At 45.2% G+C, this 245311-nt stretch overlaps 9 protein-coding genes and 1 long non-coding RNA gene across 17 annotated transcripts; 6 read left to right on the top strand and 4 right to left on the bottom strand.

The window, feature by feature from the left end:
- Positions 1-6825: 6825 nt before the first annotated feature.
- Positions 6826-9439, top strand: tent5aa (terminal nucleotidyltransferase 5Aa). Its single transcript, XM_028980186.1, has 2 exons — positions 6826-7836; positions 8218-9439. Exons 1-2 carry the CDS (start codon positions 7429-7431, stop codon positions 8995-8997), a joined length of 1188 nt encoding a protein of 395 aa, XP_028836019.1. The 5' UTR covers positions 6826-7428; the 3' UTR covers positions 8998-9439.
- Positions 9440-50106: 40667 nt separating this feature from the next.
- Positions 50107-89366, bottom strand: bckdhb (branched chain keto acid dehydrogenase E1 subunit beta). 2 transcript variants are annotated; one of them, XM_028981593.1, is made up of 11 exons: positions 89130-89366; positions 88526-88603; positions 87995-88063; positions 85892-86025; positions 84571-84726; positions 83535-83643; positions 79414-79511; positions 77300-77410; positions 57252-57338; positions 51118-51265; positions 50107-50479 (listed from the first exon to the last, which is right to left on the bottom strand). In XM_028981593.1, exons 1-10 carry the CDS (start codon positions 89326-89328, stop codon positions 51125-51127), a joined length of 1182 nt encoding a protein of 393 aa, XP_028837426.1. In that variant the 5' UTR covers positions 89329-89366; the 3' UTR covers positions 50107-50479; positions 51118-51124. The 2 variants fall into 2 exon arrangements, with proteins under 2 accessions (XP_028837426.1, XP_028837427.1); XM_028981594.1 differs by lacking the exons at positions 50107-50479; positions 51118-51265 and adding an exon at positions 51280-51679.
- LOC114791069 (uncharacterized) lies at positions 51686-54471 on the bottom strand. The gene is made up of 4 exons (XR_003749901.1): positions 54429-54471; positions 54266-54306; positions 53474-53497; positions 51686-53391 (listed from the first exon to the last, which is right to left on the bottom strand). It is a non-coding gene; the product is annotated as an uncharacterized LOC114791069 (long non-coding RNA).
- A 1335-nt stretch (positions 89367-90701) lies between the features above and the next one.
- Positions 90702-98324, top strand: nt5c3a (5'-nucleotidase, cytosolic IIIA). 2 transcript variants are annotated; one of them, XM_028980389.1, is made up of 9 exons: positions 90702-90923; positions 96215-96313; positions 96454-96523; positions 96630-96676; positions 96745-96830; positions 96907-96996; positions 97081-97243; positions 97336-97536; positions 97638-98324. In XM_028980389.1, exons 1-9 carry the CDS (start codon positions 90783-90785, stop codon positions 97737-97739), a joined length of 999 nt encoding a protein of 332 aa, XP_028836222.1. In that variant the 5' UTR covers positions 90702-90782; the 3' UTR covers positions 97740-98324. The 2 variants fall into 2 exon arrangements, with proteins under 2 accessions (XP_028836222.1, XP_028836223.1); XM_028980390.1 differs by lacking the exon at positions 90702-90923 and adding an exon at positions 94989-95036.
- Positions 98325-100544: 2220 nt separating this feature from the next.
- On the top strand, positions 100545-184327 carry bbs9 (Bardet-Biedl syndrome 9). 2 transcript variants are annotated; one of them, XM_028981596.1, is made up of 23 exons: positions 100545-100665; positions 101653-101771; positions 101844-101994; positions 102588-102652; positions 102823-102936; positions 105271-105445; positions 107149-107233; positions 107325-107508; positions 108800-108929; positions 111788-111969; positions 112580-112656; positions 112756-112809; positions 112905-113007; positions 116130-116234; positions 119090-119104; positions 120764-120904; positions 121586-121681; positions 122019-122191; positions 122367-122519; positions 135643-135825; positions 139673-139898; positions 146508-146618; positions 182545-184327. In XM_028981596.1, exons 2-23 carry the CDS (start codon positions 101660-101662, stop codon positions 182817-182819), a joined length of 2910 nt encoding a protein of 969 aa, XP_028837429.1. In that variant the 5' UTR covers positions 100545-100665; positions 101653-101659; the 3' UTR covers positions 182820-184327. The 2 variants fall into 2 exon arrangements, with proteins under 2 accessions (XP_028837429.1, XP_028837430.1); XM_028981597.1 differs by lacking the exon at positions 119090-119104.
- A 2547-nt stretch (positions 184328-186874) lies between these two features.
- On the top strand, positions 186875-201421 carry bmper (BMP binding endothelial regulator). Its single transcript, XM_028982002.1, has 15 exons — positions 186875-187404; positions 188495-188580; positions 191147-191246; positions 192269-192351; positions 193864-193954; positions 194038-194120; positions 195111-195210; positions 195526-195635; positions 195757-195897; positions 196008-196112; positions 196699-196744; positions 196834-197160; positions 198035-198371; positions 199128-199258; positions 199421-201421. The coding sequence occupies exons 1-15, from the start codon at positions 187317-187319 to the stop codon at positions 199600-199602; spliced, it is 2010 nt and encodes a 669-aa protein (XP_028837835.1). The 5' UTR covers positions 186875-187316; the 3' UTR covers positions 199603-201421.
- Positions 201422-202100: 679 nt separating this feature from the next.
- On the bottom strand, positions 202101-206228 carry eaf1 (ELL associated factor 1). Its single transcript, XM_028981055.1, has 6 exons — positions 205961-206228; positions 204648-204742; positions 204282-204418; positions 204032-204198; positions 202919-203143; positions 202101-202843 (listed from the first exon to the last, which is right to left on the bottom strand). The coding sequence occupies exons 1-6, from the start codon at positions 206061-206063 to the stop codon at positions 202794-202796; spliced, it is 777 nt and encodes a 258-aa protein (XP_028836888.1). The 5' UTR covers positions 206064-206228; the 3' UTR covers positions 202101-202793.
- Positions 206229-206435: 207 nt separating this feature from the next.
- Positions 206436-209008, top strand: mettl6 (methyltransferase 6, methylcytidine). 4 transcript variants are annotated; one of them, XM_028979995.1, is made up of 5 exons: positions 206436-206940; positions 207602-207736; positions 208151-208321; positions 208517-208658; positions 208731-209008. In XM_028979995.1, exons 1-5 carry the CDS (start codon positions 206707-206709, stop codon positions 208871-208873), a joined length of 825 nt encoding a protein of 274 aa, XP_028835828.1. In that variant the 5' UTR covers positions 206436-206706; the 3' UTR covers positions 208874-209008. The 4 variants fall into 4 exon arrangements, with proteins under 4 accessions (XP_028835828.1, XP_028835826.1, XP_028835827.1 ...); XM_028979993.1 differs by having other exon boundaries at positions 208076-208321; XM_028979994.1 differs by having other exon boundaries at positions 208517-209008.
- A 1150-nt stretch (positions 209009-210158) lies between these two features.
- On the top strand, positions 210159-224640 carry sh3bp5b (SH3-domain binding protein 5b (BTK-associated)). 2 transcript variants are annotated; one of them, XM_028979989.1, is made up of 10 exons: positions 210159-210304; positions 211043-211105; positions 212571-212699; positions 219763-219927; positions 220751-220881; positions 221347-221389; positions 221494-221713; positions 222795-223103; positions 223198-223306; positions 223434-224640. In XM_028979989.1, exons 1-10 carry the CDS (start codon positions 210224-210226, stop codon positions 223573-223575), a joined length of 1392 nt encoding a protein of 463 aa, XP_028835822.1. In that variant the 5' UTR covers positions 210159-210223; the 3' UTR covers positions 223576-224640. The 2 variants fall into 2 exon arrangements, with proteins under 2 accessions (XP_028835822.1, XP_028835823.1); XM_028979990.1 differs by having other exon boundaries at positions 223198-223562.
- A 393-nt stretch (positions 224641-225033) lies between these two features.
- On the bottom strand, positions 225034-234514 carry capn7 (calpain 7). Its single transcript, XM_028979988.1, has 21 exons — positions 234143-234514; positions 233958-234066; positions 233052-233209; positions 232870-232937; positions 232469-232675; positions 232258-232344; positions 231585-231711; positions 231387-231472; positions 230898-230991; positions 230658-230804; positions 230464-230570; positions 230236-230356; positions 229951-230095; positions 229770-229869; positions 229539-229674; positions 229294-229369; positions 228849-228994; positions 228260-228322; positions 228056-228186; positions 226962-227054; positions 225034-226777 (listed from the first exon to the last, which is right to left on the bottom strand). The coding sequence occupies exons 1-21, from the start codon at positions 234242-234244 to the stop codon at positions 226633-226635; spliced, it is 2448 nt and encodes an 815-aa protein (XP_028835821.1). The 5' UTR covers positions 234245-234514; the 3' UTR covers positions 225034-226632.
- Positions 234515-245311: the final 10797 nt, after the last annotated feature.

Genomic DNA, 245311 nt, shown 5'->3' with positions numbered 1-245311 from the left:
TTGAGCGAAACGGAGGTGTGTGTGTGTGTGTGTGTGTGTGTGTGTGTGTGAGGATCCTGCTGAAAAAAATCGAATGAAGGAGCCATTTATCCCGGTCATCACCTCAAACCCGTCCTCTCCTCTGCATGAGTAAGCGTAATTACTCCACTCTGAGTCTCCTCCGAGGTTTCGGCCCGACCGGACGACCCCCGTCATTAGGAAGTAAAAAGCGCATCGTGATCAAGAGCTTTAATTGTCTCTAATTTCCAGATCTGTCCCGTCCGTGTCTCTGAGACAGTCGTGGTGAGGGGAATAGCGATTACCCCATCGACTCGATTAGCTGGCGCAGCGATGCGGCGTCCGTCCGTGAGCAGGCACACTTTGACAGCGGCGGCGTGCCAGATGGGGTCAGGGACGGGTTCCTGGCCGGCCTGCGTGTCTTAATCACACAGTTTGACGACCGTGAAGAATGAGTTGGACTCTCCCCGCGATGGGTGTGTATGCATGAGCTGACGTTTTTGGGGGAATTTGCATAAATAACTGGTGTCGGTGCTGCCATCTTTTCCAGGCCCTGGATCTGTGGATCGAGGGTGGTCTATTAAACGTGGATTTGCGTTTGTCAGCAAGCTTCTCTTGCAGGAAGCCCGGTCCTCCCGCGCCTCCGCCAGCCGAGACGCTCAGACACAGGCGGTAAAGCCATCCGACTCATCCACTGACAGGATAACTCCGGCATTTTTCTTTTTTGGTCAGGTAAATGATGGGTGAAATCCAGTCTGCCCAGAGATATATTCGCTCCACTCCCGTTGCACAGGCTCGCCGAGTTCCCCACAGATGTAATAAAAACAATATCTAGGATTTTTATTAAAATATGATCTCAGATGTATCATTTAACAGCAGCGTGTGATTTTTTGCACTGCGAATGTGAGCCAGTAGCCTGGGCTTTTGTCTTTAATTTGCCTTTCAGATAATAAAACGTATAAACTTATAAGATAATAAAACATACTATAGACACATGAAATCAAGGATTTCATTTTCAGGATCAGAATTATATGCATGTTTTTATATACACACACACACACACACACACACAGGGAGTGCAGAATTATTAGGCAAATGAGTATTTTGTCCACATCATCCTCTTCATGCATGTTGTCTTACTCCAAGCTGTATAGGCTCGAAAGCCTACTACCAATTAAGCATATTAGGTGATGTGCATCTCTGTAATGAGAAGGGGTGTGGTCTAATGACATCAACACCCTATATCAGGTGTGCATAATTATTAGGCAACTTCCTTTCCTTTGGCAAAATGGGTCAAAAGAAGGACTTGAAAGGCTCAGAAAAGTCAAAAATAGTGAGATATCTTGCAGAGGGATGCAGCACTCTTAAAATTGCAAAGCTTCTGAAGCGTGATCATCGAACAATCAAGCGTTTCATTCAAAATGTTGACTAACAGGGTCGCAAGAAGCGTTTGGAAAAACCAAGGCACAAAATAACTGCCCATGAACTGAGAAAAGTCAAGCGTGCAGCTGCCAAGATGCCACTTGCCACCACTTTGGCCATATTTCAGAGCTGCAACATCACTGGAGTGCCCAAAAGCACAAGGTGTGCAATATGGCCAAGGTAAGAAAGGCTGAAAGACGACCAACACTGAACAAGACATCAAGACTGGGCCAAGAAATATCTCAAGACTGATTTTTGTAAGGTTTTATGGACTGATGAAATGAGAGTGAGTCTTGATGGGCCCGTGGCTGGATTGGTAAAGGGCAGAGAGCTCCAGTCCGACTAAGATGCCAGCAAGGTGGAGGTGGAGTACTGGTTTGGGCTGGTATCATCAAAGATGAGCTTGTGGGGCCTTTTCGGGTTGAGGATGGAGTCAAGCTCTTCAAGCAGGTTTACAGGAAGAAGTCTGCATCCTTAAAAAAAAACATGATTTTCATGCAGGACAATGCTCCATCACACGCGTCCAAGTACTCCACAGCGTGGCTGGCAAGAAAGGGTATAAAAGAAGAAAAACTAATGACATGGCCTCCTTGTTCACCTGATCTGAACCCCATTGAGAACCTGTGGTCCATCATCAAATGTGAGATTTACAAGGAGGGAAAACAGTACACCTCTCTGTACAGTGTCTGGGAGGCTGTGGTTGCTGCTGCACGCAATGTTGATGGTGAACAGATCAAAACACTGACAGAATCCATGGATGGCAGGCATTTGAGTGTCCTTGCAAAGAAAGGTGGCTATATTGGTCGCTGATTTGTTTTTGTTTTGTTTTTGAATGTCAGAAATGTATATTTGTGAATGTGGAGATGTTATATTGGTTTCACTGGTAAAAATAAATAATTGAAATGGGTATATATATTTGTTTTTTGTTAAGTTGCCTAATAATTATGCACAGTAATAGTCACCTGCACACACAGATATCCCCCTAAAATAGCTAAAAAATAAACTAAAAACTACTTCCAAAAACATTCAGCTTTGATATAAGTTTTTTTGGGTTCATTGAGAACATGGTTGTTGTTCAATAATAAAATTATTCCTCAAAAATACAACTTGCCTAATAATTCTGCACTCCCTGTATATATATCTACCATTTACGTTGGTAGATTCTCACTGAAGGCATCAAAACTATGAATGAACACATGTGGAGTTATGTACTTAACAAAAAGTGGAGACCTGGCCTCCACAGTCACCGGACCTGAACCCAATCCAGATGGTTTGGGGTGAGCTGGACCCCAACAAGTGCTAAACACCTCTGGGAACTCCTTCAAGACTGTTGGAGAAGCATTTCAGGTGACGACTTCTTGAAGCTCATCGAGAGAATGCCAAGAGTGTGAAAGCAGTAACCAGAGCAAAGAAACTAGAATATAAAACATGTACAGAACTCCATTCATAGTTTTGATGCCTTCAGTGAGAATCTACCAACGTAAATGGTCATGAAAATAAAGAAAACACATTGAATGTGAAGGTGTCCAGACTTTTGGCCTGTATTGTATATGCATAGTGTCTGTGTGTGTGTGTTTATATATATATATTCCAGGCTGCACTGTTCTTCATAATCAGGATGTTCACTAATGAGACATTGTGCCCATTTGTCGCCCTTTGACACTGAATGTAAGGCGTCACTTTTACTTTTCCGGCTGGCAGGCGTGTGACGTAAGGCCCTTCCTCTTAGAGGTGTTATCTGTTCCTTCGTAGCTCGAGGTGCCCTGCGGTGAAAGGTCCTAAGTGACAGATTAGATTCTCACCTCCTCTGCAGCTGGGAGTGGAGACTGGCCCGTCCTCGTCATCGCCTTTAGCTGTCATGGAGCCAATTAACATGGATTACCAGCCTGCTCCTCAGTCGTCACCTGGTTACTTTGAATAATTAAGGGCACGGGAAAGTGTACGTGGCGCGGGCTCCAGGCATGATCACGGGGTTGAGGTCACAGGTTCCGTCTTGCAGCAAAGGGAATAAAGAGGGAATAACGAGTCTCTTCTGCACTTTGCCAGCTACGTTTTCTTACTGTTTTGTACTGGTAGTCATTTCAAAACATATTACAAATGTGATGGTCTGTTTGAAGTCGTAAACGGCGTGGAATGAAGATTAAATATGTGATTAAATCAGGCTGATCTAAAGTGACGTTGTACGGTGAGGGTTAGTTCTGGAGGGCAAGATGTACATCGTGGAATTATTGTTCTTTTCAGAGTGCTGCCTGACCAGGTGGGGCTGGATCTTCAGCCGTTTCTAGGTTGTGGTAGACGATTCTGTTGGACCTACAAGGAGTCCTGTGGCGGTAGGGTCACAGTCAGGTCACTGCATAAATAAATAAAAAAATATATATATATGCTCATAGTGTGCAAAGCAGTAATCAGAGCAAAGGGTGGCTATTTTGAAGAAACTAGAATATAAAACATGTTTGCAGTTATTTCATTCATATATATATGTATATATAAGTTATTTCGTGTGCCTTCAACCTCGTAGTGCTCTTGTGGGTGCTCCAGGGTTCCATTTTCCTGGTGTGTGTTGTCCTCCTGCCTGAAGACTGCTGACATTGGCTCCAACCTCCTCCTGACCCTGACCTGGATAAGCAGGTTTAGAAACTAGATGGACGCTTACACTGTGCTTACAGGGGGTCTTTATATAGTCCTTAAGCGGTTTGCTTCAACTTTTCCAAACTCGGTGTGATGAATGAGCGTCCCGTGGACCGACGTGTAAGGAGTAAAGAATTAAGCTCTAAGTGTCTGCTAGAGACATCGATGCACAAAGCACTTTAGCAGAAGTCCCTCTCCACAGCTTCCATGGAATAGGCGTTTGTCAAAATAGTGAGCTAGCACCCCATAATCATGCACGTCCAGATACCTCTGGCTACCTTCGGAGCAGCTCCGGAGCGCTGGTGGGAGTATCTCTGTTCTGGATCGGCGCTAATTCGCTCCCCTGTGAACTCTGGCTGCAGCTTCTGTGTGTTTTTTCCTTCCTTCCTTCCTTTCTTTCCACCCCTCTGCGTTTGCACACATGACGTTTATTTCAGAGCGCAGCGACGCTCCAGCACTTCGTCACCGAGGCCAGAACAAATGAAGTGACGGGAACAGGCCGGCCATTTAAATGAAGCGGTGCCCTCAGGACTCCACCTGGAATTGCAGTTAGGGACGCGAGCCGAGGAGCGAGGGATGGAGGGATTTTTCCTTTCTGAAATTACCCTGTCAAAAGCAAGGACGGCTGTACGGACTCACCACTCTCAATATGCTTCACTGATAATAATGGAACTTTCTTCATACTTTCCCAACTTTTGGCCTCTCGGTGAATTAATGTTCTAATTAATAAACAATAAACACGTAATATTTTCCTCGGGTTCCTTGGTGGAACATGCTGAACGTGCAGGTCACCTTCGTCGTGAAATTCAAACGAAAAAGTCAACAGGAAATTGTTCAACTCGGCGGTTTGTCCGTTGAACTGTAGTTCCTTCACCCGACTGGCCACGTACAATCTTCAGAGCATCACGACCCACAGTAACGCGGTAAAGTGCGGTACGTTTTTACACCATACACACGTAAAAACCAGCACAGTATATCCGGTCATTTACTCACTTTAGAAAGGCACAGACAAATACCACATTAAACAGTGATTTCGGGAACAGCACTGGTGTGTGGGGACTCTGTTTGCTGTCCCACCTCTTTGCACCTATTAATAACCTCCCATAAGCGAATAATAATCATATTAATAACCTCCCATAAGCGAATATCTGCTGATATTATACAACGAGCTCAGAGAACAGAGCGGCGGAGACACGGACGTCTTTGCATCTTTACATGCGAGTATTGCACAGTCAAGCACAGTTTCCAATCCTGCCTTCAATCTGACTGTAATATATTTAAAATATAAAAATTATTAAAATTGTTCCAAAATGTTCGCTACAATTTGGAACAATTATCCTCAGTAAGCGGTTGTTATTATACAATGTGGGCCATTTATATGGATCCACCTTAATAAAATGGGAATGGTTGGTGATATTAACGTCCTGTTTGTGGCACATTAGTATATGTGAGGGGGCAAACTTTTCAAGATGGGTGGTGACCATAGTGGCTCATCTTGGATCCAACTTTTGTTTTTTCAATAGGAAGAGGGTCATGTGACACATCAAATTTATTTGTAATTTCACAAGAAAAACAACGGTGTGCTTGGTTTTAACATAACTGTATTCTTTCATGAGTTATTTACAAGTTTCTGACCACTTATAAAATGTGTTCAATGTCACCAACCATTCCCATTCTATTAAGGTGTATCCATATAAACTGCCCACCCTGTAAATTTACGATGTTGAGATTGTATAGAGTGGCAGCAGCCTAGTGAGTAGCATGAACCAGAAGACCCAGGTTCAAACCCCACTTACTACCACTGTGTCCCTGAACAAGGCACTTAACCCTGAGTGTCTCCAGGGGGACTGTCCCTGTCGCTCTGGATAAGGGTGTCTGATAAATGCCGTAAATGGAGTATAGTAACGGTGAGGACGGTACATTTGCAACTCATCAGTTCACTGGCGGAGGGTGAACTGGCGGAGCCTCTGTCCTGTGGGTTGTGGGGCCGTGAGGGAGCGCTAGTGTAAATGGGATAATCTGGGTTTACGGGGCTGGGCGGCTGCAGTGACGCAGGGCCTTGAATGATGGATACCCGGTGACAGCCGGTCCACCTTAACCCCTCCCCCCTTCCGCCTGTCCTGGGTTCAATTGAGAGAATCCCTCGTGTAGTAGGCCAGCGGGGCCAGTAGATACCGCCCTCGAACCGGAGCGATTCTGCCTTCTTAAGCACTTTCACCGACTGCTGACCAGAGCGAAGGCAGGTCCTGGAGGAACGTCTACCAAAACGTCGGCACTCCAACCCCGCCTTAATTAGGCCGAGGTGTTTTTTTTTTTTAAATGGCCCAGTAAGGAGTGCGGCATGCGGGTTCGAAGCCCACACTGCCCCTCGGTCGCCTGTCGTGGCTGAGCAGAGGACACGTTTCCTTGTGTCACCGTGTGCTGTGCTGCAGTGTCTCACGATGACAATCACTTCATCGACTGGACTTCTATAAATCCAACGCTTTCTCAGTTTCGTGGATCTGACTGGGTGGGGTGGTAGTGGCCTAGCGGGTAACACACTCGCCTATGAACCAGAAGACCCGGGATCGAACCCCACTTACTACCATCGTGTCTCCAGGGGGGGACTGTCCCTGTAACTACTGGTAAATGTAAACGTGTAGTGCAGGGACTGAAGCCCACGAATCCAAACGAAGGATGAAAGCGCCTCCTTCCCCTAGATGGCGACGTGGAAACGGCGAATGTGCCTTTTACATCCCGCCATGTCGCGTTATACGTCCGGGACCGGGACTTTTCTTTCCTTTTACGCACGACTCTGTACGGTCTGCCACATGACGCGTCACACGGTGACCTCTGGCCCCCGCGTCGCTGCCCGCGTCCAGACGCGGCGCTCGGTGGGCGGAGCCTCCGCTCACGTCGCCCCGCCCCCGCCAGCAGGTAAAGGCGGCGGAGCACCTGGCGCGCACCAAGAGGGGGGATCCGGGACTCCGGGAGGAGAAGGAGAAGAGAGAAGGAGAGAAAGAGAAGGAGAAGAGAGAAGGAGAGAAGGAGAAGCGAGCGGAGCGCTCATGCAAATGCGATAGGCGTCGCCCGCGGGCGATGGGGACGCGGGCGGAACTCGGGGGGACGCCGTATACAAAGGAACCCCACGGCGCGCGCGGCACACGCAGCAGCGTCGCGCTGTAGGGACGGCGACGTCCTCCAGCACCATCACCACCACCACCATCATCATCATCATCATCATCACCACCACCACTCACGAGTGGCGACTTTAGAGACTCTCGGTTCAGAAATGGATCCGCTTCATTCTTTTTTTATTTATTAGAGAAGGAAAAAAAAAAAGTTCTCCTGCTTTTTAAAGGGAAGTTTTTTTTTTTTACGTTTTGGTTTTTACGATCCACCATGGCCGAAGACGACGGCGGCTGCGCCCCGAAAAGCAGCAACCTCAGCGTCCTGAGCTGGGAGCAAGTGCAGCGCCTGGACGGCATCCTCACCGACACCATCCCCATCCACGGCCGCGGGAACTTCCCCACGCTGCAGGTGAAGCCGCGCCAGATCGTCCGGGTGGTGCGCAGCCGCATGGAGGAGAGCCGCGTCCGCGTCCGCGACGTGCGACTCAACGGCTCCGCCGCCAGCCACGTCCTGCACGGCGACAGCGGCCTGGGCTACAAGGACCTGGACCTCATCTTCTGCGCGGAGCTGAAGGGCGAGGCCGAGTTCCAGCTGGTCAAGGACATCGTGCTGGACTGCCTGCTGGACTTCTTACCCGAGGGGGTGAACAAGGAGAAGATCACGCCCCTCACCTTGAAGGTAGCGGCCATTCTTACTCACATCATTATTATCATCATCATCATCATGAAATAATAATGCAGGTCTGAGCACTTTTGATGCTGGTTTTCCGGAGCTAAGAGGATTGGGGTAAACCAATTTAGAGCCGGTTTCAGTGGTCCTTCTGTCATTGAGCACTTTACATCCAGGGCGACTTATCAGTAGTTAGAGGGACAGTCCCCCCCTGGAGACACTCAGGGTTAAGTGTCTTGCTCGGGGACGCGATGGTAGTAAGCGGGGTTTGAACCCGGGTCTTCTGCTTCATAGGCCAGTGTGTTACCCGCCCCGAGCATGGGGCAGATTGGTTCCCATAAAACCCCTTTTCTTTGTGTTGTTTTTGTGCTGTGTGTGTGCGCTGCGCAGGAGGCCTACGTGCAGAAGATGGTGAAGGTCTGCAACGACTCGGACCGCTGGAGCCTCATCTCCCTTTCCAACAACAGGGGCAAGAACGTGGAGCTCAAGTTCGTGGACTCCCTGCGGCGGCAGTTCGAGTTCAGCGTGGACTCCTTTCAGATCAAGCTGGACTCGCTGCTGCTCTTCTACGAGTGCTCGGAGAACCCCATGGCCAAGAGCTTCCACCCCACCATCATCGCCGAGAGCGTGTACGGCGACTTCCCCGCCGCCCTGGACCACCTGCACCACAAGACCATCTGCACGCGGAACCCGGAGGAGATCCGGGGCGGCGGGCTGCTGAAGTACTGCCACCTGCTGGTGCGCGGCTTCCGCGCCGCCTCGGAGACGGAGATGAAGTCCCTGCAGCGCTACATGTGCTCGCGCTTCTTCATCGACTTCTCGGACATAAGCGAGCAGCAGCGCAAGCTGGAGTCCTACCTGCAGAACCACTTCGTGGGCCTGGAGGAGCGCAAGTACGACTACCTGATGACCCTGCACGGCGTGGTCAACGAGAGCACGGTGTGCCTGATGGGCCACGAGCGGCGGCAGACGCTGGGCCTCATCACCATGCTGGCCGTGCGGGTGCTGGCCGAGCAGAACGTCATCCCCAACGTGGCCAACGTCACCTGCTACTACCAGCCGGCCCCCTACGTCGCCGACGGCAACTTCAGCAACTACTACATCGCCCAGGTGCAGCCGGTGTTCGCCTTCCAGCGGCACGCCTACTCCACCTGGCTGCCCTGCAACTGAGGGGGGACGCGGGTCGGGGACATCTGCTCGCTTCTCTGGTCCCGCGGCATCTCCGCGCGGGACGCCCTCTGGGAACTCTGAAGACACTCATGATTAGAAATATGATGCGTGCGTGTATATATCTATATAAATAGAACTATAGCGATAAGACATGCGTGTGTTTACAGAAAAAAAAAAAAACCAAAGAGGGGACACCGAAACATCAGAAATAAATCTCCAGAAATATATCTGCATGTGTGACCACACACGTGCACAAGTGCCTGAAGCCGTGCTGAGTGACATTGGGGTGGTTTTTGTGAATGGAGGTTGGATCGGCGGAACGTGGTCCAGGACAGAGGGGGGACGGGAGGGACCTGCAGGGACCTTTTTGGTTATTTTAAGTTATTTCGTTCCTTTAAAAAAAAAAAAAAAAAAAGGTGTTATATCAAAGACATAAAAAAAAGAAAAATTCCCTCATCGTGTTGAGTGTTGCTGTAGGTTCCGTGTTGCTTGTCGCTTTTGGAGAGGAAATGTCCCCCCGTTGCTATGGGTTCGGGGTGGGTGCCGGGGTTACAGGGAGGGGACGTCTGATGGTGTTTGCTGTAGCGCCCCGGCAGGGAATTCCTCAGCCGCCGACTGGAGGGGGGCTGCGTGGCCGGGCGTCGACCCCGGCGTGGTCCCTGGAAAGGGACGCGCCGGCGAGCGAGAGGGAGAGTGCGGAGTGGAAGTGCAGGGGAGATGGGTGCAGCTGGTGAAGGGGTTCGTCTCGCGGTGGAAGTGGATCTTTAGACCGACTCCGCAGCGACCCTCTGTCCCTCTGGACAGAAGCCACAGGGGACTTTTCATGACTTTTCATGCACTCAGTCAACACCTGTGTGAGCATTAATGGTGCACTCGAGTTGGCCCCCATTTGAAAGGTTATTTTTCTTCCACGCGACGGATGAAAAAAAGCCTATTTTCGCGCTCTAAATGACACGATTGATGATCTGTATATAGGGGGGTTATGGGGGCGCTGCCTTTCAGCGAGACCTATAGCCAGAGTGAAGCACCAGCGCTGCAGGAGCGGGGCCGCGGTTTGTGGGGGTCATCTGTCCATCCCTCGCGCCTGTCTCTCTGCGAGCTGAGGCGGAGCCAAATCATTCCATTTCCACGAACTTCGCTGCTGTAGTTGTGAAATTTGCCGAGATGCCATCGAGAACCCTTATTGGACGGTAGCCTGTAGATTTGTGACGGCAGCGTGTGTGTGTGTGTGTGTGTGTGTGTGTGTGTGTGTGCGTGTCATTTCTACCCTGTGAATATGTACGACCCTTATTCAGCGTTACTCAGCCACACCGGTAGCGAATGCATCCAGTCAGTGGTTATTATGGAGTGTTGCACATAGAAAATTAAGGAAGCTTCTCTTGTCTGTGTTTTTAACGACGATTATTTTTATAAATGCATCTTACGCTCCAGTTGTCATTCTCGTGCTTTAAAATCTGTGACCAGATTGCAGAAGGATGGTTTTTGAACAGCTTTTTTTTTGTTGTTTTTTTTCGTTGCAAATATTGTGATGTGTCCAATGGGTTGATGATGTTCTCATCATTAAAAAAAGGAAAGAAACCTTACAAACATGTCAGTGTATTGTGTGAAATTTCCTGAATAAATGAATAGACGTACACAAAATTAAAATATATTGCTGTGATATGGAAAAAACCAACCAGACAGATAAATCTGCCGTCTTCCGGGGTGGTTTTCCCTCCCATCTGCGTCCAGCATTTGTCCGGCTCGTCAAAGCCTGTGCAGCTTCTTGCCAAAGCTTTCAGCATTCAGCAGCTTTCGGACACGTTCCCGGCTAGGAGAAAAATCCAGGCCCTGCCAGAACTGCCGGTGGGTCCGGCCAGAACCTGCAGGGACCTGGACTGCGGGGCCAAAAACAGCTTCTGTGTGAATGTGAGGACTTTGACGCTGAATATCTCTGCTTGCTCATCGAATTCTCACGCCTAGCGCCCAACCCGGGCCCCCGGCTCGCAGCTTTAACCACTGGGCCACGGCATTTTTTCCAAACTGGGCTCTGTGAACTTCTCAAAAGTGAAGTGATTGTCACGTGTGATACACAGCACAGCACACGGTGCACACAGTAAAATTTGTCCTCTGCATTTAACCCATCACCCTGAGTGAACAGTGGGCAGCCATGACAGGCGCCCGGGGAGCAGTGTGTGGGGACTCAGTGGTACCTTGGCGGATCGAGATTCGAACCGGCAACCTTCTCATTACGGGGCCGCTTCCTTAGCCGCTAGGCCACCGCTGCCCCTTCTGTTGGTGTGTCGGTCTGTCGAGGAGTTTAATGGTAAGCCCCCAGTCTGGGTCACACCCGCCAGGGTGGCCCAGATCCAGCTCGGTTCCACGGGCGATGAACGCTGAGCTCACCGCAAACACACAAATCCATCAGGTGTTTGGAGTGAATGGGTGTCAATCCCAGCAGTGGAAAAGACTTCCTTCTTTATGTAGTTATTTTTTTGAAGAACGCTTGACTGCTACGAAAGAAGATGAATTAATAATAATAATAAACAAACAAACAAACAAACAAACAAACAAATAAAGAGTTGATCTGAATAAGGAAGTGTGCTATATTTAGGTAGCCTGTTAAGGACATTATCTTCTTCTGTGAGGTGTGCTTATAGGCTATTAACCTGAGCGATGAGATGGTGAGTGGCAGGTCAGTTTTGAGGTTGCTAGCCAACGCAAACAAGCTCTTCTTGTCCTCCCGCTCTCAATTTCTTTTTGCTCACTATGAACATTAGAACCGAAACAGAACGATATAAACCTTTGGGTGCACGACCATGTGTCCCCGCATGGTCGAAGAAGGAAAAAACACATGCAGAATGTCTACTTTAAAAACCAAGTCTGAACCAGACAGGCTTCTAATGTAACTGTGACGCATCTGTGCTTTCCCGAGAGGGCGGCCGCTGCTTTTCAGCGCTATATAAGTGTGTGTCTGTGTAATGGCATTTCTATAAAGCCTCGCTCTGTTTCACCAGGATGTGACATTAGTAGTTGTCAAGGCAACCAGACGTTTGGGTTAGACAACCTTCAGAAGAATAAAAAAAGAAAACAGAGCAAGTCAGAGGTACATACTTGTTGCTGAGGGTGCATTCAGATCAGTTTATTTATAGGCTTTTGGAGTTGGGGGTTCAAGTCTAAGAAAAAGGGATAAGTTCACTTTTTGAAAACCATGAAACTGTGTTGCCCCCATGAAGGGGCCTTCAGAGAGTCTTCCAGTTGACAACATTGCACATGCCATGTTTCAGCCAATTGGTGGACGGGTGAGCGAGCGAATATACCCCATTTTAATGGGTTTTCCAAAACCAAGCAGGACTGGAGTACCGCTGGCTTTTTCATGGGATTTCTCCTCTTGGTTTCCGTGAGGTATTTTTTTTATGGAATAGGGGGGACTTGATGCAGCTCCTCATGGCCATTTACACCGGTTTGTAGCAGGGATTCCCTCCAAATTGATGTGCAATGGCCAGCTGGAAGCCACCACTGTGATTTATGGCATGGCCTGGTATCTCAAAAAGCACACTGACTGTGTGTAGCAAATGGGCCTGTAAACAAATTCCAGAGGAATGAGTGTGCAATCGCACACTGAAAGGATTATTCTCTAATGAAACCCATCAGGGGCCCGCAGGAGTCCCCTCAGCACCAGTCCTCATGGACTGTGAAGGCCTTCATGCTCACAGAGACAAGTGTTACAGTCAAATCAATTAAATCCAACTGCCGTTGCAAGTGGGTGTGCAAGAGGCCAAATCAAATTAGGCTAAATCATGTTCCAGTGTTTCCTGGCATGCAGAATGACTGATGTGGATGTAATGTGTGCATGGAGAAAGCTTTCAGTTTTGAACACCACACGATACTAGGCTAAGTAAAAAAAAAAAAATCAGATCATTTCCCTTCTGAGTACCAACTGAGTACCAACTGTGCCAATTATGTCATGACCTCAGGAAACCTATACCCGCTATCTTTGGGTCCAAGACTGGAATGATCCTGAATGTGGGAATGAACTCAGAAATGCACAAATCCTCCAAATCGTGAAGTTAAATTGTGCCAATATGCGTGTGAAATGAATGAAGTGTTACGTGTTTTTTCCTATTCTTTTTTTTATCCTATTGTGTGGGACAAAAAAAATGCCCACGTTTTGTGTTTCGACTGGATCATTTTCAAAAATATGTCCCAGCACCAAACACTGAATGCTGTTTTGACCACTTTCTCGTTTCTGGCCTACCCTGCCTGGGGGGAAGTTGTAACTAATCTCTCTGTAAAATGGGTTTGGTGACTTTCCAGGCCAGAAAGTCTTCCAGGATAAAAAAACAACAACATGTGAATAAAAAAAAAAAACCTTTCAGGGGACATGGGTGGTATGAAGAGGTCTGGAGATTAGTGGAGGCTTTTGTCATGAAAAGTGTATCGATAGTACAGCAAGTGACAAAAGGTAACAAGAAACCGCACGGCTCTAACTGTGTCATACTGTGCCTTCCTGACCTCCACTCTTTCTTTCCCACATCATCTCTCGTTTCACTCCGGCCGGATTAGAGATGGGTGGGTGATTGAGTGAGGCACCCTGGAATCTCCGTGTCTCCCTGGATAGGTTTCAGTGGGCCACGAGGAAGGCGCTGGGGTGAAGGGGCAGTGAGGAGCGAGAGAGGGAGAGTTGGGGGAAGGTGATCCACTTGTCTGGGGGATTAGTCTCATTGGGGTTAGCAGATTTGCCTTAAGTCACTACCTGCAACAGAGATAATCGCCCGTCCTATCTTGGAGGTAAGTGGGGGAGAGCGAGGGAAGCGACGTGAGAAAGTGCAGGACAGTATGGCGGCCATGAGGGTACCAGTGAGAACATGGCAGAAGAAAGACCAGAAAATGCGAGGAGCCGCACATTTACTGGTAAAAAGGTGCAGGATGTCCCTTACACACCTATATCAATTTAAAAGGGCATGTGTATCAGTTGTGCTCACTTGATAAGAACATTCCACTGCTCCCATTTGAGTCACGAAACCAACACTCAGTCACACACTCAATACGCTGACCTAAAAGGGCCACAAAATATGGTCAGAACACTCGTTCTGGTGAACACAGGTCAGTGTGAAAGGCAGTTATGGTGACCTCATATGCATTCACCCAACCTAGGTAATAAAGAGCAGAAGGTCAGAGCAGGCCTGGCCTCCTGACGTGAGCGGTGTTTTTGCAGTGGCTTTAGTAAGGTCGAGGAGAGGCGAGAACTCTCACACCCAGGAAATCTGACCTGAAGGCACCAGAGGACAGAACAACCCCAAACAGAGGAGGGAGAAGTGCAGGAAAACGGTCAGAGGAGCTCAGTCTGTGAAGTCCTGGACTGCAGGGTGTCTCCCAGGATTCCACCTTGTTTACAGTAGGCGTGTGCGATGGCAGCTATTACATCCAACACCTAAGCATGACAACGTCATTAGCACTACTTCAAATGATCGTTTGCGAGATACGGGCGGAGGAGCCGTGTTGACTTGGTTGACTGCTGCAGGCACACACGCCCTGGTCAAGTGAGTCTAAGCGCGGATGGAAAAAAAAACACAACGATTGACATCTGCGTTCAAACCCATGCAGGAGCGCTGTCATGTTCATTCACACACCCTTCTGCAGCTGACATGCTGGGTGGAAACAGGCCTTGAGCTGTGTGTGTGTATAAAGGGGATGGATGAGCACACAGTCTCAAGGCAAGGTACATTTTGAGTAGGTGTATCTAGATTATATGAGCGTGTGTGTGTGTGTGTGTGTGTTGTGTTGTGTGTGTGCATAAAGCTCACATAAGTAATTGGCTCAGGCTCAAAACGGGAAGGCAAACTAATGCGGATTAGGCAGCCGGGTCCGGTGAGTCAAGCCTGCAGGTAGGGCTTTATGAACCTCACCGGAAGATGCCGAACGCCACCTGCAGGGAACTGTGGGAGATGGGGGGTCACTCACCTGGACTAGGAAGCGGGTGAGAGGGGTGGGTCAGGAAGTTTTTGATGGAATCTGGAACTTTTGCATTAGGAATGTCACCAGTGATCAGTGTGAAAGCACAGAAATCAGTATGTCTGCAGTTCAGCTGCTTCACAGTGATTTGAAGCATCCATCGCCAATTAAAATTTCCCACTGCTCACTATGCGGCAAAAGCAGAGGACACATTTCGTTGTGTCACTGTGTGCTGTGCTGCAGTGTTTCACAGTGACAATCCAATTCACTTTCACCTCACTTTCACCTTGGAATATGCTTTACACTTTAAAGTGTATATTAGGTTTGCCCCAGTTGATTTTTTGATGAGTATTTTATAGCATATAATGCTCTTCCTGTGTCCGTGTGGGTTTCCTCGAGTTCTCCGGTTTCCTCCTGCCAAGCAAAATGGTCCACACCAGGTGAATTGGTGACTCTATATTGGCATTGGGTGTGATTGTGTGAGTGAATGGTGTGTGTTGCCCTGGAAGCCACGACCCTCAGCTGGATTAAGCGGGCATGGATATTGAGAGAGAGAGAGAGAGAGTGAGTGAGTGAGCCATTTGCAATTAAAATGTAAGCATATTAGTCAACTGTCATCTTGTCTCGAGTTAAGAGAAGAAATGTACCCTCTTGTGCTTAGCCTGCTTGTCTAAACAGACTCACACCCACCATAAGCCAAGAAAAGCTCCACATAAGCCACGAAAAGCTATAAGGTCAATAAGCATAATCTGGTTCTCTGTGGAAAAATGATGTTGACAGTAAAATATGAAGTTTGGAGCTGATGTGAGCTGGTTCGCTCAGCCGATGTTATGCTTGTTATCAGTGGAAAGAGAAGCTCGACTGTAAAGGACCCTCCGTTCGATTGAATCGGTTTGTGGGTTCACTGGTATTTCGCAGAGCTGACTCAGTAAACACCAAACTTTGTCCAAACACACTTCCCTGCAACAGCATGTGTCGCTGTCAGTTTGCTCGGGCGGGGTAGACGACTTCATCACAATCATGCAGGAGACCAGGATCCCAGAAAATGCGTTTCCACCGCTGGTCCCGTATCGGGTGACGCGTTCTGAGAGACGATATCAGACCTTGCGTTCGCCAATCTTATCTGGGCGCCTGTCCTGTCGCTCTGGAAGGGTCTGTCTGATCGAGCGGAGCAGACATGCCTTTGTGTTCTTTTTTTGTGTGTAATGGAGAAACCGTTGTCTGCCTGGGGAGCACCCTGAAATCTCACCAGGATAGTGCGCGTTGAGGCTCTTCGCTGGTTAAATCTGAGTCGTTCACACAGGACGTCCACACAAAAGGTCTATATGCAAGTGTGTGTGTGTGTGTGTGTGTTTGTGCTTTTAATGTTCTTTATCTCCATCTCATTCCTCCTTTTCTCTGCATGCAAATAGTGCATTTTTTTCTGTAAAACCGAATTGTTGGATCTTGATTATTGCATTATATTCGACTGTAAGAGCTACACTTTTATTGTGGAGTAAACAGTTTAACAAGATACAACACGGTCCAGGCAACAGAAAGCATTTACATAAACAGTCTGAGCCCTTCAGAGTAAACCACAGTACTATTCCGTGGGCCTAAATAAAAAAAAAACTCTAGACTGGCTCATCAGATGCCTGATGGGAAAATTGAGTGCTGAACTAATAAGAGCCAGATGTTCATGGGCAGGTAATTTCAAATGAAACCATAAAATGTCTGCAGATCCTTTTCGTCACTGCGGGCCAAAAAGTAAGCAGCTCCCTCATAAAGAGATCATTTATAAACCAGCCCGTTGTTTTCTTTGGAGCAAAGGGACTCAAACGGCATATGCAGATTCAACTCTTCGAGACAATACTCTGCCTGAAGCCTGATTTATAACCCGCGCACCTAGCATCGAGCATCATTAAAATGCAAATTCAATAATTGTAATGATCCTTAGCAAGTCATTATAGGACATGGCAGCATTGCACAGACCCGTCTACAACAATGATGTGCCTGTCCCTCTCACTGTCCGGTGTAACTGTGCTCTGGGAGGATGAGGAGGGATGGTAGCAGGTAGGTGTGAGATGACCCAGACAGGCTCTCTCTGGACCTTCAGACACTGTGGTGTCCTCCGTTTGCCTCTTTCATGCTCCCTGCCTGTGTATGTCTGTCTGTGTATGCATCTGAATTCATTCATTCGATAATCTGTAGGATTTGCACAAAGCCAAAAAAGCCATTTTCACAAGATGAATTGAAATGAATAATATATCCATAATGATGATGACATCAATATTCAATACAGAAAATGGATATTATGCACACACAAAACATACATTATATATCACATTAATATGTACAGTTGTGGTCATACGCTCATCACGGGCATGAATGTTGTGGTAATCTTGGGTTTTCAACCTGTTGTTGTAATCAATCATGGTTTTGTCTTTGTTAAAATGCATTGTAGAACCATATTAACCTGTTTGCATATTTCTGACCCCGTGTAGATTTTACAAAATGCAAAGTCAGTTCAAAGTTTTCTGCATCAAGTTTTTCAAAATGATTAAAGACTTTTAAACAATAAAAACTAGCGAAATCAAAACCACTCTTTATCTACAAACCACTGATCAGATATCAGATCATTATGGCAGAATTCCCTTGTTTTCACTAGAAAACAACATTACGTTTAGAGGATGAGACTCTATTGATCTATTGTAATCTGAGCAGCAAATACAATATCGCTTTCTGTCTGTAGACTTTTGCCTGAAGAGGATCAACCCCCCCGTACTTCTAGCACAGCTCAACACACTTTCTTTTTCTAATAATTACAATTCGTGTTTTACATGTTCCAGATTGACCCTTTCTGATCACCTTTAGAGTTCCAGATTTTAACAGAGTTGGGAAGATGAAAATCTACAGTATATCTGGCATCTATCGGGAATGTCAGTGTTCAGAATTTTGGCTTCTCACTTCGTTTAGACAAACCAAATATTTGTACATGAAAGTACTTGAGAGATACAGTCCAATATGTACAATTTTAGTTTCTGCATCATATGTGTTTTTGCTCGTGTTTACAGAGGCATGTGTAAACATACGTGTGTGTGTGTGTGTGTGTGTGTGTGTGTTTGTCTGCGGGCGTTCACATGTGCTTAAAGCATGATCTCCCCTTGGTGCTTCCTTCTGCGTCCCCCCGTCCCTGTGCAGTACAGTAATTCACTGTCAGACAGCTGTTTTCTTTTCTCCCCCCACCATTTCAGAGAAGCTGGTGTGTAATTCCTCTCGCTAGAACAGCTGGAGAGCTTTACAAATATTAAAACACACACACACACACACACACACACACACACATCCTCGTTCCGCAACATGAGAGGCACGAGCGCTGACACATCCGGCCTAGCCCACAACCAGCAGACCCCTTCTCCCAACACAGCCCAGTAACAGCCAATAAAAGGCGTTTTTTACGAGGCCGAGGACAGGCAAGGGAGCAGAGGACTTCTTCAAATTACAACCTGTACGGTCCAGGGTCGAGCAGAGAGAAAGCAGGGACATTTCAAGGGACAAAGGAGGAAACCGATTTGTACCCGGACGGCACGTTTCACATTGGCCCTAATGGCAGAAATAGGGCCGAGCCGCTGGGTTAGGCAGAGATTGACAGCGAGCGGGAAGAAACGGCTGTAGTTCATGACAATGTATGTAATTGGCCTGTCGAGCCTGTGACCAGGCCATTAAGGGCTGTTTTTGTTTAAATCCACTTGTTCCAAATTGCCTCACACGTTGTTCTTGCATGATGTCAAGACTCCAAGTTGACTAGTAATTATGGTTAACTGTGTATTTGGGCATGAAAAACTGTGTGCAGCTCCATGCGTCATTTCTGAGACATGATTATAAATCGAGAAGCAGAGATTTATGGCAGAACAATGGGAAGGACATATTGAACATTAAAACCGTGAACAGAGCTGCAACAGAGGGTTGGGATACTTCAGTTTGGCAGGAGCTTAGTTCATCATTGGTATCAGGCTTCCATATTTGACGTACCTCTCTCCCTGGGAGCTGCTTTAAGTTAAAATGGCTTATGAACCTCCCCCCATCCCAACCAGCTTGAGGTGAAAAAAAAAAAACAGTTTTCTGGACCTGAACCAGAACCACATTCACATAGCTATACTTATCACATGAGTGATGACTGTAATTATGGCGTTAAGATCATCATTCGTCTGCAGATGGGATCCCAGGGAGTCACACACCTGTACACCGGTAAGTATAACTGCACTTCGCAGATGCCTTCATAAAAATAACAGGCTCTTGGAAACGACTGGCAAATGAAAAGAAGCAGGCGGGTTGACTCCTTTTTTCCTCGCAGCTCTTTCGTTAATGCGTTTTGAGTAGCTCGGCAGAGCATTTTGTGTTATTTCTTATTACCCAGCCTAATACATTATGAACTAAAAAAAAACAACATTTAACCTCATGGATCAAGTTAAATAAAAAAGTTAGAAGTTAGAATGTGTCACATGTTCCATATCAAGATTCATAAATTTACATTACATTACATTTACAGCATTTATCAGACGCCCTTATCCAGAGCGACTTACAATTAGCAGTTACAGGGACAGTCCTCCCCTGGAGACACTCAGGGTTGAGTGTCCTGCTCAGGGACACAATGGTTGTAAGTGGGATTTGAACCTGGGTCTTCTGGTTTATAGGCGACTGTGTGACCCTCTAGGCCACTACCACCCTAAACTCACTGAAGGTACAGTAATGCAGGATCTGATGTCCCAGTGATGCTAGTTCACAGTACATGGCCCTTTGTGAAGTCGACAACCTGAATCACCAATCTGAGGCAAATCTGCAGTTGACTGGTTGTTGGAAGCTGTGTGTTTAAAGTGTGATCATAATTAAAGACATTTGGCAACACATTTGGGTCACGATTCCCAAAATCATCTTAAGTTCATAAAGTCCCTCTTATAAATCTTCTTAGATTTACGGATTGTTTATATGTACCTTTATAGCTACTTAAAATGTGTGTACATTTACAAGTAGTTGGTGGAGGAACCAAGTGGACATTAAGTCCCATTAAACGTCATGCCTGTTAATAATGTAAATAATGCTGCTGACTTGATTTTTGGGGGTGCAATCACATGAAAAGTGGACTGAGGAAACTACTAGAGGTTGAACAAATTAAGAATAATCTGGAGCTGCAGACAATGAAGTGGTGGCAAAGCAGCAGCAAATAAATATACAAATCACATAAAATACAAATAAGAATAATAACCATACCAAAAGATGATCCCATTTCTGCCAGTGTGATGGAAAAAAATTTTTTTTGTAGATACGTGGTGACATTAACCCATTTTTGACTCAAAATAATGAGAAATGACGACTAAGTGAAAGTGAAATGTGACGACCACAGCACAGCACCCAGTGTACACAGCGAAATGTGTCCTCTGCTTTTAACCATCACCCTCAGCGAGCAGTGGGCCGCCATTAAAGGCGCCTGGGGAGAAGTGTGTGGGGACGTCTCTGTGGCACCTTGGCGGTTCAGGATTCGAACCGGCAACCCACCCGCTAGGCCACCACTGCCCCACAGACAAATTGATCCTGAAGTTGCAAGCTTCTGACTGCCAAAGAAGAGCAAATTCTGCTATGGAATTTGTGCCTTCAATTGGGGCATCCTTTTGCATGTGCTGAGCGTTGTCTCACCGATTTCTGTAGCGTTCTATAGTATTTTTTGGACATAACTATTTCTTGATCCATATTTGTTTCTTTTCACCTCATTTCAGAACAAATTATTGTGTTTTGTTCCTTTCATTCACTGATTCTCATTGTGTGATGAGTGTTGCAGAATTACTCGTGTGACTTCTTATGTCACAAATTTGAGGAAACGATTAAATGACTTTGAGATTAAAGGGCTAAAAAACTGGATATCCCCAGAAACATATAATATATAATGCTGGGCCCCAAATCTGACTTTTACAGCAATCAATATGACCGCAATGATGTGAAAAGCTTGTATTTCCTCTCAAGTGAAATGTAAGCGTCAGCCTCACTCAAGTCAATCTCTACGCCCAAAAAAGGAGAACGAGGCCGACTGATACGGAGGAAAGAGAACGGCTTCAATCCAGCAGATTTTTGAGAAGCATCCAAGGCGCTTAGAGCCCTCTGTCAACTTTTGTGGCTCTTTATGTTTTTTGGGGATATAAATCATCCTGTTGTCAGCAGGAAATCAGTGGAGCAGTTTTGACAACAGCACAAAGTCCAGTCCACACTTCTACCTTAAAAGGACAGAAGAATCACATTAAACTGAAACGGCGGTGTCTGGAGTGCAGTTGTAGCATGTCCCTTCTAGCAGATACAATGGTCCAGATGTCCTGCACTGTACTGATGGAGGCGCTTTCAAAGCTCCTCCTCGGCGGCGATTCCGCAGCTGAAAAAATAAGGAAGTCGATGCTGCCCTGCACCACGCTGATGTTCTGTCCCCGGACTCTTTTCTTTTCTTCTTTAGTGTCTTCTGGTCTGTTTGTGTTTTATGTCATGTGATTGGGCCTGAGTCAAGTTTCTGGTTCTCATTAGACATGGCTAGACTGACCCGTTCCACGTCTCTGCCAACAGAACGAGCCAAAGCAGAGCCATGCCACTCCGGCCTAGCAGCCAATTCACACAAATGTGGGGTGAAGAGGGGTGCATTGTCCAACAAAGCATGGCTAACAATTTGCTTGATTTATCTGCAAATTAATGCTCGATTGAGTGGACTATACAGCAAAAGAGAACAAAGCAGAAAAAACATTTCTGCAGGGTGCTGGAGAAACAATAAACTTATTACTTACAGGGGGAATCAGCTAAAAGAAATAAAAATTAAAAAGAATTTTAAAATTCCGTTCAATTAGAACAGCATCCACATCCAACATCGCATTTCAGTTCAACCCGAACCACAAACACATTACGTGCCACTTTCTTTTCATTGTTAAGTGCTGATGAGTGCCTTTGCACTGACAATCAGATCTCCCAAGAACCCTCAGGGCTAAAAGCAACATGAATTTTGGTCGGAATTAAGAAGCGCCGCCTGTAAGTGAGCTTGCAGTGAACAGCGTCCCAAGAAAAAAAATGCAGCAGATTTGTAAAGACATGCATGAGTGCGGCAGTAAGCCCCTGCGGTGTGTACGAGGTGCGAACTCGCATCAGCCCTCCCCAGGGTAGCCGGTCCCCCCGACACTGCAATTAACCCAGCACCCGATCGCTCAGGAAACAGTCGAGAAGCTCCGTGTGTGTTCCGAGGTCTCAGGATGTCCAGAGGTGGCTGCTGACAAGTCCTCGGGTTTGGGGTGCCACGTGGTATCGCTGTGGATTCCAGCTGCCATCGGACACGTGTTTCCTTACAGGTCAAAACTCTGCCGGCGGATAAACACGATACGGCTGCAGGTGTCCTCACACTGTACCGCAAACCACAGAGAGACCATTCTAGTAACATTTAAAAGCATTAACAACTCCATCAGTGAAGTGAAGTGAAAGTAAAGTGATTGTCATTGTGATACACAGCAGCACAGCACACGGTGCACACAGTGAAATGTGTCCTCTGCATTTAACCCATCACCCTGAGTGAGCAGTGGGCAGCCTTCTGATTACGTGGCCGCTTCCTTAACCGCTAGGCCACCATTGTATTGTATTGATTAAAATACAAAGTAATAATTAAGTAAAGTATTTAAAATGTTTTTATTTTGATTTTAAGATTAACCCAATATATGTTTTTGTGTGTAGAGTGAATGTAATGGTCTCTTTCTTGTATCATTTATTCTGTTTATTACATTAATTCTATAGACTGAGGAAATAAAAAAAATTAAAGAGTGATAAATTAAATGAAATATGTTAAATTAAAATGATCAATTATATGGATTTACAGACACACTCTCCAAGTCTCCAGGATTTGTCATTCTCTTATAGAACAGTTGGGAACTTAAATAACAGTTCCCTGCTTTATAATGAAGCAGAATCTGCATTTACGTTTTCTTTCAGCAGGTACATGTGAAGGTAGGTGGACATTACAGCAGTTGTGAGCAGACGCAAACCACAGAAAAGCGGAAGCAACAGCCTGCCACAAATCCGTGCATGTCCAAAATGGAAGAATAATATCTGCATCACAAACAGCCAATTTTAGGCAAGCACCATTCACTAGTGGAACAGACAATTCTTACAAAGGCCCAGCATGCAACACGGAACAGAAAGAAGTGAAGAATGAGGTCACAGTAAAAACTTGTCCCACACACAGAGCTGTAAATGGATTAAAGTATGCGGCATGTGCAGACAAGGATAAGAGTAAAAGATGAATGACTGGAACACATCAAAGCCCACCGTATCGCTTGCCGTGTACTGCAGCTTCGCTTTCTTCCCGCTTCGGCGGGATCGGTATAAAAGTGACGGGCTGCATGTGAACAGTGGACAGGGGAGGAAAGTTTCAACTGCTGCTAAAGCACTTCACTCTACCCGTGCAGCATAATGGTGACATTTTAATGGACCCCAGTCATCCAACAGCTCACATTGTTCCTCCGTCTTTCCTCGCTGCCAAATCCCAGTGCGGAAGGTTACAGGTTGGTGCTTTAGAACTTTATGAGCAATTATATGCATTTTTGTCGCGTAAAAACTAACGTCACCATAAATGCTAGAATGGCTGTAATGACTCCATCCATCTCCACAACATTAAAAACTTTCACCAAACAATTGCCTCGATCTGGTCACATCTGGTCACAATGGCAGCTATTAAAGGTTGCGAGTGAAGAGTCAGTCAGTTCATGAAATATGGCCATTTTGACATCTCCAAAATTTCCCAGGCAGGAAGCGTCAGTACCAAGGAAGTACAACTGGAGGACCAGTGATGAAGAAGTGGCAACAGTACTGCAACGTGCCTGTTATTGGCCATCAGAGAGGACGTTTTATTCCCGGTATACACTCGAATTTTCAGGACGTACCAGATGAAAGATGACAACATGTGGCCATATTTTCGGCTGAGGCTCTTAAACAGTGGCCCTATGTCATGGCAGTTCTTTTGCCTCGGGTAACTCCTAACTCCTCCTCCTGGGAGTCTGCATTTGCGGGGGGGTTCCTCTGGGTGCTCTGTTTCCTCCAACAGTCTAAAAATATGCAATATTGCAATTCTAAATTAAGAGGATGCCTTAAGATTCAAAGATGCTAGATCAAGAGGCAGAGACCATAGACAACAAAGGTAGACTCCCCATATTTCCTGCATTTACTACAAAACATCAGAAATATGCAAAGAAAGTTATATAACCCAAGGCACAAATGAAAAGTTATAGAAATATGATGCATCTTTTTGCAGCAGTCAATGAAGCACGGAAACTATACGTGATGCATGAAATTATGTATACATTAAATGTCACAGGCAGAAATAACAACACCTACGCGTGCTGCTCATGTTCTTTTCAGATCGAATATGTCCCCTGCCCATTCCACCAAAGGAAACGTGAGCTTTCCCAGGATTCCTCAGGTCCTTCCTGTCTCGGGGCTGCAGCTCGTTCCCTGACTAATCGAGCAACTGACCCGGAGGTCCGCGTCTGGCCAAACTGTTGGTGGGTGAAATGTCTAAGTTTGGAGCTCAGGGGTCAGCTGCTTTAGCGAGGAAAAGTCTGAACTGTGCTGAAGGTCAGCGAGCGTCCACGGCCGCTGTCTCGAGCCCGTTCTGCAGGACTGCGTGAATGACTCAACACAAGACAATGCTGCCCGACAAACAGCGTGTGTGTGTGTGTGTGTGTGTGTGTGTGCGTGTGTGTCTGAGAAACTACGAGGGACGGAGCATTTCATGAGTCAGACTCCAAATTAAAATATGCCGTTTCATGTCAAACATTTACGTAGTCTGGCAGTGTGGATCACAGGCCACGGAGAGGAGGAGCACCTTAAACACCACCGAGAGGAGGGTGGCGGATGTTCTCCACATTTACACTTACATTTACAGCATTTACCAGACGCCCTTATCCAGAGGGACTTACAATCAGTAGTTACAGGGACAGTCCCCCCTGGAGCAATTTAGAGCTAAGTGTCTTGCTCAGGGACACAATGGTAGTAAGTGGGATTTGAACCTGGGTCTTCTGGATCATAGGTGAGTGTGTTACCCCACTAGGCTACTACCACCCTCCACATTACTGCTCCAACTCAGAATCCATGACAGAAAAGTGAAAAAGGAGAATACAAAATGTGGATGTTTTAGAACATTCTTTAACCATTTCAAAGCACATAACGGTGGCATCATAATCCAGTGGAACATGTAGTGCGTTTCATAATGTAGAGTTACATGAAGCACAGCCTGTACCTCAGGAACATATGTGTGAAGATTTTTTATTTTTTTACTACATGGAAATTCTGATAAAGTGAAAAATACTAAACTGCTGAGGACCGTTTTTCCCATCTTCCAAACATGGCTGAACAGATGCTTTGATGGTTTTCGGTCCAATGAAAGCCGTATAAGGAATTTATCCTTTTGAGAAAAATTTGGATTCTGGGTAGTTTGTTCTCATTATGTAAAATGGCCAGTCTGTGGGTGTGTGGACGTGTGTTGGGACAAAACCCCTTCTGACTGGCTCTGTGCTCTTCCTGGCACATGCTCTACACCTCACAGTATCCAGCCACGACACGGTTTCCCACTCTCCCCTTTTCCCCCTGGCTTTTCTGCCACACCTTCATCTCTCACTGCCTTCCTCTCTCCGTTCCTTCACCCTCAGCTGTCAAGCACTTCCCGCTAACACTGCAGGGTTCATGCCTGAATGATAAGCAGTTAATTCTCTGACCTGTGGGTGGCTACAGCGACATGGGGGTCAGCGCCTCATCACCAGGGGTCAACAGATCATTTCCTGTGTCGAGGTGATTTAAAGAGGAGTGAATGCTGCAGAAGATGCATCAAAGGGCGAAGCAAAAAGACATATCACAGCATATAACAGAAACCTATGCATATTGCAAGTTGTTATTTACATTTATTATGCATATTGCAAGTTGTTATTTACATTTACGACATTTATTCAGGGTAAATGTTGCACTGCCCAGACTATGAATACTGTGAGTCTGAATACTCAGTTGGACAGGTCGCTTTTTTTACGTAGGGTAGATGCTGCCAAAATGATTCTGCTAAACTCAGTACTTCTGAAAGAGGTCTACACCCATCTCTCATACTGAGGTGATGTTTACCAGGCCTGTGTGGTCCATCCACCTGGCCCGGCGGGACAACACATGTACAAAATACACAGACACACTCAAACACACAAACGGATTACATATCACAAATGTGTATGAGACATACAGTACAGCTGTAAATGTTTACGATACCTAAACCCAAATTTCTTACGAAATGTAGTGTCTGTTTTGCTAACCACGTGGAGAACAACTGTAGCCGTGAGCAAAATACACGTACAGACAGAACACCGACTCTTCTCAAATCATACACACATTACATCACCGTCACACAGACCATAACAGATCCTCTGTTCAGCCAGCCATGTTAATAGATTGTATGCACATCACACACACACACACACACACACACACACACACAAACACACCTTTTAGACACTCCACAGAGCAATAAACCCCCACCTCCCATCCCACACAGCCCCCACCACCGCCACCACCGACCAACCCCCTCCAAGAGCCAAAGCTTTGACGTCAACAGCCAAGCCAAAGTCATTACATGAACAAGAGCAATGCCAGGTTCTTATCTCTCAGAGCTGGATGTTGTGGTTTCCATAGCGATCAATAGACAATGCCATCGCCGGAGGCTCAGCAGAGAGTAGAATAACACCAATATCGGGTCTCATTCAAATACCTGAAACGTGGCATACTATTGTTGTCACAGCCTTAAGTGCCACAGTGACATTCCAGACACTCTAAGATAAGGAAACATTACACAATCATAGTTTGTATTCTTGCAATGTGGTGTACACTTTCTCATGATTTCTTACACTATATGAGATAAAATGTTGACAGAACCAACCTGACAGGACATACACCATCATCATTACTGATGTAGTAATATACAACTCACAAATGGGTGGCTTGTCCCACTGTCATGTCCCGTCTGCAAATAATGTCCTGTATTACTTCTTACAACATTATCTTTGGCCAAGACTATTTCAGCTACCTGTGCACCCGGGCAGGGTTGACAGAAAACATTCTTCTTCCTCAAACCAGCCTCAAATGCTCCAAGACCACTGGCGAGGCATGTACAACGAGCCACACGGAACCACTGTATCATTCAATCATTCAGTCACTGACCACACTCACTGTCAGCCAGGCCCTGGAGCTCTTTTCTCCACAGCAAGCAAAGCCATAAAGTTCAGCGGATAAATCCGCATTTCAATTCCTCATGGCAGAGAGGTTTTATACTTTTTAAAACGTCTCTCATGTGGTAAAACATGCATTCAGCCAAATTGCTCTAATCAGTTATTACTGATTATTAAATTCAATATGGCACCAGCCTTTGTTGAGTTCAATGCTAAAACAGCCAAAAGAAACAGAAAATTTTAATTTAAAGGCCCTTAGACCATTTGTAGTCTCTGTGTGAGGTTTTCTGTTCATTACTTTATTTGGCTAATACTGTCTGGAACAACTTTCAGAACTTAACTAGGATCTAGTCCTTCCACCGAGAGCCAAGTGAAAGTTCCAGTTCCCGCTGCCAAAATGTCCTCTGCACAGACTGCCAGTGGAAGATGATCTTTTGGAAAAACCAGAACCAGATGAAACACATCTGCATGGTATCAGTGCCCGTTGAATCACCTCTCCCTGCCATCCCGCTTGGCCACATTTCATATAATATTCATCCATTCCCCTAAGAGTGTCTCAGTATTAAGACTGTGCTGCCCACAGCGTGGTCTGTCTGAGCACCACTGCAGCAACTGCACTTGAGTGTATCTCTGAAAAGCAATTCTGGAAACTTTCACCGCAAAGTAAAGTCTCACACATATGAAAAATATCAGCCCGGGCCAGACCAAAGTACACAGTATAAAAATATAATTACACATCAAGGAAAACGAGAAATGAAAAGCCTTAACACGGTATTATCACCTGGACAAGGCCCAGACATCCTAAATACCGCCCCTTGATGGAGGTCCAGCTGAAACAGGATCTATCCCCCACCTTCCGGATCTATGTCCTTTTCAAGACAAAATTTTCTTGAAGACTTAAAGGCCTGGCTCTCTTATCATTTCTTAAAATGTTAGGACAAATAAGATGGAGGTTATGGTCTTTGATAGCTCTGCTGAGATCCCCAGTCTGGAGTTAGGCTTTTTAGCTCAATGTATTAAGCCAACTGTCACTAATATAGGAGTAAAGGTGGATGCTGACCTTAAATTTGAATGCCAATCTTGGGATGTAGTCTAACTTCTTCCAGCTGAGACAACTGGCTAAAATAAAGTAAATTTTGTTCTGAGCAGCACACTGAGACTGTAGTCCATGCTTTCTTTACCACTCGGCTTGGTTACTGCAACACACTTTACATGGATGTTGGTGCATCCTATATTACTCCTATAAGGGTGCAAAATGCTGCTGTGCATCTTTTAACTGGCACACCACAAAAATGACCACATTTTACCAGTTTTACCCATGCATCATTGGTTACTTTTTCACGTTAGGATTCATTTTTTATTTGCTTTTAAGGTTCTAAATGGTCTTGCCTCACACCACCTTTCGGAACTATTACAGCCTTACACACCTTCCCGGTCTCTCAGGTCAACTGGTCAAAAAACTAAACATAAGCATAGAGGGGTCTGATCTTTTACTGTTACAGCTCTCTTTTCTTTGGCTTTTGACTCACTGGTTTTAAATAGATTTTATGTGATTGATTGTATAACATTTTCTTTCGTTCTTTTTACTTTATTGTATGAACTGGTAACATTGTGGTCGAATCAAATCTTCTGTATTCTCTAGTTTAACTTGTGTTTTACTAATTGGTTAATTTAAAGTGGAAATTAAAATTCAGTCAATGTTGCAGGCAAAATCTTGTCAGGTCTCCTTCTGGGTATAAGTCTCCAGGGGCTGTTCTCTAGAACATTTTGCTGCGATGTGTGCTTTTTCCTTTTGTATATGTCTTGATGTTAGTCAGTAGTGGGTCAGGAGAAAGAATGGTGCCTCAGTGCTGGAGTTTTACAGCCGCCGGGGCCTGATGAGGATCGATGAGAAAGTACCTGCCACCTGAGGAACAGATATCAGGCTGGCTGGTATAGTCAGTAATGCGATATGAATAAAAAATGTGTCTGAGATTCATTTTTTTCCCCATATAAGCACAAAAATTCTTCAGGCAGCGCTTTTCAATGCAATAAACCTCAGCAGGAAGTGTTACACAGCAGAGTCTTTCGACTACGTGACTGAGGTGTAGCAGTAATCAGGCATGGGTGTGGCTAGAGATATTGAACTCACGTATAACTGAAGTCTGAAGTCAATTTACTCACACATTTTCATCAGTTAGGATTCAGCCATTATAATGGCAACAGCAGAACGTCCGTGATTCAAAAGAATTACAAAAAGTAGCTTTTACAAATAAATAACACAGAACTACGATGAACAGTTTTAGTTGTGTGAAAAAGGCTTTGCCCCTCTTTAATTTTTTTCCATGTCAGTCACATTTAAATATTTCAGAGCGTCAAACACATTTAAATATTTGTCAAATTAATGAGGAAGGAAAACAATTCCAAACCTACATGGCCCAGTGTGACAAAGTGATTGCCCCCTTAAGCCTAATAAGTGGTTGGGCCAAACTTTCTTAGAAAAACTGCAATCAAGTGTTCGCGATAACTTGCAATGAGTCTTTTACAGCGCTGTGGAGGAATTTTGGCCCACTCATCTTTGCCAATTCAGCAGAATTGAGACCAGCCTTAATGTTCTTTTTGTCATGGTACTCTGTCATGCAGGCCATTTTTGCCCAGTCTCTTTCTTATGGTGTATTCATGCACACTGAACTTAACCGAGGCAAGTGAGGCCTGAGGTTCTCTGGATGTTGTTGTGGGGTCTTTTGTGACCTCTGGGAGTCGTCACTGCGCTCTCGGGGTGAATTAGGTCGGCCGGGCACTCCTTGGAAGGTTCACCACCTTTCCATGTTTATGCCATTTGTGGATAATGGCTCTCACTGTGGATGGTCCCAAAGCTTTAGAAATGGCTTTACATCCTCTTCCAGACCGATCCATCTTAGTTACTGTTTTTCATTTGTTCTTGAATTCCTTTGGATCTCTGCATGATGTCTCGCTTCTGAGGATCTTTTGGTCTACATCACTTTGTCAGGCAGATCTTCTTTAAGTGATTTCTTGATTGAGGTGCAGTAGTACGCAGGCACAAGTGTGGCTATAATGAACAAGGCGGGGCAATCATTTCGTCACGCTGGGCATGTAGATTTGGATTTTCTTTCAGAGAACTCTTTTTCATGCTAACATTAGCGCTGCTGGACTTCTGTGGCTGTGGCTGAAAAAACAACCACTAAATATTAAATGCACAATATTGTCTAACGTCTTACCATTCCATAGTGAGAATAAACCATCTTCTTCCGGTCCAGACAGAAAACATTTACGGCGTTTATCAGAAGCCCTTGTCCAGAGCAACTTTCAATCAGTAGTTTCCTATTATTTCATATGGTTACTTATATATTGCAATAAATCATATTACCATTATTGTGATTTAGAAGAATGTCTATTGGCCAAGTATGTAAACACACGCAAAGAATTTGGCTTTGGCTGCTGGTGTCTCTCAAGCAGCACAATACTACTTAATACTACTACAGTATAAACACACCATAAAAATGTACAGACATACCCTATAATAAAAAAAAAAATACACTACAAAAAAAAAAAAGAAACAACAGTAAGTATTTATGAATAGCAAGTAATAATAATAAAGTGAAGATTGTCATTGTGATATACAGCAGCCGTATGGAATGCTGGACAAGTAACAGAGTGTTGGTCCCTATCAATTCCTACATAATTGCAATTTAAAAAATATCTTTTTTGTTATTACAGCAATTTTAGGTCCGTGATTCTGGTTCTGATTGAATCTCTGTCTTATTTCAGATTAACTGTTAACTGCAGTTTCTTCAAATGGCTGACAGATGCAGCGTTTTTGCTCTCTGAATACAGATAGCACTCTGGATGACCTTAAGACATATCTGCTATCATCACCTTTTATAATCAGGGTTTTTTTTTTTTTTGTAGCTTGTGGACTAAAATGAAACATAAAAAATGTAAGCATGGCTATAAAGATTAATCATGCATGAAATCGATTTCATGGGTTCTTTGTTCCAAAATCGATTGCTCTGATACTGAGCAGTAGCAGTAACTCAATTGCTACCAGACAAAAGGCAGGTTGATGAATTCTGTCTCAAACTGACCTCCACCTGGCCTTAGGGCTCTGCTCTGGTCCACTTCTCTTACGATGAAGGTGCGGGAAGAACGTGTATTTTTTTACACAGCGTTCTGTGCCCATCTATGCCTTTGTTCTGAACATTAGCTGGAGGAAATTACTGGCTGTACCAGGCAGTGTGTCACTTCGTCCTAGCCTTGAACAAACCCTGGCAACAAGCAATGGATGAATAAAAAGTGTAAACAATCTGGCCTGTCAAGATTTCACGGTCACTGTAAGGTGCACAATGTGTCCTTCCCTATCAGTCTTGGCATTTCTAGTATTCTTTTTAGCATTTTCTTACATTGCTAGTCCGCATTTGTGCAAGGTGACATTCTCATTTTACTTGCAAACAATGTGGTAGATGTGGATTTTGGCCAGCTCAGATGACGAAAGACAGAGAAATGGCATCCTAAAGCACTGACATTGGCATTTAATCCCATCTTGCTATTTATCTTTTGATTCAAATGAAATGCAAAACACAATTTTGATTAAGGCATCTTAGGTCATTAACTGAAATGGAATAATCCACTGCATTAAGCAACATTATTCTTAGATTTTAGAAAATACTGAAATACTGAAGTCACATAAAGCTATATGTCATATCGTATCTGTGATACCCAACTGTGTCTTACCGCACTCTGAAACCACATGTCAAGGTCTTACATCCAAGCTACAACAGAGATCAAATACACCCGACACATGAATCAAGCTGAAACTGAGTCTGGACACCCCGTGATTGTGCCTGACCGCAGTGTGATTGTTTTACAGGTGCCACCCGCTCCATCCAAACGCACAGTCTCTGTCCAACATTTTTAACTTGAAGCACATTTATGAACATGAAGTCACAGCCCCAAGATGTGCTGCTGCCTTTGAAGCACAGCTGTCAGCCAGACCATGGCGATCCTAACGATGGTGAGACCACTGAAGTCCAAAAGAGCCAAAAGAGCCTCTCAAAGGGGTAATGATTCTATAGAATAGTTGCTTATGCATTTTGGGCTTAAAGGTAGCGTAATTGTAAAATTACTGAATTATTTTTGTCATTAAAAAGCTCATTTAAAATGTATATTCTTTATGAATGAAAAGCAATGCATCTGAAATCGAATGCACCTGAACCATTGCAGGGACACATATGGAATGGAAGCTAATTCATGCTTGTGGTGGTTGTAAACGGTTTATGGTTTAGTTCTGAAGCGGGTCGAGGGCCATTAAAACGCAATAACACGGACTGTGCTGCGCTGACAGCACCACTCCTCATCGAGAGTAACAGTAAGGTAGAACCGGACTGCAAAAATTTATGGTCTTGCAGCAATCGTGCCCCGTATGTTTGTTGAGGATATTCTGAAATGGGGGGATTTTTCCAGGTTGCGCACTGTCAATCAAATGCAAATTTTCCTTGTTGTTTTATGTGATTTCACTGCACGGAGAGACGGAGGTGAAGTTATCCCTGCTTTCTTTGGAGATCAGACCTGCAGAACAAAGTGAAGGGCGAATAAGCTCACGAAAAAACAGCCCGCTCCGTCATGCCTTGTAATTAAAAACCAAGGCCGTTCCTTTCCATCAGCTGTTTTGAATGAATTACTTTGGGCTCTGCTATTATTTTTCCATTTGCAGATCTCAGACTTTTCTTTTGGATCTAATCTAATGCACACTTTGCAGCTCAATAAAAACTTGTATTTCAAAACTGGAAACTTGGGAGTCCCATGTTTCCAGTTTCAACTGAGTTATACTAGTAAGACACCCCCCCCCCCCCCCCCCCCCCCCCTATTGATTCTTTTTGTATTTAGTTCTATTTTTTATAAAATAATCTTTGTTGACATAAAAACATAAAAAAATTTAAAATACATATCATGATGTCTTGGCAAAGTGCTGCAGATATAAAGAAAATAAATACAGTCTCCTTTTTTTTTTTTTTTTCACTGTTTTTATTATAGAACATTTAATCAGAATTGCTTCTTGGTCTGTGAAAGAAGTCCTCCCTTGACGGCCATGTTCTCAGCAGCCTCATGTCTGGAGGTTCTCCGGGGGCCACGCCATCCATTTCCCCTTCAGCATCTAAACACACATAACAAAATATTTATTTTAATTTGTCGAAGTTTGAACATCGGCACAAATATCTTTCTGCAACACACACTGCAATGTGGCTCTGGTATCCATTTGTCAGATCAGTGGGTACTAGAACTCTCTGTCGATTTCAGTGGGTCCTATCTTGAATGAGAAACCCCTCCTAACTAAATAATGCTGACAGTTTTAATAACAGTCCAACAGCTCACAATGGCGCTTAATATCAATTTGTGTTCGAATAACCACGCTTTTCTGTAGTTTAGTGGAATCATGTGTGGCGTAGACGAATCGCTGCTTGGCAGAGATGGAGCCTGTTACATGCTGCATCAAGAAGGAGGCAAACAAAGATAATCAGGACCATGACCACAACGTCTGGGGGGGTAAAGGACGGTCTATGTCAGACACACAAGGAAATGATACACATAAAGCTCTGGGATCACATCATTTGGAAATGTATAATATATAATAAATACATTTCCAGGTTTTAGGCAATCCTGACTAGACTTGGTAAGAAGTTTAGATTTATGCTTGACGAAGCACTTTGAATTTTGAGAGAAAAGCGCTGTCTCAGTCTTGTCCCTGGAGTGTGGTGGTATCATCATGCTGACTGTGAGAATCTTACTCAGAGGGAGTAATGAAATAATCTGCCTAAACAAATCCTAACTGGAAGGGCCGGAACTTTACAGCTCCAGTTCAGAAAGATTTATGTTATATAATTTTGCCATTGATGTCTGATGTCGTTTTCATATATAGTATATATATATACTCTTCTATATATATATGTTCCAAAATGTTGTTGTGCTGGGTGAGGATTTTACACACTTGCACATTTAGGTTTATGGTACATTTTGAGGCAGATTGTAATTGAGATTGTTCCTCTGTGTGAAAATATCTGAAAGAAATATTCTGACTGCTAATAGGGTCTGATTCTCCCATTTTAATGAAGCATTGGCATGATTGTCTTCTGTATGTGAGTTTGGAATCAAGGTCATGAAATAGGCGAAAAGAACAATGGAAAAGAACAATGGAACAATGGATTCCACCAGTTCTACTTTTACTAGTAATACATAAACAAGGAATATAAATTAAAACATTCACATTATTATACTGCCTCCAAGGTAGAGGTTATTATTATCAGTCAAATTTTCCCAATGTGCTGCATAAATGTGCTCTTATTGTTCAGATCTGTGAAAAAGGGACTGTTCAAAAGTCCCATTTTGACTTCTAATCTGTTCTCTTGACATTGAATTGCTTTGTATTGAAAATTACTTTATGTAAATGATAAATAAATAAATAATAAACTGAAGGACACAGAAGGAATTCTTAAGAGACAACATTTACTACTGTTCTCACATCAGAACACTTATGATTGATCTTACTTCTCACGTAAACCCACAAAATTGATGCTTCTAACTCACGTACCCGATCGCCATCTGCACTTTTTTCACTGCAGAAAGGAAAGAGGAGGATCCTACTGATTAATGTCACATTGAAGAGTTCATTCTTCGCTGCCAAGGTAACAGCTGGGACATAAATAATAGTGATCAGTATCCTTGCTGCAGGAAACTTGTTATTTATGTTTGTCTCCATTCACATTATTCAAACTGTGATAAACCGTGAAGCTGCTTGATGACAACCTCAGTCAAGAACTTCTAAGAACAGGAACCATAAATCGAAAGCTGCTTATGGTTTTATGAGAACTGACAGCTATGCAAAACGAGAGCGCACCAATCGGTGCACTCTTGCCATCACTCTACATTATTATTTATTGCTGTGGCTGAAAATGTGTCAGAATTGCTGGATATGTTGCACGTTTCTCCAGAATATTCTATGACTTCGGGTTTTTTTTTTGTCACTGTCAGTATGACTGACATTGTAAAGGGATGTACTGATAAAGTGACAACTAGTTCCTCAGCATTCAAAAGGTTTCTGAAATTCATTATCACAGTCAAAAATGTCCTGTAACCACAGTGTGGCCCTGCTGTGTCTGGCAATGGCTGCCGGTGACACTAACGTCTGATATCAGCAGGGGCCACACAGAGTTCTCCTCTAACCAAAGCAAGCTGCTCCCCATTTTCCCTTAACAGACAAAAATATTTCCTGCACATCTGTCCTTTTCTCCTCACTGACCTGATTCCTCCGCTCAATTTTGGCCAAGATTGGCCCATCTTTAAAACCTAGGGTCAAACACAGGACTTGTCCGTACAAATATCTGCTGTCACACACTTCTAATTAAACCTGAAGTTTGCATGTCTGAAACAAATTTAAAATCAGTCCATAGAGGATAATACATGAAAGGGAATCATTTCACCTGCATAGGACCTACAGTCACATTTCTATTGTGACTTTGTTGTAGAGCAACATTTATTTGTGCAGTTGGAACGGAATACCATGTTTGCTGTGCGCAGAAATGATGGAACAGACCAGTCGCAACCTCATCACAACAGCAACGTTTCCAGGCAAACGCTCTGTTCATCAGACTGCATATCAGGGGCAGCATTAAACGACCAGATGATGTGGCGGTCTGACATGGTGCTGAAATCGAGCACAGAGATGATGCCGGAAGTGGCGGTCACACCCGTCCGCAGAGGGCTCTGCGGTGAAAGGCTCTTTATTACATGACATGGTTACAGCATGTGACTCGTCCTCCAGCTTCCTAGTGGTGGCTCTGCCAATTGCTGAGGTTAGATTTGAGTGCCAGTGCATATTTACTTGCAGGAATACAGCACGCCGGGGGCACCGTGAGACGCATGTTCTGTCTTCATCACACAAAAAGCCTTTGGGGCAAAACCACACAAAAATGGGAATAAAACTTTCTGTCAGGCACAGATTTATGGGTGCAATATGTGTGTTTATTTCCTGAAGCATGGCCTGTATATTAATGCCACTGTGTACCCCGGGAAGTCCTTGTGAGTTACTTTTGTGATACGTCTGCGCCCATTCTGGCCTGAGAGGACAAAGTAGTGGCTCAATGACATTCGGTGAGCCACCTCCAGGTAGTGAGTAAACAGTAGACTGAATGAAGACTGTCCTTGTAGCTCGTGTGTCTGGGCCATATTTCTTTCCTTACTACATCTTCTCTTTCTTTGACCAGACAGGGTTATATAATCACTTTGTGAGATAGACGAGCATTAAAATTACAGGCACAGACACAGTTAAATTAATAAAGCGCAGACTCAATGTGTGCTCATGGTGCATTTTTATTTTTTAAATGGTTTCAGTAAAAACGATTCTCGATTCTAAAAATTATGGACCAGCCATTTCATGTGTGGATGATAAAGCATAAAGAAAGTGACAGTGAAGTGATGCTCATTGTTAAACACTGCAGCACAGCACACTGTGCACACAGCCAAATGTGTCCTCTGCTTTTAACCATCACCCTGAGTGAGCAGTGGGCAGCCATGACAGGCTGTGTGTGGGGACGGTGCTTTGCTCAGTGTTGGCGGATCGGGATTTGAACCGGCAGCTTACTGATTACGGGGCCGCTTCCTTAACTGCCAGGCCACCACTGCAGGAGCAAAATGAAGAAATGCAGGATCTTTATAGCACATAAAGCTAACAGGCTAACAACAAAGGGTCTATCACACAAAGCAACAAGACACATGAATTAGATCCCCAACGGAGCTCCTTGCAGATCTCCATGGACCCTTGGGACCTCCCAAAAGAGTAAGAACCTAGCAGACCCTGGGGACCTCCAGAACACCATATGAAGTCTCTTTATATAGGCGGTGGTGACCAATAGGCAATAGGTAGGTGGAGCTGGTAGGCTTCAACTCCTCCCACGAAGTCCACCTAAAAGAGACAGGACACAAAAACACAGCCAGACACACAGAACACATGGGAGCATACGTCCAGGGACGTAACTCTCTCAGAGAGGGCACCAGAAGTTAGCTCAGATGAAGGTCTGCTTTGAGGTCTCCTCCCAATCGGCTGTAATAAGGCTGCTGTACACAGTGGCCACATGAAATCGCTTCCACATGAGATCGCTTCCATCCGCCTCCTGCGAGAGATATGCGGCCATGAGGAGACTTTTATAGAACCTCAGGGCATCATGGGAGGGTGAGTCAGAATGGCTGCTCACTTTCTCATTTATGTCCCCTGGAAGTGGGAGTAGGCCTTCACAGAAATGGCTGAGCGTGTCTGTGATCAGTGTTTGCATTTATTAGCATCAGTATAATGATGGTGGGTGATATGGGACTCATCTCCATGTGAATAGACAATTTTGCTGCTACTTTCATGAGGCAGGAAGCTGTCCTATCTTGTCTGCATTTGTTTGAACACTCTTTGGCTCGCCACCCACAACTTGGCAAAGGCCGAGAACCGAGACTACAGCAGCAAATGAATGCTCATGTGAGCAGGACATTTACTGGGAGTCATACGGGGGAAAAGTGCACAAAATGCACTTATGTGGAGGTATTACATTTATATTGGTAAACTCAGACCAAATCAAAATGGGATTAAGCTTCTTGACAATAGACTCACATATTTTCTAGGATTAACAGGGCCAAGTCCTGTGAGCTGTGCCTCAGCAGAAAACTGGTTTGGGGTTATGCCATCAAAAAGCCATCAAAATCGGGAAACTAAATTGCTTAATAACAATTCCAGTCATCAAAGGGAAAGACTTTGTGATGCTATTGGCACCTTCTGGGGACTAAAAAAAGGATTTTGAGCATCTTGTTCACAGAAAAGTAATGGTAAGAGTCATCTTGTAGACTACACCATGGAATACACCAGAATAAACTTATGCTGCACTTTATTGCCAGTTGCATTTCACTCTTACACTTAGTGCTTCTGTGTTTTGCCTCCACCCTAAAACCACAGCCACCACTAAGAGCAGGCCTCCCATAGTCTGCATATCTGATTGGCTGTTGTCCTCCAGGAGCTCAAAGTATACAGCTCTTTGATGAAGACCTCCCTGGACCTCTTATTTTCACATGCACACTTTTCCCTCCTGCGCTGTAAGGATGTGTAGATTAAGATAAAGTGTCTGGAAATGACAATTCTTGAAGAGAAAAGGCTGTCTGAGATTCACAGAAAAAATAACATATTAGGGCCTATAGTCTAATATTCACAAATTTCATTCCATCGTGTTGAAACTTGCTGAGCTCTCATGGGATGACATACATATGGTGAAAGTGAAGTAATTGTCATTGGGAAACACCGCACAGCACACAGTGCACACAACGAAATGTGTCCTCTGCTTTTAACCCATCACCCATCCGGGGCAGCGGTGGTTTAGCGGTTCGAGATTACAAACCTTTAGTTACGAGTCTACTTCCTTACCCGCTAGGCCACCACTGTCTAGCTGTGGTGAATAGTGTTATTCCATTCCTCCCATTTGGATAAGTGCAGTAAAAAGATAAGTTTGGATAAGTGCAGTAAAAAGGTCAGTGTCATAGCCGTAGTTTTCAGGGAGCTCCAGTTCCACATTCTAGGCTGCAATTTGATGTTCCTTCTGGTGATATGATTGTGTTCGCCTGTTGTCATGTGTATAAATGTAGCCTCATTATGTCTAGTCCATGTCCTTGTCATTGTCATTGCCATGTCATTGTATTTTAAAGTGAAGTGATTGTCGCTTGTGATACACAGCAGCACAGCACACAGTAAACACAGTGAAATTTGTCCTCTGCATTTAACCCATCACTCTGAGTGAGCAGTGGGCAGCCATGACAGGCGCCCGGGGAGCAGTGTGTGGGGACGGTGCTTTGCTCAGTGGCACCTTGGCGGGTCGGGATTCGAACTGGCAACCTTCTGATTACAATAACAGCCCACTTTGAGTGTTGTTAAGTTGAGATTGCTCTGATGGATCCCTTAAATTCAGAGAGGCTTACAACCCTCTAAGACTGCAATTTAATCTATATACAGTAAGAAACAATCTGAACACAGTTTAATGAGACAATGTTGGGAAGTGAAGTAATTAGAAGTGGAATAACAGTGTCATGGTCCTGGCATGTACAAATGGCTTTGAAACTTTCTCAGCATCTTCATAAGCGATGCAGTTAATTATGTTGACTTTCCACCAACAGTACCCACAGGGAACGGCATTCATCTAAATGTATGGCAACCTGAAAGGCTATTTACATATTTAGAGTGTTTGCTGGAATATTTAGCATTTATCACATTCTGTCTCAGTAACATAGTGACTAAAAACAAAAACCGACCCAGTGTTACGTCCCTGGACGTATGCTCCCATGTGTTCTGTGTGTCTGGCTGTGTTTTTGTGTCCTGTCTCTTTTAGGTTGACTTTGTGGGAGGAGTTGAAGCCTACCAGCTCCACCTACCATCTGCCTATTGGTCACAACCACCTATATAAAGAGACTTCGGATGGTCTTCGGGAGGTCCCTAGGGTCTGCTAGGCCCTTACTCTTCTGGGAGGTCCCCAGGGTCCATGGAGATCTGCAAGGAGCTTCGTTGGGGATCTCATTTGTGTGTCTTGTTGCTTTGTGTGATAGACCCTTGTTGTTAGCCTGTGTTAGCCTGTTAGCTTTGTGTGCCCTTTTGGTTTATTTTTTGTGCGTTACCTGGTTCTGGTTCTGCATCTGTGGATGCTACGAATGCCTGTCCCATCTAAGTCGTCTGCTCGGAGCTCGAACCCTGTATGAGGGTTCACAAAACACACAATGAACAAACCAGTCTTTCCAGGGAAAACACAGACAAGGGAGAAGATCAGGCGCTAATAACAAGACAAGCCACACTTGTTCCACCTTAAGGATCATTATCCATGCCGAAGGGCACTATGAAGAGAACGTGAGAAGGAACCCACAACCCGGTAGTGAGAGGCTGTTCATCACCGAGTGCACACTAAGGGATTGGGACTTAGCGGGACACTGGTGACTATACACAACACAACATGCAGATACAGACACAGACCCTGATATTCAGGAGAGGGGGGCGTGTCGCTGGCACAGACACGACAGATGGGGCTAATGAGGGGAATGGACACTGAGCAGAGCACCGTCCCCACACACTGCTCCCCGGGCGCCTGTCATGGCTGCCCACTGCTCACCAAGGGTGATGGGTTAAATGCAGAGGACACATTTCGTTGTGTCACCGTGTGCTGTGCTTAGTTTCACAATGACAATCACTTCACTTTCCCTTTCATTTTAAACATGCGAAGATGCAGAACAGAGGGAAACAACAGCGTTTCCAGTGTCTTTCCCAGTAACCATGAAAAAATGTCTGATACTCCCAACCACCAAACTAACAGCTGCATCCATCGCAGCGCCTACAGTGGGATCCTCCTTCTCCTCTAACCCCTGACCCCTGCGTGTTGTAACATGTTTAATCCTGTTTTGACAGGAACCCCGAGTCAGGGTAGCCCTTGACGTGATCTGGCGAATCACCAGTTAGAGCCGGGCGCAGCTGCACTCTCCCGGACCAGCTTCCTGGGCGCAGGGCATTCCATGAATAATTTCCCCCGGACAGAGGGGAACAATCCAGCCCTCCAAATATTTACCAAACACGAGTGAAAGGCGGAGCTCTCAAGTTCAAATAGGAGGGGCGAGAATGGCCCTGTTCCCCCACTGTGAGACCAGGGTGAGCTTTTAAGCTTTCACATTTTTTATGGCATTTATCAGACGCCCTTATCCAGAGCACCTTACGATCAGTGATATGATCAGGAGATACTCCCCTGGACAGTCCCCCTGTGACAGGGTGAAGTGAAAATTGGGGTTTGAACGTGGGAATTTGTGGTGTTCTAGTTCATTTACATTTAGAGCATTTACCAGACGCCCTTATCCAGAGCGACTTACAGTCAGTAGTTACAGGGACAGTCACCCTGGAGACACTCAGGGTTAAGTGTCTTGCTCAGGGACATGATGGTAGTAAGTGGGATTTGAACCTGGGTCTTCTGGTTCATAGGCGAGTGTCTTACCTACTAGACTACTACCACCCATTTAACCCCAAAGTCTCACCAGGCCCCCGTGCTTGTTGAATGATGTCTTACATGGGACTTTTCTAAAGGGAACCGTTAAGTACCACATGCAGGATAGAAGGCATAAAAATGAGCATTTAAACAAACTGCTATGTGTCAGAGTGATTTAGTAGTGACCGTTTAATTGCAAACTCAAAGGTTTTAAAAGGGACAGAAGAACATGCCTGGATAAGGGCATTTCTGATTTTATTGCTCTCCAGCCCATGAGAAATTAAAACGATTAAAACGAGTAATTTGCCCAATTACAGTGCAGACGAATCCTCTGCTTTCTAATTTAGATATGTAACCACAGTCTGTGTGCGGAGACATCTATCACGATGGCATTAGCTTTCAAAAATGTCTGCATGGGAGCCAAAGGGCATGTCTGCCAAGGCTCACCCACACTTCCTGTGCAAGCTTGCCTCAGCAGTCTACACAGACACCAGGACAACAGTCATCAGAATGAAGACGAACCCAGAGGTTCAGCACTTTAAGAATGGCGATTATCGTGCCGTGAGTGAAGGCTGCAAGTGACGCTGAAGAGCAATAGATTTGGATAAATCTGCCGCTTTATAGACTGTGCACCACCGAGAATTAATTAAAAACACAGCTTCCTGCAATTCAGCGCTGTTGGCATTACAAAAGCTGCATCTCCTGCAGGTGGGGTGACGTTGCACGTCTGCTCAGGGAGTGTGAGACCACTTCTGTAGGCATTGTTTCAAGCATTGTGCTCCTCTCCGGCTAAAATAAAGAGTTTCCCAAAAGCCACACAGAGCTCTAAATATGTATTTGTACAGTTGTAATTAGAGACTACCTCACATGGTCAGGCACAAGGCTCAGGATCAGGAAAGGCTAAATATAAGAAAACAAAACGAATAAAAAAAATGTAAAAAGCGTATTACAAAAAAAAAAAAAAAGAAGAATTTTGGACAAAATCAGAAACCAAGTATAGCGGATGATATGAAAATATCAAAACCCATGACTTATTTTAATCAGTGGCCTTGCTGTGTCTGCATCTTTTTCGGTCACCAGAATGCCGTTGGTAGTCAGTACTTTTGATTTTTGCAGGGTTGTAATAAAGTGTCTGTATGACTGTTGAGTCGGTTCCAGACTACTCAAAACAAAATTTCCTCTCCGTTTTTTCCCCTCCACGCTTCATTCCTCTAATTACAGATGAATGCATTTGTTTAACCTGGTCTCAAAAAAAAAAAAAAAAGTCACCCATCTCTTTAGTTGCTTTTTTTAAACCCAAGACCAAACAATGGTTCATTTTAAGCTACAACGTGACTCCAGAAATGACCTGTATTAACCCTGGAGTCAGACATCGGGTTATAATACTGCCAGTTAATGATTTTGTATGGATAATGTCTCATTACACTTCAGTGTTTTACTTCACAATAGTATAGTAGTTATGGGTGGTTCTAATAGTTTGGAGCTTATTTATAGTCTCCTATTAATTACAAATTAATTATGATTTAAATAATAAAGCTGTTATATGGCAAACTGTTCTGTATTACAGAGACAAATGTGGGAAAGAGGCTCAGACAGAGAGTTACAGGGAGATGATCTAGTCATTAATTTAAATAAAACTCTGACAGACTCCGACAGCAAATAAAATGGGAAAGCAATTGAATGCAAAATAATTTCAAGATGATATAAGAGCTGTGTATTTTTTCCATTAATCATAGCAAATATAGTGTAATGTTGACAGCCCTAAACTATATACAGTAATTTAGGCACAGATGATGTGTGCATCCAGCTAGGACAATTCATTTGCTCCTTCTCTTTTAAAACAAACGTTTTTCTCTTCTGATATACGATTTGTCACACCCAAGAGCTCGGGTTCCCGTCTTTGTCTTTGGATGCTTGCAGCAGTTGTCTGTCTCTCTGCCAGGACTGATAGAATGCTTGTGTGACTCAGGCCCAGAGAGCAGGAATGTTTTCACTGTTCACACTTTTGCCCAAATGAACTCAGTGACTCATCTCCACTCCTCTGTGAAATTCAAGTCCTTTGGATCCTTCAGTACCATCACTAGCTTGTCAGACAGATATGTGCTTCGAATGCGGATTAGTGCTCTATTTACAGCCAAGCAGTGAGAAACAAAGGCATCGCCTGAGCTCTGAAGGAATATATTTTCACAGAAAATACATTCGCAGGCCTGGAATGTATTCATACTATGCATGAGGAGGGTTCAGCCAGAGGTAAATCTGGCAGAAAGAAAGGAAAATACATGACACAATTCCCATAGAAAACAATCACTAAACATGTGGTGCTATGCAAGGATAAAATAAATGCATGTCTATGTATAATCATATAATGATACCTATTTATTATGTTATTGAATGTAATATGATTAAAAAGAACACGCTTTGGTTTATCTCGATTGCTTCCCAATCCTGTTTATGGAAAGTTTGGAACGTATGGAACGTTCGCAATGCTTGGAAATGGGGCACAGTAGAGCAGGGGACTTCAGGCATTTCCTAATAAATTAACACACAGAAAAGCCGAGAGCATCAAAAATACTCTAATATGCCAAATTCAGCCAGAAATCATTCAGCTATTCTCCCCTCGTTCTCAGGGTTCTCCCAATGCACTGTTCACAATATACAGCTTTAAAAAAAAAAAAAAAAAGAATTACACAAATCACATCGATTTCCAATTGGAATGGAAATGTGTCGACGACACGGTTATCCGCGTTTTGACTGTTTAAAACCATGTGGTGCGTTTAAAAAAATGTCCAGGCTAAAAATGTTTTCAGCCTGGTTTTATAACAACGTATTATCTGATAATACGAGGTCATTTTATTTTCCAGAAAGTCGGGTTTTGTTTATATCCAAGGCAAGCTCTGCGCATCATACCCAAATATCCCAAAGGCATCGTGTTGCATTCCTCAGTTGGTCAGCATTTACTTATATTACTTATTACTGTGCTTTTTGTACAATTGTACAATTCACCCCCAGGTCAGAACACTGTATGGAGCTCAGCGAAACCCAAAACCCCCACGTTCCCCATTTATGAAAGGGCTTGAAAGGGCTCCTAAATTAGCTGGAAATGATTTCATTGCCACGTGCAATTAATGCCACTCACGTCAACACGAGACAGAACTGCCCTCTGTCTCCAACAGGATGGCATTCATATATAAACAATGGCTCTCCAGCTGTCAGCCAAATGACCTCCGCAGGCCTGTGTTTTTTCAGCCTCCCCATAGCAACCATTCACAGGGTCGTCCAAACGACCCCTCACACGCCTCGGCCCTCCTTCACATGCCCAGCTTTACAAATGAATGCTTATTTTGGTCACAATGATCAACTGTGTGTGTGTGTGTGGTAGCAGCCTAGTGGTAAGACACTCGCCTATGAACCAGCTGACTCAGGTTCAAAGACCGTGCACTACCATTGTGTCCCTGAGCAAGACACTTAACCCTGAGTGTCTCCGGGGGGACACTGCCCCTGTAACTACTAATTGTAAGTCGCTCTGGATAAGGGCGTCTGAGAAATGGCGTAAATGTAAAAAAGTGAATGTGAATGTGTGTGTGTGAAGGAGCCACGTGTATTTTCTGCTGCAGGTAAATGTTTGCTTAATGGAAATTTATATGCTGGGGCCAGAGATGAGACAATCTGTGTACAAATAGCTGCGGGTTCTTACAGTGGTCTGTTCTTCCACCAAAACAAACTGTCTTGTCACATTCGATCTCTATGAAAGAAATTTCATTTGGAATATTTCAGATGTAACGTGAAGCGGTTTGGGTTAGAGGTAGGTCTGTCTTCAATAAAAGTTCGAGTGTAAAGAGGATTTCTATGCCTGCCGGTTTGGTAACTTTGAGCAGTAAATACCAGTTACTATGACAAAGCCACAGTGTTCATTGTGCTGTTTTTTAACAGTGTTGTTGACAGAAAAATTGGTTCCAGTATAATCAAATAAATAATAGTATTACACGGAATAAAGGAAACTGGTGCTGCATCCTTTAAGGACATGAGAAAATCTCTTCCCTTCATACCACTCTGCTCCATCAGCCCACAGAGCCCAGACCCCGGAGGCAGAACTGACTCACGGGGTGTTTTCCATATCCAGACACCTTTTATCCACATTCCTGATGGAATACCGGCTGTGTTGGTATTTTCCTCTGTTGCATATTACAGCTCTTCATTAGAAACACCTTTCCTCGTGTTTAGGACTAGATGTCCTGTGGTCAGGGGCTGTTGAGCCACATTCAATTTTGATTTTTTTTTTAATGTTGACTCACGCCCTACCCAAGAACACTATACGCAAAAATTCATTAGCTTGGAAGTGGTCTATGGTCAGAAAATGATCATTGATTACATTGATAAATTACCAGATCTGGACAAGTTATTATTATTTACAGAACTACAGTCCCTGACAAAAATCTTGTCGCTTATCTATTTTGTAGAAATACCTGCTATTAACTTGACTTTCAATTAATCAATTGGTGTTAGAAATAGCTCATATGCTAAAACCCTACCAAATCATGTTTAATGCACTGAAATGAATTAGTTTACCTGAAAAAAGATTTATAATTTAATCAAGACAGAAAGGCCAAATTTTGGAAAGACAAATGTTGCCTATATAGAAAATTTACTGCAAATACAAAAATGTCAGCAAATTAAGTTGTGGTGCTGTGAGATCCAAATTTAATATCTTGTATGACTTCCATGAGCTTGAAGGACTGCATCCATGCGGTTTGGCAAGGATTCATACAATTTATTGATTAAGTAATCAGGAATAACAAAGAAAGCAGCCTTGCATGCCTCCCAGAGTTCATCAGTATTCTTCGGTTTCGTCTTCCATGCTTCCTCTTTCATCCTACCCCACACATGCTCAATGACGTTCATGTCTGGTGACTGGGCTGGCCAATCTTGGAGCATCTTGATCTTCTTAGCCCTGAGGAACTCTGATGTGGAGATGAAGTATGTGATGGAGCACCATCCTGCTGCAGAATTTGGCCTCTTTTATGGTTGGGAATATAAATGGTAACTAAGATTTCTTGGTATTGCAGACTGGATGTAACCCCAGACCATGATTTTTCCACCACCAAACTTCATTGTTTTCTGGGTGAATCTCAAATCCATGCGGGCTCCAGTAGGTCTCCTGCAATATTTGTGGCGACTATGGTAATTCAACAGAAGATTCATCTGAAAAATCCCCCTTCCTGCGTCCATCCTTTTAGCCGTATTAAACTTTGACTTCCAGGTTACAGCAATAATTACACAACAACCGAAAGGATCGTTTTTTTTTCAAGATATAGGCAGCTAACAAGTGAAGATGTACTTGGCCTGATATTAGTGATCAAGCCCTATGTGCTACTTTCACACCCAGCACTAGGTCTACAGCCAGCACCATATTTAACCCTGAAAAACACCATTCATACTGAAACAGGGAACAACAAAGGCTCCAAGAGTGACTTAAATTCCGTCTACAGTCGTCATGTGTTGACGAAAGGGTGCAAAATGTACAACGTGCGAACACACACCAAACTCGGCTCGCACATAGAGTTAAGTAGCCCTTGTGGTTTCTCCATATGAATGCAGAGGTTTCGGTGTGGGTCTGGTTTGGCCGAGTGACAGCATTCCAAGGTATGGCATATACTGACATCCATTGGCCAGGACCCACAAGTAGGGTAGCGTGCATTCCATGATGGCCATTATGGAAAACTACGGTCCACCACTTTCCCTTGGGTCTACCGAGCCTAACATTTTTAAAGACGAAAACCATAAAAAAAATAACTTACAGTATATATAAGAGTGCCAGTGGTTAACCCTTTTAAAACAACCCATTTGGCATTGCAGTACCTCAGGGAATCCGAGGCTAGTTAAAATACTAAATGGTGTCTGCACACCACAGAACCCAGTCACCTCCCAGCAACCCGGTCTCAGAGAAGAACAGTGAATTAATTACGTTTAATGTGTGCCCATGCAACACATTATACTATAATATAATTTATAATAGTATAAGAAAAACTGGATGACAAGATTAACTAGAAAAGTATTTACATTTGAAAATGTTTTGCCTTTGTTATTGGGAATACTGAACTCTTGAAATTGGAAGCAAACTATGAAGCAAAGTTCCAATATTTTACTTCCTGTGTGAGCTCTGATGCAAAATTCATCATTGAAGGACATTGAACAATTTTTTTTCTTGTAAATGACCAGATCATCTCCCAATCGCTCCCCATCTGAGCCTCCTAATCACATTTGATCACGATCTCCGACTTTCCACATGGAAAATATTTTGTTGACAGACACCTTGGTTGAAAAGTATGGTATGAAAAAGCAATCCTAGCATGGCCTCAAGAAAACGGCATAACTACAAAGATAGATTTACATGTAAAGCAAAGAAGCTATGTGCGTTACATATGAAATCATCTGTCTGTAATACAGTTTGTAAATATGTTATAAGTGGACTTAATACAAAATGAAACATTTTATAAACAAAATGAAATGTTTTATAACAAAACCAAAATGTCTGCATCTTTGTAATGTATTTCTCAATTGTCTTTTATTTATACAAAAAGACAAAATAATGAATGGTGAAATAAATATACTAAAGCATAGGTGAATATACTAATAATTACTTCTGTAGTAAGTGTGTTAGTAAGATAATAGACCAGAAAGTCTGAGCTGTGGACCACCATCACAGTACTTTAAAGCTGCACTGTTATTTTCATTTTTTAATATCCTGTGTATGCAGTCTAATGACAGTGTCAGAAGCACAGATGCAATAATACCCTCCCAACCAGAGGTCATCTCTACTGCCACGCCCAAGGGAGTGGCCTTCTCACCACCATGGTTAAGACCCAGCTTTCACGCTGACCAAAATGACAGATACTGTTTTATCTTTAAATGTTCTCTCCAGTTTGTGGTCGGGGAACTTCATAACACCGAGTATCATCTTTGAACATTAAAAAAAGGTTAACAGACACTTGGTGATTAGTGGCATTGTCTCAGTGCTTGAACCATTTTGCTGTGCCCAGGTTGTTTACACGTTTGATGCCCCAAAGCCACAGACGGCCGCTATCATACACTGCAGCCGCTTTATGATATGCAATCATAAAGCATCCGAGGACAGGACTGTGCTTGAGAGTAAAACAAAAATAAAAAATAATTGGAAGAAGTCTGAAGGTAGCGTGGGGCGCAGTGACATTCCACATGGAAATTTCAGCCCTTTGAAGTCAGTACTGCATGCATTATACAGGGTTTCAATGTAGTTTTTCTCTTTTCCACTCTCCGATGGAGGAAACCCGGAGGGGACATTTCAGCACAGAGCTGTGAGCTTTATTGGTTGTGTCTGATGGTCAGGTGCACACAGTAAAACTTTACGACCCTTCACTGCAGGTGATGGACATACACAGACATGCACTTTATTAAACGGTGCTGTGAAGATTTTGCCCTTAGCTCAGCAATTAAAGAATAATTTGCATTCGCATTTCTGGCATTCAGCAAAACTCTTTCAATCACTATAATAAAAGTGGATTGGGGACAGCAATAATTGTGGTCATTTGCCAAATGCCTTCCCATTAACATCGACTGTAAAAATCCCGGACGTCACATAATACACAAAAAGTGAAGCGGTCACAGGTTTAGTGAACCGATTGGTTGGCAGTTCTGTTCATCTGCGTGTGCTTCAGAGTCAAAGTCAAAATGGTCCACAGTGTCCAATTCAGACAACCACTGCTGGTGTATGCCTGACATCAAGAATTCTTCCTAAGAATGGTGAAACTGATCAACGGATTGAGAGTGAAAAAAGGAGAACAATGCATGGCTTGTAACAGGTCTTCACAGTACATTACGAGTGAAATACGTGGCGACCACAGTCTACAGCTCCAACATGCAGGCAAAACCACAAGAAGGATTTGCCCAGATAGCAGATCACGTCCAACAATGATGTTACAAGACCATTCAAGGGTCATGGCAGGGAAACACCTTTTTAAAATTCAGAACTGCTCTGCAGTTTCCAATGATCAAAACGCATAATCTTTTTAATGCCTCCTTAATAGCTGACTGCAAATGATTGAAATTAACAATAAATTAATAATATAAATGCATAAAATACAAGGCAACACGGATATCCATTATTATTATTATTATTGTAATCTACTCACTCTCTTGTTTTGGATAACTGCTCAGTCTGCATTTGGGTCACGGGAGCATGCAAATCCTGGATCCGGAATAGAACCCCCTAACTTAAGAGGTACGAAGCCACCGTTTTACCCACCGCATAAGTTGTGTAATTAAATTTAATGTAATTCTACAATTTTTGTTTGTTAAATTCACCCAACCCTATGAATCATATTTTAATAAAAACAGTGAAAGCTTTTTGTGCATGAAAACATCAATATGTGGATTAAAAACATACTCCTGCATTTTAATGCAGTGCTGTGCGTGTGTTTCCTGTTATGCCAAAGCTTATATCAAACCCTGATGTTTCACAGATCGGCCCTACAAAGCTGCCACACAGATCCAGCAGTTCTTCAGGCTGCTCCAGCCAGCCCATGTGCTAATAATATGACTATGCAACTGTGGGCAGTATACTGCATTGCTTCAGTGGAGTTCACGACCCCACCAGTCAGAAATCAGGGGATGGTTTACCATGGCAAGTCATGATTGCAACCCCCCCCACAATGCCAGTTCTGCTGGTATCTGACTCGGTCCATAATGGGTAAATGTGATAGGTTGGAATTTGGTAGGATAATACCAATCGGATAACTACAGAGGATAACAAACTCCTTGAATTACGGGAGGAGCGGTTCTTACCCTCCTGCCTGAGGCAGCCTACGGCAGAGAAAGAGGGGGAATAAGCGACATAAACAGGGACCTAACAAAATGAAGCACCCCAGAACCATAACAACACTGCAGAATAGATCACATTTATTTTCTTAAAAACTACCACATTTTCAGTGCGGCAGAGACAAGTTAGTAACAAACAATATTGAGGAAACATCAGCACTATTACACACGGCTACCTCACCACAATAAAGCACTGCTTGGATTTATCTATGCACTAGTGTCGATGAACCATCCAACCACCAATCGATGGAACATTTTTCTGTTGTTCATTCGGCTCCCCAGGGTTCGAGCAGAGGCTGCGTCCTCTGGAAAGTAACAGTCTGGGCTGGAAAAGTCCCTTCTGATTACAGTGACATGATTGGTTGTGCATCACATGTTTGGTGATGATGGGGAGTAAAAGAGGGGTCCACCGTTTTTATTGTCCTGAAAGATCTGCATAAGGAAAAAGATGAACAGAATGTTAAAAATGCTTCTCCCAAACAGAGAGAGAGAGAGAACATAAACTAAAACATAATTAAATAATAACTACTGCTGATTTTTTTTTTAGAATACTAGAAATGAAAAAAGATGATATATTGACATCTTCTACCCTGATGGAGGTGAAACCTCTAATTCCTCTTTAATGATATATTTGAAATGATCACTTTATTTTGAATAATGTTGGAAAAGGGTGCGTTCTGGTATGGGGCAAGGTTACAGGGTTCTATATCCTGGTACAGTGGCAATTTATCTGAAGGGGTAATACGTTAAGAACAAAATCATCAAGAAGTCACCAGATTTCTGTGTTTTATTTATAACTGTATCTAAACAAATGGTATTGTTTCTAATAGATCACTTTTTTGGGGTGGATGGAAGCGGATCGGAAAAAGAATTGAAAATACATTTTTCGTGTGCATAAATCACTAGAGAATGAGTATTCAAAATCTTCCCACAATGAGTTTTTGCCCCTATTCTGAAGAATGAGTGATACATGTGTTTTATTTACTGAAGTTGCCACTTTAATGTTAATTCCCCTTATCAAATCAATAACGTCATCTCATCAAAACGGAGGGAACTACACAGACCCTCACCTGCTGTTCAGTAGTTTATCATCCGTTTCACGGCATCAAAGCATTTCCACTTGTCAGGGATGTAGAAGGGCTCAAAGATGTGCGGGAAGGGCGTGTCGTACCCACACACCCTGGCGATGGGGGCCTCCAAGTTTAGGAAGCATTCCTCCTGTGAAGAAAGCAACAACATCGATCATCATCGGGGCTGTTCCATCGCCGCTGAATGTCAGGGAGCACAAAATCAAGCAAGAACTGACAGTAAAAGCACAGGGGTGTCTTTGGCACGGGGAGACAGGGCTACGCTTCTCTCTTTTGTTTTTTGATGCGTCTTTACGCGTTCTTCAGACAGAAAGCCCATTTCTTGGCTGCTAATAACAGAACAGGAGCCCCGTGCACGCGCATGCTGCTGGTACGGGACAGGGATGTGTTGACACTGACACTGCTGGCATGATGTCTGCTGGGACAGGTCTCAGGATGCAGGGTCCAGGTCCATGCCAACGGGTGTCTAAGAATCTGCGTGCACTGTGCATGACACTCCGACCCTGGAAGCCGGCAGGCTCATGCTGCAGCCTAATCACGAATGCTGAGGAAGAACAGATGAGAAATGTGTGTGTGTGTGTGTGGCGTCAACTGAGCAACAGCTGGTAAAACCAAGATTAATGCACTCCATGTCATACAAGACATTTAATATCCCTGAACATTGCCATAAAAGGCTTTAAAAAAACATTTCTATAACACCGAAACCACTTAAATTGTCATTCACTTTGGCTCTTTGAGAAAACTGAGCATATTTGCTATGGGGGAAACCAAGAGCATAATATTGGCTAATGCACACATAAAAGGCAGTGCAATTAGCATGATTTATGTGGCATATTCATGTGCGCTTTTCATTCATCTTTTCTGAATGGGCGCCCGATCCTTTCCGAACAGCCCTGATTTGCAGCGGAAGGCCTAGCGCTACTTCACCTCGTCCGCCTGCTTAATTTAAACCTTAAGAGTCTGCGATCACGACAGGCTTACAGCTCATTAATAATGAGGTCTGGAGGAGCACTGCATGCTAATGCATTCATTCTGGCTTGAGTATGCAAAAGGAAGGTCTAGCCACACCACGGGTGTCTACAACCACTTCAAACAACTGTTTCAGCCTTTCAGAAAGAGCTGCAGTGCCTCTGTGTCTTATAGAGAAGGCAGCAGGTATAAGGCTGTGTAGTAAACTAAGAATGGGCTAAGACTCAATTTGTTGAATACACTTAAAAGGAAGAGTTGTCCAGCCTTGTCCGTGTAATGTCAGTTGGTGGTTATGATCTGACTAAACTCAATTTTACTACTGTTATTTAGATATTTGCTTGCTTCTGAATGTAAAACATTACAAAATGAATAACTAGTCACATAATAAGCCTGTTTCAGATGTACTAAGGTCATTGCAACAGGGCTTATTATGAAAATGAAACCTTTATATTAATAAAAATTAATAAAGCTGATTATAGGCCTCGCTGCATTTATGCATCCCAATCATTACCAGCCATTTCACTCCTTGTTTGGGCAGTTTTTGTTTGTTCGATTTGATATTTATCAAAAAAGGACATTTGTAATAGACCCTAAATGTCTGAATGGTAGAAAACGGAAAAAAATGAAAAAAATAGGGTTTGCTATTATATATCCTTATCAAAAAAAAAAACAACCACGGTCCCGCCTTCATCCATCTCCTTCAGGTAGGAAACCAGACCTAATTGTCTGTCATTTTTCCTGACAAAAGATGACTGCACCTGCCAAACCATCAATGTCTCAAAAGCACATCTACAGATAGCTCCTCGGATGACAGAGTAATCATCGCTGAAATAAAACTACTAGGCCGAAAATACACTTACTGGAAGCGCACAGGAAAAATACAGTCCGGTTGTAGGTCACCACATCTGGACAATCAAACTCCAGCGGTGCTCAGATTTCACTAAAATCAGTGTTTATCTCCAGGCAGTACATCATTACATGCAATATACTTAAATGTCAGCAAGAAAACATGAGAAAAGAATAGGACCGAAGCTGAGAGCACATAATCTAAAAATAGGATTTGAATCTCTACTTGTATATTTTGACTCCCGACTGGACGAAAAAGAAAGGAAGTGGACCGTCAGCGACAGCCACAGATTGGAGTGTAAAGTTTAGGTTGAAGAGGGAATGCCAATTTTACCAGCAAAGGAGTGGATGAGGACAACAGCACCAGTCCAAGTCGGATGAGAATAGTCTCATTGTAAGACCTTCACTTCATCCGGCAAATGACTTCAAATGACCGGGGGCCTATCGGGAGGATTTTCAGATGTCAGCTCCATGATGAATATTTAACAATAACTACCAAATAAAAAAAAGAATGAGTATTTACCACTTTGAAGCATATGACACGAAACTGCAAAGAGACATTGCAGAAATAAAAGTTTATTATCTGGAATGAGTCAAAATCATTTCCACTCATCTCTGCTCAGATTACTGAAGTTAAATTATGCCGGGTCTTACAAGACTCGTTGGACAATTTGTCTTGTATTTATTTGCTCTCTCTTGAGTAAGCATTTTAGTTACATGACTTCTGCTCAAGCTGCTGCTGATTACTTATTGATATACTAGTTGCTCAAAATTGTTTAAAGGTCAACCTTCAACCTTGGGCCAGTTGTGGCCTAGCGGTTAAGGAAGCAGCCCTGTAATCAGAAGGTCGCCGGTTCGAATCCCGATCCGCCGAGGTGCCACAGAGCAAAGCACCGTCCCCACACACTGCTCCCCAGGCGCCTGTCATGGCTGCCCACTGCTCACTCAGGGTGATGGGTTAAATGCAGAGGACAAATTTCACTGTGTGCACCTTGTTCTGTGCTGCTGTGTATAAAACAATCACTTCACTTCAACACCTCAGCCAAGATACTGAAGATACTTTTTGATATAATAATCAGAGATACAGGATTTTCATTACTTGTATAAGTAATATTGCAGCTATAAAAGTTAAACTTTTTGAATAAAATTTACACAAATCTGAAGTGGAACATCTTATTGGTTCCCATTGGATTGTGACCAGTATATTAGATTAGATATAAAAAAAAGCACAATGCACATTACTGTCTACAGCAGCACCGTATATTTGTGATGAACTGCAATTGAACACAGTAAACTATTAAATGCAAAAACCGACCAGTCTAAAGAGTCCACTGCACGTTGAGTCGAGTCTTCATTCTGTGAACCGTTGAATGAGAATGGAAAATAAGGCTCCCCCTTGATGCGTGGGAGGGCTATATGCCATAAGATATATGCACTTTGAATAAAACAAGAAAGAGAGGAAGTAACAATCACTTAACCTGTTGAATTTACTCAACTTAACTTCCCCGGACAGGTACTAACTGTAATGGAAGGTGTTTTAGTGGCAAACACGCCCAGGCTTCAAGCTGCAGATTATTCCCAGTCCCTCTTTCTTTTTTGATCTCGCGATTCAAGTTGAGACACCACGGCTGCAGCTCTGCCAGCGCGTGCATCCAATTTCGCTTCCTCACAATGCTGAACAGGCTCAGTCCCTAAACTCTGCCCTTTGAAGTGAAGATTTGTGTTGTACTCTGATGGAGCCCGACTGGAGAGGGATGTGGGGAAAGACGTGATTTCTGGTTCTGATTCTCCGGGCATTCGCTGCTGAGAAATTTCACTTCATCCTCACCAGCACCTAATGGCACTAAACACCCACTTTGATGTGACACACAAGCAGCACGCTATGGTCCAATTGATTCCAATTACAAGCCTATATCTGAGGAAATCAAACAGAGAGGAACCAGGAGAATTAAGGATGCTGGGCCAGCAAACGCTGTGGTGGATCCGCATTGTAACCTCAAGACCACTGGATACGTGTGGGCTTGAACAGCAGGACGTCTGTTGTGGTTTTGCAAAAAACACAATTGCTAATTCAGACCTGATTCATGTGCTCTGTATGCGTAGAGAATAATGCCGAGGAACCGCATGAACGAGAGAAATCCTGTTCCTCCGGCCCTGTACAGTTGTAGGTACAGCATACATGATGAAATAAATGAAGAAATCAGCAATCCTATGACAGACCTCACGATTCCATCAAGCGTGCCAGGAACAAGACCGAGGTGATTCACCACAAACCCACCCAGGACCATAACTTCCAAGCACGTGCAAGAATTCCACAAACAGTGGACCACGGCCTTCACATTCCCACTGGCCTCCAGCTCCACGTCCATTTCCTGGGCCAAAGCAGAAGCTGAACGTTAACAATGCCCGGATGGAACGTGGCCGGACCTGGTGCTGTGTGGGTCTCTTCTCTTCACTAAGTCCAGTTAACATGGACGATCGCCGATTCCGGCCAAAAGCCTCATTTTCCCCTCCGCCGCATTGTCTCTGCGTGGCTATTGTTTCGGGGTGACTCACCACCGAGCGAGGGTCCTGGCCGTCGCCGAGACACCAGGGTCACGTTTCTATGGAAACCACCTTCACGGTTTCGGTGGCTGTGGCGTGCACGTGCCGGAGAGGCGGAGCGCCACGTCCTGTCGTTTTAACGAACGTGCCGGTGTGCGCGTCTGCGCTCGCGTCGCTAAATGACAGAGTGAATGCTGCGCCAGATGCGCTCAAGATGTCGGATGCTGCCCCGCGAGAGGGGCAGGTCGCACAGCTGTTTTGGGTATAAACCTGTCACCGCAAAAACTTTCCCCTGCGACCAAAGTGAAGTGCCGGCCTCCCGATACTGCTTGTAAAATCGAATAAAATTAAGACCCACCTAGGATTTTAATAGGTGGTGGTGTTTCACAAGTGCTCTTATAAAGAGTTTTTATTGAAAGCAAACATGTGGAGATGTAGGCATGGTTCACAGGCCCTTAAAATTGCTGAACGGTAGTCGATGAAGGAGAGAAGGGGAGGGCTGGAGGAACGCTTCCTCCACTCAACTCTGTAAATGCCGAAGGGCCGTAATGGCGGGGGACAACATTACTTCATGGCACCATCCAAACTTGTTACAGACAGAGGTGGAGATGAGGGGAAAACAATAATCCTAGTTTCATTGGAAGGGTGGTGGAGTCGGAAGTAGCAGTCTTGTTATTAACAATGTTTGGTGTGGTAGTAGCCCAGTGGGTAGGACACAAACCCCACTTACTACCATTGTGTCCCGGAGCAAGACACGTAACCCTGAGTGTCTCCAGGGTGATCTGTAACTACTGATAGTGAGTAAAATATAAATGTAAATGGTACGTGTCAAAGTAACATCCACATAAGCGTAGTACCCACGGTCTCCCAGCGGGACTGCCTCCACTGCCATGCCCTTCTTCCCATAGTGCATCTGGTGCACTATAGATAGGGTGGTAGTAGCCTAGTGGGTAACACACTTGCCTATGAACCAGAAGACCCAGGTTCAAATCCCACTTAGTGCCATTGTGTCCCTGAGCAAGACACTTAACCCTGAGTGTCTCCAGGGGGACTGTCCCTGTACCTACTGATTGTAAGTTGCTCTGGATAAGGACGTCTGAGAAAGCACATGCACATTATTCATTGTAGATTAGCGCTTCTATTGGATCATACAACACAACCCATACTGTCCATCCGGCACCTCCCGTCATGGCTCATCTTGTGTTTTCAGAATAATGGATAGCACTAGGGCTGCACGATTTGGGGAAAAAGACATATTGCGATTATTGAGATCAATATGGCGATATGCGATTGCGATATGATAAAGGACACTTGCTTGTATATCAATGAAAAGTCGCATACTAATAGTGAAATGTTTAATTTCAAAGTGAAACATACAAACTACTTATAACAACCTGAAATGCCCAGTGCTTTCAAAATGCAATATTCTACAAATATAAAATAATCACAAAAAACTCTTTACATTACTGTCGAACGACAAACCCTGGTAAGGCTAAACAACTGTTTTGATTATATTTGGCCATTATAAAATCCCGTATTATAATTTAACCAAAACGTTGTTTGGAGGCTGACTTGAACACAGGGATGCATAGCTTTGCTAGCATAGCTAAGATTAAGATTTGTAAACTGAGGTGAATTTCTTTAGGAAAAGACGTCAGTCTTTATTCAGAACGTTTCAGTTCTCTGAAAGACAGAGTGTTTTTATAAGGCAAGTAGGTGAAAGCGGCTGCCCAGCAGGCGTTTGGTCGGGCTCTTACCTGTACTCTGGCACTGATCTCAGCGGCAAAGCCTCCAGTAACCGGGGCCTCATGACTGATGAGCAGCCGCCCGGTCTTCACCACGGACTGTAAAAACACAACACACATCAATCACTCTCTATGGAACTTCACACAGTCTGCTTACAGAGAACGCACAGAGCAGAAGGGACATGTTAATGACAAAAGCGACCACAGAACGATCAGAATGGTTTTTGCAAGGATGCCGAATTAACACTGGAAATTGAGTAAGTCTGCAACTGTAAGCATGGTGGTGAGACCAGAGTCATTTGGTTGGTAAGTTGAACTTCTAATATGGTCATGCAATCAGACCCAGAACGAAGCAGCACCATTTAGATCTTTTTTTTTTACATTTACAGCATTTACCAGACGCCCTTATCCAGAGTGACTTAGAATCAGCAGTTACAGGGACAGTCCCCCCCTGGAGCAACTTAGGGTTAAGTGTCTTGCTCAGGGACACGACGGTAGTAAGTGGGGTTTGAACCTGGGTCTTCTGGTTCATAGGCGAGTGTAGGCTACTAGGCTACTACCACCTCATAGCACCAGTCCATAACCGCACAGTATGTGGCTATTTTGCGCGCGCACGCACACACACACACACACACACACACACACACACACACACACACACACACACACACACCTAACATCATTTTCAAAGAAGCCATGGAGATGGCAGTTGTTAAGAACTGGTGAAGCTTGCAACACAGAGGTCAGAAATTCCCTGCTCTCAAGCGCCACGGGAACGTCAATCGTGTTATATGCTTATACAAATGTAAATTTGAGCAGCCATAAACTGTGGGGCAGAATTTTAAAATAAACACGCGCCGACAGCTGTGCTGTATATCTCTGATGGAGGCTCAGTCGGGCTTCGGGTGGATTTGGGCTCACCCCGGCCCCCCCCCAGTATCACTTTGCACTACAGCAGTAAGGTCAAACACACCGCTGTAAGACGACGCTGCTCTCTGCCAAGGGCTCGGAAGTGAGGACCCCCCCCTCCATCTAAAAGCAATCTCAGCGATTAAAGTGAAAACGCTGCGATCACAACGCCCGCCACCTACTGATTTACAGCAGGACGGCCACATGGGACGCAGCTGGCGCAACCCTAGCACGGCTTCGAGTACACAGACCATGCACTTGAGTTCGAGTAGCGATACCAAAGGTAAAATTGGGCCCTGGGATGGTAGTAGCCTAGTGGGTAACACACTTGCCTATGAACCAGAAGACTACAGAGTCACAGGTTCAAATCCCACTTACTACCATTGTGTCCCTGAGCAAGACACTTAACCCTAAGTTGCTCCAGGGGGACTGTCCCTGTAACTACTGATTGTAAGTCGCTCTGGATAAGAGCGTCTGATAAATGCTGTAAATGTAAATGTAAATGTAAAAGGTAAAATAGGCCTGCAGTGAAACTTCTTCCTTTAAACGTCCACGAGAAGAAATGCACAAAAGCAAAACAAGTGGAAAATGTCCTTCAGTAAAAAGTACGGCAACTTGTGACTGTGTACGACTGTGTACAGGGTGGTAGTAGCCTAGTGGGTAAGACACTCGCCTGTGAACCAGAAGATCCAGGTTCAAACCCCACTTACTTAACCCTGAGTGTCTCCAGGGGGGGGACTGTCCCTGTAACTACTGACTGTAAGTCGCTCTGGATAAGGGCGTCTGGTAAATGCTGTAAATGTACATATTTTGCATAATGTAGTAGAGTCTGAAGAAAATGAAGTGGAGTTAAAGTGAAAAAACATTTTATTTTTTATTTTTACACACACTTTTTTTTTTACAAAAATAAAGCTATGAATCACATTGACTTTGTTAATGTCCACAAGTGGCCATAAACTTGATGTTGGAGTGCTCATGAAATACCTCAGCACTATCTTTACTGGACGACAACCTTGAATTTGGATCTCTCTCTGCCATGTACAGTAAATAAAGGCAGGGCCCTTGGCTGCAGCGGGCTGCGGGCGCGCAGCGCCGGGCCCCGAGGGACACGGCAGCCTGCCGGGGCAGCCAGCTCAACATGGTGATCAGAGAGGCCAGCAGTCTCATCTGGCTTTACTGCAACCCCACATTACAGCAGGAAGAGGCTCCACCCGCTACATACCACGCCGCTCCGGCCAAACGCCGCTCCATTATCCACCTCCATATCTCCCATGGTCACCTCTCTCTCGGTCTCTGCCACTCTCCGGCTGCTCCTCGCACTAATATGCTCGCCAGTCATGACCGAGCCAAACGCACCACGTCATAACGTTGCACTGAGCCTGCAGGACCGTGACTAGTTTACAGCCAGTGGCGCCCACTGTGTGGTCTCTGTTTATGGCGGCTCTGGTTTCGGGGTGTATATGGCCAGGCCTTAGGGGTCTAAGGGGTCGCCCGTTACGGGATCATTAGTGCCACCCCGGACCGGACCTCACAATTGTTCTGAAGCCCCTCAGGCTGCTTCTGTGGGCTGCAGAAAGGGAGCGTTGTGTCAGGGAAGAAGAGCATGTACCGTTCTCCGTTCCACAAGGGGGTTCGGCTTCAAGAAAGAAAACAAAAAACAAAAAAAAAAAACTTTCGACTTCGAATCTACATCCAGACAATTTCTTGCATTGCCATAAATAATTTTCTTTTTCCATGACTGCAGTCAGCACATTTTACTGCTCACCAGCCTGCAGTCAGCACATCATACTGCTCACCAGGCTTGCTACAGTCATCATTCATCTTCTGCATGCAGGTATTGTGCAGGTGAAAAACTCTAATAAATACAGGAGGTTTTATTGTCCTTGGACTTCTGTATAAACTCCACAGTGAGCACAGATGCATTTTCAATTTCCGAGCAGAAGATCCACCTGAAAGATTTGACGAAGTAAACCCTTGACCGTTTGTAAACCGCAGCCATTTTTGGAGTTAATGGCATTAGCACAAGGCCTGGAGGCCTCAGCGTGAGGAATGATGACTGTCGTCCAGTGGTGGAATGCAGATGATGGCCAGTGCAGCAGTGCAATGGTGCTGCGCCCAAATGGGGTTCCCCAGGCTCCGGACTCTGCACTTGGGGGCCATAAGAACCCCAGGCCGACTCCCAGGGGACGACACCCCCCCCCTTCCGAAGACGCGAACTACAAACTGTCAAGGGTTCAACCAGCAACTGCAGGTGGGCCACAGAGTGACTTTCCTCTGCCAACCCCACAAAGCAGTAACGCTGGAGGCATGAGGCTGGGGTATGCGGGGGCCTCACTTGCCTGGTATGTGCTGTGAACTCGTGCTTTGACGACGATGATGATGATGATGACATTTCCTGCAGGGTATTCTCAGTCTGTACGTTCACTTGGCTACCACTGTAGACCTCACAGTGTTTTGGAAAAACAGATTCAGCCATTTCCTAGGATTTATAAGGAGCCATTGGCAGGATTGCCAACTGCACCCTGTCAGCCAAACGCAGGTGAAAGCACCGGCACACGGAGATGAGTTTTGGAAATTACACCATTTTCTTCGGAACTTCTCGTAATGAATATTCCATATAATCCTCAATGACATCTGTAGACCAGAACTGAACCAGACACAGAGCTCTAATCGTTCCGCATGTCGACTTCAAAGAATAAAGCCTCCAAATGCATTGAAATAAAACGGTTTGGATAATTTATGGATAATTTAATATTGGTGTTACCAGTGATCCAGAAAAAATTAGTTTTGGCTTACATTTGGAAAGCTACATGAGACAATGGAGCCTTAGAAAGGAGGTGGACCACGAAAAATGGTAAATGGCCCTGGACAACGTCATCAACGCAAGACTCAGTGCTCAAGTTCCCAGGGGTGTGCAGAATGCGTTAATGCATCTGGATGAGCTTTTCTAAAGAAGAAGCCCCCTTAGCAACACAGCGACATTCCACACGTGTTTCTGTCAAAAAGGATTCCATGGCTGTTTTTACAATATGACAGGATAGAGTTTCAGATCCAGAGAGGGAGAGATTTTAATGACCCATTAAAAAAAAAAAAAAAAAAAAAAAACTGCCTCACAATTCTTACCGTGTTCCAGCGAACTCACTCAGAGGCTATTAAGAGGATAGGTACCTCTGGAAAATGTCTTCACAGGAGAGAACTGTGCAATCATATCAAAAGAACACATTTCCATAAGTCTTTTTTTTTCCCCTCTCCACACACTTCTTTAGGTCCCCAGCGTGCATGGTCAAATATAACTGATCACCTCGGGAAAGCAACACCTTCCGCAACCCTCTGTGACGTGAAAGCAAAATTCACACCAAAGTCTCGATCCTGGAAAAGGCATCCAGGCTCCTTCTCGTAACCTTCGCAGTGCGCACCTTCACGCAAAAATTCTCCATCTACAAATCTGTTTAATGGCTTATTTATATAACAATATATTGCAATTTAAATGTACCATAGGCTGTGGTTACTGGTTTGGAAAGAAACCAAAAGGACACGGGAGGGGATTTGTGGTCACGGCAGGGGGGTCGCTCCCACTCTCTTTCTCTTTCACCACCAACAGTGATGGAAGCCCCCCTGTACCAGAAAACAGCGGCTGAGACGGTGGAGGGTGGGAGTGAGAAGTGCAAGGCGGGAAAGGGAAAGTGCCGGCCTGCTTAGCTGCATGTTCACGCCTCTCAAAATGAAGTCACGAGGCTTTAATTTCACCCGACTGTATATAACTTGACAACAATATGACAGCATTGCTGGGGGCAAATGTGTTGACACCAACCGCTGCCTTCTACTTTCAAGTGACAACTTCAGCAACTGCCAGGCATTTTAGGGAGGGGATTCCATCTATAGCAGTTTTTGGTGGTCCGTCTTAATTTTAGTCTAGTCTTCGTGCCAAGCTGTGTCATTTTAGTCTTCATAAGACATCCACACTCATTTTAGTATAGTTAGTATAGTTAGACTACTCCATGACTATTTTATTGTAGTTTTGTCAACGAACTCTTCACATCTTAGTCAAAGAAAACTGTATTTTAGTCTCTTTAATCTGTATTTTTTTTTTTTTTTTTTTTTTAGTAATGCAATTCTGTTAAACCCAGTCGATATATTCTGTGGCACATTAAGTCGATATACAAAAACCTAGTTGAACAGACAAAAACATTTCCTTTTAGTCAAACCCATTTCCTAATTACAGCAAGGTAATCTTATATTATTATTATCCATGTTTATTGGCCATGTTCTGTTGTCTTTTTCACGTAATTGTAAAGATTGCGTTGTCATTTTCTGTTCACTGACCACAAGTATCTTGAAATCGAATTAATGCCGTGAAATTATGTCATATTCGTGAACAGGTGGGAGACACAGGAAACAGAAATACTGCATAATAATAATGCGATGAAAACAAGAGGAAACAGCATCTCATTTTCGTCAATGAAAATCGAGAGACATTTTAATACAATACCTAGTCAATGATACTACATGATCGATTTCATTAAAAGGTACAGTCAAATGACAATTAGTCGAAGGAAACACACTGAGGGAGAAATAACTTCTGTCTAGGTCCGTGTGTCTCTCCGTTCACCCGCAAAAAAGGCCACTTCCTGTTCGCCTGCGTGTCCCTCACTGCCCCCTCATCACACAGTGACAGCACTGCACTTATAAACTGGCCAAAGCCAGTGGCCACTGATGCGAGCCCAGAGCCTATTTACTTTACTGGCCTCTCCAGCACCGCCGCTGTCCGAATCGCTCATCTTCAAGCGACTCCGTCTGACCGACGGACTGCACAGCATGAAAACGGAGCAGGGACTTCGTATACGCTCCGTCTGTCAGCATGCTTTTCCATGTCACTTTCTTCTTGCCTGCTTTTCCTTCCTCCCCCGAGAGGCAGACTGACAGCAGTACCAATTGTGGCCGGTCGTTTAAGTCTCCCGGTTCCGGTCGTGGGGCCACACTGGGCCAAGCGTCGCAGGGACCCGGCTCGTTCCCAGCAGTCGAGCGCAGGCTCCCCTTTTATTTACTTCTGAGAACTCCGCCAAACCTCTCAAGCCGTTAAAAGTGCAGAGGTCACAGAGGCCAGTCTGCCTGCCAACATGGCGCTAAACGTGTTTCGAAATTATCCCATTAAATCCCTCGTGCTCAACGCAGGGACGGATGGACACGGTCAGTTTCAGGTGAGGGTTAATGTCCGGCATGTCCTGTCCCCGTAGGGGCCTCTGTGCCTGGGTTGGAGGAAGGGAGGGCGGCGCTGGTGGTGGCGGCTGGGCTTTAACGCTCATTGCGCTGTAGGGCTGTCATTAGCCTGAGCCGCTCACTGGCGGAGGAGGTCATGTTTAGTGCCATTCCCATACACACCCAGCATAATGGACAGATTGTACCAACAGACTCAACCTGGTTCCAGCGTGCATCTTTTGCATAAAAGATGATAAAAATGGTAAAACTACCATACTGACTAAGCTTCGGTATAGTTTTGGCAGTGTTAATCCTCAGATGACATTCAGTCACAACTCGCGAGCCATGTGATTGGTCTGATAGTGTGTCACTGTTCAACACCACTCTTTAAAGCGGTGGTGCAAAACCAGCCAATTTTGCTCTACTACGGACAAATCAACCCCCCTTTTCAAGTGCCTAAGCAAGCCAGGACTGCCAGTTTGAAAGACTTATCACCAAGGGCCACACCGGACAGGAACTCCAAACATTAAAAAAAAAAAAAGTCATTTTAAACCCATTTCAACACTATTAAACCTGAAAACTTATACCTGCACCCCCTGTCCCCTTCCTTCATTGAATTAATTTATATTTACAGCATTTTTCAGACGCCCTTATCCAGAGAGACTTACAATCCCTGGAGACACTCAGGGTTAAGTGTCTTGCTCAGGGACACAATGGTAGTAAGTGGGGTTTGAACCTGGGTCTTCTGGTTCACAGGCGAGTGTGTTACTTACTAGGCTATCAAATCTTCTTCCACGAGTTCCGTAACACAAGATACGATGATCTGAGGGAGAGTCCCTGGAATTGTCTTCACAATAGCTGGGAATGTCGTTGTTGAAACCAAATTTTTTATTCTTTTTAACATCCCACCAAAGAAATTTCTAAAACAGCATGAGGTGAAAAACCCCACTCATCATCGGCGAATGAAGAGAAGCAGAGTTACTCACCACCACTTCAGAACCCAGCAGCGGTGCATTTGCCTTGGATGTGGCGACGAGAGAGCATTTACCGTGGCCGGCTGCCATCTTATATTACAACGTATGGCTCAAAGTGGGCGGCTGCTTTGCATCTATGGTGTTTTGGTAAAGCGGTTTACATCTGTGTCTGTAGCTCGGACGCGGTTCTGGGTTAAATCTCTTTTGCTTTTAAAGTGAGCAAGGGCTCATTTCCCATCACCACCACCAAACTCTCTCTCAGGCTCTTGTTATATAGCAAGTGAGGCACTACGCTGCAACAGGTTCGGCTTCACAGCCGAGTTGGGATCAAATGTGCGACCCAAAGCTCGGACCAGATCTAAATTCAGGGATTAGAATTAGCCTGAGGTTCTCCCAGCATCCATCCCTGAAGCTCCAGACTTCACTGGTCCTCCTCCAGTTCCCTAATGGCCCTGGCCACCAGCACAGGCTTCGTGGAGCACAATCCCCATCCAGCCCCCAGTCCCTTCAGCCAGCCTCACTATCTGCCTCAGCACTGACCCCGATGATCTCAATCTGCCCAAACGCCTGTCCAGGACGCTTACCAAGTGGAAAAACGCACAAAACAGACGTTGAATGGGTACGCAGCATGGGCTTCTGAATCCAACTCAGTTCTCAAAGCCTCAGTGGGGCTAATCCCAAGGGATGAGGATTCTTCAGAACTTCCTTTGGATGATGTGAACAGTTTAATTATGGAGAGGGACACTGCTGTGTGCATGTGTATGCAGAGTAATAGGCTACATGTGGTATAGTAAAATGTACTTCTGACAGAAGAAATGTTTAAAGGGTAAAATAACTTGGCAGGAAAGTAGTGATAACTAAACATAGAAAGGTAGAACCAAATGTAGTTTTTATTTCAACGTTTATAGTTGCATTACTTTTTTTTTTGCCAATTTAATGACATGAAACCACAGACGTTTTCTTCCAAAAGAAGAAAGATGAAGATAAAGTGGATGAAGTCTTGAAGATGACAACTGATTACTTTTAAAATGCATTTCTTCACAAGAAATTGATTTGCAGTGAACGTTGCTGGAATGTTTTTCCATAATTTTCAATCATGTGCAATGTACAATCTCGATTCCAGTGAAGTTGAGATGTTGTGTAATACACAGAAAAACAGAATACAATGATTTGCCAATGCCTTTCAACCTATATTTGATTGTATACGCTACAAAGACAAGATATCTAATGTTCAACTGATAAACTTGATTGGTTTTTCCTAAATCTTCCCTCATTATGTATTGATGCCTACAACACATTGCAAGCCTGGACAGGAAAGGACTGGGAAAGTTGAGGAATGCTCATAAAACACCTGTTTTGAACATTCCACAGGTGAACAGGTTAATTGGAAACAGGTGTGTCATGATTGGGTGCAAAAGGAGCACCCCCAAAACCCTTTTACATTTACACAACTGGAATTGGGGCTGTACTTTGCACATGACTGAAAATTGTGGCAAAACACTATAAAGAGAACAAGCCAGAAACGTTCACTGCAAATCAATGCCTTTGAAAGTGTGACATATACACGATAGTGAAAATTTAATTATTTTCTAGATAATAATTCATTTATTGCTGTAAAATAATCGGCAACAAATCTTCACACTGTTGTAGATGCTGTGTTATTGTAACACCTTGCAAAAGCTATACTTCTTATCTAGAACTTAAGAACCCTAACATTTTGACTTGATAACTTGGTGTTTGCATATTTTTGACATCTGCACACAAGAATAATGACTTGCCGCTATAGAACTAATAAAAGCAAGGACATATCCTTCCAGCCAGTGACAAAAAGACTGGGAGGAATTATAGAAATCTCATGAGTTGTGCATAGGAATGTGTGCACTTGGAAAAGCGTCCCAAATGAAAGGAAAGGCAGACAGAATGAGGTATAGTCAGTGTGAGCGAGAGTGTAATGTATTTTCCATAGAAATGTGTGTGTAGTTAACAATGATTTATCGACTAACTAATCAAGATTATTCTTCACTATAATCTCCCTACAAGCACATAGTAATCATATTTACCATTTAAATGTCCTGAGTTTGAATTGCATAATGATTCACTACATCCCCAAGAGATACAGACGATCCAAGTTCCTCTTAGTGCAGCCCAGAAGAATGTGGTGTGTTCAACTCAAAATAATAAACTAATAAAAATAATAAAAGTTAAGGGTTTTAAGCTCAATAAAAGCAGGTCTGCTGTGTTTTAGAGTTTGAGGAGCTGAACAGCTGATCCTGTCCCAAGGCTCTGTGGAGTCAACCCTGCCTACCAGCATGAGTGGGGCAGCATAGCCCGCCACCGAAAAATCAACCATGAGTCATTTTCCACTGTTATTACCAACCAAACGGTACCAAACGCGTGAGAATAATGCCTGCACAATCCTCGGCACCACACACCCCCTTCTACTAAAACCCACCAGCTCAAACTGGAGCATGCCGTCTTAACTGTGTAATCACATGCGTCACTTTCAATCTGAAGTACGCAGGACAGAAAAACAAGACCCCGGAGCCCTCGTCTCGTGCCATTTTCTCCCAGTTGTTTCCAGTTATTTTTGGTTCCCACCTGCCAAAGACATTGGGGGCATATTGCTTGACTGTCGTCAGACGGAGACTTTAACCTTGTGACTGGCAGCCACTTGCCTTCCGTGTAGAGCAAAGTGCACGTGCTATTCATTAGCACCCGATCCAAAGCGAGGCAAGGGGTTGGAGACCCAAGGACCGAGATGGTAGCCTTGTGCCTGCTAACGTGTTACTAATGGACTGCACGGTCAGTCAGGTTATGCATCTTTGATTCTGGAGCTAAATTTGTAGAGAGCTGCAACACTAGCACACGTCATGCACTGACCGTAGCATCTACTCCAGCCTATAACACACACACACACACACACACACACACACACACACACACACACAAAGCCATTTGGCCATCCAAAGACCTGACTACTGTAACAAGGTCACATTGAGAATCTTCACAGTCAGACATCCAGGTGAATTTGTCTGAAAGTTGATTCATGGCAACTGGACTTTCTTTAAAGAGACGTTTCATTCTGCATCCACAGAACTTTGTCAATTGCAGAATGAAACGTCTGTTTAAAGAAAGAAAGTCCAGTTGACATGAATCAACTTTCAGACAAGGTCACATTGAGTTTGTAGTAAAAGTACAAATCACATAAGAACATGGCCAATTCCACCAGCACTGAATCACAGAGCAACCACAAAGCCTGTGAAGAAGGAAGAAAATCGGACACATAACAAAATATTTTAAATCTTATGCATAAGTAAACATGTACCTTTGGCTCAATGAATGTGGGTGTAGTGGCCTAGTGGGTATCACACAGAAGTCACAGGGTCAAACCTCAGTTACTTCCATTGTGTCCCTGAGCAAGACACCGGAGTAGCTCCATGGGATCGTCCTTGTAACTACACCATTAATGTAAATGACATTGGCCTAAAGCATGCACACTAGGTGACTTGGTGACTCTACATTTGCCATATTGTACCCAGCCCTCAAGCTGTGACAGTGAGTGAGTTAAGGGAGTTAAGGAAGTTAAGGAAGCGGCCCCGTAATCAAAAGGTTCGAATCACGATCTGCCAGGGCACCACTGAGGTCCCCACACACTGCTCCCCGGGCGCCTGTAATGGCTGCCCACTGCTGGGTGATGGTTAAATGCAGAGGACACATTTCGTTGTGTCACTGTGTGCTGTCACAAGGACAATCACTTAATTTTCATTTGTATTTCTGCACTCATCTTTTTTGTTTCTTTAGCTCATAATACAAGTAAATAATAAAAAAAATGGAACACCATGGGCTGCCATTGGATACTAAGAACCTTCAGAGGATGAATAAGGCCTGTTGCACAGTGCACAGTGTCCGGGTGGCTTGTTCAGCCTGGAAGTTTGGTGCTGTTTGCAGTTGTTTGTTTCCCACTGCCATAATCGCATTATCATCGAGTAAACGGAATTGAGCTCAGGCTCTGTCATGCATGCGGTAACGCTGATGTATTACACTGGCACTCACCATAAGCAACTGTCTAACTATAATTTCCATTCCGACTGGGCATGCTCATGAAGTTATATTTAAAGAAAAATATATATGTCACTAAAGAGGCTAAAAGCTTTCTTCAGTAATAACTCAACAAAAATAAAAATGTCTTCTGTGAACCATTAATGAATCATCGTAATAAATCACAGAAAAACTCTGTTCAGCTCTGATGGACAAACTACCGTACTATTAGAGCCTTTCTCAACGGCTAACTAATGCGGTCATAATAAAAGCAATAAACGCTGGTAGAGGCAACCCTTCCCCCTTTGTGTTTTCGAAACTTTTAAAAATTACCTTCCCTCACACACGTGCACACACACACATACACACACACACAAAGAGAGAGAGAACTGTTTACCTGCTTTCTTAGAGCAGGAAGCACATTATGGCTCAGGAGCACTTAGTAAATGAAGCATAGAGAGTGATAAAACTGAGCTTTATCAGAGAACCAACCAAGGTCCGTCCAGCCAGGAGCCTTCCTTCCAGGAACCTGCACTTTGAGCGATGCTTGGATGCACATAGACACTTACGGACACGTACACGTGAGCCCACATGTGTGCTCACTGACTGAACAGGCATGCATTTGCTACCTAGTTCTGAGATGAGGCTTCACGGCAAATCACTTGTCACAGCGCGCCTCAATATTTTATAAATCTATTAAAACCGGGGATTAATGAGCAATGCTATACCTCTGAAGTACTGTTGAGTGATGTTCAGTTAAGCAAACCCGAGAGATTAACTCTTGGACAGTGTTGAACGCTTGCATTTATTTGCTAATTATTGGCTAATTAAGACAAATACTTCATACAGTGAGGGAATTAATGATTTGTTCCCCTGATTCGGTAAGTTTGCCAACTAACAAAGAATTGATGTCATTTCAGTGGTAGTTTATTTCCCCCCACTGTGTAGGTTGTAATATATCTATTCAAATAGGATGTTCATGCCGCTAATTTGCTTTCACATTCCAAAAATTTTAACTGGCCACAAGAACACAGTTGACACCGAGCGCAGAGACAAGTACATATTGCAGGGATCTAGAAACACAACTCCGAATAATGACACACAAATTGAGACCATCCAGAATAATAGGGTCACGGTTACTTTTAAAAACATGCACAAGAACGAAAGAGCGCTGTGATGAAGTTTTCTCATCAACGGGGTTTACTAGGTTCAGCCAATTGTTGCATCACTCACAAGGATGGAGCCAGAAATTTATGTCTCTGTTATTTATCATTCTGTCTCTAGATCACAAGTAGCCCACATTAACAAAGGCCAAGCTGACACGCATCTCATAAATCTATTACCTTATGATTTTGTAAGGCACATTGGAATTGGCCAATGTCTCACTTCTAGGTCATAATGGTTCTAACTTACTATTCAGAAGGGACTTAATTCATTTTTTCATGTGTCTGAAGTCCCAGACAGGTGGTACCACACCACTCAGATCAGTCTGTTCTGTCCCCACTGCAGTGACCCTTGTTTAATGGACCAATTGTATGCTGAGCCACAAACAAACCAGTCAGTTTACATTATCCTGATTCTCCGAATTATTATTTTCACAATGTCCTTTTCCAGGTGTCTGCACGGTGACAATAAAGTCTGACATTCCTCAGTACTGTGATCCTGAACTCCCCGGAAAGAGCCGTGCAAGAGAGGGACCTGCAGGCCCTATAAGAAAACACAGGGAAACCTGCGACAGGAAGAGCAAGCAGTTGACTCGGCAGTTAATGAGGTGGACTGCAACGGACACCAAATGGAGACCAAACCTTTCAATGTCAATCTTCACACATCAACGGCTTCTCTGAACCAAAACAGCTAGGGAATTTGGAGCAATAAAACATGCACTGCATGGGTTAACTGCACTTCAGAGGAAAACATAAAACATTATTGGAAAAATAATTAATCTGTTTTGTGAAAAGCAGCATTAAAGTGAAATGATTGTCACTGTGATCCACTGCGGTAAAGCACGCGGTGCTTTTGACCATCACCCCTGCCAAGCAGTGGGCAGCCATGAAAGGCGTCCGCAGAGCAGTGTGTGGGGACGCCACCTCGATAAAGGGGACCTTAGTGGCACCTTGGCACCCTTCCAATCATGGGGCTGCTTCCTTACCTGCTAGGCCACCACTGCCCTCTAATATGTGACAGATACTAGAGGTGAAAGTTCACATCAGGCATTCTGAACCAGGCAAATCAAAGTGGCCATACCAGTGTTTGGTCGTCTGCATGTTTGGATGGAGTCAAATAAACAGTGCATATATGTTTTTTGTTTATTAGGAATATTAAGTTTATTTATGAATATTTATTCACCAAGCAGTGTCATAATAATAAATTATGTTCAGCAATATAGTCCACTCATGCATCGCGATGCATGCGTCGATTATGAGATTAAATTGAAACACCCCTAATAGATACCCAGAAAGCTAGTGTCAGGCAGAGTCAAATCCAGATCCATAGGGTCAAATAAGGACACCATGTGATGACGGGGATAAGTGCAAAACAGAACAGAAGCAGATGTGTTTTATAGCTAACAGAAACTGGGACCAGCCCGACAACCATAGATTCCATCAGTTGGAATCATAACCAGCACACGGCACAAACTGTCAGGAGGTGCAGGCGGCCTTTCTAAAGCCCACCACCTCAAACAAGAGAGGTTCGAGCAGGTAGCCAGCAGAGGCGAACCAAAACGCAGCTCTGCGCCTCTCATAACATGCATTTCAGCAAATGAGAGGGAGGCAAACTTCAAGGTCGCAGCACATCTTGATCACGTTAAAGAGGCAGCCGAAGCAGGAGAGTTTGCCTTGGACCGGCCACTCTGGTCTTGGGGCTCATGGGCAAGCAGACCAGTCATAATAGCCTATAAATACAGATCGCATAGAACAGACGTGGAAACAAGAGTGCCATTGTAGCAGGGCCCTGCTCCACCGCTGGCAAACATGATGTGATCCAATCACACTTAATCGACAGTTGGTCTTTCCTCCATCGGGCAGCAGAAGCGAATCAAGTCTTCCACTGGCGCTACCGCACGTTACGCAACTAATAAGAATCACCTACTGAAATACACACGCTAATGAGAAACGGGCCCGGCAAACACTATAAATTGTTGGCTTAAACAAACCAAAAAAAAAAAAAAAAAACAACACGCAGGCAACCATTTTCCGTTTAAGCTAATTGGAGACTGCCTGCTGAAGCCTGTCTCTATGTCTCATGTAGGTAATTCATAAAATTCCAGCTGTAGACTCCATGTCAATTTTCAACATTATATAGAACATTCAATATATTTCATATTTCCTCCAATATGCACAAAGACAAAGAGCAAGGTCAGCGCTGAACATTAGAGAAAATGAATAATAATAAAAATGTAAAAAAAACAACCGGTGAAGTGCACCGAATCGCCGCCACCTCCTGTGCTCAAGAATATATGGACATTTCAATATTTCCAAACGTGTTTCAGCCTCGTAAGAGACTTTCCACATTATATCATCTGAGTTTCTGGTCTGGCAAGAACAAACTGACCATTTTGTTTATCCCTAAAATGAATGTCTATTACGCTCGACGAAGAGTTCCAGACAGCAGGGACAAAAAAAAAAAAAAAAAAAAAAAAACACACACAACTGGTTTTCTGCATTTTACTGCAATTTTAGCTGTTTCTCTTTGTCAACAAGGGCGCAAGCATATATAGCTGACAGCGCCATGGATTACCACCCCTAGAAGGTCCAAGCAAAAAACAAGAAACCAAAAGACAATATTATAAATGTCTAGGGACAAGAGATTTGGCCAAACAAGAGTTCAAGCGTTCTTCAAAAGATTTAGCGGGTCTGTTGTACATATTGGGGTAACCTGTGCTATGTGGGGCAGTGGTGGCCTAGCGGTTAAGGAAGCGGCCCCGTAATCAGAAGGTTGCCGGTTCGAATCCCGACCCGCCAAGGTACCACTGAGGTGCCACTGAGCAAAGCACCGTCCCCACACACTGCTCCCCGGGCGCCGGTCATGGCTGCCCACTGCTCGCTCAGGGTGATGGGATAAATGCAGAGGACAAATTTCACTGTATGCACCATGTGCTGTGCTGCTGTGTATCACATGTGACAATCACTACACTTTCAGGGTAGCTGCTTCATGGTAATGAGACTGGCACTGCTGTCAAAAGCCAGGTCCATCATCATCATCATCATCATCAGGAAAACGTGGGAACATTTCCAGAATTGCAAAACGCGCATTTATAAATCATTTAGAAGCTGAAGCATGGCCATATTATAAACATCATACTAAAATAATTTTAAAAAGTCCTCCAGTGATGGTGGCCATTATTATTTACTGAACCCACCTACAGTCTCTCACAGAAGTGGGTACACACTCACATTTAATTACATCTTCCCATGGAACAACATTGAAGCTATGACATAATGTAATGTAGTCAGTGTACAGCCTGCCACTGGCAAAGAAAGTGAGCACACCCCTACGTGAAAATGTCCAAATGGATCCCAAAGGGTCAATAATTTGTGTGACCAGCAGATTGTTATACCACTACCATTGTGTCCCTGAGCAAGTGTCTTTCACTTGGGACACAATGGTGGTAAGTGGGGTTTGAACCTGTGACTTTGTGGTCTTCTGGTTCATAAGCGAGTGTATAGCCCACCTGAGTCTTCTCATCAGATCACAAACCTAGGTCATCCCCCCCAAATACAACAAGAATCTTTATGTACTTCTGTTTGCTATTTCCAGTTACATTTCGGCTAAAGCTACGTTGTAGAAACGTGAAGCACCGTCCCAGCGGCCAGTGAATCCAGCCCTGTGAACGCTTGAAGACTCTGACTCACAGTTTTTGTGGAGACTTTAATTGGGTGAATGTACGTCTGAGAGCTACATCACGAATGCTCTCCTACGGGCTACACCACCTCATTACACTCGTCGTCTATGCAAAACCGGGCCAAAAAAACAAAAAAAAAAAGAGAAAGGAACTAAAAAGTCTTAAAAGGCGCAGAGACTCAAACAAGTGACCTCAGGGGGTGACAGGAAGGCTTTCACAGTCGCGGCGTCACCAGTGTTCTTCTTGCCTTAATCAACAAAACGTGTGTGGGTTAAGGCCCCTCCGTTTATAAGTGACGGGGAAAAATACGTATGAGCGTCCACACGTACGCTCACTCGGTCGGCATTCTCGTCGGGAGGGAAAAGTCATAAGCGCCATAATTAATTTTCGTGAGCTTGTCAGGAATAACTGCGTGGCCCAGGGGCAGGGGCAACTTCGACTAGGTGACAGCGGGGAAAAGGTGGAAAGCTCCACACCAAAATATGAGACTCCAAAAACTATGACCTCCCAATGAAATAGTTAAGCATTCCCAACATAACTGCGCTGAGCCGACTGCGACCTGCCTGCGAAAGCTCACAATCCTGAGGCCATTTAATCAGTGCAGACCCGTTAAAGAATTTTTTATTTTTTTTTAAACTGGCTTAAGGTTAAGAGGAGGAGACAAGAGTGGGAATGGCTGTGGAAAGGGCTCATAAGGAGACCTGACACAAGAAGCCAAGAGATTTAAAAATGCAGCTTACGTTCCTTTTTAATCACCAACTCAAAGCCCTGCTGTCTTCAGGGAGTCAGCCGTGTCAGTGACTCCCGGTCACAGTGCACAAGGTTCAGAATTTGGTCAACAAACTGAGATTTGCAGCATTACTGGAAGCACGTTTAAATAAAATGCCGTCTGCAGCATTCCAGACTAAGCCAAAAAGGAATAAACACGTGAGTTTGGAAGGAGGAGAGTAGTTTAAAACAACTTTCAGAAAACTGTTTTCAGACACGGTTCAAATGGCTGCTTTAAAATAAATCATGGGTACGGCTGATGCAAAGAACATAAAAGGGGGTATTTTAGAGAAGTCAAAAGCCCTCAGACCTTCATGAGACGGTCCCCTCAAAAGACTTCCTGCACAGACAGTCACCAGACAGATGGAGACCCAGTGGGGACCTCTAGGGGCTGTAATTTGTACCTGTGGTGGTACAAACATGCACATTTCCGACAGTGTATTTTAGTGCATGCCTCAAAGACTCACAACTCACACTCGTGCTCATTTTTAGGAAAATATGGACAATTTATGGACGAGGAAGCACAGAAGTATCGCTAGTACATCTGTAATTACATCTGCCCCAAAAACATTTACAGTGTGAAAGGAAAAAAAATGGTCAAACACAAAGAAAATGTGTGTAGCAATGGCAAAACTTCACATTTATGCTAAAATGTATAAAAGTATAATGCTTGGTACCTATATTACCCTAATTAATAAAGACATTTTAGACTAAAGTAATTAAAAACAAATCTGTATATAATCATGAAATGAGTAGACAAATGACTGTGATTGTCACATGTGATACACAGCAGCACAGCACACGGTGCACACATTGAAATTTGTCCTCTGCATTTAACCCATCACCCTGAGTGAGCAGTGGGCGGCCATGACCGGCGCCCGGGGAGCAGTGTGTGGGGAGGGTGCTTTGCTCAGTGGCACCTAGGTGGATCGGGATTCGAACCGGCAACCTTCTCATTACGGGGCTGCTTCCTTAACCGCTAGGTCACCACTGCCCATAATGTATGTCATAGTGGTGTTAGAAATATATAATATATCATATATCATGGAGTAGTTGTATCGTGACCTGTGTATCATGATACGCATCGTATGGTGAGATCCTTGCCAACACACACCCCTGGTAGGTCATAAAGGTGTAAATGAGCCAAAACCACACAAGAAACTTTACTCAGTAAATCTGATAAATAGTGTTGATATCAGAAAACACAGAAAAATATGACATGCAACTAGTCCTGTGCTGACGGCACAGGTCCACAAATTAGAGATATGCAAGCAAAGACATTGAAAACCACCAAAGTGACTCTTGTTGCCAAGTAGCATTAGGGTGCTGAATTCAGTATAAAAAAGAAATCACTCACTCTGTGTGTGTGTGTGTGTGTCTCTCTGGGAAGCACAGAGGTGTCTGCAATTCATAGGACCGAAATACAGGGACACAAATGTTCAAACCTAAAGTGGAACATATGTCTAGTGACCAGATTTTCTGAGAGAGACCAAAAACCAAACATAAATTAATACCGAAAGGGTCTAACATAACCAAAGCGGTATGTTATGTGTAATTTAAAGCATTCTTCAGTGGGCTTAAAGATCTAGTAGACTCACTGGACAAACAAATGCCTGCGTTTTTGCCAATTTTGAATGACTAATGATGATGGCGAAATAAATCAATCGCACACAGACACTAACGGATACTCAGCAATTCACAACAAGTCCTCAGATGTCCATCTTCCATTTGACGACAAATTGATTTGAAGTGGTTTTCAATTCCACAGGCAGCTCTCAACACAAGCGAGGAGAAAACACTAAGAAGAAAACCGTGTGGCAATAAGTGAGGTTAAAGTAAAACGTAACAGCACAGCACCTATATGGTGTGTGTGTATGCATGCATGTAAGAGATCGACAGCTGAATGAGAGACAGCGATATTCCCTACAGAGCGAATGTTCCACCAACACGTCGGTCTGCCAGCACTACAAGGGCTGCCAAACGGCTATAAACACAATATTCAATTTCACAGGGCTGGATTAATGGGGCAGACCGCTTTGAATATCACCATGGCAATTTATTTATTTATTGGTAGGGGGTAGACTGCCACATCACAAGCGACGTTACATCCTTTGAACTCCCTTCGGCAAAACAATGATATATGCAAGAGATTCTAATTGGATACCTATTAAAGCCTTAACTATCAGTTAGGAGGTTGACTTGGCCGCGCTGAGAGCCCGTCACCCGCCCCCACCGACGGACTCAAGGGGCATGATAAAATGGTTGTATAAAAATTAATAAGGTGGCCATGGCAGGCGACCTCCCTGTCAGCCCCACTCGGAAAAACAAAAACAGCCCATGCAGCGGTCGCGTGGCGCCCTCGTCCAACGCGCCATTTACCGCACAGAGGCTCATGCTTCAGGTCAGGCGTAAGTGAGGAGGAAGCCAGCCGAGAGAGGTTTCAGGACAGGATATGCTGCACTGTGAAAACACATACTTCCAAGTCGTGAGAAAGAATGAAAAATAACAGGAGCTTTCTCCTGAAGCTCACGGTTCACATTTATGAATGAAGACCAGAGGTTTAAAATGTTGAGTGGAATCGCTCATTCACATGCAAGATCAGCGCTTTTCAGCATGATCTCTAATAAAACACTTTCTAAATTAAAATGACTTTCATTCAAGAAAGAGCAGCTATTAGCAGATAATAAATAGCACAACAACCGTATTTAGCAGCTATCCACTGCAACAGCAACAATGACAGTGTTCCTGATTTCTAGGGGTATTGAAAAAAATATTGTGATATATTACGTGGTAATATTGTATCCATACAGTGATATTTTATATCAATTTAGTCCAAAATTCAATTCTACATTGTTTTGGCTGAATTATTAATGGGATGTGATTCACACATATTTTACACAGCATCTTGTATTTCAGCTCTGTTTTTACGTAAACTGTGCAATATCGCAAAATGTACAGTATTACAACTTATCATGACGTAATCATATCGTGACCCATGTATCGTGATATGTAACGTATTGTGATATCCTTGCCAATACACACCCCTACTGATTATTTTTTAATCAATTAAGATTTTTGAACATATTTTTGCCACTTTACAGATGGTTTTTATCCAAAGCGACTTACAAGAGGAAGACACCAGCACTTTTTGTTCGGTTCCTATACATTTACAAAACTAAGAGCCCTGATAAGGCTATAACAGAAAATGAACGTGCTCGTAAATTGTTAAGTGCTAGACGAAAAAAAAATTACGTGCTGACAAATTAAACAAATATTGTTAAAATTAGACACTTTTTTCATGCTTTGCACCCATGTAAAAGCACATGTCTTACCTTACAAACTGTGTCAGTGTCCCAAGGAAGGATGGTCTGCAGGTCTATGAGCTCACAGGAAACCCCCAGCTTCTCCTGTGCCATGGTGGCCACCTCCCTCATTACATGAACCTGCACCCACAAACACGAGGGGTTATAGGTCACTCTCAGAACTTGGCAAACTGGCGTTATTAACCTCCCATCAGCTAATGTGGCTATAATCTCATGCAACAAAACATTGCAAAACAAAGCAATGGCTTCATATAGACAATTCACCTTAAACAAACTTACAAAAGACACCAGCCATATGTTACTAAATAAAATCTTAATTCTGAACAGGAAAATTTGTGTTCCTCCTCTTTAAAAATAAATAAATAAAGGGAACACCAAAAATAAGACATCCTAGATCTGAATAAATGAAATATTCTTATTAAATACTTTGTGTGAGCACATTCAACTATGTAAAGAACAATCACACAAACATAATAGATGGAAATTAAATTTAATTAACCCATGGAGGTCTGGAAGTGAAAAAACACACTAAAGGCTGATCCAACTTTGATGTAATGTCCTTAAAACAAGTCTAAATGAGGCTCAGTAGTGTGTGTTGGCTCCACGTGTATGACCTCCCTACAACACCTGGGCATGCTCCTGATGAGGTGGCAAATGGTCTCCTGAGAGATCTCCTCTCAGACCTGGACTAAACAATCCAACTCCTGGACAGTCTGTGGCGCAACGTGGTGTTAGTGGATGGAACAAGACATTATGTCCCAGATGTGCTCAACTGGACTCAGGTCTGGGGAATGGGCAGGCCAGTTCTGCTGCTGACAGAATCCAGCCACATGAGGTCTAGCACAGTCTTGCATTAGCAGGAAACCAGGGCCAACAGCACCAGTAAATGGTCTCACAAGGGGTCTGAGGATCTCATCTTGGTACCTAATGGAAGTCAGGCTACCTCTGGTGAGCCCATGGAGGGCTGTGCTCTTCATCTGTGAAACACAATCCCCACCTGTGGATGTTAAGCCCTCCCCCTCATGGAGTCTGTTTTTGACCATTTGAGAAGTTACATGCACATTTGTGGCCTGCTAGCTAGACGTAATTTAGCAGGGCTCTAGCAGTGGTGATCCTGTTCCGCCTTGCACAAAGGCAAAGTTGGTGGTCCTGCTGCTGGGTTGTTGCCTTCCTACGACCTCCTCCACATCTCCTGATGTACTGGCCTGTCTCCTGGTAGCACCTCTGGTAGCACTACAAGGACAGACACAGCAAACCTTCTTGCCACAGCTCGCACTGATGTGGCATCCTTGATGAGCTGCCCCACCTGAGCCACTTGTGTGGGTTGTAGACTCAGGCTCATGCTACCACTAGAGAGAAAGCACCGCCAGCATTCAAAAGTGATCAAAACATTCGTCAGAAAGCGTAGAAAGCAAAGAAGTGGTCTGTGGTCACCACCTGCAGAACCACGCCTTCACACAACAACATAGAGAACACAGAAATGCCTGTTTCCACCTCCAGACGTCTATCTGGTGAAGTCCTTGGAGGCGGTTTTTATTCTTCTCATCCATGAGGAGTCACTGGATAGAGGGAGTAATGGTGGTGAAGTAAGAGTCTGTCATTTAGCATTGAATCAATGCCTTTTCTCCCTCAAAATGGCAGCTTGGAGCCAATTCCAACCCTTCCTTTCAGCAGCAGCTCTTTAGCTGGAGGTGCATTACAGACCCATTCACGTGGGCAGGATAAGACTGTTAAGGGGGAGAGCGGAGTCTTTTGTAAGTTACGACACCCAGTGCGCCATTCAGACTGTAATCCCATTCTATGAAAGGAGGAGGCGGGTGAACTGCTGCAGGGCGCAGAGTCAACATGTTGTTGAAGCGCGGCTTAGCAAGCGCCGAGCCTGGCACTCAGCAAGACGTCAGGGTGAACCGCGGTCTCGGAGCAGTACGGAGCCTCTCCTGCTGTTAGGCGAGGGCTTCTGACGGAGTTTCCTATCAGCCCTCGACTCTTCTCACGGTTTTAAAATGTCACCAAGATCTGACCTGGCCTCTGGGCTTTTGTGCTGTGTGTCGTGTCGAGCCACACATGGAGCCCAGACTAAGGCCACATGGGCACAAACCCTTCATCTCTTAAGGGGTCCTTACCTGTGTTCCCCAGGCAACCAGCGTTACATCACTTCCCTCCAGCACCACCTCAGCCTGGGATAGAGGGATGTGGAATGGCTCAGTAGGGACTTGCTCCACTGCGACAAGAAAACGACAAGCCATTGTAATTTGGGTAGTTTAACGGTAGAACAAATAATTTCCCAAATTCAATGAAACCGATCAGTATTGTGATAATGTACCATTAAATGATTGATTTACCCCAAAATAATTTAGTCCCTAGAAGTGCATAATAGAAATGAACATAGTAACATAAGCGACTCAACATCTGTCTTTCACTCTCTCTCTCACACACCTACAGGATGAAATACAGCAGAATGAGTCTAATATTTTAAGCAATAAAACAATTTCCACTGAAATCTGAACAAATTTTGTGTCTGATTCTCCTCCAGTAGTGTGAGAGGCAAAGCAAAAAATAAAAAATGAGGGGAAACCCACAACAGCCAATGAGAATAAGCTGACTGGGAAATGTCATCAAGCATAAGATGTTTTTCCAACCACCAGTAATATTAACAGGGAACCACATCCCTGCGGTAGTGGAAAGTGGACGCACATATTATTTCCGGCAATTAATATTTGATTTGTTTTTGCACTACATGTATGTACAGTGTGAAAACACAACTTTTACTTTAGTGCCTGGGCTTCAGGTCTCTTTGACACTATTTTCATTTCAGCAACGCCTGTGGATAAAATGACACCCCAGCCAGAACAAGGACAATAGACCCTGTGTGCCAATAAAGATAATTCCTGAACAAAAGCAGTAGAGCAGCACTAAAGTCCTGTAATTACACACTGTTTCTCCAAAAAAGCATTTGGGATAAAGTACAAAACCCTTAACAACGTTTAATAGCCATAATTGAGAAAATTGTTACCTGGACTACTAATTTTAATCATTAAAGTTTTTACCACAAAATCACAAATACAATGAAAGCACCGACAGGAGATTTTTGGGGGTGTCAATAGGGGGGAAATAAACCTTAAATTAACCTTAAAACATATTGACCTTAAAAAAAAAAAAAAAAAAAAAAGTATACGGTCCTCATAAATCTTCAAAATCTAAAGAAAAACAAGCAACTTTCTTCCAGTCTGTGTCAAGAAAGTTTAGTCTCTGTGAAACATTTGGCTTTTCCGTATTACAAAACAAATGACCTAATAATCGCTTCTGAAAGAAAAATAAGGCCTGGAACTCAGAGCCCTGCATGTGATTCCTTGTTTCATGTTAACTTAATTCCTTAACTGCTACCAGTTCCCGTCCAGAGGGACAACTACAAAAATGTGTGTGTTTTTATATATAAATACAATACAGGCCAAAAGTTTGGACACATCTTCTCATTCAATGTGTTTTCTTTATTTTCATGACCATTTACGTTGGTAGATTCTCACTGAAGGCATCAAAACTATGAATGAACACATGTGGAGTTATGTACTTAACAAAAAAAGGTGAAATAACTGAAAAAATGTTTTATATTCTAGTTTCTTTGCTCTGATTCCTGCTTTGCACACTCTTGGCATTCTCTCGATGAGCTTCAAGAGGTTGTCACCTGAAATGGTTTAAGGAATTGCACTTGTTGGTCCCTTTGTCCAGCTCACCCCAAACCATCTGGATTGGGTTCAGGTCCGGTGACTGTGGAGGCCAGGTCCCCACTTTTTGTTAAGTACATAACTCCACATGTGCAATAAGAGTGGATGAATATCTGGATAGAAGTCCAATCCGTGAATTAAACCATGTCAAGAATTCCACTTTGACCCTTCAGGGACTTCACATTTAAGGCATTTGGCAGATGCCCTAATCTAGAGCGACTTACAACTTTCAAGTTACCATCGATGTGATCACTTCCGGTTCATTAGGGGCCTGAACTATGAATACAATCTTTTTATTCACTCTGTTGTAGATTCTGTACACAAGTTCGACAATAAGAAGGTTACAAGTTCATCTAAATATTCTCTACAGAGGAAGGTCTTGAGCTGCCGTTTGAAAGTACTCAGTGACTGAGCTGTTCTGACCTTGAGGGGAAGTTCATTCCACCACCAAGGGGCCAAGACAGAGAAGACACAAACACATCCCCTGAAAGGCTGAGGCGGTACTGGTGGGCTCGGAGAGCCAGTAGTTCTTCAGATTCTACTGTGACTGGAAAAAATATTTGCATGTCCTTGCATGAGATTAACCAAATGTTTTTCAACCACAACAAACTGAGACAGGAATAAGGTGGTAAGATCATCCCTTGTCACTGCTTCATCCAGGGTGGAACCAAATCCCAGTTACGTCACTTTATATAATAATATGCAGGAATAAACAGAGTAGACCAGGCAAAATTAACCCATTTTGCTCCATTGGCATTATTACAACAGGTTCTGTGTAATATAAGCATAGTTGCCATTGGGTGATCTGTTGCAACTAGGCCATGTTGTAGTCCTGTTCTGTCTCAATAATTGATTTTCTTAGCATATACAGCACTGAGCAAGGGGAAAGACGTATTGCTTTATGTATAATGTAGTCATTTATATATACCAGAAAAACTGATAATTGTATGCTAAGCCCTTTTACATTCACATTTTTGCAGACGCCCTTATCCAGAGCGACTTACAACGTGCTTCCATGTTACAATCAATGAAGTGATCAATTCCTTTTACCAATTATTTGGAAGATACATCCAGGTACAAGGGGTTAATAATGGTGCAAAATACGTATCAATGCACGTATTTTCCTCCCTTTTGTGTGTAATAGCACTTTAGATAAAACATTTACATTTCTTAAACTTTATTACAATTGTTTATCTTTATCCTTTGGTGGCAGTGAGTTGAGGGCTCTGACTGCTCTTGCAGTGTCTGGCCATTACGGTTTTGATGCTGTGAAACTTTGCTCTGCTGATATGATTTCAAACTTGTTCTTAAGCACAAGGTTCGAGTTGCAGATTTTGCAGAATATACATTTGAAATAAATAAAAGGGAGCAAATATAGCTGCATTGTGGGTAATAACAATGTTTACACTCAGAGAGCCGAGATGTAATATTTTAGTAGTATATTTTAAGAGTGTTGTTACGTAATGCAAGCACAGCTGTAGGTTACAGCCTGGAAATATCCGATCAGATGCGATCTGTGAGCCAGCTGAGGCTTCTTTTTGACCGTAAGTGGGTTGTGACATGTTGATTTCGGGAGAACCTCTCCCTTCAACAAAATCTGTTCCAGGATCTTAACTTGATCGATGCCATGCTGTGTTTCTGTGCTTAACGAACAATTATCATATTTAAGACAGATGATTGAAGGGGTGTTATCCATTGTCTGAGGCAAATGGAAGCCAGCATCAGACTAGACTGCCAGATGACTGAAGCACTGAACAAAACAAATCTTAGAGAGATGTGACATATGAGGTGAAAGAGAAAAATTACAGAAGAGAAAAAGGAAGTAAAGGGAAGGGAAGTAAAAGGTCAGCGGGAGGGACAGAGTCAAGCGGACCGGTTTTAATCAGCATCTGCACCGCTTCAAAGACGCATTGGAGCTTTGGCAGTGAACGGATTTTAATGGCTTCATTAGGAAATAGTCTTTCAAACGGTTTCTGACGAAAGAGTTCCAATGAACATCTCGTGACACACTTTTCAGGAGAAAATTATTCATCTATTAATATGGGGAAATAATCACCCGAGAGACTCTCTTTACTGGATTCAGAGCTGGTCCTGACACCACATCTGCACAATCAGTTCTTATATTCTGATTGGAATGTGGATAATCAGTGGCAATTTCACAAAAATACACCAGATCACAACAGTTCTTAGTGGCACCAAGTTCTAACAGCCCTTCTTAACAGTATGCTGAATTTATTAAGCATCTGTCAGATGAGGGCAAAAAGGGTGAACAGTAGGGCTGCGCTGCATCTAATCGCAATGTCGGATCACCGCATATTCAACACATATAAAACTCTGGCTCCTGTTCTCCTTTGGCAGGCGGTGCGTATTTATCATTGCAGGGAGGTTTATTACTTTTCACAGGGTTTTGAGCTCCCATTTATGCCCATATTACCAGTTAGTAGTGAATGCGCAGTAAACACAATAATACAGTCACCAACCAACAAAAAATATAAATTAAATAAAAATAAAAATTAACTCACCTGCTGCTCTATAAAGGATTTTAGGTTCAAAGAAAATGCAGGGATTCTTGTCAGCGATGCAGGAGAGCAGCAGCCCCTTGGCCTGTACCGGACTTCTGGGAATAACAATCTGAGAAAGCATAGCAAAATAAATAAACCCAGTAGCCAAGTGGATAACACACTCGCCTATGAATCAGAAGGCCCAGGTTCAAACCCCACTAACTACCATCGTGTCCCTGAGCAAGGGACACTTAACCCTAAGTTGCTCCAGGGGGGACTGTCCCTGTAACTACTCATTGCAAGTCGCTCTGGATAAGGGCCTCTGATCAACACTGGAAATGTAAATGAAATGTAAATTTAGAAAAAAGGAACAAAGAAGAATGGCCTTCAAAACCATGGCCTTCGTAGGCCTGCTGATTATTAGGCCTTCCTTTACTTGTGAACCAGAATAAATAATGACTGATAAATGAGAATCTGCTTGTTAAGTACAACATCACTGCTGGGGCCCAGCCACTCCTCACGATGCCAAAACCAGACAATGGCAGAACCCCATTAACCTTAATTAGGGATGGGATGTAGAAACAACTGGCTGTGATGTCATGACTGAACACTGATTTAGATGCAAGATCAAGATTTGAAATTAAAGTGGTGGTTTTTGCCATTGCGATACACAGCATTACACAGACACCCAGTCCTCCGCATTTAACCAATCACCCTTAATGAGCAGTGGGAAGTCATGAATAGCGCCCTGTGATCAGTGTGTGAGGATGGTACCTGAGGGGACCTCAGTGGCACCTTGACGGTTCGGTATTTGAACCAGTATCCTTTCCGTTATGAGGCTGCTTCCTTACCCGCTTGGCCACCACTTCCCAACCCAAGCAAAGCCATGTTTTACATAACAAGCAATAGGTAGTGGATATTAACATTATGTAGACAGAACTTGTATACGAATATATCTTTTAAACCAGCCCTGTGCAAATTGGGTTGAGGTGTTCACATTTATTAAATTCCATTAACATTAGCTGACAGAAGACATCAATTATGTTTGAGAACAAACCTTAAGGCCAGGGCAGTGTGCGAAGAAAGCCTCTGGGCTCTGGGAGTGATAGAGGGATCCGTGTCCGACACAGCCCCAAGGTGCACGGATGGTCAGGTTCCCGCAGTCAAACAAGTTTCCAGAACGATATCGATATTTAGCAGCTTCATTTACAATCTGCAGACGGTAAATCACAAACAATCAATCTTTTAAATTTAATCAATCCTTGAAAATGTGAAAAAAATCTATAAAACAAGATAAGGTTCAAGCAGACTCCCAAATACATACGTCGTAGAAGCTGGGTTCGTTTGTTCTACAAATTGTGTTTACACCACCAGGACCATTTTCAGTCACAGTAGCAACCTCCCTGTCCACCATGCTTAACAACACTAATAGAGCCCATAAGATAAAGTGTAATACAATTATGAAACATATAAGCAAATTATAGACAACAGTTGGCTTGTGGAATGTGGACATATATATAAAAAACATTTAACCAGCTACTGAAAATGATGCATGCGAAGGCCTTCATCCACACTGCAGCTACCAGTCAACCTTCAAAGATGCAAAGGAGACAGGCACAGACAAAGAGCAGGAACTCGGAGCACTTCTAATAATTTGGGTTTCAAATGAAACAAACCAGAGTCTGCGCAAAGACCCAAGGCTGGACAGGTCCCCCAAGGAAGCCTCCTAGACAGGCGTGCACGAGGACGAGCCAGCTGCCTCCGCTGCTCTGCCCCTCCACATTAAAATTCCCCCTGCCATTACTGCTTCGCAGTTTCTGTTGCCTTGACAGAGGCAGGCAAACCCATTCATCTTCCACCAGGCGAGGAAAGCATGCCGTGCAATCAGTGTTTGAAGAGAAAGCCGGGCAATTCCCTGCACAGGTCACTCCATTAATGCTTCATTAATCTTCTCAAAGGGGAGGAGGGGTTTAAAACAAAAAACAGCAGGAATGAAATGAGGTAATGATTTTCTGCAGGGACCAATTGCCTTTACAGGTCAACCTGAGCATTTTATTTGCAGCGTATAAGAATTCCCTACACAACCACAAACCTGCAAGTAAAGGAAGTTTTTTAATTTTTTTTTTTTTTTTAAAACACATTTCTAACATTCATAAGACTAATTTGATATACAGGGTTGAATTGCAAGCTTTTCTCCTTAAAAGAAAAAAACAAAAAAAACCAAAAGATGTCTCTGTTTGCATCTGGCACACTTGTGCATTCAGGAATGCAATGAACAAACAAAAAAAAAGGAAACCTTTATCAATGCAAGTACTGTGGTCAAGCAAATACTACACGTTATGGGAGCGTGTCAGTCACACACACACAAACCAGCCCACCTGGTCGAACGCTGGGTAGATATAGTCCGCAAACTGGATCTCAGCAATGGCGGTGGCTCCTGCCACAGCAACCCCAATACCAAAGCCCACAATTCCTTGCTCGCAGAGCGGAGTGTTGAAGACGCGATCTTTGCCTATGGAATGCAACAGAAGATGAATCAGTATGTGTGAACCGGCTGTTACCGTGTCATGGTGTACTGTCCTTTTCTATTGCTTCATGCAAATGTCAAAAGATTGTCAGTCATTTTCCTTAATATGAAAGTTGATCATGAGGGACTGCTTCCTGATTGCAGAATCCATCGGATAGGTTGCAGTCAGGCTAAAACTCAAGCCAAGATTGTAGAGAAATGGAGGAAATGAGCAGTTGGCTCGACCCATCATGAATACAACATCAATGCAAAACGACATTTCAGACTAAGCCATGGAACAAGATACAGTTCCAAGCAAATCCACAGGGCATTTCACTCGCTTTTATAACACTGACAAAAAAAAAAAACAAATCCCACTTACTACCATTGTGTCCCTGAGCAAGACACTAAGTTGCTCCAGGGGGACTGTCCCTGTAACTACTGACTGTAAGTCCCTCTGGATAAGGGAGTCTGGTAAATGCTGTAAATGTAAATGCAGCCGATTACTTGTGGAAAAGTGGTGTATTGATACACTAATCAGGCAGACCAATTATTGTTGTTATTTAGATCATATGACCAAAGTCAACAGATGCAAGTTAATGTCAGTGGTTTGGTGACTGCATTTCCATTTAGTAATATTTCAGGTGGTAAAGAAGCAGTAGCTGACATCTGACATGTTGTGTCCACTTTGCAGTGATTAATCTGAAGCAGAACCCATGATGGACCAGTGGGTGAATCAAATTACACACAATGCTGGAGCAAACATGCGTCACCATGGCACGCTGTCCGCAAGCATTAACCTGTGTCGGGTATAACAATGGCCGCCTGTGGAGGCTTAGCGTCCTTTCAAACCAAAATGGGATTTAAAAAAAAAAAAAAAAAAAACCCTCATGTCTAACAATATGACATTCCACTCAAAGGTCATGGTTCCTACGTCAATGAGAGCAATGTGCAAAACAAAAAGGACATCTAATGCTCCACAAGGTCTTGCCGTGGGTTTCTGTTGTGCTTTTTTTCCCCCCAAGATACTAGTCCCTATGCTTGAGAATTATTGAATTTTTTTTTTGTATTTATTGGGAAGAACAATTTTTTGCCAGGTGAAAAATACAATTTTCTGGCATTTTCTTTCACACTGATTCACAGTTTCTCCATATTAAGTTGGAATGTTAGACTAATAAATATTTCAGAATATGCAATAAAAGTGTCACAACAAATATATACCTGATGAAACCTTTATTAAAATCCTTGTTAATCATATTAGAAATACCTGCTCATGCATACAGATACTGATATATGTAGAAAACTTCGTCGTGGATTTGATTTAAAAATAAAAACTTTCTTCAGTGTTATATTAGCTGTGATTTATTAGTCATTCTTTAATAAAAGCATTGATGATCTCCATGCATGTTTGGTTCACTAGTTGACATGAGATGTGTTTGTGATGTCCAGTGATGGCACCATGGCGTGACATTTTATCCCAACGTCAACAGCATCTGCCTAGATTAGGGAACACTGCTTGTTGACAACAAGTGATAAGAAGCCATGTATTTAAGTTTGTTTAATTGCAGTGACTACTTGTCAAATCAGGTTGTCTCAGCCATGCTTGTTTGTTCTGGGGCATTTTTAGACATTCTTAAATAATCAAGTGTGTCTGGCAACACTGCTTGCATGACATTGTGTGTGTTTTAAAGTGGTTTTAAATGTTCACAAATCAGAATGTAGGGTGTGATAAAGCTGTCAATTTTAAAACCTTGCATCCTTTGGATAAAAGAAACAGTTAAAACAAAAAGGTTTTATGGTGAAATTCTAAACTATTATAACAATATTTTTTGCAGGTCTGAAAATGAAAAACAGAAAAAGGATGCCATCTAGTGGTCTAGTGGCTCAAATTGCTATGGTTATTGATTACGTTTTCCAATGACAAACCACACACAGAAGCTACTAAAAACCAATGGTAGGAGCAGGAAGTGATTACCATACTTATCTCTGAGACCAACTGTACAACGGAATACTCCACCAAAGGCCACATCTTCCCCGAAGATAACTGGACCAAAAACACAGAACGACAATCATGAAGGTATCATTGTTAAGAACTGAGTGAATTAAAAATCACATTAATCACAGAACGTGGCTCACTACGCAAATCCAGCAAAGATACCACAGACCTACAGTCGATTTAAACGCTGTAGTTGTGAACGTAGAAAAACGTTTCTCGCTCAGATTTACGGGAACTATATACTACTTTATACATTCATGTGTCAATCAGATTTCAAGGACTTTTCCATAACTTTATATATTTATTTTGAATTCCAAATATTTCAAGGGCTGGAAAATTCTCTTTTGAAATGACCTTTCCAGATTTTTAATGACTGCAGGAAGCCTGAAAGTCTAATGGAATCTGACCCCTTTGCACAGCTGGTTGAACATGTTACGCCGGATCTGCATCGAACCACGGACGCAGTCAGGATGCACGCGCAGGACTCGGAAGAGAATCCCGTTCCCCTACCTGCCGTGGGGTCACTGGCAAGCGTGTTGTCCAAGGCACTGGTCACGGACTGGAATAAGTTCATCTTCTGAGTCGGGCCTGCACACAGAGACAGAAAGGAGATGCCGGGCCTGAAGCGCTTCCACAGACTCTTCCAGTCACTCTTAATGGCCGAAAATTCATACATTTGCAGATAACCTCTGGCCGAAAATTCATACATTTGCTGGAACCTCTATGAAATGCTAGGTAGGCGTTTAATAAAGTTTTAATAAAAAGTCATAATAATAATAAAAAAACAGCAGGAGAGGAATTATTAATACTCATATCGGAGACATTTAATAAAATGTTAATAAAAAGTCATAATAATAATAATAAAAAAACAGCAGGAGAGGAATTATTAATACTCATATCGGAGACATTTAATAAAATGTTAATAAAAAGTCATAATAATAATAATAATAAAAAAACAGCAGGAGAGGAATTATTAATACTCATATCGGAGACATTTAATAAACTTTAATAAAAATAATAATAATAATAAAACCAGGAGGAGAGGAATTATGAATGCTCATATCGGAGCCTGGTTGCAGTAATAGTCCGGCGAGGACGAGGCGGGCGGACTGACCATATTTAGTGGGCACCGGGTCGGGCTGGAAGGTGAAGTGGGCCGCGTATCTTCTCTGCGCCGCCCGGCCCGACCTGCGCGCCGCGGCGCCCTTCAGCAGCGCGCCGCCCGGGCCGCCGTGCGTACCGAGGGCCACGGCGGTAGCGGCAGCTCTGGAGTGGACGGAGCCCAGCAGGAACCGCGCCGCCGCCGCCGCCATTGCGAACCGGGAAGTGGAAGGTGACGCAGGGGCGACGCGGCGGTCCCCATTGGCCGAACCGGTGGGTGGTGTTCCTGGGCGTGGTCACGTGACGCGGGCGGGGATAAATAAATCTTTACAGAACAATTTAAACAATCAGACATGAATAACGAAAATAAACATTTACAAAAAATTAACAATAGATACATGAATTAAAAAGTAAGATGCCAGGGGCACATAGCGGCAGCATACAAACAAATAAAAAACAACACAGAGACTATAGACAATTATTTGGAGAAAATATAAGTTAAACAGAGAGCCAGTAATAGTACCAAGGTAACATTTGAAATCTGTAAAGAATTCAAACTCCACATAAAAAAATCTCTAGGAGAGAGAGGAAGCAAGGAAAAAACATTGGGATGGAGTATTGGTTTTCTTTGTGTACTTGCAATATTTGCAATACTGTGGTCTGTAGCAGTCGCTAAAAGCATTTCACTGCATATCATATCGTGTATGACTATGTATGTGACAAATAAATTTTCAATATGGTTTGATACAGCGAGGGATGCCCTTCCAGGGTAGAGTGAGCCTGCAAGTGGTGTCAGTGCAGGGTTGGTTTGGTTATGAGTTGGTGATGGTTTGTCCGAGAATAGAAAAAGTCCTACAGTTGAAGAGGTGGAGAAGTCCAAAGTGGAGTATAGAGCATCTGCCCAGGTTTGGAGGGTAGAGTAGGTTTTAGTCCAGTGTCATGGTGTACATTACGTGCCCATTATAATGCTACAACACAGCTCCATTTAACCCATGTGTGTGTTCAAAAAATAAAAAGACAAAAAAATTATAATAAAGCCTTAATTTGTTAGTTAACACAATTTAATATGACAAAAAGAATAAGACAGATTTATGGCACTTCATTGACAAACAGACATGCGCGTTGCCCCCTGATATATACAAGGACAAGGATGATTTAGCTAACTGGGCAATGGGCTGAACAATCTTGACCAGTTTATGCTGCTATATTGCTGAATAGTGTGAAATGATGACATTCAGAATGTGCGCGAAGCGATTGCCAAATTGGAATTCATATGTGATAAATAACTATCCTCTAATGTTTACCGTGATCCCTACGGTACCGCAATTTGTTTATTTATTGGCGCTCGTTTGTAGGGTTTTACGGTAGTAGACAAGTCCATTTCCCTAACAGGGAGATCTGAAGTGCGTTGAAAAAACAGAATTAACTCCAGGCCAGCTGCATGAGTAAAATTTCACCCACACACAATTTTGCATATGTCATTTTTTTTCTAACCTGCTTGTTCATTTAAATATAAAACGGAATGTAAATTCTCCAAACACCCGCTCTTCCGGGAGCCATTGGTAGCGTCAGAGGAAGTGCAGGACTCCCTTCGCCCAGTTGCCGAAGGGGCAGCACCATGTTTACCTGAGCGCAGGGCCTTGCCGGCGGGGAAAAGGCGACAGAAATGATGGACAAGAACGCTGTGGTGAAAGTCGGCGCCGTGGCCAGCGCCAGCATGTGCGCCCTGTTCGGCGGGGTGGTGTTGGCGCAGTATATTTTCACGAAGAAGAACCGCGCGGGAAAGAAAACCAAGATCATCGAGATGGTGAGCTCGTGTTTAGAAGCACTGCGCATGCGCGTGTTTTCGCGGAACTGGCTGCAGGTTTTAGAGGTCACACCGAAACGTGGGTTTCGAGACCTGGAATGACAAACCAACCCTTCATTTGGTCGCTTTGTGAAGCCGCTGCGATCCTTTTGTCGAAGTGTAGCACACGTCGGTGAAGTCATTGCATAAGTATGTGAGCTGTATGGCGTACCATCCCCTACATTTCCCACAGTAGATGTCCAATCCTGATCTCTTAAAACACTTCGGATTTCCGCTCATTCTTACTTAATAAGTTGTTTTCATGAATAGTTGTCCTTACCTAAATTACATATTTAGTTGCTTAATGCAAATTTCATCAAAACTGGCATAGTTTTGGCTTAATAAGTCAGTTGAGCTAAAATAGATAATATCTGTCAACGGGCAACCTGTTCTCACGTCACGTGACGTCATTGCTTCCAATATGTTGGATAGCCAGCGTAGAGAAGGACGTACCTGAGACAGGTTAATGAACTCGGAACTCTGTATCTGCTTCATCAGGGCGAAATACCGGCACCACTTTACAGTCCCCCGCTTACACACTTTCAGGGATTGGCTAGTCTGACTGTCCAATTTGCTGAACCGGTGTTGCCAACGTTATTTTGAGGGACACTGCGACATTTGGGGCCACTAATTTACTTTGAATGATAGATGGCGACAGTTTGATGGATAGTAGGTTGTACCTTTTCCTATTGAAGTATGCTTCTGTATTTTCCAATTCTCTTGTAGGCCAGCATGATTTATGGGGAAAAATCAACTGCTTTAAATTGGGATGAAAATATATAAATTCCAGTAAGAGAATATGACAGATCTCTGCCATGATGCTCCACTGAATGGATGATTTGTAATAACTTCCTCAAGAAGCTAAATGAAAGCCCTACCACAATGGAATTTTACTAAGTAAACCAATCAGGAATCTCTTTATCTAGCATGGGCTACATCAATGGGCAACACACTAAGGGATCAACACACACACTCTCTGTCATTCAGTCACGTGCATGCTTTTCTAAAAGCACAACTACAGATTAATGGAGAGTATGGATGGAATGCTCCCTCTGAATACACATGGCCTTTATGTTGAGTGTTACGCTCAATGTTTGTATTTCTCTTTCATGTCCCTGTTAATTTAGCTAGAAAGTAAAGCCTCTGTTGTGAGCCACGTTGATGGGTGGTGCTCCATCACGATTATTTACATTTACCAGACGCCTTTATCCAGAGCAACTTAGTCAGTAGTTACAGGGACAGTCCCCTTGGAGACACTTGCACAGGGATTTGAACCTGGGTCTTCTGGTTCATAGGCAAGTGTGTTCCAGTGCAGAACATAATCGATTATGTCATAATAATGTTACTTGGTTATTTTGTCGTTTAAAAAGTATTGCCTGTGGCGGCCTGATGTACAAACTGCGCGGTGCGGCACCCGGCGGCCTTGTTCTCGCACCGCGGTCATGTGTTAAACATTGACCGCTGCACACAGTGATATTTTCGCTCGACCAATAGAATCAAAGTGGGCACATGTTCTTTCGACCACTTCGAAACACACACGAAGCAGGAATGGCGGAAAAGCAGAATGAGCAGAATGAAGGTCTGTGTTCAATCCGCCCACACCTGATGGCACGGACAACTGAACCAGGCGTTTTTCTAGCCTTGTAGCTTCAGGTGAGCGCATACTGAACATACTGAGCGCATACTTAACGCTTGTGTTTGAAAACATCATGTGACCATCGCGATGCATTTATAACCATAATCGAATTGTGGGACCAGTGAAGGTTCACACCTCTACTATTTCCATCACTATTAAATGGAGACACATGGCTGTCAGACTTCCCTTAAGTTCCACATATTGATAGTGGCTCCCTGATGGCTGAAAATGGCCAAAAAATAAGCCTCAAACCGGAGCATATACAGTACAGGCCAAACGTTCTGACACATCTTCGCATTCAATGTGCTTTCTTTATTTTCATGACCATTTACGTTGGTAGATTCTCACTGAAGGCATCAAAACTATGAATGAACACATGTGGAGTTATGTACTTAACAAAAAAAAGGTGAAATAAGTGAAAACATGTTTTATATTCTAGTTTCTTTGCTCTGATTACGGCTTTACACACTCTTGGCATTCTCTCGATGAGCTTCAAGAGGTCGTCACCTGAAATGCTTCTCCAACAGTCTTGAAGGAGTTCCCAGAGGTGTTTAGCACTTATTGGTCCAGCTCACCCCAAACCATCTGGATTGGGTTCAGGTCCGGTGACTGTGGAGGTCAGGTCTCCACTTTTTGTTAAGTACAGAACTCCACATGTGTTCATTCTTAGTTTTGATGCCTTCAGTGAGAATCTACCAACGTAAATGGTCATGAAAATAAAGAAAACACATTGAATGAGAAGTTGTAACCAAACTTTTTGCCTGTACTGTACATCCCAAGCAAACAATGGCATGCACGCTGTAATGTGTGCATCGCACACTTAAGGGAAGCATGCTCAGAACATGTGAATCAGGTTGTGTTGCCTGTTCATATATGCTAAACAAATATGGAATCAGATTTGTGCTAGTTATTGAACAAAACTTTCCTAATATTAAGCAAAAATAAAACATAGATACATTACTGACACAAGGAACAAGTAATATGAAAAGTAAAACTTGTAAGGTGATTCATCCAAATTTTTTATGGAATTGTGTAAATAGTTGTTTTAATGTCTTTAAACCAGCATTATTTTTACTTACATCTTGCTCTTTTACTATCTTGCTGTTGGCTTTGCAATTAAGCCACTCAGGTTTGCATGACTTTTGACACAAAGCTCTCGTGTGGGCAGAGCTTCCCATCATTGGCCAGCAAGTATTTGAGTGGTTTGACTGATTTGAGGACCAAAGTCATGATAACCGATAACAGTTATCGGCTCAGTGTAACATCAGTACACATCAGGGCAGAGGGAGAGTGCCCAAAAAGGTTTTTACAGGTTGGGATGTCTGAGGTGCTGGAGGCTCAATGCGTAAAGTTAGCAAAGAGCGAAATGGCGTATTTATTTTTCCTGCCGTCTTTGGTTACAGTCTGGAAATATTTGCTTGCTCAGAAAGCATGACCTCATCATCTCATACCTTGTATGCTTTCATACAGGTATGAAAGGAATTTATTTCCACCGAGAGGGACGGTCACTGTAGCTAAATCAGAAGTATTTGGGTTAGGGGTTAGCTATCAGCACCCACACCGTACTTTGAATTGAACTACAATTGATTTATCTTTAGCCTGATTGGAAGGAACTGTCATTTAAGGTCATGTTATCACCGACCTGGCTGGTTTGTAAGATAAATGATTAGTATTAGGTTGAATATATTGTGAAATGCGTTTGGGTGTCGAACACCCACCCAGCATGTCTTGGCAAGGTCTTTTGTCCGTTTACCGCCAACTTGATCAATCAGGGCAAAGGTAACTAAAACAGCAGTCATTCTATTTCTTCTACTTTCTTTTCAAATCCAAAGGTTGTCAAACTATTTTTTTTTTCTATTTTACTTTTTAAAATGTATTTAGTGTGTATTGAGTATTAACTTTTGCATAGTCTAATGCCACTCTGACTGTAGCATTACTGAGCGACCCTTGACCTCGTGATTCTCTCAGCTTTCCGCAGGCCGTAGGTATGTAGGAGCCATGCACATGCATGCACACACAATCTGCGTGCTCAGCATTAGTGGGGGGTGCCATGTCAATACACCAGGCCTTTTCTTTCCTGATTGATCTGACCCTTTTAAAAGAATGCCTAGGTCGAAGGTCAGTGGTTTGGGCAGTAGGGCCGTTCAGTTCGTAGCTGGCGGAAGGTACCTTTGCTCCACTCACATTGCTGTTATCATGCCGCGCTAGGGTGGGTGGGTGTGTTTCTGTAGCTCTGTGACAAGAATTTAAAACCTCTGAATTTTATATCAGCTTGCTTGAGTGAGTGTGTACATGTAGCCTCTAAAAAGGGGAGGGATGTACCTGATCTAATCTATTTTGGGTGACGTCCCACCCCTTTAGCCAGGGTATATAAGCCTATGCGTGACACAGAGAATTTTCTCTTGTCTTATTTCGTGATCCGACAGCCACATAGAGAGGTAAGTCTGAGTGTTTCATCTCCTGGTAAAGGCAGTGTATTTCTAAATAGGAGGCAGTACTGCTGTTAACGAATTCCGTTATTTCCTGTCCAGCCTTATTAATAGATTTACTAAAGAATGTGTCGCATTGATGTTCCAATTGTACATCTGCTTTGACTTTTGATTAAAAAAAGACAATGAGTTTTTATTTGACAGAGTGTCACAGTGAATGGTATGCGAGGTGGTTTAACTGTTTGTTTCATAATTGAACTTAAAATGGGTCTGGCTTTGTGACGTTGGCAGTGGGCTCTGTTTACCGGGGTCGTGTTAATGTCCCTGCCCCTCCCCCCCGCATTATTATGCTTTCGTTAGCAACCTTAAAAATACTCCCGATCTAATTTCACACAGAATGCTTGGCTGGGAAGCAGCGTGGAAGTATTTTTAAGTACACTCTCCTTGACCTCTGACCTGATGTCATGTCCGTCATCACACTTAATCACTTATAATTAAATTATAATCAAGTTATGTCCACAGTTCGAGTCTTTTTTTTTTTTTTTTCTCTCCTTTTTAAAAAATGGGGTTAAAGAGAAATGTGACTGACCTGTGTCATTCTTTTAAAACTGAAGTACATATATATATATATATGTAAATGCCGTCACCTTTCTAGCGTTTCCTTCTGCTTTATTTCTGTCTTTTGTTGTCCAGCTTGTTTAGGTTCTCCTCTGTTATGTAAGATTCCAAGCAGCAGCTGTTGCACCTCATCAGTTTAAGGAGAGCTGTCTGTCTGTCTGTCTGTCTGTCTGTCTGTCTGTCTGCCCGCCCAGTATACACACAAGTTACTCATCCTCCCTCAATGGAGGAATGAGTCTGTGTGACTTCTACTTAAAAGGAGTGGATGACCATGTATGAGATTTGGCTTTGATTAACAATGACCTATAATACATGCATAGGGTGGTAGTGGCCTAGTGGTTAACACAATCGCCTATGAACCAGAAGACCCAGGTTCAAATCCCACTTCCTACCATTGTGTCCCTGAGCAAGACACTTAACCCTGAGTGTCTCCAGGGGGGGACTGTCCCTGTAAATACTGTTTGTAAATACTGTAATTTGTTATTCGGTTGTGTTCTCTCATGTAAAATTGCTTTAGTACAGTTCTCGATCGTATAGATACCCCTATTTGTATTCTTTGTCTTCCACAGATGCCAGAATTTGAGAAAAACACAGTCCACATAAAGGACCCTGAACGTGTGGAGCAGATCATTTGTGATCTAATCAAGGGAGGAGCTTCAAAGCTACAGGTGTGGAAAAAATTCATATCTATAAATTCATATCTGAAACTGAATAACGGCCATATTTATTATAGAGTTTAGTACTTTATTACCATTATTACTCTCAATGAAAGTCAGTTTTGCCATAACGTGTTTGTGTGTTTTCTCAGATCATTACAGATTTTGATATGACCTTAAGCAAATTTTCAGTCAATGGCAAGCGTTGCCCAACATGCCACAGTAAGTAACTGCAATTAATGTATTATCTAAACTATTTTATCTATTAACTGTTGTTTTTTTATATATAAATCTACTACTGCCCTTTTATATTTTTTGCATTACAAAGATATCATTGATAACTGCAAGCTGGTGACAGAGGAGTGTCGTAAAAAGGTAATTTTGAAAGCCAATATTTTTTTTAGATGCATTTAAATGCACCCATCTAATTGTATTTTCCATAGCTGCTACAACTGAAGGATACTTATTATCCAATCGAGATCGATCCTCACCTTACAATGGAAGAGAAGTATCCATTCATGGTAGAATGGTGAGTTTTGACCCGTGTGTTTTGACTTCTATTGCCAGAACCAGATCCGTGATGTGTGCATCTCATCTTCCTACAGGTATTTTAAGTCCCATACACTGTTGGTGGAGCAGAGGTTACAGAAGGACAAGCTCCCAGAAGTAGTGAGAGACTCAGATGTGTGTCTAAGGTGACAAAAGAGTGTGCTACGGAACAGACAAAAACAGTGTTTCCATAGTGAATAAATTGTCTACAATTATTATTTTTTTTGTAGGGAGGGCTATGAGCAATTCTTTGACCGTCTCCATGAGCACACTGTTCCTGTGTTTATCTTCTCGGCTGGACTTGGAGATGTTTTGGAGGAAATTATACAGCAAGCAGGTGTCTATCATCCTAATGTCAAAGTGGTCTCAAACTTCATGGACTTTGATGAGAATGTAAGTGATCTAATTACATATTTGTAATATTTGAAGTTGATACTGATGATCACATTTATCCTTTAATATTTATTCTTTATTCTTTATCCTAGGGAATCCTAAAGGGCTTCAAAGGGGAACTGATCCATGTGTACAACAAACATGATGGAGCACTCAGAAACACAGAGTACTTCAAACAGCTTAAGGACAACTGCAACATCATCCTGCTCGGAGACTCACTTGGAGACCTAAACATGGCTGATGGTGTGCCAAATGTGGAGAACATCCTGAAGATCGGCTTCCTCAATGATAAGGTAGCTCAATGTGACCAGTTTTCAATTTAAATTAATGGGATAGTTCATCCCTGTCTAAGTTCTTCTGACTTTTCTTTTTTTATCCCGTTATTACTTTTCAGGTGGAAGAACGATTGGAAAAATACATGGACTCCTATGACATTGTGCTTGTTAAAGATGAAACACTTGAAGTGCCCAACTCCATTCTTCAAAAGATCTTATAACTGAGCACTTCCCTCAGGGATGCACCACCAACTTTCTTTTTTTAATCATTTTTCTTTTAAGCTCCATATCCAAACGACTGGCTCAGCAGTCATCAGACATTGTCTGTTGAACACAGCATATTTCATTTTAAAGTCAAACAAACTTTTTAAAACCACTTTGATTTATACAGCAACTGTAAAATACTGAAACTGATAACTAAACAAATATATCTTGGTGAAACAGCATTTTTATTTGCACATAGTTATTATTTGTTTATTTTTTATATTGTAATATGTTTGTTACTGCTGAAACATGTTGTCTATTTTGAAGAACTTTTTTTTTTTTTTTTTAACAGTACAGTTGCGCACACACATATATATCTCAAACATAAGCCATTACTCATTATCATCTGTGTTGGGTTTTGTTATAATTGCTTACATTGTACAGTGTGTTAAGTGAAATGTGAAACAACAGGCAATAATATATAGAAATAAATATACAATTCTTTAATTCTCACTTTTATGTATTACAGCAGAAACATTTACTGTTGTAATAATTATAATACATAGACACTGATGGGGATTAAAAAACATTTGTTTCTGAAATGGCAGTTGTGTAAAAATAATATGACCATTCAACTAGTTCTGTAAATCAAGGTTTCTGCAGATTTAGTGAAGCCAAATTTAAGACTTTTTAAGGACTTATTTTTATGTCACTGTCAAATTTAACACCGTTTATCAGGGTCGTCAACTACATTTTGTCCAAGGGCTAGTTTTTCTCGGCCCACACTGTGAGAGCCAGATGCTCTTCTAAAATATACGATATTTTATTCTAAGAAAAAAATTTTTTTTTTTTTTACATTTTTTTTGTCATTCTGAAGTGAAACCAGTGTTGGGCCAGGAAATTAACACTCGATACTATTTCTACACATCCTATTTTGCCCTAAACGAATGAGTTTTTAGTGTTTTCAATTTTGAGTGGATACAGAGATCATTACCATATACAGCTTTCTGTTCATTTCTGAAACCGATTTCCTGACTATTTGCCTGGATGAACTACAGGTGTAATACGGGTATTGCAGCATTCAAGGTGGAATGGACAAGTCGAATAAGGAACCAACTTCAGCATTGTCACCCCTCTCTATCTTCCTTCAGGCCACAACCTTGCTTTCAAAGCTGGTAGTGCTAACCGACCACAAATGCCACAAAATGTCCCCACTTTCTTTCATTGGGGATGTGTGGATCAATACTAGCACAAGGGAATCTGGTATAATTATGGTATAATGGTATTGATATTGGCTGTTCTATTTCTGTACCATGTACCAACTGAAAGTAAATGTGCTGGTAGAAATACTGCTCAGACATAAACGTGACTCCCACTTTTGAGTTTGACTTTCCAATTACATTTAGTTTTTGTATAAAGTACCAGTGTCTTCAATAACAACCAGAATTTTACTTGTTATTGGATCAAAAAGGAAATCTTTGGTATTGAACCTCCCTATCTTTCATCCTCGTCTCCATTCTCCCCTTTCCCTAAGAAAACTCCCATGCCATGTATACTGAAAATCGATAATCAAAATAAATTTTCATTGCACGATGTAGTTAATCATGCATAGATTGATGTAAAATGAGTGTGAAACTCGATGCATTAGCAGTTTACACAAGAGCCTGTATATTCAAGAGTGCAGAACATTGTTAACAAATTGATTGGAGTGAGATTTTTTTTTTATGGGGGTGGGTTGCGGAGCACATATGGAAGAATGTCTCATTAGTGGGAGGGCTGTTAAACCCTATAAATCTAAACCGACCACGTAGACTTATTTTGTGAACCTGCTGTGAGAATGTGCCTTTGTCCCTTTTTTCAAGACTACTTCTTTCAACATATGGTAGACGTTTTTCTTTACTGTCACAACAGGGTGTAATAACAGGAAAAACACAAAGAATAAAATTGGAATTTTAAAGATTTTTACTAAACAAGGCACGCAGAATTCACATGAATAAAGTATTTTGAACGTTCAGTATGAACTACAAGCTATAAAACCCTGAAAAATAACAAGATGTTGAGGTCTGGTCCTGTAGTTACTTTTTAGAATCTCTTTTTTTCCTGAAAAAGTCCAGGTGCTTTTGGCCCCTGATGGAACTCCAAAAAGCTGTAAGCAGAGGCCGATATTGGACAAAAGTGCACATTTTTTGCATCATGTTTGTTTGTATTTTCACACAAGAGTTTTACGACATCAAAAAAATCTGGAGAAAATCTCAAATTGTGCATCTGTGACAGGAGATTGAACACCAGGCGTTCTTTGTAGGCTGAACCTTGGAGGTGGAGGTTGCATCATCCAGGTCACTGAACGACCTCCTCATCACGTTTGAAATAATAAAAACAGTTTACAACAGAAACGCGATAAAACACCTAAAATGTCCGATAAAATCACTATTCTGCAGAGCTCCGTCTCACCGGCTCACTTTCTCTTCCGGAAACCCAAGTTTCGTAAATCCCGGGACTACAGTGACGCCATGCGACGTGTCCTCTGACACAACCGTAATGACACTAATATCACTGGAAAACGCTTTGCCTTCAGAAAGTTTTTTTTAAAGGCGCAAACGGTTCAAGCGTTACGGTAACAGTTTATTTTTCTGGGCGGTTAGGATAATAATTTCTAAGCGTGGGAAATACAACACAACGTGTTGAAATGCGTGTGACGTGGCGTGAGAGCCCTGCTTCAATGTGTTCGGCAACGTTCACGCCATCCCGCACCGCGGAGCCGGAATGGCCGCCGCCGCGCGAGCCCACAGCACTTCCGCTCCTGCGCACATGGTCGCTGTTGATGTCATGACAACAGCGATGGCTTCTTGTTATTCGCGGGGACGTGCGAGCAGCATGTGACATCTATTGAGCCCACTGGATTACACAAAGACGTAAATCAAACAAAAGCGACACGTTTAAGGGGTAAGCGCTTAACCCACACACTTCCGCTCCTAAAAAGATACGGGCAACGGATTTTACGCGGCTGCTAGATGGAATCCCACGGTTCCCAAGGTTTACGTATACTAGCCGGCTTGCTAAATTACCAACTCAGCTAGTCAGCGATCAGCCCACTGACTGATTGTCACGTTTATTGTTGCCGGCGTTTGCCATTACCGAGGACATGTGGTCATTTGTTTTCCCCTCAGTGTTGGCTTGATCCCGTTAGACGTGTGTGAAGTTGTTGAGTTTTAGTTGGTGAAATTTGTTTTGTTTGAAAACCGCATGCAACAAGCCAATGTAGCGAACTATTCTTGCATCTTGAACACGGTGACAGGTCAGATTATTTCAGAATGAAATTTCGTAAATTGAGCAACAATAAACACGTGTGAAGGTTTGCTGAAGGTGTCTGTGTACGTGAGTCTTAATTTGACTCATTCATTTGCACTGTATGTCCAAGGACACACCAACGCACATATCTCCATGAAACCATAATCCCTTTTAATGGACAAAAAGCACATAATCCCTTTTAATGGACAAAAAGCGTTGCTACACGGTTACTTCACATTTATGTTACTGTGACAGTTACAGTGACTGTAATAAGCACACTGTATGTTGGAAATTAGTCGATATCTGTGTGTGTGTCTGTTTCATTCCGCCGGATTAGCTGTTTATTCCACCTGCTCAGCAGTTAGCGATTAGGGAAGGATCTTGACAATCCCTGGTCACGTGATTTGGTTGCATTTAGTGGGAATGGGATGAAGATCCAGTTATTGCGCCACAGTCAGTGTTGTACAGTTTAAATTGATCCATGTGAGATGATTTGTGTTTTTTTTTAAATCACATCTGAACATTGTGCCATTTAGCCAGTTTCTCAATTAGAATGCTAACAATTTAATAATTATATTGTTAACATAATCCATTAATGGGACATATTACACCAAGTTAACCATGACTGTCTGCTGTTCACAGAGCCAGGATGTCTTTGTTCAAAGCTCGGGATTGGTGGGCCACAACATTAGGGAATGGGGAGGAGTTTGACCAGGGATGTCTGTGTGTTGCAGATGTGGACAACAGTGGCAGTGGATACGGTAAGATGGCATTTTGTTATCTGCCTCAAATAAAGCATAAAAAGCTCAAATGTCTTCATGTGACACTTGTAGATAAAATCGTGGTGGGGAGCTACATGGGGATGCTGCGCATCTTCTCGCCACACCCCTCTAAACCTGGTGAACCCGCAGAAGCAGACTCTCAGTTGCTGGAGGTCCATCTTAAGGAACCTGTTATCCAGGTGGAAGTTGGCAAGTTTGTTTCGTAAGTATGTCGTCATTGACTGAACGTCTCAATGTTGTAGGAAACTGTAGGAAATTAAATTTGTCAATTAAGTAATACATTTATTTTTTTATTTATTTATTTTTTAGAAATCCTGCATTTCATTTCAAAATTTAAGCATGTTATTTAAATGCAATATTTTGTAGCAGAATTGTATGCCTGACACCTTTAGGTAGTGGGGCGGTGGTGGCCTAGCGGTTAAGGAAGCGGCTCCGTAATCAGAAGGTTGCCGGTTCGAATCCTGAGCCGCCAAGGTGCCACTGAGCAAAGCACCGTGCCCACACACTGCTCCCAGGGCGCCTGTCATGGCTGCCCACTGCTCACTCAGGGTGATGGGTTAAATGAAGAGGACACATTTCACTGCGTGCACCATGTGCTGTGCTGCTGTGTATCACAATGACAATCACTTCACTTCTAAGGTCTTGACCTGTAATTTGTATCAGTTTCTTTCCAAGATGCTATGACATCATCGGCCTTTGTTTGTTGATTGGAAGTGCCATAAAGTAGTTTTTTTGTACTTAAATTTGGGACTTTATTTTTTGTTTGATTCGTTTTGTTTTTTTGCCCTCCACCAGGTGTTCAGAATTGCTTCATCTAGCAGTGTTGCACCCCAGAAGGTTGTCAGTCTATGCTGTCTCAGGTAAAGAACAGGCTCACTCTAAGCACCTTAAGGTTCCAGTGTTACAAGTACATAATAAAAGACCAATCTTTAAAATGTGCCAATCGCTACTGGTGTTGAACATTGAAAAGGCATTTGACAAAGGATCCCTGTGGTGAAGGAGACTAATTCCACTGCTCTTGCTCCTACAGGAACGTCTGGAAATATTGAGCATGGTGTTCAGTATCAGCTCCGTCTGGTGTATGAGCATAATCTACAGCGTGCAGCCTGCAATATGACCTACGGCCCATTTGGAGGAGTCACAGGTAATGGTCATTTCTGTTGACGTTTACAAAACAATTTTTCTTTTTTTTCTTTTTTTCTCTCTCAAAAATCGCTCATCTTTTGCGTTTTCTACAATGAGTTCATCTTGGTTTTCTCATTTCTCTTGTCCTCCATACACATTTTCTTTTTATTACAATCCTCTGTCTTCAGTCATACTCCGTTGTATGGATTACATAGTGTCAGCGTTACCCAGTCCCTTAAGAGGATTTTGGTTTTACTTCCCTTCTTTTTATAATCCCATTCTTGACCACCAGGTGTCAGCAAAGGCTCTCTTCTGAACCCATTCATTTATCAATTCTTATGTAGTATATTAAATTATGCACTCAAGCTCAGAATAATGAGAAATTGTGTATTTTTTACCTGTACACATTGCATATACTGATATATGGGTTTTACCTCACAAGATGAATGCAATTCTCTGATACTTCTGAAGGTTGAGTTAGGAGTTGCAGTTTGCTGTTTTATTTACTGTGTTTTACAAACATTGCAAGTGACTGTCTGGAGGTTGCTCTGCTGCCACATAACAGCATCCAACGTCATCATGTGTCAAAATTTTAAATGACCATGTTACCTGCTTTTTTTATATATCTGTGGTGATTATTGCTTTTTCTATTACATCTACTATTACACATTGGAATATGTTCACATCATTCAGCTGTTAAATAAAGCAATCACAAGCTTCAACCAAGCAACTTGCATGGAAAAGCTGAAAGCCAGAGTCATTGGTCTGCCATCTGTTTTGACCTTAAGAGCTATAGATGGAAAAGTCCCCAGCATAATCAAATTAATAAGCATAGTAATGACTTTTCAAGAGCAGCTGAAAGCACGGAACCTGTCATTGTAACTCAGCATCTATACATGGGTGTGACTCTGCTGCAGGTGCTGGCTGGACTGGATGAACAACTCATTCTGGATGTGTGTGGGCCCACTGCTGAGTGGCCCAGATCTGACCCAAAACTAGCCTGGCTCTGCAATTATTGTACTTAGAGTGGTGACTGGAGAAATGCCACTGTACATACAGTTCATGACATACTCACAGTCTGCCACACAGGCTAATGCGGGCATTGCACATCTGCATAGTGGTAACCAGTGACCTCTGTTGATGACTTTTAATAGTACAGAGAGACCTAATTAAAGCTCTCCAGTCAAACAGGCCCTGGGTTTAACAGGCTCTTTCTTCAGGAAAAAAAAATGCTCTCATTTTCAATGCCATAAAGTGCAGATTTGACTGAGTGCCCCACTTTTTATAAACACTGAAAGCCTAAAAGCACGACCCTCATGAGAACAGGCCAGGCGGACTGGAGAGGTGTTAATGTATGCTTCAGATTGAGCAGGGGGAATTCAGCAGATCCCCAGCCTGCACTACAGCACAATAATGGAGAGTTTGTAGTCTAACAGGGTGAGCTAGGTGACAAATAAATTCTCATCATGAACATGATTTTGTTGGGTAGATTTTTTAAACTTTTCTTTTTCTGGCCTGGAATGATTGTATAATATGTGTATTTTCTGATTTATTTAAATATATATATTTTTTAATTCATTTAGATTTTTGGTTTTCTAGCACAGATGCAGCATTAACTAAAATTGATCCTTCAATTTTTCAATAGGGTTGGGGCTTTGGGAATTACTTTATATATTCCACAACCAGACGTATGTTGGAATTCATTGTACTGTTCTTCTTCTTCAGCATTATTCCATTTTTTTTTTGTGTGATTTTGCCACCGGCAGCAAAACAACCTCAGAGCTTGGTACGGTGTTGTTGGGGGGTTGAAAGACTCCTCCAAACATACCTCTTCTCATTTTGGCCAGATATCTCAATTTCTCCCCCCAGAATGCGAATGCCTTGTCCATATGGACAGCTGCGAATTTCAGTTGCGCTTGACTCATTTTGATTTGAGCAGGGACATTTTTCCTCTTCGATACGCTCTCAGTCTATGCAACACTAAGTTACACATGCCTGACAGTAGACAGTGACACTGTTGTTCCAGCAGTTTACAGTTCATGGCAGACTTGCATCTTTGTAGACCTAATATCAGCTGAGGGAAGTTGGCTCTTCTTCCAGACTTTGGCAAAGTGACCTCTCAGGAACTTGTATAAATAGATCTGCCTTCATTCATTTCACAGTAATAAAAGTTATGATATCAGCATCACATTGCTAACTGTATGTAAGCACAGAGGTGCATAATGCTAAAATCATTTTTATATATGTGTGATCTATATCACTATTTTATACAATAGGTTTGAAAACTTTTACAGTTTGGGACTGTGTTCCTTATTGCCACATAATTCATAATGTCATTGAATTTTCTTTGCAGGCCATCATTTCATCTGCATTCAGTCTATGGATGGGATGTTGATGTTCTTTGAGCAGGAGAGTTATGCCTTTGGCCGCTTCCTCCCTGGTTTTCTTCTACCCGGGCCTCTGTGCTACTGTGCTCGCACAGACACATTCATCACTGTCTCTTCTGCCAGACAGGTAGAGTGCTACAGGTAAGGCTTTACGCTTTAAAATCTCTCTAAACTCAGCATTAAACCAAACCTCACCGTACAGCCTCAGAGCCATCAAATCTCCTCCCTCTGTCCATGTTAAGCTCCACTGTAGTTGCCCTCCGATTCCCACCAAGTAGTGATTCCACCTTAAGCACCATTTCTCCTTATCTCCTTACTTCTCTCCTCCAGCAGCTTCAGAGCGTTAATTTGGTCCTGTCGTCTGAAATGAATGAGGAACAGACAGTCGGAGAGAAAAAAGGGTGTGTGTAAGAGTGACAGAGTCAGGCAGAGAGCACTTTGTTGTTAGGTTCCTGTGGTGCGTATAGAGAGAGTGAACAGATCGACTCTGTTTGTAAATCTGTTTCATTCCTCAAACCACATCTGCCGTCCTCAAAGTCTTTGAATATGATTGTATGCCTACAGAAAGGGGGCGTGGGTTAATGTAAGCAGTATTCACTACTTCTGATGGCATATCTTGTGTTGCACGGCTGGGCCTATTTCCACAGCTGAGTCTGGTTAGGGACGTGATAAGTGAATGTTTTCAAGTGCTAATAAAATTTCCACTCATTGATCGCTGGTGTTGGAGTGGCCGTTTATTTTCCCTGCTCTCGCACTCATCACTGCGCCAGAAATTGGAGTCGGGTTTCACTCTAAACACATGCTGCGCTTGCCAGAACGGCCAGTGAGGCAGAGGAAACGAAAAACAGAAACCTACGACTTTACTTGTTTATTAGGGCAGTTTGAACTGATCAGATCTTGCCTTTCATATAAGCAGAAGCTCCAGGCAAGATTTTGTCTGCCTCTAGCTATATAAAATGTAAAAATATATATATCGATGGAGCTCTCAAAGTTCACACATTGCTATATGAAGCTTCAGTTCCTCTTACAGGAAGGGGGATGTCTTTTCAGGGTCAGCGAGGACTGCAAAAGTGCCTTGCAGCCACTCGCATTCACAAGGTGGACTGGTGGGCAGTGGTGGCCTAGCGGCTAAGGAAGTGGAACCGTAATCAGAAGGTTGCTGGTTCGATTCCCGAGCCTCCAAGGTGCCACTGAGCAAAGCACCGTCCCCACACACTGCTCCCCGGGCGGGTTAAATGCAGAGGACACATTTCATTGTGTGCACCACTTTCACAAGGCGTTCAAGTGTCAGAAGTCTGCCGCTCAGGGAGTTAAATTTGCCTGTAATGTTGTTTTCCTCTGCAGTCGGAAGGTTGGGCTGATTGTGCCAGCTCGGGCAGGGATCTGTTTTCATATAAATGGCACTCTGTTGTTTCCTCTGGTGGAGGGTGCCATGCATACTGGGTCTTGAATGATCTTCCATCTACCACTCCGCTCTGATCTGATCTGAAATGTGTAACCATAATGTTGGTCAAATATTCAGATCATGTCAGGTAGCACATGAGTCTTGTGTAGGCTACACAATGATCCAGCAGGCTGCCTGCTCTTCCATCCACTTATCTAATGCTGACTGTATCTGACAACCTCCACCATTGATACTCCAGCGTGCCTGCTTTTGAATGGCCATTTTTTTCATCATGGTATGATAATCATAGGCTAGATGCATTGAACTGGCAGTGCCATTTAAAAAATGTGTATTTTCCTTTGACGTGTAAAGAAATTGAGATTCACTGACTGCAATGTCTTGATGAAAAGTATGCTTACATATTCCATTCTAAAAAGACACTTGGTCTTTCTTAACTGAGGTATGAGACTCTGGCTGTTGCAACAGATGCAGACACTAGACAGGACTCAGATCAACAAAGTAAGATCTCTGGGAAAAGGCTTCAGGTCAGTCACATTCATGTGTGATATAATTACTTTATGTGTATATATTGTAATCCTTGTGTGTGTGTGTGTGTGTGTGTGTCTGTGTTTTCAGGCTGACTGGACTCTGGTCTTGGGTGAACAGGCCATAGACATTTGTGTTCCGACCTTCTCACCTTCTGCCTGTTCCATATTTGTGCTTGGTGAGAGGAACCTGTACTGTCTAAAAGATAATGGTCAGATCCGCTTTATGAAGAAATTGGAATACAACCCCAGCTGCTTCCTCCCCTATGCATCAAGTAAGAAATGACTTTGAGGACCCTTGTCTCTTTTTTTACACACACACACACACACACACACACACACACACACACACACACATACACACACTTGTGTGTTTTTGTCCATCAGATAGGATTAATCTGATAGGGCTCTGTGGATTCCTGTGTGCTCTGCCTCATGTTCAAACAGTTAAAATATAATTGTATAAGTTCAGCTTTTGCCTGTTTAATGTACAATAATGCATGCAAACCTGGTCCTTCTGCTGTGCTTCCTGACTGGAGCCTGAACCTGTTTTACATGCAGTTCAGTGTCGTCTCACTCTTGCAGTCACTTGGAGGATAGAGATTTATACAGTATGGAAACACATACAGACAAAATGCATTCGCTTGGCTAATTGCCTCCCAGATCTGGGCCTGCTTGTTCTGTGGTAAGCCCACAGTAGAAACAGATTTAATGGTTTCCAGCAGACTCTCCAGCTGAGTTCACTTAAGAAGCCGTTCACTATTTGCGAAGAGAAGGGTGGAGGTGGGAAAAAAACATCAGTGGCACCTGCTTCTCTTGATGTTATTCACCATCACGCACATATTCGCTCATAGACATCCTCACAATTCATTGTCTCCATCTTTCCAAACATTAGCCTTAAGCTTTCTTGCTGGTGTGCAGGTACCAGCATTTATGATCTGTAGAAACGAAGAGAAAGAACCCATTGCTCAGATGTTCCACCTTTAACAGGTCTCAGTGGCTAAAAGGAAGTTCTTTCAGTGGGAAATAATTTCCAGTTGTTTTTCATATAAAGAAAAGGAGTCGCCCAATCCATATTGTTTGGGCTGGAGTTTTAGTGGTTTTGCAGGAAGGTTTACAGTATTGGCTTTGGACTTTTTTGTCTGACACATAGTCAGTACCAAGGGTACTGGCATGTTCATTTGTACGCATCACACTTAGGACCTACAGTGATTGTATGGTCCTCAGCCTCACACGGGGAATCATTAAAGTCATTCCTGTCATTGGAAAGAGTGATCCTGGACCCGACTGCTGGTACGTCTCCATGCTCGCCTCTGCAGGGCTCTGTGGCTTTCAGCTAATCTTGTTTTCCCCACACAGGGCTGTTACTGCAGTAACAGCAGACAATGCTGGATACCACCAAACATTCTCCCAAAATCAATCATTTGCTGGTCACTGTCGACTCTTTTCCCTGACAGGCTAAGAGAAGGGTAGTATTGGCCTACTGCCGTATGAACCAGAGAGCCACAAAGTCACAGGTTCAAACCCCACCTTCAGTAAATGTGCTAAACTCGTCTCTGTCTCTAGTTGCTGAAGGGACGACCAACATTCTGATGGGTAACCACAACAACATGCTGCTGGTGTATCAGGATGTGATGCTGAAGTGGGCTGCACAGCTGTCTAATGTACCTGTGGCTGTTCGGCTGGCCAACGTCCAGTGAGTACAATCCTGACATATATCCATACCGAATTCCCCTTTGCAGACTGAACGTGAGATGTGCATACTATATGGGAATGCATATTTATGTTTGTTTTGGTGATTTGATTTTTTAAAAATAATTTGTGTTAATATAAATGATTTGGTGCATTTATTTTAACTCTTCAGTTTTAATTCGACTTCATGCAAATGATTGAAGTGTTCTTGTATCGTGACCATGTCTGTTATCACTGCGTTACACAAGCCTAAATGACACACAGCAATGCATGAAACAAATCAGGGATCCCAGTGCATAATAATACACAATAGTACACATGCCTCATGCATTTTCCCATGTCCCATGTAAGGGCTGTTAAGGGTGCGAAAAGGACCCACGAGTGCTGATGAGTGTTTGCATTGCTTTGGTCCAGGGAGCAGTTGAAAAATGTCTGTGAGATTGTGCAACACATTTTCATCTTTGGGATCATCCTGCGACGCCTTGTGTTTTGTGTTCGTATGTCTGTGTGTATGAGTGCCACCGACTGTTTACTCAGATTCTTTCTCATCTGATAATGTAACGGATACCCCTGTGGGCCCAGCACTCTGGCAGAGGGGCTTTCTGGTGGCGATCACTCCGTTCCTTCTCTCCATGGGTCACTCGCTCGGGCTTTGTGCGACCCTCTTCACTGATATTACCTCCACATTAAAAGAGTGTGTCTGTCAACAGGGCTTAAATGAGCTTTTTGTCCTTGTCCAGGGCTCAGATCTCGACCTGCATTGGCCCTCAGCACTCACTCGCAATTTCACCCCCAACTTCCCAAACTGAATAAATGGCTTGTCCCTCGTCACTGTCCTGTCTTTTGCCAGCCAGGTTAAGGGAAGTGAAGAGCAGTATTTCTATGCAGAACACTGTACACATTCTCGTTTCCTCTCATTGTTTCTCTCTGTCTTACTCTCTCACATGCTCTGTTTCTCACACTCACTCAAAAACAGCACCCTTGCGCATAAGAGCATAGCAGCTCGTCTGCCATTAATGGGAATTTTAAGCTAATGGCCATACCACTCTCTTAAAAAGCCATACCACACAGGAAATTACTTTCACTTGTTTATATCAGCTCGCCAATCAAAGCAGATAAGGAAATGGCTCTGAGCCATTGCAGTCAAAATGTCTGTAATCACACAGCAATTTTACTCAGTTTTAAAATAAATAATAACATGGTTAAATTACCACACATTTATATTCTATAGATGTCTTTTGGGAGCAGGCAAATGTGAATAAGGTAGCATATTACTGGTCTCATTTGAGGGTATTTGTTGAGATATTTTTCTATATATTCGTGGTGCGCTTCTCATATAATCACTACTCTCTGGAACCTGCTTCAGTATTCAGTGTTGGTTGTCTTTAGCATGTAATATGACTTGTTGAGTATAAATGTTCAAGTCTCAACCTCATTTTGAGCAGTTGTGTGTGGCTTTGTGTAAAATGTCAGGCAGCATATGAGAGATGTGGGGCGGCCAGCCGGGCCTAAAACAGAGACAGAATTGGCGTCTGTCCTGCCACAGCAGTCGCCCAGTTGGATGATTTTACCCCCCAACGTGCAGAAGCTGATCTCTCAGCACTGGTCAGCCCGCAGGAAGAGCCCAGCACAGAAAAGGACCAGACCCCACAGAGTGCAGCCGCATGTTGCACACAGTAGCTTACGCCCAGACTCGCACTTTAAAATCAGGGAGCGCCGTGTGCTTACTTAAACTGACCTCCCTTTGGGAATGTGCACAAATACATGTACACACACATTTTTTTAACTTCACGTTATATGTCAAGTATTTAATGCTTTTTGTTCACCATGGACAGCGCCCCTGGAAAATAAAGTTTGTACATCTTGCTCAGGCATATGATGGTAGTGGGGTGGTAGTAGCCTAGTGGGTAACACACTTGCCTAAGAACCACAAGACCCAGGTTCAAATCCCACTAACTTCCATTGTGTCCCTGAGCAAGACACTGATTGTAAGTCGCTCTGGATAAGGGCATCTGATAAATGCTGTAAATGTAAATGGTAGTGGTTTGTAATTCTGAGGCATTGGGGGTATCAGACCTTCAAAACCCAAATCCTAATTCCTGTTGTAAAGGCAGTAGATCATGACGCACTGTACTGTGTGTCTGAGAGCTGTCTGAAATGCTCTGCAGTGCATTACTGTGGGTCTTATGCTAACAATGCTTAGTTGGGTCAGTAGGATGGTGTCGGGCTGTTGGTTATTGGGATTTTGAAGGGGGCAGGCGAGCTGAAACGAATTTTGAGGCAGGATCTGGGGTCAGTGGAGCGTTGGAATGGAGGGCCACGGGCCCCTGGCTGTGGGACTGCTTGCCACAGTAAAAGCCGAGTTGTAATCCTCCTTCACGCACACTGCCCTTATACACAGGTGTCAGGCTTGCCAGTGCCCCCCCGAGGCCCCTTCTGGTAGAATTACTGCTCCGTTTGGCTGGAAGAACAACACATCTGCAACCAGTTATAAGCTCAGTGGAGCTCAGCCTCCAAAAGTCCGGTTCCCCTGATCTGGGCTTGGTCATAAGTCGCCTGAGTCTCCACAGCCACTGTGTCTGTTTTGCGAGAGAGCTGTACAATTACTGAGGTTTCACAGAGTAGCTCCCTCTGAATGTCACTGCAATAGATTGTAGCCAAGCATTTATAGCCAAGCATTTACCGAGACACATAGATGAGTAATAACAGGCCCTTCCTGTGGGCTCCTGAGTTTTTGCCATTCTGTTTTTCTCCCACTTGTTCTATAGTTGTAGTTGTCGATACAAATTTCCACTCAAAATGACCTTTTCCATCTGGCTTCATCCCCTTGCTTGTGTTTCATGTATTTTCGTCTGTTTTCAGGGAGCTGAAGGGCCTGGTCGTCACTCTGAGCTCTGAGGGCCATCTGCAGTGCTCTTACATGGGCACTGACCCCTCGTTCTTCACTGCGCCCAGGGTAGACGCCAGAGAGGTCAACTATGACGAGGTGGATACTGAGATGAGAACCCTGCAAAAGATCATCCGTGAGGCCACAAGGACCCAGGGTAGGACAGAACAGAGAGCTGGAACCAAGATCTTTTGGATGTACCTATAATCTAATGCAACCAGTATCACTGGAGTAGCTTGCACCACATTACTGGCACAATTATTGGCACAGTTGTTGATGAAGTAGCATCCTCTAACACTGAAATTATACAGAAATTTAATGAAACAAATCTTGTTTAAGGCATTATGTTGATGAATGTGTTTTAGGCATTTATTTCAAGGCAGGTAGCTCAGTCAAGTATCCAGCCTGTTGCCTTAACCCTCAGCCAGCGGGTGCAGGACAATCTTTTATGGATGTTGGCTTGGTTGCACAGAGCTGTCCAGTTCATTGTTACTCCACCTGCAGCAAAGCGGGAGAGGCAAACCTTTCTTCCGTGGCCAGTGGGAATCAATGCTCTGCATTGCCGCCCAGTTTAATACAGCCTCACAGACTCAAACTGTCTCTGGTTCTGACTGAGAACGTCACCTTCGGGGAAATCTGTGTGGATTTACCGTGTGGGGGTATTTCATTTTATTACTGGCCTTAATGGAGACCATTATGGGGAAAGGTTGCCTGTTCTGTGTTAAAGGCTCAATATCCTTTTTTGTTCTTTTTTCTCTCCCCCTTAGACATCCTGCCCAGGTCAGACATAGAGGACGAGCTGTCCGTGACAGCCGTTGTCTCCACAGATGTGGACAATGTTTCGGTATATAAGCCTGTCCTTAATGCATTGTAGTCTATGCAGTTGTGGCTGCTATTTCACAGTTTTTGCTTGTTCTCTCTCCCTCTCCATTTGTCCTCACAGCAAGCAATCATTTCAGAGATTGATGGCATGGCCGTTCCCTCTGTAACTGTAAAGGTACCGTGATTTTATCGCTATCGTTGGTGTGTGCGAGTTTTTGTTCTGAAACCTTTACTCACCTACACTTCCCTCTCACCGTCTCTCACCCTCAGATTAAAGTGAAGAGCCGCAGTGCAGTTCAGAACCCCAAGATGACCGTGTGTGTTCAGCCTCCTCTGGCTGTCACTCAGGAGCAGTTTGTGCTGGACTCTCTGTGTAAGTGTTTGTTTTTGAGGAGGGGGGGCGTAAAGGAGAATCCATTAGTAAGATGAAACGCCAGCCGGTGTGACATAGATAAACTGGTACGTTCTTCTTTGTTTGATTATCGCCCTAAAGTAGAGTGATGTCACGGGCCACATTAATTATGTCAGACAGGCAGGAAATGGGCCAGGAAATGTCTGACCACTTTGATCATGACTGCAAGCCAAATTTCTGTTTACAGTATGCACAACTTACGTAATTAAACACTAGCGGTTGTCTGAAGCTGGAGTGGAGCATAACCTGTGGAAGGGAGGGTTGAGATGTTGGGAATTAAAACTCCTGTAGGGACTTCTCTCTGTGTGCTCTGATGACTATAGCTTTGGTAAACATTTTCTTTTGATACACTCTCATTGTAAATTGTGTTGTGTGTGTATAAAAAAAGACAGTTTAGCTGTATTAAGATCCATGAATGTGCTGCAGAGGTTATTGACCAGTTGTGTCATCGGGAAAGGCAAAGTGACAGATAATTCAGCAGGCTCCAGAGCAAACACCTCATTAAGGTAAAGGCCTGGTCTACATTCTCGCTGAACCCTTTTTACAAAGATCCGTGGTCTAGAGTTTCACCTGACCCCAAAATGTCAACCTCCTGCTACACTACCGCTCAAGCCATTCGAACTTGGCAACCAGCTAATGCGTTTAATGCAGACACCCTTCCTCTCACATATATACACACGTGCATACTGTGCACTGTTTCACAGTGCGGAGATGCATCTTAATTAGAAGATATTGGTTTCATGTGTCCTCACTTGGCTGCAGCGTCTGCTCTTGGTTATCAGTGTGGTTTTATAGCGAGCCGATTCAGGTCTCCCTCAGACTGTCAAAGTCTGCCCAGGGGGTACAACACATGTTGAGGGGAACCTACCCCCCCCCCCCCCCCCATTCCCTCTCTCTTCGTCTCATCTGTAAACTCTCCCACACAAAGCCCTCATATCTCAGTTTCACACACTGAAGATTCCTCCTGCCTTTGTTCAGCAGGAGCTCTGTGAGTGTGTTTATAATTATCCTCATATTCACAGGGAAATCCGAGCCAGATCTCTGGATACAGGAGACAGTAAGAGGTTTTTACTGTGTGCGATTTCATAATAAACAGTTCAGTCTCGCCCTGCCTTCACCTGACCCAACCTTGGACAGCTTTGTTTATGGTTCACACAAAGGCATTTCACTTCTACATCGGGTCTTGAGAGGGCCGAGGAAAGCCATGAGACATGGCTCATGACTCCCCCTTCCCTTCCCAGAGCTGGTCTCTGGCTTTCCTCGGCCCTCTCCAGCCCATGTGGGATTGATTGTGAACGTCTGAGGGCTCATCGGTGCTCCGGGTCCCCCACCTAACACCTCCCCCGGCTTGGCCCGGCTAGAGGCTGACACACTGCGTCCTTTGTTTTCTTTCTCTATACCTCTATATCTGTCTCACGTTCTCACTTTCCCTTGTTTTTCTTCAGCTGGCTCTATTGCTTTTCACCTTCTTTCTCATTTCTCTTTATAGCTCACACTTATATGACTCTGGCAATTTCGTCGGGCCACCCTAGACAGGCCCTAGTGGAACAACTTGTGTTAATGGTCATTCATCACCTGTGGTCAGGTTCCTGTACAGGCCGTCCAGTACTGACCCTGGTGAGAGTTGGGGCAAATGCCTTAATGGCAAGAATGGCGCACACCTTAACCTCACCAATGTTGGGTTTGGGTCAGGGGCTTCTGAAAAGGCTCAGGTTAAGTGGCTGCTTTGTGCTGTGTGTGAAAGGCACATCCCCATTGGGTGACCCCTCTTAAGAGTGTCCCAGGGGTGGGCTGTCGATTCAGTGGAGGTCAAGAGGGTCAGCACAGACATCCTACAATATACACCCTCCTGGGGGTGGTGAGGCTTGGACTGAAGGAAGACGATGGAGGAGAGAAGAGCAGACACATTTTGTCTTTTTTTTTTTTCTACTTGCCACCATTAGTGGTGTAGGAGTTAAGCCTGTCTGGTCAGGATATGCAGGGAGAGCTTGATCCCGCCATGTTTGCCTACGGTGGTGGAATGAAAAGGTTAAAAGCCTCACCTTCCCCAAAGAGAGAGGGGATGAAGAAGGAGACAAAGTAAAAGCTCTTGTCAGGTGGGTTGATGGAGCACAGGGAAAGTTCTCCCGCTCGCCTTTGATGTGTCTCCTGATAAGGACAGAACTTCTGGCCAGGGCGCATATATATATATATATATATGTGTGTTTGTGTGTGTGTGTGTGTGTGTGTGTGTGTGTGTGTGTGTGTGTTTGAATACACAGGCAGAGCACAGAGAGAGCAGTTAATCTCCAAGGGCTCAGGAATCCTGGCACATAACTGTGGCCCAGTCACCTGTGCCGGCCCGTTTCTCTACACGCCACATGCCTCATTAACACACAACCTGATGCACCAGCAACCTGTGTGTGTGTGTGTGTGTGTGTCTAGAGGGGAGAGAAATTAGGGTGATGTAGAGTGTAAGAAGGAGATAAATTACCTTGATCTCAGGCTATTTTTCCTGGTGTAGGTCTTTGACAGTAGTGACTAACACACACACATAGTCAGTGTGTTTGTAAGTGACTCATTGCTATTTTTTCTGAAGCCATTAGATGAAATATAGCCTTTCCTCAGACACCGTTTGATCTCCCGTTCTCGTCGTTCCCCTCACTTTCCCTCTCCCTCTGGAGATGTCTTTTACCCCTCCTGTCTGCTATTCTCCCCCACTTCCCTTCTGCTCACTCTGTTTTCTTACTCGTCCCCTCTCGCTGTCTCACTTTCTGCTTGTCTTTCCTACTCACACGTACACACTCTCTGCCTGTCTCCTCCCGAACCGTCTCACCTTTCACACACATGTACATGCACTCATGCACACATGCACTCTATCTGACGCAGCTCTGTTTATATTGGAAATTAGTGGAGAAAAACTCAAATGATGCCCTTTTTCTGTTTCGTTTTCCATCCACTGGACAATTTTTTTTGTGTTAAAGAGCCTTTTAAATATTTAAAAGGCATTTTTTTGGCATTTCGCGTGACTCACTGAGCGAGCGTGTGTGTGCGCACGCAACATGGCTATGTAGGCTTAACCGCAAATGCTTTGCTCTCTGCAGGTGCTGGCTCTCAGGTTGTGGTGGCCTTCTCTGCCTTCCTGAATGGCCGTTACCCTCCAGCTGACCTGGGAGGAGACGTGGCTCTGTCTTACAGCTGTCCCACTGGTACTGATCCTTTGCACCACCCTCGCACTCTTCTCACAATCCAATAAGCTTAGGTTGAGCCTCCCTGAACGTGCACAGACACACGCACCTGCCATAGTCCATTCAGTCTATCTCTCTAATTCTCCACTTCAGCGTTCCTCCCCTTTTCATCTAGGAATTGCACGTTATATTCAAAGATAAAAGTTGCCACCAGAAATGTTTATCTTAATTCTCACATGGTTTGTGCCTGACTTTTGCTTTAGACTATATTACAATTGTATTGCATTGCATTGCATTACATTACAGTTGCTTGTTGTCAGAGCGGTCTGCAGACACACAGTCATCCATTAGCACTGAGCTGTGGAATGGAGGTCTGGATTTCGGTATGGATGTCTGAGTTGTGTGTCAGCCCAGGAACACAAGTATCTGATTCCATGCAATATTTAGCTCTGGAAGACATGACATTTTTCCCTGACAGCCACTCTTTAGTTAAATTAAAATGTCATGTTTTTTTATTATGATTTTACTAGATTGAAAATGTTTGCAGAAAAAAGTGCAGTTTGTACTATTGTTTTATTTGGACAGTGTCTGTGTTGGCAAGGCTACATGGAAAGGTTCCTGAAGGAGCTTAAATTTGAAATGGCTTGGAAATATCTGGGTGATTTGATTGTACTTCTAAAAATAGTGTCACAAGCTGATGCTCTGGGATTTTTCACAAAACTTTTAGTCGTTGATGCGGTTTGAAAGATTAGATCACAGGTATCCCTGACTCTCACTCTGCTGGGCTATAGCTCCCCATACAAAGATGGAGAATACTGAAGCTGAACAGCTCTTATTTTCACCCAAGTCTAGTGTAAGCCAATCAAACCTGGAAATCAAACAAATAATTTTACCTGAAAATTAAATTCATGTGTTTTGTGTCATTGTTCTTTGTCATGCCATTAGTTTGTCTTAATGGATTTCAGATAGATGAAAAAATCTAGTCTGGAAAATCACTTAAATCACCAACAAACATGTATATTGTGATAGTTGCAATAGTTGCTTTTCACAAATCAACATTACAAGTGTCACAAGGATGTACAGTTGTGGTCAGAATTTGGGTGTTTTAACTCGACAATGGCCCCAAACATACATCAAAACCAGTTGTGGAAAGGACAAATCAGGCTTTTCAAAGCCCTCACCACAACCCTATGCTGAAAGCTGGGTTTTTCTTCATTGTAACAACACGTAAATGACCATCACTTCACATTAAATGTATTGTAATTTTCATTGGATGAACATTTTCAGTGAAGACATTCTAGGACATTATTTAAGATTGGTCTGATTGGTCTAATGTTTCAGTTTTAGACATATCAACACACTCCCATCCTTCCCTACAATTCTTCCTAAAAGCTCTGTTCTGTGAGCACCCAGTCTCTGGGTATTGTCTGAGAGGGTGTGTGAGGGTGTGCAAGCCTCAAGCTATGTGTTAAAAGCATTTTAATCTTCATTAGTGGTCATCTGCAATGCTCAAGATGTCTGACTGGAATGGGAGGAATGCCACTGTCTTGCCCAGGGCCTTTTCTCCTGCTCCCTGTCTGCCTGTCTCCCTCACTCTCTCTTTCTCTCTGAGGTGATAATTACCATCCTAAACACTGCTCTGATGGGATTTACAGTAGCCGAGTATCCTCCCTTCCAGGATTTGTTTTATTGAGACATCCTCTCCTTAACACTCCACAAGAATTTACAGTGGTGAATATGGGCACTCCTAAAAACCTCAAGGCCGAGGCATTCAATACTGAAATACCCAGCCCTAAAACACTGGTAATAGATTTACAGCTGAGGAATGTCTACTGTTTAATGTATTGGCATGACATTTACAGTGGTCCGCCTTTCAGCAACACTCTCCTAATAGATTTATGGCGGTGAAATGTTGCTCAGATAAGATTTACACTGCTACCTGAAAGCAGTATTGAGACGGTGTAAATATTTGAGATTCTCACATATCATTAACAAGCTCTGTTGGTCTCTGCCGGTGTCACACTACATGTTACGTGAGAGTGAGTAGAAATGCTAACTCTGCTCTGTGTGTTTGAAAGGAACAAATGTTCTCACAAAGTTTCTGTCGAAATAGGGGATATTTGCTGGTCCTCATAATGTAACATTTAACATTACGGTACACTTGATGGCCAAGCTCCTCAAAAAGATGTGTGTATTTCAAAAAAGAATTGTGTGTGTCAGTCTAAACGACTTGCTGTCTGTGTACACGTTTCCGTCAGCATGGAGCTGAGTCCCGTGCCCTGCTACCCTGCTTGGCAGCAGCTGCCATTAAACCGAGCCAAGAGCTGCTTTTCATCAAACGTACAAAGCAAGCAGCACACGGCCAACACTTCTGAACAACTGAATCGAATCTAATCGGAACTTCTGACATGTTCAAATAGTTCATTTAAACCCCATTTGATATTAACAGCTGCACATTTGGTTTTGACTGGCTGGAGGAGGGAGGCTGAGACATGGCTGGCTCTCTGGCTTCACGGTGACATGAGAACATGTGCTGAGTGCTGAAGATGGCAGGCCTCCGTCTCACCCAGTGCCATTTCCTACATCACGTTCCAGCTCCCTTCCAAAGAATTTACTTACCCTCCTGCCTTACACAAATGGCCTGCTGTTTATGAGGTGACTTGACGGACAGGCTGCGATCTGTCTGAAGTGTGCTTGAAATATTTTCTGTTGAAATGGCAAGTTATCAGTTTTAACGATTTGATCAGTCTTCTTCTGGTGGAGGTAGTGTGTGCGAGTGACTGATCTGTGTTCTTGTGTCTGAATGGCAGTGTCCTTTCTGAAGTCACTCATGTGTTCTTGTTTTTTTTCCCTCTTTTCACTGCATCCCATGAAAGACCTGAACCCCACAGGTGAGTGCTGCATTTTGGGACCCACAGAATTTGCTGGTGCAAAGTGTTTATATTTCATACAAAAGTTTCATTCTGGATGAATTATACATAGGAGTTGTGTGTAAATATACACACACAAAGAACATGAATTAACCGAGGCCAGAGCAGGTCATCAGAGACGAGCACACAATGAAATCATGCCATTAACTCACATAACTCATAGTTGCTCAGAGGTCAGAATGCCTCATCACAACCAGAACTGCTGTTGTCACCGGAAACACATTAAACACAAACACACATGCCCCTCTATAATGCAGCATTACTCCACATAGTGCAGGTTTAATAGCAAAGCAGGATGGAAATTTGCAATGAATGGCCTGTAGATCCTGATCCGGCCAGAAGGGGGGTATGGAAGCCAGGCTGTCTCAGGTGCACAACACTTCATGGTGACAGAATACAACTACTCTTGGCTGCACCAGACCGTGCAGGGAAATAAGGTTAGGATACAGGGGAACAAGGGAGCAGGTGGACAGCTGATTTATAGGAGGAAATAGTTTTTCATTGTAACTGCAGCCGTTTGTCTTCGCTGGAAATATGGACCGGCAAACAATTTTTCCCCAATTCATCTTGCACTTTCAAGCCTCGTTGTTTTCCCGCTTTCTCTTGACTGGTAGACAGCTGCATTTTTCCCCCACAATTTTTGTTCAGCTTCACAAAAAGAAATGAACACATGTTGCTCTCCTTTTTTGTTATTTGCACTGCTTTTAAATTGTCCTTCTACAGTCCTCTGAGAATTTGACACATAGCAGTTCTACGTTCCTGTGCTGAATATAGATGGCTGGAGAGAGCGCACACTTCTTCTCACATTCCCAGAGAGCACAGTCTTCTCCGGGGGTTTCATTTTCTCATATTGTTTTAAAGAGAATGCTACACGAGCTGAGCCATGTTGAACCACTGCAGTAGATGGCTTAAGTTACCTGGTCAGACATAACAGGAAAGGATTAGTGAAGCCCAGGCAGGCTACTGGAAAGGACCAGCCCTTTGCTGTGTGGCGCGACTACAGCCTGCCCTGGGAGGAGCAGAGAGTCAGACTTGCTTGCTCTGTTTTTTCAAGCCTCTTTTTGGCAGGGCCGGTGGCTGGGACCTCAGGAAGCGTTATGCTTGGCCACTTTTGTCCGATAATCTGCCTCAGAGAAGTCATTCCCCCGACACCTCACTAGTCGGCCAAATATTTCTGTGAAAATATGAAGCGGTATTGCTCCGGGTGTTTGTTTTTGGCTCTTGCACGATGGCAGTTGTTGGATAAATACACATCTGTAATCCGGTTAAGATGTGGAAGCTGGTGAGCGGGGCATAGAGTTAAAGGGGGGATTTGGCTAATCGTACAGAAGGTGTAGAACCTGCAACTAGAGCAGGCACAAGATAAAAAAAAAAAAAAGGTGAAGTGATTGTCATTGTGATACACTGCAGCACAGCACACGGTGCACACAGTGAAATTTGTCCTCTGCATTTAACCCATCACCCTGAGTGAGCAGTGGGCAGCCATGACAGGCGCCCGGGGAGCAGTGTGTGGGGACGGTGCTTTGCTTAGTGGCACCTCAGTGGCACCTTCCTTAACCGCTAGGCCACCACTGCCCAGATGGGTATATCATCATCTACTTCTTTTTTCTCTCTCTCTAGGAGTGCCACGGGTTGCCCAGTGTCGGTTCACTCTGCCACTTAGGATCGTCTGCTGTCCTTCACCACCCCTCAAGAACAGCAAGTACAAGATCACCTTGGACACCAACAAACCTCCCGTCAGCTTACACGAAGTCTTTCCAGGTACTGCCACAACTACACTCTCAGCACTGAGTGAGTGCTAATTGGATAAAGAACGTTCAGCAGGGAGCGTGTTGAAACTGGGTTCTTTAGCCCATCAGGTACACACCGAATATGTGGCGCATGTTCAGTGTTCAGCTGTGCCGGAATGGAGAGTATAGACACTTCAGGGGTCTCTGGTCTCTGTGAGGAAGTGTCTGTATTTATGTATGCACTTGCTGCCAAGTTGCCATGAAACCCTAACATATGTAGGATCCCACACAGACAAGCATAATGCACCTCCTATGTAATTTTAATGTACGTGGGAACTGAACACACCAATGGTGTGAGGCACAGCAGGACTGGGATTTTGGTTCCTCTCAGTAAAGCAGCTGAAGCCGTTGTTGTTTGGGGCAGGTTGTGGTTGGGGGTCTGGTCTCCCTTAGATAAAACTGGAGCCGTGTGTGCTGTGTGGAAGGAAAAAAAACAATGCCATTGTGCTGGGTTCCTGCTCTCAGATAAGAGCAGTAGTGAGACCCTATCTCTGTCTGTCATCCCTCATGGGAAGACCTCAGTGGCATGAGAATCCAGCAATTGAGCAGAACCGAGCACCCTGGCACACAAGAACAGTGTTCCTAAATGTCTTTACAATTCTCATTCAGTTTTCTCCTTTTCTGGTTTCTGTTTTTTTGTTTTTGCTGAAAGACTTTGCACAGAAGACAGAGGACAAGGAGGGCAATGCTCTAGCCTTCCAGTTCATCACAGGCACCAGAGTCTCTGTAATGGCCTCCAAAACATCCCGTGGGTACTCAGATACACATACGCAACTGTTTATTTTAACATACGAATGTACGCTGCCATGCAGATCTGTCTGTTTTTACTTCTGATCATACAGAAAGCGTTTAGAAATCCTACATACAGATCACCCTTGCACATGGAAGAACTGCAGTGCACAGCATGGCCAGTGAAGAAAAGCTGGTCTCGCTCTACACAAAGATGTGCACATTAAACACCTAAACGTAGCTGTCTGTGAAGCTGTAGTTAATTACAGGTGTTGTCTACCTGGAGGAAAGGTATAAATGGAGGCTGTCTGTCTGTCTGTCTCTCTCTCTCTCTCTCTCTCTCTCATGTCTTCCAGAACGATACAGAATACAGAGCGAGAGCTTTGAGGATATCTGGCTCGTGGCCAAAGAGCTGGTGCAGCGCTTTGAGCTGCACTTTGCCAAAATGGGAGTTAAAGACTTCCGCAACAGCTTTGCTGGGCCCATCCCACTGTCTGAGTACTTCGAGACAGTCGATCACCACTTTGAGGTGAGGATGTGCACACATGCACACACACTCACTCACTCACTCACTCACTCACTCACACACAATCGTGTTTTATTCATGTTTTTAATGTATTCTGAATACATGTGCACGCAGTGCAAGAAGTATATTAGGCTGTTTTAGCTGACTGGGGTGGTTGTGACATTCCGTGTGTTTCCAGCTACGTGTGAATGCCGAAAAGTATCAGGATTTGCTCTCGGAACGGGCAGTTCAATTCAGGGCCATCCAGCGGCGTCTGCTGACTCGATTTAAAGATAAGACCCCTGCCCCACTACAGAACCTGGACACATTGATGGAGGGCACCTACCGACAGGTTTGTGTGTAATGCAGTGTAAAAGTGATGAATGGCACAGCACACAGTGTACACAGTGAAATGTGAAATGTGGTCTCTGCATTTAACTCATCCCCTGACTGAGCACTGAAAGGGTACCACACTGGCTTCTTGGCGGTTCGAGTTGAACCATCAACTTATCGATAACAGGTCCACTTCTTTAACTGCCAGGAAACCATGGCCCGTTAGGCCACAGTGGTGTGCTATACGTCTGTGTATGACTGGTCTCTGACTGGTCTGTGATTCCTGATCAGGAAGTTTGAAAGTTTTCCAATTTTCTTTCTCTGGGACACTTTTGACCACAGTAGACTGGGAACATCCCTCAAGAGACCCAACCATCTCATCCTCACAAGTGGCTCTCATGTCTGCGCATTTTTTTTTTTCTTTCAAAACACCAACTTCATGCATAAAATGTTCACTTACATCATAATATATCTCACCCACTGCTAGGTGCAACTGTAATGAGATGTTTTTTATGTTATAAAACAGTGTACTTACTCAAAAAAAAAAACATCCATACCTACACACACTGGAGATGTCTAATTGCTAATTGTCTCCTGTGGTTATAATAATTTGTTGAGTGAAGAGCTTGCGGTTTATTTGTGACAATCCTGAAATTCCTCCTTTGGTGTCTCTCTTTACTCCTATCGTCTGGTGTACCCACACACTCATGTTCATGCCAGTAAGAGGGAATGTTTAGATGGGCCCTGTTTGTTTAGCTAGTTGTGTGGTAATGAACGTTTAACAGTGTTCATCACACTAAACAAAATGGGCTGAGTTCATTGCTATTAGACACCTCACCATTCATTTGGTATTGTCTTACAGCACAAGCTGTGTTAAAAGTGAGCTCAGTATGTGTGTGTGTGTGTGATTTGCTTAATGTGTCTGTTTCTCCCTTGTGTTGTCAGAGAGAAAAGTGATGGTCTTTTACCAAAGAGCCTGCTTTGAGCTTAGCCTTTCGAGATATGTTTAGGTGCCATTAGGTTATAGAGGTTTGTGCATGCTTCTGTGTATGTGTTTGCGCCCACATGTGCACGAGAGCCTCGGGCCTTGATGGCATCATTAGACAAAGTGTTTTTGTTTCAACATTAAGGTTCTATCTGATCAAGGCTTTGCTTGTCCTCCCATACAATTGCCAATATTAAAATCAGCACTTTGTGTTTGTCCTCCACTCAGTACTTTGGGTTTGAACCAGTGCCATAAGATAGTAAATGAACTAAAGTGATTCTGTTTCAGTAATTGCAAAAGCCTCTTGTTTTTCTCCTTTATCCATATATTCTTAGAATTTGTTTTAACATTTAAAAAAAATTGAAACATACACAATTAAGCAGAAAATGCAGTCTTGGTGCATGTGCGTGTTTGTGTTGATGCGTGTGTGTGTGTGCGTGTGTGTGTATGGGTATGTGTGTGTGCATATTCATGCTACAGTGTCTTGATCTAGTGTCACCCACTCCATCAGATCCCTTCCTGCCTCCGCTTCCCGTTGACATGGGCCACATGCGGGAATCTTGGACACTCTATACGCACTGTAATGTATACACACACCATAATGGACACTATTGATAGACTCTGCACAATGATGTATGTTTCATATTAATAATTCACCTCATTATATGAATACATCCTGTGGGATGTTGAGTGTAGAACAAGCTCAGCATGCAGGTTGCCAGAGAGACTGGCAGCTGTTAAATACACACATAAGGTCTGTTTGAAGACATTTATGTGCTTGTAGGTGTCTTATTCATATTGTGATGAAACATATGCATTTACATTTACATTTTTTACATTTACAGCATTTATCAGACGCCCTTATCCAGAGCGACTTACAATCAATATTACAGGGACAGTCTCCCTGAAGCAATTTAGGGTTAAGTGTCTTGCTCAGGGACACAATGGTAGTAAGTGGGATTCAAACCCGGGTCTTCTGGTTCATAGGCGAGTGTGTTACCCACTAGGCTACTACCACCCTATGTGTGTGTGTGTGTGTGTGTGTGTGTGTGTGTGTGTGTGTGTGTGTGTGTGTGTGTGTGTGTGTGTGTGTGTGTGTGTGTGTGTGTGTGTGTGTGTGTGTATATATATATATATATATATATATTTGCTATCACTTAATCATTTTTTTCATTTTTTACATTAACAAAACAAAAAAAGTTTTAAAAGGTTTGAGGCTGTCCAAAGCAGGAGGCTGTTGCAGTGATGGCAGCATTTCATGGGGATGACGTTCTTATCATTCACTCATGTTAATGAGCATCTGTGTGTTTTGATGAGCATGAAGTGTCTTTTGATGATGACAATAGTGAACAAAGCAGTTCTGAAGGTAAAAAGAGGCAACTTTCATTTCTTTCTCCTGCTACAAAAATACTAAATATGTTTAAATATGTTTCTTGCATTGGATTCTTCAAAATTACCTCTGTCTATGTCTCCGTAACCACCAAAGAGTAGGTGCATCCAAGCATTTGACTGGTAGAGGACATTTAAATGTTGTGTTACATTTCATCAGTGGATGCAGTGTATGGAGCCTTCGCCTCGCTCTCCCAGGAAAGTTATCACTCATACATATTAAATGAGCCTCCATCACCGCTGCTCTCTGGCTCATTAGTGTTCAGGGATAAGATTTAGCTTTTTCTCCGTCAGTTCTCTAATGTGCCCGTCAGAAACTTCCCAAGTCCTGTATGAGAGGAAGTCTAGTGATACAGCCACAGCTATACTTCCATGCTGCTCTTTGATGATCTTTTGGTAGCCTTGGCAAAGGCCCCTGTGGTCAAACGTTTTTAAGAATGGAGAAGGAAGACTGAGCATTCTGCCTTTTCCACAAGCCCTTTTCTTTGCACAAGGGGTTAAAATGGCCCCCGTGTGTGAGCCTGCTATCCCCCATGTGGGCAGTCGGTGCTCTGTAATTAGCTGCTGAATCACGGGGCTGGCTGTGCTGTGACTGACAGGCTGCTTCAGGGGCCCTATGTTCATAATGGAGGCTCTCTCAGACACCACTGATTTATTTGGCCCTAAATGGAGCGCTAAACACAGCTAAACATGGCTAAAGCGGAGCAGAAAAACATTGACTGAACACAGATCTCTCTGTATACATGAAGCCTGCGATTAAGGACGGATGTTCTGTGAGATGTGAGAAGGGTATATGTGTCCGTGTGTGTGTGAAAGACTCTCTCAGGTGCTACTGTTTGTGCAACACATGAAAGGCTGGCAGGACCAGAAGGAGTTCCTTTTTTCTCGCCCCTTTCCTGTTGGTGCTCATCAGCAGACACACACTCTCTTATCTAAAGAAAATATGCACGTTTATACAGTGGGTCCGTACCTAACACCCCTTGAACAGATGGCAACAAACACACACACACACACATGCACATATACATACCATTGCACAGCGTGTCAGACTTAATCTCCATTGCAAGGAACACACACACACAATTTCATTGACATTTATTACTATCCAAAGCAGCAAACCTTCATTTACAGGTACAACATGGTTGAGTGTTAAGTGCTCGTGTGCATTTGCAGTATTTGTTTATGGGGCAGATGAGTTTGTTGACCACTTGGCGTGTTAGAAAATTCTGGTCTATAAATGATTCCACTGAGAAAAACCAGCACTGATATTTCAGTTCAGCTAAAGTCCCGTTTCCATCAGACATCATCAGGGGAGAGGGTCTGTGGTTATCTCAGTATCTTGGATTTCACAGTGGGAACTGGAGTATGGGCTGCTTTGCCAACCGTACAGAGTCCATGACACTTCCCGCACCTCGGGGCTGCTGCCAGTGAGGAACACAGGTGTTTGCCCAGAGGGAGCAGCCAGACACGGGGGAGGGCAGGCCTGCTGGCACAGCTTCTGTGGGATTCTCCTGGAGAACGCTGGCGAAGATCAGCACAAAAAGTGCAGGCAGCTGGCTGGGCAGTAGCAGAGGCTCTGTTTACTTCGCACGGAGCTCTGCGAACTCTTCTTAACTGCATCCTCCCCTCAGCCACCGACTGACATGAGAAATGCAATATCTCAACTCAATAAAGTTGGATTTGGGAATGACAAAAGGACCCAGCTCTGCTGGGGGTGGGTTGGCTAATCTTGTTAGTTTTCTATCAGACGGGGCTATAATGGAATCAGGATTGAGCATGCCTTCCTTTGGCTGGGTTTTTGTTGTAGCTTCTCAGTGGATAGTGAGGAGCTAACAGGATTTGCCATGCCATAATTAAAGTGCTAACTCTCCTCCAGATCCCTCTTTACAGACACACATCTCCTGCAGGCTCTCGGGAAACTGGCCCGACATATTGCTTGTACATATAGTGTAATTGTTTCTGTTATTTTCTTTTACATGCATGTAGTTCAGCCTATGGTTTATACCCTCTGCCACTTATTCGCGCCGTATTAGGCTTATATTTCTTTGAGCCGGGGTAAGCGTTTGCCAGACCAGGCACATTCACACTCCACCTGTAATAGGTTTTCTGTTGGACTGCTCTCTACCGCCCACTGAATTGTCCTCAGTGTGTGCTTGTGTTGTGCCTGTGCCTTGTCCTTGTCTGTGACAGTCTACAGTCCGACTGTAATGGAGATGAACCTCAGGCTGCCAGTCGGGCTCTGACTTCCAGTGGTCCGATGGTTCTGTGCACATGTGGAAGAGGAAGCACAGACCTAACTGTGATTATTAAAATAATATAGCAGTTGTGTATGACTGTGGCTTCATGGTGATAATGTGCAGTGTATTGAGCTCCGGAACTCCTTTCGACAATGCTGTCTTTGTGGACGGTTTTGGTCTTGTGTGTGTCCTGAGCTCGGAGTCAGATGCAGTGCATTGTGGATAAGGAGCATATTTTGGGATGTGACCTGACACCACCCTGCCTTGTCTAGTGGTACATACACTGTGCATACACTTGACTTAAAAGGTATCACTATTTGTTCTCTACAGCATTTGTATTTGTAAGACTTGGCCGATTTGGATTTACCTGCTTATGTCTCAGCGTGGCTGTTTTTGGTTAGCAACCTTACTGAGGCAGTTTTGCATATGGTAGAGATTTGATGCACCTCATAAACAGATGAAAGCTGATGAAACAGGTCTATGGAATTATTCGCGGAGTTCTAGAGTTTATGGCCTGCCTTGTGATAGTGGTTCTGGGCAGGTATAGGTATAATTTGTTTCCACTTTGAGGGCCATGCTTGCTGGCGTGGTGACCAGAGTTATATTTATGGCAGTTTAGTAGGTGGAAAAACACGCAGGTTTATGGCTAGAACATATGAATAGATGCGTATGTTCCAGCAGCAGCTTTTGGCCTGTAGGTATCCAGTGCGTTCAAGTGAAGGATCGGAAAGTGTTGCTTGTGTGACCAAGTTTCCAATTGTGTTTTCAAGTAGCACATAAAATGAAATTATGATCGGTTTAAATCACGACTCTCCGGCTAATCCTGTACTGGCTAAATATATATGATTTAATGTTGGATATGTGTGTGTGTGCGCATACGTGTGTGTCAGTCAGGACATTCTTAACTCTAAAAGGGCTTGTGGCTGTATAAAGAAGCTAAAGCAACTTAGTCAATCAAGCCTGAGCCATGCGCTTTCTTTGACTGATTGCTTTCCCAAGCGGTTTCTCCAAGATCAACATGTCCTCTGCTACACCTTTTGCCATGTTTCCGCTGGGCAGATTAACAGAACAATGAGAGTTTTATAAGATTACACATATTTACTCTGTAATCAGAAGCTATGGATGGCAAAGGCTGCCCGCCTTGCTGGCAAATTTCAGATATTTATCTTGTTGCAGTAAATTCCGACTTCCCTGCTATTTTTTCTTCCTTTTTGACCCAACAGGGGTTGTTCAAAGAGCACCATTGAGAGAAAAGCAAACAGGCATGCAGAGGGCAAACAGTACTGTGTGTGTGTGTGTGTGTGTGTGTGCGCGCGCGTGCGCATGTGCGCTGCCATGACATGGCGTCCGGTCCACAGGCAGTAGAAACAATGCCCGCACTGTGGCTAACACCTCCTTTAACATTTGATGGGGAGAGAGTGAGATTGAGAGAGTCTATCAAACTGAAACGAATTCTCCGATTTTCACAAACTGCGCTGCACTGCACTGCTTCAGCGCATCTAGTAATGATGCACCTGCACCTGGGTTCAGTTTTTTTTTTTTATATTGTCATCATAATAACCTGCGCTACTCGTGCAGAACTCCCCATCTGCACTGCTTCAAGTAACCATGATCACTAGTGTTGTCAAAAAATTTTATGACAAAATATCTTTTGTCAACAAATCTTTTTGACGTGATGAAGACGAGACGTAAATGCTGGTCATGTGAGGATAACTATAATGAAATACATCATGTAATATTGTTGACTAATAAAAACAAGTTATATGGGTTACAAAAAAAAATTATTTCCATTTTCATTGACTTTATTTCCTCTCATTGAATTGTGTTATATCGATTCTGTTTCCTGTATTTGGTCACATTTAAGGATACTTCTGATGGGTGAGGAGGAAAAGACTAAGCAATCTCTGGATGCACTTTCTTTACAATGAAGTGGAAAAGAGAACAGAATGTGTAGTTGAAAAACATGGAACAAACCAGAGCATCTAACTGGAATGAATGTAGAGTAATCTTTAGTCTTTAAGGTAATAATAATATAATAATAAGAAAAGGTTTTTTTTATTTACAAAATGGGTGGGGCCAAAAGAAAATGTTTGTTCTACTAGGTACTTTATTGACTGAGTTAAATAGAATTGCATTACTAAAAATTATATTTTCATTGACTAAAATGTACAATGTACAGGGTGGGCCATATATGGATACACCTTAATAAAATGGGAATGGTTTGTGGCACATTAGTATATGTGAGGGGGCAAACTTTTCAAGATGGGTGGTGACCATAGTGGCCATTTTGAAGTCGGTCATCTTGGATCCAACTTTTGTTTTTTCAATAGGAAGAGGGTCATGTGACACATCAAATTTATTGGTAATTTCACAAGAAAAACAATGGTGTGCTTGTTTTTAACGTAACTTTTTATTCTTTCATGAGTTATTTACAAGTTTCTGACCACTTATAAAATGTGTTCAATGTCACCATTCCCATTTTATTAAGGTGTATCTGTATGAATGGCCCACCTTGTATTATTATGAATATGACTAAAATGCTTTAGTCGACTGAGACTTCACTAGACTAAAATGAATATGGACGTGACTAAGATCAATAAAAACTAAAATGACAGTTGGAAACAAAGCCTACACAAAAAAATAAAACTAGGACAGGCCGCCATAAAAAACTATAGTGATCATTCGTTCCATGAGGACACAAGTTCTGAACATGCAGCAGCTGTTGTATTCGTAACCTAAACATTTTGCTCAACTTGTTTAGCAGCAGTTCAATGCAGTAGAAGTCAGCAGTTCAGTCATATTTTTTTCATGTTGCCACAAAATCCATCAGCTTCAATTCCATCTCCAGTCATAACACAACATTGACATGATGAAACAAGATTGGCTGAACCAGGCTGAAACTTACTTCATTTACCACACTGTAGTGGTGAAATAAGAAAATAAATACACAGCTTTCTGTGTGCGTGTAATGGGCTACCTGAGGGGTTGAAGATGGCCCAATGCTCACGTAAGGTTCTATGAACTTACCTGACCTTTAAAGCTCTCAGTGAGCTTCAAAGAGCTCTAGCCCTGCAATAGAAATGCACTTTGTCATACCTTGTAAATCTAATAGCAAACCTTGGTGAATAGGATTTCAGAAAAGTGTTAGACATAAGGTTAGTGCTCTACACATAATTTATTTTTAAAAACATAAAATTATAATATTTGGTTATTGGTTCCACTTGAATACTTGCAATATTTACAAAATTGAGGTCTGTAGCAGTCGCAAAAGCATTTCACTGCATATCATACCATGTATGACTGTGTACGTGACAAATAAAAATTGAAATTGATTTGAATTCCTAAACAGACTTTAAAACATTTTTCACATTGCGTTTTATGTAAGAAATTCCAATTAAAAAATGATAGTGCACCACCTATAATGTTCCTGGAAGTTGTCTTCACATGGCAGCCATCAGTTCAGGCTGTATTATCCATAACTGTACCAACTGTCATTGTCCATCCGGTAGTTTGAGCGAATTTCATTTACATTTACATTTATGACACAGTCCCCCTGGAGCAACTTAGGGTTAAGTGTCTTGCTCAGGGCCATAGTGGTAGTATGTGGGACCTAGGTCTACTGGTTCATAGGCGAGTGTCTTCCCACTAGGCTACTACCACCCCCGTGATTTCAAATCTCTCATTCTTGCCGACAGAGTAGCTGCTTTAAAGGCTTTTTCAGAGGTCAGAAAAATGTCAAAAGGGTCCTTTTTCAGGAAATGTGATCGTGGCTTAAGTGCAGCATGTAAGTCATTGCAGAGCATTATGGCAGTCCGGAGTGGTGAGGCTGAGCGAGCTGCCCAGGCTTTGGGACTGCGCCACTGGCCTGAACAGATTAGATTTGGACCTCTGCTTTGCTCTGATGCATCTGGCTGCATGGGTTGTGACATCGTGTCTTTTGTCACTCTCGCGGGAGGGTTGTAAAGTTCTCTCTTTATATTGCACGTTGTTTTGCTGCTGTTTGGACTCTTGTTTTTTTTTTGTTTTTTTTTTTAAATATGTTTGTGTCCAATGAGATTTTACAAAAATGCAAATAAATGAGACAGAAATCTGTGATTGTCTCCTAGATGCATACTGGTGCACTTCAGGTACAAACATGCATATTTTTTTTCCCCGTTTTTAATTTCAAAGGCAAAGCGGCACTGATGTGTGTACTCTCTGTGTGTGATCGAGGGAGAGAGAGAACTACTGAACAAGTGGGAGAGAGAGAGAGAGAGAGAGACATATATTAGCAGGGTCACCCTCAGTGTGGAGGTGGACGGGGGCCCCGGGTTCACTGCTGCCTGGGAGGTGAGTTTGAGCTGTTAATTACAGGCCTGCCGATTGTGTCTGCTAAAATGAGTAGAGAAAGGTCGCTCAAATTAAAGGCCTGGGGATTGCCTCTGAGCTTCTAAATAAGGAAACATGGAAGGCGCATGAATGGATACACAAACAACCCAGTCCTTCAACCGGATTCGCCGTGACCGTTTACACACATGTACTACAGCGACTGATGCAACAGCACAGTGAGCACGTTAGGACAGCCCTACCTAAATAAACCTTTTTTTTAAATTGGCCCTGGGGAAAAAAGGACACGTCAGTGGTTGTGTTTGGTTGTGACTGGGTATCGCGTGAAAAGGCACGGCAGGTTGTAAGGGGAACGACCCCTGAAGGGACGCGCTCTCGCTTGCTCGGGGGTCACTTTCTCTGCTGGGTTTACATCAGCTGCCACTGCTCCTCGTCCGTTAACATTAGCACCAGCTCGGGCCCCACAGTGACCCGCTCCTGCCGTTCCCCCGGCGAGCGCTTAGCGCTGTCTGTCGTCACCTGTGGCCTGAGCAGCAGCCAGGAGCACTTATCCTGCTCCTGCCCTCTCACGTCTGTCGGAGCGGTACAGATGGGTGGAGGAGCTGTTCTCCAGCTGACAGAAAGCCATTGGATCCCACACGTTGCTGCTCCATTGTGACTCACTGCAGCCAGCCACCCTAATAAAGATCTCAAAGCAAGCGTGAGGTCTCATTAAATGGCGCACAGCGCATGGTGCAGCTCGGTTTCGGGCCCGTTGACATAGCAGTTATAGCTAGTCTTGTAGCAGGTTCACTGAGAAGACCACAGCACCTCGGGGCTAACCCATATCTCAGAGACAGCAGGTTTCACACTCCCTCCCCAGGCTCAGTGCCATTCTCTCTGCCTGATCCTCTAATTTACCCCCCCTCCCAGAGCCGTAGGACCACCCTCAGAGGAACAGCGCCTGACCTCAGCCACGACGAAGGTCCTTCAATGGTGGGGAGGTCTGAATGCTCCAAAACACTGGGCTGTTTGATCTAGCCTCTCCCTCACTCCTCGTCTCTCATTTAGAGGTGCAGGGTGCTGGAGGGAGGCAGGTCGGAGTGCATCATGGGCCGGCAGAGCCTGGATGAGAAGTTTGGCAGCTCCATCTCATAATTGCTGTTTCTGAGGATATGTTCATACACTGAGTAGAGAGACAAAGGCCTGCTCCCTTTCTCAGATGTGTCTGAGGCAGTAGATGTTTTACCTATCTTTTCTTTCTTCTGGAAGTCTCCTCTTGAACTGTGCAGACAATATAGTTAAAGCACTCCTACAGTCACATTTGTGACTACACCCACCCAACACACATCCGATTATTAATGCCAGGAAGCCTGTCATTAAACTGCTAACTACATGTATTGTATTTTCATGCTGCCTATTTCTTATTATGGTGCAAAAGAACAACTCCATGGAGGGAGAAGAAAACGAACTGAGAGAATAATAAACCTCAGAGCATAGCTTGTTTATCAGGCAGTGCGGTTTGGAGCCTTCCACCGCCACTGATAAGACATCTCAGGTTGCCTGTGTGGGTTGCCAGATCCTATCGGGTCCCAGCCATTTTCCAGCCCTTTCTCCACCTGATGGCTGATCTTATAAACGTGAATTGTCTCCACCAAGCAGCGTCTCTCATCCAGCCAAACGCTATCTCTGTGCTGTGACTAAAGACAAAAGGAGTTACTGTCTAGGATCACTTGCTTGGGTGATGCTAATCTCTCTGTCTCCCTCTACCCCTTCTGCAGAACATGCATTTCTCTTTCAGGTTTTGTGCACAAACAAGCTTTGGTTTAATCGTTTTTCTCAGCCAAAATATAGAAATAGTCAGAAGTTATTAATAAATAATATTTGATATGGTAAAATAAATGCAATGCTTGGACGTTGTAATGAGTTTAATGGTCAGTTCCTCTGTCTTTGTCTCTCCATCCATTCCACTAGATCACGGTCCTTGATGCCTGCCAGTGATGGACAACTTTGCAACAAGGTGTTCCCAGTGCAATAGTTTCTTTTGACCAGTCTCTTTGTCTCGCTATATACATTACTTGTATATATGCGCATGTATGTGTTTGTGTTTGTGTGTGTGTGTGTGTGTGTGTGTGTGTGTATGCATACTTTTGTTGCTGCAGTGAATAGATTAGATGCTTCCTGCACCGCAGTGAGTACCATGGACGTTCTCCAAACCACTCCACACCGTCCACACCACCCAGCCTTGTCTCCAACACACATTTCCACATACGCACAAACACACACTTACACACACAATGTCTGTATGCACTCCGTGTCAAGGCATTTAAGGAATTTGTGTTTACTCTGTCTGTTTACCACTCGTGCATTAATTCTTGCTGCCCAGAAATCCCCAGACATCTCTTCCTTTCACATTCTCATGAAGAACAATGACTTTGTGTGTTAAGCAATACATTTTGCCACATTCCAGTCGTATTTTATTTGAGACTCTGTAATCCAGATGAATAATTTATACACATTTTACCAGGGTCGTGTCTGTGCACTGTGGAGGTTTCTGAGGCTCTGCATAGCTGTGGAAGAACCCTCATGCAACCACAGTTGCTCAGACCTGTACCGTCAGGTCCGCAGTCCAGGGCTACAACCACCACTTTGTACTTTCCACTCTTTCATCCAAGAGAGCTCCCATTTTGCGCCTTCTCTGCGAGAACGTTCTCCTAATGTTTCCAGGCATTGGGGGAAAAGGAACGTCATGTATTTTGATGGGCCTCTTTGCTCTTCAAGGTGCAAGCAGGGACCACAGAAACCAAAAGTATCCTTCGCCCACCCCACACTAAATATAAACTCCCAGGATAAACCCTGTTTATCCCAACTGGGGTGATATTTCTGCCTCTCAATTTGAGGTTTCATCCCTCAAAGAATAATATATTTTCTTGGCCATCTTTGGCACTGGCGAGGATTTGTTTTTGGTTGTAAATGTTATATTCAAATTCGGCAGTATTTTTAGTTGTATGTAATTTTTGCAGAATGTGCCCGTCTGAGATGTGCTGGCCACACTGAGGCCTGATGGGTGTATTTTTTTTCCGGCAGAGCAGAGCAAGACCCCCCCGGTGCTGGCGCATTCTGACGCCGTCCCTTCAGTTTTCCGAAGGCCATCGCACCACCGGCTGTCTGTGTGATTAATGGTTTCTCACTCACCCACACCCGTCCCACCAATCCACCATAACTCACAGGGACCACGCGGTAGCTGCAGACTGCAGTGGCAGCCCGAGGTGGCCGTGTTGTGTTTGGTGTTAGGATGGGGAAGACCCTTCCCCACTCAACAGCTTCCGGCCGCTCTGAGCAACCTGCGGCTCTGGATCCATTCCCCCGTTCCCAGTCCGCACCCGCTGCTGCGAGAGTGTGTGTGAGTGTGTGGGGCACGTCCCTCCGGCCCGGCTAAATGTGCCTTTGTTCCCTCAGCTGGCATCAATCAGCCAAGCGTTCGGCCGCACAAAAGCCCCTTCACTGACGCCACATTTGGCTCGGCGGGGCGGCCCTTTTTATCAATATACACCCATCTTTATTAGTTAATTTTTCTTTGAAACTCGGTTCCCTCACTCCCCCCCCGACCTGCGCTTTGGTGGTTCACAAGTCTCACGTGAGTGACGGGGTGGATGCAGAGGGTGTTGTCATTGCTCAGAGTCAGGGTGCGTTAGCGGTGCCCCTGGGGGTCAAGCGTGTAAACGCAAGCTAGGTGCGCCACCCAGCTCGCTCTCTGTGTGTGTGTGTGTGTGTGTGTGTGTGTGTGTGGGTAAGACTAGTGTGTTGCTGGGATATAACATTACCCTCTGCAGCTGAGTTCACATGAGGAAGAAGGCGGAACTGTTTCTCTCACAGCTGTAATATTTAGGTATTTCTGATTGTGTGTCTTGGCCACCTAAAGGCGGGGTTCTCGTCTTTTATTCTCCTCTCCCCGGCATAACTTCTCTCCTTTTATTCAGCTTAATCCGTCTTCCTCTTTCAGCGGCGTTTCATATCCTTTTCTTTACTCCACATGAAAAAGTATCAGACCCCCTCTTCTGTTCCTAAAATCATGACTTTTCACACCCTTTCAGCAGATTCAGTCCTCAAATGAGATGGCTCTCCCTTAAAAAATTACTCTTTGTCCTGCATCATTTAAACGAAGGTAACCAAGATGTTGAAGAGCAGTTAAACGTTTAACACATTTCTCTCTGTCCCTTTGATAGATTATCGCTCTGGCAGATGCTGCAGAGGAGAACAGGGCAATTCTGCACCAGGCCTTTGCCCGTCTGCGGAGCGCCACCCATTTGATCATCCTGCTGGTGTCTCTGTGGCAAGGACTGAGCTCTGACCAGACGGCTATTTTGGAGGCCACTCTGCTCCCGCTGCTGCAGGACACTCCACAGCTGGTCAGAACACACACACACACACACACACACAAACATATTGACAGACAATCTGACTTTCAACCATGCTTATGTACAGTACAGGCCAAAAGTCTGGACACAACTTCTCATTCAAAGTGTTTCCTTTATTTTCATGACCATTTACGTTGGTAGATTCTCACTGAAGGCATTATTTACATTTACATTTGCTGCATTTATCAGACGCCCTTATCCAGAGCGAGTTACAGGGAGAGTCCCCCTGGGGCAACTTAGGGTTAAGTGTCTTGCTCAGGGACACTATGGTAGTAAGTGGGATTTGAACCTGGGTCTTCTGGTTCATAGGCGAGTGTGTTACCCACTAGGCTACTACCAACCCTGCATCAAAACTATGACTGAACACGTGGAGTTCTGTACATGTTTTATATTCTAGTTTCTTTGCTCTGATTACTGCTTTACACAGTCTTGGCATTCTCTCAATGAGCTTCAAGAGGTCGTCACCTGAAATGCTTCTCCAACAGTCTTGAAGGAGTTCCCAGAGGTGTTTAGCACTTTTTGGTCCAGGTCACCCCAAACCATCTGGATTGGGTTCAGGTCCGGTGACTGTGGAGGTCAGGTCTCCACTTTTTGTTAAGTACAGAACTCCACATGTGTTCATTCATAGTTTTGATGCCTTCAGTGAGAATCTACTAATGTAAATGGTCATGAAAATAAAGAAAACACATTGAATGAGAAGGGGTGTCCAAACTTTTGGCCGTTCATACACTTTTTCATACAAATTTGACATGTTTATTAACATTTCTATAAACATTTCCCACATGTCACACACATTCAAATGAACAAAGACATCCAAACATTTACGCATGCACAGTTCACGCATTTAGATTAATACTTTAATGCTAAAAAGACACGAAGACACTCATATACACTTATGCGTTTACCTAAGCTTTATCATATACTCACTCCTCCACTCCAAAGGCCTTGCAGTCTCTCAGGCTGTGACCTTATCCTCTCCCTGTGGGCAGCTTCTCTGCTCTGGGTCTGTGACCTCAAGTAGCCTTTAGCATAAACAGATCTGATGAAAAGCCCCTAAGTGTTTCTGCTCCTTAAGAAAACTTTCCCAGGTGCTGCAGACATGGGTGTCGCTGAAGACGGACGTGACAGCCCACCAGGGGCAGGGGTCCAGTTTGCCTCTTTTGGGGTCCAGCCATTCTTTATGTGTGGGTGTGTAACATACAGAGTGTGTGTAACATTTGCTGCACAGCCTGCGGTGCGTATTGATTTATGGAGTGAAGTTATTGAGTCGTCGGGGATGTTTGTTAGTAGGTTTTGGTGGGGCTGTGATTGACACCTCAGCGGCACAAAGCTTCGTTTTATCTCCGTGCTGGGGGGGTGTTATTAATTAACTGGCCGTTTCATCACTCAACTCAGCCAGCAATGAGAAGAGCCAAGACATATTTACAGCTTCCAACAAATACTTTACCACCAAATTCTTTCACAGTTACAGCACTGAAGCCACAGTCTGGCACATGGGGCACGGTGACAGGTGGCAGACACACGTCCTCATGTCGCAGTTTGGCATGAAAAGAAGCACTTTCATGATCAAGTACCGCACGGAGAAGCCATGTCCTCATTTGAGTCTGTGCTCATGTGCTACTTTTAGACTAGGAGGGATGTATACATACACGGCCTTCTATATATACCATCACTGAGTATATGTTCTCAAAATAATGCCCTGCATGTCTGTGGTAATGCTGGAGACATGACAGCAATTACAGACAATTAAATTAATCCCGTTCACAAGAGCGAATGCATAGCAAGCACGCAAATACGCAGCCTTTTCAGGTGCTAAATATTTCTGTCTTGGTACATATTTCTGGATGCATCGGTGTGTGTGTGTGTTTGTGTGTGCGTGTGTTTGTGTTACTGCGGAACACACACCTGCTGATTTAGTCCCAGCTCAAGCTGTGTGGCCCACTGAGTCTGCTGTTAGGTGAAGATAACATTCCAGAAGATGGCGAGAATAGAAAAAATTACATGTTTTTACAAAAGCCAAAAATAAGTCTGAGGAATACACAGTCATTGTGCTGACCAGATTATCAGTGGGCACAAAACTGACCACCGAGAGGCAGACAGCACATTCCGGCTTGGCTTCTTACGGTGATTCAATCGCGTAATTCAGACAAATTCTCATGTCTACAGATACACGTAACTCCACTCCCTCATTATCGGCCTCCTTTCCCCCTTTCTGTCACACACACACACACACACACACACACACACACACACACAACATGGACTTGCACACTTGGAGCCACTCTGTCCTCCTGCCGCCACCTTGACAGTCTCCCCGGTGCCAGGCTTATCTCCCAAACCAGATAAGCCCACTGCCCTGCTTGGAATTCCACCTACACGCGCGTCCTTGGGAAAGGGTTGTTCACCCGTGCGCTGTGTCGGAGAGAAATTCTTCCCGGGAAACATGGCTGGAGCTGGTGGGACTTTTCTCACCCCGAAACGAGCTCTTGTAAAGCGGAACTGCAGGAGGTTTAGAACATTTTACCCCCGTAAAGGACCACGGACTGCTGCAATCATTCAGCAATAGCAGCATTCTTCTTTGCGTCGCCTTAATTAATTGATTAATTAAGGGCACTGATTGGTTTAAGAATCTTTAAGGATGGTGATTGTCTTTAACCGGTGAAAACGAGGCATCCCAACCCCCAATTCACCACCACACCACCTCCTATCTGGTGGCTTGTAGGGGGTAGCGCTCTCTCTCTCTCTCCCAGCCGCAGGAAAACCCATCTCTTGGCTAATTGTCGAGCGGCTCGTTTTGCTTGGCTCAGCCAGCAGACTGCTGCGGCCAACCAGAACGCCCTTCGTTTCACTGTGCCGTGAAAACAGATGCTGACTCTCCGTCTCTCTCTGAGCTATTCCTGTTCCGGGCCTCAACAGGTTCATTCCTTTCCTAGCTTTTTTAACATGTCTCTTCTAACATGTCTCCATTTGCTCAATTTTGGGGGGGTTTAGGGTTTTCATTTAACTTTTTTTTTTTTTTTTTTTTCCCACTTCCTTGCTTCCTATTTTTCATGTATCTCTTTTTCTCAACTTTTCCCCCTTCTTTCTCTCGTCCTCTCTCAGCAAATAGAACACCCTTCCCTGTCATCATTGGTACGTTTGATTACCTGTTATTAGGCCTCATTAAGCTCTATCTGCATGGCGGCAGGGGACAGCATGACGGCCCCACGCCCAGGGCTCTGTCAGCAGCCCGTCCCATCATGCTTCTCTTCTCGCTAGGTCTCGCTGCCAGCGTGGTAATGACAGGGGGCCACTGAGATGCTGCAGAGAGACGCACACTCCACACACTCTTGCACATACACACCCACCTCAGTCTCAGTCACTGTTCTGTTCTTGTAAGACCTAAATAACTTGTGTTCAGGTTTCTTCTATCTGTGCACGTCACTCTTCACTACTCACTAACTACATGTCCGGCGGTTGTGGTCTCCTTGTCCCCCTACATAAACACACTGCCTGCTCTGGTGTCTGTCTTACCTTGTTTATCTTCACTAGTACATTGAGATCTGGAAGTCATACTGCTCTTACATTGGGATTGTGTGCATATATATATATATATATATATATATATATATACACACACACACACACACACACGCCTGTATAAAGGTTCTTTTTAAAATGAAGCTTTTCAGCCAACAATCCTGCCATACCACAGCTCAGACACAGGGGGCGGTGTGTGCCTAATTCCACTCTCACCTTCAACTGGAACTATCACACAGTTGCACTGTCAATCTAGAGATTGCTCCCTGTCAATCGTTTTCATTCAAATGTTTAATTTATTTTTTTCTCTCTCCTTCAGGGCTGGGAGGAAAGTGTAGATGCAGCGGTTTCTCACCTCCTGAGGACATGTTTGTCACGCAGCTCAAAGGACCAGGCTACCAGTCTAAGTACCAGTCAACTGAGCATCCCTAAAGACATAACCCGACTCAAGAAGCACATCACACTGCTGTGTGATCGCCTGGGCAAAGGAGGCCGCCTCTCTCTGTCCTCAGAGGCCAACACACCGACGCCCGTCATGATGCCAGGTCAGAGGGCTCTCTGTGTTAGCTACACTGTGTGCTCTTATATATTAAATGTTATGCAGAATTGTGGACATTTTTATGGGCTATTGTAACAGTGGTATTTTTAATTATAATGCCTTCCTTGGCATGTATTTCAAACTATAATCTATATTTGTACATATAAAAAGTACAATGAGAATATACCCATCCTGTCTTTAGACTCTTTATAGACCTTCTTTGACAATGCGTCTGTGCTCATTTCACTTTGAAGGCTTTCTGCTTCCGACTGAGGTGCTGAATGTTTGCCTGTTGCATTAGTCGAATACCTGCACAGTGGGACCCTGTTTAAAAGGATGCATTGTTTAGGAAACCATTTGCAGCACAATTTCTTCTCTTCCACTGATCCTTTGGGGGCCCCACTCACCTGAAGAATGCCTTAATAAACTTTAAGAGCTTTCAGGACATGGTGCAAAAGACATGTGTCTAGTTGATGGGTCTGTTTACTGCCTCTTGCACCGTTGTTGGCTAGCTAAAGTGTGTCTGCTGGCCCTTAATGGCCCTGTGGCTCCTCCAAGGTCCCCGACAGGACAGCAGCCCCACACGGGTCATTAAGTTCCAACAAAAGGCCCAAGGGGGCAACCGACTGGCCCTGTGTTTACCCATCTGCCCTGCCCAGCACTAGAGCCATTGGCCCAATCATCCCCAGAGAAACGGTATGGCCTGCAGGATTCAGACCATGACAGGGCCATCTATAATGGACACACCTCCAACTGAACCCACACCGACATACCTGCCAATTCTGTTCCCTGCTGCACAACAAGCATGTGATTAATTCATGTAAATGTGCCCAAATTTCTACAAAGACTGTGTTGTTAAGCAGAGGCAGCCCTGTGGATGCAGTTGTGGTTCTTGGGTGAAGTGGGCTGTAGATGTACTGTGTTCTGCGAGAAGCAGCCAATACAGAGTGTAGGATCTGTGAGGATGGTGTGCAGGAGCCTGTGCCGTCCGGTCTCTCTCCTTTCACCTATGGCCTGCAGCCAAAGCACACAGGAGCTGCAGCCTGACCAAAGGCCTGTCAGCGTCTGTGTAAACAGTAATTTATTACCTACACCACTGATGTTGCTTTTTCAATTGGCGGTAAAGGAAAAGTGTTTACATTTCCAACTAGACCAGTGGCAGTGCTGTCTCTTGTGTGTGTTTGTGTGTGTGTATTACGTCAGGCTTCAGTAGTAAAACTACTGTAGCAAAAAAAAATCTTAATATTAATTTGCAAATTAATGTTCTGTGTGTGTCCGCCCAAATGCTCTGTAATATGAGATTCTTCTAAAAGTTGAAATGAGGGAAGATAACTGTTAACAATGCATGAAATAATGAAGATACAGGTCAGGATCTACTATCATGATAATACACTAAGAAAACGTCATATATCAACTTTAATGTACAGTACAGTGAGTTCAATTTTCTTCAATGCCAGTCCAACTGATTGTCGTTGGGGACAATATGTCTGAAAAGTTTGGGATGCCAACATGGGCATCGATGGGTTGAATGCAGAGGACATATTTTGTTGTGTGCACTGAGAATGACAATCACTTCACTTTAACTTTCATGGTCCACAAACCATGTTTAAAAAATCTGGTAGAATCCATATGTTGAATGAAAAGGAAGTGGTAAAATGTTGTTTTACATTGTGTAACCTTTTTTAGGTTTTGACTTTAGAAACGGTTAGGTTTTGGTGTAGACATCAGGTTGAGTCTGCTCGGTATCCTGGGATGCTTTTTGTATTTTTGATTTTGTTGTATAGTTTCAGAAGTCATTGGAGTGGTAGTATCCTAGTGGGTAACACACCCACCTATGAACCTAAAGACACAAGTTTAAACCCCACTTACTCCCTGAGCAAGACACTTGACCCTGAGTGTCTCCAGAGGGACTGTCCCTGTAACTACTGATTGTAAGTGTCTCTGGATAAGGGCGTCTGATAAATGCCTTAAATGTAATTGTAAATATGTATGTTGCTTCTTTGCAGCCGAATATCTATATTTAGGTCACTGCAGAACCTTTCATCAAGAGAAGTTATGCAAGGAGATAAGAATGAGGTCTATTTGTGCCATTGATACAAAATGCTCCAGATTTGTGAGAAATGTGCAAACGATTCCAGTCGTAGTCCCATTCCTTGCCTGTGTCTGTGTTACCCATCACAGGCCGTCACTCTCCGACATCACAATTGCTTGGGTATTAGCAGTGAATCAGAGCAAGATGGCCACAAATGACCCAGTGATGATCTGTTTTTCTATCCCTCACTTCCACACTTCCGTCCCATAGGCTCACTCTCTCACATCTGTCTCCTACAGGAGCTGGATTCTGGTGATGTTGGATAGAGGCAGTGTGTACTATATGGATGGGAAGATAAAGGCCGAGCTGAGGTGCTGGTGGTGTTTGTTTTAGGAGAAGGGGAACTGGAATAACTTCAATGTTCTCTCTCCAAAGTGAAGTGATGCAAAATTAAACAAAACTGACAGGAAGGATGTCCACTATGACGTATTAACTGGACAACTATCAGGAGGTTAATCTGGGGACATGTTTTCCCGACAGTTTGTCATGTAGGATGTCATGTACAGACATGATTTGCAGCAGAGCATTACACATTTCTTAACATGTTCTTGTGTAATATCCATGCCGGAAGGACACTGCAATGCAAACAGACACAGAAACATGGAATGAACAGAGCAGAGCTGTTGAACAAAACTGAATATCAAAATATCACACTCACACACACATAATGCATGCAGTGTGGGCATGTTAACCATGTTAGACATATTAGTGCTCTGACTGTCAGCTGGACTCAGTAGGGAGGGTCATTCGCTGGCTCTCAGCTTTCCCCCACACCCGCTCAGCTCTCCTCAGTCCAGCAATTCATATAATTAGATCTTAGAATATCAAGTCTTTTAGGGGGCTCACATTTTGCATTTGATGCAATTAATTCTTTAGAGTAAAACATGCTATAATGATATCTAAACTGTAACAAAGAGGCTCAGACAGGATTACGATTTGGTCATTTAAATAAAACACCCCGCAGACTCTAACAGTGAATAAGATATAAATAAAGTTTTGCACAATCACATAGTTCTTTGTGCATTTAAATATTTTCATCTGGTCTAGTCTGATTTCCACTCACTGCATGCCGCTCTTTTTGCTTCTTTCTCTCTGTAGCTCTGATCACGGTGTCTCCACAGTGTCTCATCGTAGTGCCATTACCCACCATGCCTTCCTGGCTGCTAAGGAAATTCTCACTCTGCGCTTCAGTGAAGCATAGCTCTGGGTTCATTTTTCTCAGATATTGAGTGATGAGAGGGCTCTCTTATCTTGGCCAGCGTGGTATGATCGGAACCCCTGGCCCACCAACAGAAGCCCACAGGCCTGAAAGAGCTGATGGCCCAGAAGGATCCAGTGTTTTCTGAGTCTTTCCTTCTTTTCCTGCAGGTTTTCCCACATTGCTCGCCATGTGCTTAAAAGTCTTTCTTTTCTCATGTGTGTGTGAGAGCTGTGTGCTCAGGGCTCCGAGCCGAGAGAGTCCTCTGCGCCTGCATTCAGTCCTCTGGTCAGCGCGTGATTTATCCAGATTTATATTGCACTTCCAGTTCCTACTCCATTCCGGTCTCGGAATGTTTCACTGACAGGGAGCAATTTAAGCCTCCTGTTGCGCTTTCACATTATTCACCCCCTCCTGCCTGCCGATGTGCTTTAGACATTAGCGGCTCTGCCGGAATCATGCTGCTTCAGCAGCGCAAACGTTTTTTCTTTTGGGTATGAAACGCTGAAAGAGTTAGTATGATTAAATTGTCCGTGTGAAAAAATATTATTCAACTTCCTAGACAATAAAAACTCACTGTCTCGGCGTAAGGCCAATTTTCAGGCCATAATGGAAAAGAAATGGAAAAGCACATTTGTGTGAGATTTTGTTAATCTGCGGGTGAAGGCAGATAGACACGACCCTGTAGCTACGAACAAGCTTTTCAGGGGCTGTGCATTGCTGGCTGGTCAGTGCCTGGAGGACCCATATCTCCCACTGCAGTGCTAACACAGGGAAAGGCCGAGACATGCAGCCGGAGCCACATCAGCAGGGGCCACAGCAGGGATAGGGTCCCGGGGACCACTGGTGGCCTCTGGCTGGACCTGAGATATGGGGGGGGGGGCGGGGGTTCAGCTGGGTGGGAAAGTGTGTGTCTGATAGCACCTGTGACAGTCTCTCGCTTTTTTCCCTCTTTGTCTCTTTCCCTCTGTTCTCTCCCCCCGAGAATAAATATTTATGAGGCTGAACCTCTGGCCGCCGTTCTCTAGCGGCTTTGTGTTCAAATGTCAAACTTTTTTTTTTTTTTTTTTTTTTCTCTTTTGCCTCCATTTCTCGTCTCCTGCTTTTTCTTTGAAGATGTGGAGATAACAGTCCACTTACAACATCTCGAGCGGCACTGTCCCTGACGCGGCACTTCTGGGGGTGTGCTGTATTCCTTTGGGGGGTAATTGGTAGTTTCTTGCATATGAATGTAATCATACTCGGATATTTTTAGTGCTGTGATTTTTCAGTCAACTTTGTCATCAGTGACATTTAAAACATCAGTCTGGGCAGCATACCAATATAAAACATTTTTATGGCATTTTCCTATAACATGACCTGTAAAACATTTTTTTTCTTTTGGAACCTTGCAGTGTTCCACTTTAAAAGGAAAATGTTAAAGTGTTTTAATGGTAAAACCTCAGAAACATTAGAAGAGTTTTTGTCTTTAATTGTGGTGTATGATTTCATATTTTTTCCTTTATTATCTTTCACCACACTCCCAGCTTTAATACGTGTATTAATATTGAAATGTGAAAATGAATGTATAAAAACTGACTGACTTTATCTCTGGTCATCTCTTCATTTAATACTTTAACCCCTCACAGATTACATTTCTGAATGTGTTCCATTGTGAAATTCAGTTACATTTTTTTACATAATTTTTTTTTAAGTTTAGCATATTGCTTCACCAGACTGATTTTGACATAAAAGGATTTTTTTGTTAAATTAAGTACTTAAAATGAAGTACTACCTTTTGTAATTACATTTTGTTAATTACTAAGTTAATCACTTATATTAATATTTAAGTTAATTTAATTTCAATTTTTTTCCATATATTTTTTCAGCTATTTTATTATAGCTGTTTAAAATATAGAAGATTTAATATTTTTGTTGTTTAGTTTATTGTAATAACCCAGAGTCCAACTGCATTCCAAGAACTTGCTTTCATTGGGGACTGTAGGAATAATTTTACGGTGCAAGCATATGTGCGTATTTGTCAATTTCACAGATGGCTCTTGTTCACCAATTTTCAGCTTTTCATAATGGGGAAGACCCTGAAACCGCAGTGAGAGGAGCAGGCTTGAAAAGTCCTTTGTAGTTTGGTCAGCTTTGCTTTTTAGCTGTAAGGTAGATCAGGTGTCTGTCCGATTTCCTCCCCTTCGCCTCCTGTCTTTCTCCAGCATGGATCAAATCCAGGAAGTGAGCAGCGGCTGCTTCTACTTCCTGCATGCGTGGATAAATACTGTCAGACGTGGGTTGGTGGGTGGGATCAAACACTGTTGACATACCGGGTTACCAGCACCTTATGGGGGCATAAGGCATGTGTGGTTACGTGTGTGTGTGTGTGTGTGTGTGTGTAGTGTAGGGTACTAAAGCCTTGGCCAACAGCTGATCCTCACCGGTCTTTGAGCCATCAAGTGTTTTAATTGGAACATTAAGTTCTTGAGTGCGTGTTGTTTTAGTGGATGAAAAATGTCTTTTGCCGGGTTTTTGGGTGAGGGAAATGGCTGTGCTGCTGTAAAAGAGGGCGGAGCTTGACCCCGCCGTCCACTCCACCCAACCCAATGGCAGGACAGTGGAATGACATGCTTATAAAAACACCTGTGTAATTAAAGCCAGCTCTCGTGTTTCAAACAGCGACACAAGTACAACTCTATAACCTTGACCTTGCGTAAACGGTCAGCCTTCACGAGCAATTGGTCACACTGAGCAGAACAGATAGGGTTTAATGAAAGGACAAATATCAGGTGGATTTTGCTAATCTGCTCAAGAGAAAGTCGACCATTGCTAGGCATGTGTTTTAAGGATGTAAAACGAAAAAAAAAAGAATCAACCCCTTGGGATTGTGGGAAGGGGACAGACCATGGGAGACACAAGGGCCCCAATTCATGGACCCCAGAGCCCTTAATACCAGCTGATCCTCTTGATGGAGACCAGCAGTCCCTGTCTGAGGACCCCCTGTAATTCCAGCTCACTGGACAGGATTTAGCAGTGTGTGTGTGTGTGTGTGTGTGTGTGTGTGTGAAAGAGAGAGAGGGGAATTACATTCAAATGTAAATATTTGAAGCTTGTAATGGCAGTGAAAGGGAGTCCATTTCAGAAATGTTCCTTTCAACTCACTTCCAGTAACGCAAGATTACACATGTACAAGTTTACACACATGCTAATAGTCCACAGTGTGAAACTGGCAAATTCACCAGTGCTGCACAAAAACACAGTATAAAAAGGGGGTTTGCACAGCATTAGTACCTGCATTTTCTAAAGCGGAGCCCTTTCTTTCTCTCTATGCCCTATGAACTCAGGGGGCTGTGAGCCCATCGAAGAAAGCGCTGAAAATGAACTAGATGAGCCACCACTGGAGAAGGAGCTCATGAAAAAGAAGCAGCCCTCCAAGAAAGTGAAGAACAAGTCGGGTAAGTCCAACGTTTGACTCCGCAGGTGTGAGTCGGGGTTGTCTGTTGGTGTCTTTGGGCTGTGCACAGGTTATGGGACCTTTTTTCTGTTCCATCTGTTTCTACTCTCTGCTTATATTCCCTCCCAGCCTGATTGGGCCTAATGGCTGGTGAATTGCAATTTTTCCGGTCATTATCAAACTTGAGATTTTGCTGCAGCGCTCCAAATAGTTTTTTAATCAAATGAATTAAAGCTGCGCGCCTTACTGTTGGATTAGAGTGAGGGAGTGGAAAGGGGGAGGTGTTTTTTCCTCGGGAGCCACCCGTGATTACAAGACTGATTGAAATGCACCCAAATCTTTTAAGAAAGTTTGTGTGTGTGTGTGTATACAGGGAAGCGAGAAATTGAAGGAGAACATTTTGGTCCAGTATCTGAATCGAGTATCTAGATTATCTACCCAGCAGGACATACCCTGCCTATGACCCTCACAAAGATCTGATTCCATGGACCCTAATGGTAACTTAAACACTTACACACACACATATACATACCTAATCAAAATGGAATGACGCCTGACGAGCATACAGAATTGGAGCGAAGCAGGAAATGACCTCGTCACTATCATGCTGATCAAACTGAGTGAAAAACTGACTCTCGCTGGGACTTGGCCGGTGTCCCAAGCACACAACTGCTGCTCCTCTTAATGAGTCTCACTTGTTTTGCATTGTGTGGTTAAGCCCTCATTTTCAAAAGAGCTTTTAATATCTTTAAAGAGGAACAGAACTCCATGATCCCTCACTTTACTCAATGGACAAAGGACGGCTTATTGGCGCGTTCAGACTTTTTACGTCTCTTGTGTGTGCCAGTTTCCATCTGGTTATGGGCTAAGTTCAGCATTCACTTTGCCTGCTTAATGGTTTGTGCAGGTGTATTTATTACAGATATCTCATTTTAGGAATGAGAAGAATTCCGTCTTCTCTCAAGCCAAGCCCTGAATGTGTAACGTCAACCCAGTCTGTCGGTAATACCGCAGTGAATCTGGTCAATTTACCTCATGCGCCCCACCAAACAGTCATTTCCATGAAGATGTGTGTGTGTGTGTTGTAGTATGTGCATGTTTATAGTCATGGGATGTGCGTACAGGGGTGTGAGCTTGCTTGAGCAGGCCTGAGCCATGTGCCTTATTGTGGTTAATCCAGCCAGGCGTCTACGCTAATGAGCTGAGCCAAGGAGACGCTGGAGGAGGAGTGGCGACAAAGGCAGGGGACGCGTGGGGATCATTAAGGACTTCCTCTCCCTCAGACACACACACATACAGGCATGCATACACACAAGCCCTCCGCTGTGCTCGATCAGATCAAATGACTTCCACACGTGTGTTCAACCAAGCTTGCTCACCCACGGATTCCAATTACGGCGACGAAAACAAAATTACAAGAAAAGCAAACAATCGAAACCAATATGTTCCCCCCGCTAACTCGCTTTCATGGGGATGCCACACAGATCGTAGCAACTTTTCCCTTGTGAGCTGGTCCGGTAGATTCTATGTCATTTTGACCTAGGTGTCACCTGTTTAATGGTGAGGTTAAGTTTGTCCATAAATGCAGGAGACACACGACACATTTGAGACACTTTGAAACACATTTGTTGTGTCATTAATACATTTACATACCCCCTGGAGACACTCAGGGTCTTGCTCAGGGACACAATGGTAGTAAGTGGGATTTGAACCTGGGTCTTCTGGTTCATAGGCGAGTGTGTTACCCACTAGGCTGCTACCACCCTCTACCACTACCAGTTTGTGGTGCCATATTTCATATACTGCATCTCCTATACATGCCATTCAGTTCAAAAGTGATTCGCACGCAGACTAGATGTTCCTTAGGACGGGTCCTCTCTCACCCTGATTGAATAAGTATCTGTCCTGCTGAGTAAACTCGGCCTCTTTATCAGATTTGTTAGATTATCCGGTTTTCTTGGCCTAGCTCTGGCAGGAGATCACAGCCATTTTCCTTGACTTTCCTTGTGAATACCGACTACTATTTCTGCCATCTGATGAGTTTAATCAGTTCATTTCAGTGTGAAAGTCTCTTTGAACTACAAATGTGAAGTCATGTGGAAATTGTGGAGGTGGCCAATTCTACAGCTCCAGATGAATGGCTGGAAAGTCTGGATAAACTTTCGATCTGTCGTGCAGCCTGGTCCATGAGCTCTGATGTCATACCTTTCACCATTTTCCTGTCTGTCTGAATTCCAACCAGTGGAGAGACATCTATCTGTCTGAAGATAAGGCAGACATCGTCACACTGTGATCGTCCCTCAGGCGCCATAAAAAGGGAAAAGCGGAAATAATCCCTAATTAGTTTTGTTTGTAATGGAAATGTTCAGACGAGACTTTTTGTGGTTTGCATCTTTAAAGAAAGCCCACTGTCCGGACATGTCCCCCCCACCACCCCCCTCATCACACCTTCCTCCTGCTGACATAAAAATAATTAAGCACCACCTCACAGGTTGCATGGAAGGCAGGAAGCATCTCTTGCAGAACTGAAAGGCATCAAACGATCGGCGGCCCTTCTTCGGTCGGCGGGATAAAAGACACATGAAAAGACAGATGAAAGAGAGAGTGGCTTTTCTTGCTTCGTCTCTTTCTCTTTTTAACTCCCCACCATGAAGCGCCTGCAGACACACACACACACACACACACACACGCACGCTGGTTCTCCGAACACACTGCACACTACTGTGCTGAAAATACGTTGCTGTTTGTTCTGTAGTACACACTCTGCACCAGCAATGTACACCGGTCCCCTAGACTACCAAACAGGTGGTCTTATATTAGTCAACGCCTCCTTTTAAAAATCCTCTTCCCGTAAAGGCTTCATTCGGAGCAGAAATATGGATTTCTGGGTGAAAAACAACCATACTGTTACCTTTACCTAAAAGTGACCTGTCCCATTTGAGTAATATTCAGAAGTCGAAGGGAAAAATGATATTTAACAAGGTATTCCGTCCAAGCCCAAAGGCTGTTACGATTGGCTGTCAGGACAGCTTTCACCTGTAGTCTAGTTGCCATCACCTCATCCTGGATATGACTGTCTCACTTTCTTTTCCTTCTCTTTCTCACTCTTATTTCTGTGGTCAAATCCACAGGACTGGAGCAGAGCACTCTGTTGGGACTGAGGGTCCTCGCCTCACATTTAAACCCAAACAGACCAAAACAAGTTACGGCATGTCGTTCCCAGGTCGCTCGGGCCAGGGGAGGCCTTCAGGTGTTCCTCTTGTCTGGTTCACGATACATGCGCACTAATTCGTTTCATCTGGTGGCCGCTTTTGGGCCAAAAACTTCCAAACAGACTGTTCCAGAGGTCCCTATCAAGTTAAATCCTCGCACTTCCTCAAACTCCTCAAACAAGTGCCATTACATTAACATCAATTAACATCTAATGCTGGGCGAGTTGGTTTATATAATGTATCACAAATCAGGTTTACGGTGCGTTTCCTTAAAATAACCACAGGATTCTTTTTAACATGGCAGTGAATCGGAATTGAACTTCCACAATTTGGTCGCTCAGGGCAGTGCGGAGCAATATTCGATTTGTTCGCTGCTAGAAACCTTCCAGTGCTGATGGCAGCCATTGTAGCATATGCCAATCGCTGATCGTAGAGTCGAAAATTAAGCGCTTAAAAAAAACACATTACGTCTCACTGCACACTGCTTTTAACGTTCATGAACTAAAATATATTCATATTATTTCCGATTCATATGTTTGTTTAAATCGTTTTGCCTGCAAAGGTTTGCCCTGCATAATCGTCCCCTGGGGCAGAGCCATGTTTCGACCAGCAGTGGTGGCCTAGCGTAATCAGGAAGGTTGCCGGTTCGAATCCCGATCCGCCAGGTGCCACTGAGGTGCCACTGAGCAAAGCACCGTCCCCACACACTGCCCCCCGGGCGCCTGTCATGGTGATTGGTTGAATGTAGAGAACAAATTTCTCTGTGTGCACTGTGTGCTGTGCTGCTGTGTATCACAAGTGACAATCACTTCACATTTCACAATGTTAATCAGTGTCAGTGACTCTGTCCTGGTCATGTAAAAATACGAATACGTCATTGGTTGTTAGTGTCCAAGTTCCCTACTTCCTCGCTGTGAATATCAAGTTGCTGGAACATCCAAGTGTGTTATGTTAATGCGGGTTTATGCCGTGAGCGACCCAGGTTTCAATCTCACCTTAAACACATTTTTTTCTCACTATATTATGGTGCACAATGTCCTTCAACTTAATTTAACACCGCGCGGAGCCTTTAATATGACATGGCTTTTTTAATGGTCCAGTGCAGCCGAAGGTGTTTATGCGGCGAACAACATCGACTGCAGCACGCCTCTTTTCACAGACGATTTGCACAACCCCCGTGCTTCCGTGCCGTCCCTCTGTCACAAATGATCATTTTTGGCACAGCAGTTATTCAGAAATGCCAGTGACCCTCGGTGCTGACACACGCTTTCACCATTTTTGTCTCACTGTATACTTGTATTGATCCTCTTTTATTGTGAGTGCAGGAATATTGACCCACTTTTTTATATTTTCCAATGAAAGGTAGTCAACTGTTTAGTTTATCACACTTTAATATACAGTGAGACTGTGCAGTTATAAGCAATAAAGCAGCTGGACTGATTGTTCTGTTGTGTTTATTTGCACTGGAAAAAGCCTATTTCAGCCAACTTGAATTTCATAAAATGTTGTTGTTATTGTTATTAATCAATTATATTCAAACGTTTAATATGGTTATTGATTCTAACAGTGTATGCAAACATTGTTCTTGGGCGCCTTTTTATGGCATTGACCCATGGAGCCACATACTGGATTGTAACGTGTCAGGTAAACCATATGCTGTTTGCTCAGATGTCCGGTACGTGGTATGCACTTGAACAAATCTGTTTGGCCTGTGCCGTATCAGTGTGGGAGATCTGTCTGGAGGCTTAGCACTGGCTTCTTCCTCCCTCAGACACCTCAAGTGTGTCTTCAGAGGTGTGCAGGAGACATGGGAACAGGAAACAAGGGAGAGAACGTTCCAGCAGACAGAACTCTGGAGGGGGAACGATCCGTCCAAACAAGGCTCTCGTTTTATGACCGTGCTGTCCTTATGGGGGGTTAGCAGGGACACAGGGGGCCTTCGGCAAGAGAAACTGATACCTCCGGGCCAGACATATACATGTGCTCACACAATCGCACAGACACACACATTTTTACACTTGCACCGGAAATCTGGAGCAGGTTAGTGGTGCATTGAGGTCAAACAGGGACCACTGGAAGAGAGGATGATGAGACGTTAACGATATCACACTGTCTGTTTCCCTTACTGTATGGAAGGGGCTGCTGGGAGGCACTGGACCACCGGACACATTTTCAGTGACAAACTGTTACCCCAAAAGTGTGGTACTTTGGTGAAAAACACCTAACCTGAGAGACCCATCTACTTCAAGTCTATGTGCTCTTTTTAATTTAATTCAGTTTATTTATTTGAGTGTGGTTTAAAAGGGAGAAGTACTTAGACCAGGCCCAGCTACTAATGCATTGCTACCATTACGTTAGGGGGTTGGCCGTCTCATGTGATTAAGCCTGCATGTGATGGATGTAAACCATGTTGCTGTAATGCGCTGCGACGCTCCATCAGATTGCATGCATTTTTTAAGCACATGTACAGCAGTAATGTTGATGTTGAAGAATTAATGGTCGCCGTGACGTCAGACCTTTCAGTGACACTGTAGAGTTCATATATTGTCGCTGTGGGGAACACTTTAGGGTCATTGGAGTTCATATTCACAAGACTGGTCGAATGATGGTGTGGCAGGCAGAGCTAAGCCTAATGAATTATCAGCAACAAAGCTTCTCCCATCCGATTTCAGATGGTAGTACTCTGGGTGCTGCTTTAAAAGCTAAAGCATCCTGGCTGTGATCCTAATGCATTCGCAGTCTTCCATCAGAAGCCATTGTGGCAGCTATTGCTCTCTGTCTAAAGATCTCATTAAAATCCCATTAAAAGGAACTATTCCCGGGAATGGTGTGTGATGGGGTGAGTGCAGTGGGAACTGTAGACGCTCCCTTACCAGTTATGTGTTCCGAGGGCAAAAATGACTGACTTCTGCTCAAAGTGGATTGAGTTAGTCTGTTGGGTGCTGCACATGCTATAATCCACTTAATAAGAGCAGACTTAACCCTACACTCAGTACGATCCACAGTTCTGTTGATCTTCAGTTATTGCTCAACTGGGCCATTTATTCTGACTGCTGTGTTGGTCCTAGTATGCAAGCACAGGAGGGAAATCAATTTATTGATAGGACGGCCCCTTGTTAGTATTGCACTTCTTCTTGATGACCTATTGTGTCATGGTCCAGACTGGCACCATGTTGAGCAGTGAATCGGGCAGTTTTACAACAACAACAACAACATTTATTTCTTATAAAGCCCAAAATCAACTACAGTACGTCTCAATGGGCCTTGACAAGTCCTACAGTTGACACCTTCCACACTTGACTCTTCTGCACACAAGGAAAACCTCCACACACATAAAAGGAAAAAAAGGTGGGAAGAAACGTTGGGAAGGAGTGATAAAGAGAGGAACGTCCTTCCAGGGTAGAGTGAGCCTGCAAGTGGTGTCAGTGCAGGGTTGGTGATTATTTGTCCAATAAGAAAAAAAAAAACGTCCTACAGTTGAAGGTTTGGAGAAGTCCAGTCCGTAATGTTCTACATTACATGTCCATTCTTGATGTTACTGGTCCACTTGAAGATCCCTGAAAGCTGTAGTTGTAACGGTGGTGGTGGCTGTGGTGACCCTCTGGTATGTTTCATGGTATGTCCTTGTTTAGCAGTTGTCAGGAACCAGGATTTATTTGCTGGTCTCTTCACTGGTCTGCCAGTAGTCTGGACGCTTGATTCCGTGTCTCTGAGAAAACAAACAGAAGCAGCGGCAGACGGTGGCATCGTACTGAAATATGTGGTAATAGTGGTATATTGGTGCTACTGTGGCCCGGTACCCTAGCTAGGGTGAACTTAACAGTGTCTGTGTCTGACTGTGTGGATTTTTCATATGTGCGGTATACTTTTCTTATTTTACAAATGAAATGCATGCTATCCCATCAGGTTTAAATCACATCCAGGTCAAAACGGACTGATGTTTACACAAGTTTTGGTCTGACTAACCCAATAATTCAGTTTTTAATGTTCCCCTTGATCAGACTGTCAGTGAGTGTACATGTAATGTGGATGCTATAGGCTAGCCTGTTCTGCTCCATTCTCATGACCAGGTCTAGTAGCCTGGTGTTGTGCTGGGTGGAATCTGTTAACAACTTGTCATGTAAATTTTAACGCACCTTGACAAAGGTTTTGACTTTGAGCTTTCCACCTTGCTCTCTCCCATTTTCTCACACGACATGCACATTAGGGTCCAAGGTGTGCAATATCCCTCAGTAAAAATAAAACAAGCTCATTGGGAAGTGGGCCCTAGACAGAGCCAAACCCGAGAGTTTGCTCTGCAGTAAAAGCTGCTTTCGTTTGACAGGTTTTAGCTTTTAACAAGAGACCTTTAATTCTGTGAGAAGGAAGCAATGAATTGTAAAGTATACTTTTCCAGAGCCTGGCCGTTAAGTGTGCTGAGTACACAACTGCACTTGGGATCTACGATGGCAATGACTAACATATGTTCTCTCCCCAAAGCCCCCATCTCTTTGGCTTTCTCACACTTACTCTTCACCATCCCCCTGACTCTTTGATTAGTGTGGAATTGACAGTTTCTTTCACAATCTCTCTCATGCGCTCTCTTTATAATTGTCCTGTGTGTGTTGAGTATATGCACGAGTGATGTCACTTTGATGGGTGTGTTGGGTTGGGGGTCCGAATGTGCGTATTTGTCAGCTGTCGCTTGCCATAAGCGGTGACATGTACATTGAGGCTTCTTGGGGATGGTCTGTGCTGGGGAGGGTGTTGATGTAGCCTGGGGGACCACTACAGAGCCTCGGTCGGGTGTGTAGGGGGTTGGTGTTATTTTCTGGCCCCAGGCAGAGGTTGGATTTACTGAGGAGAGGGCAGAGGGAGTGAAGGTGGGTGGGTGACTGCGTGGGAGGAGGGGGTCTCCAGATGTATCAAGTATGACTTTACAGTACTAGTAAGGTTGCGGGCCACCTCTGACTCAAACCGCACCCGTTTCAAAGGGAACCCCCCTCCCCTCCTCTTCCGAGCTGGAGCGGACAGAAGAATATCTGTCTGCAAGTACTGTGATTAGTTCCCTTCATTAGCTTGTGAAAGCTGGGACGAGATCCACTGAAAATACTGGAAGATGGAAATTAAATACATTTCCAGGTAGACCCATGAAGAAAAAACACTAAGAAAAGGAGGGTCGATGGTGGAGCTGTCAGCAGATGGTTGTAATTGCCCTAAATCATTTGATCAAACCTGGAACAATTATGAAGAGCAATTAATAACAAAAGAAGAACACTGTAAATGTGCATCCTATTTTTCCCACATGAGCTGAGCCACACCACACCAATGGGACCTGACGCTTGGTATGCTGGGGGATTCGGGACTGAATGTTTTGGAAAAAGCATTTCAGTATCTCCAACTATAACTTTATCCAGAGCGACTTACAGTCATTAGTTACAGGGACAGTCCCATTGGAGACGAACAGGGTTAAATGTCTTGCTCAGGAACACAATGGTAGTAAGTGGGGTTGAACCTGTGACTTCTGGTTTATAGGTTTTACTCACTAGGTCACTCTGCCCACTAGAGGCATAAAATAACAATTTTCTTTGCAGCAACAGTCACATTTAAATGTGCAAATGCAGAGTAAGACATGCCCTCTTTTCTCAATTCACCTTGAATCTATCATTTTCAAGTGATCTTGAGGCTCATAACCTTGAGACTCTTCATTTTTAGAGGTTTAGTCCATCGATCCCTTTTTTTTTTTTTTAAAGGCTGCTTTCACAGCTCCATTGCGCTTAAGCTTATTATTCATGTCTGTTTTCTATGATTGCCCCCACTCTGCTCTCTCACTTTGTGTCACTCTGTGTTAAGCCACGCTCCTGCTCCCTGCTAAAGAAACACAATGGTGACCAGCAGGTCGATTAGAATCAGCTGTGGTTAGATGGACACAGTTCTCTGGGGTGAGGACCAACAATGCCTCCCGGCCTTTGTTTGCTAAATCCCATCTCCTGGCATTTCCTGTTGAGCCTGGTGAAAATGGCAACCGCTCTGTGCGGGTCAGCACATCTCATTCACCTCAGAGTGAAGGATGAAAATAAGATTTAAAAAAAAAAAGCACGAGCGTTGTTTCTCCATGGTACTTTAACCGGTTGCAGAATCACATTATCTGTCACAACGGCACCTTCCTTTACCTGAACATCCAGATCTTCTCTCTGGCTTGTGATGACTTACATTTACAGCATTTATCAGACGCCCTTATCCAGAGCAACTTACAATCAGTAGTTACAGGGACTGTCCCCCCCTGGAGCAACTTAGGGTTAAGTGTCTTGCTCAGGGACACAATGGTAGTAAGTGGGATTCGAACCCGGGTGTTCTGGTTCATAGGCGAGTGTGTTACCCACTAGGCTACTACCACCCACTTCACATTCTCCACTTACTACCATTGCGTCCCTGAGCAAGAGTGTCTCCAGGGGGGGACTGTCCCTATAACTACTGATTGTAAGTCACTCTGGATAAGGGCGTCTGATAAATGCCGTAAATGTAATTGGAATATGTGTGTGTGCTGGGCATGTGGGTTTGTGTGTGTGTGTGTGCCAATTTATCCGGTGGTCACAATGACCGTTACAGTTCCGTCTCTCTTTTTTCTCCAGGCCAAGGCAACACGTCCCCCTGGTTCTTTCAGGCCCCCCTCTGTCTGAGCTGCTGGCACCAACGGGCAGCATTCCTGCCAGACAGGGCAGCGCTGATTAGAGCGCAGCGCAGCGATAATTTACTCCGCGGCACATAAATCTGTAGTGAGGATAGGAATTAAAGGGAGAGGCTGGTTGCGAACCCCTGACATGCTACGCCTGTATGTTTGTAGAGCAGACGAGGGCAAGGACAATGGTGAGAGGGATGGTCCATGCGCACACATGCACACACACCCATGGTATTGAGCCTCAAGGCATGAAAAGCATGGAAAGCACATCACACATTAGACTGAGAAGTAGGGGTGTTAAAATGAATCGTATAATCGATGCATCGAGATGCAGACGTGGACGATTCTGCATCGATGCAGTGCAGAACATAATCAATAATATCATGATGACGTGGAATTCAATTTCAGCCTGATCTGGGAACAGCGCCACGCCGCATGTATTTTCACGTGACCAATTTGGACATTACACGTACCAAATATTACTTCTTTTATGTAATACAAGATGAAATAATACAAGGACCTCGGTTCCTCTGCTTGGTGGACATGTCGATCTGCATCAGGACCGGGGTAGACGATTAACTCCGCCCACAACATAGTGCCATGTGCATTTTGAGGAGAACTACCAGTATATACAACTGTTACAAGGTGAGTGCGGACGTAACAAGTTTTTCTGCTCTGGAGCAAATCAGAGCGTCCACACAGGCGTATGAGACTCTGGTATTTGGAAACATCATGTGACCATGTAGAAAATGGCTGGAATGCATCGCGATGCATCGATATCGAGGCACTGCTAATCATAATCGAATTGAATCGTGAGACCAGTGAAGGTTCACACCTCTACTGAGAAGGAAGGGGCCGATGAGCGCGACCCCGGCTTGACTCCGTCACTGCTGGACCCCCCCCCTCTGTACCAGGGTTTACCTAGAGGCAAGCCTGAGTGACTCTGCTCTCCCTCTCTCTGGATAACTGCCAAGCTAAACCCGCCAGTGGCTCTTATCAGCCATCAGCTCCGTGTGCGACCCGCTTGCTCTGTGGAGCACAGATCAATGCTCCCGTTAAACCCTCCAGATTTACATGCCCTTTCAAAGGCCGGCGCATGATAGCCGCCACATTTCCATAATCCATGACCTCCTGCAGCATCATGCAAATCTCGCCGCTCCGTCACTCTGTCTGGAGCCCCCCGGCCCCCTGGAGGTCAGACAGGGGTCACTGGCGTTTTCCTCAACATATATTTCTCATCTGATAAGCGCAGATGCCGGCGTGTGATTTATGAGCTGCCGCGTGTGTGTTTTAGAGATACGCGCCTCCTGCCCTCCTCCGTCTGACCCAGGCATGACTGACCTTCGCCTCGCACCGCAGGCAGAACTGTCCTAGCCGCTGGCCTTGGAAGGCTCTTGGCTGGCTTTCCTGGAAAAGGAAATGGGGGATGAGATTATGCTCGGGTGTCTGAGGCCTTCAGCGTCCCCGGCTTCGAAGCGCGGCTAACCCGAAAAGTACTTTTCCAGTTTGGTTTTTTTTTGCGCTACACTACAGTTTTAGCTGGATCACATTTTTTGGAGCTGGACCAGGTGTAGCTCAGACCAATTGTCTCTTACGAAATCAATGATCATATTAATTATGCTGTTAAACAAATGAACATGGTCATTGAGAAGCCCCATTTTAGAGGTCTGAAATGTTCAGTAATTTGCAGACCAAACACATTTTACTTGGCCTTTGGTGGTCCAAACCCCGTGTGGCACCAGGGGGGGTTCAGGGCTGTTTAAGGTCACAGCAGTCCCATGTCAGTCTCTTTCTGTATGGTCCAGGAGCTATGGAATATGACCTCGGCGTGATGCGCCGGCTATTGCTTTGACAGTGAAGGCTGGTGACATCTGCAAAGAGCAGCACAGTAGGCCCTGTCCTGTGTAAATGTTAAAGGGCTTACAGGGCAGTTTAACTCAGCAAATCAGTTCATCTTAAATCAACATGGCTCTTGGCTAACAGACTGCCATGGCAAACATGAAGTGCCCTTGACCAGCCTCCTCCTCCAGTCCCAAATACGCTCTGGAGATGTGTTATCCCAGGCCTTTGGAACAAAGTGTTGCTCGATCAGCAAGCGTACGAGCTGTTAACACTGCTTATGAAGATTCATACTCACACACACACACACACACACACACACACACACACACTGACGCGCATTTCTTGCTTTAGACCGGAAAATCTTAAAAGAGATTACTTCAGCCATAGCTTTCACAGGGCAGTCCAAGACCAGACACCATGATATTTTTCCTCCTCGCTGTCATTTCAGCGGGACCCTTTATTCCGTCTCATAGTTGCTATAGGCTGACAGCTTGGAAAGCAGTGATTTAAGCCAAACTGATTACTTTTATAGCACAGAGAACATTAAAACGAGAACGCCAATGGACCGTGGAAAATTTACGCCCCGAACTCCGTCTCACCAGCTTTTCATGTTCACCCGATTGTGTATTTTTATTTTCTTCGCCCCTCTCCCTCCCCACCCACGTCAAAGCGGCCCCGCTCCTCGGCCACGCTCTCCATCTGCAAGTCAGCAGTGTAAACTGCTGCACACATATTCGACTTTGCTGTGTTGGTCTCCCATCGCGGCCAGTCGTCTGAAGCGCGATTTCGCAGTTTATGGCTCCCCCCCTCAGTTCAACGACAATAAATAAACACTTTTAGCCTCTTTGCGGCTTGCCCACCTGTCATCGCTGTATAAGCCACAGTGGAGGCTGGGGTCATCAGAACCCATGACATCCATTGTTCATCTGTCCGGTACGAGACGTCTTTCTGACAAATAAATCACTGTTATGGCCTATGCTGAACCTCCTCTGGATCATGGAGCAGAAAGGTAAGCTGTGGGAGTTCATCGCTGCATTAAGCCACTCTGGGCCGCTGGTTCCAGTAAAAACAGAACCAAAAGTTGTGGCCTGGAAAATTTACGTCCACCTTTTTTATTTTTTTTTTTGCACATTAACCACTGACATAAAGCCTTTGCTTTAGTAGCGGTTTTATTTGTTTGTATTTGTTTTATATTACAATCATATGTCACACATGGGTCCAGAATATTACTGTCAAAGGCAGGCAGTTTTGTGTTTTGAGACCATAAATGGGCATGTCGTTTTGTGCCAGGGTGCTGACGTATCCCCTTAATGTGTCCAGTGTTCCGACCGGTGTGGACGGGAGTCCCGGGTTCTCCATACCACAGTGAATACCTTCAAGACTCTGAGTATGGGCATGTTTTTGGTACTAATGTTTACTGAAGGGGTTTTGTTTCTCACTCTATCCCCTAATACCTTGAATGTACATATTTGCTCACACTTTGTAGTGGGTTTTCGAATAGTGTTGAAGCACTGTTATCAATTGCAAAGATCCCTTTAAGTGAAAGTAAATCAAATCCATTCCCTGAATGTTCTTAATTCTGTTACTAATTTGAGAAATATGACAGTTGAATATTGTGAGGAAAATTCAAGTAAATTCATGCAGATGTCACTTCAGTAATTATGATCATGTAGTGATAACCAAGAGGGCTGTAGCAATTTATAGCAGTACCCAACTTTTCCTTTCATATCCCAATGAAAGGCATTTTGTACAAAAAGAACACAATGAATGTTGCTGCTGTAGATCTGAATGATGTAGAAAGAAGGCTGTAGGGAAAGGCCTCAATCTTAGATGTCCAATGGACTGGCAAATACACAAGGGATACTCCAGTTTACTTTGCTTGACGTGACTTCTGCTTTGTCAAGCTTGTGAGACTGAGAATTACTGCTGTGCCAATGTTTTCAAAGAGTGTTGTTCAGAAATTGAGTGATGGAGTTGTGTGATCTGTTAACGGTGCTTCAGATAGTTTTTTTTTTTTTTACACTTGTGCACTCATTGCTTGCATTCGGATCTAGCTAACAGGCATGGAGCGCACACTCTTGTTAAGTTGACCATGCACTTTGAACAGCAGGCTCCTTCCTGGCCATCGTGACTCCAGAGATGGTTCCCAGCCTTACCTGGCCGCTGTCTACCCACGTTTCTGGCAGCTGCGTCACGTCCTGTAGACCCGAAATTCAACCCTCTCCCAGAAGAGCTCTTTCAAACAGAGAGACTTATGTTTGGTCGTACAGCTCGCAAATTTCTCTTCAAGGCCTAATTAATCATTTAATGAAATCCAGCCTTTTCCGTCTCTCCTGAAATCACATTATACTGATGGCTATTAAAAAAAAGGAAAGTTTTATCGTTCTTCCTCTAAATGGCAGCCTTACTCAGCATCAGGAATTTGAGCAGGGAGACGTCCAGTGTGCTACACCTAATAAATACTCCAGAAGAGGTATTGTTTTGGGGCTCATATCAGAAGTAGTTATGGTGGGAATAACTTTTATTTATTTCCCTGTGACCCTCATAACCACCCAGAACACCCATTAAACAGGCTTTCTTTGGGAAGGTTACAATTCGGGCTCTACTGCCTCTGCCAGGGCTACTGTAAGCAAAGCAATGGGTGTGTGATGGATTGTTGGTGTTGTGTCAGGGAAAATAGAGATGTTCTAGAGACAGGTGGAGACAGAGATGGGCATGAAAACCAAGCACTGTCCATGATGGGTGGTCACAATTCTGTCCATTCATCTTCTGCTCGAACGGTGAGCTCCACTGACAGGTGTGTGAGGATGAATCAAAGAGCTGTTCCACGAAGTGTGAGATCATATGACCTGCCGACCTCGGGACATAAATAACAAGGTTCCTTTCACCCTCCAGGGAGCCTGGAGATGACGCTCCCATTAGCTGTTGCTGCTGGCTCTCAGCGTGGTTGGGCCACATGTCTGCACCAGTGAGCTGGGAATGACAGGTGATGAGCCGGGTCCTCTGTTCCCAAAGAGATCCCCTTTTTACAAAGGAGCGTGTTGGACTGGATGGAGGACAAAACTGACAGACATTGAAACATTTATAGAATTATGGAAGACAGAGGTTACATTATCAACTTGCACTAAGCGTAGATTACACTGATAATTGTGGGAGACTGGCTCAAAAATACTAGTACGGATTTTATTATGAATTACTTAACATGTAATACACTTACAAATCCTCAATTTACACATGATTAGAATCATTGTATTATATTTTATATTAAAACAATATACATATATGGCTATTCCCCATTCCCACTGTGTTGTTTAAGTTGTTTAAGAGAGCATTGCAGTGGCTGTCACGCCAACATTTTATACCTCCAGTGGAGTTTGGTTGTTCCTGTAACAGGAACCTGAAATCAGTGAACCTGGTGATGGTGCCCTCAGGAGAGCCCGCCGCCCGGGATTCCCACCCATATTCTTACCACCACTGTACGGCACACTGCACACTGTTGTTTGGCTCACAGCGTTAATGTAGCCGATCTCCATCTGTTTTTTTTTCACCTGCACTGTTCAAAACTTTCCCCAGTTCTTCTAGTAATTTTTTCAGACATGAAGGAGGTCCTGCCAGAGCTGATGATGATGGTGGAATGCAATATAGATGGTGCCGGAACTTCTTAATTGTGTTTCTAGATATAATCATTCATTACTTGTGTTTCTACTGGGAAGGTTTGTGGGGAAAAAATGGCCTTTAAGCCCATCACTTTACACACATAGTACAGAGGTGTACTAACTGACATCAACCCTCCATTTAGCCACAGGCTTTTTTTAAAAGTCAAGCCTGCACCCCTTGTCTCTTATCTCAACTCTTTAGGACTAAAAATAAACTGTTCCTTTTCACTCAATGTTCCCAAAACCAAGTCTGGAACCTTCCTTTTAATTCAGTGTGGTCCAGTTTACACAAACTGTTTGCTGATTCTAAGGAGTCCCAACATCCTTTCAGAAGTTCCTGTCTCAATCATACACCCTGTCTATCATTTTATTATTCTTTTCCATGTTAGGTACAAAATTCCTTAATGATGGGGGCCATCAATTTTTCGGTGGAATTCCACCTTTTCCACCTTCAGCATTCAGTTCAGTGTTGTTGTGCATCTGAGTGGAATATGTTACTTGGGTCGTTACAGAAGCTGGGTTTTAATTTTGCAATCCTGCACAATGACATTTGACGAATAGTCCTGAGAGTTTGCATAGTGTACGGCCAGCTTACATTGGTTTGGCCTGTCTCATAAATTTACTGTGACACTTCTGAGGACTGTTGCAGCTCGTTCTCTCCCAGGGTACACAGGTGAATGCATTTTGTAGAGCAAATATAATAAAAAAAAAAAATTCTTAAATTGTTTGCTAATGTAATTTTAAAGTCCTGCGGGTTGCAGATCATTTATGGTCACCCTAATTCACTTTGAACAAAAGTGTCGGCTCAGTAACTGCATTTAAATGCAGATTCATCTGGCCAAATGCAATGTGCTGTTTCATGCTGCTAAATGCACCATGTGGTTTTGTGCAACTAAATTTAATCTATTGTTTCGCATGGCTAAATGCATTATAGCTACATTCGGCGGTGCTTGTGGCTTCTGTGCCAGGATAATGCCAGTTTAAACAGAGAGGCCTGGATGTGTCTGGGTAGCTGTTCGCTCTGCTAAATCTCATGTGTCAGTGAGAGCTCTTTGATGGATGCATCCAGTTTTGTGTCCTTGGAGATGTATCCGAACGAGCACACACACACACACACATCCAAACAGCGGCAACACGCTCCCACCAATCAGGAGGCCCACGCCACCGAAGCACTCAAGCATTCCCACTCAGACACAGGGCAGCCTTTGTTTCCATTGTTGGTGAATAAATACATGTTCAATATTTACTTTACGCCAACAACCAATGCAATCTGATAGAGATTTATGCCCCACTGCTAACCTCAAGTGCGACGTACTCAAATCAGCAGATGTGAAATGAGGCAGGCCTTCTGTCTTCAATTTTTTCTTCTGCTTTCTTTCTCAGAGGAAGTCCAGCATTCCTGAATAATCCAGACGCTCCTTCTTTCCCTATTGAACCTCAGACCGTTTGTTTTCATTAACCCCAACTCCTGGGTCATCACTGTCATCGTCATAATTATTTTTACTTATTTTTATGATTATTTTCAGTTCATTTTTTAAATAGGAAGCACTTGTGTTTATTCGGGTCCGTGTCCGAACACGATGAGTCAGTGGAAACTGAGGGAAAACCCCCGATGGTAAACCACACCACTGCAGCGCGGCGCATGTTTCAGTCGCAGTCACCAGCTGGAACCAAACGCTCTGGGCTCAGTCGGGCTGTGCTCCACACTCTCCCCACAGCGTCTGTGTCCGTGATTAAACAGACAACTGGTGCCAGTAGGTGACCTGTAGGTGGAAAAACATCTCTCTTCTGGGATGGGACGGAAGCAGCACAAGCATGTTCACATGCATGCACATGTGCATGCGTATTACGTGCTGGCTGCGGATAGCGGGATTAGCTCATTTTAGCCTGCTTTTTGGCTAAGTAAACAGTGCATGATGAATCGTCTGGGTCTGGCCGTTTCCCACTGTACTGATGCTCACACAATCGCCTCACTATCCGTCCCTGGGTGTGGTGGCCATGTCTGACGACAATGGGCCCTGAAACCCAATCCAGCCTCCAGCCTTCCTCTTCAGTTCTGGACAGGCCCAGTGGAAAGTTTCCTTACTTTCGACCCTGCAGGTCACGGCAGCTGTATATTGTGTGTCTGTTGGCGCTCAACTATCCTTTGACATTTTACTCATTGGTTTGGTGTTCTTCTCCAGAGTACCAGACCTCGGGGACACTTGGTTAATAGTCAAAATGGTTACCTACTTGGCTAATACCACCTTTTTTAATTCAGTTGTGTGTGTGAGAGCGCAGATGCATCCACATGCTGATACTCTTTTCACTTAATCTCTGTGCCACAAGGCAGATGTCTTTAAGTGGGATTTGCGGTCGAAGTCATTAGCAAACAGGGCGGATGTGTCTGTCCACTGCGGTCTTCTGTCCCTCCAAATGTGGCCAAAGTTATCCCAAGACTGGATCGTGATAGTTCCTCCATCAACCCCTGTCCCTCATCTGCTCGGACCACACAGCCCACTGCCGCCAAGGGCATGACACTGGCTTTGGGGTTCATGCTGCTCTACGTGTCCCTGTGGTCAGCGTGCCTGACTCACTTTCCTCCTCCTTAAACAGCCTCTCAGGAACACGAGCGAGTGTTCTGCTCCAGACAGCACCGAGTCCCACTGCCCCGTGACCTGAGCGAGGGGGCTGAATTGTGCATGTGTGGCTGTGTGATTGAGTGACATTGAGCGAGGGGACCGGAGAGTGGGCCCCAGTGTGGGGTTTGTTTTCCTACGGCCGGTGCGAACAGGATGGGGCTATTTTGCGGTGCCGAGGAGCCGGGGCTCCAGCCCCTGGTGTTTTAAACAAGACGTCAGAAAAAATCAAATCACTGTGTAACCCAAGGAGGAGAATTTTTTCATGCACATCTGAACGGCACGGAAGGCACGGTGCTGTATTTCCTCCTGCTCGGTTTTTATTTTCTTAACCTCTTCCAACACCATCCCTTTCACTACTTAAAGAACTCACATTGTGCGTCTTCTGTGTTTTGAGATCATTGCAGTGGACAGAAAGCATTAAAAAAATGAACAAATATACACACTTGCATAAGAACACACCTGGTCCATCCAAAGACCACAGAGTCCCACAGCAAGGATGTTCACCTCATTCATAAGCTCTTATAAGCACTACCTCTCTCCCATGACCAGTACTTGATGGTGGGGGACATGTCTCTGTGTGTGTGTGTGTGTGTACGTACGTGAGTGAGGAGCCCTGGGCTCTAGGGAGCCATCGCTCCATCTCCACCGCACTGTGCCGCATACGAGCAGAGAAACAGATCCTCCCAGATGTGTTCCAGATGAGCACATGGTCCATCGTTCCACTGGAACCACAGGAGGTATCAGGTTCGGCCGCCCGCCAGAGCTTCTGCTTATCAAAGTGATCAAAGTGATCAGGGAATGAAATCAATAACTCTCGTTTTCTTTTTTTTTTTTAATCTACACGCACATCTCCAGCAGCAGTCAGACATGGGAAATCATGCTGCCATCATGATGCCAGGGCTCCTCACCACATGGGTCTTTCTTTTCTCCACCAGGCTTTGACTCCTAGCGTTAATTCGTCTCGCGCCTCGCTCTAGCCACAACGCCGGTCCCGTCCCCTTCCCTCACAAAGCCCTCCTTCTGCTAGACCTCCGCCATTATCTCCCGGCCGTCTCTCTGTCTGCCGGATTTAGCGTCCAGCCTCGACCGATGATGAATGGATTAATTAAACCGTCAGAAGGACCTGCTGGACGTATGACATGCTGACAGTGTCCTGAGAGGCTGTTTATAATGTACACAAGAGCCCCCACAACCCTTCTCTTTTTCTCTCTCTTTGACTGTCGCCACCCTCCTGCGCCCTGTCTTGTTCCATCATCAATCTTGATCGGAGGCGGGCTCACGCCACCCAGCCGGTCCTGGGCATGTCCGACGTGGGACCAGGGAGGGGGTGGACAATGGTAGCTGCCAGAGACTGTTTTGAAATCCGTCTGTTGGGCTAGCTGTCGAAATGAAAGTCGGGTGCTCGAGACTGCAGGCTCTGGGTGGTTAACCACAGCCGTGCGTGAGAAATAGGGTGGGGTAATGGGATCAAAAGGCAAGGCAGTACATATATACATATATATATATATAATGTATGTATGTATACCAAATGTATTTATGCATATCTTATGAATATAAATATGTTTTTCTTGCCATGCTCAGAGGAGCGGGCCAGTCTAGTCCATCTGTTCTGGGTCCCCAGCAGCATTGTGGAAGGATGCAAACTCGTGACCAGTGTTGTATTTTCAAATTCTCCGACTCTGTGAGAAAAGCCTAGAGGTGCGGGGTTTAGGGAGGAGAGTGTCGGCAGGCTCCCCGCCGGTACGTTTTTTGGGATTCGTGCCACTGGTTTGATCGCGGGTCTTTTCTTGGGGGCCGGCGTGGAGATGAGCCCAGGAATGGCAGCCGTGCGGTGGGACAGATTAGCAGTAAGAATAGCATCTGCACGAAGACGTGGTCTTCCCACTTCGGCGCTGAACAGAGTGCACATTTTCTGGTCGCCGTTTAAGATCTGGGCGTATTTATGGGGTGCTCTGCCACGGCCGAGTTTCGTCCCACTACGATAGCAACATTCCTTGATTTGTTTTTTTGTACTTGCCACACGTTGAAAATGATTTAAGATAGATCACAGATCTTTGTGGAGAGATGGATATTTGCTGTAGTGAAACCGCAGTAGTAGGAGTAAGCGGGATGGAGTAGAGAGGAAACTGAGGGACAAAGATGAGATGATTGTTGTGGCATGGGAGGGGAGAAGCTGGAGAGGGTTGTCAGATGGGTTGAGTTATGAGAAGGGAGGGATGAATGGAATGAAAACCAACGGGGCTTTAGGATAAGAGTCTGCCTTTTCCTGCTCTTTGTGTGTGTGTGTGTGTGTTGAATAAGCCTTTACATCATGTAACAACAAATATTCACAAATGATCTTGATATTCATTCCACATATTGGCTTAACCATGTGACACCAAAGTCACTGTGGTACACATTTACATTTACAGCATTTATCAGATGCCCTTATCCAGAGTGACTTACAGTCAGCAGCTACAGGAACAGTCCCCCCAGGGGACACTCAGGGTTAAGTGTCCTGTTCAGGGACACGATGGTAGTAAGTGGGGTTTGAACCTGGGTCTTCTGGGTCAGAGGCGAGTGTGGTACCCACTAGGCTACGACCACCCTTGCGCCGTACACAAAGCTAAGGGAAGGAAAAGAGGACATTTAACAGAGAGAATTTAACATTTAGAACACTGGTATATTTTGGCCAGATTGTGGTATTGAGCCATGGTGTGGTGTTAATAGAATACTTCTGCAGGTCCGGTTTTAAAACCATTCAGATCTTTTGTTCATGTAAAATGTCACAGGGAAGGCCAGGGGTGCAGGAGCAGATGGGACAGGGGAGGCTGAACATGTGGGGGGGGGACTAGCATGGGCATGCCACCTGACATAAGCAGGCAGGAGAGGGGGGAGACTTGGGTAAGGAGGCATAGGGGAAGGCATGGGGCGTTGGAAGGAACAGTCTTTACCGCGGCTTGAGGGTGGGAGCAGGAGGCTGGCGAAAGAAGCATCTTCATTCAGAGGTCGGCAACGGCGAGAGCAAAAGAACGAAGGGATGAAACGATAGCGATATTCAAATGAGCAGCAACAAAGGCCTGAAGTCACAATGATGAGCGAGCGGTTGACCTTGGTGGTTGACCTTGCGGGCGTCAGCGCCCCCTGCTGGTGGGGAGGTGGAACAGGGGACGTGACAAACAGAATGAATTGCGTTATTGGTGCATGTTAGTGAAGTCTTGTGATCTTTATTGTGAGCATGATTCAAAGACATCAGGTGCAAATTGCATCACTTGATATACACCTTCCCTTGGGTCCCCCACCAGTTCCTCCCCCGTCTGGTGGATGTGAAACAGGCCCTACTGTTCCAGTCCTGCTGTCAGGTGCTGCTTTAAGTTCTCCCAGAGCTGTAAGAACCCGTCAATGAGGCCCAATGTCAATTGACGGCACTGCCTTTGTGAACTTTAAGGGGCTTTTAAGGGAGGCGGAGGCGAAGGTCACAGATGTGATAAATGTCGTGTGCAGCGAGTGAAAGAAGCCCCTCTTTCTCCTCCTCTGCCCACCTTCCTGAATGAAGGCCCTTCTCCCCTCATCCCTGCACCACTCCACTCAGTTCTGGCCACACTCCTCTGACAGTGGGGAGGATTAATGGCGCAAGCCGAACGAAAGAATAAACAGTGTGTTGTTTGCTCTAGCGCGGCGTTGGGACTGTAATTCTTTTGAGGGCTTTGGAGAGCGCTCTCGGGCCGAGAGCTGGCAGTGATTAGCCGCGCCACGCTGTTTGTTATGGTTCTTGTCACCGCAGACCTAAACGCCTTTCGCCCGGCCGTCGGCCCGTTGGCCAGCCCGCGTACAGGGCTGCCCTTTACTACCAGTCTTCCTTACAGCCAGCTGCTTTTTACCTCCCGTTCAGTTTACCAGCGTCTGGAGTTTTTTCTCTTTTTTTTCTTTTAGGAATTAGAGAAATCAAGAGTCACATGCTTCTTAAGTCCACGTCAAATTTAATTATTACTAAATAACCAGAACATGCACTTATTACAGCAATAAGTCACCTTGATAATAATTCAACCATCCGATTCTATACCTTCTTCATCACTTCAGGATTATAGAGACTATAGTCATGATTCCATTAACCTTCAAACTGCACACATTGAAACTATGAATGTTGAATATGCCTAATGGAAACACATCAAATTAGAAAAAAAAAAAATGTAGGTGGTATTTCAGGCAAATCTATTTTGCATATTTGAAAACTACTGCAATGGAAACATTTATTCTAATTTACAGGTCAAAAAAAGGATGTGCAAAGACATCCTGAAATATGCAGGTCATCACCTCCCAGAAATCTCTTATACATGGCCGCTATTTTGCATTTGTGTATTGTGTAATCTACAGTTTTAGGCAAAGGTGTAATTAAATCCCCCCCAAAAACATTATATTATACACCTATAAACTAGTTTAATACCATTTTTTCCCTCGCCAGGACCCTTAGTTGGGATTCCTTTATAAATGTCCCTATAACCAATCATTGAAAGTCAAAGCTAAATTAACATCTTGTCTGTAAATTGCTTTTGAAAAATATAACACACCCATGTCAGTAATCCGTGGGCATTAGGCTTGCCTGAGGCTGCTTGTCTGTGGGGTGTGGGATGAAACCAGAGACACCGTGCAAACCCACTCATAAACCAAGTTTTAAATTCTTGACCAAGTCGGACTGACGCAGACATGCTCATTTTGACGGGTTCCGGTATAACAACGTCTACAATGTGCGGCAATATCTGTTTGGCAGGGCGGCCAGACTCCACTCTAGGTGGTTTCCTCTTCCTGCAGTACTTCAGGAGAGTAAGGTAGCGACTGCTTGCAGGAAGCTGACAAGGACTGAGCCCGCGAATGTGTTTCTTCCTTCACGTGTACAACACGCCTACCTACTGATGCCCTCCCTGAATTTCCCACAATCCCACCATTTATCTACCTGTCTCCTGTTTCCGTTTGAATTGAGTTATTTCAAGGTCGTCTGCCTTGGTGAACGCGGTTATCGCCGTGGTATTGGAGGCAAGTGCTGGGCAGGATGCTGTGTGTATTTTTGTTATTCCTTCCAGATTATATTAGACGTGTGAAAGGAAATGCTCCCCGGCAGTTTGATAGTGTGATTAATGTTCAGCACAGGACACGTCCACTCAATCCACTCAAAGTGGGGAGCAACTCTTTTTTGGGACCCCCCCGCCCCATATCTGCATTGCAAAGGCATGCACAGTGCAGTAGAATCTTCTACTTACCTTACTTTCCTCCAGCTTTACAGATCGCAATGCTGTGCACAAATGTCTCTCTCGCTTACAATCAGTAGTTACAGGGACAGTCCCCCTGGAGCAACATGGAGCAAAGTGTCTTGCTCAGGGACACAATGGTACGAAGTGGGATTTGAACCTGGGTCTTCTGGTTTTTAGTCGAGTGTGTACCCATCAAAATGGCAATGGAGAAAAAGAGGCACAGCATGCGATATTATTTGAGTGAAGAGTGTTTCAAATGAATGAGTATTATTAAGTTAGTCCAGTCATTGGCGATAAATGCTAACTTTCACATGCTATGTGGAATTAGGGGTGGGAATCACATGACATGAATAATGTGATACGATACCCACAATAACAATACCAGAAAAAAGATGATCATAATCACGGTTAACATAAATCACTGTATTTTCTCTAAACATACTATATTAACATTCCGTATGTTTGCCTTGTTCCAACAAATTCCTCCCACAGAACTGTAATCATTAAGTCCATTAAGACCAACAATAACTGACAGGAAGTTGCTACATAATTATCATTGCCACAGATGCAATGCTCATTAAACTAAAAAATTAAAAATAAAAAAATGCCCTGCACACACTAATGCAGTGGTGGCCTAGCGGTTAAGGAAGCGGCCCTATAATTAGAAGGTTGCCGGTTCGAATCCTAATTTGTCAAGGTGCCACTGAGCAAAGCACCGTCCCCACACACAGCTCCACGGGCGCCTGTCATGGCTGCCCACTGCTCACCAAGGGTGATGGTTAAATGCAGAGGACAAATTTCACTGTGTGCACCGTGTGCTGTGCTGCTGTGTATCACATGTGACAATCACGTCACTTCTTCTTCTTCATGTAATCTTATATCAAGTTCATCATTCTTTGATTAATATCTTATGTTAGTATTATACATTTTGTCCTTAACCTTCAACACTACGATGCCCATACGCAGAACTCATCCCAACTGTGGGCTTGTGCACCACTCACACAATACAGAAAACCAGGTGGGACACAGGAGCCACGGAGAAGCTGAAGCGCATGACAAACCCACTGAAGAGAGCGAGTGTGAACATCTTATGTAGGGTGCACGTGCTCGGGATTTTGGATGATTTTTGTTGTATGTCCGTGTGTGTGTGTGTGTGTGTGTGTGTGTGTGTACGTATGGCGTGTCAGATGCCTCCGTTTACACTGTCAGTGCGTAGGTGTGTGCCGGCGCGCGCGCGTGCACCAGAGCAGCAGCCAAACGAGGGCCGCGGAGAAGATGCGGCTCCAAGCCGCCGCAGAAACGCGGAACCGCGGAGGGCCGAGATGCCAAACAAATTACTCTGCAATTAGAGAGCGGCTCCCCGTCAGACGCCCGGGAAGGTGAAACTGAAGACGACTGGCTTTCCCCGTCCGCATCCAGACCCAGGCTTCACACAGCCAGGCAGAGATCAGAATTAATTGTTGGGGCAAGACTGTCTGTCACCGTGCCGAATATGGAATGCAGACTCCCACAAGAAAGCCCCCTTAGATTTACAGCCGGAAGCCGAGAGCTGTGGAAAGGACTGTGTTTTAATTACTCTCTCATTCGCTTGCTCGTGACTTGCCGCCTGTGGTTTGGTGTGTGTGTGTGTGTGTGTGTGTGTGTGTGTGTGTGTGTGAGTGTGTGCGTGTGCGTGCTGGTATGTATGTGCTGTGCATTTTTGTTTTCAAGTTTACCCCGACAGTACAAGGTGACAACCAACGCAAACTCCCTGTCTTCTAAACTGACATTATGAGCTGCTGTGTGTGAGAAAGAGAGGAGGATGTAGAGGGTGTGTGGGTGTGTGTGTGCATAGAGTTGTGCGATGTGCAAGTGTGAGACAATGCCAGACGCCATTATTTGCACACTTTCCTGCTGTAATTGTGCAGCTAGTCGTGGTGAGCCTGGTGAGCTGGCTAGGCTGCTGTAACTGCTGTGTGTGTGTGTGTGTGTGTGTGTCTGCTAGTGTAATATATGCTGCTGTTCTCATGCTCCTGCTTGTTTCTTCCTACTTGCAGCCACCAAATGACTTTCCAATTGATGCTTACAGGGAGGTGACACCATTGGACTTGGGGCAGTGGTGGCCTAGCGGTTAAGGAAGCGGCCCCGTAATCAGAAGGTTGCCGGTTCGAATCCCGATCCGCCAAGGTACCACTGAGGTGCCAATGAGCAAAAGCACCGTCCCCACACACTGCTCCCCGGGTGCCGGTCATGGCTGCCCACTGCTCACTCAGGGTGATGGGTTAAATGCAGAGGACAAATTTCACTGTGTGCACCGTGTGCTGTGCTGCTGTGTATCACATGTGACAATCACTTCACTTTTAAACTTTAGACTTTTATGTCGTTGCTTTGCAGCACAGATAACCCCCATTATAAACGTCAAACACAGTCGGCTCCAGCGCTGAAGCTGCATCTGGGTGCAGCACATGCTGATGCAATCAGCCCACACATGGGCCACAGCTCAGACAGGGGGCACACGGGGCGGGGTCACAGGTGTGGCCGAGAACAGAGTGATCATAGTGGAGGGAGAGCAGTGAGGAGGGAAACACTGTGGAAATGGGCCGTGAAAGTGGGGAGCAGCTCTTTTTGGCAGCACGTCAGCGTAATTTCGGCTCATTGAGCGAGGATGGAGAGTTTGTGCGTTTGTGTTTTTTCTGGTTGGGGAGATGTCATCACAGTTTGTTTTTTTTCTCACAACCGTCTCGATGTGTTATGTGCAGACAGAGGACAGAATGTCAAGATTTTGGAAGATTTTGAGAAACGTGGTCAATTTCTTAACCGCACTGAACATGATTAATTCATTACATTAGACTTACTTTAATGGCAAATGCACTTATCCAGGGCGACTTACAATCAGTCCCCCCCCTGGAGACACTCAGGGTTAAGTGTCTTGCTCGGGGACAAAATGGCAGGACCTGGGTTTGAACCTGGGTCTTCTGGTTCATAGGCCAGTGTGTTGGCCACTATGTCACTACCACCGTGTGAAGTCCTCTGCTTGCCACTGCCTAGCCTAGTGATTGCACTGCATGTGTTGCAATGTGTGTGTGTGTGTGCGTTTGGAATTTAACCCGTCAAACAGACATTGTTAATCCCCCCCAGAGTTCGCCTCTCACTCGCACTGTAATTAAGAAATCAAGCAGGTCTCCGCAGAGAGAAGGAGGTGGAAGAAACCAAAAAAAAAGGTTTTCTCAGAACGTTTGCTGAGGAGAGGTGAGAAAAGGTGAGGTGTGCAGGAAAAATAAACCCCTTTACCCAGCAGATAAGTGTTAACACACACGCACACGCCGAGGCCACGAACTCCCAAGCAATAACAGAGGCTTCATCGGCGCACCCATCAACTGTCAGACAGTAGCAGTTGCCGTGCACACAGCAACAAGGCCGTGCATTATGCCAGAGCGCTTTTCAATACCTCCTGCCTGCTTTTATAAGTATAAAAAGGACTGGTGTGTTCATGCATGTGATTCTCGGGTCGTTTTTGTTCTTTGAAGAAAATCATTGCATCACCTCTTGCACGGTTAATGGCTTCCTCCACCGAGGTCCCGCCGCTTCTTTGGCTCGTTGTTCCTGGCGCGGGGAGCATGCGGGATTGTAATGAGCTTTTTCTGCCAGCCGCGTTTGAGCTGTTGGTGAGGACCTGATCCCGTGACCCGGCCATCGGAGTTTCCTGTGGACATTGGCAGCAACACCGCGATCCACTTGTCTGAAGGCGGAGTGGGGACTCGAACGTGTGCTCGTCTGCTTTTTTTAAAATGTATTTTGGGTTTTGCTCCTTTGTTCCTGCTCTCTTTCCGTATCCCCCCCACCGTTTCCCTGGGATCACCATCACGCCGCTTTCAGCCGTAGCCAGACAGAGCCACAGAGGGAGATGGATGAGAAGCTAGAGGCCTTCCTGACTGCAGCCGGACGCTGAGGCCTGCGGGTAATTTATAACAATGAAAACGACCCGGCTGCTATTATGCACGTCCTTTATTCGGGGTCACCGTAGCTGGTGGCTGCTGCGGAGCGCCATTCCGGATTATCAAAGCGCGCCTCTGTTTACCGTGGCGAAATGGCTTATCAGACGTGCACGACTGGCCGTGAGCATCTGCGGAAATGTCCCCGCGTTTGAATTTGCGAGGTCTGCTCATGAAACGGCGTCAGGAATGTGGATTTGGCCTTGCGTTCGGAGCCGGGGAGAAAATATGACTGCATATGAAAGGGGGCCCTCAGAGCTAAAATAACAGGCCCTGGCGCTCGCCCATGTGGCTACTGCGGCCCGACATGCTGGGCCATTTGCAAAGCTAATTAACACAACACAGGATGGACTTTTATAACGTAAAAATGCCATGCGGGGGTGTACTTTTTTCTCCCCCGACTCTTTGACCCTCAAATCTGGCCCATTTGTTAACAATTAGTCACAAATAATTTGAATGAATGAAAGAGACAATCTGGCCAACATGCAGGTATTTAGGGAGGTCGGGGTTTAAAGACAAACACTGAACCATGGATTGGAAAGTATTATTTTTGTATTAGGTTTTAATCGTGGATGCCACCTGAACACACACACACACACACACACAGTCTTCCTAGCCACACATTCGCTACAGAGGAGGTCTGGCCAGAGAATTCGTCCTGTTCCTCGGCGCTTAAGCAGAATGTCAACACCCAATATTAGTACCGCAAACACTTACTCTGGTTGAATTTGGCCAGAAAGTCCACAGCGTGTCGTTTCGGTAATGATTGTTGTCATGTTCATGATGTGCTGGAGAGTGGCGCGATGGAGCCCGTCTCCAGACGTAGCCGCTGGTTAACCAGCCTCCGGGCTGAGCTGAGATGCTCGCTGAGAGAGCGTCTCTGCGGGGAACGCAGGTGTCGAAACAAGACCGGGTCCCAATTAACAAGTATCTAGATTGAAGCTGTCTGCTGTTTGGCACACGGCTAAAAGTGAAGCCAGATGTACGGTCGTGGGCTACAGAAAATACATAATAAAAGTCATCTGGTCCTAACTCTAACCAGGTTCGAAAAATCATTCAAACCGAACCACGAGCGTAAAGATTTATCTAACCAAAAAAGAGGGCAAAATGGTGAAGCCATGCGTGAAAAGTAAAGTCGACCAAACGTGACATGACTTTATCAGTCTCTCACATCACTGTAGACTTTGGTCTCGTCTGTCCGAAGGACATTGTTCTTCTTATCTGATTGAGCTGGTGACTCCTTGGCTGCTGCTGCCCACTAGTTAGTCTCGGTGGACGTGCAGCGGGGGCCAAGCGGGGGCCACCGGGCCACATCTGCCAGTCTTTTGTGTCCAAAAATTCCCGGCATTTCACGGCGAGAAGATCCTCTCCGGAATCCCGGCGCTTGTCTACTGGACGCCGTCCCGTGCAGAAATCCCGAGGGCCTGCAGACGGCTGCCGAGCGGAGGGGACTGTGGGGATGTTCTTTTTTTTTTATTTTGCACGTACATCTCCGTTAACGTCGCCCTCGTCACTCATGCGTCGCGTACGTGTGTTGCATCGTTTCGTTGCCCAACGTTCTTAAACAGACAGTAGAACGTGAGGCAGCAGGTTGCGTGTCAGTGATAGGAGGAAACGATCAGGCGCTGTCTCAGAAAACCATTAGTGTGTGTGTGTGTGTGTGTGTGTGTGTGTGTGTTTGGGGAGCCTACCTGTCTGGCCTATTGACAGATTGGCTGAGCTGCAGGGGGATTTTATCAGACCCGGCTGATAGATGCACTAATGGTCCCCTGCTGCCGTTTCCACGGCCGGTTCAGGCGAGATCACCGCCCTGGTCCTGGTACGCGGTCGCAGCAGAGAAATTGATTTGTCGAGCGATAAATGTGACTCTGTTATGGAGGCTGCCGATTTCAGCTTTTTGCATTGCACCTTTTCCAGTTGCTAACATGTTGAGTGGTGAATCGGACAGCTCTGTGCAATGCTGTACGGTTTGAGATCCACGCGTTCCCTTGTGGTTATGGGGTTATCCAAAACATTTACATTTACATTTACAGCATTTACCAGACGCTCTTATCCAGAGCGACTTACAATCAGTAGTTACAGGGACAGTCCCCCCCTGGAGCCACTTAGTGTTAAGTGTCTTGCTCAGGGACACAATGGTAGTAAGTGGGATTCGAACCTGGGTCTTCTGGTTCATAGGCGAGTGTGTTAACCACTAGGCTACTACCACCCAAAAGCATCACGGGTTCAAATAAATGTATACATGCTGAAGTAACCTGACTTCTAATCACATGGTCTGGTTTAAAATTAGTATCTGGCTCAAGATTTAGTATGATTTCCATCATTGTCACAAGCTTTCCGGAGTGATGTTCTTCACTACACACGTATCCAGCCGCCTCACAAGGCCTGCTGCTGTGGCGCAGTGCAGGGAAGAGAGGAATCGGTAAAGCCGATCGAAATAACGCGCCTCCAACGTCCTTACGCACCAGCCGTCAGGGAGAACGTAGCCGCCTCCTCCCGCTTCTTCTCAACGTGCGCCATTAGGATTTGAGGCGTGTGGGCTTCTCTTTTGGGGCGGCGGGGAGGGAGTTTCTCCGGGGAGCGCTGGAATAAGGTAGCTTTTGTTTCAGGGAAGTGACTGCGATTGAAATACTTTCTCTCCTCTTGCCGCACTCCCTGCACAGTGTGGTTTTGGGGTGTATCTTTGGCAGAGTCTAACCGCCGGACAGCCATAGCAATCAGGACCGGGCCAGAAGGTTTTCCTTTCCTGCCCCCCCCCCCCCACCCCGTTCTTTATGTCTCGCCCTGCGTCTTTCTGAACTTCTGAGGTGTTTGGTCAGTGATGATATCGTGGGTTCCTTATGAACTGCTGATGATGGATCCCAGTTTTTAGTCTGTCTCTTTAAGACCGCAGGGCTGAGTAAGAATGCGAGTGGACGAGAAAGGCACCCAATGAATGCGGGGGACGTCTCTAGCATAGCGCCTAGCATAGGAGAGAGCATTGACCTTTAGGGTGGTAGTAACACACTCGCCTATGAACCAGAAGACCCAGGTTCAAATCCCACTTACTACCATTGTGTCCCTGAGCAAGACACTTAACCCTAAATTGCTCCAGAGGGGGACTGTCCCTGTAACTACTGATTGTAAGTCGCTCTGGATAAGGGCGACTGGTAAATGCTTTAAATGTAAATGTAAAGGAAACAGCGATCTCGGCCTTGTTGAAACGTCCAGGTGCCACGGACAAGGATCCTTCACCGCTCAGAAGAGAGCAGGTGATGGGCCGAACTGCGCTCCTCCTGTATCGCTCGGCTGGAGGTTGTCCCGTGCTTTTTAAGGGGCCTGTCCTGGGATAGAACTTATGGAAGGAGGTTACCAGTTCCCGTCCCTCCCCGGCCATGTGTGTGTGTCCTTGTAAACGCTTGTTAGCCGTAAGTGGCCCAAACGATGGAAAGTATGATGTTGTAAAGGTGGCGCAGCGGTTATTACCGTTGTCTTGCTCTCTGGGAGTTCCCTTGGTTTTTCCCTCTCACGGTCCAGTTACTTACAGGTGGGAGGAGTTATTCGTGGACCGTTGTCCCTGCCTGCAGCTCCCGCGTAGCCCTGACGTGGGGCTATGATGTCCTCCACACAGAATAAAGTTTGTCTATTTATTTCAGAATGAGGTCTTAAGGGGTCCCTGAAATGCTATTGCGAGTATATATAAGCACACATTCACGGTACCGGCTGCTGTTCTTCCCGGATTAATGTTGAAATATGAAGAGACTCTTTGGGTCAAAATTTGGGACTCAAAATTGTTAAACGATTTGTCACAGTGGATCACCTGCTTGAAGCTCCGACACCAAATTTTACCCACAAAATTCCACGTGCATATTTTTGTGTTTGTGTCAGCGGCTGGATTCCTGTGAACCTGGTCAGTAGGTGGTTGGGGGCCAACAGACCTCTCCGAATGGCCCGCTCGACCGCAACAAAAAGGGGCCTGCGGCTCGCGGGCCCTCGGCCCCGAAGGCCAAACGTCTGAGTGTACGTGTCGGGTTTTATGTGCTTCTGTTTGCCTATGAAGTGTGTGCACAGCATGCTTGCAAATATATGCTGTTCGTGTGTGTGTGGGCATGTGTGTGTCCCTGGTTTATGGAGTGTATGTTTGCTCTTGTGTTTAATCTTTGTCTATGTGTGTGTGTGTGTGTGTGTGTGTGTGTGTGTGTGCCAGGCCCTACCACCCTAATTGCCCCTCTCAGATGTGGTCGAGTTGTATGTGGGCAGGCCGAGCAGCCGGAGTGTGAGAGGGAGGCGACGTCTCAAAGAGAGAGTACCGGGCGGGCGGGGGTGCCAGTCCCCTGGACGAGAGACAGTTTGTACCAGGGCGTAGACGAGCAGAGAAAAAATATCTCCGCCGACCCATACCACACCCTCTGGGGCCAAGAGCGCCACACCGGCCAGGATTTTCTACATTTACAGCATTTACCAGACACCCTTATCCAGAGCGACTTACAGTCAGTATTTTACAGGGACAGTCCCCCCCTGGAGCAACTTAAGGTTAAGTGTCTTGCTCAGGGACACAATGGTAGTAAGTGGGATTTGAACCCGGGTCTTCTGGTTCACAGGCGAGTGTCTTACCCACTAGGCTACTACCACTCTCTCTCTCTCTCCCTCTCCGCACCTTCCCGGCTGTGCTCTGCTTTTTTGTGTTCAATGTGTTGGACATAATGTGGAGACCGTGTGTGTGTGTGTGTGTGTGTGTGTGTGTGTGTGTGTTTAAAACAGCTCGTGGAGCTGTGGTGCAGGGATGGTATGCGCTTCTGTTTGATGGCCGCCTCATAGCAATTACCCGCCGGCCGAGCTGTCACTGGGCTATGCGCAGGGACGGAGACGGACTCCTCGTCCTGCCATCACATTCCAGGCACGGGAGCAGCACTGAAATAAACCCAACGAGCCACTGGCATCCGCGCAAACAAACACACAAATCACGGCCATCCTCACAATGGCGGACGCGGCGGTTCCGCCTGCGTCCTTCCAGAAGTCTCCGGGGAAGGACTGCGCTGGTGTCAATATGCTGCCGGTGTTCTTCCCGCGGTCAAACTCTCTGGCTGAGCAGCAGAACGCAAAATGTCATCGTTCTGTCACGAGACCAGCATGCTTCACTCTCGAGACCAGCATGCTTGTCTGTGTCCCTGGGTCCCGTGTCCCAGAGTGACTTTTTTTTTTTTTTTTTTTACAGCGGTCTCTCTGGCAAGGACATTAGTCGTGTCTCGGTATGTTCCCCGACCCAAAATTTATTTCAGCCAATTTCCTTCCCCGCTCCCCTCACCTGCTGCCGTCTGTAAGAATAAAGTTCTTACTTCCGAACTTTTTTTTTTTTTTTTTTTTTGCTGGATGACCTTTTTGAGGGAACTTTGGAAAGACCTGCAGGGTTCATTATTCCTGAATGGTCTGTTTCTGCTCTCTCCCCGTGAAAACCATGTTCCAGGTTTCCACAGCCTCCCTCCATCTTCCTCCTCTCCGTCCCCACCGCTTCCACGGAGGAGCCGGCCGGAGGTGAGTGGGCCCTGCTGAAAGCGGGCGTGGCTCGGGGACGCGGTGAGCGGAGGAGTGGTAGTAGCCTAGCGGGTAACACACTCGCCTACGAACCAGAACACCCGGGTTCAAATCCCACTTACTACCATCGTGTCCCTGAGCAAGACACTTAACCCTGAGTGTCTCCAGGGGGGACTGTCCCCGTAACTACTGATTGTAAGTCGCTCTGGATAAGGGCGTCTGGTAAATGGCGTAAATGGAAATGCATTTGCCTCCGGTGGGCATCCGCTCGGGCGCTTCCCCGCGTGTCCGTCGGGGTCGGCGGTGGAGGGCAGGGCTGCTCGGGGCGTGGGACGCGGTCGGGACCACAAACCCCAACCTCTTCCTCCTCGCTCGCCCCCTCGCTCGCCCTCGGACTGTAATTTGCTTGATTTAATGGTGGTTTACTGGAAGGTTTACCGGCTTAGACTCCGGCGTCTTGCTGGGATTAGGCCCGGTGTTTGCACAGCCGTGTTTGCGCGACCCCCCCCCCTCGCCCTGACCAGCACCAACTGATGGCGGCGGGGGTTTCGGCGCGGCGTTCCTCGGCGAAGCGCTTGTTGCGTGACGATGAAGGACGCGGGTCCCCGCGATCTTGTCTTTCGCGGCTGTGCCCAACGTCCCGGTGGCCCGTTTGTTTTCAGCGAGGACGGATCACAGGGCCCGCGCGCTCGGGTCGAGCGGCTGTATTTATACAACAGTGGGAACGCCGCCGAGGCCTCCCGCATGCGGCTCGGACCGGCGGGAATGCCGGCGGTCTGTGCGCTTTGTGTATGTTTTGGCTATCGGGAGCTTGTCTAAGAGAGCGAGCCGAGCGGAAAATCTCCGCTTTGAAAAGCCGATACGGACATTGTCCCGAGTGAATGTTATCGGCCTTGTTTACGGTCGCGCCCCCTTCTCCTGTTGTGGCCGCGTTCGGCGACATCCTTTACCTTTCCTGCGCACCGTAAATCAGCGGCGTGACACACACTCGCACACGGACTGAACAGGAACTCCGGGCCACTGCACAGTTACCGGGGACGCGTGGCGGCAATGTGTTTCCCGTCGCGGTTCCTGTTGGTTGGCCCCAACGCAGTGTCGTGTTGCCGGGCCTCTTCTTTTGGGGAACGGTATCGGGAGAGTTCACGAGGAAGCGTGGACGTGCATCACCTCTGAACACTCTGGTCTCCCGGTTACTTTTACTAAATGTGAAATGTGTGAAACGCGTATTTCCTGGTGTAAACAGCCATTTTTCACGTGGCACCGATGCGCGTTACTTTTGAAGTGACAGGATTTGACACGTGATCAGAAGGTTGCCGGTTCCCGATCCGCCAAGGTCCACCGAGGTCCCACACACTGCTCCCCGGGCGCCTGTCATGGCTGCCCACCGCTCACCAAGGGTGACGGGTTAAATACGGAGGACACATTTCACTGTGTGCACCGTGTGCTGTGCTGCTGTGTATCGCATGTGACAATCACTTCACTTTCTTCTTACTTTCTTCCAAACCGTACATAATGCCACTGAGTTCAGTATACTGTGTGTGTGTGTGTGTGTGTGTGTGCGCGCTATTTATTAGTCTCCTTGTGGGGAGTGTTTTTACTTTTTATTCAAAGTAATGGAACAGAAATGTTTATTTTTTATTTACAGAGTTGTGGAATATGTGTGGGCACAGACCGGTAAATTATTATACCGTACACCATTAGTCAAGCGTTTTTGCACACCAACTCGGGCTAAAATCTTTTACGGGCTATTTCTGCACCGAACAACAAAGCTCTGAATTAAATAACGGATGTGAGGTTATCTTACAAACAAACTTCTGTAACATATTTTAGGATCATAAAAGCAAACTGTGGTGACATCATTTCACACTTGACATTCTCTCTACCGCCTTAATTAAGTTAGACGACGAGGACGCTTCTCCATCAGGCCTGAAAGAGATGCTCCTGAAGTTGCTCCTCATCAGACCAGTTCCATTTCCTGCATATAATTATCTGTTTGACAAATTCATCTGTCATAGTCTCCACGGTCTCCACCGAGAAGGTCCTTTGACTGGCGTACGGTGTACAGATAGGGTAGACGTACGCATGCCTGACGCTGTTTGGGTGTGTGAGACAGACAGCGGGTTTTTAAGTCAGCGTGCAGCTCATGCATGTCCGCTCAGCGCTGCTCTTAAACGAGTGATTGTAAAAGATCTGAGGGCTCGTGGTGGTTGTGTGATTGGCCCGGCTCTCTCCTCGGCCCGGCTGCAGAAATGGAAACATGCAGCCATAAGCTCTGCCACTCAGCACAATAAGCCACTTCTTTTTCTTTTTTCAAGATGGAACTTTACTGGTACTTTTCCCTCGCTTGACACAAGCATTTCGCTGTCTGGACACGTGTGGGTTTTTGTGCTGTTTTTGTTGGTTAGCTGGAATGGATCTCCAGAGGTCACCATCAGATAAATGAGAGACATCCAGGCCGCGGTCCACTCCCAGAGCATCTCAGCCTTGGGTTTCTCAGTCACTTGTGCTGTTCCTGCCGACCGATTTGCATTTGATAAAGCTGTGACAATGCTGAGATGTGACGGCCTATTGTCACCTTATCAATGAGCCAATCAGCCATGCAGGAAGGAGACGTGGGGGAGGAGAGGGGCTGCTTGCAGACCCCCTTTGTGATGTGGCAGGTGTCGTTGTCATTCCCTGGCAGACGCTGGGAAGCCGTCTGAGCGTCTCAGACGGGATCAGAGCCTCACAACGCTGAGTATGTGCACTGACATGCAGCCCACGCTCAGGCGGATTCAGGGATTAGCAAATATGGTCACCAGGCTGGAGAAGGAACTCCCATGTGGCGGAGGAGACGACTCCAGATACCCAGGAGCAGTATGTAGAACCACATCATGTCTCAGCCTTTCCAGGACCTTGCAGAGCATACAGAGAAAGGATGGTTCTTGCCCCTGAGTGGCCATGATTCAAACTGGCCCTAAATGTGTATTAAGTATAGTCAGTAATGACTGGAATGCACAAATTAGAGTTCGGACCCACTAGCTCCTCAATGTTATCTTTGACCTCTGAGTTTGTCTAGCACACAGCCTGATAATGTGAAGGGGGGGGGGCACTGCCTGTTTGATTTGTTCAAACAATCTGCTACCTGTATGACCTCTAGGCCATTAGGGTCAAAGGATATATGTGCACTCTTCAATCAGAAGGGTTTTTTTTTGTGTGTTCATATGTGCTTCTGTTGTCTATTCTTTATAGAGTCTTCTAAAGAGGCATCAAAAGAAGGAAAGAAAGAATCGACAAAAGAGATTAAGAAGGAAGCTGTCAAGGAATCAAAGAAAGAGTCAAAAGACGCAACAAAGGATTCTTCAGCAGACTCCAAGGAGTCCTCGAAAGAGTCAAAGAAGGAGTCAAAGAAAGAGTCTGCAAAGGAACCTGGAAAAGATTCACTGAAGGACCCGGGGAAAGTGAAGAGGAAGACCTCCGTGAAGGTCAAGGAGAAAAAGAAAGAGCCAGAGGCTGGAGAGGGCTGATGGAATCATGGAATCAACACTGTGCACTCAGACCCACACGGACACAATAACAACTAAAGCCACACATCTTCATCTCATGCCTCCTCTGGTGACCTCGCCGAAACAGTCCTGTAGTGCGCGCGGATCATTTTTCTAACGGCAAAAACCTTTATTTACTGTTTCGGGTTTGCTTTAGTGCTAGAAAAGATAGTGTTACTCATAAGTAATGCTCCATATGTAAGATTTATGTCACAAAAAGTCCCTGCAAGGATCAAAAACGATATGTAAACAAAGCTGCGTATGTATATGAGTGCGTGTTTGTGCATGTTTTGTATATGTTGGAGTTGAGATTTTAGGGCTTTGACACGAGAATCTCCAGCGGGACCGAGCCTGAGGCAACGATGTCAAAGCTTAAAGCTCAAAGGTGGAAAAAAAAAAAAAATAAAAACCCAAAAAGGCACAAGATCCTAAACAGCGCAGCATCAAAGAGCTTCCCCTCATTCCAGGAAGACGGAGCTGTGGAACCTCTGCTCGGGGAAGAGTTTATTTTCGATTCGGCCGCGGCTTCTCCGTCCGTCGTGCGTCTGCAGTAACCAAGACACCCACACACAGGCGCTGACGCCAGCTCCGCCCTCTCGCCCCCTCGCGTGGCACCGTCCCCCACGACTAAGAATAAACCCCTTTCACATCCGCCTCAAGGACGGGCCGGTCCATCCCGCGTGGAAAACAGGCTCCCGTGACGTGCGCACTCAGAACTCTGCATAAACCCGCGCACACGGGGATGTGATGCACTGCCATATGCACGCACACACGTGCACTAACTGTGTAAATCTGGGTTTTTCTACCTTTAATTAGGAGGTCCCCCTGCGAGCTGAGCTGCCGTTTGGCCATAGCTGACCTTGCAGTCGGGGAAGTGGTGCGGCCACCAACGACAATCCTGCAGATGCTTCTGCTTCCACCTTCGACGTGTGTGGCTCTTTTCGCGTGGAATTTAAGACTGCGCGTTTAGCCGAGGCATTGCTGGCTATGGGTTTAGTAATATTCTATCTGTAGGTACGCTATATTGGACACTTGCACTGCATTTGTTACCGAGGCTAAATAAATCTCGACTTATTCTGGGCGGTAGAGATGAGAATTAGTCCCCTCTTTAGCCATATTTTTGTATTTACTCATCTGCACCCATCATTGCAGAGCAAAGTGTTGAGGCGCAGGATCTCAAGTCTCAGGACCGTTTTTATTACACAAATCCTCATTTATCCCGGGGTGCCCGGGGTCTCTCCTGATACCAGCAGCTGAGCAGATACCATAAACTGCATTTTATATCTCCCTTTAATTCTCTGGCCATTAGACTCAGGACGTGATGGATGTGCATCAAGGCCAATGCGATTTTGTAATATTGTACAAATAGATTCTGCATAAGGAGATCTGCAGAATCACAGAACATGGGGGGAGGTAAGTACATGAAAAAATTGTATGTGAACAACAGAACGAAAAGTGAGAATCATAAATAAAACGACTGACAGAAACAAGTATTGATGATGGTTATTATTTCACCATTTTAAATTGGGATGTACTGAACGTCAAATGGGCGATATGCATTTTAGCCTCATTTGTGATTGGGTTTTAATTCAGGTTCACTTTACGGTACCAGAACTAATGGACCCATCGCGTAAATATCACATCCACATGAATATTAGGATAGTCTGGATTTGACTAAACAAAAACTCCTTTCGCATTGCAGCACTGAGGAACACATCAAGTTTTCCCCTGAAATACCGATCAGGATTGTTGTGCTGTCATGTCCAAATCCACAAAACTTGGAGTTAAAGAGCGGGTGATGGCAGAGGAATCCAGATAACGGTGGAAGTGAGGGAATATTTCGCAGTACGTTGGGAGTGTTCACAAGTCACGTTCACTATCTGGCAGGAAGCAAGTTTAAATAAAGGTGCTGCATGATTGGTTGTCTACAGCAGATGATGTTTGTCATTTACAAGCAACTGAGGAGGATGGACATTGTCTGCATTGACAGAAGGATTTAAATCATACATCTGAGGAATAAAGTAATAATGTTTAAACTTTATGAAGTTAACCCGAAATAAATCCCATAAATAAATCACAGATGCCCAAAAATGGGCATCTTCTCCAAGATGCAATAAAACTAAAAAGCAGTCGTGTTCACGTAGTAATTTCTTGATGAACACGCTCACCTGAGGATGGGGGCAAAAAGCTCAAATTGAAATGTGACCTCGATCCGAAATGTGGGTGTTGCAGTGGGAGTTCCCCACTCAGCCCAGGACAGGCACCGGTGCCCAGAGCTCTGGTCTGTGACCTCTCACCTCAGCAGAGTCTAAATGTCAAGCTCAGTTTAAGGTCAGGCGAGTGGGGACGGCTGTGGACCGGGCCGCTGCTTGACCCGGGATGACACGTCTGAGGTCAATCTCCAGCCGAGACATGACAGCTGGATCTGTCCAGACCTCCTCCAGGAGACCTAGAGTCTGTCTCCAGTCCTAGCAGCTGACATCCACACACACACATACACACACACACACATAGATATCGTTGTCCCTCATGTACCATCGTACGACTGGAGTTGTGGTTATATTGTGGTTGTGTGATGGCTGATCAGCAGGAATTATATATAAATGATATAAACTCCATTTAACACGTGTAATTGTCCATCTGGGGGACATCCTGGCCTAGCGGTTAAGGAAGCGGCCCCGTAATCAGAAGGTTACCGGTTCGATGCCCAATCCGCCACCGTCCCCACACACTGCTCCCCGGGCGCCTGTCATGGCTGCCCACTGCTCAGGGTGATGGGGAAAATGCAGAGGACAAATTTCACTGTGTGCACCGTGTGCTGTGCTGCTGTGTATCACTTCACTTTCACTTCAAAACGTCCTAACTTTCACTTTCACCTGGCTGCGTGAGTGACGATGATGATGATGAGTGTTGTTGTTTTTTTTTAATCACTTGGTCACTCCTCTTATCATGTGTGCTCTCTGCTGCCATCTAGTGACTAATATTACCGCGTTAATGGCAGGGGGCTCAGCCACACTTCCAGCGTGACAGTGCGAGTGGCAGCAGAAGGCCGGGACACGGCGTTTTCTGCGCGGCAGAGTGTAATAAAACGGGGCTGGGTCCTAATTGCTGCTTTTGAGCGCTGCTCTTGCCTTTCCTCTCTGAACTCAACCGTAGGCTGCAATTTGAAGCAGCCCGGTGCCGAATGTAAAACATAAATCTGTCTGAAGCACAAAGGTGGACAGAAATGTCACAAAATACGCACTTCACAGACAAAGTGCTGCCTTCACAGAGACTAATATGAGACGTTTGGTTGGACCTGCTGCTGGACGCCATGTCAACCTACCGGGCTCTGGTTGTGCCGTGGTTGATGGTTACTACCGGCTAAGTAGCGCTGGTGAGACGATGCTAGATAAATCCTTTTTTTATGAGACCATAATCCACATTGTTGGTTGCATTTTGGGCCACCGGTGTAACTTAAAAGTGAAGTGACGGGTGACACAACACAAAATGTGTCCTCTGCTTTTAACCATCACCCTTGGTGAGCAGTGGGCAGCCATGACAGGCGCCCGGGGAGCAGTGTGTGGGGACGGTGGCACCTTGTTGGCTCGGGATTCGAACCGGCAACCTTCTGGTTATGGGTCCGATTACACTTCCTTACCCGCTAGACCGGCAGTGCCACGTATAAAAGTGTACAATAATAATAGTAATGTACATCATACCCGTTTGTTCCTGGGTCAGTGGTGGCCTAGCGGTTAAGGAAGCGGCCCCGTAATCAGAAGGTTGACGGTTCGAATCCCGATCCACCAAGGTGCCACTGAGCAAAGCACCGTCCCCACACACTGCTCCCCGGGCGCCTGTCACGGCCGCCCACTGCTCACTCAGGGTGATGGTTAAATGCAGAGGACACATTTCACTGTGTGCACCGTGTGCTGTGCTGCTGCTCACGTTTTGATCACCTCAGTTGGGGGGGGTCAAAGGGCGGAACCCCCCCCCCAGCCCCACCCACCCACGAGGACCACGCCGGCTTATTTAAATGCGCGGGGGGAGGAGGTTCCTGCGCCGCGGGAACGTTTAACTGCGGCGGCCGCCGGAGGTGCAGCGGACTCGGCGACAGCTTTTCCAGCGGAGCGCGGCCGCCGTTTAACTCGGTTTCTTTTCTTCTTTTTTTTAACCGTCAATGCGCTTTTAGTAAAACAAAATAATAAAACAAATAACTATATGTATGTGCGATAATAATTCTAATATATTACACACTTTTGTTTCGCATGGAGACTTTTGGGACGCAGGACCTGTCGCGTTTGTCATTCTGGTTCTCCTGCCTTGTCACTCGCGGCGATGTGGTTTTTTTCCCCGCTGCGTGGAGATGAAATAATTACACGACTTTTATAAAGGAACTCGTTTCTTTTTCTTTTTCTTTTTCTTCTTTTTGGTGCTCTGCATTAATCGGACGTGACTGTTCGGACCGGGGGGATTTATTTCAGCTCCGGAACGCCGACTATGACGCTCCCCGCACTTTCCTCCCGCGGTCCTTTCCTGGTTCTCCTCCTGCTGCAACTCCCACGGGCCGCGTCGCCGCTGATCACAGGTGAGTCCGGCCGGGTCCCACCGCGGTCCGCGTCCACCGGACCCCGTCCCGTCCCGTCCCGTCCCGTCCCGGCAGGTGGAGGCGGCTTCATCGTCGCTCAAATTCTAATTCAAATTCAACTTTTATGTCGTCACCTACACAGTCGTACGCGGTGCTTTTAGCGACCGTACAGACCACAGCATTGCAAATATTGCAAACGTAACCAAATATTACACTTTTATGTCTTTAACATAAAAGGTAAAATATGTGTAGCAGGTAGGGGGAGGTGTGCAAATGAGTGAAGTAAGTTGCATGTAATAATAATAGTCATAATAATTATAATAATAACAACAATAACGTAGAATCGTGACGTCGATCGGATTTTTTTTTACAAAAAAAATGATGGTTGATTAGTGTGGACGTGTAACGACGTCACGTTGTTTGAAAGGTCTATGATTTTATGAACACGCGTTTAAAGCGGAATTTACAGCATTTACCAGACGCCTTTATCCAGAGTGCCTTACAATCAGTAGTTACAGGGACAGTCCCCCCCTGGACACTCAGGGTTAAGTGTCTTGCTCGGGGACACGATGGTAGTAAGTGGGGTTTGAACCTGGGTCTTTTGGTTCATTTACATTTACCGCATTTAACAGACGCCCCTTATCCAGAGCGACTTACAATTAGTAGTAACAGGGACAGTCCCCCCTGGACAAACTCAGGGTTAAGTGTCTTGCTCGGGGACACGATGGTAGTAAGTGGGGTTTGAACCTGTGTCTTTTGGTTCATTTACATTTACCGCATTTAACAGACGCCCCTTATCCAGAGCGACTTACAATCAGTAGTTACAGGGACAGTCCCCTGGACACTCAGGGTTAAGTGTCTTGCTCGGGGACACGATGGTAGTAAGTGGGATTCGAACCCGGGTCTTTTGGTTCAGAGGCGAGTGTGTTACCCACTAGGCCACATCCACCCGAAAACGAACGGCCTGCATTTAAAATCTATACTTAGGAAAACATGCGTTTACACGTGCGTATTTCTGCACCGTTAGTTATTATAAATACGAATGTGTTAGAGGCTGGACGGCACTGATCGGTCCCGTGTGTCCCCGCAGGTACCGAGGCCAGCTGCGACAACGAGGGCGAGGTGCTGCACATCCCCAACATCACCGACAACCCCTGCATCACCTGCGTCTGCAGGGTGAGCGGCATGAACCCGCAGACCCGTCCAACGTTGTTGTTTTTATTATTATTAAAAACCGCGTGGTGGAGTTCGGTGGGACAACCTGTTCTGTCCCCAGCCGGGGATGCAGCTTATTGCCGTATTCCCATCAGAACCGTCCTCCAGGGAAGAACATCTCCACTCTTGTCATTCGATCATCTGCGCGATACGGTCCCCCCCCACCCCGCGTCCCTCTCAGGCTCTCGTCCCGCCGGCGCGGATGAATGCTATCAGTCATCGCGGGGTTGTGGCCCGCCTTTAATCTCCCCCCGCTCGGCATGTCACACGGGGCCACTGGGGAGGCCGCGGTTGAAAGGCCGCCCTGTCGCCACCCTGTCGTGGCGGGAGACGGAGGGACGCCCGCGGCCGCCGCTAAGTACCTGCTGATGCCCGTCCGCCCGCGGAGACAGGGACGAGAACACAGAGGGCCCTGTCTGGTTGCTCCTCACAGATCTCCTTAAAGACGCCTCCTGAAGCGTCCGCGGCGGACCGGAGACGAGCGCCGGGACAACGGCCGACTGGGCCACCGAGCCGGGGGGCCGGGATCAAGGCCTCGTTCAGTTCTTCTAACGAAAGGCGTGTGAGAACCGAGGAGCCGGCGCGCTTGTTTTGGCATGCCCTCACACGCCGGTTTCAGGAGTGAGAAATCGAGAGAGAGAGAGAGAGAGACGTTCCCCGCACGCCCCACCGGTTTACCAGGAAAAACATCAGTTAATGGGATCGTTGGCGTCCGGCCTTTCTCTCGCTTTCGGGCGGACGAATACATTTTAGTTTCACCGGGAGTTGAACTTTCACCGTTTTTTTTTTTTTTTTTTTTTTTGTGGACGGTTCACTTAAGTGACCTCTGACCTCACTTAAGTCACCACTTACCACTACTGCCTGTTAGGAGGAGGGGCTCCGGGATGAGGTGTGGCGTGAAGTCCGAGATGGCGTTCATTTTGGCTCCTCTGCCGGTGGAATGATCCGGCGGCACCAATAAGCACGGCGTTCCTCGCCACCACATACATCGTCTTGGGATAAACCTCCGTTTTACAAGAGCAGGGGGAAGAGGCGGGGCCTCCGGATGGAGCATGTGCGAGTAGCCTGAGCCCGGGGCATCAGATGGTGTCAGTTGAAGTAAAGTGAAGTGATTGTCACATGTGATACACAGCAGCACAGCACACGGTGCACACAGTGAAATGTGTCCTCTGCATTTAACCCATCACCCTTGGTGAGCAGTGTGCAGCCATGACAGGCGGTGTGTGGGGACGGTGCTTTGCTCAGTGGCACCTCGGCGGAGCGGGATTCGAACCGGCGACCTTCTGATTACGGGGCCGCTTCCTTAACCGCTAGGCCACCGCTGGGACACGCAGCGGGGGACGTGTCTGGAAAGAGACGTCGTGCTCGTAATTAGTGCGGCTTCGTGGTACTCGCTGAGACATAGTGGGCGCTTCGTGTGAGATCCCGCATCGTTTGAGAACTTCGTATGGATGTCTCGTCGTTCCCCCCCCCCCGCCTTCCTTTAACGCCCGTTGATTTCCGTGTCCTGTCGCTCGTTGACGGTCTCCAGAGCAGACCAAGCGCCTTAATGAATCTTTGTATTGACTTACAGCCTGACTTTATGAAAGGAAATCAATGGGAGGTGGCTTATTACTCACTTTACGGTAAGCTTATATCCCACCGTCTCTCTCTTTGTCCACGTGTCATTCCGTCTGAGGTGGGTTGGGACCAGGACTTCTTCCTTGACCTTGGTCGGATGTGCATTGCTCCCCTTCCCTTTCAGCTTCCTTCCCTGCAGTCTCTCTCTTTCCTGTTTTATCCCTATAAAACCCGGCCTGGTTTGACGGCTGCCGAGCATCCTCGACGCTGCTGGAGTGGTCTGGCTGTCCCGGTGCGGGACATATCAGTTGGCATGTCAGGTGTGTGTGTGTGTTTAACGCGCTGAGAACTGTGCTGTGAGGGCCTGGACGAGTTCTTCCCAAAAATGGCCGGAATGGATGCAGTGAGTCTGTGCTGCGAAGAATCCATTCTGGAAGAATCCATTCTGGAAGAATCCATTCCATTCTTACTGTTCTGGTGCATTTCAAAACCAACTTTTGAAAACAGCTGCCCTGTGTGAGCGTTTATTTTAGTCTTTTACATCCATCAAAATGTCTGTACTACGAAGTAAAAGAGTGGTGGTGGCCTAGCGGTTAAGGAAGCGGCCTCGTAATCAGGAGGTTGCTGGTTCGAATCCCAAGCTGCCAAGGTGCCACTGAGGTGCCACTGGGCAAAGCACCGTCACAACACACTGCTCCCCGGGCGCCTGTCATGGCTGCCCACTGCTCACTCAGGGTGATGGGTTAAATGCAGAGGACACATTTCACTGTGTGCACCGTGTGCTGTGCTGCTGTGTATCACATGTGACAATCACTTCACTTTATCAAGGTGCCTCTGAGGTCCCCCGGGCGCCTGTCATGGCCGCCCACTGCTCACCAAGGGTGACGGTTAAAAGCAGAGGACATGTTTCACTGTGTGCACCGTGTGCTGTGCTGCTGTGTGAATTTTTTTTTTTGTTCCACTTCAGGACAAGAAAGCGGAGTGTAAGCAGGAGAAGTGTCCTCCCGTCGCCGACGACTGTGCCCTCGTGGTCAAGCAGACCGGGGCGTGCTGCGAGCGATGCAAAGGTAAACAGCTGGGGTCCCTGCGCCGGACGCGGCGGGGACTTCACCACTACTGCCACCCTGTGGGCAGAAAGGCCACGCCGCCTTCGCTTAGTGCCTTAGAAAAACAGGGCTTTCAATAAAATTAGTTTAGTTCAAATGTAGTTTTTTTGAGGGGCGGCGGTGGCCTAGCGGTTAAAGAAGCGTCCCCGTAATCAGAAGGTTGCCGGTTCGAATCCCGATCCGCCAAGGTGCCACTGAGCAAAGCACCGTCCCCACACACTGCTCCCCGGGCGCCCGTCATGGCCGCCCACCGCTCACCAAGGGTGATGGTTAAATGCAGAGGACACATTTCACCGTGTGCACCGTGTGCTGTGCTGCTGCGACAGTCACTTCACGTTAAAATGCAGCGATATGGTGCATTATTCCCGGGGTCGTGCACCGCGAATGCTGAAATGTTAGTGGATTAACGCGGCTCGCCGAACAAAAAGCCGGCGCAGCTGGCGGGATCGTGGACTGCGAGTCTTGGGCTCAGCGGTGGGGTTTACGGGGCGCCGAAATAGAACTCGGGCCCGCATGCTGCAGAGGGCTGGACCGGAGCCGGGGTCCCTCTGGACACGGGCCACAGCGTCCCGGCGGGGGCGAGGCCCTTTGTTTGCGGTTGGCGTTTTTACGAGGCCGGACTTTATTAAAAATGCCTGGACTCTAACGCGCTTTTGTTGGGCCTGAATGGAAATCCCCGTGCCGTCGCATGGAGCATTGTTGTAGCGCGGGCTCCAGCCGCTCCTCGCCGCTCCTCCTTTCTCTTCCTCCGCGCCGCCGTTAAATGCTCCTTCCTCTGGGAAGTGTGCGACCGGCACCGCCGAGAGCCGCCGCGTCGCTACTGGGACCCCCATTTTGAATTGAGCCGCCATGTTTGCCGGGAACGCGCCTCGCGTGAATTGTCTTACAGATTTGAGACGTGACGTACGTGACGTCAGGAAGTTTTTTTGTGTTGTCTGTTCTGAGCTTTTTTTTTTTTTTTTATTTCCCTTTTTATATGGAAGGCTGTCAGCTGGACGGAAAGTCCTACAACAGTTCCTACAGTTGGAGCACCTCCATTAAGCCCTGCACCACCCGCCGCTGTCAGGTGAGCCTCTCCATACACACACACACTGACACACACACTCACACACACTTACTCACACTGACACACACACTCACACACACACACACACACACACACACACACTCACACACACACACACACACACACACACACTCACACACACTCACACACACTTACTCACACTGACACACACACTCACACACACACTCACTCACATACACACACACTCACACACACACACACACACACACACACTCACTCACACACACTCACTCACATACACACACACTCACACACTCACACACTCTTACTCACACTGACACACACACACTCACATACACACACACTCACACACACACTCACTCACACACACACACACTCACTCACATACACACACACTCACACACACTTACTCACACTGACACACACACTCACACACACACACACACTCACACACACTTACTCACACTGACACACACACACTCACATACACACACACTCACACACACACACACACACACACACACACACTCACTCACATACACACACACTCACACACTCACACACACTCACTCACTCACACACACACACTCACACACACATACACACACACACTCACACACTCACACACACACCGGTCAGGCAGCTGCAGCCAGACAGAGGACAGAACAAGAGGTTCATGGCCCATTGTCATTTTGGCGAGAAGCCAGGTGGACTTGGCTGTGTCATCTCCACATCTGGATTCAGGCCTTCCAGACTTCACCCCCCCACCACGCCGCACAGCACGGCCCCCGACTCGCCCCCAAACGCGAATAGACACACCGCACAGCGCCCCCTCTGTACACATGATGCACAGAGAAGGGCGGCTGCGTAAGACAAAGCGAGGACGTCCCGCAGGCTGGTGACGGGGGTGGTAGTAGCCTAGCGGGTAACACACTCGCCTGTGAACCAGAAGACCCAGGTTCAAACCCCACTTACTACCATCATGTCCCTGAGCAAGACACTTAACCCTGAGTGTCTCCAGGGGGGGACTGTCCCTGTAACTACTGATTGTAAGTCGCTCTGGATAAGGGCGTCTGGTAAATGCTCTAAATGTAAATGAACCAGAACACCACAAATTCCCACGTTCAAACCCCAATTAGTACCTTTGTGTCCCAGAGCAGGTCACTTAACCCCGAGTGTCTCCAGGGGGGGACTGTCCCTGTAAGTCGCTCTGGAAAAATTTCTGCTGATGTTGTGTGCTGGCAGGCCTGGTGCCTTTGATGATGCACATTTGACAGCTGCAGAGTCTGATTGGTCCATCAGTTTCAGTCTCCATTAACACCTCGCATCGGCGGGGTCAGAGGTCGCGGGTCGGGGCCAAGGAGTGCGCGAGAGGAAAGCAGCCGATGAACAAACATAAGAGAGAGAAAGCACTCCAGACGGCATCCATGATCAATTCCAATATTACAGGCGTAGGACGTGTGTTTGGAGTCCAAGCTGGTTACCATGGTGATCGATGCTCTTTTTACGTCCATTCGCTCTTTTGAACAGGAAGGTGTCATCACAGAAGCTGAAGTACAATGTGTTGTTCACTGCAAGAACCCAAAGATTCACCCGAAGAAATGCTGCCCGTCCTGTCCAGGTGACCACATGTCCTGCGATTCCACACAGCCGCTTTCATGATGTCGGTATACGGATACTGACCCATCCTGCTCTCGTTGTCAGGGTGCATCTTCGAGGGACGCCTGTACAAGGAGCGCGAGGAGTTCCACCCGGACGGAAGGCCGTGCATTAAATGCACCTGCAGCGTGAGTACTCTTACTGCGGCGAAACGGCACGATTATCGCGCATTTACGCAGCCATCTGGTTATAAGAGCCACGACGGGGTGGTGAAATGATGAAATCTGTGCTTGTGTGAAACGTGAATGGAGCTGGTCTTTGGCAGCCTCCTCCCCCACAATGAATAAACTCGTTAGAAAATTCCTATAAACACATTAGCGGCAATGTTGACAGGTCCGTGAATGAAGAGTCGCTGGCCAGCGTTGAGAAACGGGGACCTTCCTGGGACGTACTTTTTCCACGATTCCTGGAACAACTTTTATTTTTTATTTCGTAATTTTTAAGAAGTCCCAGCTTTCTCGGCACGGTTTCCATACCGCCCGTCCATCTTCTCAGAAGCTTTTAGTTCAGGTCAACGTTGAAGCTTCACACCGCATTACCAGCATGTCGGGGCTCCGTTGTTCGCATTCACACACATTTCAAAAGAGTTGAATTTGTGGCCACTGCAGCTGGAAATGCTGGGACCTTGTCCATCGTTTTGACGAGCGGACGGTAAAACCGACACCAGCATTGGTCTCGGTCTGGGCTGCGGCCTGACGGATGGCCATCTCCTTGTTGCTATGGCATCCGTCATCATTAGTTACGTTAGTCTGCCTGCGCTGTAAATCTCAGAGGTGGGACAGGTGGGATTTTTCACGTTAACATCACGCATTGTGCTTGGTCACCAGTCAGACGTCTTGGACAAAATGATCTGCAAAGATCACGTTCACTATGTCTGACGATGACGTAATTCGCTATGAAAAAAAAAACACTCTTCCCGGTGTTGCCAGATTGGGCGGTTTTGAGTAGGATATTTCAGTAAGAAAATTGCTTGTGTTTTATTGCATGTGTAGCATCTGTTTAATTTAGAAAATTGATGCAAACATTTAATCTAGTCCATAATTTAGATAATAGGGCTTTATGATGTGTTACTTTGAGTCTTGTGCTATAACGTATGTCGTGTCTGTGTCACTCCTCAGGGAGGTCGCACGATGTGTCATCGGGAGATTTGCCCCGTTCTCTCCTGTCCTGCTCATCTGAGCCACACACCGCCAGGGCAGTGCTGTCCCAAATGTCTCGGTGAGTCTCATCATCTCCCTGTCCGGCTCAATGGTTCCCGCTGTCTCCGCCCTGTCTGAGCTACGGTCAGCCCTCGGAGCTCGTCCGATGATGCTGTCCAGCTCAGTGACTGGGCCAAATCTCCCCGGGCTGGCATTCCAGTCGGTTAAACGTGTGGACGGAGAGGTCCCCGACTCCGTTCTGAACCTCCTCCAACAACAACGCGGCCTTTGTTTGATAAGCCCCTGGAAAATGTTTGAAATTTCTGAAACGGTGTCTGTCATATTCTGTTGAACCACCGCGCATGTTCATTTCCCCGTCCGCCCCACGCTTCAGGTCAGCGGAAAGTTTTCGACCTGTCGCTGGGGAGCTGCCTGTTCCACAGCGAGGTGTATGAGAACGGGACGTCCTTCAAATATGACAACTGCACCACATGCACTTGCACGGTGAGACCGAGCAGTTGCATCCTGAGTCACGTTAAATTCATTTATATTCTCATTCGTTGTGGTTCTTTCCATGCGGTGTTATGTTATAACATATGTTATTAACAAGTTCCATGCATTCCAGGATTCCACCGTGGTTTGCAGGAAGAGGTGCTCCAGACCAGGGACCTGCCAAGCGAGTCGGGAGCAGTGCTGTGATGAGTGTCTGTCCCACGTGAAGGTGGAGGACGTGAAGTACTGCAGAGTGAAGAACAAAATCTACAGGGTGGGCCGTCCCTCTCACTGCCCGTCCGCTCCCACGTAGTCCCTGATAGGCCGCGACCCGGGTCCCAGCGGTCCGGTGCGAGTGACTCTTTGCTCTGTCGTTTGGTGCAGGATGGAGACAGGTGGTCATCGGTGAACTGTACGTTATGCACTTGCGCGAAGGGGACGGTGGAGTGTCAGCCCAAGCAGTGTGTGCCCATAACCAGCTGCCCGTCGGTGAGTGGCACCAGTCTGAAGTCCCACTATTTTGCACTCATGTTTTGACAAAATCTGGGATTTTAGGCCTTGGCACTAACTACATTGCTATGGATCATAACAGGCCCAGTTTGGGCCTGATTAACTCACTCTTGCCATATCGGCACGTGTGACATTTTCCCACCAGACATGGCCTTTCTCTGGGAATGATCTACTGTAATGCTGCGCGGTCACAGAACGGTCACCTGTCGAAAATGCTGTCAGCGCGTTAACCTGGCTGGCTGCGTATACAGCGGCCCGCTGTCACATCATTACCCACAGTTCCCCAGTGACCCTCAGAGACGTGCAGGCTCCGGCCCGGCTTTTGTCTTCGAATCTGAGCACCGTGACACACGGTGTCCTATATTTAGTCGCTGAAAACCAAACTCTATATGGGAGGGGTGGGGGGGTCATCAAAGGTTGGGAGCTCTGTGTGTGTGAGACGAACAGAAGAGTGGGTGTCCCCGGGCGCTTTTGTCTCCGGCCTTTTACGGGGTGTAGCGTTTCCCTGAAGCTGGCTGTCTGTGTGACCGTCTCTCTCTGGACGTCTCTCCGTCTCTCCCCTCAGAACAAGATACTGAACAGGACTGGCTGCTGCCCCGTTTGCACTGAAAGTGAGTAAGTCATCCATTACCTTCTCTTTCCGGGACATTGTTGTCGGTGGTTAAGACACCGATGGAGTCTAACGTCTCTCTTCCTCCAGAGCCGGGAGTGTGCACGGTGTTCGGAGACCCGCACTACAACACCTTTGACGGGCGCACCTTCAACTTCCAGGGCACGTGTGAGTACGTGTTGACCAAGGACTGCTCGTCGACGGCCAGCTTTGTGGTGGTCGTGAAGAACGACGCCCGCCGCACCCGCTCCTTCTCCTGGACCAAGTCTGTGGAGCTTCAGGTGTCGGGCCTGAGCATCAGCCTGCACCAGCACCTCACCGTCCGGCAGAACGGCAGCCGCATCGCGCTGCCCTTCCACAGCACCGGCGTCCACATCGACCTGGACGGCTACCTGCTGAAGCTCACCGCCATCGTGGGTCCGTAACCAGAGCTGCTTCTTCTGCGCTGTTGCATTTTTTTATCCCTCATTGACTTGAAATGACTTTACTTTACTTTACTTTACTCAGCAGACGCTTTTATCCAAAGCGACTTACAGGAGGACAACACCAGCAATTCTCGTTCGGTTTCTATAGATTTTCAGTTTATAAAACTAAGAGCCCCGATAAGGCCCAACTTGTCAGAAAAAGAACATGCTCGGGAGTTGTTAAGTGCTGAACAAGTGGGTTTTCTTAAAGGTGGTAGACGTCTCGGCTAGTCAAATGGAGAAGGACACATTGTCCCACCAGCCAGGGATAACCAAGGAGAACAGAGTTGATTGGGATCGGAGATTTTTAGTCTCGTTTCATTTGCGGATCTGAGAGGGCGTGCGGGAGTGTAGGTAGTAGTGTGTTGGTGTAAGAGGGAGAACTTCCATTTACAGCCCTGTAGGCAGCATCAAGGGTTTAAACTGGATGCGAGCAGCTACCGGGAGCCGGTGGAGAGAGGGGAGGAGAGGCGGGACGTGGGTGTATTTCGGCTGATTGAAGATGAGGTGGGCTCCCACGTTTTGGACCATCTGGAGGGGTTTTATGGCGACTGCAGAGGCTCCAGCCAGGAGAGAGTTACTATAGTCCAGTTTGGAGATGACCGTTGCCTGGACGAGGAGCTGCGTAGCCTGACTTATCTTTGACTTATCATTACTCCAAATGTACTTTTAACCCATTTCAGTGTTTAATGAAAGATAAAATGTCCGTCTGTGACGCGTCACTCAATAAATCGATAAACAGCGCGAGGAAATGTACTGAAATGTGTTACACAGTCTAGTTACACATTTACACAAATAGACTAATCAAGTCGTCTCGCAACCAACAGGGCTGGAGATCACGTGGGACGGGGACAGCTTCGTGGAGGTGGTGGCCGCGCCTCACCTAAGGGGCAGGCTGTGTGGCCTGTGCGGCAACTACAACGGCCACAGGCGCGACGACACCGTCGGCGGGGACGGCCTCTTCAAGTTCGACGTGGACGAGTTCGCCGAGTCGTGGAGGGTGGAGGGGAACGAGGTGTGCGTGCAGCCCCACCGGCGGCCCGCCTCCTTCCTGTGCCCGGCTTCTGTCAAGGTGAAGTTCCGTGCCCATCGGTCCTGTCAGAAGATCAAGTCGTGGGAGTTCCAGAAGTGCCACTCGGTGGTCGATTTCACCTCCTTCTACAGGTTTGTGCGCCGCAGCACCTTCAGTTCACTTCTGAACCATCGTATGAGGATGTTGCACGATGAAAAATAGAAAATAGCCTTGGGAAGTGAATAATATCAAATCAGCCACCACTCTCCCATCTCCTAAATAAATATGGACGGAAAAAACCCAAAAGGTCCTGGAAGTTATTACGGCGATGTGGAAACTGCGTGACTTTACGATGCTCCAGGGCCTTTCGCACCAGTCAGGAGATCCGTCATGTGCACCGTTCCCTCACGCCGCTGGATCAGGTTCAGACAGAATTAGACTTTTATGAACCTTCTGTTTTAGCAATGAAGGAAAAACAAGTCCCGCAGTCTGTCGCCATGTCCCCTGTTGTGTCGAGGGGGACGTGTGCCTGTAACTGTGCTCGCAGGACAGATGCGAGTGACAGCTCGGCACTCTCTGAAGGACCCTTAAAGATGACGGAAGGTTCGAGTGTCGGTGGCGACCAGCTGTCCAGTGCATGCTTCTGACTGAGATGGTAGATGCAGGGCCGTGTGGGAGGGATATTAAGTCCATGGGATGTTCCGTGCAGACGCTCTTTAACAGCATCAGAATAAACCACGTCAGCTCGGCCACTTCATATCTTATTGTCGTGATGCAAATTCCGCGTCTCACGAGCACGTCACAGATTGTGATGTGTCCACAGATTCTGGAGCGCGTTAAGACGATGTGGAACCAGGTTGGATTGAGAATGAATATGAGGCCAGTGCTTTCTCCCCGCTGATTCTCAGGTCCTGTGTTACGGACATGTGCGAGTGTCCGGTGCATAAGAACTGCTACTGCGAGTCCTTCATGGCCTACAGCCGCGCCTGCGAGAGGGAGGCAGTGGTCGTGCACTGGCGGCCGGAGCAGACATGCATTAGTGAGTAACGCCAGTTTCACAGTGGCTGAAAGTTGAGATTTTTGTGATCAGATGCACAGATTGTTCAGTTAAGTGCAAATCTATGTTAATTCGGGGGCAGTTTTGAAGAACTTGCCTGTAGAATCTAAATGCAATCTTGTTTTTCCCCTCTCTCCTGTTCAGCTACCCAGTGTAAGCATGGTGCTGTCTACGACACGTGTGGGCCGGGCTGCACGAAGACATGCGACAACTGGAATGAGATTGGACCATGCAACAGACCCTGTGTGGCTGGCTGCCACTGTCCAGCCAACCTGGTTCTGTCTCATGGCCGCTGTATTAAACCCACGTCCTGCCCTGGCCGATGACCCTCGTAGCAAGTGGAGTTAAGGACAAGAGCACTGGGGACGAACGGCTGAACCCTTAACTGCACAGACACTGACAGAAAGACTGCTGTGGTTTTCGGGGGGGGCAGATGACAGCCAGCCACCCTGATATTTCCTGCGACCTCACACACACCGATCTCCCGCTGCACAGGAATCAAGGAGCTGCCTCCCACACGCACCTCTCCTACAGCTGCAGTACCAGCAGCCACCATCAGGAGTGCTCTCGGGCTCACACGGAGGACGAAACGGGGTCTCCTCTTTGACTCCAAAGGATTTGGGGAGAGAATGACATGGGTGACTCTGACCTGGTGGTTGGAGTTCTTAAGACTCTGTCACCTCTGTCGGAGCCCAACTGAGCAAAGGAGGCTCTCAGAGAGGAGAATGTTCCCATAATGAACGTGGAGGGGTGAAGGTGGGACACATAGAGTGGATCACAAAAATCTACACATCCCAATTAATAATTCAGTTTTTATTTCATGTGATGATTTTTTTTTTTTAAGCATTGAAGCTTTCTGAAAAGTATTCATATTTCTAACATGGCACCTTAAAACAGTTGCCAGTATTGTAAGAAGGTTGATCTCAGTAAAATCTGAAATGTTCTTTCACAAGTGAAGGTTTTTGATATCCACTGTATGGGACACTGCACCATTGTGGCTTTATTGTATTCACCAGTGTAACCCAGAGCAGTAGGGTAAAACACACACACATGTTGGGCAGCATGCAGAGCTATTATTGTACAGTATAAATGTAGGGGTAGTTTATTTAATTCTGTTTATTCTGCGTCATTTAATATGTTTTATACAGTAAACTAACAAGATTTGAAAAGTAAATAAACCATTAATATTATTATTGATTATTCTTGTTTCTGTTGTACCTAATTTATACACATTGCTCAGCTGAAATGTTGTAGAAAGAGCCAAATAATTTCATTTTGTTAAAATGGTTTTAAAGGGAATATATATTTAAGTTGCATTTTTGTGTTACCGTGTCTGTCCAAATGTGACAAAGCTGTTCGAGTGTCACAGGGACGTGTACTGTATTTTGACAAGCTCGGTGTTTTTAGTTATTGTATGTTTGATTTCTAACTGAAGGTGTTCCTCTGGAAATTGTTATTTAAGAACGGCATCATACGACTTTACTGAAATGTCACTGATTTTCTCTGCTGCTTTACTGTCAGTGTTTCCTACAAATAACAAAAGAGAATTTTTCAGAGTGGAAATGATGCTTAAAAAAAATTATATGAACCCATAAAAATCCCCGTGGCTAGTAACCAGACCCACTGTTTTATAACTGAGACATCAACTAGACGATCACAGCAGTTTTCTTGGCGTAATTTTCTAAAAGTGATTGTTAACACAATGCAATGCTTACAATTAATAATGTAACTAGCGTTAGAAATAGCATTTGCTATCTTAATTATGGTAAAATGTACCCAGTTTGGCACTTTGCACTGAAAACCAATGTCACCTGTGACTACCACTTACGCCCCTTCAGGCCCTGGCCTGTCAGTGCACGGGCAGGACTGGGTCTGGAGGTTAAAAGGATTATTAGGGTGATGCAATGGGGGGGGCAGCCAATGATTTTCCACCCTCCCTCTGGCACTCATTTTTCTCTCCTCTCATTTATTTCTTCATTTTGCCTCATAGTCCTGTCTCGCTTCCTGTACAAACTGCTTTTAACTTGCATCACCCCCACAGCCACTTCGCACAATTATATTTCCCCTAGACACTAGACAGCGTGTATGTTCTTCTTCTTTTGTTTGATTTTTGGCAATAAATTGCATTTTGCTTTAAACCGTGAAGTTTTGCTGTTGTGTCCCATTTGATGCTGTGGTGGGGAACGAGCCCGTCGTAACACACTAAATCCAGTAGTCATCAGAGCCCTGCCAGGGCCACAGGCCCAGTGTGAAAGTTGGTTAAAAAATAATCCTAGAATGTTTCAGTCTTCACCGCATACATTGAAAGGTGGCGTGGAGTCCATGTCTCAAAGGCTCAGGGATATTTTCGAGACAAAGGGTGGAACAACTCTAAATTAAGAGGGTGGTGTTAATTCTATGGCTAATTTGTGTCATATGGTAATGTTATAACACACCCCAGATGAGCTTATCTGTTAAGTGCCCTTACATTACCCAGCAGACCCTTGCCATCTGAACCATGAATGGCACACAAGATAAAAATTTCTTAATTATAACCTAATATAATAGGTAGGCTGGCAGTAGCCTAGTGCATAACACACTTGCCTATGAACCAGAAGAACCAGGTTCAAATCCCACTTACTACCATTGTGTCCCTGAGCAAGACACTTAACCCTTAATTGCTCCAGGGGGGGACTGTCCCTGTAACTACTGATTGTAAGTCGCTCTGGATAAGGGCGTCTGATAAATGCCGTAAACGCTGGTCCATGGAAAACCAATCCAGTAGGAGGTGAACTGTAACATTATACTGCCACCTTTTGGTGTGATCATTAATAACACGGACGGGTTCGCCACACAAATATATTTATACATCTCAGTTTATACACCACAGTAACATATACAAGCTGATAAACAATGAGCAACAATACGGATTTGGCAGCAACTGACCCGGGGTAATACAAGGAACAGATATGCAAAATACGATGGGCAGTTTAAAACAGCATTGGGGAACTGGGCACTGACGTACACAGCTGTTGTTGAGTTCTTGTCCCCCACCGGTCACCATGGTGGGTTCACCATGTAATTCTCTTGTGGACGTACTGTATAAAATAAATAAATAACACACACATCTAACTCGCAAATGCAAAGTTAAAGTAACGAACACGTAATGATTTACAGTCTCACAACCGCTCGGGTGACCTCGACAAAAATATCACGATCCTTGACAATTTTTGAATCGTCCCCAGCCCCCTGTTACACCACCGTGGTGAAGGGACTGTAGAGTAGAAAGTGCTAGAGATTCACTGCTGTAAATCCACAACCTTTCAAATATGTATTAGAACAGGATATTTCTTAACGGTCTCGTATGATAAAAGTCTGATCTCTGGAATATAAAACAAAATGTACATCTAATAAAAATACACTCTAGTAATCTTCGAATGCTTAAAATATAGAGGCGCCAAAGCTTTATGCAGCAGAGAGAAACTGATAGGCAAGTGTGTTGCATTTCGAGTGGGGCGATGGGACGAACGCAGGCGGCTCAGTCGTCATCGCTGTCACTCCCGGACTCGCTCAGCTGAAGATCGTTCCCTGCGGGACGGAGGGAACAAGTTGACAACCAAGCCCGGCGTGCATGGCGTCGCTGGGAGCGCGCTCGCTACTCACTGAGCGTGTTCATCAGCTGGCTGTTGCCTGGGGGCTTGTCGGTGCCATTGGCCACCGGGACGCGACTCGGGGACAGCTGAGGCTGGTTGTGGGCGAGGGACGCTGCGTTTTCCCCGTCGCTGGCGGAGCTGTCGTCACTTCCTGAGCCGCTGCCGGACTCGGAGGAGCTGCTGCTCACGTCACTGCTGCTCATTTGTTCGATGACCTCCACCTCGGCTCTCAGCTCTGAGTGACCAAGAGGAGAATTTTACATTTACATGTTTGCCGTTTATCAGACGCCCCTTATCCAGTCAGTAGTTGCCGGGACAGTCCCCCCCTGGAGACACTCAGGGGGGTTCGTTGCCCACTAGACCACCACCGCCCTACTGCACAATTAACAATTTTCTATAAAGCATCACATATCAGAACGGGATATGCAAAGCATCTGTACCACTTTCAGGGCACTAAGTGTTTGATACCGTAATGTCAAAGGGGCAGTGGTGGCCTAGCGGTTAAAGAAGCGGCCCCGTAATCGGAAGGTTACCGGTTCAAATCCCGATCCGCCAAGGTGCCACCAAGGTGCCACTGAGCAAAGCACCGTCCCCACACACTGCTCCCCGGGCGCCTGTCATGGCCGCCCACTGCTCACTCAGGGCGATGGGTTAAATGTAGAGGACAAATTTCACTGTGTGCACCGTGTGTTGTGCAAGTGACAATCACTTCACTTTCACTACACTTTTTCACTTTTCAAAGACCTCCTCAGCATTTAAAAACTGTGTCTGGTGCAAGTTTAAATCCAGAACAAAGAAGTACCATGTGTGACAGCTGTCAATCATTGAGCTCCTCCTACTTTAAAGATCTCTTTATAAAAACATATTTAAAGATAATCCTCCGGGTGCCAAAAGTAATTTCGCACCAACGTATATGGTAGTTAGTTACAGACGTCACCCTTGGTGAGCAGTGGGCAGCCATGACAGGCGCCCGGGGACGGTGATTTGCTCTGTGGCACCTCAGTGGTACCTTGGCGGATCGGAATTTGAACCGGCAACCTTCTGACTACTGCTAGGCCACCACTTAGGCAAGACAGTACCGCTCAAAGCTTGTAGTTCAGCAAAAATGTGGCGATGGACCAACCTCGTTTGATGTCATCCAGCTGAGGCTCGGGGGACGGATCGTCCTTTGACGGGGAAGTCTTTGTCCCTGCGCCTGGCTTGCTGGGGGTGCGGAACTGGTTGGGTGGCTGGGCTGATCGCACTGACTGCTGCTCTATCCGCGCCTGAATTTTACTGCTCCCCTCCGCTCTGGGCGAAGAAAACACGAATTAAACACGTGAGAAACACAAATGAACGTTTCGAGGGACCGAGAGGGTTCTTCAGGCACATACCTGGTCTTTTTGACCTGTATACTACTGCTGAGCTTTTCCAACATATACTCTCCGGTGTCATGGTTAATGATCAGAACACAGTCTTTCTGATATGGCCGTTTGTTGCCTTTGAACACTGTCATTGGTGGTGTAGATCCCTGCAATACAATTTTACATTATTTCCTTATGTTTTCATGATAACGCATTCAATTATTACGTGTTATGCTGTAACTATATTGCCTGCATAAAATAATGTGATCATCTGTACAGAAAATGTGTAATGAGCGAAGGAGTTAAATGTTCAATTTTTTTCCACTAATATTAACCTGACAGATAAGTCAGTTGGTTTAATAAGTTTTTTGTATTGTTTTTGTAGAAAAGTCTTACTGGAATATGAGGTAATGTGATGGTGACTTCCTCTCCTTTGCCCACTTGCAGCTCTCCTTCACATGTTGTATCAATGGATGCTGGTTTAAAATCGTCTAAAAGCAAAAAATGGCAACAACAACTTGTCACGAACATTAATGCGACCCAAGATAAACTATGCTTTACATGTGCGATCATGTGACATGGCCGACCTCCACGGACTGTCCTACTTGGCCCTCTGCTGACCCCATCTGACAGTCACCCGCTGGGACTCTAACACACAACCTGCCAATTCATTCTACTCAAGTGGACGGCAATGACCTTCGTGTGCCATCGTTTTCGGGATGTATTTCATTGTAATGAGAGGAGGACGGGTTCCTCTCACCGAGTCTTGTGAAAGTGACGCGATTGTGAAACACTGCAGCACAGCGCAAGGTGACACAATGAAATGTGTCCTCTGCTTTTAACAGTCACCCTTGGTAAGCAGTGGGTGGCCATGACAGGCGCCCAAAGAGCAGTGTGTGGCACCTCGGTGGCACAATTTTTTGACAATGTACATTTTAAAAAGCTCCATTTAAATAAAGTGAAGTGATTGTCACTTGTGATACGGTGCACACAATGAAATTTGTCCTCTGCATTTAACCCATCACCCATGACAGGCGCCCGGGGAGCAGTGTGTGGGGACGGTGCTTTGCTCAGTGGCACCTTGGCGGATCGGGATTCGACCCGGCAACCTTCTGATTACGGGACCGCTTCCTTAACCGCTAGGCCACCACCGCCCCAAAGATTGATCGAATTCACTGAGTCAGAATCATCTCTGCTTACATGCCACACACAGCAAATAGTTCATCGGGACCAGGAAGACAGTGAAGGACCCCAGCCACCCCAACAATGGACTGTTCCCTCCCTGAAGTCCAACACGGAGAGAATGAGGAGGAGCTTCTTCCCGCAGGCCATACGAGCTTCAACCACATCAACACTACATAGAACTCTTAATACACTCCAGCACTTTCACAGAATCTTGCACAAATTTTCACTTTACTTTACACATTTGCACACCTTCACCCTACCTGTTACACATATTTTATGTTTAGAGGCATAATATTGTAATATTTGCAATATTTGCATATTGGTTCCACTTGAATACTTGCATTATTGAGGTCAATAGCGGTCTCAAAAGCAGTTCACTGCATACCACACCGTGTATGACAAATAAAACGAGAATTATTGCTCTGGGGTCCCCGGTATCGGCTGGTGATGTCGGCGGCAGACCAGTTTCGAGCCTCGCCACTGCCGGTCATCTACCCCGTAGAGAAGCGTCGCCGGCGACTCACATCTGATGGTGTGAAATGAGGACTTCGGCCGCTTTTCGAAGCTCTCCCCCAGCTTCAGGACATGCTCCTCTTTGTCCAGGTGCGGATTAGCGCTGCCATTCATGGTTCTTTTCACGCCGCAAAGTTCACGCTGTTTTTAAAACCCATGCACGAACCTATGTGTTGATCCAACAGATCCACGACGGTGGATAAAAACGGCGCCTTGCTGCCGTTTGTTTGGCTACATGTTGTTTTTGCAAAACAGTGTGGACGTCACGCAAACACTCCCCTTCCGGGTCCAGCAGTAAAATAAAGCCGACGTGCCCAAACGAGCGCCCGTTGAAGAAAGACGTAAAATATGCGGCCCGTGATTAAAAACAAACACACCACAAACAGCAACACACGATCATTCTTTTTTTTATCGATGAAGCATTGATAAAAACGATCTATAATATATAAAATCCTTCCCGGACGTAGTTTCTACCCGGACCTTAAATAAGGGTGCACGTAGGTGTGTGTCACACGCGACTTTCCGCTGTTTAAAGGCGAGATGATTTTTCTTGTTTGGTTGGTAATATTATAATAATTTTATAGTCGAGTACACGTTGTTTTGCTATATTCGCTTCCTGTTAAAAAAAACACACACAAGATGCATTTTTAATTTTTTTCTGGGCTGAAGTCTGCTGTAAAAACCACCGCGGAAAAGCAATGATCTTCACGTAGTGTGAAGAAACGAAATAAAAAAATAAAGGAAGAAGAAGAATAAAATGTCTGCATCGGATGAGGCGGACCCGCCCGGTCCGGTTCCGCGTGAATCCCCCGCGACGATTCGGTCTCCAGGGGCCGGGGACGGGGCGCCGGTGTCCGAGTTCAGGCGGCGGAAGCTGGAGGAGGACGCGCAGAAAAACTGGGACCTGTTTTACAAGAGGAACACGACCAACTTTTACAAAGACAGACACTGGACGACGAGAGAGTTCGCGGAGCTGAAGGCGTGTAGAGAGGTATCGCGTTCGCCGGTGTTGTGCCGAATTCTGTGACCCGTCGAATCCCTTGACCCTAGATGGCGCTGTGCCGCGATTGACCGTGAACAACGTACAAAAAAAAAATAGTAACACACGACAATTGTTAGCTGAATTAATTGATTGTTGAGTGTTAATTGTGTGCTTTGAGAGCACAACTAAGTTATTATCCCCATGTTATTATCCAGGAGCGCTCATTATCATTATGGGGTGGTAGTAGCCTAGTGTGTAACACACTCGCCTATGAACCAGAAGACCCAGGTTCAAACCCCACTTACTACCATCGTGTCCCTGAGCAAGACACTTAAACCTGAGTTGCTCCAGGGGGGACTGTCCCTGTAACTACTGATTGTACGTCGCTATGGATAAGGACGTCTGGTAAATGCTGTAAATGTAAATTATTTTAACGAGGTTGAATCGAGAAATGCAACTCCCACCAAACCATTTCATGTTACTACAGCATTTACAATTTTAATCATGAACTTTTTTTGACAGGCGCTGTCAGATATTGCGACTGCTCCAAGTTTAGCGGCACAGCGCCATCTAGGGTCGCGGAACTCGACGGGCCGCAGAATTCGGCACAACACCTGGAAATGCTCTCCGCGGTTTTCTCGTCGTCTCTCATGCTTTCGCCGTTTATTAGTTTGAGGCGCAGAGGCTGGTGCTGCTGGAGGCTGGCTGCGGGGTGGGCAACTGCATTTTCCCACTCCTGGAAGAAGATCTCAACATCTTTGTCTACGCGTGTGACTTTTCACCCAGAGCGGTGGATTTTGTGAAGGTAAGAAGTTACCACCGTCCTATTACCACTACTACCCCACTAGTTCTCTAAATATCTACGTCTTGCACAAGTGTCAAAGTGCACGATGTACATGGATTTACACATGCAATTTGACCCCAACACGAAGGGCACTGCATTAATGTTAATTAAACCATTCCATCTTTCCATTAGGAACTTTTTTTTTTTTTGAAACGCTGCATACCGTCAAAACCGAATCGAGTGACTTAAATGGGAAGAGCGGCTTTATTATTGTGTATTTTCACCAGTTGAAAAACCAACATGTGCATGACTTATTTTGTGTGTGTGTGTGTGTGTGTGTGTGTGTGTGTGTGTGTGAAGTCGAGCTTTTCGAAGATCTGGGACTTTACTAAGTTATTTGATTACTTGACGATCACCTCAATTCATCTCGCCCAGCAAAATCCCCTCTTCTCCACCGAGCGCTGCCTGGCATTTCAGTGTGACCTGACCAAAGATGACCTGAAGGCCAGCGTCCCCTCAGAGACCGTGGATGTGGTGACACTTATATTTGTGCTGTCTGCAATTCATCCTGACAAGATGAAACAGGCCCTAGAGAACATTTACCAGGTAAAAAAAAGGAGACCACTATGCACGTGCATGCATTACTGCGATACCTGTACATTTTGTCCAATGTTTCCTGCAAGAATTTAAAACGTCCTCTCTCTATATCACTTTTTTTTTTTATCTGAAAATCTTCATTTAAACCAGTGGATGTGAAACCCCGGGGTAAACGTTGTGCGTTTTCTTCGTTTATCTGACGAGGTTCTGAAGCCGGGGGGCGTGGTCTTGTTCCGGGATTATGGCCTGCACGATCACGCCATGCTCAGATTCAAGCCAGGAAACAAGCTGGCGGAGAACTTCTACGCGAGGCAGGACGGCACCCGGTCCTTCTTCTTCTCCCGGGGTGAGTGGCGCGCCGCCAGGCGCGGGCGCGTTTCGGGGCGCGTACGTGAATGCTTCCTTCCTGTTTTTCCAGAGTTCCTGGAGAACCTTTTCCGGCAGGTGGGATACGAGCCCGTAGTGAACGAGTATGTCCAGCGGGAGACTGTGAACAAGAAGGAGGGACTGTGTGTGCCCCGAGTGTTCCTACAGAGCAAATTTCGGCGGCCAATGAAATAACTCCTTTTGCAAAACGATGAACTTCTTACTGTTGTACTTATTTCAAACCGATTGTCTTTTTAATTTTTTTAACTTCCTAAATGCCTTTATCCTTTGTAATTGCAGATATTATTAAATTGCTTTTGACGTTGCACAGTTGTCGGATTTACTCGTTTATCTGTATGTGTAACGTTGTAAAGATGTGTTGCACAGTCAGTCCATTAAAGGAAAGGAGTGTATACAGCCTGCTTTTACACAAGGGCTGTTTTTTGATTTTATACATTTTATTACTTTTTAAAATAAATCATTAAGTGCTGATTAGCTTCTTCCTGGTGCCAAATCATGTTAATGTAAAAAAAAAAAAAACTGTCCCTTCCTTGCCCCTGGTTTGGTGTCCCTGTGGTGTCTGTGTTCGTCACCCCTTTGTTTCTTCAACCTAGTATAGAATGAAGGTGTGTGTCTTGCTGTGGAGAAAAGTGTGATGCTGTATTAACAGTGGTTGCCTAGCGGTTAAGGAAGCGGCGCCATAATCATTTACATTTACGGCATTTACCAGACGTCCTTATCCAGAGCGACTTACAATCAGTAGTTACAGGGACAGTCCCCCTGGAGCAACTTAGGGTTAAGTGTCTTGCTCAGGGACACAATGGTAGTAAGTGGGGTTTGAACCTGGGTCTCCTTACCCACTAGGCTACTACCACCCTCATCAGAAGGTTGCCGGTTCGAACCCCGATCCGGCCGAGGTGACACTGAGGTGCAAAGCACTGTCCCCACACACTGCTCCCTGGGCGCCTGTCATGGTGCCCACTGCTCACCAAGGGTGATGGTTAAATGTGAGGACACACGAATCACCGTTTAATCACCAGTTTAACCAGTTATGAACTGACCCAGCTGGTGCTGCAGTATTAATATCGATCCGAAATGGGAACGGGAACGTTTTATCCCAAGGTGCGCGCTGGAATGGGCGGCAGGGGGCGCCGTGGCGCCGTCTGTGGGCGAAGAGCCTTTTTAAATAAGAAATTCTGACATATTTTACCGTACGTGAACATTATGCGAAGCAGATGAACGCAAGATGATCACCGCACCGTATATAAACCTGCAGACAATATGTCATAATATAAAAAAGTCCAATGTGCGAATAAGCATAGAAATAGTCCTATAAAATAAAACTGAATGTGAGTTGTAAAGGTAAAAATATGTCGGTATATGATGGAAGGTGGGCGTCGGAAGGGGGCGCGTCCGAGAAGGGCGGGGCGAGGCGAGGAGGGGGCGGGGCGAGGCGAGGAGGGGGCGGGGCTGCGACACAACCGCCCGTCGACTCGGCCGCCTCGATTCTGCTCAGCGACCGGCGACCCCGGCACACGTCTCGGAATGGACCCGCTGGACAGGGGACATCGGTCCGACGAAGACGCGGAGTCCTCGGAGGAGGAGGAGGTGGACCCGCGAATTCAGGTGGGGACGCTCGCGTTCGGGCCGTTTTTCGCGCAGGATCCCGCGGTAACAAAGGTTCGCGTCCTGCGGGGGGAGCGAACACCTGAAACGCACCAGGGATTTCTAGAAGATAAGATACGATCCTTCATTAGTCCCACAAATGGGAAATAAAAAAAATAGCACAGACAATATGTCTGCTGCAGAATATGAAAAAGTTCAATGTGCAAAGAAATTGTCCTAGAAAAAAAACAGCGAATGTGAAAAATATGTTGATATATACATAAAAAAATCTATTTGTGAAATTGTGCATGGGTACATTGTGGATATATATACACACACTGCACATAGAAAACAGAAATAGGGCACTGGATGTACATGTGGCGTGTAGATTGATGTGTAGCCTGACAGACCTTCACTTACTATTGAACTTACTGCTGTTATTTTACGCCGTTATTCTAAAGCATTTTCATTCACAGCATTTACCAGACGCCCTTATCCAGAGCGACTTACAATCAGTAGTTACAGGGACAGTCCCCTCCTGGAGACACTCAGGGTTAAGTGTCTTGCTCAGGGACACGATGGTAGTAAGTGGGGTTTGAACCCGGGTCTTCTGGTTCATAGGCGAGTGCAAATGTTTCGTTTCCTCGGGATTGCAAATGTTTCGTTTCCTTTATTCAGCAGATGAGGACTTGTGGGTTTCAGCGTGAGTGACCGTGAGGTTTAATTGGCATTTCTCTCCCTCTCTGTCTCATGTCTCAGGGAGAACTCGAGAAGCTCAATCAGTCCACGGATGACATCAACCGACGTGAAACAGAGCTGGAGGTGGGTATGCGCCGTGCCTCGGGCGCCTCAGACCCGGACAGGGTAATGACTGCAGTTCGTGTATTGAAGTGGTGGTCATCCAGCAGCAGCAGCACAGACTGCCTGGATTAGGTCCCATGGTACAACTGGCCCTTTGACTGGCCGAAACGGCACGACTTGTAAAAGCCACCGTCTCTTGCAGAAGTGAACTAAACAAGGTTAAACTTTACAGAGTTCCTCATAGAGTTCCTGGTTCTGTGTCTTATTTTCATGACAGCCGGTCACAGATGTTTGCTGAATATCTTAATATTTGAAGGACGATTTAGGACATTAGGCATTTTTTATTAGTCTTGATGATCTTCAGAAGTTTGTGATTGTCTTTTTTTAGAGGCCTTCAGCTCATCTCTGTCTTCATATTTCATGTACTCATTTTTGATCAAAAACTGAATGTTCTGTTCATTAGCCTAACATCAAACTCGTCACATATCATGTCCAGACCAGTTCATGTCATAAATGAGTCTGTGAATGCGAAGGCAGGGTTCGTTCATGAATTAGAAAGCCCTTCTAAATGATCACCAGCATTCTGGTGAGCATCAGCCAATGTTCCTCAGTGGTTTTTCCTAACAGGAGGGCTCTGCTCTTCTCCCCATGTGTAATCATGCTGAAGGTCGATCAGCAAACTAGGAAGGCAGTGTGGCTCCAGGACCTGCGTCTTTTTACTCAGATCATCTCCGACCTACCGTGCCCCGTCCCGCCACGCTGCTCTTTCATAACGGGACCGAGTCCTTCAGTAGATGTTTACTGCTGGTTCTGCTCTCTCCATGGTGTCATTCATTATCGGTAGTTATGACATTAAATGGGTCCTTTTCACTTCTGTTGCCTTTGGCCGAAAGCGTGTCCACTGCACGATGAAAACTGTGACAGTGGCTGCAGCAAAAGTCCCGGAACTTTGCATAAGATGTTTTTTCCCGCGGCCGGAGAGGAAATGTTATTTACGTCAGGGCGAATTAGGAGTAGATGTTGACCCAACTGCGAAGTGAAAACCTTTATAAAGGACCTCCACGTCCTGCTCCTTCGTATGGGAGCTGGGGGTTGTCGGGCGATTGTCCAGCGGTTCCTGGAAGCCCGGAGGGTAAAAATGCTCACTAGGAACGCAACAAGTGGAGGAAAACACCTCCGAGTTGACGCGATTTTATTGCTCTTGAAGACGTTCAGGGGGCTAAGTTCTCCTGATTGGTAATCTGATAAAAAGCACAAAGACCCTTCTTGTCTCCTCCGTCTGGATAACCGTCGGCCTGTTTTCAGGAGACGTTTTGACGTAGTTGTCCTTAATGTCATCGGTGGGGAACTGGGCTTGTGGACTATGAATGGCAGCTTTCTTAGACGTCCTGACTGCGTGGCCTTTTGTTTATCTGAAGTGCTGATCGGGCTGAATCCCGGGTTCTAAAAGTTAACCTTTACCTCGCGCCGTTTTCTTTTACCGTAGGATGCGAGGCAGAGATTCCGCTCCGTCCTAGTGGAGGCTACGGTGAAGCTGGACGAGCTGGTCAAAAAGATCGGAAAGGCGGTGGAAGATTCCAAACCCTACTGGGAGGCTCGGAGGGTGGCCAGGCAGGTGAGGCTCACTTCGTTGCATCACGGGCAAACCGATAGGCCTAAACCTGAACCTAATTCTACCCACATGTACACTGACATCATGTACAATGTCTTACCTTTTTCCCGATTCCAGTCTGTTCACTGCACTTCATAGATCCCGCGGGCCCTGGTTTTATCTACCTCCATCAACAAAAAAAAAAAGAAACATGTTCCCCTGAAAAGCTTCACCCCACTATTTGAGAAGTGAGCAGTGGGCAGCCATGAAAGATGCCCAAGGAGCAGCGTGTGTGTGGGGGGGGGGACGGTACCTTGATTTGTTAAGAAACGACATTGCAGTGGGAAATCTTCCCTGGATCTACAAGGTGATGGACCTATGAAAAAGCTCCAAGTTGGAAGTTCTTGTAAGAAGAACCAACATGGAGACCTCAGCTCCACCACAGTGTAACGACTGTGGTACTGTGAGACCTGGGCACCTGCGAGATCTTTTACTTCTCCAAGGACACACGTTTCTTCTTCTCTGGACCATATTTGTTCACATGACCTCGTAGTCTGCTGAGCTCCTCTCCTGTAAATCTGGGACGGGGTAGAACTTGATGTCAGAGATGAGAGAAGGTTGCCGTGGCCCAGTTAGGCTGATGAATTTTTAAAAGCGTGTCCCGTTGCCCGGTCCTGTACCACGTTGGCGCGGTGCTTCATTTTGAACGGTGCAGCAATTCTCCAGTTCGCATTGCTGAAGTGTGCAAATGGGAACTCTAAATTTGCTCATCGTGCCGCCCAAAGGGACCGTGTCCCAATTTCTCCCCGGACATGTGTTTTATTTGAGCTTGTTTGGTGCTTCCGAGCGAGTATTTGCGTCCACCCTCTCATCAGCACCCCATTTCACCGTCTGAAAGGCCATTTTCTGCAAGACACCCCCCTCCCTCGTACCAATACGAGGAACGAATACACCGAGCATTTAAAACATGCTTTTCACCGGTCCACCGTCGTCCTCAAAAGAACGGTGTTGGGGTTAACACCCCTTTTCCTGCTCCCGTGGGTGTGCACATGTGAACCCTGACAAGCCTGGCTGAAGCGGGGCAACGCTCCGTCTTCTTGGCTTCCCGACCGGCTTCGGTCTCTCTGTTCGGGGAACGAAACAATCAAAATGAAAATAGCGCCAGTGCTAATTTGTTGGAGAGCTTTACCCCGTCCTGGCTCCGCAACTTTAGATTCTGTATTTCTGCGTAGAACGTTCCCATCATGACGTTCCCATCATGACGCTCGTCAGCCAGATGGGACCATTTAACTGCCATGAGTGCCGTGATAAATCAAGGGATTTATCTACTGCATGTACCTCCAGATCTCACGATCCATCTCCCGCTCTCTGCGGTGCTCCGGCCCGCCACTGGTCCAGACTGCAGTGGGGCTTTTATAGGGTCTCTGACTGCAGTGGGGGTTTTATAGGGTCTCTGGCTGCAGTGGCCGCTCTGCGCAACATGTCTGCCTCTCCCGCACGTCCTCGGCCTTCGGGTTGGAGAGCTCGGTGTTTACGGCAAGAGCTTCGCCGTTTGCACGTCCAACGCCTTTCCAAAAGTAGCAGTAAAATCTCCTTTTCTCCAGCATTATAATTAAGTGAGAGTGAAAGTGAAGTGATTGTCACATGTGATGCACAGCGGCACCTCACACGGTGCACACAGTGAAATGTGTCCTCTGCATTTAACCCATCACCCTTGGTGAGCTGTGGGCAGCCATGACAGGCGCCCGGGGAGCAGTGTGTGGGGACCTTGGAGGATCAGGATTCGAACCGGCAACCTTCTGATTACGGGGCCGCTTCCTTAACCGCTAGGCCACCACTGGCCCACTTCTTAAAGTGTAGCAGTAAGAGTCTGAATGTCTGCGCGCGCGAAAGGCGTCACCCATTCACCCCACTTTTGTAAACGTGGTCACTTCTTCAGATTTGGTAGAAATGCTGACTTGGATTGAAGGGTGGATGTCAAGGTCGGTGATGGTTCTTCACAATATGGTGGGTTGCTGAGTCTACAGCTGCAGGGCCAATTCTGGTTTTCCGGCCGGTGTCTGCAGGAGCTCAGAAAATGGTCTCCAGTGCATAGCTGCGGTCGTGCCGACGATGAAGATGGGCTTTGGCAGCCGTGGTCCGCTCTGATGTGAAAGGTCAGACTTGTGGTCCGCCCCCTTTCTGCAGTAGAGCTGCTGCTGTGTACAGGGCTTGCGGAAGTTCTTGCATGGGGTCTCCCTATTACTGCTGGTATAGCGCCCCCAGTGTTTTAAATGTCAAATTTCACGTAGATGCCCCGCAGTCCTTTACTGTCAGAATACGGTAATCCCCTCTGAATTTATCTGTCTGGCTCATAGTCAGAGGGAATCCAGCCAAGATGGAGCTTTCTTCTGCCAGAGAGTAACCAGCAAATCCCGTAACGGGGGAGAGAAGCGACATAAAGCCCCTCATCTCATCGCCATTTTCGCTACTCTCCCCTCCATCCCGCCTGTGCTGTTAATGTTTGGCAGGTGCTGTGTTTTGCAGGACTGTGCTTTTAGAAGGTAGCTGGAGGTCACAGAAACTGCATTTCCTATCTGTGGGGTAAAAGTAATCAAGTCCACGCTTTACGTTCCCCTGCTGGTTGCTAAAATGTATAAAGTGAAGTGATTGTCACATGTGATACACAGCAGCACAGCACACAGTGCACACAGTGAAATTTGTCCTCTGCATTTAACCCATCACCCTTGGTGAGCAGTGGGCAGCCATGACAGGCGCCCGGGGAGCAGTGTGTGGGGACGGGGCTTTGCTCGGTGGCACCTCAGTGGCACCTTCCTTAACCGCTAGGCCACCACTGCCCCTTGACGTTACGTAAGTGCAGGCGATGCTGTCGGACCGCTTGGCAGACAGAGCTGTGGAGTCGCCCCGGCATCGCAGACTGTGACTAGGCTTGTCACAGACTGCTTCAGGAATACCGGGAATCTGTCACTCGTGTGTCATCTATATCGTGTGTCATTTTTTCATGTGCTCTGTATTCTGCATAAATCTGAAAACATGTTTCTCTTCTAGTTCGTTCGATGTCCTGTCGAGTCCTTTTCATCCTATTTTGTTTTTAGTGCTTTTGTGTCACGGAGGAGATTTTGATTTGCGATGCTGCGTGAAGCACAGAGAAGTTATTGAGCCCACGAGCAATAATAATTTTTTTGTAGCTCTTGCTCTACTTTTCGTGTTCCTTTTAAAAATAAGTTGTTTCTCTTTTGAGGACTCATGACCCTGCATAATGCACCATGATACAGCAGATATGTTGCAGTATATTGCAGTGTATTGCAATACTCTTAAGCACAGCAATATATAATTCATAATATTAACCACCCACCCCCATGCATAGAAGTTGTAAAGATGACTGAACCATTCCTGTAACATCTAGCCCTGTTTTTACTGGGACTATTAATAATAATCAGTACAATTCTATGTATTTTAATCTAAATAACAAAATGCATAATAATAAATAATATTCTTCTGGTAAAAAAAGTTTAGTAAGTGCCACCGGAGTGACTTGTCAGTCTTCTACTGACACACATCAAACAGCCATTGGCATTAATGTCACCAGTCCGATGGTTAATCTCTCATTTCTTATTTGACCTCACTAAGGATTACAGTTAAAGTGAAGTGATTGTCACTGTGAACTGCAGCGCAGCACATGGCGCGCACACAACACAATGTGTCCTCTGCATTTAACCCATCACGCTGTGTGGGGACGGTACCCTCCGATTTCGGGTCCGCTAGGCTGCCACTGCTTTTTAAAAATCACCACCGAGCTGGCTAGTGTGGCTCAAATTAATCAAGCACAGCATCAAAACACCCAAGTACTGATCTGGATGAGTTGCTCTTGTTTTTGCAGCTTGCAGAGTCTTGTTTGAAAGGGGATCTGAAGCTTCTCTCTGCAAAAAGCTGTCTGGAGAGGATTTAGAGGCGTTTCGCCTGTGAACGACTTGTCACAAAGGTGTAAAGCTTGAGTGCTTCGTACGGTGAAGTTTGTCTTTGCGCCCTCTTAATCAAGCGTGCTCTCTTTTTTTCGTGGTATTTTTGCCAGAAGCCGATGATCGTTTCATGTGAGGTTAGATACGGGAAGTTTTAAAAGGCCGCTGAAGTGCTGGTTTGTTGCGTGGGCTGCCGGCTACTTTTGTATTTTTTAGAAAAAAAAATATTTAATTATTTAATTTGAAGTGACTGTTCTGGTTTTGACCCTAAACCTGTTCTTGTCCCTTTTAAATTAGGTGACATTCAGGTCCCCCCCCAAGGCCACCGCCAATCATACCTCAGAGGCACATCTAGCCTTTTTGTCTGTTAGCTGAGGAGAAGTGCCGTCATCGTCACACACAACACGTCTTTGAAGTTTGACCCAATAATGTCCTGTGTGTGTGATGGTGAGCAGTGTGAGATGTGAACTGTCACCGTGCAGATATTTAATTGAGGGGGAGGGTAAAATTTGTCAGGGTGGTAGTAGCCTAGTGGTTAACACACTCGCCTGTGAACCGGAAGACCCAGGTTCAAATCCCACTTGTGTCCCCGAGCAAGACACTTTACCCTGAGTGTCTCCAGGGGGGGACTGTCCCTGTAACTACTGATTGTAAGTTGCTCTGGATAAGGGCTGTAATGTAAATGTCTTCATTCGTGTGTAGTGTAAGGTCCTTGTTTGCATGCCGGCTTGTTTCAGAAGATCTATTCAAAGTGTCCCTCTGTGGTCATTTGTCTAATATTGATGCAGTCTGAATTAACCTCATTTTTGCAGATGAGCTTGTGAAGATGAAGGTGGGATGACGTAGTGCCTCACAACTGTGAGGTTGCATGTTTTGCAGGATCTCTGGTTTCTTCCCTCCACCCAAAGTGGTGATGCTAAACACCATGATTGGGGCAGAGGAAGCAGTTCGAGTCCCCAAGGTGCCACTGTCCCCGCACGATGCTCCCCGGGCGCCTGTCATGGCTGCCCACTGCTCACCAGGGGTGATTGTTAAAAGCAGAGGACACATTTCGTTGTGTCACCATGTGCTGTGCGGCAGTGTTTCACAATGACAATCACTTCACTGATGGACTCCACCCGTGGCTTTAAAATGAAAATGGATGGACGTCCCTCTGTGGCAGCCCTGCTGTAATCCAACCCTGATGCAAGGACCGATTAGGATTTTTTTTGCATATAACACTACGACTGTACTGGGAACGCCAGACAGGCAGTGTGAGAGCTTCCTGTGTACATGGCTGTTGTGTCCCTGTCTGTAAATGAATGCAGGACTGTGCTCCGTTTTTAGGTCATGTGCACATTTGTGTGCCTGAATGCATTCCTGCCCGAGTACCATGTTCCCACAACAACGGTCCTGCTGTTCTGTGTGTGTCTGTGTGCACTTTTCAGAAAAGAAAATGAAATCTGTGGCATCAGCGCTTGTTGAGGGGGAGGATGAATGTGCTCGCGAAGAATCCATTTCCCATGAGCACTCGGAGCGTCTGCTTGGTCTTTTGGAGGGGACCGTTCCTCTCTGTGCTCTGGTCCGTCTTTTAAAAGCAGCACTGGGGTGCTGGCATCAATGCAGTGGATTTTATTCCCACTGGCTGGAGAAACGCGATGAGTAATGAGTGCGTGAGCGAAATCGCTCTCTCAGAATGAGGTCAGTAGACATCTCAGAACCCTCCTCTCAGAGGCATCATTTTCCCGAGCTGAAGTCGCCCCCCCCTTAAAGGGCTTAAAAGTTTAAGAAGGCTGGAGGACTGAGCCATTTTTTTTTTTACGACCCACCGAAACCATCCAGGCTGAAGCTTCAAGGAGCTTCTCTGCGTGGACTGTGAGGCTTTGGCTGGTCATCCCCCCCCCCGGGTTAGGACGGCTTAGCGTATTAAAATTCAGTAAAAAAGGCCTCCTGTCAGAAGTAATGAGTGACTGATTAGAGGGGAAAGGGGGTGTAGTGTCGAAAGATGATAGCGCTGGAAGTCTTTCATGCACTTCCACACCGGAAACCCAATTCAATACTTGTGAAGGATATTTTTTGTGAATTGTGCTGCCATGGGTGCTGATTGCGTCGCGTTTCATCCATGTGCACGAAGGATCAGGCCGGCAGGATCTGCTTATTCACACCAACTATTGCGTTCCACTCGGTTCATATTTTCTGTAGAGTTCTTGCTCCTCTTAAGAAAAAGCTTTTAAAAACCCATCCTTGTATGTATTTCATCGATTAAAACTTTTATTCATTTTCTTTATTACTTTTAATTGTTTTTATTAGTAGTATTTCATTATTTTAAGGCACCTTGAGCAGTATTTCGGGTATAAGGGCTGCTATAGCAATAAAGCTTGTTCATTTATGGACTCAGCAGGCAAATCATATAAATTCTTTGCCTTTCAATCAAAATAGGGTTTAAAAACCTTCTCCCTTATCCATAAACACGGAGGGTATATGCAAACATTCATATTTAGCATTTAAGATTTCAGGTTACCTTGCTTTTCTTAGATTATTGTTAATATTCACAGCTGCTGCGCATTTTAAATACAATTATTATTCTTAATAACCTCAATATAGTACAGTCAGTCTCCTTGCTTGCTCTCGGTTAGGAAACAATACTGCCAATAACGCTGTCAACGTAAACTAGTTATATTGGTACACGCTACTGTACTTTAATGCCATTATTAGAGAGGCAAACATATTCTGAGGTGAGTTGATCGTTTCAATATACATCTCAATTCTGTTTTACTGATTAGAAAGTCCTCATATTGGAGGACACGTGGTAAATTCTTTCACGTTTCAGTTCTTACTGTTGGTGGAGGCGGTGAAGTGGCATTCTTCTCTCCCTTCATTCACCTGCTGAGTGCCATCTGCCGCTGCCGATTTATGTTTGCATTCGTGTCGGAGGAGCGCGTTTAATGGCGGTGCAGCGGATCTGTTGCCGCATTGAAGCGACGCTTGATCTTCGTGGTTGGAGCCGTCAGGTGGAGTGCCGCTGTGAGGAGATTCGTGCCAGCTGCTCCTGTAAGATGTCTGTCGGATGCAGACTGCTCGGTCGATGTGTAATGCTGACAAGGGCCGGGCTTTGATGAGGTGGGGTCTCTTCTCCAACCTTCTCCCAGGCTCAGCTGGAGGCGCAAAGAGCTACTCAGGACTTCCAGAGGGCCACTGAGGTTCTTCGGGCCGCCAAAGAGACCATAGCCCTGGCTGAGCAGAGGCTGCTGGAGGACGACAATCGTCAGTTTGACTCGGCTTGGCAGGAGATGCTCAATCATGCCACCCAGCGGGTGAGTTCTGAACCACATCCTGTTTTGTGCCTTTCTACTCGACCAGTTTAGATTTACAATTGTGGCATTTAGCAGACCCCCTAATCACTATTTACAAGGACAGTCCCCCTGGACACATTTAGGGTAAAAGGACACAATGGTGATAAGTGGGATTTGAACCTGTGACTTCTTGGTTAATAGGCAAGTGTGTTAACTACTAGGCTGCTACCACCCTGTTATTAGGTCCACCCGCTGCCTTATTTGTCTATGGTTTGTCATTAAAGTGAAGTGATTGTCACATGTGATACACAGCAGCACAGCACACAGTGCACACAGTGAAATTTGTCCTCTGCATTTAACCATCACCCTGAGTGAGCAGTGGGCAGCCATGACAGGCGCCCGGGGAGCAGTGTGTGGGGACTGTGCTTTGCTCAGTGGCACCTCAGTGGCACCTTGGCGGGTCGGGATTAGAACCTTCTGATTACGGGGCCACTTCCTTAACCGCTAGGCCACAACTGTCACCCCAGCGGTGACACTGAGATGTAGTGAGATGTTTGGTTGGGTTTGCAGGAATGCATGAATCCCAGCAGATCCTATCACCATTGACTACTGAATAAGAGCCGTGTCAACGTCACAGAACAACGGGTGGATGGTTAACTAGCGTGTGGAGCGTGAGGACCTGTGGGCCATAATAGGCATTTCAAATACTGGAGCTAAATTGGTGTACAGAGATTTAGAGAATAAAATCTCTAATGAAATAACGAATTCTAGAGTTGTTTTTCATTTGATAGTCCAGACTGTTACTCGCACTCAGGTCCTCGTCCCTTGAATTTTACACACGCAGGTGATGGAGGCTGAACAGACGAAATCTCGCAGCGAGTTGATACATAAGGAGACGGCGGCCAAGTACAACGCGGCCATCGGCCGCACGAAGCAGCAGGAGAAGAAGCTGAAACGAACCATCAACAAGTCCAAGTGAGTGGTGAACAGATTTGAGGACAGAGCTGCCTTATTACGCCTGGAATGAATGTGTGTGAAGCTGGGTCTATTCCTGCTCTGTGAGCTTTCATCCCTGCTGCTAAGATCACATTTCTCTGGCCCCCAGGGGTCCCAGAGTAATTCGCCGCATTAATTACTGTACCTTTTTACATTTTGATTTGCTTATTGCTTCTCTGTCTGGCATTGTGGCCAGACTGACGTTAAAATGTTACCCACAGCAGAGTCCGGGAGCAGGGTGCAGGGTGCAGAGGCGGCCTCATCCAGAGCCCTATTCAGCCTCTTCTAATCCTTTTTTCGCTCGCTGATCATGCAATATGGCAGCGCTGTCTACCGGTTGCCATGGCAATATGTACAGTGCTATTTGTAGATGTTTGACTGACTCTAATCTGCCTCTCCCACTGCCCGCCACCCCCCACTCATTCTTAATTTCTTGCTTTCCAGGCCTTACTTTGAACTAAAGGCAAAATACTATCTGCAGCTCGAGGTTTGTGCATAATGCCTTATGAATATTTGGTTTTGAGTGAGCATTTACCGTCACCCTTTGACCAAAATTGTCTAATATGCGTTATTTTTCCCCCCTGTTATTAGCAATTGAAGAAGAATGTGGATGACCTGCAGGCCAAGCTCAGCCAAGCTAAAGGAGACTACAAAACCGCCCTCAGGAACCTGGAGATGATCTCTGATGAGATCCACGAACGCAGACGTTCCTCTGCCATGGGCCCCCGAGAACGAGGCGTGGGCTCCGAGGGCGATGGTGTGACTGGCGAAGACATCGCCAATTTCAAGCTGGAGACAGATGGCATTTCTAGTGAGTACTTGCTTGATTTATTAATATTATTAATGAATCAGTAGAAGTGGCAGAAATAAGGGGCCGTGCAGTCACGGGTGTGCGGTATTAAGGGTTGGCTTCTCAGTACTTGTTTTCTGGGTGTCCCCGTAATTTGATTGTTGTGTAATGCGCTTTTGCAAGATTTAATTTTAAAGCCCGTGTATTTGATAACATCAGACTTCAACTCTACTTGTCAAACTGGTTCTTGGAAAAGATTTGACAAATTTGGTAGGACGTTGGTAGGACCATGGCGGCAGTGAACAGATCTGAAGATATTTGTACTATCAGAGCTGGAAGATACTGGAAGATACCGGCATGTTTAAGCTGTTCAGTAAATCTTATTTTGAATCACTTAATTTCACTTAAAGTCCAGCTTTGCAGAACAAGGGATTCTGCTTAAATGAAAAAAATGTTATGTTGGGGACGGTTGTCCTCACCAATCTGGACTTATTCTGTTAGTACGTCTTGTGTGCAGCACAAGGTCCTGTCTCCTCCCTTTCCTCCCAATGTTGAGTGGACTCATCAAGCCCCCTGTCCACGGGCCATCGGTGGGCGTCACATGATCTCTGTTATAGATGTCTACAGACTACCAAACTACACAGATTTCATTTTGAACATCGTTGTGAAAATGTTTTTTTTTTTTTTGTAGAAAAAAATCGATAATTTATGTCACCCTTCCGGGGATAATAAAAGGTGACCAGAGTAAAAATTAAGAGCCACGTACAAGGTTTTTGTTCTTTTCCTAAGCCACGCCTCATTTCAAAAGCACGAATTCATCAGGATCCTGATTCTCAGGATCAAGTACCAAGTAATGACAGCTAGAATTGTTCTGTGTGGCACACGTACAAAGACTGCAGTGAACATAAAACCACAGTGGGGATCTGACGCCGGCGTTTCCAGCAGTGTAGTACCGATACTTTCACCAAAAGATTAAACAGGACCGTGGAATGAAGGACATTTTAATTCCAATTACTGCAATAACATGGAGTTCTGATGTAAAAACATGAACGAACGGTGGGGACATTTTTGAGTCTCAACGTGATGTGGTGTTCTCCCGCAGTGACGTCTGAGTGTTTCGAGAATGAGAACGGCAGTGCCATGTCGGAGGAGGACTCTGAGACTCAGTCCACTTGCAGTCTGAGCTCAGGTCCCAACAGCCCCCTGGACCTGCCTTGTCCGTTTAGCTCCTCCTCACTGTCCCAATCCCAGACTTCGTCCTCCTCGTCCTCCCCCTGCCCCTCGTCCCGCCCGTGCAGCCTGGACCTGCCCAGCACCGTGTCCCTGTCTGACTTTGGCCTCCTCTCCCCCATCCTGGGCCCTCGCAGTGAGTGCAGTGGAGCGTCCTCCCCTGAATGTGACCTGGAGCGAGGTGAGTGTTTGTATGAGGACTTGCACTTCAGACGCCCTAAAACTGATGAATGTAACCAGATGATCAGATCTGGGTTCTGTTTTTCCTTTTCAAGGTGACCGGGCGGAGGGAGCTGAATCTGAACTGGTCAATGCCCTGAACAACAACAGCAGTCCCAACGGCGTCCTTAAGAAGAGCTTTGGGTTCGAGAACCGCTTCCGTCTTCTGTCCCTCAGACGCAGCCGGACAGACGGGGCCAAGAACGCAGAGCGGGACGGCCTCGGCCTGGTCCAGCAGCCCTCTCCCACCCTGCTGGTGCTCAACGGGGTGTAAAGGGGCATCTGGGCCCCGTCTGTCCCCCCTTTACGTCCTCAACTCCCACCCTTCTCATCTGCCTGATCTGTGTGCCAATGAGAGTGTGTCTCAGCCACCTGTCATTTCTCATCTCATGACTTTCTGTGCCGAGATGCAGAAACGCCGAAGTGATAAGTGAGCAGAAGATGGCCTGTCCTCCCTGAGATGAAGTCCACAGTAGCCACTGTAGTTGTTCCTCCTTCAAAATAAGGTTGAATCATGTCAACTGACCAAGTCCATCATTTACCACCTTCAAAAGGTACCAGGAGGTAAACAGTATGTGGTGGTGGACGTGGAAAGCTACGCTGTACAGGTTTGATGTCTATTTAAAAGAGAACTGGGAATTCTAGTTGTTGTCTTAATGTACTAAATGTCTTCACGCAGACAGACATGTAAATGCTCCATTTCACATGGCCATAGAAGGACCATCTGCTACAGGTGGACCTCAGAACCTGCTCCGCATGGCCACAACCTGCATGGTTCCTCTACAGCAGCCATCGTGACGACTCGATGATGTGGAGATCTTGATCTTTAAGGGCGGAGCTGCGGCGGCGACAGACGTGCCCCCCAGGCGCTTGCTGAGTCGTCTGTCTGGGCACCATGCCGCTGTCCTCTAAACCACCGGCACCATGCTGTTGTGGAGCGACCATCACCTCCAGGCAGCGTGCATGCACCAACCTTATCGGTTTCTCCTCCACCTCTCCCCCTCTAAAGCCCTGTCAGGGCACCATTACTAGCAGAAGATGAAGCAGTACTACAACCCTGACCGTGCATTCATGTTTGGACATTGGAATGGTCAAAATGCTGCTTTGTAGGAACGACACAACTTGCACTTGGAATTTTTTTTTAATGATTGACGAAAGATGTCGCTTTGGAATAGATTGGATTTTACCGTAGTGGAACAAACGCTGATTATGGAAGCTGCCAGACTTAAATGCACAAGACTAGCTTTGTCACGATAGGTGACCAGTAAACCATGTGTGGCTCATCCTGTTCACTAATAGTATTGCTATGTCACAGTACCAGCCGCGTGTGTGTGTGTTTTGTATGATGATTGTGATGTTAAACGTGTCTCTTCGTCCTCATAATTTAAAAAGGGGACGAGAACGTGCTTTTGTTCCTGTACTTTTCCCATTTTTGTTGTGTGTTTTCCAGTAGCCCGTGTATCTGTTTTGAGACTGAAATAAAATGTTGATGATGATGATCACTGCAATGTCACTGAACTTGTCTCAGCTTTAAAGGCCACTGCAGTAAATAGTCTGGCACAGCAACATTATAAACCCTTTCAATGATTAGTCACACATAAATGCCTTTTTCCTGCTGACTGTGTGGGATGTGGCCAGCTGAAAGATGAAAATATGTGCTGGGAGGTAATACCTGAACATCCATTTTATTAGATTCACATACCACATGACTACACTCTGGATGTGTGCTGACAGTGAACTCGCTAAATACATTTTTTAAGACGGAGTCTGACAGCCTCGGTTCACCCATTCTGTGTGTTCACCATCTTAAATGTTTGGGAACCAAGGTAAATAGGGTTTAAAGTTCCTTGATGTAGGAAAAGTGTATAACACAAGCTTATTACCATCCCAAATCCCCAAAATTCTCCTTTATTTAGTGGAGCCTGTTTATCACTTGTTTTTTAGGCCACACATATTCATATCACAGATCTGATCCTGCGTATTTATTGCAAACAAAAGTACATGCAGACTACCATGGGATCAGGATCCTGCAATTATGCGTGCCAACTGTGAGACGCGGACATGGTTATTTCAGCCCATTGACTTGCTTTTTTAATCTAGCAGTTCCATATTTGTATGTTAACAGTGGAAATCTTACATTTACCAGGTTGCAAAATTAGGATTTCACATAATACCAAACTGCAATAAAATAGTTTGAGAGATTGTAAGAGTGGCTGTGAGCATATTCATTACACACATCTTCAAGTAATATTCTTTTTTTTTTTTTTTTTTACTCTTCAGCACAGCTACATACTGTCAAAAATGACATTTAGCTTCCTGGACAGCTGTCGTGATGTTTTTAATCACCTTTTCCTCCGTATGGGATCTGTTATAAATGATCAGCTGCCGAGAATATACCTTGTAATAAACTTTTCACTCCATAGTACACAAATAAAATTAATATTAAATAACAGAGGTCTCCAAAAGAGGGTCAGTCACACTGAACAGCATGTTATAACAGACCCATTTTCCACATCCATGCTATAAAAACAAGTGCGGACCAAAAGAGTTCAAATCCAAACTGGTCTGGCACTTTATTTAACTTGGAACTGCTGTTGTTCTGACTCCATCTTGTGACACTTATTAAGACTTTGAATGACCTGCTGACTTCCCTCACAAACAGGTCAGCAAGACCCAAGAGTCCGTTGTGTGTTGCGCGCTTGTGCTTTCAAGAATCCAAACTGCTTATTACTTCTTTGAAACTCTCTTTGGGAACATTTGCACTGTATGTACCGTCTGCAAAACAGTTTCATAAAGCAGCAGAGTGATTAAAAAAAAAAAAAGGATCTACATGAATGAAGGTATAAAAGAATAGAGCATGACTGAAAGATGCCACAGCGGAGACATGCATTCAGCAGCCCACATTCGAGGACAGCCGGTAAACTCACCTAATATTAAAACTCAGTTTAATATTACTTTCATTTGGCAAATGTGTTACATCGTTAAAATTTCATAGACCTGAATTGATAAATGATCGAGGGAGGGGAGGAACCCTGCATCCTTTAGAATGGCAACTCATAACCTGGAATCTACGTGAACGAATGCCTGTGAGCGGTGAGCGATGTCACCAGAGTGCAGCAACGTGACTCAGGCGAAGCCCTTTATAGGTAGAACGCGGACCTTCCCATTCATCCAATCACGTCTTACCGACGCTGCAGTGGTGGTTTAAAAGGTTCTCTAAGTGCCAGCCTCCTGAGACGTTGCTTAGAAGAAGTGCATGTGCTTGTCCTTCATTCGTGGTCATACGTAGCTTGTGCAGCCTGTCCTGGAGGTGGACGCAGTCGCCACTCGGTCAGTTATTTTGGTACGCAGCTATACCCACAACCGCCAGCAGAAGAAAAATGTCCCTTTTAGATGGTGACATCTACGTGACGTCATCCCCAGTCATTAGCTTTGGGTTGAAGTACAGACAGAAGGCCGGAGAGGACGAGGACAGGAACGTCTGTTGTCCGCTACTGAAGCTGAGACACGCGAAGTGGTGCGGTGCTGCTGAAGTCCAAGAAGAAAGGTCCTTCCTGCTTGGGCAGAAAGGTGGTGGGGATGACGTTGTAGATCCCAGCTGGGAGATGCTCCAGCTCCAGGTAACAGAAGCCACACCTACACGGACGGGCAGAGGAGAAAGCCAGTTGGTGACTTTAAACCATGGCTACTCTGTCAATGCATTTATCCATATGCATGTCTTAAGCATGCTGTCAAAATGTGGCTGGTATCTGGACATTTTTTTCCTCCTAGAGCTTCTGGTGAATGACTGTCTCTGTTCAGGGAGACTGCGGGACCATACCGATAATCGCCACTGCTCTTCCTCTGGATGCCAGATGGCCCAGCCTCCCCAATGGCTGACACGTTCAGAACCTCAAAGCCGACGCTGTACTGCCTGAAGAGAGAGGACAAAACAGGGCTAATTTCAACAATGGGTTATAATCCATCCTTATACAAGCCACGCCAGTAAAGAGTGGGGTCAAGAAAAATAGTGCCTCTGAATGAGTGTGTGTGTGTGTGTGTGTGTGTGTGTGTGTGTATATAATTTCACCACCTGCACTCTTAGGGCGCTTCCACAACATAGTACAGTTACTTTGGTGCAAATCAGTTGGCGAGTTTTGAACACTGGTTCGCTTCACGTTCATGATTAAAAAGTCAATAGGGTTGGGTTGGCCGTTGCCCTGGCGACCTTATTATATTACATGCATTTACCACTTTAGGCAAAACATGCCTTTTGAAAATGTATTGCGTATCTGTCTTGAAAACAAATTTACCCACAATTCACTGTTCTCATATCATGTGATAGCATTTTTTCCTGTTTTGGTCTGGTGTGCGTTCTCACAAGGCGGACCGCACCAGAGTTTGTGACTTGATTCGAATCGATACCGCCTCTTTTTGTGGGCCTCGGAGCAGTTGTTTGGATGCACACTTGAGTGTGATTACTGTGATCACACCAGACGAAACAAACCGTACCAAGTAGGGAAACGAAGTTCAGTACAATTCAAGCGTACTAAAGCCTGTAGGCATGAAAGCACCTTTAGTTACTACGTTAAAATGCACTTCCTCTATTATTTTATTTAATTGCTTTCCTGGTCTCATGTCCTATCAGTATGTCTAAAATGTCATGTGATCCTCCACTGATGATGGCACAACAATTTCTCTATCATGACTATAAACTACTTCTTTCATATGATGTTTTAAGATTTCATCGGTTGTGTTGCTGTGAGTTGCAATATTTACTATATCTTAATAAAATACAATGCAATGTATTATATTATATTCAGCTTGATGTCAGGTCAAAAATTTTAATTCGAATGAAAAAGTGAAAGGGTCTTTACAGCATTTACAACCTTATTTAATAAATCTTGTGGCCATAGTGATGTGCTGCAGTCTCACCTGGAGCCTCTCAGCTCAATCAGAAGCGGTCCAGACTTCTCCAGGTTAAACTGGTAGATGGGGTTGTGCTTGTAAGTCTCTTTGTAGTTTCCACAGCCGCCTGCGCTGGCCCCGGCCCACTGGCCATTGATCTGAACAGTGAAGAAAACGGAGTGGCCGCTGTCCTCGTGCTGATTAATTACTGGAGGGGAGCGGCAGACTTACCCTTTTGGTGTGAGTGAAAGGCATTGGGATCTTGGAGAAGTTAAACTTGCACCCGGAGTAAACCTGTTGAAATAAACAGAAAGGGTTTCTGATGCTTTGGTCTCTGGAGAGAGAGTTCATCAGAGAACGAAAGCTAGTCCATGCATTATTTACAACAGCTACATCTTTCAGAGCTCAGAAAATATCCATAGACCCTTTCTGTGAAATCATCTAAGACACGAAAGTCTGAGACAATTCCTCATCCTCCAAGGGCACTTAAACTAACACGCTCATTCAAAGCATGGCTTTTATGCACTCGACGGATGATACGGCAGCAAAAATGCAATATTTATTATGTTGTGAAGATTCTGTTTCTACGATAGCCCTTGTATTAACACAGATCTTTTTCTTTTTTGCATGGATCTTCACTAACACCATACACTTTCTGAAATTTCTTCAGTCGCTTTCTATTTTCATCTCACGTTACGAGCGAAATCACACTATAAAGCACTTTTTCCCCACGGGCCAAACACTCTTTGATAGGAAACCACTTCTATCTTAAAAATCATGTTTCTTGAAGAAAATAAATAAAAAAATAAAACACACTTACCCGTAGCGTGTAGTGGATGGTGTTCTGTTTTTCATACTGGGACACCACCAGGGTAAAAGTGTGGGTGCCGGGACTGGTAAGTTTGATCTTGGTCAGGTAATGAGGGCTATTGATTCGAATGCCATCAATGTAGGGTGGTGGGTCCGCTGTGTAGGCATATCACTCAGAGATCAACAAAACCTTGAATGCATCATTTTATGTTGTAGCAGTTACACCAATGTCCAACCAACTAGAACATGACTTGGATAATGAATAACGGCATGGATTCATGCTGTTTAAAATGTTAAAGCTGAAACTATAAGAGGTAATGCAAAGGCAATGCAAGAGTGATAACAGGTGCCAGCACACTGCTACTGGTATGAAAGAAAAAAACTCTTCAGAAGATAATGATAACGTTACACAAACATCATAAAATTCAGGACCATGAAGTTTTGAGGAAACCCACCAGGATAATAAACTTTCTTCCCATCGCTCTTGTAAACAACTAAGGTGATGAACTCTCGGTTTTGAGCAAAGTCATCCTAAAAAGGCAAAGAATGTTTTAATGGTCTTGATACGTAAAAAAAAAAAAATATATATATATATATATATATATATATATATATATATAAAATAATGACAAGCACAGAACACTAGTTTTGGTGGATCACGGAATAATCAACAAGGCTTGGCTCTGTGACGTCCACACACCTTGTCTGTGATGTGTCTGGTGAGGAGCACCCACACAGCAGCACCCCCCTGTGGACACTGCACCTCCAGTTTGTATTGCGGATTATTTGCAAGACTGTAAACATCCTTCACTGGGCCCTGCTTACCATCCCAGGTACTGCAGATGAAAAACAGGGAGGACAGGAAACATCCAGAAATTACTTTCACTAAATCTTTTGCTACGAAATCCATACAAGTCTGTACACAACGGACCTATGAATGCAGGAAGACTCCTTGAACAGACCAGGATTCCAGCTCAGGTAAATGACATCATAGTACTGACAAAGGTCCTCCCAGATAATCCAGAACACACCTAGAACAGCCAGAATGAAATGCTATGAAACACGGCAAAGATTTTTTCACAAATGTTAACTATCTGTTAACATCCCCCTACCATTGTCAAACTTCTGTGCTGTTTTAGGGTCAAAGTTGAGGTACTTGAGCAGATCAGATGTCCAGTTCTTCTCATCTCGCTCGCTGTAACGCCCTTTCCACCGGAGGTGGCTCCATGGGTTCTTCAGCTGCAGGAACCGTTTTCCCTGTGCACATCAAATTTAACCACAGGAGAAAAAAAGAAGAAAGAAAGATTTACATCCCCAAATCACAGCATCCCATGAACCAGTACAGAAAACCCACAAGGCAGGGACAGCACTCAAAACACCAGCATCAGGAAGGTTACCTTGTATTCCCTGATGTCCAATACAGCATAAGCATGGGTGGGCACCAAGCCCCATCGGTCACCTTCCTCTTCAGTCATGACACCTGTTGCTGTGGTGATGAGCACATCACCTCTGTGAAACCTTTCGTCAGAATATGGGAGGGATGAAGCAGTTTTTTTTTTTTTTTTCATTTATTAATCATGCAGTTTTCTTTCAGCACTGCTTCCACGTTATTATTTGGTTCTTACCGCTGGTACAGCATTCGGAACGTGTTGTCCTTGTTGAAGGACTGATTGTCTGAGTGCATAGCAATGCGCTCTGGAATCCAGCCAGTCAGTGCGTGGAGATCTATATTCTAGAGGGAACAGGCAAAACACAATACACTTACTGAACAGGACCACATCCATCGGAAATTATATGAAGTGGCAAAAAACACCCTCACCGAGTTGGAGCCAGGAAAGTCATAGCCTCCCATAACCTTCATATAGGCCTTTTCTATGAGTGAGACCCACAGCTCATTTCGATTACTGGAATATGAACACAGCAGCTCCCCGTTACGATCAACAGGAAGGAAGTCGTCAATGATGACCTGAAAGATAGATGAGCAGCATTAATTCAACTGGAAATGAAAAATTCAATGAAATTCAGATCTTAAAAGTATTTTTATGTAATCCTCCCTTACCTTTCTAGGCACACCGTTGACGTGCAGTTTTACCATGTATTTTCCACATGGGTTGTACTCAGGTTCCCCTTTTTTATTTTGTGGATAGATGATGCTGCATACATGAAGTGAAGTGAAAGTGAAGTGATTGTCACGTAATACATAGCACATAGTGCACACAATGAAATGTGCCCTCTGCATTTAACCATCACCCTGAGTGAGCAGTGGGCAGCCATGACAGGCGCCTGGGGAGCAGTGTGTGGGGACGGTGCTTTGCTCAGTGGCACCTCAGTGGTAACTTGGCAGATCGGGATTCGAACCAGCAACCTTCTGATTACGGGGCCGCTTCCTTAACCACTAGGCCACCACTGCCCCATAAAAGCAAGAACCCAGAATTATCATGTCGGAAAAAAAATTATTATTTAAAATACAGCTGGCTGTCATGACAGCAGACAACCGACAGCAGACAAATTGAAAAATGAACTGAATTCGAGAGCAAAATAGTTTTACCTTGTGATTAATTTCTTCTTGTATCGTCTTTCGTACGCGGCACTGATGGCTAATGATGCAACAAATGAACAGTCCGACACTACAGTCTGAGAAAAACACAAATTAAAGGACGGGTAAGTTTAAATTTAAAAAAAAAAAAAAAAAAAAATGTAATTCATAATGCGTGTTCCCTTAGCTTTCTTAAACAAGTTATGTGACCTGCTTGATGCTGAAACTTGACACAGTGTAGATCATGATGGGATTGTTGCAGATATCATTTGGTCGAACCCACTGCGAGAAGATCGCTTTCTGCTTAGGCGACAGGGCCAGTTTGCCACACTTATCTCTGAAAGATATGAGATATATAGAAACGTCAAACGTTCTAACACAAACAAATAAATACACGCACATGCGTACACATTGCACAAACAATAAAAATGTATAAATACATTATCATTTTTCTTCGTCTAGCACCTAACAATCTCTGAGCATGCTCTTCACTGACAAGTCTAAGCCTTATCAGGGCTCTTAGTTTGTAAACTCAATATTCTATAGAAATCGAACGAGAATTGCTGGTGTCTTCCTATTGTAAGTCGCTTTGGATAAAAGCGTCTGCTAAATAAAGAAAAGTAAATACATTAAAATATATATATATATGTGTGTGTGTGTGTTAGAAAATGTGATGTTTCTTTTTTACATGATTTATATTTACTACATTTAGCAGTAAATTAATCCAGAGCAATTTACACAAGTGCTTTAATTGTCAACCGTTGTAATCCCTCCTTTAGTTAACCAGGACCTGATCTGAAAATACCCTTATTTTAATAACTCAGAACCCACAAATCCGGCACTCTGTGATTTGATGTGTCAGATGCAAATTTCGGTGACTCACGAAAAAGGGACTGGAAAAGCAAACCGCTCCTTCAGGTCGACACTCATGAACGGGACATATTCAATTCCATTGATCTTAGAGGTACTCCTGAAAAGTCCAATGCAAATGGGAGACACAATAAAATGATTCCAGTGCTGGCACACACACACAAACGCTTTCGATGACCTTAAAACCACGCACGCCACAGGTTGAACCATCTTCCAAATTTCACCTGAGGACCTCGATCTCTTCGGCAGTGTAGCGCTGACCCTGAGGCTCGCTGGACTGTACCGCCCTCAAAGGCTGTGGCCGGTCGTGGAGGGAAAATTCTGGACCCAGGGGAAAGAACTGTCTCACTGGGCCACTGGATTTGGGCCCAGCCGAAGCGGCCTTGTCCTGGGCTGGAGTTTTGGTAAGAGAGTCCTTTAACCCCTCTGCTCTATGACAATATGAAGTAAACATAATCAAAGAAAGAAAAAGAAACGGACATCTGAAGAATCAGAGCTAAGAGCAAACACTGAAACTCTAACAGAAGAAAAACGGACTGTCCCGTCGCTTTCTTTTATCACGGTTGATTCCACCACAGGACAGTCTACTTGCATCTCCTGTTCTGTCGTGGTGGGCTTCACTTACCGATCCAGCGCCTGGCGAGCCAGCTGCTTCAGTTTGCCTTGCAGGGTCAGATCGGTCACTTCATTGGACTATTAGAGAAACAGGCTCAGAATCAGACCCAATCACGTAAAAAAAAAAAAAATTACCTCCAGAGTCAATTAAGCGGTCAGTCAAGGAAATGGAGAGCCGTCCGCACTGCTCACCGCCTGAATGCAGAGCTCCACCGCCTGCATGTAGAGCTCGATGGCCTCGTCACTGTTGGACTTCTCATCCTCTTCAAAAGCCTGTGTCACCAGGAAGTAGGCCCTTTCCAGGTCCAGCTGGTGCTTTGTCTTCAAAGGATCGCTGCTCTGGGCCTGAACTGTTCAGAAAACAACCAACCAGCCACATGAACTAGGAATTAGAAAACACAGGACAGGACCCTGGAGGACATCACGCGTGTAAATGACTGCCACAGCACACAAGAGCAATCTAAAATAAAATCCTTAGAATTGCACCTGGTAAGAACAGTATTGCAAACAGAATCTCCTTCACACAAAGTCTGGTCTTTTCAAGATACAGTACAGGCCAAAAGTTTGGACACCATCTCATTCAAAATGTTTTCTTTATTTTCATAACCATTTACGTTGGTAGATTCTCACTGAAGGCATCAAAACTATGAATGAACACATGTGGAGTTCTGTACTTAACAAAAAGTGGAGACCTGGCCTCCACAGTCACCGGACCTGAACCCAATCCAGATGGTTTGGGGTGAGCTGGACCCCAACAAGTGCTAAACACCTCTGGGAACTCCTTCAAGACTGTTGGAGAAGCATTTCAGGTGACGACCTCTTGAAGCAAAGCAGGAATCAGAGCAAAGAAACTAGAATATAAAACATGTTTTCAGTTATTTCACCTTTTTTTGTTAAAAAACATTTTGAATGAGATGGTGTCCAAACTTTTGGCCTGTACTGTATATTCCTAGACAAGGTTTTAACGAATCATGAGGATCATAAAATGTGTAATATTTGAAATGGAGAGTGTGCGGCAACGTAAAACTGGTTTGCTGTGATCTGGAGAATAAAATGAACCCTGCAGTTGAGGTTCTGGCAGTCGCCAGTGCGACTGACCCGCATTATGAAGAGCCTGTACGCGGTCCAGGTACTCGTTAACCTTGTCCTGGATGGCGTCCAGTTTGGATCCCGCCATGCCCGCGTAAATGAGGGCTTGAGCCGCCTCCTGTTAACAAACGGAACAGGCGTCACGGCCGCGATGTTCGGAGTTACACGGAGCCGAGCGCCGCGCCGCGCCTCACCTTGTAGTAGAACACGGCTTCGTTATACTTTCCCTTTTGGTCAAAAGAAACAGCGCATTTGGCAAATTTGACCGCATCCTGCTCCAGCGCAGCACAGTCCATCCTGCTCGGGGTTGTCAATCCGAGCAGCAAAGGCGAGAAAGGAAGGCGCTAATCCGGACCGCCACAGCCTCTGTCGGAACCGAGTCGGAGCTTCATCGTCGGCTAACTACGTTGTGTTTATGTTAGTTGGCTAACTGCGTTGACCGGCTGAAGTCGCCGCGAACCGCGCTAAATTACGAGCTGCGCACGTAGACGCTTCGAACAACCCTGCGTGTTTTTAAAGACAGACGTTTCCGGACTACAAACGCGATTACATCACGGCCGCGCACACTGCTGTGACAGACAGACGTTTCCGGACTACAAACGCGATTACATCACGGCCGCGCACACTGCTGTGACGCTGTCGTTCACGCAACGTGAAAGCGGAAACCGGAAAAAGTACTTTCAGGAACAAGCGTTTAAAAGTAAAACCTTCCGCACGGCATGTGTTTTTACATTTACATTTACAGCATTTATCAGGCGCGCTTATCCAGAGCGACCTACAGTTACCCACTAGGCTACTACCACCCGTTAGAGAAGAGTATTGAATGTTTGACAGTCGCAAATGTAACACATTTGAGCAATAGGAATATGATGTACAAGCATAGGTGGAAAGAGGGGATTTTTTTTTAAATTCAGTTAAAGTATCTTTACTTTGCTTAAATTCTACTCAAGTAAAAAAAATCTATTTGAGTAAAAGTAAAAAAATACTTTGAGTAAAGTTACTTAGTTACTTTCAACAGCACTAGTTGTTTTTATTGAACATTTAGGCGAAATGTTGAATGTTCAATGAATGTTCAAACCACCACATAAAACATTTTAAGCACAGTTGGCCAAAAAAGTACCAAATTCTGAATTGTATTTCCAACTCAAACATTACAATAAAAAGAACAAAAAATAAACGGGGGAGAAGGGCCTTAGTTGAGGAGGTGACCATTAATTTGATGGCCACTCTGTCAGAGCTACAGAGTAGACAGAGGAGAAACTTCTTGTCTAAAAATGTAATTGAGTAAAAGTAAAATGACCTATTTCAAAATCAACTTAAATATTACTAATTACTCTAAAAAACTACTCGATTACAGTAACGTGGTTACTGTAATTTGTTACTTTCCACATCTGTGTACAAGCAAGTTAATGCAATAAACAAGCTTTAGACTACAAGTAAACCTCACTGACACTTTTGCTCCAAAATACTCCTGTTTACTCTAATATCTCATGGCTTTCAAAAACAGCAATGCTTTCACAACACATTTACTATGAATGGATTTAGACTTAGTTTTAGACTAATATATGATATATTACCTTTATGATGAAGCACTTTTATTTTGATAGTAACAGGAAGTTAGTTTACTTTAAGAACGACCCCTCTGATTCGGTTCAGGAACTGGAAAACGAATATGGAATAGATCGCGACATTGTACAAACGTTATTATGTTCAAACATCTCTGTGACACATTTTTAATTGGGACATAGCGTATGTAATTTAAAGTTGTTGTTTTTTTTTGCATGAAATAAAATTATATCCAGATACAGATTAAAAAAGCAACAACACACGATTCGATTAATCTGAATAATAACTTTATTACAAAACAGACTAAACACAAAATGGCATGGTTTCAAATGACAAGCAACATTCCTTTTTTTTAAATCTTCCCCCAGAGTTTAAAACGTGTTACTGCCACTGTCTGGTCAGACATGCAACTACCAGCCAAACAAAGGGATTTAGGTTTTTCATTTGATCCATAAAAAAAATGACTTACTTACAGAAAGTGAGTTCACTGCATCGCTGCCCATAGTACATTTACAGCATATACATTTAGAGAAAAAGAAAAGGTTGGAATTTAACACACAAGTGCTTCTTTGAATGTCAAAGTTTCCGTCTGTGTGTTTTGGCTCAACAACTCTGTATGTGCTGCTGTGTTGGTATATCCAGGTGATTGAATGAGGGACAAAGTCACCAGTCCTGTTGTTCCTGGAGTATAAATCAGAGTTTAAGCCTCAGTAGAAAGATATGTGGTAGTATGTGTATGTGAAATCTTGTCTTTATCATTAAACGTCCATGGCTGCTTGAGGTTGGGAAGCTCAATTGCTGTAAACCTGATGCCTCCCATCATCCATGTGACGGTCATCTTTGGATCCATCCAGAGATGGCACCCAGCAGCTTGCATCTGGCAGTAAATCCCACGTTACATACGAGAAGAGTTATTCAAATTGTCTTGTTTTATTTAACACTCAATCTGAATTCTTTTGGGAAAGTAAAAGTGAATTCCTTTATTTTCTTATAGTGAGAACTTGATCTATCGGCTTTGTTGTCCAGACACTGCTCTCTAAAGGTGATTTTATTTGTCTAAAAAAGTTTATGGATACCTACATTTCCCTTTAGAATCAATGCATTTAAATAAATGTATAAAATGATACAAGCAGATCAGCTGGTCTGGCTGATGCCGAGTACCCTTCCTGATGCAACCCTCCCCATTTACCCGGTCTTGGGACCAGCACCAAGAAACGCACTGATACGTGCATCCCCATTGGCTGGGTTGGTGAATAGCAAAAAATGATTGAAATTAATGCACAGGAAAAATCTAAGATATTTATTTTTCTCATAATACAAATAAATGATGCACATTAAGTCTATTTTTACTATATGCTAGGTTTGATGTACATTCTTAAGGTTTCTTAAGTGGATGATGGCGTGTAAACAACGTCCTGAGTCAGAGAATTCTGTTTATACGGTGTGTTTGGTTGTAGGGGCCGCGAGGAGTACAGACATGGCCTTTTAGAGATGTGGCTGGATTTGCTCGCTAAAATATTAGTGGAAAGTGTTAGGGTTACATTATCCCAACTCTCTTCAGTCATAACAGTGGGGACATCATTATTAGTGGGCTGCGGCATACTTAACCAGTATGTGTAAACATTTATGCTGAATAAACTGTTACACTTCCATGTATGCTGACAGCATGCACAGGGTCTTTCCTGCGTTGAGTTTAGACACACTTACACAGAACTTTGTTCACAGTTTATATATGGTACTGAGGATTGCATGGAAATATTCAAATGTAAGAAGATGCAGTCATACAGTTTTATATTTATTTTTATGGTTACGTATCAATTTGAAATATTGTGCTCATCAAATATTATATGAATAAATATTATATGAACCTCACTTTATAAGGACACTGGGTATTGCATCTTACAATGGTACTAAAATAATGTCTGTTGTTACTAATTCTGCTATATGTCACTAGAACATATTTTTTGTAGCCAGAGAAAGTGAGGTTGCCTCTTTTTACCCTCATGGCACTATTGTCATAATCAAAAGCTGCTTCGTGAGATGCCCATTAACGTGAATGAATGATAAGAAACTGCACAAACCTTCAGCACCGTTGGAAAACCATCCCAGTTGTCTAACTGTCACAGGACAGGAAGGGGAGGAGCCAAGCGCAGATTTGCTCCACACATTCATTTCCAAATGAAATCAACATTTAAAACAACACTCAGGACTCAGCTTGGGACAGAGGGGGGTTGGAAATGGGGAAGGATCACTCTCAATCACATACAATTTCAGAATGGACACTGGACCAAGACTCACCATCTTTTTTTTCTGGTTCAGTGAAATACCAGAACTCGGACCACTGGTGCAGGAACACTTTTTAGTACGGGCTGCTGGTGCAGGCACTCAAGGGGGCGTGGCCTGCACTCAGAGTCCGGGTACCCTCAGAATCCAAGGGTGTGAAATGCAGCAATCACAGCAAAAGCTTTGGCTATTGCTTTTTTTTGTTTGTTTATTACATGAGCTCAAGTGTCTTATGTCACAGTCCTGTGTCTTCGGTTTTGTTTTATATTTTAAAAATTGCAAGATCCATAAATGAGCTGGACATTGTTGTGTGACCTTGAAAAACGGGTAATTGTAGATAGGACACCATGATGAAGTGACCTAAGGTACTATATCATTTATAAATAATTTCACTACAAATAATAATCAAGTGCATTATTAAGTTATTTGTCACAGTCCCCGGTCCACCTCACTGTCCACCATAAGCCCTTTATTAAAAATCCGGTCCACATGCAAGTGTATGGTTTGTTACCTGCTGTCTCAGTTGTTCCTCTGTTTGGCATTAAAATGGGTTCCATTTTAAGAGTGATCTCGCTATAAACATTTCCAAGTGTGTGTGTGTCATCCATCCCTCCATAGTTCACAAAGCCCTCAACATCTCCCTTATAAATAGGTACAGCTACACCATTCCTTAACGCCTTTGCTCATCAATCTTCTGCCTTAAATTTCATAACATATCCACTCCTTCTTCCTCTGAACCAAATTTCTTGACATTGTTTAAATGACTGGGATGGACTATGGTTATGGTTCATTTCCTCCATGTGGTCTTGTGGCAGCCCTTATAGCACTCCTGGAGAAACACTCTTGTGCTGAGAAACCCCACACCCTAGGCTGAACCAGGAGGATAAATTGGACCCACCTAAAGAAAGTTGCACTGTGACACTGGGAAGCTTATATAGGCAGTGTCCACTAGATACACCTGCGATTCATAACTGGGACTGAGACAGAGAGACAAAGATCTATCCCTGATAGGTACCAGAGCAGGTTCTTGTCCTGGCGCTTCTGGACAACATAATAATAATTTCCATGTGTTGTCCTGTACAAGACCAATATCAGAAACATCTGATCAATGTTTATCGGTCCACTCACCTTTGGTCACACCCTCAGCTTGTCTGCTCCGTCTGCCTACACATATATCCCGTCGGGGGCTGATTCTAATAATTTCTGAATCTGAGAAGCATTTTTTTGAGTACTTGAGTCCTGTCTTTAATTACACCCATACACACACTGCAAGTGGTTTCCACAGCTGACTCAAAAGCAAAATGATTGCAAAAGATTTCTTCCCACTCTCTGTTGGCTGTGTGGTCAGACCAAAAGAAATCACAAAATGAAAAGATGAACTAAATTATATTTCCTAACCCCTTGGTTTCCTGTTAATATTTTGCATGGTTGTGGGATACCAGATCTTTCTTTGGAGACTACGGCCAACATCCTGCATCTCATCTCAGTCGAGGAGAATCTGGATCATTCCAGCCATCAATAATGTTACAGTTTTTTATGGGCTGGGATCGAAATGAAGGACAATCTTACTGTAATGATTCAGTAATAATTCCAGGAACAAAGTGTTTGTCAGGATTGCCTGCAGCTGGGCTCCACACCTGACTTTAATCCTGACGCCCCATAAATGCCGGAAGTTTCCGCCCGTTCGGGGTCGCTGGCATTTTCGTGAACTCTCTGCACGAACTTGACCTGATTTAGTTTTATGTGTTTTTGAGTTCTGGCAATCGCCACACGCCTACGGGTTTGTTTCAGTTCATTATTTACGTTAAACTGTTTTCGGCCACCGCGCCATTGTTTATTTGTATTTCTTTATTGTTTATTTGTTAATAAAAACCCCTTCCCAACATGTCAGACCTCTGCGCTTCCTTCCCCCGTAAGTCCGTAGTCGTGACAGAATGCCAGCGACCCACCCAAAAGCGCAGAGGTAAAAAACAGAGGAGAAGAAACGCCGCGAAGGACGCAGCCCGGCGCGGCGAACGCGGACGGCAGGGGAGAGACGCGCCGCCCGTTCTGGTGGAGCGTTTTCTCCCCGAGAAGCCGTGGTACGCGGCGCCGGGTGATGACGTCACCCCCGGGAAACTCCGCGAAACCCGGAAGCGACAACGTCGGCGGGTGAGTGGGCGGAGCGAGGACGTTGGCGTCGGCAGCAGCGAGGAAGTGACGTGGGCAGCGAGCGCAGAAGATGCGACCCCCACGATCTTCGCCATGTCAAGCCAAGAACTCTGCGCTCTGCTGGCAAGGCTCCCCGTGGACTGGGACGACACGGACGACGACGAGAGCACGGGAGACGAGAGTTGGGCTCCGCCCATCGCACCAGTCTGCGATCGTCGCAAGGTCCGTGGGGACCCACGTCACTTCCAGGGGGGTGAGAAGCGACAACAACGGCGGCGTCCCTCCGGCGAGGGGATGGGCAGCCTCCAGCCCGAATGGCCAGAGTACTGTCCCTGGGAGTTGATCGCACCCTGGGTCCAGGATGTCCGCAGGGTGGACGACCCTCGGAGTCACAGGTGGGAGGACACGGATGACGAAAGCGACAATGACGTGGATTTTCGTTGGGCAGTCGGGGCCGGGATGGCTCCACCCAGCGCGCGCGTCCGAGATTGTCGCGACATCCGTGAAGATCCACGTGACTTCCGAGGGTATGAGGTCGACACGGACCAACACGAGGATGACGCCGATTGGGCAGTCGGTGCCGGGATGGCTCCGCCCATCGTGCCCGTCCGTTGCGAGGTCCGTGGAAACCCACGTCAGTCCCAGAGGTGCGACAACAGTGAGGAGGAGGACAGCGATGCGGGCGTAAGCTGGTGGAACAGGGCGACAGGAGGTCGCCAACCAGCAACTGCACTGTCGGAACTGCCTCACAGGGAAGATGCCCTCCCAGTTCCAGTCGCCGACCCGCCTTCCCTCTGCTCGGACGTTCCCCAGCTGAACGGCAGCGCATCACCAGCGCCCCCACATGCTGGAGAAGACGTCCACCACCCCCCACGCCACACGCCCACCACCATCTCCAGCGACGCTGCCTGGCAGCAGGGAGAGACCGACAGGAGTTTTCGGGACTTCCAGCAGAGACTGAGGGCGGAGTTTGATCGGCCAGAGCCTGAGCCAGGGATCGAACTCTGCCCCTCCACCACATCCAGCGCCAGTCAGGATCCGGGGCAAGAAGACCAAGCACTGGCGGGCGACGAGAAGGTCGCGCCTCCCGAGATTCTGGCTGTGCCCCCTGAGGAGGTCCCGGAGAGCTCAGAGAGGGAACCAGACGACCCTCTCTTCTGTCTGTCTCTGTCTGTGTGTGTGTGCGTGGCATATGTGTCCGTATGTCGCCCCCACTTCCCCTCTTTGTGTCCACCAGATGGTGACCCAACAGCAGAGCCGAACCCCAGGGAGGGAGTTCCCAACCTGACTGCACCGGTCCAAGGCGAGGTGGACGAGCCCCAAGGTACCCCTAAGTCCAGCCGGGGGGGGTGCTCCCCCAAAGAATTTTTTGGGGGGGTGCAGTTCGGGTTGGGGACTCCTCCTGAGGGGAGGGGAGGTGGGGAAGCGATGGAGCTGGGTCCTCCGGTAGCGAGTGAGGAGGGCGGGCCAGGCATGGGCCTGCGTCTGCCTCCAGAGGGGTGGAGCGCCATAGAGCCCCCGGGTAGGCATGAGGACCCAGCTGGGACAGACAGGAAGAGGGCCTGCTTGTCCCAACGGACGCAGAAGGGGCTAGCCGGATGGTCTGGCAATGCCCCCCCCTTGGCACCAGGGCCGTGCAGTGAGAGGGGCTGCATAGTCCCAGAAGGCACCAGCCTGGGGTGCCTGGAACAGTCGCCGGAGGCTCTGGGACAATCTCCCTGCGCGGTGCAGGGGGTGACACAAGATGTGTCAGAGGGGACATGTGGAGACAGGGCCCACACGTACCCAGATGGATCGGCCCTGATTATTGTGTGCAGGTACGGGAGTCCGGGGCCGTCATGCGGGACCACGCCGGGGAGCCAGGCCGAGGGTCCGGGGCCGCCAAGCGGGACCACGCCGGGGAGCCAGGCCGAGGGTCCGGGGCCGCCAAGCGGGACCACGCCGGGGAGCCAGGCCGAGGGTCCGGGGCCGCCAAGCGGGACCACGCCGGGGAGCCAGCCCGAGGGACCGGGGCCGCCACGCCTGACCACGCCGGGGAGCCAGCCCGAGGGACCGGGGCCGCCACGCCTGACCACGCCGGGGAGCCAGCCCGAGGGACCGGGGCCGCCACGCCTGACCACGCCGGGGAGCCAGCCCGAGGGACCGGGGCCGCCACGCCTGACCACGCCGGGGAGCCAGCCCGAGGGACCGGGTCCTCCAAGGGGAGGATACAGCAGGGCAGGAGCCCTGTGGTTGCCGCCGTCCACCCCGCCGCCTCCACTGATGGTACTGTTGGGGCTCCGAGGACGTAGCCCTTGGAGGGGGGGCTCTGTCAGGATTGCCTGCAGCTGGCCTCCACACCTGACTTTAATCCTGACGCCCCATAAATGCCGGAAGTTTCCGCCCGTTCGGGGTTGCTGGCATTTTCGTGAACTCTCTGCACGAACTTGACCTGATTTAGTTTTATGTGTTTTTGAGTTCTGGCAATCGCCACACGCCTACGGGTTTGTTTCAGTTCATTATTTACGTTAAACTGTTTCGGCCACCGCGCCATTGTTTATTTGTATTTCTTTATTGTTTATTTGTTAATAAAAACCCCTTCCCAACATGTCAGACCTCTGCGCTTCCTTCCCCCGTAAGTCCGTAGTCGTGACAGTGTTGCTGCGAGTCTTGGCTCTGAAACAAACCTGGACTTTGTAACTAACACCTTTGTGACATTCTGTGGCAAATAACAGACCAGAAACCTGAGGCCAGTTAATGGAGTCCGCATGAAAGTTCACATGGACAGAGGTAATTGAGTGAAAAACAGAAATGACCTAAAAATGGACAGTTCAGGAGAGTATTGGGTTTGAAGAGGGGGAACAACCGGCAAAGACATTCCCTCTACAAACTAAGTATGTGTTACTACGTGGGTGAAATATGTACACCTAAAAAATGATGCACATATTATGTAAGAATGATAGTGGCCTAGTGGCTTATGAAGCAGATGACCCAAAAGTCGCATGTTTGAACCCTACTAACTATGATTCTGTCCCTGGGCAAGGCACTTAACCATGTGCCCTGTAACAACTGAATGAAAATCCCCTTTAAACGTTATTAAAGTAGATATTTTATTACACCAAAAATTATGTCAGAGAATAGTTGGGAAAGAGTTCACCACTCAGTGAAAACACAATGGATCACCAGTTTAATATCCTCTTCATTAAATCAGATACGTTTTGAAAATGGGCTCTCAAAATAAGGCCTTTGCAATCATCGTAATAATTGTTGAAATACACATTAACCTATTCTATGTACACAGTAAATTGTCATATGCATTTGCAACACATTTATAAACAAGAGAATGGAACATTTCCAACATGTGCAGAGCAGCAGCATTTTTGTGTACGCTGGATTCCTTTACAGCCACAAACAGGGAGGTCTGATTTTCCAATTTAACTCAGAAATGGTCACACATGTTCACAGTCCCTGAATAAATTATAGAATGTATGAAGTGCAGATGAGACATGACAGTGAATAACCATTTTTTGAAAATGAATCTTTAGCGTGATCATGGATTGATCCTGACTTGCAGTGTCTCACATATATACAAGCCCTGCTGCAAATTTACAAAAAGCATGTTTTTCAGGTTAACCAGATCCCATGAACCCAAAAACCTGCATTTTGTCACGTCCATGCGGGCATGACGCGGCAGGTGCACGGAGAGGAGGACGAAGAGTGACGAAGAGTGACGAGGAATGACGGACGCTATCACCTGACATCACAAAACCGGGGTTTAATAGGTGAATCACAGGACAGGGGAGACATCCGAGACGTAGACACTGGTGAACACAGAACACCGGGGTAACCCCTTTTCGGACCGGATCGTGACACATTTCTTACATTGATAATTTTGTGATATGAGTGATTGTTTGTTAGACCCACAAGTCAATAGCACATTATTAGAAGATAAAATACACCTGTTGTTCAGACTGCCCTCAAAGTCATTAGAAAAAAACTTAAACTTCTGCTTGTTATGGCCACACATTCAGATATGTCCAAGCATTTGTAAGGCATTGTGAGGATATGGGTGACTTTTGACCGATGACCACAATTCCATTCAGTCATATAGGGGCATTCAAGATCGGACCATTTGACTTTGTTTGGCTAGTAGATCATGTCAATGATAGGAAAGTACTTAAAAGCCCTGGATGATGAGAGAAGTGAGCACACTGCTCAAGATCAGAAATGCAGCCTTCAGATCTGAGCTGCTCTCAGGACGTGCTGTGGAGATTAAAGAGGGAATATGCACAGATGATCAATGATACACTTTGACCACACCAGGCCGAGTTTGGTGATCAGATGTTGGGGGATTTTGAAGGCATCCACGAAGAGCATCCAGGACTGTGCATCTTTCTGCTTCAGGTGTCAGGTGGGTGGCAGTGGATATAGTATCAGGAGTCGTTGGAACAATTTGGCCAATATGAAAGCGGGTATAGTGATGGCAGCATTTAACACTTTTGGCTTCTCTTGACCACCTTAAGTTAGAGAAGGGGATGGTTTTCAAAAAGTCCTGAAGGTTTATGATGAACACTTTCTTATCATTCACTTATTTTGATGATAGCAACAGTGATCAAAGCAGCCATGAAAGTAAACAGGGGCAAAAACACTGATTAATGAAACATACATCGATGCAACAAAAGATACAAAAAGTTTCTTGTATTCTTCAAAATGGCCTCCACAGAGAAGGTGTGTCCAAACCTTCGACTATTAGTGTACCTTCAGCAAAATGTTTCATGTTCCCAACATCTTGAGGTCTGGGCCCCCTCTGCCTGTTCTGTTTATATGTGGGGATCCTTGTGCACGGACATGGTGGAACATGTCAGTTTCACAGTGAGGCCCACTGGTGGGGTTGGGGTGGAAGAGCATTGACTTGTTTTTGTGACTTGTGTTTCTAGAGTTTAAACGCAGGTAATATGCAAATTCCAGCATTGACATATGCAAGTGATCTTTGTCTTTTAAATGACTTCCTTACTATGTCAACGTGAAAAGGTCCATATTTCTTCCATTGTTCCAGAAGAGCTAAAGCTCAGGTTTTAGGAATGTGTGGGGGCTAAGGAGGAGTATGAGATTGGGTCCAGACCCTGTGTGTGTGTGTGTAACTGTGTATGTTTGAGTTGGAACAATTCCCAGTTACATCTCTGAATTAAAACATGTTTCCAGTGTACTGACTCACAGGCATTGTGACACAGCTAAGAAACCCCATAAAGACTGCACACAACATAGATCATTATTCATCTCATTAATTGGTTTCTTTAAAATGTTAATCATCTAGGTTTGATATAGGAAACCTCCTCTGGCAACTGTTTTATCAGACCTACTGAACCAAGTATTGAAAACATTGA

This window comes from Denticeps clupeoides, chromosome 5, assembly GCF_900700375.1.
Source record: "Denticeps clupeoides chromosome 5, fDenClu1.1, whole genome shotgun sequence".
NCBI classification, from domain to species: domain Eukaryota; kingdom Metazoa; phylum Chordata; class Actinopteri; order Clupeiformes; family Denticipitidae; genus Denticeps; species Denticeps clupeoides.
The sequence above is the reverse complement of the archived record's forward strand: the minus strand, read 5'-3'. Positions and strand labels throughout refer to the sequence as shown.

What these genes read in the sequence shown, in the direction of transcription:
- tent5aa (XM_028980186.1), top strand. Translation starts at nt 7,429, where the DNA reads ATGGCCGAAGACGACGGCGGCTGCGCCCCGAAAAGCAGCAACCTCAGC. An exon ending in TCACGCCCCTCACCTTGAAG is followed by an intron (nt 7,837 to 8,217) that starts GTAGCGGCCATT and finishes TGCGCTGCGCAG; the next exon opens with GAGGCCTACGTGCAGAAGAT.
- bckdhb (XM_028981593.1), bottom strand. Translation starts at nt 89,328, where the DNA reads ATGGCGGCGGCGGCGGCGCGGTTCCTGCTGGGCTCCGTCCACTCCAGA. An exon ending in TCTACCCAGCGTTCGACCAG is followed by an intron (nt 84,727 to 85,891) that starts GTGGGCTGGTTT and finishes TACCGTCTGCAG; the next exon opens with ATTGTAAATGAAGCTGCTAA. An exon ending in TGGTTGCCTGGGGAACACAG is followed by an intron (nt 77,411 to 79,413) that starts GTAAGGACCCCT and finishes TTGTGGGTGCAG; the next exon opens with GTTCATGTAATGAGGGAGGT.
- nt5c3a (XM_028980389.1), top strand. Translation starts at nt 90,783, where the DNA reads ATGATGGACAAGAACGCTGTGGTGAAAGTCGGCGCCGTGGCCAGCGCC. An exon ending in TCATGGACTTTGATGAGAAT is followed by an intron (nt 97,244 to 97,335) that starts GTAAGTGATCTA and finishes TCTTTATCCTAG; the next exon opens with GGAATCCTAAAGGGCTTCAA. An exon ending in TCGGCTTCCTCAATGATAAG is followed by an intron (nt 97,537 to 97,637) that starts GTAGCTCAATGT and finishes ATTACTTTTCAG; the next exon opens with GTGGAAGAACGATTGGAAAA.
- bbs9 (XM_028981596.1), top strand. Translation starts at nt 101,660, where the DNA reads ATGTCTTTGTTCAAAGCTCGGGATTGGTGGGCCACAACATTAGGGAAT. An exon ending in CAACAGTGGCAGTGGATACG is followed by an intron (nt 101,772 to 101,843) that starts GTAAGATGGCAT and finishes TGACACTTGTAG; the next exon opens with ATAAAATCGTGGTGGGGAGC. An exon ending in GAAGTTGGCAAGTTTGTTTC is followed by an intron (nt 101,995 to 102,587) that starts GTAAGTATGTCG and finishes GCCCTCCACCAG; the next exon opens with GTGTTCAGAATTGCTTCATC.
- bmper (XM_028982002.1), top strand. Translation starts at nt 187,317, where the DNA reads ATGACGCTCCCCGCACTTTCCTCCCGCGGTCCTTTCCTGGTTCTCCTC. An exon ending in GCACCACATGCACTTGCACG is followed by an intron (nt 195,636 to 195,756) that starts GTGAGACCGAGC and finishes CATGCATTCCAG; the next exon opens with GATTCCACCGTGGTTTGCAG. An exon ending in GAAGCTCACCGCCATCGTGG is followed by an intron (nt 197,161 to 198,034) that starts GTCCGTAACCAG and finishes CGCAACCAACAG; the next exon opens with GGCTGGAGATCACGTGGGAC.
- eaf1 (XM_028981055.1), bottom strand. Translation starts at nt 206,063, where the DNA reads ATGAATGGCAGCGCTAATCCGCACCTGGACAAAGAGGAGCATGTCCTG. An exon ending in CTCATTTCACACCATCAGAT is followed by an intron (nt 204,743 to 205,960) that starts GTGAGTCGCCGG and finishes TTTTGCTTTTAG; the next exon opens with ACGATTTTAAACCAGCATCC. An exon ending in ATACAGGTCAAAAAGACCAG is followed by an intron (nt 204,199 to 204,281) that starts GTATGTGCCTGA and finishes TTCTTCGCCCAG; the next exon opens with AGCGGAGGGGAGCAGTAAAA.
- mettl6 (XM_028979991.1), top strand. Translation starts at nt 206,707, where the DNA reads ATGTCTGCATCGGATGAGGCGGACCCGCCCGGTCCGGTTCCGCGTGAA. An exon ending in GAGCGGTGGATTTTGTGAAG is followed by an intron (nt 207,737 to 208,075) that starts GTAAGAAGTTAC and finishes GTGTGTGTGAAG; the next exon opens with TCGAGCTTTTCGAAGATCTG. An exon ending in CCCTAGAGAACATTTACCAG is followed by an intron (nt 208,322 to 208,516) that starts GTAAAAAAAAGG and finishes TTATCTGACGAG; the next exon opens with GTTCTGAAGCCGGGGGGCGT.
- sh3bp5b (XM_028979989.1), top strand. Translation starts at nt 210,224, where the DNA reads ATGGACCCGCTGGACAGGGGACATCGGTCCGACGAAGACGCGGAGTCC. An exon ending in CTCGGAGGGTGGCCAGGCAG is followed by an intron (nt 212,700 to 219,762) that starts GTGAGGCTCACT and finishes ACCTTCTCCCAG; the next exon opens with GCTCAGCTGGAGGCGCAAAG. An exon ending in GGAGACAGATGGCATTTCTA is followed by an intron (nt 221,714 to 222,794) that starts GTGAGTACTTGC and finishes GTTCTCCCGCAG; the next exon opens with TGACGTCTGAGTGTTTCGAG.
- capn7 (XM_028979988.1), bottom strand. Translation starts at nt 234,244, where the DNA reads ATGGACTGTGCTGCGCTGGAGCAGGATGCGGTCAAATTTGCCAAATGC. An exon ending in ACAGGCTCTTCATAATGCGG is followed by an intron (nt 233,210 to 233,957) that starts GTCAGTCGCACT and finishes TTTTCTGAACAG; the next exon opens with TTCAGGCCCAGAGCAGCGAT. An exon ending in TGGAGCTCTGCATTCAGGCG is followed by an intron (nt 232,938 to 233,051) that starts GTGAGCAGTGCG and finishes TTTCTCTAATAG; the next exon opens with TCCAATGAAGTGACCGATCT.